This window comes from Corvus hawaiiensis, chromosome 5, assembly GCF_020740725.1.
Source record: "Corvus hawaiiensis isolate bCorHaw1 chromosome 5, bCorHaw1.pri.cur, whole genome shotgun sequence".
Classification (NCBI taxonomy): Eukaryota; Metazoa; Chordata; class Aves; order Passeriformes; family Corvidae; genus Corvus; species Corvus hawaiiensis.
Genome location: NC_063217.1, coordinates 75706731 through 75965018, shown reverse-complemented (window position 1 = coordinate 75965018; position 258288 = coordinate 75706731). Strand labels below are relative to the sequence as shown.

General features: G+C 49.9%; 4 protein-coding genes and 6 long non-coding RNA genes across 19 annotated transcripts; 1 reads left to right on the top strand and 9 right to left on the bottom strand.

Moving 5' to 3' along the window:
* Window positions 1-8759: 8759 nt before the first annotated feature.
* LOC125325737 lies at window positions 8760-16953 on the bottom strand. Of its 2 annotated transcripts, none has more exons than XR_007203523.1 (2): window positions 16640-16953; window positions 8760-9588 (listed from the first exon to the last, which is right to left on the bottom strand). It is a non-coding gene; the product is annotated as an uncharacterized LOC125325737 (long non-coding RNA). The 2 variants fall into 2 exon arrangements; XR_007203524.1 differs by lacking the exon at window positions 8760-9588 and adding an exon at window positions 15375-15690.
* A 163-nt stretch (window positions 16954-17116) lies between these two features.
* Window positions 17117-18600, bottom strand: LOC125325738. Its single transcript, XR_007203525.1, has 3 exons — window positions 18407-18600; window positions 17858-17935; window positions 17117-17490 (listed from the first exon to the last, which is right to left on the bottom strand). It is a non-coding gene; the product is annotated as an uncharacterized LOC125325738 (long non-coding RNA).
* A 710-nt stretch (window positions 18601-19310) lies between these two features.
* On the bottom strand, window positions 19311-113211 carry BMP3 (bone morphogenetic protein 3). Of its 6 annotated transcripts, none has more exons than XM_048303032.1 (5): window positions 113041-113210; window positions 112510-112587; window positions 111570-111766; window positions 24685-25595; window positions 19311-21105 (listed from the first exon to the last, which is right to left on the bottom strand). In XM_048303032.1, exons 4-5 carry the CDS (start codon window positions 25573-25575, stop codon window positions 20914-20916), a joined length of 1083 nt encoding a protein of 360 aa, XP_048158989.1. In that variant the 5' UTR covers window positions 25576-25595; window positions 111570-111766; window positions 112510-112587; window positions 113041-113210; the 3' UTR covers window positions 19311-20913. The 6 variants fall into 6 exon arrangements, with proteins under 6 accessions (XP_048158989.1, XP_048158988.1, XP_048158990.1 ...); XM_048303031.1 differs by lacking the exons at window positions 111570-111766; window positions 112510-112587; window positions 113041-113210 and adding exons at window positions 87325-87492; window positions 108006-108096; window positions 108587-108732; XM_048303033.1 differs by lacking the exon at window positions 112510-112587 and having other exon boundaries at window positions 113041-113211.
* A 12674-nt stretch (window positions 113212-125885) lies between these two features.
* FGF5 (fibroblast growth factor 5) lies at window positions 125886-133309 on the bottom strand. Its single transcript, XM_048305193.1, has 3 exons — window positions 133033-133309; window positions 130685-130788; window positions 125886-127609 (listed from the first exon to the last, which is right to left on the bottom strand). Exons 1-3 carry the CDS (start codon window positions 133304-133306, stop codon window positions 127268-127270), a joined length of 720 nt encoding a protein of 239 aa, XP_048161150.1. The 5' UTR covers window positions 133307-133309; the 3' UTR covers window positions 125886-127267.
* A 7205-nt stretch (window positions 133310-140514) lies between these two features.
* PRDM8 (PR/SET domain 8) lies at window positions 140515-144503 on the bottom strand. The gene is made up of 4 exons (XM_048303808.1): window positions 144349-144503; window positions 142729-142949; window positions 142280-142511; window positions 140515-142074 (listed from the first exon to the last, which is right to left on the bottom strand). Exons 2-4 carry the CDS (start codon window positions 142945-142947, stop codon window positions 140693-140695), a joined length of 1833 nt encoding a protein of 610 aa, XP_048159765.1. The 5' UTR covers window positions 142948-142949; window positions 144349-144503; the 3' UTR covers window positions 140515-140692.
* A 4274-nt stretch (window positions 144504-148777) lies between these two features.
* Window positions 148778-168983, bottom strand: LOC125326045. 2 transcript variants are annotated; one of them, XR_007203662.1, is made up of 3 exons: window positions 168850-168983; window positions 164116-167886; window positions 148778-149075 (listed from the first exon to the last, which is right to left on the bottom strand). It is a non-coding gene; the product is annotated as an uncharacterized LOC125326045 (long non-coding RNA). The 2 variants fall into 2 exon arrangements; XR_007203663.1 differs by lacking the exon at window positions 148778-149075 and adding an exon at window positions 151246-151351.
* Window positions 168211-247575, top strand: ANTXR2 (ANTXR cell adhesion molecule 2). 2 transcript variants are annotated; one of them, XM_048303803.1, is made up of 17 exons: window positions 168211-168409; window positions 168961-169032; window positions 171480-171551; window positions 177332-177413; window positions 178403-178510; window positions 178607-178675; window positions 179511-179591; window positions 193214-193274; window positions 194246-194341; window positions 197081-197150; window positions 209850-209928; window positions 212179-212274; window positions 216693-216734; window positions 217288-217383; window positions 220327-220494; window positions 221634-221714; window positions 242429-242710. In XM_048303803.1, exons 1-17 carry the CDS (start codon window positions 168285-168287, stop codon window positions 242657-242659), a joined length of 1629 nt encoding a protein of 542 aa, XP_048159760.1. In that variant the 5' UTR covers window positions 168211-168284; the 3' UTR covers window positions 242660-242710. The 2 variants fall into 2 exon arrangements, with proteins under 2 accessions (XP_048159760.1, XP_048159761.1); XM_048303804.1 differs by lacking the exon at window positions 242429-242710 and adding an exon at window positions 245740-247575 and having other exon boundaries at window positions 168218-168409.
* Window positions 169526-171384, bottom strand: LOC125326047. The gene is made up of 4 exons (XR_007203665.1): window positions 171211-171384; window positions 170874-171063; window positions 170681-170768; window positions 169526-169647 (listed from the first exon to the last, which is right to left on the bottom strand). It is a non-coding gene; the product is annotated as an uncharacterized LOC125326047 (long non-coding RNA).
* On the bottom strand, window positions 174971-184464 carry LOC125326046. Its single transcript, XR_007203664.1, has 5 exons — window positions 184179-184464; window positions 180869-180978; window positions 179720-179931; window positions 178777-179160; window positions 174971-175686 (listed from the first exon to the last, which is right to left on the bottom strand). It is a non-coding gene; the product is annotated as an uncharacterized LOC125326046 (long non-coding RNA).
* On the bottom strand, window positions 209589-213631 carry LOC125326044. 2 transcript variants are annotated; one of them, XR_007203661.1, is made up of 3 exons: window positions 213376-213631; window positions 211450-213068; window positions 209589-210716 (listed from the first exon to the last, which is right to left on the bottom strand). It is a non-coding gene; the product is annotated as an uncharacterized LOC125326044 (long non-coding RNA). The 2 variants fall into 2 exon arrangements; XR_007203660.1 differs by having other exon boundaries at window positions 209589-213068.
* Window positions 247576-258288: the final 10713 nt, after the last annotated feature.

The following is a 258288-nucleotide window of genomic DNA, read 5'->3' as shown; positions in this document are numbered from 1 at the left end:
GAGCTGAGCTGTCCCAGATTTAAACGCCACGTTTGATCCAAATCCGACAGAAATCTGATCTTGTTTGGCTACTGAGCTTTCCCAAAAGCTGTGCAGTCAAGCCTGGAAATCCTCACTGAAGCCTTGCCATGTCACATTGGGATTTACCCTTGGGAAAACCCCACTCTGAGCACTTGGCTTTCAAGAGGTTGCACCCGATGTTACAGACACAGAATTCCTGTGGGGTTTGGCATTTCCTGCACCTCCAAACACGTGAAAAGAATGAAGTGCAGAGTCCCAAGGCTCCATTATTGCCATTCTCCTCACATCCCTCTCCTCAGCTGCACGTGGCTTTGTGCCTCCTCTGAAGGGCTGGAAAGGAATTTGGGAACCCCCCCCTCAGCTTCTTCGGTTTTCAGCCTTTTCTCTGAGGCAGCCCAAAAGGCAAACAGGAAAAAAAACCCCAGAAGTGCACAAAATCCCAGCCCCTCCCAAGATGCAGCTCCTCACACCAAACCTTGGGAGAATCCCTGGTGCTTCCAACACCGCTGCAATCCCACCTGGAGCTGAGCTTACAGGGTGCTCTGCCTAATCCACATGCAAGCCTGGATAGCCCAAAGCCTGCAAGAAAAGAGGAGGCAAAGTGAAGGGGAGAGGGGGGGAAAAACGGAATTTTGGGTTTTCCCCGTGTTTGCAACAGGTTTGAAGGGCAGGATGGAGAGGTTTTGTGGCAAAGAAGTACCAAAGGCTGCTTCATTGCCAGCAATTAGCGCTGCTCAGGTTGAATCCAAGAGGACAAATGCACCGGGATCAAACAGGAGCGGCCGACAGGATGGGTTATGACACAGATCTGTGAAGCTGGAGCCTTCTTTCTTCTCTCGGGCTCTCCCAGAAATTCTCCGTGGCCGGACGTGCTCCCGCTCTCCCCGCTGGGGAGGATGGACTTGGATAGCCCGGCTGACTGGTGAGCCTAAAACAAGAAAGTGATGCAGTGATCCAAGTGTTTTTCCCGAGGAAATGACATATTCTCTGGACCTGGGATAACCCATATCCCATGGCCTTCTCCAGGAAGGGTCCCAGCTGGATATGGTCTCCCAGAAAGGATTCCATAGGGGCTCACCTTTCGCCTGGAGCTCGGCTGAAGTCCTCAGCAATGCCAGGGAATGTGGCCATTGGAGGCTTTGGGCAGATTTGGCTCATCTGCCGTTTTAGGCTTTGCTTCCTTCTCTCAGCCTTCCCACTGGATTGTGGCCTCCGAGGAATACGTAAAATCCCATTGGATTCCTGCTCTTTTGGACAATTTTTTGTACCATTCCTGTACAAAACAAGGCCCCCTGTTCGATGCTTTTCCCCACCGTTCCCCGGCAGTTTTATCTGCCAGTGCATTCCCTGCGTTGCTTGGGCTCTTCCCAGGTCTCTGAGCTCCTTCACAAGGCAGGAGATCGATTTGGCCCAGGAACTAAACCCTCCCCAGGAATTGTCTGATGCCATCTCCGCATTTGACAGCTGATCCTTGTGCTCAAAGGATCTCTCTTTCTTCTCTTCAGCCAATTCCAAGGCTCGCTGCCCCCAGCTGGGATCAGTCCCCAGTCTGATCCCTGCAGTCTTCCCTGCCAGGATCCTGCTCAGGAATCCATGGGCTACGAATGTAAGAATTAATTCTTCCCACCCCTGCCCACTTCTAATTCCAAAGGATTTGGTGTCTGCCTTACCTGGCTGGAGCCTGCTTCCAACTCTGTTCTTGCTGCTTCTGCTGCTTTCCATTTCCCAGGAATTCCACCGATGGAGCAACAGCGTTTTCCAGCTCCTCCAGGATTCCCTCTGTTGCGTTTGGGTGCTGGAAGGATATCAAAACCAGGGTCTCTGGGGCTTTACTATCAGGAATTACATCCCCGGATTTGTTCATTTCCAAATATTATCTCTTCCCAACAAAGCATTGGGCATCCAAGGAATACAGAAAGTGATGGGCTGACCACTGCTTACTCCTCTGGAATGTCAGAGCTTGGAAAAAAGGGCAGTTGAAGCTTTTCCTGGTGCTGCCCGTGAGGTGCATTTTACTTAACAACCCCTTCCCATGTCTTTCCCTGTATCCAGCAAAAATCCACCCATTCATTGCCCAGCTGCTTGCTTCCTCCCTCTTTTCCTGTATCCAACAGAATTTTAACAGGTGAATATTCCCCTCTGGAAGAGCACCTTTCATTCCAAACCTAAGAACAAACGAATCACTTTCCTTCGACCTTCCTTATTAGGATTCCACTGAGAGCAGTGGATGGAAAATGATCCTCTCCTGGTCCCTGCTGGATTCCCGGAGCAGGGATTCTTTCCCTCTTTCACCCCCCCACGGTGCCCTCCTCCCCCTCCCCCTCCCGCCCCACCCCGCACCCTTTTCAGGCTTTGTTCCACAGCTTTTGCCTCCAGACCTCAGATCCTTTCGTTCTACAGGAGCTCCCAGCAGCTCCACAGCCTTTCCTCTCCCATCCTGATCATTTCTCCAGGAATGGAGCTCCGCATTTCAATTCCCTTCTCTTTTCTCCGACAATTGCCACCAATGCAGACCTAAAGCTGACACAAGGAACACTCGGTGCCCACAAATCCAAACCCAGATCCGGCCATCCCTAAACCAGCAACTCCCGGACAATTTGCGTTCATTCCAACCTAACACTGAGGACTCACCCAATCCTTCAAAATTCCCAAGAAATATCCCGTTGCCTTCACAGCTCCCAGGGGATTCTGCTTTGTGCTCACACGGATTTGGGACTTCCCTGAAAAAAACCGTGCAGGGCACGCTGGAATCCCCGATCCCGTGAATCCGGGGAGCGTTAAAAGCTCGGTCCAGCCTGGGCCCCCGGAAATTTTTGCCAACTATCCCCCAAGTCCTCGGGATAACAGAACTCTCTGGTACTGCATTTTTGGCGTTGGAAAGCCTGGAATTACTTTATTCCTAGGGCTGGGCTCTGCATATGGCCGAGAAAATCCCGGCCTCCACACAGACCCAGATTCCAAACTTTTTGATACGTTTCAGCAAACCGAGAAATTCACCTTCCCTGCTCCTTCTTAAGGGCATCCTTCTCTTCCCTTACCCGGCGGGCTCTCTCCCACTGGGGGTGGGTTTTCCCCTTCCCGTGCTATTTAGTCCCTACTTCTAGGAGGTTTAGGTACCTTTCTTCCCTGCGAGGGATTTCTTAACACAGCTACCGAGGCTTTGGGAGTCTTCTTTATCTCCTACTTTCTGCAAAAACACCCTGTGATCCATAAATGCCACAATCCAGATGCCCAACTTCAACAAGACATCCTTTTTACCTAAAAACACTCACTCTCAACTCTTAGATCTTTGAAAGTTTTACCCCCGCAAAATTCCCCTATCTTTCCACCACTGAATTCCTCAGTCCTGCTTCCAAGGATTTCTTGAATACCACGGGGCTTTTCTCAACATTTACCCCCACCACCTTCCCTACGTGCCCACTGCTCATCACCTCATTTTTCCCTCAATGTCTTCGTTCTCCACCCCAGAGAGTTTGTCAAATGTTGCCTCCAAAATGTTCCCCATCTGTCCACTACTGAGTTCCCCATTTTGCCTCCAAAATATTCCTTCTGTCCCCTCCAGATTGCATCCACTTTTACCCCCGACATTTTACCTCCTCTACAATATTGATTAAACCTTTTCCACGCCAAAAATGTGCATTCTCTCCCTTAAACAGCACCTCAGCTTTTCCCTCAAAAATGCCCCAGAGAGAAACTCAGATTCAGCCCCCAAACTCCCATTTTCCTACACAAACAGTTCTTGTGGCCCTTCTCAATTCCCCCAGGCTTTCAGCTAAAGGAAGAACTGGAAGCCAATTCCCTCATCTCCGCCCCTGTTTTGCTTTCCCGGAAAACCTTGCGATCCCACACTTTCTCCAAGAGATCTGCTGGGAGTACTGCAAGGTTTGCTCTGTCAAGAGCGCATGGGGGGTTTACAGCACTTGTTCCTCTGCATCTTTATCCTTTCATCAGCTTTCCCCTGGAACGGTGTTGTGGGAGAAGCTTGGAATTACTAGAAATGGATCAGGTTCACATTTTTGCCCCACCAGTTTTTATCTGGTTTGAAATTCCTGGAATTACCCTCAAATGTGCCCTAGAACACTGCTGTGAAAGGATCAATGAGAAGAACAGCCTGAAAGCAGAAAACCACCTCCAGCAGCAGCCAGAATGATCCCATTTCTCTTCTTACCTGGTCCTGCCAGAGCTCCCAACAGCCATTCCCATTCCAAAACAAGAGCTGTGGAAGACATTCCTGCTGTCCGTGAGGGTGAGGTGGCAGTTCTGGATGTTCTTTGCTGTGGAACCAGACAACAAACAGAGTGGAAATGATCTTGGTGGTCCCTTCCAAGCCAAACCAGCCCGTGATTCCATGCGTGGATCAGCACCTGTCCCAGCTCCATTCCAGAAACCTCCTCCCATTAACCCAGAACTTTCCTTTTGCTGCTCAACATCAGGGATTTGCTGCCGAGTGCCTCGGGCAGGGGACGCCTCAGCCTTCCCTGGGACCGCAGCATTCCCTGCGCTGCCTCAGCACTCCCTGCGCTGCTGTTCCACGCCGATCCCGTGGTCCAGCGCCTGTGCGGGCTGCAGTGCCGGGCTCTCCCCACAAGGCGGCAGCACCGGGAGCGAGCAGCCCCGGCCGGTCCCGCTGGCTCGGGGCAGCTGCGCCTTGAACCCGCCCTGAGCCGGCGGGGCCGTGAACACAGCGGGCACAAACCCCACCGGTGCCCTTTATTTCACCCTCAGAGGCACAGGATCGCAGCATTTCCTGGGCTGCAAGGGACCCGCAGGGAGCATCGAGTCCAAATCCTGGCCCTGCACCCCAAGAATCCCACCCTGTGCCCGAGAGCCTTGTCCAGACCCAAACTCTTCCCCCAAGACCCTGAAAACACAGAGGGGCTGGGAGAAGGATGACGATGGAGGAATTTTTATATAGATCTCCTTGTACGATTGTTATGTAATATTATTAGATAGTCCAGGAACCCATCCCTGGGCCGGGGCAGCCATCCCTGGGCCGGAATACCGATCCCCCGCGGCCCCCACCGTCCGCTCGGGGCTGTCCCCGTTCCCCGCTCACCTCCGAGCCCGGAGCACCCGCGCCGGTGCCCCCGGCCCGGCAGCGCTGCTCCCCGGGCTCCCCGCCATTGCCGCTCCTGGCGAAGAAGGGCGGAAGTCACCGGGACCGCGCCAATGTGGCTATTCGACCTTCTCAAGATGGCGGCCGGAAGGACCCCGCTCCGTCTATTCGACTGCCTGAATGCTCCCGCCTGCCGCAGGCGCCGCTGACCCCATAGTCGGTGTCCGCATAGCGGGAAACGCCTCAGAAATCTGCGTGCAAGCGCTGGGCTGGCGTCGGCGTCGGCGTTGCGTTCAGGCAGCCGAATAGACGCACCTTGGGGGGGGGGGGCTTCCCTGCCGCCATATTGAGAAGGTCAGAAAACAGCGTACACGGCCGCCATCTTTAGCGTGGCGGTGACGAAACTTCCGCCCTTCGCCGCCATCTTTGGTGCTGGCAGAAGCCACTTCCGGTCGAGCCGCCATCTTTAGTGTGGTACCCTTAAGGGGCCCCCCCGCCCCTTACAGGGGCGTCTATTCGGCTGCCTGAATCCGGCCCGGACTCCGACGCCGGCCCCGCGCTTTCCGCGCGATTTTCCGCGGTGCTTCCCGGCGCGAGGACACGGCTGGTGGGGTCAGCGGCGCCGGAGGCGGGCGACTGCTCCGCGACCGGCGGCAGGCATCGGCAGGGACACCTCTCAAAGGGGCCTAGTGCGTCCGCCATCTTGAGTGTGGCGGAAGTGTAAACCACCCTCTGCAAGGTCCTGGCAGGTTCTAATAAAAACGCTTCACTTAACGCCGTCCCGAGAGCGCCCAACTGCGCCTTCCTTTCCGAGCCGCCCCCTTGAGAGCGACACGCGGGCGGCTCCATTCCGACCGTGCCCGCCCGGTGCCCCCCGCCCGGGTCGCGCTGCGACCGCGACTCTGCTGCCCGGCAAAACCGGCCCCGCCCCCCGCGCTGTCATTCCTCGCGGTCGCCGCCCCGCACGGCGCCCACTCCTTTCCATAGCTGTGGCCCCGCTCACGCACGGCCGTGTCCCTCGGCGCTCCGAACCGCCCTTCGCCCCTCCCCTCCGCTGACAGACCCAGCCCCGCTCGCTCCCGCTCCTTGCCCTTGCCACGCTCGGCAGCCACCGAGGCCGCCGCCCTCTCGGCTCAGCCGGCACCGGGCGGCAGCAGCGCCGGGGCGCCGTGTCGGGGGCGGCAGTGCCGCGCTCTCGCCACCAGGCGGCAGCAGCGCCGCCCAGCTCAGCCCGGGGGCAGGGACAGAGCAGAGGGAAAAGCCGCCTCTGGGCGCTCTGCAGCTCCTGCAGCCCGAGCGTCTCGGCTCCTGGGGCCAGGCACTTGCTTCTTTCCTTCCTACAGAAAAACGCCGGCTCGTTATTCGCAAAACTTGCTGATCTCTATTCCCAGCTTCTTATATTCCTGTATGCGACAGAGTAGAGAGAGAGGGCTGGCTCATTTCAAAATCAATTTACATCTAAATCAGTAGCATTTGCCTAGAGATGTAAAAGTGAAGAACTTAACAGGTTTTAGTATTCTGCACACATCCCTCGCTGGGAGGAATGGTAAAAAGTTAAAAACAAATGAAATGTAAAAAGTAGAAAGTTAGAAACAAAGTTACAACAGCAGAAATTTAGAAACAAACAAAGAGGTAAAATACAAGAAACAAACAAATTTCTAAAGGTCGAAAGTTAAAAACAAACAAAGTTAGAAACAAAAAAAAAAAATCAGAAACAAAATTAGAAAGGTAGAAATTTAGAAACAAACTCAAAAAGGCAAGTGTTGAGCCTTTGACAGGGTACCCTTCCTTCTCGGACCAGGGTGAAAGAGCAGAGGAGGCTGCTGTTCTGCTGAGTTCCTTATTTCACAGTCTCACAGCTGTCTTGAAGGCAGAGTTCGAATGGGGTTACATGATAAAGCCAAGCAGCAGCAGCAGGCAAAACCAGCTTCTTCTATATGCTCCATACACTGTATTTTTTCTTACAGAAGTGTGGATTCTATTTGTTAATTGACCAATAAGATTAACACACCATTCTAGTTTTCTTTTTCTTAACCCAGCCTGCTCTAACACTTGTAAGCCTCACACAAGTGTCACATCTGTATTACACAGATTTGCACATACAGTTTCGATCAGCTCTTATTGTTTATGTGAACACTCCATCTAAAACATGTGAACAGTCTAATTCGATCTAGATTTTGTCTAAAATAAAGAATTCTGTGAAAAGGTAACACTGCTGCAGCAAGAGCTGTGTTTAAGATCTCTGCTACAGCTTTTTCATGTTTAAGGCACTTAGCATCTATTTCTACTAAAAGTTAAAAATCTGTCCAAAGGTTTTAATTCAAACCTAGTGCTTTGGCTTCCCTCTGGGCCTGAGGCCAGAGGAGCCTTCACTCTAACAAGAAGGTTAGAAACAAAGTTAGAAAGGTAAAAGTTAGAAAGTAAAAAACAAATTTAGAAAGGCACAAAGTTAGCAATGTAGAGTGTTAGAAACAAAGTTAGAAAGGTAAAAAGGGGGAGAAAAACAAAGGTATAAAGTTTCAAAGTTCCAAACAAAGGCAGAAAGGGACAAATCCAGAAAGTTAGAAACAAAGAGAGAAAGTCAGATGTAGAAAGTTAGAAACTACAAAGGTAAAAATGAACAAAGGTAAAAAGAGAGAAAACTTAGGTGGTACAAAGTCATAAAAGTAGAAACAAAAAAGGTAGAAAGGCAGAAGGTCAGAAGGGTAGAAATGAACAAAGGTAGAAACGTAGAAAGTTAGAAATGAAGAAAGATGGAAAGATAGAAAGTTCAAATGGTAGAAACAAACAAACGTATCAAGTTAGAAATTGAGAAAGGTAGAAAGCAACAAAGGTAGAAAGCAAGAAAGGTAGAGAGTCAGAACCAAGCAAAGGTAGAAAGTTAAAAAGGTAGAAATGAACAAAGGGAGGAAGTTGGGGAGGCAGAAAGTGCAGAGGCTGGCAGCAGCCATTCCAGCCTTAACGAGAGCCCTGAGTGGAAGAGCAACTTGTTCCACTGATCTTCACTTTGCTAAGGGCCTTCTGCTCTCTTGGGAAAGAAGCAGAGCAGGCAAATGGCTACAGGTAGAAGCACCAGGTGTGACTGTTCTTCCTTCACCTCCCAGAAAGCTGGGGGGTTTCATGTCTGAGTCAGTGGCCTAGAAGGGGCAGAAAGTCTGCCCTGACAAGTGTGTGGGCATGGATCTGTTTTGTCTTTCCCTGTGCCCATTGCCAAAACTCTCTTAAAACTTTCCCAAAATAGAAACACAAAGCCTGGGGCAGATTGTGCCTGAAGAAAGAGTGGTCTCTTGTTTTTTTCCAAGCTGCTACAGAAACAACCTAAGGTAGAAAGGTAAAAATGAACAAAGGAGGGAAGGTGAGAAAGGTAGTTCAAAAGTCAAAGTCAGAGAGAAAGTCAAAGTCAGAGAGAGAGACAAAGAAAAAAATAGAGAGAAAAAAGGAATAGAGAAACAGAAGAATAGGGTTTGAGAGAAAAAGAAATCGAGTTTAAAAGAGAATTAGTGTTGAAGAGAAAAAGAGAAACTGAGAAATAGAGTGACAGAGACATCCAGAAACAGTTAAACAGTGAGAAAAAGATAAAGTCAAGTGAAGAATAGACTGAAAAGTAAAGCAAAGCAGAGTAGCAAAGCAAGAAATATGGTGAAAAAATTACTAAACCACACCAAAGGAAGAGAGCAACCAAAAGGGGGGAGGGGGGGTATCTTTATTAGGGTTTATTCAGCTTGATTGAACGAGGGTTTTTTATTTACACTTCACCAAAGCAAGTGGAAACAACAATGTACACAAGCACAAGTACAATCCATATGCACACTGGTCAAAGTCCAACTGACATACAGAGCAATATGTGCAAGTGCAGCAGCAAACACGAACACAGAGCAACACAAGCCAACCCCCTATCAGTACAATGTAACAATTGTTCTATTTCTGGAAAATTTAGGACATTTTATTGTTCCAGGAAACCCAAAACAACAGCAGCACACGGAGAAGAAAACACTCATCCACCACACACCTCCTTCAGCTGACACACAAACCCACCCTCGCTCTCGTCTCGAGAGCACCCCATGGGAACGCGGTTCCCGGGAGCCCCAAAATCATCCCGCCTGACAAATCCCCGGCACGGTCGGCACCCAAACCCTGGCGATGAACGGCACCTCACAGACCGGCCGGGTCCCAGATAAAAAAACCCAGCCGGGAGGGAAAAAATCCCCAGCCAGCGCAGCTGGGTTGTTTTTACTCTAAGTTTAAAAAGTAGCTGAAAGGCAAAACTCCCACACACAAGGTCAGAACCATTCCACACCCGCACTCTTCTCGCAGGCAGACAGACACAGTCACACACACACACAGTCACACACCCTTCAGCTTACACCCTGACTGCAGCCCTTACTCAAAACATTCCAGCCAGGAAGATGCTCCGACACAGCTTCTGGATGCCGCTCCTCGACGTCGAACGGCGCGCGCCGGGAAAATCGGCAGCGTCGGTGACCGCGGAGATCCGAAGCCGCCTCGGGGACCTGCGAGACAACGGGAGGCGGTCAACGAGACGCCGAGGGCTGGGAGTTATTCCCACACCGGGCCCGTAAGTCTTCTGCCCAAAACCCATAGAAAAGAGATGAACCACTAAGTTTGATAACTCTTCTACTTAACCGTGACCCTACGTGCCGGGGCAGGGCAGCTCAAACCCAGAAAGCACACAGGGAAGTGTTTCACCATGTACAGCCCCGTGAAACAGAGTGGGCCGAGAGGCAAGAACTAAAACGCAGGAGAAAGCAGGGATTAGATACAATAAAATGTCGGTAGGGCCTTTTTTAAGCTGAACCTAAGTCGATCACTACATCAACTCAAGCTGAACTCCATGTTCACTTCCAAAGACATATGTCTCTTCAAATCCAGATTTGCAATTTTAGGAAAACAGGAGCTGCGTGCTCAACATACCTGGACTCCTGGCCAGCGGACGGGTGTGACAGAGCCCCAGGTCACAAAAAAGAAAAGCAAAACACGTGATCGCATACCCTTGTACAAGAAACAATATCCAAGTGAGACCAACTTGGAGCAAGTCTGGATCATTCCCTAAGGGTTACCAGGAGGGTTTCTCTGGTCTTTCTCTGCAATGGGACTCCCCAGCTCAAGTACAGAGCAGGATGACAGTAACGTTTTAGGGTAACTGCTGTTGTATCCCTTCCTAATCCCTACTAGAATACATAATAATGATTTGATGCATTGCCTTTCGACCTTGATTGCTGTTACTGCTTCTTATCCATGTAGTTCATTCCTCTTACTTGCTTATCATCCATATAATAAATAAGCCTATCCCAAAAGAAGTCACTCTTTTGTTCTGATCACTTCACTAACAGCACTAACTGGCAAAAGAATACTTCCCTTCCTCTGGCAAAGAGCTCTCCTTCTCATCCAGGTGCCTGTGGCTGAAACTGGAATTCCACCTCCAAAATGCCCTATGTCCAAGGTTAATAATTGCCAAGGAAATTCCCCACCGATCATAAGCAATCACCTATAACTTCTCCTCTGGAATCGTTACTGCTTTGGCTTTCTGTGGAAGTGTTTCCAACATCCATTGAGGCTTCAGGGGCTTGCTCGGGTTGCTTATGGCTCACCCTGACAGGCCCAAGCCAACTCCAACTACCCAGAATTTCAGGGCAATATTGATGCAGTTTATAAATGCTCCCCTTCCCTGCAAGTCAGTCCTTCACTGCACAACCAGGGAGCCGATTTACTCCGTCCTTTGTACTCAAGAGCACCTCTCCAGCACAAATCCCACCTCTCGCAGACACAAACCAAACAGAGACCTACTGCAGGTGTTTGCATTGAAAGTACAATTCTTAGTACATCTGGCTACATGATTAAAACACATGCATGCATTGATGTCATAGAGGGAAAGCTTTTCAGCGGAGAAAACAGCCATTTTGGTAGCATCCTTGGATACACCTTCAGAAAAAGCAGAATTGGCACCAATTCCTAAGACTCCTGCTGAGGAATCCAGCCTTCCTTGGGACACCCAATGCAGCAGACACTGAAAAAGGAGGGAAAAAGCCAAGCTTGGAGTGGAAAAATAGAACATAAATACACCAGCCTTTCAAAAACCTTCACATTGCAATAGTGGGAAACAGTCACATTTTTACTCTTTCCTTGCTTTTTGCGATTACACAAATATGAAATAGAAACATGTTACACAGAATGCAGAGCTAGGATTTTACAGGTGTTTATTTTGGCAGTCTGAATGAAAAATGTCTCTTCCCAACACTAACACCCAGCCCCGTTTAAATCCATACTTAGCCCAGGGGCAGGGCATATCGCCCCTCTCCCTACCACAGGCGGCTGGTGCAGACAGGAGAGACAACCCAGGCGGGCAAGGCCCAGCAGGTATCATCTCCTGGCACCAAAAGGTCTGCCAGCTTAAGAGTTGTGGGAAGAGATAAAAAACCAGAGGTGACCAAAAGGCCTGGTTCCACACTGTAGAAGTAGAACAGGTTGTCAGGAGGCAGAAGTCTCTTACACGCTCCCTGGGAACGGGCAAGACAAATTCTCCCTGAAGCCCGGACGCAACTTCGTGGTCATTTTTCCAGAAATTGAGGGAGAGGATTTCAATGCGTGCCCCTTCAACCATTTGGTGGTAAGGAACATTGGATCCTAAGTTCTGCTATTTCTTAGCTAGCTGAAAATTTAATGGTACATTTAACCCTGTGCATATACTACTAGTGGTCCCTTTTGTCTTACTCCTGTGTAGTAATAGTCTCTTTTAAGTCTCATGTCTGTTAGTTTTGTGTCCATTCACTAAATAATTCATTCTATAATAGACCAAATCGGCCATCATTAAAGAACTTACGAATGAGAGCGGCTCTTGGCGTGCTGGCCACCTCCGTAATGTGACTGCCCGCTACCAGAGGCCTGGGCTAAAGGCAGGGACTTCTTTAAACCCACATCATCCATTCATTACATTCTGGAGTAGTCAAGTGAATGTTATGAATGAATATTATGAAAAGAGGGGAACGTGTTGCCCCTGTGCAGTCAGCTAAAAATACCTCTGCTGCTGCTACACAAACCGGCTGCTTGCAAGCACAACACAGCCGTGCAGACGCAAGCATCCCAGCCTCTGCAGAGGCAGATCTTAAGGCGTTTAAGACCGCTGCCGAAAGAAACTCCAAATGTACTAAGAAATTGTTTAGGAGAGAAACAGGAAACAACTGCCTGGAGTTTCCAAGTGCCAAAACCTGCTTCCGAGTGGCAGGGGGGGAAAGCGGCAATTCAAACGCCTCACAAATAAAAACCAAATCAACCAACCCATCAACCTAACAACGCTCCTTTACAGCAAGCAAAGGCCACACATCCTAAGGGCTAGATGACCCATCAGCCAGCTTCCCCACATTCCTGCATTTCAACAGCTTCTGATTGCCCCTTGTACTCCCTACAAAAGCCAAAAACTAAACTCAAGTTTTAGAAAAATAAAATTAGAATTGGTGAAACTAACTCTAATAAAAAGTGTTATCTCTTACACGGCTAAAATCTGTTGGGATATCATTAAGAAGCAGTATATTTAGAATGCATTCTACTTACAACTCTTCTGCTTGACTAATCAAAGAGGCAAGCAGAAGCCAGCGTTTAAAAATTGATTCACAAAACCGAATCCTAACACAAAACCCTGTCCCTACAACCGTCCCAAATGCATTCACACATAAATAAAGGGCAGTTTGTAGGAGTGGCTGCCTTCAGCAAAATACCAAATTCCCTCTCGAAGGTGAGACTCCTGAAAACTGATAACCAGTGAATCAAACTGTAATTACAAAAGCAGATGCTCTATCTACTCCCCACCAAAAGGAAATGTTCCTGGATTTTTCTGCGATAGCCACAGAGTTCGCTCAGATGCTTTAACTTCCATTTGAAAATTCTGTTCCTGTATGTGAATTACCTCTGTGTGTGGGTGTGGCAATCAAGAGAACCACTTCAGGAGATACACATTAGCACTGCTAAAGAAAGAGATAGACCGCAGAAACTCCTCCTGCCTGAGGGAGAGATTAAACCAGTTCCCTTTGTCCCTCAACCCCCCAAGCTCTGCCTGCTTGCAAAGACGAGATTTAAATACCAAAGGCCAAGCCAATCCTGGTGATATCGCACCCTACAGCAAAATTGGTTCTAATGAATACTCCTGCATTTCTAGAAATACAGGGCAATAGCTCAAAATGTTGAAACAAGAGCACAAGTGATAAAAAAAAGACTAGGACGTGTACCAGCCAAAGAATTACAAGCTACAGCACTGGTAGTAAAAAGAAAGACAAACACTGTATGACTAATTTTGTATGGTTATCTGGGCTGGTGCCACATGGTGATTGTATCGCTGAAAGTGTTAGAGTGGCAAGTGAAAGAAAAAGAGAAGTTTCAGCAAGAAAAAGCTTCAATGGTTGTCTCAATTCTGAGCCATAGAAGTCCAGTTCTACCTGACCCAGACCTTACAAGCCTATCGTAACAACAAAATGGATTCGCTGACAAAAATCAGAAAGATAAAAAGTAATCCACAGCACTGACATCAATTTGGTAAATGGTCGCATTATAAGTTAAGCCATACTAGAAACCTTATTTTTGCAGCACAAAGAAAAGACTAACCATTGACCAAAAAGGTGTGTAAAATACTTCTATACAGCGCTCCCAGTGCCAGCTGAAACTTAGATCAAGCCATCCAAACCTAGCACCATCCTACACATCAAAAGATAACAAAACACGCTGGTCAGCACAGCAGATAAGCTGTCTTGAACCTCTGAACCATCTACCAGTTACAAGTGATTACCAGGAGACGCAGGCATGCTGATACAGATCCTGATAGTTCAAGACTTAGCCACTGGTTTTCCAGCCCCCCTGTCCTAAACTGTACAAAGCGACACCCTTGCCTCTGGGCGAGCTCAGCTTTGCACTGAAACAAAGCAAATTTCTCACTGAAGCCTCACAAAGCGCTCCTCCACTGCCCCCGCCTGACAGCAGCGAGCGCAGCGCTGAGTCTGCAGCCAGAGGGCAGAGATGGAACCGCTGCCGCAGCTCTCTGGGGGAAACGCGCCCGCTGTTGCTCAAGTTCCACAGCTGTGATTTCTCCAGTCACCTTGAATGCCCAAGCACACCCTCACCGGACAAAAGCCAGGCACCGGGCCGAGGGGGACCCGGCGGCGCCCGAGCCCCGCGCACGGAGCGCACGCAGCGGGCGGCACGGCCGGGGCCGGCTCGGCTCCGCACGGCTCGGACCGGCGCGGCTCCGTCGGGCCCTGTCGGCAGCCCAGCCCCCAAACTGCCATTCCTCCTCAGAAATTCCCCGGGGGCCGGGAGTGCTCCCGCGCAAGACATTCGGTGCCGGGGCACGGCCAGAAGCGCCCTCAAATGCAGCGGCACGGCCCCACCTAAACCCTTCAAATGCTGGAAAAGCTGGAGTTTCCTTCAATTTAACCCCTGCAACTGAGGCAACGGGGGCCGTTTACCTCCATTTAAGCCAATACAATGGCAAATAAAGGGGTTCTCCCCTTCAATTTAATCCTCTGACATATCAGAAGGACAGGGGCTTTCCTCAAATCTCTCAAATGATGGGAAAAGGGCGATTTTTACCTCAAAGAAAACCCTTAAAAAACAGGGACAACGGAGCTTCCCCCTCAACGTAAACCTCAGGACCATGAAAACGGAGGGGGAGGGGGTTGGAGGGGGGGTGTTACCCTCAATTCAAACCCATAAAATGGAAACACCCGTGCCCTCCCCTTCCATTTCAAATGGAACACGTGGATTCCCGGTCAATTGATACCCCTAGCACCGCAGAAAAGGCAGGTTTTCCTTCAATCAATACCCTTAAAATCATAAGTGAAGGGGGATCTCAACCAGTTCAAACACAGACAATAAGGGAAGAGGAGCTTCTGCCCTCAATTTAAACTCCTTCTGTCCTCGTAACTTGGATTTTCCAAGTCCCCTCCCCTCATCCAAACAGCCTCTGCAAGCTTGGGGGGGGGTCACAGCATGCACTCCAGGGGACCTGGAGGAACAAGAAAATAGAAGCAGAAGCTCCTTATTTTACAGGTGGGCATTCCACCCCCAGGAAGGCCCAAGTTATCCAGGGACCTTCCCAGACCACTTCCCAGATCCCATCAGGGTGGACTGCAGTGAAAGACTGCACGAACCCTGTTTGCAAACACGTGCACCCCTACGTGTGTACGCAGGGTTTATTTCAGAACCGTGGGGCTGCGACGGAAAGCAGCCATGCAGCCCTTTGGTCCCTATCGCAATACAGCAACAACAAAGTATGAAATGATCACTTAAAGAAACATAGAAGGGAAGAGAAAGTTTTACAACTTGTGCAAGTTGTGTCAGGGAGGGCCATTAGCAGGAGAAGAGGCACCATCTCTCCTTGCAGCATTTCCCTCTTACCCCCTTCAAAGCCCCATTTGCAGCCTCCAGGCAGCGAGAGTTCACCCCCCCCTCCCCGTCTCACGCGCACGGGCCATTCCACACCCAAAACCTTCCCTGGACCCAGCCCAGCACCCTGGCCCTCCACAAGTGGGCAACTCTCAGAGCCATCACTCAGCAATAGTCCAGCGTCTCTCAGGGGCTTGAGCCAAACAGTTGCAGCAGCCTGGAACTCCCTGGGAAGAGGAACACACGAGTTTTGCACCCACGCAACGGAGCAGCTGCCCTGGCCCAGCTCTGCCTCCTCTGCCAGCAGCAGGGTAGGTGCAGCTCTCACCCACCTGGTTTCGTTCCAAACCTAATAACAAAGGAATGATTTCCTTTGACCTTCATTATTAGGATTCCACCAAGGGCCAGTGTTTGGAAAATGATCCTCTCCCGGCCCCTGCTGGATCCCTGGAGCAGGGATTCTTTCCCTCTTTCCCCATGGTGTCCCCCCTGCCCTGCCCCCTTTTCAGGATTTGTTCCACAGCTTTTGCTTCCAATCCTCGGATCCTTTCCCTCACTCCAGGAGTTCCCAGCAGTTCCACACCCTCTTTTCTCCCATCCTCACCATTTCTCCAAGAATGGAGCTGTGCATTTCAATTCCCTTCTCTTTTCTCCAACAATTCCCACCAATCCAGACCTAAAGCTGACACAAGGAACACTCAGTGCCCACAAATGCAAATCCAGACCTGGCCATCCCTAAACCAGCAACCCCGAACACACAATCCTGGACCATCTGCATTAATTCAAAGCTAACATTTAGGACACAGTTCAGGCTGCAGCACAACGTCAGTGCAGACAAATGCTCCACAGGAACTGTGGGATTTCCTGTTCTTCCTGCAGTGGCATTTATGGCTGAGCAGCTCAGAACAAGGCCTGAGCACGCAGGACTGGAGAATAAACACCCAGCAACAACCCCTGTGCTTGGCAGGGGCCTGGGGCATCCCAGTCCAGGCTACTGGCGTCTTTTCCTTTTCTTCACTGCAATTAACCTGTAACAGGGACTTCTGAATCCATCCATACAATGAGACACGTTTCCTGAAACAGATCCTCCATATAAACAGGAACAGAAAAGCTCACTGCGACATTCAGAAACCCTTCAGCAAAGCATTTACAAAAGCAAAGGTAGTGTGGGATTACCTGGAGTGCCAGGGTGTGGGGTATGCCCAGCCACTCCCCTGGAGGGATCTCTGCTGAAATAAGAGATTTCGCAATCGCCCAGCAGAACTCCCTGGAAAGGCAACCACTTCTCTGGTCACGGCGAGAAAAGACAGACCCACAATCCTTTAGGAGACACTATGCAGATCCTTCGTAACCCACTGGCCTGTGCCCGTCCCAAATCCTCTGTAACCCATTGGTCCTTTACCCATCCCCTGTACCCCTATAAAAGCAAGCCCTCTGGCCCCTGTGGCTCAGAGAGGGTTCCCGTCCCTGGCTTTCCCCTTTGCCGGAGGGGACCCACAATAAAGCTACCTCTGTGCGGAACCAGCCATCGTCTCTCTCTCTGGTCTGGCTTGGCCTGGAGGCTGCCCTGCAGAGCTGAGCTGGAATCACGAGCTGATCATCACTAAAGAGCTGACAGTCTCTGCAAGGGCCCTCCTGCCACCGGCTGAGGGAAGACACCGGCCCTCGGGAAGGCGATTCCTTTCGGGACCATCTCCCCGGACCGGTCACCTCTTCCTGGGTCAGAGCCGCTGACCCCATCCCCAGCTGTTATACCAGGGAACCGAAGTGAAGGGGGGAAACCGGTCCACGGCAAACAGCTGCCACTGCTTCGCACTCCAGTCGCTCTGCAAGCGCAGCTTCCCTGGAATTTCACCCTCAGCATCTCTTCCAAGCTCAAGAGGGGAACAAACAGGTACTCCAACATCTCCTTCCTTTGTTCTTTGGGCAGCACAGACCCCCCAGGAGGAACTGGAATCCAAGGGCAGATCTAAACATGGGATTCCCGCTTGCCACTCTCTCCACCTTTTCTCCAGCTTTTCCCTGGGCTGGGAAACAAAGAAAACCAACATTTAAAAACCAGCCTTGAGGTGTCTTGAGGATGCCCAGGCCTGGGAGAAAACCCTTCCCACCACCCTCTTGGCCTTTTCCCACTCTGAGGATCTGCAGAAATGCACATCCAAATCCAAGTCAGGCAGCCTGGGATGTTTTCTGCACACCAAACGCCACAGCTCTGAGCACCAGGAGCCTGAAGATGCTCTGGATTGCAATTCACAGCCTCAGTGAGCCCTGTATGAGACAGCCAAGTCGTTTGTGTGCAGAGAAAACAAAAGTTGCAATTTTTAATAGTTAGACTATCTGTGGGAGTTACTGGCTGCTTACAGCAGCAAGCTTCAAATGGCCTCCCATACTTACGGATTTATCAGAAACAGCAGTTTCAGGTTCCTTTCTTCAGGAGCCCAATTCCAAATGGGAAACTTCTCACGAGTGCTCCTGAGAGAGTCGAGCGGAACTTCAGGAGCTCAGGAAAGCGACTCCCTCCCGAGTCCCGTCTCACCTGCCCGAGCACCCACACTGCTCTTATACCACCTCTCTCCCTGCTTTCCACGTTCATTTAAATGTAAGAAACCTGCACGTTCTCGCTCCAGCACCAGCCGCGTCTTCCCTGCGCCCGCACGCTGCCGCCCCCGCTCAGGCGCTGCTCCCCTCGGTTGCGCTGCCCCTTGCCACGGGGCCGAGGTGGGACAAACTCCAGGTTTTGTTTCCCAGGAAAGGCTCTGCAGGGAGGTCCCGCCGTGCCGCCCGCAAGCCCTGGCCCCAGCTCCGCAGCTCCTCCCCGGCTCCGCGCCCGCACCGCCTTCACCCCGCGCAGCCCCCGCCGCCCGCTCCCGCCCAGCTCTGCTCCGGGGCCGCCCCCCCTCGGGTCTCTTCCCGGCACACGCCGCGTCGCCGTTCTCCGCTCACCTTCAACCTCGCTGCAGCCACAGCAACAGCCGCCCTCCTCCATTGTCACCACAACCCTCGCCCGCCGCTGCCGCGGCCGGGACCCGCGCCTGGCGCTTCCAAGCCGCTCCCGGGCACCGCGGCGGCCCCGCACGGCCGGGCCGGCCCCGCGGAACGGCGCCCGCCGAGCACCGCACTGCGCGCGTAAAGCCAGTGCGCATGCGCAGCGCTGCCCGGCTCCGCCCCGCCCTTACACCCCACAGGACGCGTCAGCGCGTCACTGCGCATGCGCTGCCCTTTGCACAACACTGCGCATGCTCACCGGTGCCACCGCCGCGTGACACAGCGCAGCGGCTGGGCCGGGGCTCCTCCCCTCCCCGGGACCCCGCGGCGGGGAGACCGGCCCGGGGGGCTGCGGGGAGACGGGCCCGGGGGGCTGCGGGGAGACCGGCCCGGGGGGCTGCGGGCACGGCTGCACCGCGGCGAGACACACAGACCCACCGCAGCAGCTGCCTGTACCCCCCAGCCCCAGTCCTCATTGCGGCCCCTCCACTCCCGCAGCTGCTGCTCCCCTGGAGACACCTTTAAGCACCTTTAAGACACCTTTAAGCACCTTTAAGACCCCTTTAAGAGGGTTCCTGCTGTGGCACATAACGCTATCCGCAGAGGATATGTCCCTGTCCACTGACCCCCTCGGGCCTTGGACCCGTCCTATAACCGCGGTACCTTCCTCCTGCCGTACCTGCCCACCTCGAACCGAATCCACAGCACCCGGGCCCCAGGACCACCCACGCACCTTCATCCTTTCCAACAACCATTGCAAAGTGGCCTCAGGAATGAGCACTGGACTGGTTCCAGAGTGATGAACATGGGGAAAACTTTAATGTCCTTGGAAACATCTGAATGCCACACAAGAAAACATGGATTTTCATTTTAAAGAGTGATTTTATTTTATATTTCTCCAGAGTTCCTAGCAGAATGTCCATATTACTGAAGGAAAACCATACAGATCAGACAAGCTTATCCATCAGTAGTGAAACATGCCCTTCACACTGTGGTCGCACCTGTCCTTTGGAGCTCCACCACAGTCCTGGTGCTTCATCTTTGCACTGACAGAGAAAACTGCACGGTTTAAAGAGTGCTGAGATAAAGAAAGATACATTAAGAGGGCCACAGATATAAAATAAATTAGAAGCATCTGTAAAAGTTTCTTTCCATATACAAAATAACTTTTCTTTTTTGGAGGTGATTTTCATTTTTCTTAATTGACAATCTGTACACAGATAAATATTTCACCAGAAATCATTTAAAAACGCTGGTTTTACAAGGAAAAGGGAGCCACTAAACAACCCATCAGTCTCCTACAAACTCACAAGCCTCTCCTCAGTCAAGGGTGCCAATATTTGGGACTAGCCCTGCCCCGGGAGTGACACTCTGCTGCTGCTGAGTTCAGGGCCCCCAAAGTATGGAAGAACCGATCACCACCTTGCCAACTAAATCAGAGCACTGAGTGCCCTGTCCAGTCCTTTTCTGAACAGCTCCACCACCTCCCCGGTCCCTTCCACTGCCTGACCATCCTTTCCATGAAGAAATTCTTCCTAATGTCCAGCCTGAACCTCCCCTGGTGCAGCTTGAGGCTATGACCTCTGGCCCTCTCGCTTGTTACCTGGGAGAAGAGGCCACTCCACAACCTGGCTACAACATCCTTGCAGGCAGACAACCCACAGATCATTTGCAAGCGTGTTCTAGAATATGTTGTGAATAAGTCACTCGGACACTTCACTGAGTGTGGTATTTTCACACCCCTGGCCTGCTGATCTTCCATAACAGGAAAAGTCTTCCATGAAAGAAACAACTGAGCCTGTAAGAAATCAGAGTTATGCACTCAGCAGTCCTGTTTTGAGCTCTTCTGCCCAGGGATGCCGAGCTCCAAAATCCTGACTTACAAAGAACATATCGATGAAAAGGAACTCGCTCACAAGGTGGGTAACGTTGTACCAAGGAGATGCACGTTCAGGTAGGGTTATCTACACTTTTAGGATGTCAGATTTGTTTTGCCGCCTTGCTGTACTACTCTAAAACCTAAGGCAAGAAATTTAGCTTTAAAATGAAGACTATTACATTTCTAATGTCCCCCCGCCATTAGTCACCATAAGAACAGAGATAAGAATTAACAGCTTGTGCTGCTTCCAGAATCTTGTACAAAAATAGATCACTATGTTCTTCGGGCAGTCTCAAAAATCTGCAGATTCTTCTTTCACCTCTCGATTTCAGCAGGTACGGTCAGGTCCCATTCCCAAGGCTTGTGTACAGACGAATGAAGTTCATATTCACTTGCCTTGGAATTGCTATTTGGAATCCATTCCATTTCCATTCTCATTGTTTGGATTTCTTTACATTTTCTTTTTTGTCCAAAGGAAATGCATTGGCAGTGCAAACATAAAGTAGGTACGATGAGACCCCCATCCACCTCCCTTCCCCAAACAGCAAGTGATCACCCTGGCACTGCCAAAAGGCCTCACAAGGTGTTATCTGCATGCACAGGACTCCACTGTCATGTTGGGGTACACCTTCAGAACCACATTTTTGTTTTCATCAAAGAATAAGATACTAAGAGAAGACATTTTGTCAGGAACACAGCAAGGCTCAGGAATGCCGGGGACGACTCCGACAGCTCTCACAATGCTCTGGATGGTGGCATGGTTGGATGGCTTCATGGCCTGCAAGATAAAGATATGGCAGACCACGTTACTGCACCCGCATTGCAATGGACTCATGCACTCTACAATAAAATTGCTTTGTTGAAGGGCCCTGTGGAGACCCCTCAGCTGGAACATCTGTTTGCCCTCCACTCTTTCCATTTGCCATTGTAGCTGCCTCGAGCCAGCAGCAAGGAATATGAATCTGGGCTGGCTCGCTTGGCCCCCAGATGCCAGAGTCCATCCACTGCATTCAGCTCCCTGCTGGGGATGGAACCTCGGACTCCCTGTGGGATTTGCCTGCCCAAGTGGAACCTACAGGTCAAGGTGGTCTCTCCTGATTGATTTAAGTTACACACAGGCTGCGATTCGGTCTTACAGCTCGTCTGGCCGCGAGGGAGGCAGTTCACGTGCTGACAGGCTGTGTTGCTAGGGGAGCCAAAGAAACAACTCGTGGGCTGGGAAGCTTGAGCAGCGGAACACAAGCGCATCAGGAAAAAACCCAAAGCGGATAAAACGCGTGTGAAGGAGAGAACGGGAGCGCCTCAGGCCACGATGCCGACTGCTCCTCCCAGGGCTCGTGCAAGGCTCTCCTGTTTTGTTCCTCCTTCCGTGCCGATCGCTTCTCGTCTGTAGCGTACATCTGTAGCCAGTGGCACTGCTGAGGAACTGAGCCTCCAAGACAGCTGTACCTCATACTACAATGACATTTTCCTCCAGAGAACAAACTCCAAAGGACAAAGTCCCCTTAATTTATAAAAAGGGACACGCTTGGGTGTGCTCTGAACAGAAAGCAGATCTGCCTGGTGAGATAACTGCTTGGCCACAAAACCAGAAACCATTATGGTGCTCATAAAAATAAAACACCAACACAGAGAAATGAAAAATACAAAGTTTTACCTCTGAACCCTGAAACACTTCCAGATCCAAGTATCTGTACAAAAGACAGGTGGGCATGAAAAATGCAAAAGGTACAGCTTTTAGCCAAGGACTTTTGGTTTGCTTTTTAGAGTTGTTCTTACACACAGAATCTGGGAATCAACACAGTTCAGTGCATACCCCATCACATGTCACTGAGAAATATACAGAACAAGGTCATTTTGGCCAAGTGGTCGATTTGCAGTTTTGCTGCGACGAGACGTGTTTTGTTTCTGGGAAAAAAGTCAGGCTTAAGGGTTAGATATGGACCTGCAAAAAGCACAGGAATAACTGAAATTCCAGCTTGTCTTATCGTTTGAGCGGCACATTAGTCCACAAAGTTGTAAGTTTCCATCTAAGCTGATCTCAAGAAAGACATTTCTGTTGATTTGTTTTGAATTCAGGAGTACCTATACTCCTCAACAGTAGCAGCCAGGGATTTAAAAACACAGATTATCGTAAAATTCAGATTTCTATATCATTTCTGCCTCCAGAAAGAAGTGAAAGCTGTGGTAGCACAGCCATGTTCCCTTACTCAGCTGCTGGGCAGCGTTCTCCCCAAAAATAATTGGGAGCTCAACAGTTGTCCTGAGCCTGCTGATCGCAGGTCAAAGGTAGAACACCTACTGAGATCCTATTTCCTGTAGCCAGTAGTACTGAAAACAAAATCAAGTCTCCAAATATGCCACGTCTCCTTCAGACATGGAATCCATAGCCCCAAAATGCTGAATTGCACCAAACTGACTTCAAGCTGAGCAGCATCGAATGGATTTCAAGCATGGTCTCAGCTTTCAGTGGCAACAGCCTGGACACGTGCTGTCCTAAAAGAAGTATCCCTGTTTGACGTGGGTAGCATACAATAGAGAACAAACATCCTCCTCACTGACCCCAGCCCGTGCTGAGCACGCTGCGCCGGTCCTTCAGGTGTGCCCTGGAGAATAACCAGCTTTGGCAGAACTCTGCTTCAGCCAGCAAGAATTTAACCGTGAGCAGAGCAAAAACCCAAGTCCTGTGCTCCTCAGGAAACTCAAATCCCCTTGCATAATGCCCTGCACGAGGGGGGTGAGTCAGGCCGCTGCCTGCGGGCTGCCTGTGCTCCGTCCAGCCGCGGTCGTGGAAAGCAGGCAGAAGTTTGCTCAGAGAAGGGCTGAAGCAGGGGAGGCCGAGAGGGCGCAGCAGGAGATAAAAATGCCGAGCTGCCTCCAAACTGCCCAGCCTGTGAGTGAGCCCAGCTGCGGTCAGGCTACACCTGCCAAGCTGCACGGCCCTCAGGAGCCTGGCTGCCCTGCGGAATGTCATTACAGCTGGGTTACGGGCACACAATGGCAGTTAGGAGCTCTCATTCCCAACCAGGAGGGCGTCTGCCCAGCCCGCAAGCTCTGCGCCATGTCACACTCCCAGCGTGTGTGGGTTTGACAGCAGTCAAACCAGCTAACTAGAACCGGGGCACGGGTAAGGCCTGAAAATCTGGAGCGTGGGGAGCACATCTGTTCTTAATTACCCAACAGGTTGTTAACTCTAGGAGCTTGCCCTCAGCAAGGGAACATTATATACCCACAGGCACAGACTGGTCTGTTCTTGTCTGAGGGTCAGAGTACCCTTCTGCGAACACAGTCTTAGTAGTGGCAGATCCTGTGATCCTCAGCTTTAAAGCCTGCCTTTGCAGCTGGAGGTAGGCAAGTCATCTCCTCCTTCAAGGAGAGGACCCCACCTTCCTCAGCTTGCTTTGTCTGAGCGCTATCCCCCTTTGGTACAATTCCTCTCTGAATCACTTTCAAAGGGCAACTCCCTTGGTTCCTTAAGCTGAAATGCCAGATACATTCTGGAACCAACTGCTCTGGCTTCACCGTGGCAGGAATAAAAACTCTGGAATGAAACACTGCAGTGAGTCCAAGAGCCCTGCCTTTACTGATGTTTCCTGCAGGTGTTACTTGTGCATAACCCCTCATTTTAGGCCAGCCTCAAATCCCACGTCCTGCTCTCAGGTTTCAGCAGCCTCCAGGGGTTACATGTCGCTAAGAACGTCACTGGACATTTGGAGCAGAGTTCATCTATCTAGGTCACAGAGCTAGGAGCACATCTGCCTCGCCTGCTACTCACGTGAAACCAACTCTTACAAACCAGAGGATATTCTGAAAGTCAGTGGGCCTAGATCCACTGCTGTTGGATCCCCTTGGTCAGTCACACAAGTAACTCACTCGACTCTTACACTCGACGGGTGCCCCGACCACTCCCGCCACTGCCCGGAGCTCTCTGCCCTTGGGGCAGCTTTGCCTCCCATGGTACAGGGCTTTCCTGGAGCGCGTTGTGCCCACTGCCTGTGGTGGGGCTCTGGGCTCCTTTCGGGCACAAGTGCCGCCTACGAAACAATTTTCCAGATCTGGCTTGTATTTTGTTTGTTAAACAGGCTAATAACAAGTTCACACATCATAAGCACTATTCAGGAAATGTTTTATGGCAATTTGGATACCAGATGAAAAACTAATAGCAAGTTAAGTTTTTCTAATTACCTCTGCAAGCTGATCTTTATACTAGCTGTTCTAACCTGCTGCACGGGGCAAAGGTACCACGTAGGTCCTCAATCCAAACGCATACCGGCACCGGCTGCCTTTGACTGATGTGGGAAAAAAAATGCCCAGTTCATGGTAACAGACAGTGAAAATGAATCAATAAAGACCATACCTTTGGAATTGGGAATTGGCATTCTCCTGAGCAGTAATAGGCGTCGAAGGACTTCGGGGAAATAATCCACTCGCTCCAGCCGATGTCTGCAAAATCCACCTTGAGATAGCGCCGGGCGCAATACCTCGGCTCGTTCCACTGCTTCCTCCTCGCCTTCTTCAGTGTTTGCTCATCGAACTGGAGAGTCTGGGTCTTCTGGAGATGATTCTTCCTCTGCTTTTTCTTACTCCTGGCCCTGTCTGCTAACTGTGGCTGGAAGGTCTTGTAGGGTTTTCTGTCTTCCCATCTCTCGTCCTCACCGTACTGGTACTTGGCTCCCGGAAGCTCGTTATTCTGCAACGGCAACAGGATGTTTGCAGAGCGTTTTCTCCGGCGATTCCTGACACTGCTCCTCATGTGGCTTTCTGGCTTGGAAAAGACGCTCGCCAGAGGATGACGATGTCCTTGCAAAGTAGAGACAACACTCTCTGGCTCTGAGATAGCAGAATCATTGGCGTAAATCAAGATGTAGGGTTCATAGGAAGAAGATGCCCTTTCCCAGGGGTGATGGCTGCTCAGATCCATTTTAACACTGATCAGCAGTTCGTTGTTTTGCTTTGCTTCATGCAGGAGCCGAGTGATATCCTTCCACTGCCAGGAAAGGATGTCCTGGTAAGCAGAAGAGACATTGATGAGGAAATGTCCCAGGCTCCGAGTTGGGTTCCCAACTGAAGGAAAGGTCCCAACTGAAAGACGTATCTGAATTTCAGGTTTCCCGTGCCTGTGATGAGAACAGCCACTGGACTGGGAACAGTTCCACTCCGCATGCAGCCGATCACCGATATAATAATACACCGAAGCTGACAAGACGTTTTCAGACTCTGTGAGTGATGTCAAGTTAAAAACATACATCTCCTGCCCTTCGGGGCTCCCTAGAAAAAGAAATACTTAGGTAAGAATATCGGCATCTAAAAACGTCATCCAGAGGACGCACAGGCTGCTCTGACAGCCTTTTGGCTACTAATACTAATTAGTACTACTAATACATATACTAATTGTGCCTGAAGTTTCCCTCTAGAAGAATCAGTTACACTAGGTACATTTACTCATTCCATCTAGGACACTTCATCAATTTTCATGCCACAGTTAGAAGGTATTTACTAATACAGCTGAAAGCAGGCAGACGGTACTAGAGCATCCTCAGTAGCCCAAGGAAAGCCAATCCAGAAACCAGATTTGAGGGGTAGCGGGGTCGCACACCCCGCCTTGTGTCTGTGCAGGGATAAACAATCCAAGGACAACCCTTCTTATGCCTGGGATGTGCCTGTGCCAATTAGGAGTGACATGGGGGACGGCACGCTTTCCACAACTGCGAAATTCAGGAGGTGGACCTAACCGCGGGTACCGTGCCCAAACCCAGGGATGCTGGTCTGGGAAACACATGGGAGACTCTAACCCCCAGAACTGCAATAGGAAGGCTCGAGAGGAAGGTTTAATTTTTCTTTTAAAATTCCCTGGTTGGGCTGCGGTTACGTCCATCCTTCAGAGCACAAGAAATATAGATCCAAATGTTAAGCTGTAAAACCAGGCTGTATGGAAAACTCAAGTACAGTAGAGTTAAGGTATGGTCTGCAGCCCCTCAAAGGGCTGGAAACATCCCGACGCATTAGGGAAATGAGGGCATGCAGAATTAAATGCTTTTTGGACACCACGGCATGGCAAAACCCTCTCCCCAAAGGGTTATTCCAAGCAATTGACAAGCACAGAGATGGCCACGGACTAGGGATGACCCGCCACACCTCTCCCACCCTCCAAACAATGAGAGAAGTCCCTTGCCCAAGCAAGCTGTGTTGGTTTAACACAGCCTGGTTTTGTGGTGGTGGTGGGGGGAAGCCACAGAGGTGGCGTCCGTGAGAAGCTGCTAGAAGCTTCCACTATATCTGACAGAGCCGATCATTGATGGCTCTCAAGACGGGCACGCTGCTGGCCCGAGCAGAGAGGTTGGTAACACCTCGGTCATTACAGATTTAAGAAAAAATCAAAACCGCACAGGTGCACTTTTTCCCAGGGGTGGTGAGGCGCTGCGGCCGGGATCATCCCGGCGCCGGGTGCGGCCATGTGGCCACGCGGCTGCCGCAGCCTCACGGGCAGCACCATCTCGGCACAGCTCACGGCGAATTTTGCCTGTCTGGCCGCCTCTAGCCAGCCGCGCCGCGGGCAGAAGGGCAGCGGCGGCGGCTTCCCCTTTTCGGCGCCCCGCATGAAGAGAGGCACCGAATGGCGCCGGTGCCGTGACGGCCGGCAGCGCCCGCACAGTGGCAGCCAGGCCACGTGGCCGGCGGCAGAAACATGGCGAGCAATTCCCCAACGCAGAACTTAGACGAAATAAACTTCTCAGAACTGCAAAATCCTGCAGAAGTCTTTGAACTGGTGGAATTTGTTGGCAATGGCACTTAAGAGCAGCAGGTTTTTTCCCGCCTACTTGGAGAAAGCGGAGGAAGTGAGGACATGTGGAAAAAGATCACATGGCTGCACCAAGGTCAGTGGAAAGAAAGGGGAGGAGGTGTTCCAAACGCCGGAGTCAAGATTTCTCTGCAAGCCATGGTGAAGACTATGATAAAACAAACTGTCTTCCTGTAACCCATGAAGTCCATGGGGGATGGAGCAATTCTCTCACAGCCCGTGGGAAAAGGTGCTCACGCCGGAGCGGGCGGATGCTAAAAAAAGCTGTAATCCAGGGGGAGACCTGAAGAGAAAGAGAAGGCCCCTGCTTCCAGAAATAGAAAAACAAAGAGGGCCCTTGCTTCCAAACTAGAGCAGCTTATCCTTGAAAGACTACACCCCATGGACTACATGACCCACACTATGGCAGTTTCAGGAAGACTGTTTTGCCGGTGGGAAGGACTCAGGTTACAGCAGGTCGGGCGAGACTGCTACCCGTGAAATTAGAACCCCACCAGAGAAGTTCACGGAGAGCCATCTCCCGTGGGAAGGACCCCACGGCACAACAGAAGAGACACTCCTCTCCCTAAGCGAACTAAAAAAAGATCCTGAGTGAGAAACTCACCAAACACTCCCACGCCCTGTCTTCCTGCGCTGTCAGTGGGAAGGAGGGAGGGGCTGGGGGGGAAAAAGGTGTGTTTTCAAGGCTTATTTTACTCCTCATTATCTTCCTCGGACTCTGTTAATAATAAATTTACGTTATATCTTTAAATTTGAGCCTGGTTTTGCCCTTAGAGTATTTGCTCCCAGTCCTTAACTCATGAGCCCTTTGGTTTTTTTCCCCTCTTCTGCTCAGCTACAGCAGAAAAGAGTGAGTGAACATTTTTCGTGGATACCTAGCGTTTTTACCAGTGTCAAACCATGACACAAGCATACTGATCTTTCTTAGACTTTGATAATTTCATGTTTTGTGTGACATTCTGTGCCTCCAGCCTGCAAATATCCCAACGGCCAGTGCCATTCAGGTAAGTCTGGCAAAAGCTTGTACTCTCCCTGTGCTGCCCCATCCCTACCCCAACAACCCAAGCAGCTTCCTCCTCTTCTGAACATTTTTGTCATAATATTCCAGTCAATACATTAAAAAAGCAGGAACTGGTCCCACTAGGAAGAGAGAACCCTTCTCCCCAAGTTATCAGATGCACTGCTTCATGGAACTGTGGAAAAAAACTACAGGTTTTCCTTGGTGGAACAGGGCCAAAACAGTGAAAAGGCCAAATCATTTAAGGAAGACACCTTTGTTTACACATTCAGCCCAATCTGACACAAGAGCACGTAGTTAAGTTTCCAAGCACTGAAAGCTCATGTACCAAACCCATCCAAATTCTAGCTGCTACAGATGCCTAGGGAACTAGACTTACTTGGAATTCCATCCCGCTTTTTATTCCTCAAGCCAAAACCAGCTCTTGATTACACTTGTACTAAGCATACACGAGGACCTGATCTCTGCTTGGTTTATAACCACTAAGGTAATGAGGTTAATACGTATTTGGCAGAGCACTGAGTAGATCAGTCTTAGGAGCACGAATTCATGGTGTCTCACGAGCACCTGTTCAAGAAGTTATTATTTAAGTCATCGCTGTACGTTAAGTTTTGATCTTAATTTTTATTATGAATGCCACTTAAAAAAGCCTGCCTGTCCTACATTAGCATATTGTATTGGAAGACAAAAGAAGCTACTTCTTGTTTATGAAGAAATTCTAGACAGCATGGGGCAGACACCGGAGGAGTCTATCGTTTCGGTTAAAAGCTAAACTGCAGCAGCCACTTCTGGCCTGGAACTCTATGCCCAGACGAAGCACTTACGGTAGATGGTGCTGTTTTCCTACACAACCACCTCCAAGCTTCAGCAGCTCTGAGTTCTCAGATCTTTCATCTGCAAAATCATCTCGGAAACAGCTATTAGTGGCTAGCACAGACATCGGTGGATTGACCAGATTCCGCCTCAAGAAACCCAACTGCGTGACCTGAGGTTCCATCAAAGTTTGGGAGTACTGGGTCCAGTACATCCCTTGTGCAACACCGATACCTGACTCCCAGGTGTCAGCATTGCACTGAAGTAAGTGCTCCCTGGGCTAGAAATTACCCTTAAAAGTGACAGACATGCCAAGGAAGATGCAGCTTTAAAATATCTACCAACCCACCTTTTGCTCAGGAAAATTTCATTTCACTGAAATGAAACTTTGTCTTTTGGCTCCTAGGACACACTCTGCTGGAAATCATTCCAGAGGATAAGTTTTAGGAAGGTAAAAGGAAAGAAAAAATATGAGGAACCAAGCTACACGCTGCTACCTTCCAGACACCGGGAGGCCAGATTTTAACAGCGACCTCTGCTCCTCTCCACCAGATGTTAATGCCGGACTGATGAGGAGTTTTTAAGACCAAGCTCTGCATGACAGAGCTCTTTTGAATTGCAGTAGGTAAGACACAGCACCACCGCACCACTAGCACTGCTCACTCCTACAGCATTGAGCACTGAAGCAGCAGCCACGAGCTGGGCAGAAAGATACTCGTCAAGTAGGACATGGCACTGTTTGTATTCATGTCGAGAATCATTTGGAAGGTACATAGAGTTACATGGACAGGCAACGGGTTTAGCAGCCTCCTCGGCCCACAGGCAAGTCTGTGGTCACCTGTGCACTCGCCCCTTACCCGAATAAAACCCACAGTCCAGCTGCACTGTGGGAAAGCCTGCGCTGGGACAGCCCCCCTTCCTAGTCTCGTGTGCAAATGACAACAGGGGTCTCCGGGACAGGGCGAGAAGGGTACAGTCTCTTCAGACCTGAAGCAGAAATGCCTTACTCTACACATGAATTGGCACTCCCTCTTCGGGGTACCAGGGATGCCAGACTATTTACCGACAGCTCAAACCCGGCTCGTGGCACTACTCGTACCTGCTGGATCTTAGGGGCACGGACCACGCTAGCTCGCCTCCCTGCACCAACCCACAGCTGCAAGCACAGCCTGTGACTGGCATTAAAAAAGTATTTGTAAGGAAGTGCAGTAGGTCTGTGAAGACAGGTATCGCCGGCACGAATAGACTGCTGTCACGAGGGGGATTTCAGGCATCAATAAGCTGGAATGAGTCTGCTAACATGTGGTGCGTTTACCTTTATAGAGGATGCCCGGACATTTTTATGGACTGCCAAATCTATCCCACGGGTGAAAAAGGATGCAATAACAAGGACTATTTAGTTATACAGTCACCATTAGCCATCATTTAAAGGAGATATTAAAGAGGTGCCCTTGTGACAGGGCCCAGTTAAGAACATAGCAGCGTTTCCAGTGCAAACATTGTTCCCATTGGTTCACGGCCCAGCTACAAAAGTTCACTCGGAGCTGGAAAAACGAACAAGTTCCTCATCAGAAACAGCTTTGGAAACCAGATTTTCTCTTTTCTCCCACCTTACCTTTCACTTGGCTGCTGCTTCCTAGTTACCAATTTGTGTACTGTGCAAAAGGAAAAGATAGGATGCGGTTCTCCATTTTCAAAGAGCATAGGACCTGGGGCCAAACTGGTTTTACTAATTCTTTTAGCAAAGCAGGTAAGGTCACAGCAGCTAGCAACCTGATATAAAATAGCAGCAAGTTCACCACTGATCAAAGCTATCAGCCGCTCAAATCAAGAACTTCTGTAGAAACAGCAGTGCTGCATACTCAGGACCTAACTTACGTGAGGGTCTCATGATATTAAACCCACCAATCTGCACACTGCACATCGTAATTGTGCTGCACAGTGGCCACTTGATCTCTTTTCTGTATTTTTTAAGCAGGAAGAGCACAGCAGGTGCAAGAACTAAACACAACATCTAGCTCGAAGCTAGCACAAGCCAAGCAAGCTAAGGGGGTACATCCACAGTGGACACAAATCTGGGCAGGAAAAGAACCAATCTCACTCTTCCTCACAGCCTCACAGCCATGATTCATTGCTCTTTGGCCAAAAAGCCAATTGTGCACAGCCTGTCCTTGGATGCCAGAGCTCTTCATGCTGAAGCAATGTGTTCTAGAAACAGGGACCAGCAGGCAACTGCGAACACAGGTCACTCACATGCATGGCACCGCTGCGAGACACGCGATGACAGAAGCCAGAAAATTCAAATTCTGGATCTGGTCCTGAGAGGCCGAACCCACAGATCCTACCCATTTGCCTCAGAGGCTTGCCTATCGGCCCAAATCACAGGTTAATGTTTTTCAAGTTCCTAAAAACTACCAGGATGCTGCTGTCTGCATTGTATTTATAGGGGTGCAGCAAAAAAACCCCAAACGAAAGACACACACAGAAGGAAAAAAAAAAAAGAAGTCTCCCGACTGAATATGTTTAAAGTTCTTGTTGCAAAGAACCCCCGATACTGCTGCTGCTCAGAGGGACCAGCATTTGGCCCGGACTGGTTTCTGCAGGCTGATGGCAGCCGGTGAGGCGCTGCTTTCCCCGTGCGCGCTCCGTTCCCCTGTTTGCGTGGGCACTTCGCACCACAACAAAGGAAAGAAAGGCCTTCTGAAAGGGAGGAGAACATAGTTCTAAAACCACAAGAATTGGCCTAGGGGCAGGTGTAATACCTGAAATTACTTGAACTTCAGTCAATAAAAAAGAGTTTAAAGTAATTTCTCACTGTATAGCTTTACTATAACACCATTCGGAGGACCTTCCAATTAAAGTCAAGACTCATCTGCCAGCCATGTTCCTTAAGTGATGCTAGGATTAAAAATGCTTTCAGAAGCACACCTAATCTGCATTTGAGGCTTTTATCTTTCCGCTCTCTTTTATTTTTTTGTGCTGTATCTGACCTCCAGATCCTGAGCCTGGGCAGCGACCAGCACACCTCCAAAGGCAGTGCTAAAGGCAAGCAGATTTCTGCCAGCCGGAGGTCAGGTCTCTTTCAGGAGGAAAGAACAGTCCCTGCTGCACAGACAGGACCACAGCTTCAGAGATCCCTTGCCAGAACTGCCCGAGCGTTCCCTTCTGGCTCACATATCACCCGACCTTCTTCCTATGTGTCTTTTAAAGCCACAACGGACGGAAAAGCACTCACATGTGTGGCACCCACAGGTAAAGAACTGAAAAGGCCTGTCCAAAGCAACACAAGGACTACCAGCGTCATCCCAGAAATATCCTGCAACACAGTGAGAAGAGCTGCCACAGAAATCACAGGCTGAACATCCCTTGCCTCAAATACACAGAAACAAACTGGAGCAATTAAGTCCATGAAAGAGAATGGTGCTGAAACGTAACTAAACGCTCTGTGAAAGGCGTGCATCCTTACTGCACCCTTCATGGATTTCAGGCCTGGGGTTTCTTTTCGGTTTTGTCACAGGCATCAAAGGTTCCTTTCTCTGAGTGGTTCAAACTGAAAATTTGTGCCCGCAGACAACTTAGCAAGATTAACAGGAACCAAATTTGCCTGAATAGATGATCGCACGAGCATTCATCAAAATCAATGGCCAAAACTCCCAGCCCAAACAAGCAACCATCCAGCCTAGTTGTGAAGTCTGGTGCATGAGAGAATTCAGGGCAGCGTGGGATGGAGGCTTAAAAGAGGTGCCACACGGGGCTGAGGCTCTGGTCCCATCCCCTCGGAGAACTGAGCCGCAGAAAGAGAAACTTGCTTTTAACAGGTATGAGGACGCTTGTTCCGATTAATCACTCTTAGCTGGGTTTTGCTGAAGCTGCCACATGCGACACCACTGTTCTTTGACTAGAAACAGGGATGAGTTTCAACAAATCCTACGAGCTTTTGGTCTCATCACACAACACTCCAGGGTCTCAAAAATTTGTCTACTGGGTTACCTGGGAGATTTGGGAAAGACCTTTCCCATGTGCCACAGAAGAAGCAGAAGCTGCTGCAGAGAAAAAGCAAGGACAGAAAGGTTTCACAACTACATTTGAGAGCTGTGATTCAGAGAAGGAGGAGTTTCTCTCCTGAAAATGTCAGACTAAATTGCAAAGTTAAGCTGCAAATGAAACCACTGAAGATTTGCTTCAAGACCTCTCGCCGTAGATGGAGGAGACACAGGAGGGTTGTTGTGGAACTTCAGCTCCTAGCAGACAAAAACCTGAGTCCTGAAGGGGCTGGCAGAGGGAATGGTAAAATGTGAAGGAGTAACAGCAAGGTCATGTATTAAATTAACTGATGCAGTCCCATTAGGGACAAGGGGAAGCCCATGAGAGACTGAAATTTGGAGCCAAGGAGTGCAACAGTCAAAGCAGAGGATCTAGAGACAAAGTACTTTGAAAGGGGAATACTGCTGGATGTGCCATTTTCATTACAGGGCTTGTCAGGCAGTTGGGCCCAAGGAGGAAGTCAGAAAAATCCTTTCCATTGCACCCACCACCCTGAGGAACATCTGCTATAAGGGCTTTCTGGAAACAGACTTCTCTGCCATCAATCACCACACAAAATAAGCTGCTGCTGCTGCCGCTGCCAATGACAAGAGAAAGACAACAGTTAACTGGTTAACTCTTTTGCATAAATACTTATTAAAGTGTCAGAAAAGTTTTAAAACCAATTTATTGCTTTGGCACTGGATCTGTGAATGTACTGGAGGAGGAGGAAAGGGATTAGCAAGCAGTGTGTTTATAGGACTGCTGCCACCCAACATCAAGTGAGAGTACAAATATAATCAAAAAGACCACAGAGATGGGATTTCAACCAACATTCTAGGTTTAGAACAATAAATGGCTTTAATCAGATATGCGTAACAGAGCAAATATTGCTCTCATGGGATTATTAACAACCTCCCCTCTTGGGGGGGGCGGGCTGTAGTGAATATTATATCCTCCCCTCTTTTGGTGGGCTTAATTCAGGGACAGACGTGGACACGAGACTTCATACGGCAAACAAGTCATGTTAGAACGTCAAGAGAGCTCCTCAGTAAGAGCAGCAGCTGGGGAGTCCTGGCTCTCAATCCTCCAAACCCAGGGTATTTACTCCTCTAAAGCCTCTCCTGGGGACAGAAACATTTGCAGGGTTGAACCCTAAGACACCAAAGCCACTCAATTCCTTGTGGCATTTGATCTCTGTGCAGAGCTGCCTTATAAAATACATTGCTGCCTTTGAAGAAGCAAGGAGGCCTGCCACCCAGTTCTCCTTCCTGGGACAGGAAGGAATTGAGGCAAGTCACTGAAACTCACAGACAACTCTCAGTTTTACTGATAGATGCTTGTCTAAGAAAAAGCCAGTGGCTCAGTGCACCAGTGTAAAGCCAAGTAAGAGTCTGCCAAACGGGGCTGCTGTGTGTAGCGTGACAGCTGTCCCACACGCAGCAAGGTTTTGGGATGCAGTAGGTAAGGGAAGGACATCCCAGCGATGGTCATCTTTGGGTTCTGGCAGTTCCATTTAGCCCTTGTGGAGCTCACATGCACAAAAACCAGAAGAGGGAAGGGAGGGGATGCAGCACCAAGACAGTGACTCCTCTTTCTGCTAGGACATGGCTCTTTTGGAATGCTGGCATGTTAAATGTGTCCCCCCCGTTATGGAAAAGGTTTTTACATTTTCACCCATCTACCTGTGCATGCCAGTCCATAATCACAGAGAGATGTAAGTGTCCCTTCCAAAGATGGCAAGATGAAGTATTTACCACACCCAAGTCATGCTTCAGCTGAACTCACCTGCCACTACCTCTCACTGTCAGTACTACCACTACTTGTCAACATGAGAATGCCGCAGACAGCCTGAAGGATCCCCAACAGAAAGCTACACGTGAAAAACACCACTAATGGGAGACTCTGGAGAAGATCTGCTAATTACTCCACCTCCCTCGAATTGTACTCGGCCATCGTATGGCAGAGATGCTAGCAGCAGAGCCGAAGCGGTAAGGCAATAATTGAAGTGCAGGACATAACGTCAAACACGACAGTCCCCGCAGGAAGTGAAGCGTCTCTAACTCTCTCATTTTTTCCCTCCACCGAGCTCTCTGGGCACTACTCCAGCGATGCTCTGACGCCGCGGCTCAGGGAACACGGCCCGGCCCGGGATACGGGGCTGCCCCGTGGCCGAGCGCTCCCCGCCGGGAGCCGTGCCCTGTCTTCCCTCGGCCGCGGTGCGCACTCACCTGCCGGGAGCGGGCGGAAGCCGCGCACCGTGTTGCCCCGGCGGAGCCAGGGCCCGGGTGGTGTCGGCGGGTCCCGGCTCCCGCGGTACTGCTCGTAGAGCCGCAGCATGTGCTCCGCCACTCTGTCCGCCGCCGGCGGCCGCCCGGGCCGCCGCTGCCCCGGGCCGTCATCACCTGCGGCCGCCCGGGTGCGGCCGCCCCGCACGGCCCCCGGCGCAGCTCGGCGCCGCAGCCCGACCCGGCGCGGCCGCAGCGCATCCCCCAGAGCCAGGCACAGGCAGCCCCATCCCAGGCACAGGCACAACACCCAGCGGGCCGACGCCGCCATCCCGCCCCTCCGTCCCGGCAGCGGCGCCCCGGGGCCCCTCGGCGCGGCCGGGCGCGCTCGGGCCAGGCGAGCCCGGGGCTGCGCGGAAAGCGCGCACGGGGCGTCCTCCTTCTGAAGAGGGAAAAGAGGAGGAAAGAAAAAACGGGGAAAAGGGAAAAAAAAAAAAAAAAAAAAAAGGAAAAAATTGGGGGCGGAGGAAAGCTCCACGGTCTGGACCGCCCTCCCTTCCCGGCGGGGAGCGAGGGGTTTTATTCCCAGCCGTGCAGGTAGTTGTGTGGGGAGAGGCGGCGGAGCTACTCCCGGCACGGCCGGTACTCGTTCGCCGCTCCCGCTCCGCGACCGGTGCAGCCCCGCGCCGTGCAGAGACGGGTGGGACCGCGGCGATCGCCCCGCCCGCCCTCGCTCCGGCGGGGGCGAAGTGCGGGGAACCGCCACCCCAGGGGAGCGCAGCGACGGGATGGAGGGAGGGGATGCTCTGGAAACTCCATCCCCCTGGGCGGACGGCGATTGAGGCGGAGGACGGTCCCCTGCCCGCCTCCACCCAGCCCCTCCCAAAGGCCATACAATAACGTGATCGCATTAAAAAAAAAAAAAAAAACAACAATAAAAAAAACCCCACGAGTCGCAGCGCACTCATCCTTCTTCCCTGGAACGTCTCAAGGCTTGGCTGGGAGCAGAGCACAGTCCACCGCGGGCAGGTGGAAGGGATGCTCACCGGCTTGTGCTGGGGTTCTGCCTGCCTCTCCTGAGTACCAACCATGCTCGGTGACCCTCGGCTTCCTCCAACCCGTCCGGGAGGGGCACAGGTGCCCTCAGCAGCCTGGAGCCCCTGGGAAGAGACATGCACCCAGAGAAACCGTGCACGTGAAGACTCCTCCACTACAGCAGGGCACCGAGCAAGGTGTTCCTTGCTCGGCTGAGACAATTCCATGTGCCTCGCGCATTTGCTGCCTTTGAGCACCAAAAGGACAGAAGCGTCTCAGCCCCTCTAGCCAGTGCCACAGCATCACACAATAGCCCAGCATATACGACACCATCACTTACAAAATCTGCTTTGCAACACAAAGGGTACCTCATCTGTATGTCGGGCAGGGAACACACGGGAGGTGGAAGAGAAGCCTCGCTGCAGTGTCACCTTTATAAATGTGCTGGTTCCCAAGATCAGCTTGGTTTCTAAACTGAAGAAGGGAGATAGTAAGATTGGCCTGCAGATCAGTACACAGAGCTTAGCACAACATTTTCAGCACAGGGCATTCGGATTTTCCACGGGCTACAGCAAGTGTATCATTATCCAGCCCTATATAAAACGCTACGACACATTGTGTATTGCCTCTCAAATTACGCTGAAATTAGGATCGGTGGCAAGTACTGTTATGCAGTTGTAATAAGCCCATCTGTAACTACAAGAGGCAAGTGCCCACCCAGGTAGGGAGGAAAGTGAAGATTCTCAAGAGCAGAGTAGTGATTTTTTATATGCTCCTACATTTGAGGACTCAGATGCAACCCATGGCAGTGACTCATCTTCAGACAGTTCTGAGGCACCGAAGCTGCCATATGCATCTCAAAATACTATCCGTAGATGTGAAAGCACACACAGTGTCAGTATCGATGCTAGTAGTACCATTACTTCTACTTCTCACTTCTCTAGGTAAGAAATACACATTAGTGCAATATAAAAGCTAACAATACAAGTGAACATAATTAATAAGTTCATAATTAAAACATTAAGGTGTGGTTGCTGTTTTGGACACAAGTAATAAAACCAATGCGGATCCATGCAGAAAGAAAACAAAATTATTTAAACTGATAGCTACAAAATTCAGTGGTCCCTGGCTTACATCCATGGCAGAACTGTCAATCCCAAAGAAGAATCGTTGTGCAAGTGGAAATTACCATTTCGTTTTCAGTCATGTTATTTCCTACTGTTGAAAGGAGCAACATAAAAAAACCCCAAAACCCCAAGCAACAATATACCACAAGTCTTTAAATAAAAACTGGCTTAACTGAATCCTGTCCTATACCTACAGTGCCAAGTGATTTGCTGAAAGAATGTGGTCTTTTGCGTATCTCCAACACATCCTCTGAGCAGCTTCCTGACTCTTGAGATCAGACCACTGTAAATTGAGAATTACCTGAGTTTAAAAAAAACCAAACAAACCCTCAGAGACAGTGTGTATCTGTAACACCATTCTCAAGCAAAGGGGGATTAGACAAGAACTACTTTAAATTCAACATGGAAGCTCAAGCACCCTGTGGCTGAGCTTTTATTTAAAATTGTTTAAGTGTTAGTGGAAAGCCCTGTTTATGCAAAATTAAATCCAAACTCAGCTCCCAGAACCTCGCCCCACCACTTGATTGCAGCTAAGTGTCTAAAATAGAAAGTTAGCCCTATACAATCCTGTTACAGCCAGCAAGGAGAGAGGAAGAGGACACTGGGTGTGAAACACAAAGGAAAAAGTGATTTCTCAGGGCATTAGGAGCCTTCTCCGAATCCCCCTTTTCAAACAGCCGCTGCAGTTTTCTGAGCATGCTACGCAGGCACATACAATGGGTTTCAAAAATCCCTCACTTTATGGATTATCTCTGTGACATATCAGGACACTCATTACATGGAGTTCTGCAGCTTCCAAAGTTGAAAAATATCCCCCATTCCATGAGATTTTTAAATGCCAGAGCCTTGTGAGCGCACCAACCAAAGCAAAGCAAAGCAAAGCAAAGCACGTAGGGAGCTCCTCTCCACAGCCGACAAACTCTCACACCTGACCTCTAAGGGAACAGCGCTTCTCTGCTATTCCTTTTCTGCCACTTCCACAGAAGTGCTGCAAAGCAGTTATCCACACATGTCCTCCCCTCCAGCAACAGCCAGCACAACTCCAGGCCCTATCGGGCCTGAGCAGCTCCATCCTGATCACCACAGAGTCTCCAATCTGTGAAGCAACCTGGCCTTTTAATTCCTTAGCCCTCGGCACACAGCAGGCTTCAGTACAAATTAAGTTTATTTAAATGGTGAGCAAGTCCTGTGCCACTGTCAGGGCCAGCCTCATCACCCTCCGTCAGCCCCTTCTAAAGTGCTGTTTAAAACCTCCACCAAAAACTTCAAGGTTTTCACTTTTCAGAGCTTGCCACAGAGCGGACAACCCAGTAACTTTCCAGTTATTTGTTCCCTTCACACAAGCGCTCGGAAGTCCCAGGGAAGAGGAAACCACAAATACTCCTTCTGGGGGAAATGAAATAATTACATATTTGCATAACCAAGTGACATTAGCAAAATCTGTTCAGCATGTGAAGGCTAACCCCATACTTGTGCTGTTATTTGCCTGGCTCTCAGCCGTTGCAGAGTTCACTTAGCAAAGCAATCTCCGCTGCTGTGGCTCCCACATCCAGGTCTCCTGGCTGTCATCTGGAGAATTCCCCGCTGCAGCTCCGCCTCGGCTGCCTCGCACCAGCCCTCTGCACATCTGCTTGGCTGTCTCAGATGGGCTTCTGTGTGCTCTGCTACAGCAGGGCTCCTGACACCGAGTCTTTGGGTCAGTGACGCCAGCTTGGCCCCAGCGGTGTGTCCCCAGCCCCACAAGGTCATCCCCACTCTTACCAGACCCCGAACCCACGGTTAAGGTGCGCTGTCCCGCATCCAGACCTTGTCTCTTCTCCCCGGGGTTGGTTTGCTCTGCAGGACCACACTGTACCCTGGTCCATATCACTCCCCTGCATCCCTGACATGCACGCGCTCCAGGTACGCCAGGTACAAATGGGAACGCCAAGCAGCACGTCATCCGGCAATGCTTGGAACCATGCTCCACGGACCGCAAAGTGCTGAGCTGCCTCTCCCGTTACTGGAAACAAGGCGGCACATGCTCCTTGGAATGTTCCCACTCATGGCTCCAGAGATGTACACAGGAGTACAGCCTTTCACAAGGCAGGCCAAGGTGGGAAGCCCAGAGCAAACCCCCTTGTGTGCAGCCATTCCCTGTATCCCCTGTGCTGGCTTTTCGAGGCTCGCCAGCCGGGCTGGGTGTTTGCTCAGGTGGCCAGCAGCAGCAGCCGCCTTCCCCCTGGAGGGGCCTTCCAGCAGAATTTCTTCTCTCGGGCCTCAGGATCACATGTTTCTCTCATCACAGAGAACTTCTGCTGCAGGACCTGTAACAACTCTGCCTGGAGCCGAGCTGAAATAAAACACGCCTTGAGCGAACAACAGCCAAACAACGAGAACGATGTTCCCCTTCCGTGCAAAGCCGTGTTCTGTACACACAGCTCATCTGCGTGGCCGCAGTCCGTTCAGCACCTGTGTTTTTGTTTTCTTTGCGGTGGGAACTGTGGCTTGGCCTGCACTGCTTGTCCTTGCCTGCCTCGCAGAGAACTGCCCAAAGGTTTTAGCCATCTGTAATCTGATTTCTGTACGTGGGGAAATGGAGTTAAGGGTACAGTTTCCCCAACTGCCACTTTCACAGATGGGCGAAAGGAGAACATCTAATGACCAAACATTTTGTACTAAATAACATTCATTCTTCTGTGAATGTGCCGGTGGCTCAAGCAGAATGAAGCTCCTCAGCACCAATCTCCTGCTACTTTCTGGTTTCACCCTATGATCCAAAACAACCACCACAACAACAGATCCCAATGTTGTTGTAAGACCAAAGATCCAGACTCCATATAAAAAGAAGAAAATTATCATTTTGGTGGGGTGCTGAAGAAATAGAAAAGAATTGAAAACATACACAGGCTAATACAGCTTGCAGACTCTAACTGATGCACACAGCAAAAACACCCACAGCTCTCCCCACCGGTACAAAATCTAGATTTCCAGGGATGCACTTGCCCATCAGCACCCAAAATCAGTTCCCTTACTGCAGTGTGCAAACCCTGTACCTGCAGTAAATGTCACAATCAGTGACAATAACAGAATCTCCTTTCAGAAAAAAAATTGAGACACTTCCATGCACCTTACGTTTACAGCGAGAAGTAGTTTTGGGCTGAAAATTTGCACTTGTTTCTGCTAAAAAGCCACAGGGCCTAAGAATATACACAGGAAGCTTTCATGTGGCTATCAGTCCTTGGAACGAGTCTCTCTTGATTACCGTGTGTTTTGCACGTCCACTTCGCTCGCGTCCGATCAGGGCTGAACAGCGACAAGATACTGGGAACTATGCCCAGTGACGTTTCAGGGAAACGGAGCATAAGGTCACTAAGTTACTTTTTTATGCACTGTCCTGTCTGTCTAAGAAAATCAACCTTTCCTTTAGAATGCAAGCCAGACCACAGAAGGGTCTGGGGACAGATTTCCACTTAGGGCAGAGGCCAGAGCTTCCTCCAGTTAGTACTGGCGAAGGATTATAGGACCTAACTTGGGAGCTTCCATTTGTGGTAACACTCAGGAGTCCTTGACTTCAGATGTCAGGAGGGACGCAACACCAGGAGGGCAGCTCGCATGCAAGCACAGGTGGGCAAGGAAGCAGATGAGTTTCCTGAGCAGTCAGCAATCCTGTGCATTACTCCTGACTACCATTCCTTCACTGCAGATACCACAGTTCGCATTTTGTCTCAAATGACGTTCATTGCCCGAGTCAGCAATGATCAGTCTGACTTAAGGCTTTCAGGTGCTGTGCCAAGGTGACTTGGAGATGCATCACAGTCTGGGTACTCTGCTTTTATAAAGCGCGGTGTCCTTCCGAGACTGTGCGAAAGCGAACCGAGTGTGACTGCCACTACACTAACTGGTGTCGATGAAGCATCTTTGACATGACCAGTGCAGCCAGAAAAGAACGTCCTGTAAGACACGGACAATTTTTATAAAAATACTTCCTTTTTACTAATGAGATTCGAAGGATGAGCAGTGAAATGATTAATCACAAGACATTTCCTGGCATCACACAGGAGAAAAGATCAAGAATCCAAAGTAAGGGAAAACACGGCAACATTGAACAAGAACTTTTTACTGAAATACTGTTTTGTATGCAAATTACTTGCAGGCCTCTGCTGCAGCACAGGAGATGAGTAGATTCAGCTCGGGGTACGGCGGAATTTTTCAACCAAATGTTTATTCCAAGACCCTGATTGCTCAGACCTCATGAAGGATGTGGGAAATGCAGTTGCATATCCATCCTTCCCTGGATCTTTAATTACTGACATAGCTTAGACAGCAGAGCTTGAAAAATGCAGCCACAAAAGCCAGTAATCGCAGACCCACCCTGAGCTCATCAGGGGCCGTTCTCCGCCTCTTCCCGCTCCGCCGTCCCTTGAAGTTTTAAAGATACCAGGTCTTTTCCAAATAATAGTTTTGGAAGCTTTAGGGGAAGCTTTTACAAAGAGTTAAAGCAGATTCTCCCCCCCCCCCCCCCCCTTCCTATTAATTCTGTTTCCTGCAAGTTAATCACCAAGAAACCAAGAAACAGCCTCTGGCCTCTGGAGTGCAGGCGTGGGCACGGGCTCTCTCTTGCGGAGGTCTGCGCTGCGCCCTGCCAGGCATTAGGCACAAACTCTGCTTTACGGCAAGAGGCGGCTCTCCAGAGAAACCCTCACCTTCTCTGCCACACCACCACCTGTACCTGCAGCAGTTGGCACCGCGAGTAACACCGGCACTGACCGGCGCCAGGCACGAGAAGTTTGCCATCGTTTTTGCTAGGATACAGCTGGCAGCTGAAGAAAGTACTAGTTTTGCCATTCAACCATCCACTAAAAGAATCTCGACATCCCACCTTCAGCCACAGCTATTTCCTGGTGGAACTCAGAGGGAAAGTGGGTCCTCAGACACCTGCGTGTGGCAGCAATCACAGGAGCAGCCCCGGGAGCAGCACGCAGGACTCTGGCTGACGTCTGTACGCCCAGACAGCAAACCCACAGCACAGACTGTCCCGACGGTACTCGCAGAATATGGGATGCTGCAGCCTCATTGAAAACACCCCTGTTGTGCCCACGATTAACAGGCAATGCCCAGACCGGTCACCACTACGCGCACGCAGAGCCAGAGCAGATGTGCCCGAGTGTGCAGCGCTGGCCGGTCGCTGCCCTTGGTAGGCAACGTGCCGTGCTGGGCTCCACCGTGCCACAGCGCCTCTCCCTCCACACCCCACACACTCAGTCAGCTAATGTAAATTTTAAATAGACAGCGCAACTAATCCCAGGATGTGACCCCATGGCCTGTAGAGCTCCCTTGGAATGAGCGAACCCACCGGGAAGTCCTGCAAATGCGCTGCCTTTATTTTCAGGAAATCAGCAAGAGGAGAAGGAGCTACCATGTTTAGGTCTCACTGCCTTCTGCATCTGTCTGTGCATCGTGACACTGTCTTCACACGTAAGGAGCAGTGAATCATTCCTGATTCCCAAACTGCACACAGAAGCTTCAACCCAAATCACATTCCAGACAAGCGCTTGGCCAATTTCTGCTTTCCGAGACATTTTTCCCTTCTGTTCTGTTCTCTCTAGAGACAATACAGGGAGGGCAGGATAGCATTTTCCCTAAGTCACAACTCTTTCTCCCCTAAGATTTTAGTCACCTGTAGTTTCCATTTCCCTATTGTACATATCTATGGTTAGTTTTCTCCAAAGGTGTAAAAAGACCAACTTTTCTCAGAAGAGATTTGATCTTTCTTACTAGATTGAAGTGGAAATTGTAAAAGAGAGAAATTAAAAGTGACAAGTAGTGTTTGCTGTACTTAAAGACAAGCCAGATGTGGAATCATATATCTCCAAATTAAACATTTACAGAGTTGGCAGCAATGGATTTTACTTCTCACACATGCAAATGTTGAGTCTGAATGTACTCTACTTCCTACTTATGCATCTATCCAACACTTGTTCCCCGTCACCTTGCCTTCCTAGGGATTATCCCCTGGACTCCTACATGTCAACTCCTCACATCAGCATGGTGGCCTCGCTTCACCTCCAAAGGATGTGAAGACTATGACAAAAATCCTGGATGCTGAATGAGAGACAGCAAACATGCACAATCAGGAGACTTAATGGATGACTGACAGAGCCACAAATACTGAAAGAAACTATAGTGCAGGTACTGAAAATCTTCAAAAATCAGGGCACGCTATCTGCGAGTGCAGACATCAAGTCTCATATATGGGGAACACCATTATGCAAGGAAAAGACTCTTGAGTCACAGATAAATGTTGAGAAGATATTTTTCCCCATATGGCTCCAGCCACATGTCTGGAGCAACAGCAGCCTTCCCTGGCTTCGTTCTCATCAAGCTCCCCAGTTTCACCCCTTGGCCACCCATTTCCTCAAACTCTCGACAGCAACTGGCCTGGTACCGTCAGTATCTTGGTCAACGGATCCAGAACTCAGGTGCAACCAAAGGGCCAAGTGGTTTTATAGACATTAAGTATGATGCCAAACAACAGGAAAAAAACACATCTACTTTTTATGAGCTATAAAACAAAGCGCTGGCCTCCTCACGCTGTTGTAGCTCTTGTCTAAGAGATCCCGTGCAATTTATCAGCCACAGTAAAGTCCATAAAAAACTGGGATGTTGAAGACGGGCATTTTTTTCTCAACCCTGAATTCTTTCACACTGCAATATTACAAGCAACATGGTAATCCCTGCAAATTAGGGGCTAGAGTCTGGGTAATCCTCTCCAGGACTGGAGAGCTCACATTTTGGAAACTCAGGATGTTTTGACCTTTTCCAGAAGTGAAGTTCGGACTTAAGTCATAGTCTATATCCACAGCATCTGATGAGCACCACTGAGCCAATGACTTGCACACTTTCAACACTACTGACTTCCCTTGAAGCAGCCGGACAGCTGGAGAGCGGAACACCAAACTGGTGGAAAGGATGCAACCCACGGACACAGCCAAGAGCGAGCTACCGGGGGGGTTCCCTTCCAGAGCCAACTGCAGCTAACACACCAGCAGGGCCACTGGAGGAAGGGCCAACTGTGGATCATCCAACATAAGCACAAACTCCTGTCACAGTTGCAAAGAAACCTCTGCTGATAACTAAAGAGAAAACTCCATAACCAACAGACTTTTCCCGTCTAAACCCCCTGCAGATCCTGTGCCCTGGAAGCTGGCAGATGACAGTGACAGCTGTCACCAGGCACGCGCTGTCTGTCGCACATGACCTGCTCCGACCTCTACCTGCTGTCACCAGCTGACTGACAGGCAACAACTAAGCATCCCACTCTTTCCAGAGGCTTTGGGCTGGGCACTGGCATTACCACCCCTCTCCCCTGCATGGGGTTACTGCTGCCTTTGCGCTCCAGAGGCACTCCCACTGCCCACGCCTCCTTCCTTCTCTGCTCTGGCCTGGATGTGTGGGGCAGCGACAGATCTCCTCTCTAAGCTGCTCTTAAATCTGGGGGGTAGAGCAGGAAAGGGAAGAGTTGCCTTATGCCCCATGCTTGGGAACGGGTTGCTGGTCATGACTTGGCCTACAGGTCCTTACAGATTACCAGATTGTATCTCTGAATATACCGAAGAATACAACGGGACTGGAGGGAATTCCAATGCCAGTCAGTGACTGCCTGCCAAGTGCTCGCCCACCTGCAGTGAACCGACCACAGCAGAAGTGTGAGAGGAGAAGGGCAGAAGCAGATGGGATGGTTCCGGAGATAACAATGCCCAACACGCCGCTCCCGAGCGCCCACGTGTCCCGATGCACTCCTATCCCAGACGGGGCGCAGCCCTGCCCACCGGACCGCCCGTGCTCAGCCTGATGGGTGCTGTGCCCAAAGTAAACGAGTTTCACTGTTGATGAGATAAAGGAGGGATTTCACATCATTAGTCCAGGGGAAAATCTAGGAGCCAGGTGCTGCAGCAAAATGGCTCCTTACCTGGCTCTGTTTTAGAAAACAACGTGCACACAGTAAGAATAAATGAAAGCGCTGCAGCCACAAGCTAAGTGTGAGGACAAAACGCTCGCAGTATCACAAATAGGATATCTAGCACACTGCCACAGAAAACCTGTAAACCAGGCGGTTCACACAAAACGGAAGGAGTATGATTCCAGCACAAGACATTCCCTCCGTCTCCCTTCGCGAGGAGAGACGCCCCAAGTACGGCTGGTCAGACAGGGGAACCCAAGCTCTGCCTTTTGCTGCGCTGCTTTGTTCAGAGAACTTTTTTTGGTATGGTTCGATAAAGTGAACATTCTCAATTTTCTTTGAGCAAATTGTACTACACTTGTTTCTCATCAGATTACATAAATTAGCTGAGAGGGAATGGATTCAATTACAGTCCAGATTCCAGACCTCTTAAGAACTGACTGCCTAACACATTCCTTTCATTTAATAAACTGGAACCAAATGAGGATTATCTCATATAAATAATACTCCCTCGATAGGACGATGCAATAAAATGGCAAAAATACTCAGAGGATCCACGTAGATCAAATACAAGAGCCTCTGATATTACCCTATGGATTTAAAGTATGAACATAACATAAACTTGATTGTTCAGTATTTTTACTTTGTATTGTGAACGAGAATTGGATTCAAAGACTTAAAACCAAGTTTCATATCTTCTGACAGCCTCAGACAGCCAAGGAAAAAAACGTGTTTCGGCAAAGTATGCCTTTCCACATTGAAAAGATAATTTGATATCTCTGCACACCATACAAACCTCTCCTGAAAAACCCAAGATTTACAGTCTCCCAAGTGACTCAGAGTAAGCATGAGCAAGAGTAAGGGCTTCGCACCGCTGTGAGCGAGGCAGTTTCCCAGACAGACTCGTTCTTTAGGAAGGCAGCATTGTGGAACAACTGAAACTGCTACGGCAGCTCTTAGGAACAACCCATCCTGACAGAAATACTTGCCCAGCCTTTCAGCTTGAGAAGTAGACAAGCCATCTCTAGTCAGGTTTTTTTATACCTGCCTAAATGCATAAGTATCCAGAGAAGAAAGTTGCATGGACAAGACTTCGATCCGGAGCTCAATAAAGGACTCAAGGCTGAAGGCACAAAGTTATACAAACAGTCAATTATCCCATTAGCAAACAGCATTCTGGACACGTTGTGAAGGAGCTGGTTAGAAAACAGAGACAGAGAACAACACTGTACAATCACCTGTGAGCAAATGCTTTTTAGATTACTAAAAAATGGCTGAAGACAGTTTTGATGTCAGCCCATGCAATTACAACTTGTCTAATCCTCCAGCTGTATTTAACCTGGCATGCAACTACAAATCCTGGATCCAGCAGGTAAGCTTCATATCTAAGACTCGATCCAAGAAACAGGATGTTTTTTACCCACTCGGTAAAAAGGTTTTCAGGGGACACGGTAAGTTCTCTGCCAACATGAATCCTTAAATCGGTACAGTATTAGCCAAGCCTTTCTTCCTGGGCTTCTTCATACCTGTCCCTCCATCTGTCCAAAAGCTTTCTCAGTATTGTAGGGACCTCAGTTACTCCTGTGCACACATCGACACACAAATAAAGCAAACAAGCCGTCCTGGCACTTTGTCTGAATGTTCCTTTATGTTCAGTGGGAAGGTTCAAATGCAGTTTTGCATGTGCTACATTCCACCTATAAAGCCCCAGATACGGGAGGTGCTCTACCCCCACATTCCTCCGTTTTTGGTTTTTTTTTATCAAAGAGGTTAAATGGAACGTCGCCTGAAGCTACAGTCTCCCTCTAGAAGGGATCGGTATGCTGACCTGTCCATCGAGTTTGCAGTGTGCCCTAGTTTTTACCCAAGGAACCATGAAAGTGGTTGAAACATACATGAAATGAGACTTCTTCCACTCAGAGCAACCAGAACTAAGCATACCTACTGAATACAAAGGGGACATTTCCCCTTTGATGGATGTGACAACAAGGATTTTAAAAGGCTTCTTTATGGGTAACTAATTAAATCCTAATATGTAGACAGGACTAGTTATGCAAAGCAGACACAATGTTACGTCCACGCCTGTTCTTATTTCAGTCATCAACAACAACTGTCTGTTCAGCCCTGAGATTTAAAAGCACAAAATCCGGATTTTTGCTTTCCCACCTCATGTGTGTTGAGAGATTTCTGTGTCTCTCCCTGCTGGCTGACCCCTGAACAAACCACCCAGACCCCTCACCAGTCACCCTAGCCCCTCCAACCCTCCCGTCCTGCTTTCGGGCTCCGTAACACACATGAGGGTTTGATGGAAGAGGCTTGGCAGTGATCTGATTTACAGAAACCCCTCTCGGAAACTGAAGAAAGCATGTTAACTCCTGCATACCCTCCACCTCGTCACCAGGAGCCTGACTGTGCATGGCGCTGCACATAGCTGTTGATGGTTCTTACTTTCTAACCCGTGGGAAGAGGGGACTCGCATGAGGATGCGCTTGGGAAAGCCTTTCGCACAGGTCCCAGGCTGTGTCTGCCACGTACACCGTCCTCCAACACTCTAATGCCCATGGACACCTATTTTTAAGCAAGGGCGGTTTGCTTGGCCATCTGCAATGCTACTGTCCATGCAATGACCACCCGACAAAGGTAGGAAGAGTGAGAGCACTGTTTTATTTGGAATGCACCTCTGCAGCCAAAGCTAAACTGACTCAGCCTAATATTCACAACAGACTTTTTTCAGAGAGGCATTGGGCTGGGAACTGGTTACTGTACACCTCTGCTCCATGTCCTGACCGGAGAACACAGCACGCTTCACCAGCCCTCTCTCTTGCAAGACAACCCTTGTACTGTTTCAGTCCTACCAGCCAACGAGTTTCAGAGCAAAAATCTGATAATTTAAATACAAACAAACAGCAGAGCAAAATCTGTGCCCAGAAGCAATGCTGATTAGGGCAGGGCGGCTGAACAGAGATAGGTTGGCAGAAGACAATTCTTTATCTCACGCTACCCCGCTCAAGAACCAAAAAGAACCAGTAGACAGAAGGGTTGTTGCATCCAGGAATCCACAGGAAAAAACCCTAAGGACAGAAAGCAGAGGTCACTACGCAGGTGAGGTATAAGAGTATCTGTTAGCTGCACACGTGTTTGTTTTTACTCAACTGAAATCAAGTGATACTCCTTTTTTGAACATGGGAAAATGGAAACAATACCACATGGAACTCTTTCAAAAAACATTTTTTGTTTTAACAGCAGCAGCTTTCTAGAGTGTAATGGTTTATCTGGCAAGCCTTTGTTATACTTGAGACACGTTTCCTTTTCCAATTTCACATTTAATTCCATCAAAACATGTGTTACTCATTTTGCAGTTTTGTACCCTCAATGCTGTTGATGAGAAGAGCCAGAAGAACCTCCTGCAGTACTTCTGACCGTCTTGAAACACAAGTCTCCTCCCTATCCTCAGCATCCCCCTGTTTGGAACAATTGGTTTATGCCTCTGCAGAGCCAGGTACGAGCTCAGAGGAAAAACAAGACTGTCCCCAGCATGGAGCAAGGGCACCGCACACTGCGGCCACAGGCGCGCACAACCGCGGCCGTACGCCAGGCATCTGAGAGGAGAGGGAGGCACAGCTTTAACCCAGCGCCCTGACTCGTGCAGCGCGACCCGAGCGCCGAGTGAAGCGGCAGATGTTACAGTGCCACCTGCAACGTCCAGCAGAAAGCTACCTCGCGAGGACCTTCTGCTTACAAAACCAACCTTCTAGAAACTGTTCAGTTATTGTTAGCTAAAATCATCCCAAAGCTCAGGCAAACGTGCAGACTACCATAGCATTGCTTTACAGCCTCTACGAGAGCAAGCAGAATATCAGAAGTGCCACACGTTACAGGTACATCTTGGAGGTCTGCTCCTCAAAACTACAGGTCTTTGATCCTTCTCATCTGCCAACATCACTTCTTTCCTCCCCTGCAATTCATTTCTAATCACGCAGAAGCACTCCCTTCTTCAACTATGAAGCAGTTGAATTTTCTTTAGTTCTTTCAAACTTTGTGTTGCACCTTTTTGCCCTGAGAAGATGTGTACAAATTTGCACTTTTTCCTCCCAAAATGATAAAGCTATTGACAGAGAAGTAACCAAAAGAGAGAATAAAAATACCACAAAACTCATGAAGAGGGAAATCATCTCTGCGATGTCTCTCTCATTATTCTTCTGATTTGTTTCTCACACAACAAATTCTACTAAGTGCAAAGATTGTGCTTCATGTCCACCCCTAAGTTTTCAGGAATTTATACAGCAAAAGGTGAAAAAGCTTTTGTTTGTGATGGGGTTGGAAAGCCACGTGTATGTAGAGCTTTTAGGCCTAACGACTGAACCCATTTACCACCGGAATAAAGTGACTTATACTTTCTGTAATTTTGAGCAAAAGAGAGTAGAAGAGAAGCGTTGGGTTGGGCGGGAGCTATGACAACCACCACGGAGCACAGAGTTTCCTTGCCCTCTTCCCTGCTCAGACGCTAGAGGCAAGCAGAAGTGAGGTTTCACCAAGGGCTGCGGAAGTTCTTGGAGTTTCAGTGGAGTCAGTACCATGTATTTTCATTCAATTATTTATGGTAAGTTCCTATAAATATAAATCTCTCCATGGGGAAGAGGCTCAGGCAGCAGACGAAGTTCAAGACTGGCAAACTGTCATTTGGAACAGAACCAGGTCCTACGTTTCCCTGCCTTCCTCACCTCCATCTCCAGTACTACGGTTTTACAGCAGACAAATACTGTTGGATGCAAATCTTCTGGTTATTCCGAAACCATTTGCAGCTGCCACTTCCTATAGACAAAAGCAGAGCACTTACAAGGAGCTACACTTGGCTGTGCTAAACAGGAGGGCATTTCTTCAGGAGCGTATGCCTGTGATCCTTGGAAAAGCCTAACATCAACCTGTCATACGCAAACCGTATTAAAGAAAACCAGCCAACCGCTGTGAGTAGCCAATTCATCCGGGCATTTACCCATCTCCTTAACCACACGGATTATTTGAACAGTTCTATTGCCTTGCAGCACACAGCCCTACCAGACCATGCCACCAGGTGTGTTTTTCCACCCAGCGGTCCTCAAAATCAAGCACGATTTGCACAGCCACAAAATCAAGTTCTGCGCTATCAGTAAGAAACAACGGAGACACCCGCCAAGCACACGGCTCCTCCATGCCCCGTCCATCTCCCGGCATGGGCAGTGCCTGCCCTGCGTGGCCCCTGACACGGTTAGTCCGATCTGTGGCGTCACTCTGCTGCTGAGCAATGCCGCTTACGAAAGAAAAGCTGTTCATACAGATCAGCCTCCAAGGAAAGACCTCTGACTTGTGCTGATTCCCACATACCAGGTGCCCGTCTTCATTTGTCCAGAAAGTGATGCAGCAGGTGAGCTCTCCAGAGCTCAGACATTTGCTCTGGGCCGGTCAAGCGAGCGGGAGGGCTAACGCCAGTGATCATCCCCGCGGGTGGGAAAACCCACAGGGACCTCTTCAAGATTAAAAGGTATGGATGTCAATTATCTTAGGAAAACCTAAAGCTCTACACAAAGCCCTCCCTTGCCTCTATCCTTAGAGCAGAACATTCCTACTTGGAAAGAAAGCATTTTGATACAGACTTCTCTTTCAGCTCCTCCTCAACGCAGCTGTGGGCATGTCCTACACACTAGATACCTTTGAATTTTAAATGTGTCCACAGACTTTGCTGGGCTGGGACCTACGAGATGGCAAGCTAACTGGAGAGCACAGTGATTCCACTTGCTTTGAGATCACTGCAGTGCACAAGTGCTCAGGTGCGGTGCAGCTGGGGACAGAAAACATAGGCAAATACAAAGAAACTGGCCTTGCTGTCTGCTGGAACTACCTCAGAACATCTCCTTTAACAGCACACCATACCAAGGGTAGACGACAGGAAAACAGGGACAGACAATATTTAGGAGCCAATTACTAAATCACAGAGGCAGCTCTTTTCACAGGGACAATGTCTCAGGTGGGGGTCCAGGAGAACAAGTGCAGCTGGGCTGAAAGGGATGGGTGTAAAATACATTTCCAGTGGAAATACATTTTTAATGAGGAGCAGTTTAGTTTTGTTGTGCCGTGTTTGGCCGCCTTTGCCACCTGCAGCTCAGGTTACATCTAATTGAAATACCAGTGCGTACCAGTAGTCACAGACGGGACCTCGCCTCTTATCTGTAACCCAGGTGCTCTGACCACGTCCACTGCATGTGCAGGAATGAAGCACTGAGCTGCTCTTTTGGCTCCCTGGAGCCAAAACAGCACCATGCACAGACATATGGCTCGGCATTTACCTCCTGCTCAGTTTAGGTTGGATCACGCAGGCGGGGCATGGCACAAATACACTGTCCCTTGAGCAGTGACCCCGTGGCACGAGACACAGGGCCCCAGCGGAGCCTGCCTGGCTTCCCAGCTCCCTGTGCTCCCTGGCGTGCTCCTAGGCAGATTCCAGAAACATGGGCACCGAGACGTGTCCACACACAATAACCCAACCCAGCTTTTTGAACTTGGGAAGCAACATTTGTGGGAAAGAATGGCTGGCCAAGAAGCAGATGTTCTAGCTTTCAACTCTTCAGGGACAGAAAAATACAAAAAAGAAAAATAACTGAAAAAAAGGGTTGCCCTTCAGAAGAAGAACTGTTTGCTGTGCGTGTGAACCATGTGCTGCCCTTAGACGAAGCGTCCGACAGCTGCTCTGACTGCAAACAGCTCTGTGGACAGTGAATTTGCCTATCTATGTAAACAGGGTGTTGCCTCAGTTTGAAAACAATCTTCTGGCTGAGAACAGCTCACTGAGAGAGCAAGTTTAGATTAATTCTGTAAGGATTAAAATAAAGAAGCCTATTAAAAACAGATGCACACAGAACGCAGAATCTACTTAGTAAGACAAGAAGTCGGCATCAGCAGTGAGAAGGCAGCCCCAACCTTTGGGTCCAGGTAACGGGGAGCAGGGGGACAGAGGGTCACGCGCTCTCCAGGTCAGTGAGGAGGAGCTGCTGCAGGCAACATTCTGAGTACAGGGAAGAGACATGACGAGGAAAGAAGCAGAAGCATGAAGGCAGTAGTCTGTATATCAGGAACACATGGTGGGGAGAAGAAAAGGAGATCAACACAAAAGGAGAAGAAAAAAAAATAAAAAGAACCAGTGGAGGACTCCCTATCCCACGAGAACTTAAATACAGGACTGGGAGAGGGGAGCTGCTTTGCAATCAAGACCTATCAAAAACAGGGACCTGCAGATCCCTCCTGGGACCTTTCTGGGAAGCAAGCTTTCCTTTACAGCCATTGAGGAACTACAAGGCTTTTAGTGGACTGAGAAACACAAAACCAAAGCAAAACTCAGCACACAAAGAGAGACAACCAAGGGCAGAACAGCCCAGAACACCCTGCGGAGCTGCCGTCTCAGCAAGTGTTCGCTCGCCCAAACGCACAAAACCTCCTGAACGCCTTGCTGCGTGTCACGGCTGAGCACGGCTGCCACCAGCTTAACCACCGACATCCCACGGGAGGCAAAGTATAGAACTGAGGGTTTCTGGCTGCTTGGGATGACCCTTTATGCCTGCTACACAAACTCACGTGTGCCCACGTGCTTCCTCCAAATCCTTCTACCAGGTCCCAGGTCCCATTTTTCTGTGGTGCCCAGCCAAGAGGCGGGATGACGGATTCAGGGGATGTAGGGCCACTGCAGCTACTGAGTTTTTGGATTAACTCTTCCCTGTGAGCTCCAGGATGCGGGTCAGAGAGCAGAAGTTACTGCAAGTGTAGCTGAGCATACTCAGTTCCCAGACTGAGCACGGTCAGTTCCCAGTTCGCACGGGTTTGCAGCCGCGGGTTTGCTGCTGGCCCACAGGGCCATAGGAAACGGCCATTCAGAAGGGAGCGGGGCCATTTGTTACTTGGCTACTTGATTCGCTGAAAACATACACTGCTATTTATCCTGCTAACATGTATACAGGCGGAGCAGTTATTAGACAGGTAAACCATTAGACAAACCAGCAAAAGATTAGCCTGGAAAGTATGTGAAAAGAAACGCAGCATTTTTCCCCGGAATGTCAGCTTTCGGAAGTCCACAAATATTGCTTAAGGGTGGGATTTTTTCCAGCTGACTGTCCTGTAATGTCCCTGTCAGACAGGCATCCAAGTATATTCCCCAGAAAACACCCAATTTATCAATCTGGAAGTAGTAAGGAATAAGAAAATAGAATAGTAAGGGTATGCCCAAAGTCAGGGTTGGGGACTGCTGAAGCCCACCCAAAGACCATGCCAATTTCCACAGACAACCCTGTCCCCACGACAAGGGCCATGCTGCACCGAGGGCCCCTGTATTTGCATCCTGGTCACCCTTGTTCTTCCTCCGACGGAAAGAAAACATCAGACGTATTTTCTATTAACTGGCCAAGAAACTCTTTGGGGCCCGAGGCCTGCCCCGCTTGACTCCTGTCCGGCCACACGCACCTGGCTGGACCCCCAGCCCGGAACAGGCTCCCCGGTGTGCCGGCTCCTGCGGGATGGACAATCCCCCATTGTGCAGGTGCTGCAGGTGTCCAGGGGTGCCGGCCGCCAACATTCATCCCCAGCCCGCCTGCGCAGGGAGACCAGCCAGGCCGTCACTGACAGTTCTGCAAAAATGGGTCAGGGAAAGAAAAATAAAGCCTGCGCAGCGGAACCTGGGGCTGGGGGTCTGCTGACAGGGGCCGGCCCCGCTCCTCCGCAGGTGCTACTGAAACACTGCTGCTTGTTTGGCTTGGCAGCTGTGGCCCACACAGAACATGCGTGGCAGGGAGGCAGCTGCAGGCAGGTGTGCGGCGTTTCCATTTCACCTCGCGCTGCAGGATCGCGGCCTCTGCCCAGTTCCAAGGGCTTGGCTTTTCACAAGTCCGTTTTTTCCAGTGGAAAAAAATTACTGTCAAAATAGTAAAGGATTGATTTGCATAACTTTGAACTTGCAGGGAGTGTTTGCTTTTTTTGTTCTCGCTTTCAAAATGAGTCAAAAACAGGAGGGGGGAAGTTACGTGACAGGAGCAGATCCCCCTGCTTGAGCTGCTGGGCAAGCAGAGGGTCCCCAGCCTGGCCCCGCATGGGAGCACATCCTGCCTGGACCAGGGCTCTGCCCCACAAGACGTGGAGTCCATCTTGGCCAGCAAATCTGTAAAACCTCAGCGTTATTTTGTTCTCAACAGACACAACCTGTGGTCACCCCACAATGTCCCACCACCTTGGCAAACGTGATGTTTTGACAATCTCAGCTCCAGCCATCGAGGCAAAACACAAGGTCAGGGCTCTGCCTGACGTTCCCACTCTTCAGCAACAGCGCCCCAAGTCACTGCCATTGAGAGACTCTAAGCCTGTCCTCCCTAGGGAGATAGATGCAGCTCACCCTGATACCAGAGGCCAGGCTACCTGGCTATGTGGGAACCAACAAACATCCTGAAACAGCAACGACTTGTTCAGATTTTAGGAGCCTTCCTCTGGAACAGTGGGGACTGAAAGGAGCACGTCACCCCCTGGTCGCCTGCGCTTCCACAATAACAACTTCAAGGCAGCAATCCTGCCGACACAAGTGTTTGCTTTTCCGAAGCCTCCCTCCCCATACCCCTCCCTGGCCTCCGGGGCAGCTGGAAAGCTGCCTGTGCCTGGCAGGTGCAGAGGGGCTAACCGGTGCTAGCAGCTACAGCCATGTTCTTCTCCAGAAGTAGAAGAGCAAGCTCTTTCCCAAATTTAGTCACAATAAGGCATAATTAGGCGTAGTTTGCTCAATGTCTCTTTCTCCTTTTCTGATGCCAGTTCTGATGGACCCTAGGAGAGTACGCAGGAATCAAACCACACAGCAGAACATACTCTGACACAAAACCCAGGAGAGCTAACTCCAGGTATGATGACAGCTGCTAGTAGCTCCAGAAACATTTGCTATGTGATCACACTTGAACTCTCCTCAAGTTATGAGACGTCAAGGACCATGGCAAAAATCCATGCCAGACAGAGCAGGCACTGACTGATGGCCTAAGGTTTATAGACACACTTAAAAACCAGCTTTACTCAGGTCAGTCAAAACATAACTAAAATCCCTGGCCTTAGATACACACTCACAAAACACGAAAAGCAGCTCAGATCTCCACCACAGTTCTCAAATTTCCACAAAAGGGGGAAAGAAACCCAAAATTAGCTAAAAGGAGAAAGACAGGAAAGGAAGCAAAATCAAATCAAAGCAAAAGTGTCTTGCATTTAACAAAACGAATGTTTAGATGCTTTTGATCGTATAACAGCATACTCATTTCTCCTGTCACCAGGCACAGAAGTCAGTTGAGCTGTTGATTTGGAAACGCTAATTAAAAACAGGATTTGACGTGCATCTGCCTAACTGTGCATGACCCGCTCAGGAGGTAAGACTTCTCAAAGGCCACACCTTGTCGATGCCACAGAGTTTTCCCTGCCCAGAGGTTAGGTCAAGCCCGAGCCACACTGCGGCTCCTGTCCTGCACCTACAGCACTTCCCTGCAGCCATGCTGCTTCTCCCAGAGGACAGAAGGGATTGCAATCCTCATAGCCTGTCTCTTCCTTTTTTCTTTTTGGGGTTTTTTTTTTGTTTGTTTTTGGGTTTTTTTTTTTTTTTTGGGGGGGGGGGGTGTTTTTTTTTTTTTTGTTTAAGGAATGACCTTTTAAAAACAACCCACCTCTCTACAGAACACTCTTTCCTGGTATTCGTCAAGGATATTTGAACAGATTTGACTGTAATGAATGTCATGCCTCCAACCGCTGAAATGAATGAGTCGTTCCCAGACTTCCCTGGTTTTTTTTCCTTTTTAAAAATGCTGTTTATTGAAACATCGGTAAGATCTGCTTGGCAGCCTCAGGGCATGAACCTCAGCTGTATTCCCTGTGTGTACACAATGCTGGTACTGCTGGAAGAGACCACGGAGAAGTTCTCACTGCTGCAGATCAGGCCAGTTACAGTTTTGTTGCCCAATTCAGGGGAGGTGGATAGGTGAGGGAGCACAAGTTCATGGCTCTGCACGGATACGGAGCAGGGGTAGGCTTGGAAAGGAAGTTTGCAAACTCTTCAGGGCAGAGAGCTTTCACTAACACCTCTTGGCAAGTTGCAGAAGCTGCTTGCAGATTTTCATTAATAAATACCAAACTTAACACACACAGAATCAGCACACTGAGCATCCAGCATATTTTTCCTGCCATTTTCCTTGGGCAGAGTGCCCCAATTCAACTCTGCCTTAAGGAAGGCGCCTGCAAGCAAAGCAGCTTTTCGGGAAGTCATTTTCTCTCTTAGCATTCCTGCTCCTAAGATTCTTAATTTTGTAAAGCCTGTAATTATAAAATAGACTGCAATTACTTTCAGCACCACTGAAATGCCTCAGCCTCTGTCATGGCAGGAGAGAAATCCACCCATCAGTCCAATCAAGCACTGGGAGTGGATCAGAAGTGGGAATCCCTCACGGAGGGCATAACTGCAGTACCGATAATTAACAAAAAGGGAACACAGAACACAGACTGGAAAAAGCAGCCTACACTGACCAAACACCCCAAAAGCTCGTGTAGAAAGCAAACAAACCAACCAACCAAAAGCCAAGGAAAAAATCTCTGACTTTGGAAGATGGCAGTCTGACTTCTTAGTTGAACCTGCTGGAGTTAAAGCCTGTGGATGACCTTCGCTGCATGGCACATGACGCCCTTGTGTGTTGGACCTTTGGGGGTTTTGGAAGGACGATTTTAATTACTCCAGGAACAATTTCTCACACGGTGAAAGTAGCCCAAGGTGGATTTGTTTCACCAAACTGCCGCCCTGGCCCAGGTGGGTGCAAGTGCCACACGTGGAACGCCCTGCGAACAAATCTACCAGCACAATCTGAGGTCGGAGATCCCTTTCCGTGTAATTACAGGGTGGTGCCTCTGTGCAGATGGCTTCATGTGAAGCTCCAGCAGCCCACAACTAGCCAGAAGAATCTGGCAGCAAACATAGTTGGAAGGGGAAAAAAAAAGATACATGTTTGCTCTGAATTTGACAGAACTGCCTATAAATAGACATAGGGGCTTGTCAAACACATCTTTACTTGATGATTTCTCCTAAAATACCATGTCAGTGGGATTTAGGGCCAGGTGCATATTTTATATCAGAAAATAGCCTCAGCAGTACATCCTAAAGATGTCTTGCTGCTCTCTGCCTTGCATCTGGAAGGTAGGCGTGTGGATTTATAAAGCGTAAGTCAGTGGTTAATCCATCTGATTATAAATCACGTGACTTTGTACTGCGACCACATTAAAACTCTGCCATCAATTAAGAAAGGGAAAACTAGAGCTTCCCTATAATTTTGGCTGACTGAATCAAGCCCGTTCCGTGGACTCACATGCATTTGGTTCCAAATCTGTCACACAAAGGAGATGCTCAACAGCCACATCTTTAATGACTTACACGTGCAGCTCATGGGGCTGACAGGCTGAAGGCTTTTGTTCCCTCAACAGTTCTCTTGACACGAAAAAAAAGAGAGAAAAATGATCAGTGGCATTGCCAAGGGTGCTGAAGGGGTAGAGGGACTTTTGTCACGGCTGCAGCTTGGATAGAGGTGCTCCTTCCCTCCCCAGGCCTGGTGGCTGACCCTCCCACCCTTCCTGCTGCTGGCACGGGAAAGCGGGGAACGACGCAGAGCCAAACGGAATCACGCTGTGCTGCCCCGGGAAGGGGAGAGGAGAGGTTTTTCCTAGGAAACAAGTGCACCACCACTGGCTCTGCCTGCGCTCTGCAGCTCAGCAGAGGCTGTGTTGCTGGCACTGCCAGACCGTACCGTGCTCATCCTGGCCGAGCTGAAGTGCACCAGGAACCACTGTCACAGCTGTCTCACCCTGGTCAAAGTTATTTACTTTCTGGTGTCTTTCACAACTATTTCCTGCCCCCAGCCAAATTTCAGCACTCGACCTCCCCAGAACATCCATCTCCAGGCAAGCTGCGACCAAAACTGGCAGCGTGTGCTGTGCTGCCAACAGGTTTTACTGCAGGCGTGGAAAGCCACGTCCTCACTGGAAGGGACTGAGGAAGTACTCTCCAGAGGACCCAGTTCTGATGGCTTCTCCTTCTCATCTCAGAGATTTCCTCAGAGGCTCTTACAAAGTCACCACTACTCCAACATCAAAGACAGAGGAAAAGTGCTGCTGTGCTGCTGCTTGGCTCCTTCGCCAGCACCGAGAAGCTGTGGAGCATGCGGAGCCTTGCACTAATTAAACCCCAGTGACACTGGGACAGAAGGCATTACCCAAGACTCCATTTATGGAACTGCTGTTGTTTCTTCACAGAGGAGACAGATGACTGGAGAGGGAAGAACGAAGGAAAGGAGAAAAGGGAGACGCTGCCCTGTATCAGTCCTTTGCAGTCTTTCCCCAAGCGCCCAGCCTGCCCCTGTTGGCTGTGAAGGGACAGACTTCTTAGGGGGGAAACAGGCTTTCAAGTACGAAAACAGAGCCCAGCATCTCTGTCTCCCCAGTCACACCACAGCCTTCTGTTGTGATCACTTCTGTGATCAGTCAAACACGCGCCGGTATCTCAGACTCAGTTAACAGCCAGCCCGCGCACGGCCGCACTCCTCTGGGGCCCTGGACGTGTGCGCTCAGCAGCAGCCACCGCTGCCCTCCTGTGATCTCATCGGAGCGAGTTCGCAGCTCTGGCCCTCTCTACCGTAACTCCCCCACTCGCCACAAGCTCCTCTGCTGAGCACTGCCTCCCTTTTGCTGTTGGTAGCTTGCCTTTGCATATCCTGGTCATCTACTTCATCTAGAGTACAGGAAATTGAATCCTGGCCCAACAGTGACACTTGCATAGCATTGCTCCCATTTTCTTACTTCTTTAAGTTGATGAATTTCCAGGCTCTTTTCACAGCCCACTGCAGATGCCAAAGGAGATACCACCATGTGGAATCAGAGTTTTGTGGAGAGGTCTGCAGTACATCATGTTGCGCTGGCATCCACAGCACTGATTAATGAAACTCTTGGGTTTCAAGCAAAGCAGCCAATAACCTTCAGCCCTGGAAAGGACAGCTTGGAAACCTGACCTCGTGTGGGGCTCAGCGATCAGCAGCTATATCATGATTACAGACCTGTCCTGACTACGCTCCATCAGCATGCCTCATCCCTGAACTGTTTGCATAGATCACAGAACTTCAGCCTGTACGAGCTCCACGCATTTGACAGCTCCCTAAACTGTCCTGTGCAGCCTGCCCCTTGTGTGGCAAAAAAGCCTTAAGTAGACCAGAAACCCTCTTGTGAAAAGTATCTCTCTGCATTTCTAATGAAATCCAACTGGTAACTCCACGCGAGTCTCCCTGTCAACAGCATTCCCAAGAACACCCTGCTTGCTTTTATCAGTAAAACCCCTCAGTCAACCGGTTTGTCTGAAATGCAGCTGGAAATATAAGCCATGCATCTGAAAAGACAAGCAGAGCAAAGGTATCCTAAGCTGAAGTTGAAAAAGTAACCAGGTTACTCAGAAATGTTTCCAAGCATTCAATAGCCCAGAGAAACACAACTGAAACCAGAGAGGTTACTTTGCACTGGTCACCTTCCCCTCAGGTACATTGCACCGTTTGCTCCTGAGGGGTAATTGTGACTTCGCTCTTATGTCTCATCTGAAATTGTAACTGCTATCAAATCTTGAGCACTTCCCCAAACCATCTTGGTTAGGGAGAAGTTCCATTTCCTTGGGCACAACTCCTGACCGTTAGGAAGTTTGCCCAAGGCTGATGTTAACAGAGCCAGCTCGGAGCAGCTGACCCGATCCCACTTGGCTGTGGTGTGAGAGCCTTCTTAGCTCGTTGAAAAGCTCATTAACGGCTGTACCTGGACAGGCATTGCCAGCTGTGCCACAGACCAGGTGCAACCCCACGGAGTAACAGCAGGAAGTGCCTGCTGCGAAATTACTGATCGGGATGGTCTTGATGCTGTTCTCAGATAGCGCCCTGGCACCTTCTGAATAGATTTTCACATCAAAGAATCGCTAATATAAACATACTTTGTTTACAGTGCTCCTCAAAAATCGTTGTTCAACATCTTCTCAACATCTATAAATCACTGATCAAGCCAACTTCTATGACTCCTAACCCAGCCAAATGCCAAGCTCTGCTCTGAGTTAAATCACTAACTCTCAAATCACTCCAATGCTCCGGTGGACGCTGTGGTGAAGCTTTGCAAGAGAACTACAACACCTTCCAAAGGATCTTTGTGAGGAAAACGCCCAGCAGGTCACAGTTCCGTGGAGTGCCGGAGAGCAGAACTACAGTAAACAGCCCTTCAACACTGAACAAGACCCTCGCAATCTAGTGCCTATGATTTAAAACCACTGACATTTAACTAAATCACGTATTAATAAGAGAAATGCAATGCAGACAGGGTAGGAACACATAACTTACTGAAAGCTGATTTCAGCCAGCTGAAACCAAACAGGTGACCTAAGCAGGCCACATTCTGTGCTTGTGTTTATGTGTTCATTATTTGGATACAAAGTGAAGCTTTAAATACAACCCTTTCTTTCAAGTACTGGCTGGATGTTGTACATGCAAACATGTCAAAGAAGCCCTAAAAACTCTCTGTACAAAAGACTTGGAAATGTCAGTTACAGATGCCCTCACAAAAGGCGTTTCTTTCACAGAAGCCAGAAACATTAACAAGCAACCACCAAAAACCCTCACGACGATGTCCCTGGGTGGTGGGATGCATTCTCACATCAAAGACTTCACGCTCATTGCTAACAAACGGACTCCGCGCCCCGAGCCCCACTTGCAAACGCAACTCCCAACCATGAAACCAAGGACAGACATGACCAAACTGCTTATGTAAAAGGAGAAGCAGGTTCCTCAGTTCCTGCTAAACCATGTGGTAATCCTAATTAGCAGTATTTTCCAAGTAATTATAGTCTTAGAAAAATGATGTTAATAAAAACAACAAGTAAGAGGCCACCTGGGATAGTTCTGCAGTGTCTCGGTTGAAATTCCAGTAAACACTTCTGGAATTCATACCAGCAGACAGTTTGAAAAAAAAAAAAAACAAAAAACAAAAAACAACAACTCAAATGTACTTCACAGTTCAACTAAATCAAAGCAAATCTGATTCCCCTAAAGCCTGAGTCAATGTCAGTTGATGCAAATGAGCATTTGTTGAATGAGTGAATCCCTAAATGCATTCAGCCTCGGAGCCAGAATCACACATGGTGTAACTTGTTGATTAATTTGCCTATTGGGGCATTAAGAAAATATTTTCTGCTTCTTTTTAAGAACAACATGGGTTATCAAATCTCCCAGGAAAAGTTCTCTATTCAACAACGACAGCTACTCCACAGGATGTAATTCATTTCGATTTTCCTTATCCAGATGCTTGCCACCATTAGACGTAAGATCTGGCACCAAAAACACTCTGGGAAAGACTGCAAGTCATTAAAGTGAAAATCACATCCACCATTCACAGTTCCATGGTCAGGAACATCTTTTCCTCCTTTTGAACTGCAGTCAACTACTTCCACTGCTTCTACCTTTTGTTTTGGCAGCCCTCTAAAGAAAGGGGATTTTTGGCTACCTCAATAGACAAGTTTGCCTTGAACCCATACTTAAACTTAGGGAAGTTTTTTTCTTTTCAGTATTTCCTCAAACATGTTGAATAAGCCAATGTTCCAAAAAGCCCAGTATGAACTGCCATCTCCACAGGATGAAGAGAACTCCCAAGTTCTTTCTTGGCCTTTTCCTTCCTTTCTGTCTGTTCTTTGGGGTTTTTAAGAGTCAAAACCACGCCTCTCCAGCAGGGCCATCAAACACCATTTTCCCCGTGATTCCCCGAGAAGCCAAAGCCACATACTGTCCTCACCGTGAACGAAGTGCCAGTCACCAAATGTACACAAAGTTCTGGAATATTCCTTATCCTTTGACTTGTCCAATACCACTCCTAGGATTATCACCAGATGCACTGATAAGACTCTCCGACACTGGTGCCAGGGACCCGCGTGCAGCAGGGAGGGACTGAATGTGCAGCAGCACAAAAGCAGAAAGGTTCTCCCTTTCTGACCAGCCAGCCACTTGCACGCCCTTCGTCGGGTCATCCTCTGCCATAAGGATGGGTCCTCTGCTCCCTGGAGCACGTGTGACTCACTGTCTGATCGAGTGGCTGATGTGCCGCCTGCTACAGCCCTGTGTTCCCACTGCTCAGCCACAGAGAACGTATGGGAACCGGCAGTCAGAGGCGCTCGACCATGCCACGATGCCCTACCCAAAAGACAAGGCAGGAGACCCAGGCATCCCCTTTGCTCTGCTGCTGCCCGAGCTGGAGGGAGGCCGTGTCCAGCCCCGCTGGCAGCCTGTGCCCTGCAGTCTGCAGCCAGCACGGCCCTCCTGGCCAGGGGCAGCAGCGTGGCTGCTCCCAGCTGTGCGGCCAGCGGAGCGAGGGGCACCAGCTACCAGATACCATAGCAGTGCTGGACAACGTGCTGCCAACAGCACGACTGAGGGAGAAGTGGACCAGGCTCTCCTCCACACGCTTGGCACGTACAGAGACCCAGTTAGCATGGGGCCAAAACTGCCAGCATTCAGCAAGTCTAAGGACTGCACATAACCATGGCAACAGCTATGGAAGAAAGGAAGGGCTTAAGGATGCATTTGGTCACTGTTCTAACCGCCTCATCTGCCACTGACCTATGGACCACAACTGTAACAGTGAACCGCCACGCCAAAGCTTTAAAATTAAAAGTATCTGAAATGCCTCTCCTCCAATGAACATTTTTGGCAACGACCTCTATGTGCCAAATAAAGCTTCAGTTTTACCCTTTACAACTTCAGCAAAGGCTCCTGAATGCAGCTGAGAAGTCCAGCAAAGATGAGAACATGCCTTTGCCCACTGCTCTAGCCCCAGCCCAATGCAATGCACCAGTCCTTGACTCTGCTGGCAACAGCTACAGATTCTGGGTTCACCCATTTTCAGCACTTCAAAACATTTCTGTGAGGGTCTTGACAACCTTCCAGTAAAAAGCAGCTGTCAAAATGTATCATACAATATCCTAGCAGACCTCCTCCACACTGCTGCTATAATTAGGTTGGGTTTTTTATTTTGGCTTTAAAGCAGCTTGCAGAGAATATAATTTTCAGTTTGAATAAATGAAATGTTCAGAGTACATCGGGTCCATAATTATATTTCAATTTGAGAAGAATGTGTTCGGTTTAAAAGAAACCAAGCAGCGCAGTTGGTGGTAATTTAATTTACCTTTCAAAGCTTCTGAAATTTCTGAGATTTCTGAAAGCCAAAGCCTCAGAGTAAATGCAGTTCACAAAGAACGCAGAAACTGGAAAACTCCATCCAAAGTGAGCACGGCATCCACGAGTCCCTTTCAGTGGGGCACCGTATAGGAGACGCTCGGAAGCTTTTACCCTCCAGTTCTCTTCCGACGCTTCCTTGGCTTCATCAACTTAGAGAATTCAAGTCCCCACCTTGAGGGCCATGACCAATTACAGACAACGTGACACAGCTCCTGTCAGGGTCTCGCTGGTTGTGGTGCTTGTGTGACACAAAACGCCGATAAATAAGGCTTAACTGCCTTTACAGACACTTTGTGTCAACCCACCTATGCAAAACAGGCAGCAGTTAACAAGGAGCCTGGCTCCAAAAACACACACAGGCACATATCTGACAGTTCTATGTATGTAAACCAGAAGGCTGCTTATATTCAAGTGCTGCCTGGACAAAGAGAGGGAAAATAGAGCCATAAGAAGTTGCCGAGTCCCCTCTGTCTCCCAGGATGCTCTGTCTTATTATTCCAACAAAACCAGTGATGGCCAATAGCAAAGAATTTGATTCCTGAATATCATCTCCCGGCTGTCCTAACTGGGCAAGAATCTAAACACAGAAAGAAAAAGCAGCAGTCAATGAACCCTACCTATGACTCAAAAAGGCCAGCACTAAGTGACCAGCACTGCTTACTTTTTCCTTGCCTAATTTATTTCAACAAGTTGTCTGAAACAATGAGCAACCCTGAAAATATACACAAGAGTCTTTCCCAAACAGGTGCACAAACATCTTGAAGCAGTCTTTGAAGCCACTTTGAACCTCAGCCTGCTCCTACCTAAAACATCAGAACTAGGGTTCTAGGGTTTTATTTTTATGCTGACAACTTGCCCTCTAATTATGTTTCCTTCATATTTAACAAGATAATTTTCTCCCCCATTTCTTCGGCTTATTTTTCATTTGGCATTAAAAAAAAAAACAAAAAACAAACTTTTCTTTTCATGCTTCAGCTCCTCTGAACTATCCCTATCCTTTCACTGGGCCAAACAGAAAATCAGCAACACATCAAGCAAAAGCGTGTTCTGGTCCGGTGCCTTCTTCCTGGCAGTGAGTGTGAACCCCTCCTAAGCCAAGAGCTCCAGTACCCCTCTTCCCTTATTGCCCAATACACCACCCACTGGAAATGCAGTCCTATTTACCACGGCTATGCTGTGAGGTAGATGTGCCCCTGATCTTTACTTGGATTTATCACATACTTAGTCACTGCTTTCTGTCAGTAGTATTCCATATCCTCAATACTTCTATTTAGGACTCTGATACAGTTTTCAGTCAGGTGGCTTCCAAAGTAATGCAGAAGTCCTCAACAGCAAGGATATGCAGGAACCTCTATGCCTTGCTCCGGTACGTGAACATACACAAGTAGGGTAATAAAATATTTTAGTAGAAAGATGAGGAATGTTCATTTGAGGCAGCGATATCAGCATCCCTACAGAAGCCTTGCACACCTCTGGTGTGCTGTCTCAGTTTGTAGAAGCTCAAGGCTGTGACATCACAAGCTGCCTTGAGGCATACAGATGACCACGTACTCCTGCAGCTACAGGCATTTCCTCACTGCTGCCTGAAAGCAGCCGACAGCATTGGGGCCGTATCCCCCGGGCAAACCGTGCACCCCCTGCACAGCCAGGATGCCCGGATCAGAGCAACAGAGCACTGACTATGGCCTCGTTTCCGGGCAGAGAGAAAACACAGCCTAGGCCACGCCTTTCCCTGGACCAAGCCTGGCTTTCCTGAAGCTCAGACTGGTGTCCCCACCTCACAGGACACAGCCATCGCAGCCAGTCCTTTGGCTCCACGACTTGGGGGTGACTTAGAACAGGGCCAATGTGGTTGCAGCCAACAGCACAGGCATTTGGAGGAGCTGGCACAGGTCTCCCGGGGGTTAGGAGAGCCCTCTCACAGCAGGATCAGCTGTTGTTTTCAAAGACGTGTAGGATTTAAATGACTCGAGAATTCGCAATTACCGAGCATGAAATCGCATCTTCACACTCGGGCTCTTCCAAGCACTACAGCAGGGTCCCAGGAAGTGAGTGCAGGAAAGGCAGGAGTGGTTACATGAGCCTAAAGGTTCAGGTTAGTGCCCATGCCAACCTCGGAGATGCCCTGTGTACAGCTCAGAGCGCAGCTGCTCGGTGGGAGCATCTGCCACGGGGAACTGGGACACACTCTCAGAGAGGCTGGGTGTTACACACCTGAGCGGCTCCGCTCGGCGGTAATTTCTGTTTCTAAATGCCTAACTGCATGGCATGCAGTTAAATACTGACAATGCCTGCACTTACTGCACTTGCACAGGACATTAAAGTCACCTCCTCTGGAGGAGATGAACGAGTAACTGCTAAGGATCACAAGAGAAATGAGTCTTCTGGCTAAGAGCAGATGAACAGAAGTGCTTCGGCAGAGCCCTTTCATACCCTCTTGGTGCCAAGTGAGAGCTCAGATTGTGAACGCACATCAAAAGCGGTAACGCACACTGTCTGTCTAGGCCGGAGGTTTAATCCTAACCCATTCCTTGCTCAGCTTCCCCAGCCTGAACTCGTTCAGGATGGAGCGCTGTGTCAGCCACAGCCCAGTCTTTGCCCACAGACATTGTATCATTCAAGTCTACAGCAGCAGTAGAGATTACGACCATGCAGTACAAAATAGAGCTGTTAATATCTGCAATTAGTTAAAGCTTTAACCTTTGAAGACATTAAAAGAACAAACTAAAATTACGCCCTGAAACAAGATGGCTCCAAGCCATTAGGTACATCGCATGCTACAAACCAGGTATGAGACCAAATCCTTCTCCATCTCTCAAACTGAGACGTATGCCATTCCTCTATCCCAGCACGCTGCCAGGATCAACTGCCTCTCAAAGCCTCTCCAGAAATGAACTTGATCTCGCCAGGTCCAGCTCTGAGATTCAGAATCCCTAAAGCAAACTGGGGACAAGGAGGGATTCATGCCACAGCCCTCAAGGGGCCCAACAAGAGTGGACCTGGAAGGACTCATGAACACTTCCACCACTTCAAACCCAAACAGCAAATGCCATTTTGTAACGTGGCTTGGCAAACTTCGAGCACCAATATTCGGGCAGGTTGGGTTTTTATCAGAGCCGTTCGCATGGCACTGACCCAAAGCAGTGTCTGAGTTTGGGGCCACTGTCCTTGCAGATTCTCTCATAAAATGGTCGTGATTTTTACAAGAATGAGCTGTCCAGTAACCTCTCTCATTTTTGAACGCATCGGTTTTCTTCACATTGAATTCTGTACAGTGGCATCTCTCCGTCCACTGGGATGCCAGAGGCAGAGCAAGTACAGAGGAATGTGGCAGCAGCACCTTTTAGGACAGTAATGCTGACAGGATGAGGAACAGCCCTGCTGTTTCACCCTGAAACAAACTTCAATTCTGCCTATCTTGACAGAAATCAGCTATGACAGGCAGGGACTGGTAAGAAGTAAAAGGCATAATGCAGCTTTTTAGGGATTTCCTTTCAGTATTAAAGGATTTAATGCATCATATTGGCCATCCGTGCTCAAAGAAAGCATCCTCAGCCCTCACAGGATGAATGTTTTCCCTTCCTCAAAGTAAAGCTTTTCTTGCCGTTTTGAAACACATCCCGAGCTGTCCCTGTAACAACAAACCAATTTCCTTGCACTGACCACAGGAAGAGATGGACAACTGAGGCAAGCTGGTTCAACCGTCCTAATTGTAAACAGGATTCCGTTGTATTCTCATTTATACCAGACAGCTCCCACTATATACCCGCTATAAAAACACCCTGTGAGTACAGTGACCACCCAGAAGTGAAGGACTGGATTCCAAGAGATTGTGGGGAAGGATGCAACTCAGTTACACACGTGTTCTTATTTATGTAATTCTTTAGCAAAATTACATTGAGCTTTAAAAACATAAAATCAAATATTGATGTCAACAGAATGCAAATGTCTAGAACATCTCTGTTGGAGAAATACATTCATCCTAGTCAGAGCAGTGGATTGGCTACAATTACAGCAGTAAGATTTAAACAGAAAGGAGATTTTTTTTCCACCCAAAGCAGAAGGTGCTCTGTGATGAACTACGGAAGCAAAAGGTTCTGCTTCTATATGAACCAATGCTGCAGAGTAGCTCAGTCTGACCTTATTACTCTGACCCCCAAGTACACTGCCACCCCTCCACTCACGAGAGCAACTTCCTCTGCTCTGAGAGGGAACAGTTGCTCCCTGTGGCACAGGGCTGCGCTGAGCAGACTCACACACAACTGTTTTTGGAATCTCATGGATACAACTGACAAACACTGCTCAGCCCATCCAGGGAGAAAAACAGGTCTGAACCAACATCTGCTAGACTGAAATTGCTAGAAACACACAGAAATCCACTGGCCTAGGTGCAGCGCATTCACATTTCCATCTGAGAAGGTCACCTTCATCACCTGGCTGTGACAGCAACACGAACCTGGAATCTGCCCTTAGATACTAAGAGGGGAACCCAGCTATCCTGTGGCAAGAGGAGGGAACTGGACATTGAGACCACATTTTTATTTCCACTTTGGTCCAGTACACTTCCTAATTGCATAAAAAAAGAAGACACCTGTGCTTTTATCTGTCAATCATTTAGTCAAACAACAACAGGAAAAATCCTGCATCTGAATTCCATCCTCCTTGAACTCTCTGCACTTGTCTGGAAATGAGTGAGGTACCTTAGTTTACCCCCAATTCAGAGAAGCCAAGAATTTTTTAATCATTAGCGTCTTTATTGTCAAAATCACCCTGGTAAAAACTCAGCTAAGGCAGAGATAGGTTATTAATGTCTCATTTTACAGATTACTAGCGGAGAATACAGCCCAGATTAATATCCTAATCTTTTTACCCAGCCCGTCTGACCCGGACCACCGGAGACGGAGCTCAGCGCTTTTCCAAGCTGGAAATGCAGAGAGAACGAGCAAACGGCTGGACTGGTGCATCCACAAGGAACGCACAAGTTCCAGTCACATGTTATTTGGTTAAAGCTTACATCCTCTTGTCAGTACCCCCCAGAGTTACGGCGATGGAGTCACCAATGCTGAAGTGGGTCAGCAATCTCCTGAACACCAGATGACTGGAAATAAAAGTCAGTCGCTGTTCAGGTGTTTATCTATAATTACCTGTGGACACTCACCTTGGCCTCAGCATCCTTCCCCTTCCACTCACCTCCTCTCCACTCATCAGCCCCTCAGACATTTCTACCCTAAGCCTACCAAGCAGTCAATCCAGCCAAGTGTGCTAAGGCTCTGCTGGGTTTGAGCACTGTCTCTTCCCCTCAGCCATGCAAAGCTGTGTTTTTACATCACATAGTTCTCCAGAACCCAGACCCTCCATGGGGTGCCGCAGAAACACGTAAGAGGAGTAAGACACCAGTAAGACCGACCCTACACAGAACCCTACACTGACAGTCACTTGCCCGTCCCGCAGCAGCAGCCGCAGCCTGTACCTAGACAGGGGCACTGTCCCGGGGCGCAGGGGGAGCTCATTGTTTGGCAGGGCTCACCAAACGCTGCTGTGACAGCAGCGCCGCAGCCGTGGCACGGGGCCGGCTGGTGTGCGCACGCTGCTGCCTGACACACGGAGCAGGGAACAGCTCAGTGCTTCTAATCCTACGTTCAGGCAATGTTCCCATTGACGTCAAACATAAATATTGGAGAGCTCAGCTATGTAAGCCTCTGCAGTGGGGAAAACAAGTATATTTTCAGTACTTAAATGCTTGGCATATTCTTAAAGAGAGTTCAGATGAAGCGTTAAAGACAGGTTCTTCCTAAGGAGAACTTGCTGCCGGTCCCCACCTTCACATGGAACCATGTTCCTCCCTACACTGAGACACCAGAGCATCAGGCCAAGGCCCTGCTCTGGCCATGCCATCATTCCCTAGCCACAGAACACGGCAGAATTTTAAGCCAGGGAAAAAGCACTGTAACACAAGCAGCGCCTGCACCTCTGCCACCTCCCAAGCTCCGCACACACATGGACATGTCTGTAATGGCAGCCAGCTAGAGGAAAATCCTTCCAGGCTCCCCCTAGGAGCAGGCAGGACAGACTATCAACAGGGTACAGCCGTAAGGGCTCATTTGAAGTTTTTCCATTCTGCTCATTCCTACATGCAGGGGCTAGAATCAGCACCAGAGGGTAGCTCCTCCGTGACAGGAGGGATCACGCTGCTGGAAGGATGAACGGGACAGCAGCGTAGCTCAACTCACATCGTTTGTGCGACGCAAGGAATGGTAGGATGGGGCACGGCAGTTGCCGCCAGGGTAGTTTATGTTTATTGGCGCAGAAGTGTAAAAATATTTGGTGGTAAAATGAACCCAGCGGATGTTTTTGCTGGCAGGAGTCTGAGAGTGACAACTGCACCACGCATTGTGAAAGAGCAACAGCTGAGCATGTGCTGGGGCTGCTTTCACACTGCCAGCGAGGCATCCCATGCTCTGGGATTAATCGGATTAGAGTGGCTTTCCACTTCCCACCCAGATCAATTGGCATTTGAAGTAATTCACTTATCGCCATGCAGAGTGAAAGGCTGAAGTAAGTTCAGTACTAAGCCTTTCGAAGAAGTTTTAGAGCCTTCTCCTCTCCCGCACCCCCTGCCTCCAGCTCCTTTCTTTCCTGCTTTCCTATGTTTTCACTACGTTCAACTTCTTGCGCAAAAGGATCAATTAATATGATGCAAAATAAAACACTTTTGAGAAATTTCCCTAGGGCTCCCCTTCCACCCACAAAGATAAAGCAAAGAAAATATTTTAAACTTCATTTAATGTGAAATCAGAAGGAACGTGCCCCATGAAACCAATTTCTAGCATAACTTGAAGTCCATTTCAAGAGCAGCATGAAAAGCTGCTCTTGAGACTCCATTCCAGGCGCCCTGTCCAAGAAGCCGTCTTCCTGGAGAGAAGTTATTCTGCCACTGCAGGGGTGCTCTTTATACAGCTGGAAATGAATCGTCAGCAAATGCTTTGATCTTTCCTTTTACTTTTTGTAAGTACTGTGTGATGACTTTCAATAATTTCCTTTCTTTGGAACTCCCTGGCTTCACATTACAGTTTAGTACATTGTCAGCATCTGAGAGGGCACAGCCGTACTGGAGAGATCACTGATGGATATTCCTGCAGTCCAGACAACTTTTCAGAGCTGGTAAAACAGACACTGGGCAAAATATGACTGAGGTAAATAACAAGTTAGTACAGATTTTCTTTTGAATATAAAGGAGGTATAAGAATAACACAAAGTCTTTCTGTTTTTACCCTCCCTGTATAGTAGGGTAAGGAAATGCAAGAGTAAGTAAGGGATAAAGTGGCATTAAAGGGGTTATGCCAGGAAGCGAAGCGCCTGGTACCAAAGCCTTCATTAAGAAAACAAGTATGTTCTGATTATTTTACAGCACAAACTTTCTACCTCAGACCTCTAAAACCCGTACAATCACCAAGGCACCAACAATGATAATGGTATTCATAGTATATCACAGAACACCTGGAATAGCAGATACAGAATGTAACAAAACTAGGTCAAGTGCACATCAGCTGTTTTTCTGGGATGCCATGAAATGTCGCTGGTTAATGGTGTGTGTCCTTTGTAGGAACAGAGTGCTAGTGATTATTTTCTCAAAGAAACCATAGCCTCAAAGCCTTGTCGTGCAGAAGTTGATCCCAACTAGGGCAATCCTGTGCATGTATATTTGAAAAGGTGTTTAATATAGCAGAGGTCTGCCCGCATTCTCAAAGCATATCCCTGTGCAAACCTGCCACACCAGGCACAGACAGAGCTCAGCCTCCGAGACAAGCCGTGCTCCTTTAGTCACCCAGGCAGCAAAAATAATACCCTCACTCAAAATAATGGGGCTTATGGGAAGATTAATGGCAAGGTTAGGGCTTTCCTTTGTGTGACAAAAACAACCACCTGCTTACTGTCCTGTTACGGAATCGCACGCTATCACCTGCTGCACCGTTCCAGCCAAGTCCCACGCTCAGGTAGGAAGGACCCGACAATTCACACGGAAGTCCACAGCTTGCAGCTAAGTAAATATTTCACCACCTCACCGAGCAGCTCTTTGATTGATACAAAATAGTCTTTGTTATATCATCAAAAGCCATCTACCTAGTGATCAGCCAGCCATAAAACAGATGCTGCGGGCCATTCCCTGTCCTTGCACCTTATCCACTGGCAAGAAATGCCTGAGGTTCTCATAGCACATGGTCTGACACTTCTCTTCCACAGCCTTACCAGGCATTGCTGTCTCCTGAGCTGTTCTCCGCTTTGAATTTAATTATATATCCGTGAGAGCCAAGGAAGCCAAGCTTTGTGCTGAGCCCTGCATGAGATCCCAGGGTTGGTGGAGAAGCAAACTCTCTTTCTTACATCCTCTTGCCACCTTCCCCACATGGAGCGGGATGCTCATTTTGGGAATTGTTTCCACCATTAGAATTTCATGAGGATAAAACTTCCCGTTAAAGCAAATTCCCTAAAAAGAACAGCCTTGGCAACCTCCACTCAAAAAAAAAAAAAAAAAAGCTCTGGAAAAGAAACTCTCCCAGAAGCACTTTTCAATGATTTTGAGATGCAATATCTAAAACAAACATTCATATCAAGCCATAAACTTTGTGGGACACAGAGACCTTCTTAGTTATCATTACAGCAGCAAATCAGTTGCTACAATACAACACAGAAGGCGGTAAACCCTTTCCTCCAAGCACCTTCTTGTTTACTGTTGCAGGATTTATTACACTAATTGATCATATCAAACTTATACAGACAATAAAAACTTGATTAAAAAGTGTCTGCTTTGCCACCTTTCCAGCAGGAAGGCTTGTGCCCTATTTCCCCCTGGCAAGCCTGTGTCCCCGGTGACGCACAGCATCGGACTGATCCAGAGCACACCCAGGCTGCCAAGGCCCAGGCTGCGGGTGCCAGGAGGCTGGCACTGGCTGTGTGGGGACCACCCCAGCACTCCAGCTGCAGCAGCAGCTCGGCACAGATGTTGTCGGGGCAAGGACAGGGAGAGGAGCCCCCCAGAGCCAGGCAGGCTTCGCAGCATCTCCCTGTCACAGCCCAGCCACCGGCCCTTGCTGTGCCCTGACAAGTGCTGGCGCTGAGGATGCCTGCATCAGCCACAAGGGGATAAATGGGGAAAAAGGGGAAGAAGAGGCAAATGCCAAATACCGTCGCACACACACTGAATAACAATCATTATTATAATCGCTTTGCCCTCCTGATCAACTACGGAGAATTCAAGAGTCTCAAAGTCTCTTTCAAATGTGTCCCAATTATTCACCCAAGACAGACCCACAGATTTTATCTCCGCTTTTTATCATCTGAGTGTGTCACAATCCTCCTTGTCCATGATGTTAGTGAGCCAGGGGTGTGAGGCTGGTGATATTTCCCAGGAAACACAGGGATACTCAGACACGGTAGACCTTACCTAAGCAGGCTGGAGGTCTGGAGAAACAGGCAATTTGCTTTTCCTGTCCTGCCACTGACACCTCTCCTTCCCACCTTCCCTTCTGACACCTTTACACTCAATGTATTTCCCCACGAGGATCTGAACTTTAAAAAGTGTCAAGACAAGTCAGCAAAAAAATGGCATGAAAGAAATTAAGACTTTTCTTATGAAGGATTACAGCAGAGCTACACAGATAAAGTCACTCCCAACTGCAGTAGCAAATCCTTTTAGAATGTCCACAGAACATCCCAGGGACCAAGTGCAAGCAGTTCAGCTCTGAATGCTGCAGTGAACTCAGCCTCAACACCACTGAACTGCCAGCAGAATGCCCGGCAGTCGTCATCCCTCTGAATTTGGGGGGAAGGACCATTTGGGATAAATGGCAGGAGCCGCCCTGCACCTCTTAAGGGTGGATGGAATGGTGCAGCCAGGGTCTCTCCATCGAAGAACAAGCCCTCCAAGTGCCTATGGCAGTTTTCCTAAGCAGGACAAAGATTCATAAGGAAAAACACTGAAATCCAATCCTTTCCTTCAAGTCTTCTGCCTTTTTCTGGCCCTTTTCCAACCAGAAGAGCCTCCTTCCCAACTTCCTGCCCCATGTGTCTGTGCACTATGCACAGGACTCTGACAGGCCAACGCCAGGCAGACCTGAAGAATCAAGGTGGTTTGAATGAGGAGCGGACAAGAAGGAAACTCAGTGTGGACACTCTTCACGATAAATATGGGAATATGCTTCTGAATGGAAGATTTAAAGTGTAGTAATGAAGGTAGATCAAACAGATGTTATCGATTGCACCAGCACACACGGAACCCAGAAAGATCCTGCCTCACGTACAAAAATATGGTTGACAGCACTAAAAAAAAAAAAAAGGAAAAAAGAAAACTCAAAACAGAAATGCTACATGGAAAATGCAAAAGCTTATTCTTAGTTGTGTCTTTTGAACCTAAAATTCCAGCATAACGACCTGCCGCTGTTTCCTTACTACAGATCCAGGACTGTTGGTTTTATCCCAGCTCCGCAGAAAGAACAGAAGGATGATGCAAACACAGGAAAGGAGCTGGCAACTGGAAAAGCCAGTACTGAATGTTTCCAGTCAAACCAAAACAACAACTAGCCAAAAAAACCCCTGAGCCTAAAGGCCTTTGACCTTACAACGGGACACAGGCTACCCAGCTGGCATCACTGGAGTCTGAAAAGCCATTTCTCATAAGCCACTGTCGTGTAAGTCGGATACGCACGTGTCTATGTGCTGGGACATATCCAAGTGCCAGTGAACATTCAGTTTACGCTTCCTTTTCTCTTGTTTACATTTTTAAAAATTTGTATTAGTCATCTTCATTTAATCAGCTGCCTGAACTGCATCTCACTGTGTGACACAGGTTTTAACAACCAGAACTAGTAAATATTATTTAAGAGCACTGAACAGTAACTGGAGCTTACTTATTAAATGTAGGGTGAAAACAAAACACTGATTCCCATTAGGAAAGCAATTCAAGTATTTTTCCACACATATAAAAACAGGTGCATCTCCTCAAAGACCAAACAGTCCTGGGGAAAGGCTGGCAGATGGCAAAGTCAAAATCAGAGCAAACTAAGATAAAGAGAGAAAGAAGTTATGAAGCTGCAAAACTGTTGTGCAGGCTGCAGTGAACCTTTCCCGGCAAAGCTGGTGCAGGATACTCCAGGCAAGGGAAGGCATTCCTCACGCACAGCATCACTGATCACATCACTGCCATCACGGGACTGGGAGCTGTACCCGGCTGAGTCCAGAAAACCATTCTGGCCCATTTCCAGGGAGTTGCTCTCTGCCACTTGGATCACTCCTGCCACTAATGCGGGGGTGGGTGAAGCTTCCAGGTTTCCAGGCACTTCCCACCTTGCGGCTGTGGTTGATATGCCTTTCCTATGCTCACCGGGTTTTGAAAGCAGGACTGCTTTTTCTGTATTCTCAATCAAAGCAGGCTCTGTATCATTAGCTGGCTTTATGGAAAAGCAAAAAAAACAAACCACCACAAAAACAAAAAAAACCACCAACTTAAATGCTGAGAGTAAACATCTAGAGATGGGGAGAGGGGAAGGAACCCTCACAAAAATCATGAAAAGTTCATTTCCAAAGACTCCTGAACATGAAGCCGACACTTACTTCAACAACACCCACACAATCTTGAAGGAAAAGGAAAGGTGGGGGAATGCTCTAAAAAGCCACAGCTAAGGGGAGCATGTGCAGCACATCTTACAAACGAAAAGCATGGCAAGGGATTGCCTTAACCATAGGCTCAAAAGCAGGTACCTCGGCCTCTGCAGTACTCTCAAGGAGCTTCCAAGGAAACACAGACAAAGAGAGAGGTTACCCAACAGAGCTGGGCCACCTTGACTGAAGCACAAAAAAAGTTCTTTTCACGTACACAGGGAATAAGGTCTCATCACCACAACGCCAAAACCAGACATGACAAAAACCAGAAGTGAGCAATACCTCCGATGCGGTCAGTTGTCAGCAGAAATGCAGAGATTTCTCTTAAGAGATTAACACTCATTTGTGTGGGGTACTTCTAACAGTCAGTGTTGAAACCCAGTTGTTTATGAGCAGGCAACCATTCACGCTTCCTTGTTCTGGGCTGTTGAACCAGTTAATGGAGTCAGCTTTCAAGGATGCCCTGCCTGTAGAATAAAGTTTAAAACCCATATCCTAATCTCGGCTGATCAGGACACCTTCAAAACATCTACAAGTTTTGGTGCAGTGCCCAGGAATCATAATGACTTCTGAGGAGGAGAAATGCAGATTTATTAAGACAGGGCAATACCTGGAAAATTAAGAATCTTAGGCAAGACATGCCATTGCTAACAGCAGTTCAAAACTTGATGAGAGTCAGCACTGTGGAATGGTGAAGTCCAGACATATTTTAATGATGTTTTTGGTTACACTCCATTTAAAAGAATCAGCTGTCAACACTGATCATTTCCTTTTGTATAATTCATAAAGTGGTTAATTTCAGAAGCAAAAGTATTATGGGTTTGAGTAATTGACTGCTGAAGCACAGTAGGTGCTCCATCTCCACATCTGGCGCCTGGGAGCACGTGCTTCGCCTGCTCCGAGCTCGCTCCCCAGTGTGCTGTGTGCAGGAATGTGCTTCCCCCCGCGGGCTCGCTGCCCGCCGCGGGGGCAGGAGCCCTCCCGGCCAGCACGGAGGCCGTGCAGGAACACGGTGCTCCGTGTGCTGCCAGCGCCATGGCTCCGTGCTGCTCCAGAGGACACGGATCTACTCGGGCTCGCAGCAGAGCACACCGCAGGTCGTGGTAGGGTGGAGAGAACCCGACCTGCACCCTGCTGCAGTGCTCAGGGCTGATGGCTGATGCTCATGGCCCTGCCCCATCCATGCCACCCAAATGCTGCCGTGCTCTGTCAGAGCATCCGTCAGCCTGGGATTACACAGCTCGATGCCCTTACACGATTCAGAAACTGCCGCGTGATCTCTGAGCCCTCGTCCTTGCTGAAGACACGAAGGGCCAGCAGGATGCCAAGCACCCTGTTAGCCATGCCCCCTGTGTGCTATCAGGGCTGTTGTCACACCGAGCCCCTCAGTAACTATTTTGTAATGGGCACTCATGAAACACTTTGCCTCACTGCCAACTCTGTGCGTGCCTTGTGCAATCTAAAAATCAAACTGGGCCTATTTCGTTGATCATCAGTGACAAAAATAAGGCAACAAATTAGGCTCTGCACAATGTCAACCATTCTGAAGGGATGACTGGGATAAAGAGAAGTGGAATTTTGCTCACAGTTCAGCTACAGATCCAAGATGGGGAACATTTTTCTAACCATTTTTTCACGGAATGCCTTTGGAGGATTAAAAATAAACACTATTTACAATTTACTTCGGTAAGTTTGCCATGGAAACGTACTAAGGATGGAACCCCCAAGTTTCCCCCTCTGAGCTATAAAAGTCAGTTTCTCCTTGAGTGCTTCAGGAACTGACACATCAGATCTGACTTGGCCTCTGCACTCCAGTGGGAAGGAACCCCACAGTTTTACCTACGATGCTTTCCCTAGAACTGGAAAGAGAGACAGCAGCACAGCCGTCCTTGCACAAAACGTCAGATGTTGTCCTGAGACTGGCCGTCAAGCCAGGAAGGAATTTCTAACACTTCTGTGTTCTGAGTCTCTAGATTTAAGAAATCAGAAAATGGTAACTGGTTAATTATATAGAGAAGTCTAACATGTACTGCCTGTCACCAATGGTTAGTGCAGAACAATCGTTCTGCAGGAAAAACCTTTGACCTCAATTCCCACGGGGAAGTGACAAACACACCCTGCCACAACGGCAGTAGCCCAAGATAAAGCCTCCAGCCAGGTTCAGCCAACAGTGCATACATGATGCACCAAGAGCTAGCCGGCCACTGTAATTCTTTAGAATCTGACACTTATTCTTGCCTGAGAATTAGGGGTTTGGGACAAGGCAGGCTGCTTTCCCTTTCAGGGATGTTTGATCCGTGTCCAGCTGTAGTGCCGAGTTACAGAACCAGTGGCTGCACCGGTCCTGAGTGCTCTCACCATGGGAGGAGACGGGAGTATTCATGAATAACCAATTAGAAAGAAACAAGTGACAAGCAGGATTGAAGAGAGACAGAGATGCTGTCTCCAAATCCTGCTTTTCTTGGGAAGTTCAGAATTTCTTTCACAAACTTTAATGCAACCCTCCAGTAATGTTCTCCTGGGGTAACAAACCCAAAATACCAAAGCCCAGTAGCTCTTTCAGAGAAGGAGGAACTTCTGGAGGAACAAGAACCTCCTTTTGGCAGCACCTCCTTTTGGAGCTGTTTGTTACCTGGCTCAACTAACACTGGAGCATGAAGAAAACGCTCGCTGCTCCTAGCCAGGGCGAGCTGGGGAGACGGGCGGTGCAGAGCCAAGCTCTGCAGGAACCACCTCAAACAGGGCATCCCCTAAACATCTGGCACTGAATAAAATGCAGCAGAGAATTCCAGGTGCATTTCTGGAAATCATTTTAAACTGCTTGTTTTCAAGTTATTTGAGCCTGCATTGAAGTGCTAAGTGAAAAAAACTCCTTGACCATTCCATTTTTCCAAGTGAACAGTGATTCACAGAAACCTTCTGGGGTGGGAGGGGAAGGGGCAAAGCAAACCTGACATTTCGAGCTGTAGAAATCAGCAAACAAACAGGACGAAACCGAGGGAAGAGCAAGCAAAAGTTAGGGCCATGCTTCCTCAGCCATAAATTACACAACAGGAAAACACGTTAAGTTGTTAGCCAGAATGAGGGCAGAGGAAACCACCCCCCCAAAAAATGCATCACAGCCCAAAACAAAGCTTATCCCACCAGAGCTCTCACTGGAGAGGGCTGGTAAAAAGCCTCAGAGGTCTGGGATGAGTGCAATTTCTAGCAGGGCCCCAACTACTTTTCAAAGACTTGACATTCATTCTGTGAAACTCTTCAAGCTCACAGCAGAGCTGTCAGGAGAGCTGGATTCCCCTTCTGCAGGTGCAATTTTACACATGGAAAATTAATTCCAGATGCAAAGCAGAGTACTTGTCCATCTCCAGAATATGAACTGCAGTTTGAGTGACATTCACTTGCTGAAATTCCCCCCTGCAGTTCACCTATGGGTTAACACGGAGGGAGCCCTCTCCTCAAAACCTCTGCCCATCTATCTCCTCCTGCTGCACTGCCACATACACAGTGACACAGGGGGCACGATGCAATAAACCTGCACTTCGGCCTTGGGCAAAGGATTTTAGGTGTATAATTCATGTATGCCAATTATTTGTGGTAGGTAAAAATACTTCTTCAAAATTAAATGTAAAGAGAATAGCAAACAACTGGAAAGGTCTTTTGTGTACTTGCAAATACGGAATGTTGAAGAGTATGAAATCTTTGGGGATGTCAAACTCTTCTAAATTCTTGATAATCACATTTCCAATCACCTTCCCCCCTCCCAGTATGCACAGTACTGGAATTTGAGGCAAGCTCAAGGTACAGAACTTCCGTAGAAGCAATCAAATGTCCCAGTTGGCCCTAAAGCAGTGCAGTGAGCTAAGGAGGTGTTCTGCCTGGGGTCAGTGCAGTTAATCTGCATCATTACTCCACATTCAGCACTTGCTGACTGGACGCCCGACTCGAGGGCCGGGATCCCAGGCGGGGACACACCGAGCACGCTCTCCTGGGCAGACACATCACCTGAGGCTGCAGGTCCCAAACAAGTGCCCCGATCCCAGCAGTCACAGCCCTGGGCAGCTTCCTGGCAAAGCTCCACACTCAGCCATGGCAATTTGGACAAACACACTTTCTCTTGGAGGTTAAACTTGTCTATTTAATTTTTCACAAGATGAAAGAGGAAATGATGAGAAAAATTCTTTAGTAGCACTTGTAACTGCCAGCGTAAACACAATCCAACTTACGTTTTACATACAGAACACTACCAAAAAGACAGATAAATCTCTCTAACCAGGGTCTTTATCTGCTGCTATCTGAAAATGAATGCCAACTGGCAGCAATAACAACTCCCTGCAATTCGTGAAGCTTCACTTGCCATAATCTGTGCTATTTCTTTCTCTGGAAAGTAGAGAGATGCTCTGAGGAGAGTCAGGCTTAGAAATGACAGCTGTAACACAGAGAAAAAGATCCTGAGTTCCCCACAATGGCGCTTTTGCTGTAGGAAAGCTGTTTGCTCTGAGCACTGCTAGGTGTAAGGAGACGCACACTGCCACTTGTGTCTGCATCTCCTTTTCACGCCTGTTTAAATCTGCTCCTGTCCCAGCACACCCCAGTCCAGCTATGTCTGACCACATTCTCCCTGCAGAGCAGTACACCCTGGGGCAGCAGGTACCACATCCTGGGAGGACACTTTGCCCCGAGCAGCAGATAGCAGGCAGAATCACCAACAAGCGCCCAGCAGCATCACCACCCACACAGGCCGCCGTCTACTGGCATTATAGACCGTGGACGTGGAAAAGCTGCAGCCCAGGCCTGGAGCTCTGGGAACTCAGCAGAACTCACTGTGTACTGCCACCAAAACACAGCCTAGCCAAGAAAGTGGAAGAGAGGTGTATATTGGGATTGCGGAGGCTTTCAAGCCCATCACCACATGTACAAACTCAAAGTTTCTGCTAACAATTATTCACCCCATGAACCAGATCGCTTTGGTGCATGAAAGGAAGCCACATCAGCAAATCTTGTGTTTCCTGGGCTGACTCTGTGCTAATCAAAGGAGCCCACAGGTAACACACCATGGAAAGCAGCATCCATGTCATTTGAGGCATATTGTTGAAGCAGCTCGAGGTTCAAAGAGAGCTGCAGCAGGGGAAGATGTATAAAAACATCCTGGAAGATGGTTTTCATTCCAGTGAGCTCACTCTGTCAATGAGACAAGCAAAGGGTGGAGGGGGAGCAGTAGCATAAGCCTGTTCAATGACTTTGCCGAAGATCAGAGAGCAGTTCAGCAAAAAAGTAATAAAATTTTCATCTCCTGATTCTCAGCCCAATGTCCTCTGCTAGACCATGCTGCTTCCAACCATCTGGAAATACCGTATGCATCCACGGGCCATCGAAAATGTCCACAAGGTCTAACAGGCAGTGTAGTTTTTAGGTATAATAAAAAGCCTATACTTGAATAAAAAGATTTATACTTTCAAGATGATACTTTTATTTTATAATAAATAGATTATACTATACGGGGTACTGTCTCGCTGAGCAGCCCTCCTGCCCAGTTACAGTGGTGCTTAACAGGTAGCACGCTTGTTTTTCCATCTTTCCGTGACCTTGCGGCTGCGCCGCCCCCTGAGCTGTCTGTGCCTTGCCGTGCCAGGACAGCAGTGCCTGTGTGTCAGGGTTAAGCAGCAGTGCGCCCGGAGGCCAAGGCTGTTGGGAAGGGCTCTGAGACTCTCCGGCACCAAGCCTCGCAGCGTGCTGGCTCTGCAGCCCTCCCCAGCACCGCTGCCAGCCGGGCTGCAGGCACAGGAGGGCTGGGAGCTCACACCCCAAGCGAGACCAGGAGTACCTCGGGACTGACCTAGATCGGGACTTCAGGTGCAGCTGTTCAGGTGCCCAGTCCGAAAGCCGTGTGCCTTGTAATGCCCACTGCGAACCACCAAAGGAGCCAGGGCAGACCATGGCTATTTCCAGCACGCTCACACCATGTGCTGGCTGTATGAGGACTTGTAATGCCCAGGGAATGCTTCCCCCACAGCCACCAACACCTGCAATCACCTACAGAGCAGCCACAGCCCCTATTCATACACAGGAGATTAATGCTGGAATCTTCCCAGCCCAAACACTCGGGTCTGTAAGGGCTAAAGGGAAGGTTCTGCTTCCCTAAAACGCAGGTACGTTCTTTCCGAAGCACACCCAGCCAATTAAAAGCAATTTTCAAAAATTTCCTAGCCCTATTTCTGGTTAAAAAAAGAAAATTGAAACACGGACCCCCAGTTTTCAATTGGCATTAACAGGATCAAAATGGATCCCTGAATAGTTGCCATCAGTGACAGCAGAGCATAACCCCACAGACACAAGTAGCAAATTAGCAACTCTCATGTCACAGCATTTCTGAAATCATACAGCAGATGTGCAGACTTTTAAGGATGCAGATACTGAATAACAAGCCTTTATCTTGAGATAAAGGAAGAAAAAGTAGCATTAAATCAAAGCAAATATTTGAAAATTGGGAGATTATTTTTAATAATCTGTAATTCTAAAGTAAGATGAGCAATTTAAGACATATAATTTGCTTTAAGTGCAGCAATTTTCAAGCCAAAGCAATTTTTCAGGCTGCCATTGTAGCAACATTGATTGGGGGGCACCTTCAGCCTGAAGAAACTGCTGCTGTTCACAACACACACGTCAGATTGCGGCAACAGCGGACACTGCCTGCATGTGGTCTTGGGTTCCCGGGGGAGAAGCGGACACAACTGTCCCTATTGCTGTTCAACTGCCCTTGCTGCTTTTGAAAAGTGCTCCATTTTGCCAAGTTTTCCCTAGACACGCCTTTAAATCAGCACTGGCAAATGCCTCAAACAAAATCCGCAAACCAACCATCTCCCATTCAGTGGATTTCAACGCTCCTTCACTCTTGTTAGCACTGATGGTAGAAACTAATTTTCAAAGCATGCCGTGTCAATTGCTGCTCAGACCTGGCCTCTCCTTCCCTCTCTGCCCTGGCTCAGCTCAGGACACCCCCTCGATGGTCAGGGGTTCACAGCCCTTCTGTCTGCTGGCAGCGCAGAGGTAAAAGTACACTGTAACTCGCAAAAAAAGGCTTTTAGTGCTATCAGGTGCTTCCACACGAGTTCAAATGAAAGCTCGGTATCTCAGAGGGGAAAAGTGCCTCTCCTGTGCCAAGAAAGATCCTCAGCAGCAGCTCTGTTAGCAGCATTGCCTTTTATTCTAAGTGAACTCAGATTAAAATGAAGGTGCAAACCAGAAATTCCCCCAGCTGCCGGCTGGGAACGACAACACCAGACACACTCTGCGGGTGTCTCAGGGGCTTCAGACAGCCTGTGGGATTGCAGACAGGCTTTCTGCACAAAGCCAGAGCAACCAGGAACTGCAACTCCTTTGGAAAGTACCTGTGTGCCTCAACCACAGCTCCGTGGGCTGCACTGTTTACAGTGCCCCTCCTGTGAGATGCCTGGCGTCTGTAAACATGCCACTGACCACGGCCACCTCAACAACTGGCCAGTGCTTCCCCCTCTGGTTGTAGCTCCTGTGTCTCAGGAGAGCCCTTGTCCTGGGCATGGGAACGGTGCTGGCACTCAGCCTGCGCCCAGCTCCGGCACAGCCTCCCCAGCACAGGCTGCCAACAGAAACCGGCGCATGGAATCCCAGGTCTTGATCAAAAGGTGAATTCCACATTTATGCCCACAAGAATCGCCTCCTCCGGGAAGGCTGGCAGACTGCCGAGTTTCACAGCTCCGTAACACCGACTTAAGCAGCCAAGCGTCCGGACACACTCTGCAGGTACCAGTGGCCCATCTCAGCCACAGCATCTGCCTCCTGCCCGCACAGCCCTGGCGGCGTGTTCCTCTTTTGGAGGCTCCCTCTTGGGCACCCCTTCCTGGGAGGCCCAGCAATGAGGAATTGGATTTCCTTGTTACTTCGTTCATGCTGTTAAACCTGCTCACCTCCTGGGAGACTGCGCACTGATAGTCCAAAACCAGAGAATTCTATACTGATTTCTGACTAAAACAATGTTAGTAAAAAGCAAACAGCCATTAAAACGGCAACTCCCCAGCACACAGCCACCTTGGTGAGCCAAGAGCCCGGCATCGAGGCACCTGCAGTCCCTCGCCACCCTCCGGAGATCCCGGCCCTCTTCCAAGCACCCGCTGCCCAACAGCCCTGGGAGTTCTGGCCATGGCCAGGCTATGGGTATTTGCATGGTGCTGGGCCTTGTACCTACTGACCTTTCAACCTGAACCTCTGACCCACCCCGTCCACACCACAGTGTTGTGGCTGACCCTGGCTGGTGCCGCCAGCTCCGGGCACCCACCACGCTGTCACCTCAGCTCTGGCTCCCTGCCTTGGCAGAGGTGCTCCTGACTCCTGCTGCTCCCTGATACCTATGGGAAATCATAAAGGGGAATTTCCTAAGCTTGGAAGTAATCCAGTGTTCAAGATCCATTAACAGCTTTAAGCAATTCACCCAAGGTGAAAAGCAATACCTGTGGCCGGACAGGAAAGTTGAAGCTGAGCCTTTCCACAAGGTTCCCATCTTATCTCTGTGCCCTCCCCACAGCTCCTGCACCACCCTGACGCCTGCAGAGCTGCTGGATGCTCAAACCACAGCAGGCTGCATGGCTGCAGGCTCCCTCAGGATAATTACCCCAAAAAGGTTTCATTTGACTTGAGACTGCAGATTGGAACGTGATCTGGGTATTTCGTTGTGCTCTTTTCCTTTTTCTGGTATGAGCTCCCTATGCTCCACGTATAAACACAGCATAGTTTGTGAATTTCTTAAACAACTAAGTCTTGTCATTCCCACAACAAAAATGATTGGTCTGGTACCACCTGCTTCCCCCAGCAGCAGTTTATGTGGCTCTTTGAGAGAAAGGGTTTCAAAATTGCAAACTTTCCAGTACTAAAAGGTAAACTCTAAACTTCCATCTGCGCCTATGAATGCCACAACTTAAAGCTCTCAAAAGTAAATCAAGCCCAAAGCAGGGCATTTTCAGGTGAGCACACTGAGACACAAGTCCCATTGGCACCTCGATTCCCACCCAAGAGAAGCTTTCCCTAAGCACAGAGACTTGTCAGCCATCACGCAGCAGGTTCTCCCCTCTTGATATGCTGCCAAATGGGGAATTCCAGGGGCTGCAAGAGAGGGGTGGAACAGTGGGGCACTGGTCTTCCCTCAGCAGGCTGCACAGCAGCCCTGCCCCGGGAATAGTTCCTGGCCTCTCCAGGTTCCTAAGCGAGTGATGGGACCAGCCCAAACCACTTTATTTTCTAGCCGATGGCAGCTGTCTTGCTGGAAATTAATCTGCTGCCTCACTCCCCCTCAGCCAAGAATCCAGCATAAGCATCTTTCAAACCTGCAGTTTTTACTTTTTTCACTTAAAGAATGTAGTATTTGATGAAATACTACATTGTGTAAACAAAAGCCTTATCCCTAGCTATTAAATGTGAAGTCCCTTGTTTTGTCAAAGACATACCAAAGCCAAGTCCAAAGTCCCTGGATACGCCTGCAGGAGTCTCGGAGCGATTAACCCCTCTGTCGGGCTGCCCTGACCTCCAGATGGATCAATGATTTTCTACAAGCGTTTCTTCAGCTATTCTGGCGGCACTAACAGGCTGTTCTCACCTGCAGCAGTGGAGGCGATGCCTGTCCTGGGACAAGTGCAGGTTGGACACCGGGATAAAGAAAGGTTCTTCTAGACTTGGAAGAGCCAGATGTCTTATCTCGGTGCTGCCCACCTGCTGCAGATAGCAGTGCTGACCACAGCTACTTCCACAAGCCTGTTTCTAAGGCCGGTTAGAGGCAAACTCTGGCTGCAGCCCCCAGCACAGTCGTTCTGAAATGTTGTGTATAAAAGGGATTATTCAGGAAACCTGACAGAACCCTCAGAAACTGAACATTTAAGACCCCAAATCCTTCTCCAAACATCAATATTGCAAAGCATGTAAGAGAGAAACCCCAGACTTTCCCTCTGGAGAAAGAATTGCTGGAAAGTGCGTAAACTGCATTTCTGATTGAGGAAATGCTGATGTTCACGATGCTCCAGAGCATAAGGCAGCAATGTCCTTATGCTCGAAACATGGAACCTAGAATTCTAAACTGGGCAGATAACAGGATAAGGGGACCACACCCTCAAAGAATATAAATCAGCAAAGCTTCTGGGCAACAGCTTCCAGTTCTACATATATTTGCATCTGGCCTGGCAGAAGCCAGTCATTTTGAGACTCCTTCCATAGTATTTGTGTGCAGGAGGTGCAATTCCATATTTTGGCAGTATGTCCTGCCTAGTACAAATGTCTGCTCTGCACGAGAACAATGTAGAAAAAAGAAGTTTGGCTCCGAAATCAGACTTCAGCTCAGCAGTAGTCAGACCATGTAAGCCCCAAAAGCCTCCACAGCCAAGACCAGGGAAATGTGGTTTTCGTGTCTGCTCCGACTTCTAAATTAAAAAATGTATTTGCAGAGCAGCCATGGTGGAACTGCACAAGAAGTGCTTTTCACTAGTGCTTTCCAGTTCCAAACAGCAATACTGACTCAAAAAGGGGGGGGGGGGGGGGGAGTCTAAAAAAAAAAGAGAGACCTGTAATCACAACCTTAGGAATTATATGGAAAACGTACTTCTGAAGTAACACATTTCTTATCATTCTATGCAGCTGAAAATGGCTTTCAAGGAAGGTGTTTTCCTCTAGCTAGTGACCACATGGAAATGCCAGCGACCCAGCTCTAACTGTTCACAGCTGAAGCTTGTGCACTTGCTATTAGCCATTTCTATCTTCAAATATCAATTAAGTACCGTTCTCATTTTGCAAAGAATAATTTACTCACCCAGCCAGCAAGCAGAAACTGGCAACTACACCGTACACCTGTTATTACGCATTACAATGAAATTAAAGTATTTAGAGAATTTGGCAAGACTGCTAAAACTATGATGGTGGTTATAACTGCAAACATGCAGATGAATGCTGCTCCTGCCTGCTAGGAAAATACTGCTGCACAAAGAACTGCTGGTGTCCAGCAGCTGGCCTTTCAAGATGAGTATCCACAAACATGCCCTCTGTGACACCTGCTCAGGTGGCACGGGCGCCAGGCTCCGGCGCTGCAGCAGGAGCAGCAGGAAGGGGCCCAGGAACGGCCCCGCACCAGCACTGACCTCAATGGGGGAAGTGCAGAGCACTATTTATTCAGGTGCAATAATACAAATCTTTGTGGGTTGTTCCGCAATGATAAAACAAAGAGGATTCCAAAGAATGCGTTCCCTGTGTGACTTCCCGAGCCCCACTGTAAGCACACCGTGTTTGCAATATCCAGTGATGGCCAGAAGCAAAATTATTGTCGTTTGGGGCCTCCGAGTGCAGAACTCGAGCAGCTTTTCAAACTGGGAAAGTTTTATGGTGCTGCAGAGTGTAACTGGGACGTGGGGAATAACACAGGGACCCGGTGGAGATAAGCTTTTGCTCCCCCAGGCATCCTTTCAGCTGTCCTAACCTTTTCATGTAAAAATAAACAGGACAAGGCTGCAATAAAAGGCAATTTATGTGCTGTAGCTGCACCATGGAAGCCTAGGGAGCAGGGGGCATCCCAGCACAGTCAGTGACCCGAGCTTGTGTCATTAATTACTGGTTTTGTTCAAGATGAGAGAATTTATGCTCAGTATGAAACACCACCAGCAGAGGTGGAAGCTAGAACTCTGTAATTTATGGAAACGCTTTCCTAACCACAAACAACTAAGTAGTGCAGACACCTCAGCACCAACAATAACCAACCCCAGAAAACGTGTCCAAACGTGGGCTTCATGCCCAGAGGCTTTGCCATACATGCACACCTGGGGCTACCTGTATGCAATCGATCTCTCCTGCGGTCCTGGCACGGCCACGTGGCCGCAGCTCACAGTGTCAGCAGGTTACTCTAACCTCATCCACATGGCCCGTGACATCCTCGTCCCAGGGTTTTCAGAAGAAAATACCTAAAGGACCTGTGATTTCCCAACTCAGCACTGGCTGTTTCACATCGGACATATAAACTGGACGATCCCCGACAATTTCCATGGAAACTTACATTCAGTCATCTTTGGCAGTTTCTCTAAATCCATCAGAGACACGCTGGAGGCAGGTAAGCTGCTGTGCTACACCTGGCCTGTTTCAGGGGCGGAGAGGCACATGGCGAATTGACGCGTAAGTTCAGGGTGAACTCAGGCCTTGACTGTGATCAAGTCAAGTTGCCATCCTGAAGAAAAAGCATAAAAGAAAAACTGCTATAGAAGCTATGTAAAAATACTCCTAAAAGACATTTTCCTGCTTGTCTGTATGAATCTTTTCAGGCCTTTTGCCTGTCAGCAACAGCTCTGTTGCATTTCTGAATAACCCTGGAACTCAGGCACAACACTCCATCCTGGTGAGCAGGAAAACTGCAGAGGCACAGGACACAGCAGAACACCATGATCCTGGTGCTGAGATCAAGCTTGAAGAAAGTCTGATGAAAGATGACTGATGAACTGGGTGCTCCTTTGTCAAAGCCAAGTGCTCTTGGTCCTAGGAACAGATCTTAGCAGCTGGAAGCTTTTAAGAAAACTTAAGCCTTCCCCTGCCTCATTTTCTTGATGGCTGTCAGAGGTAAGGGCATTGGAAGAAAAGCGCAGAGGATCCCTCTGCTATGCGGAACGCCAAGGACTCCATGTCTCTCTCTCACCAGGAAGTTTTCTAATTTTACTTGCTCCACTATCAGTCTAGATCACCAGTGCTAACATGAGTGGGTACCACCAGCATGAGGCTGGCAGCACGTAGCTTTCCACAACAAAGGTTCCTCTGGTGTCCCTCAGGCACCAGGAAAGTTTGCAAAATTATACCTATGCTATTCCCGCTGGAGTCTGAGTTCAGCCATCAAATTCAATATGTCCCTATACAAAAGATTAAAGCAAAAGAGCAGAAGTAACAGGGAACTGATACACCAAGTTTAAAAATACACTTGTGTTCTCACCCACTTCAGTCAATTCCTTCTAATAAAACAAGGTGGCTCTTGAAAACAAAAATCACTGCTTTCCATTGGCAAAGAAGAAAGGCAGGCCCAAACTTCAATTCTAGAGTGGTCAAAGAAACCCAAAAGAAACAAGACTGAAACGTAACTCTCTCTTTGATTTAGGCTGAATGGTCACCTGTGTGAGAAAAAAGTTCATTATCACACCGCTATTCAGACAGCAACTGTGTGTACACAGCACAGGCACGCAGCAAGATCAACTCTGCTAAAAAACCCCACAACAAAGCAGGTTTTGAAAGAGAAGAACCTGTGTACATCTTGCTGTGTAAACCAGACAGATGCTAGGAAAAGATGACAGGAGTTGTTTGATATGAATCCAAGATACAGACATTTTAACAAAGCTGGTAAGAGCTCATCTGACCCACTACATGAGCATTTAGTCTTTATTTCTTTCAACTCTAGAGTGTTTAGGAGGAAAATGATACAGAGATCAAGAAAGCAATGGAGCTGGCAGGATTCACAAAGTGGATAATGACAGTTCCATGGCAGTACTGGCCAAGGTAGAAGGTGCTTTCTCCACATCTGGCTACCTGAGGAGGGGTAAATCACAAAGCTGAAACACCTCCCGTTGATGGTTTGAATAAACACACCTCACATCAAGCTGGACACGTATCTCCATTAAGTGCATTGGGCTATATAACTTAATTAAAAGCACTTGCATTGCCAGCTCTCACATCATTGTTCAGCTTTTAGTTCTTTCAATAATCACGCTGAGCACACTGCACAGAAATAAAACTGAAGATTCCACCTCACGAAAAGTACTTCCTTTTGCCTGTGGAAATGACAGCTTCCATACAATGGATCTTCTTCACCGAAGGACAACAAAAAGGGCACTTGTGTTACAGCAACTCTGTGCTCTCTCCTGGCGAAAGTGATTGCCATACAGCAAAATCACAACTATTTTAAACAACTCCTATACACGCATCTATGATTTGGCTAAGCATGCTACCAGCAGCTCAGTTCCAAACTACAGTAACTGTCGTAACTCTGGTGACTGGGAAAGTCGGACCCATAATGGAAAGCGACATTGCTATTTTTAATCATTTCAGACCCCATAAGAGACTCCGCAATGAGCACTGAAAAGGGGTCAATAAAATTTTGTGCAAGCATTAGAGCAGATCTTGCTATTATGCTACGCAGCAGCAGCAAAAGCACATCCCTGGAACATACAAATATTATTAAATCAGAGACAAAGCAAAGATGACCAGAAACCTGAGAAGCAAAACACTCTTGATTTTGGGAGGTTAACATTGATTTAAAAAAACCCTCTTAACGAGGTTCAAACTCTCAAGTTTGCAAAGCCTCTTAACCTGTTGTTAAGCCAAAAATCTAAGCAGTCCAAGCAGTCTCCACAAGAGAAAACACCGTTCAGAACAGTCATGTTGAAGCCTCACTCTGGAATTCCTGTCAATAACCAATCTGTAGGTTGAACACTCCGATTCTCCCACTGCACCACGAGGGACAGGCCTGGCCAAAGAGACCAAACCACGAACCTAACTGAAAACAGAAATGCCAACCTGTGTAAGGCCTGCCAGGTCAACAGGGAGCGCTCCCATCGTGGTGCCTGCAGCCTCCCCTGCTCCTCTGGCACAGCCCCACCACAGTTCTAGGGCTCATAGCAATTGCAGAGCATCGAGGTTCTGGGCTGGCCACGTACACCAGAGGTAATGGTTCATTCAACATCATCATCTTAACCTACAGCACTGACAGATCCAACCAAAATACAGGAAACTCACCACTGAGCTTGGCATAACCCAAATGTGTGGCAGTTGGTCTTCTCCTCACTAGCTCCACAAACCTGGAACACATTAGGGTTCCCAGACTGGCCACCCTTGCAGACAAAAGGTAACATGCAGCTGCCTGATGCAGCCCGCTGCCTCTTGTGTGCTGAAACTGAAATACAGCACCTCATGCAAATGGTCAATTTATTTCCTGCTGTCTGAAGAAGATAATAAGGTAGGCAGGAGGAAACATTTTTTTATGTATATGTAAATACATATATATATATATATATATAGATAGATAAATAAATTCCCTAATGAGGCAGCCCCTCCTCTGCACCCACTGCGTGCTTACACCTGTGCCTGTACCCACCACACTCCAGCATCCATGGAGATGCCCGTGCCACTGGAGGGACCAGGGCACCAGAGCCGGGACTATCTCAGCCCACACACAGGCTCTCTGTGCATGGCAGACCCCTGCCTCCGCAGAGAGATGCAGTGCAAACTCGCAGGGGAGTGAGACCTGGGCCAGCCAAGAACCTCCGGATGCTCCGGCACCAATTTGGCCGCTCCAGAAAGGTTTCCTCAAGTGCGACCGTATCAAAGGGGCTTAGAATGGAGGGAGGAAACAGAGGTAGGTAACTCTTCAAGCAAAACTGAAATAAAGGATTCAGGCGCTAGAATTCATAACTGCCTAAATATTTTAGTAAATAAAGATTGATCCAAAACCTCCTTCCAGTCCCAGAAATGCAAGGCCATCATTTCACTGTGGAGTAACAAACTTTGGCTTTGGCCTCGGCCTCACACACATCTGGTTCAAATTAGCACCTGCATACCTCGGTTATTAAATAAAAAACCAGCACTCTCCACATGACCTGCAGAGTCCTTGTGCACAAGAACTTATCCAACGCCATCATGTCTTCCCTTATCAGATGTGTGTGCTATGACATAAAGAACACAGTGCTGCAGCACAACTGGCACCAGTACAACTCCCAAGCACCAGGTCACATTTCCCATTGCGCTGTTTTAACACGAACACTATGGGCTTGGTGGCTAATGGACGGAGCCCTGGAATTTTACCTCAGATCCTTCACATTTAACCTAAGGCTGATGAACTAAATGCAATCTCTAGGGAAAAATGCATCTGTCAAAACCATCGCTTGCAGCATATGGCCGAACCAAGAAGTATGCACCAGCCATTTCCATCTTGATTTGTTGCACCCAACCTCCAGCGTCTGCTATGCAAGCTGGATTACAAATGAAAAGTTGCTGCTCCAGATATTTTTCCAAAACAGCACTTGGGGATTTGGATGGGGAAAGCAAATTTTTTTACTGTTAAAGCATACATCTCGGTGTTAAGGAGACCTCGCTTCTATTTCTGACTCCCCGTGTATACCGGGTGAGCCGACACAACTGCTTCACTACCATCTCCATGGCTCACCCCCAGCCTGGCACACCGGTGCTGTGGAGACACAGAACTTGCACCAGCTGAGGGTAAAACGACTGACTTCATACAGCTCTCATACTCAAACAACATTCACAACTGTGAGCAGGTTCAAGAGCTTAGGAACTCCTTCAGGTGATGTACCCATCACCAGCGTCCCGAGACTTCCACTGCTGCCTCTGGGCACTGTGCAGGTCCAGCCTTCTGCAGGCCTTGAAGTATCAGGCAAAAACTCATTGAGCCACAGGAAAAAAGATCTTGACTGAAAACCAGTTTTATGAGAAGGAAAAAGAAAGCATGGGGATATATCTGCCTATTTTTTGTTCGATACAGCAGAAACCGTTGGGGCAATAACATATAAGCACACAGCACAGCATAAAGTTATACGTTTAGCTGCCTATTAAGGCATCCTGAGTTGGTCTTGTCAGTAACTGTCCATTTGCATACATTTCTCCAACCTTTCGAGAGGCTGCCGTGGGTTACTGCCCAGTAGACTTCCTTAAAGACTGAGAGCTATGACAGTACATTGCTTGCACAGAGACAGCTCCTCGCAGTCTGAAGCCCTTGCAGTGACCACCCCGAGGCACAATGTGACTGGACAGGTGAGAAGGAAGTTCCTCACAGTGACTCTCAGGAACCTGAATGCCTGTCTGTAGGTTGGGTCACACCTCCAGTGGACACAAGCTGGACTTGGGCCCCCATGCCACATTGTGAATTCACTTCCAGTCAGATCTGAGCGCCCTTCCTGCCTCAATGCAGGCTTGAGTTACCAAAAATGACCTTAGTTTTCATGTAGTTCATGAGGCTCGTGTTCTGGTCTAAATGCCTGGTTAACAAGTTGAAGAAGCTCAATGGATGATTTTACTCGGATCTGCTGAGATTGATGCTTAAAAGCAATTCTGAGTAACAATCTATTTTTTTCTACTTCCTGTACCCTATGGCAAAAAGCTTTTCAAGATGTGCCTCAGGAGCTCCTGGCAGTAATCAGGCTCAGAGGGCAGTCTGTGTCAAACTGCAACATTAATTTGTTCTGCACTTGCCCAAAGACTGCAGAAAAGAAAACTTCCAAGTGCAAACACTGAGACATCCAAGGAGATTAGATTAAATGCCTTCCTTTTCGTCTCTGCAGAGCACTGGCCAGTAAATAACCGGTGTCAGACAATGTGGTGCAGCTGTTTGCTAGAGCAAACAAGAGGAAATCATTAAAGATAGAAACTCTCAGCCACTTGACTTGCACACCAAAATAGAAGTAGCAAGCAGACACGTCCGTGACGCGATTTCATGCTCGCAAGCAAACTGCCGAGCACGGCCTTGCCTCACAGCACAAATGAGAATTTTTCTCCACCGTAACCGAGACCTTGCCAGTTCCGCTCTCCTGGGCTCCCATGCCTACACATCCAGTAGCTGCAATTTACATAATTGCAATTTCATTTCGCAAATATGGTTGGGCTCTTTTTATGCCTGATTTTCCCAATAGCCGCTTCTCGGAGTTTGAGTCTTCGTTAATTATTTCAAACACTTAGCGGAAAAATGCAAACCATAATTAATACAATTATTACACAAAAAAAACAGGAAAAATTCTCATGGTTTGGAAGATGAGGGGATTGAAGGTTTTTGTGTTGGGCTTTTTCCCCCTTTTGTTCTCCTTTGCTCTTTAAGAACAGCACATGCAAAACATTTGTGAAGCCAACACAGCTGTGGGGCCCGCTCACCAGACCAGGACTGTCTACTCAGTATCCTTTCTAGCTTTTTATAGATACAACTTAAAAACACCGTGAAATTTATTTCCTGTAATAATGATCCCCAAATATTTTCTTTAAAAGTGGACGTTTCAGCAAAACTCTCCCAAGAATGTGGAATTAGGCACTTACATTGTGTTAGCACAGTCCTTCCCTCCCCACTTCCTTCATTGTCCCTCCTCAGACTCTGCCTGGTGTTTTAGTTCACCTGCCGAGGTCTCTGAGGTTTGTGAAGCCAGGCTGGCACCACCATACCTGTACACACCTTGATAGAAACTAGCACACCCCACACTGGAGAAAGGCTCCAATTCACATCGAAAACATACAGGGTCAAGAGTTCTTCCCTGAAATTTCCCTTTTTCCTACAGCAAATTTCTGGGCAGGTAACTTTATAGCTCATTTTCCTCCGTATGCTTCAGGACACTCCTGGTCTCCATCTCTGCATTTCCAGAGTCTAGCCTAGCCTCAGGAAGGACCGCTAGGAGATGTTATAAAATCAGTATTATTTTAAGCTAATAAATATAAGTCTCCTGTCCTGCATGCACAATCCAGTCCAACACACTGGTACCATTTCCTCATACAGCACTTGCTCTTTTGAACAATTTACAACCTTCCTTCCACAGCAGCACTCCCTCCCCTGGAGCAGGCCCAAGGGATCCATGCCCGTACACACGAGGTTCCAGCCTCTGCTGGGTGTGAGACCCGCTGTGGACCATCCCCTGTGGTTGCCGGAAGCTGACACAGACAACACCTGGGACGCTGCTCACAGCGCGTCAGGGTTTGGTACCCGAAGCCTGGGGAAGCTCAGGATCGCTACTGCATGGACTGCTCCTGCACCACCGCCGCTTGATCACACCAGCAAAGCAGCTCTGCAATTTGGTGCTGGGCAAACTGTGTAACAAGCATCCCAGAGCAGAAGGAAGAACAGTGGGCATGCCTGAAAGGTGATTCGCTCATGCTAAATCCATCGCTCAGGCTAATAACTGCATCTCGCCATGTTTTGGTCCTTACCCCACCGGGGCTATGGCAGCAGCAGAAAAAAATAGAAAAATGCTCCCTCCCATACAAAGCCCAACTTGGACTCTTCTTCAGCACCTCAGATTAGACAGTGGGAGCACTGGAAGGGTAAGCATGTCCCAACTGGGAGAGCACAGAACTTCAATTCCCAAAGTTGAAGCACATGTCCAGGTAAGAGTGCAAAGAAGAAAAGACAGGACAGTATACGTAACATGCAGTTCAATAAAGCAGAAACAAATGGCAATTCTGGCAGTTTTTCCTTCTTGGAGGACTTTGCTTGACAACATTAGGAGCATCCTTCTAAAATCCCATTTCCCTCTTGCTTTTACAGATGACAAAGCTGTGGTTCAGGAGCTGTGCTACGATACCGTACTACACCGGCAAAGTGTCCAGGTGCTCGGGGCTGCAGCCCACCAGAACCTACACAAGCCAGCAGCACATCAGACCTAAAACACTTTGCACAGACTTAGAGCTCTTTGGAGGGCTTTGGGTTTGCACCAGAGGCATTCGTATTTGTATTTTGCCAGTACCTAGGTGTACCTGGTTGACAACTGTCTGAGCACACAGAAAAACCACAAAATCTAAGTACTCACAGCACACCCTTAACAACACAGTCCTCAGGCAGAGGGACATCCAACCTCAAACCAAGAGCCAGGCATCGGTCACAGAACGGAGGCCAGTTCACTTGCAAGGTATAAACTCTTTTCTGCACTCACTGACCAAGAAACACTTTCCAGACACTTGAGACTTAGCCAGACCATTTAATTGCTTTATTCAATCAGACTGTTACCGTAAAATCTTTTCCTTAAAAGCCACTTTGTGGCTTTATAGCATCACAAATACATCTTTGGGATCTGAGGTAAGCCTGGGCTAGGGTTTGGGGGTTATTTAATTAAAAAATAAAGGGTGCCAAATGTTTCCCATGACCTTCTCTTCATATTTGACCAAAGTATCCGTTTTTCTAAAAAGGCACACGGTCATCGTTTGCCCACGTGCTCGCCACCAAAGTCTGAGGCTGCACACTCTCGGGGGGGAGGGGAGAGAGGACGCTGCTGGAGCAGAGCAGGGTCCTGGCGGAGCACACCACCTGCCTCCTCCTATTCCTTCCCAACCACGGCCATTTGGGATGCTTGCTGTGAAGCAGAGGGAAGCTGTCATTTTCTGCTGAGATTTACTTAACCCACTGATATTTAGGATCTGAGGTGGAAGACAATTTGTCATCTCACTGCCTGTTTTTCTATTCTTACCCCATTTAGTTCCCATCTCAGACAGCGGCTGCTATAAATTCACTCTGTACCATTTTGGTGTGACAGTAATGTCTGCGCCTGAGACATGTCAAAACAAAACCTCCTGGGAAAAGCCGATCACTAAGCACGATATGTCAGAAACATTTGCTAAATGGAACAAGCAGATCTTTGCTCCCAAGACCACATTTTGATCCCTGAGGTTTACACTCCTGACCTGTGTTTTGATCTGCGTGGCAGCCAGCTCTGACATGCAACAGAAGAGGCCGATCTGCCCGGAACCTCAGGTGCTGTTGCTGGGTTCTGCTGCCAAGGTCTCGAGCCACAGAGGTGAGTGGACACACATCTCCTGCAGCACAGGAGCCCTGAGCTCGGCCCTGACTCACATGGGCAGGGCTCCTGCAGGGTGCTTACTCCACAGCAGCACTAGTTGTTTGACCCTGCACTGTTCCTGTGGAGTGCTCTGCTTCCACCTGCACTGCATGCTGGACTTACAGGCACACTGGATAGAAAAAAAGGGAACACAGCACACAGGGCCAAGGAATAAGCAAATCTAATTGAAGGGGCACAGCTTGAGACTCTCTGATTCTGGCAATATCCACCATTGACATCTCTAGCTTCTGGGTCTTAGCTGTGTTCAGAGCCAGAGGAAAGGGAATCAGGTACTGGGATGAAAAATCAATGACTCAACAAATAATATTAACAGATCTATCTAATTTTATATGTCCAGTAAAAGGAAAAATTCAGTTTATTTTATCCCACCTTATTTTGACAACTCTGTCAACGCTAGTTCAGAATCATATGATAGACAATACTTTTATCTCAAATGCTGCCAGTGAAACAAAAAAACCCAACTCCTACAACTGTTACAATTCCACAGAGAACAGAAGTTGCTTTGTGTGCAATCACCATCTCACTGCTACTGATCACCGAACACAGGAGTCTGTCCCTAAGATATTCACAATGTCCAGCCATTCCTGTGGCTAAACAAAGCAGGACTACTTACCAAAGAGCACAGAGGGGTTATGGAAACTCCCTGGAGCAGAGCCTAGGGAAAAGCCTTTAGAGGCAGGCACCTGATGGAAGTACTGACAGTCCTATGCCCATTCCAACTGCAGTGCATTCCAAAGGAAAGGAGAAGGGGCTGCAGTGGCACTACTGTTCATGTTTGCAAATGCATTCCCCCTCCGTCTTGTTTTCCATGCCAGACCTGGAATAATTAACTGAAGTGGGAGCAGAGTCAGTCACAACTAGCTACCAACTTCAATTGAACCCAGGCCGTCAGGAGCAGTCCCTGAGCACTGGAACCATGGTGGAGGCACTTCCAAGCTGACTAAATATCCTATCTGTATGAAGCACATCCAATCCTCTTTTTTTCCTTCACAAATATTGCATGGGATGAAGGAATGTCAGGGCTGAACTCTCCAGAACAGATGTAGAACACATGTATTTGCATCAGTTTAAAGCAAGATTCCAGACACTAGAAAGCAGTTGTGGTTTGGCAGTGGAGATCTCTCATTTTAATTAGCTCAGGGTACAAATGATTTCTAGAAAGCCTTCCTCATGCTGGAGTAGCGTTACTTCTATCGGGACAGGTCTTCCAGGCAGATTTTCTTGGGGGGAAAACCACAGCGGTAATGTCTCCAACACAACACACAGTCCACGACAGCGAGCGAATTCCTACATAAGTAGGTTCCTCAAGTCCCGGGGGTAGTGCCAGCAACCACCTCAGAACTGCGTGTGACTGTAGCCCATGGAGCACGACCCACCACAGGCAGAGCAGCACCAGGTGTGCTTCGCGTGGATCCTCCCATGCCTTGCAGTTTTCTTGATCTGTCTTCTACAGATGTGCATTTCTTCCTAGCTTAGCTCAAGGGAAATTGAGTCATGGTGGGACTAGCTCAGCTAATGAGCAGTTGTCATTTCCTATCCACTAAGTAAAGTATTAGTATCACCCAACAGAAAATCTTTGTTCCCTGTTGCAATTATTTCCCTCTCTAGTTTGCTTAGTTTTCAGGTTCTGAATAAGTGATTGTTCTAAGGAACACGCAGAACCATTCCACAACCAAAAACTTGCTCTTAATTAGTGAGAAAGGAAATGTAAGAAAGAAAGAATCAATACGCCTGATTATATCTCCTGACATACTAAACTCCAAAGCCCGTGATATTGCTCATTTCTCACGTCCTCAGCATCAGCGTTCAGGAACAGCCATCAGTCCGAGTATCAGTCAATGACATCACCACAGCAAACAAAGACGACAGCACTCACCTTAAATAAAGGGACGGCAACAAATAGCCAATGACATGTAAAGATGCAATTGTTGAATTTCTTTCAAGACCCAACTTAAGCCTACAGAAGGCAAGGGAGAAATGCCACGAACTGAACTTGGATTGACTGCAGCGACCCGACAACACCAGCTGACACATTACCCAAGTCCCCTGTGCTGCGCAGTCCTGCCCAAGAACCAGGTTCGCTCCAATGCCCAATGCCAGCCCCACCAGGAGGGCAGGAGCCCACCCTGGATGGGATGCTGTCCAACTAGGATGTGTCCTTTCCCTTGCTCTTTGAATAACTACCAGCAACTGTAGCAGAACGCTTGTTACACTCCAGTCCCTTCCTCATTTATAAGGTTTAAGCACTACATAGCAGCAAGTCTTCATGATATCAAGCTCTGGATCAGCCTTGTTCAAAGGGACAGCAAGATTTTTCCTGGAGATAAGGGCCACAGGCAGCCAGAGAACAGGGTAACTTCCCTAAGGCACATCCCCTCCATACAAAGCGGCGGGATGCTCCCTCACCTGCCATCTGTAAGCACACACAGCCAGCCAGCCGTGCAGAGGTCGGTCTGTGCTCACAATGAGACATACTTCTCTCTGAATTTTGTACTGCAATGTGCAAAGCTTTCCTCTAGTGACACCAGAGGCACTCAGCACACTTTGGAGAATGTTACTATTTATAGAATGTCCAGTGCTCTTTTGCTGTACTAAGGTTTCATCCCTTCTCCGTTGTTCATAGATATTTTCCATAAAAAGCAAACTTCACTGCTCTGCATTTAATGGATAGATTCTGAGGGAAAACGCTGAAAAGAAAAACAACATCCCTGGGAGTTAAATCAAAGGAAGGGATAGTTTTTCCAGCTGGGTTCTGGACAATGGAAGGCAGTCTGTCATTCTGAGGCCAGAAAACGTCTTTTACATAGACCAGTCTCAGCAAACCTACCCTGAGTTATAAGGTTTATTTTATAATAGCTTAATTCTTATATTGTACTTGACTTCTGCTGCTAACATCAAGGCCTATGCAATAGCTCTTGGTTAGAAAGCAGCACCTAGTTCCTTTTATTTTGCCAAAACACAACGTGCAGCCATAAATCCAAAGCAGTCCTTCCCATATTGTTTATTATTATAATCATTAGAATAACACTAAAGTTTGCAAACTGTCACTGTAAGAGAGGAGCGTTCTTTAGGGGCAGCTCTTCTGGGAGAGCAAGCAAGGGCTGTAGAACATCTCCTGAGTGCAAACTCAGCCTGTGTCATTCTGACACCTCAGCTCAGCTGGAAATCAAACGCTGGAAACGCATCCCGTGGGTCAGCCTTGGGCACTTGAGACAAGATATATGACAGCAAAACAAAACGGGGTAAGGCCTCATAGCTGATGGAACACAGAGCTTTCTCCATGCTGGAAAGGCTTTAGGAGAGGTGATTTGCCCTACAGCGCTCTGAAATGGTGCATGGTGTGCTTGAAGTGCACGTGCCCATCCCTGCCAGTGTGCTCTGCATAGGGTGGTGGGGATGCTGAATAGCTCTTGGAAAAATCCCCCTCTGCCACATGCCCCTCTCAGCTACTTCAGAGCCATCTCCTGATCAGCTCTTGCTGACAACAGCTGTCCAATACTCCACCAAGTCCCACAGAGCAGGTAACAGATCGCCTGAGCATTTCCTTGAGCTGACTTTGGGCAGACAACCCCAAATTATTGGATCCAACAGTTGGATAAATTCGTCAGAGGCACTCGCGCTCATTCTCCTCTACCTACGGAAGCCCTTTCTGTGCAAACAGTGCAAATCAGGCAGGTGAGGACTAGGAGGTCCCAACTCACCCAGGCCACACTTCCAAGCAGTGTTTAACTTCCCACTAAGTGATTCAAGAGAACTGGTCCTTATTTTGAATGCTGGGATTGCTGCATCTGCATCGGACACCCAGTCAGGAACTCTGAGCTGGCTTGCCAGGAACAGCACCCTCAGCACGTTCCAGGGTGCTGACTTAGCACAAGCAGGCTGGCAAAGCAGCAGAGCAGGCACGATGGATGCTCCTGGCTTCAGCAGTTAAAGAAATATTTACATATTTACAAGAGTCAAAGACCAGAGAAAAAGCAGGCAGGAAAGAACAAGAGACAGGTAAGGTTCCTAAACAATTGAAATCCTCATGAAACGGTCAGTTTAGCCAACCTGCTATTCAGCTTGGTCTTTCTACCGGCACCTACAACTGGGAGGGTTTTGGGGTTAAATCCAACAGTGAAAGCATAAAGGCTGGACATACACAGAAATCTCTCCAGAAACCAGAACTTCCCTTGCTTTACCCCATTTTAGCTGCAGCAGACTAGTGTGACAAAGACCATTTCGATCTCAAATTTGCTTTTTCACTTGTTTTAGTGATTAGTCTGATCAATAACCCACAGTATTACAATTTAGCCAAGACATGCACAAGCTACACCAAGTTCCTCTAGCAAGAATCAGAAATCTCCCCACCAACCAAAATGCAAACTGATTCAACAGCATTGTTCTGCTCAAAGTGAAGCAGAAGGAACGGGTTAGAAACCTTTTGCCATCAATAAAAGCCAAGTGTTTGGACACACACTTTGAGACGGGTGTTATGCAGACTTCACACACAGGGAAAAAAGAGTCAACCACAGTACTTTGAGCACATCAGCTCATCTGAGAGCTCAAAAATTATAAAAATACAAGAAAGGGCTGAAAAAAACCCCACAAAATGATTATACACTGACGCAGAAACCCTCCAGCCACTCCTTCAGGTGTGCTGACCCCCCCAACACCAGCACAGACCTCCAGTTCACAGCACTGTGCCTACTCACGTGTCTCTGCTAGGTTTGCACTGCAGCATCTCTGCCGACTTCAGAAGGAAATTACTATTTCTGAAAGATACCTTTTCCTTTTTTTTTCCTGCTTTGTTTCTCTGCTTAACTGCATAGAGTATTGCAAACACTTTATTAATGCTGCTCTGCTTTGGTCAGCTACACATAACACTGTTTATTAGAAGAAACTATCACAAGTGTGAAAATGTTCATCATCATGAGGACTAATTTGTGGGGAATGGAACAAATGCATTCCTACGTGATAAGCGACACAGTGATTATCAGCTCAGGCTTCTGGTTTACTTCAGAGCTACTGGATATCTTTTAGGAGTGCCAGTGCTTCATCTCCCACCTGGTTTGCTTTCCACATGCAATAATCACATAGCAGCTGACAAAAAAAAACAGCTGACCCTCTAGGTATGGATGCTACCTATTCTTTCACAAAATAGCACACAAACACAAGTTTCCAGGAACTGCCTGAAAGGATGATTAGGAAATGTCCATCGACACCTGTGCATTCCAACCAGGTTCCCTGTGTTCTGCTCTCCACCTTGGCAGCTCAGCTTGTAAAAGCAAACATTTCCAAACGGGGCGAGTACTTGGTGTGCATTGTGCATCATCCCAGCAGCACGGGCTTGACCCGGTCCATCCCTGTCCCTGTGCCCTGTGTATCAACTGTCCCATTTCAGACTCACAGTGGGCTACAGCAGCCTCTCTGCAGTCTCCAGACACCTGTGCCCCATGGGCTGGCAGGGGCAGACGGAGAAGATTGGGAGCCGACCCCACACAGTTCCCAGAGCCTCCTGGCTGGAGCCCAGCTCTTGACCTGCCACTCTCCCACTGCTCCCATGTAAACCTTGAGCACATTTTTGACTGCCAGCACAGGTGTGAACTGCACCTGGTAAAGCACTTCCTTTGTTCTGTGCGCTGCCAGAACGGGAGCTGCACAGGTGCACCTGTTGGTGTGAGGTTGCCGGACTGTCCCTGAGGGAAAGGCCTCTGCCGCAGAGCAAGCGCCCGGCAGCTGCCACGCTCGAGTGAAATCATACAGGGCGCAATTTCTTCTTGCAACATCTGAGGTCGCTTGCTCAGTTCCATTTGTGGTCCCTAATATAATGTGTCACCTACTAGGCTGTCAAAATTCATTTTTCTAATGCTTTTGAAGGTCCAGACTTTCTGGGGTTTGCTTTATGTCCTCTTATACCCCAAATGTGGCCCCACCTTCCATGCACTCTCAAGTCCTCGGGAATTGAGCTCAATTCCACTGAGTTACCCCAGAAAACCAGTGTAACCCCTCTGACTTCTCTTGGAAAGATAAGATGTACTTTATGGCCACCAAATTCTCTTTTATCAACCAAACCTGCACATAGTTCAGGTCCAAGTCCAGAAGCACATTTAGTGCTGCAAGGAGATGCAATTAATCATTCTTGCAAACCAAGTTTGCATTTGAACAACTCTCACCTCAAACACTAGGATTTCTCTCTCGTAATCATACACAGGAAAGAAGAAGAATTAAGAAAGACTGCAAGAAAGGTGTCCCTGCTTATGGCAGGGGGGTGGGACTCATGACTTATAAAGGTACCCTCCAGCCCCACCTATTCCATGATTTCATTCTATGATTTTTAGACTTGGCTTCTATTTCCCAAGTTCAGGGAAGTGATCAAAACTACTTTTGTCTGCCTCGGCCAACTCCAACTGGAGAGAACACACTAGGGCATTTCTGGACACTGCCAAGGCCATGTCCAGAGGCCCCACAGCAACAGCACCCCCCTCACACCACCGGCATTAACTACATCAACCAATTCTTTTTAATTCACCTGATGCTCACAAGCATAACCCAAACCCCACTGAAACAACTGTTTCTCAACCAACTTCTGCAGCGCCAAGATTCAGCTGTACGTGAACACAGAATCTGAAGTGTCATTAAGTCCTGTTAGCAGTGACAGCCACTTCTTGACAATTGACAAGGTGCTTCACAAAGGCATTCAGGAAGGGGCACTTCGTGGGTGCCCAGCAGCAGTAAAGAACTACCTCCAGAGTACCAGCTTCCCAGTGGAATCTTGTGTGAAAGTGGTTTTAGCTCCTGTAGCAGTCACTGGGCTCACAGCTACACCTGCGACAGGCTACCACTGAGAACATGAGGCAACTACAGCTCCAGTCCTGCTCCCGGTTCCACAGAGGGAAAATCCAGCTGACAGCAGCAGAGGAGGACTGAGGTCAGAACTGAGCCCAGGAGCCTTCCTCTGACTGGAGAGCTTTAGTTTCATGATAGGGTGCTGTCTCAAGCCAGACTGTAGCTCAGCAGCACACACACAGAGATGGGGCTGTGGCTCCATTGAGCTTAAAGGTGTCCCAGCAGCTGCTGCCTTCTGCAGGAGCATGACAGCACCTCCCTCCCAAGCACCCCAACACCCCCAGACATGGTGAACAGCCAGCAGGGGTGTGTTCTCTGCCTTGTTCGAGCAGCCCATGGAATGACAGCCCCCAACACAAACACTCAGCCTGAAGGGAGACCTGTCTATTCATGATCTGCATTAAGAGCTTTTTAACTGATATCTTCTGACCTTAAACATGACAATCGTTTTTGAATACTTAATTCGCAAAAGGCTACTGCAGAAAGCAAATTCAGGATAGGGAAGGAAATTTGTGAGCTGGGCAATGTCAGAGACCGAGAAAGCCAGCTTTAAAAGAGTATGAGTCCCACCACAGTCTGAAGACTCTGTTTTCAGTCTTTAAGACTAAAAACCAGAGGTCCTCTGGATAGGAAAGACATTTAGCTTTTATTTTCCCCTACAGCACAAGTAACTGGCCATTATTTACAGCTGTTCTATCACTGAAATGATACAATTCATGGGCTCCATGAAATACACTCACCTCTCCTAACCTGTGCTTCGCTTCGATAAATTACAGCAAAGAATGAAGTAAAGGACGCTCCACATTGCTCTTTCTTGTCCATATGCTTTTCTACATGGAGTCACAGTCAGCAGCCTGGTTGTGGGGAATGTGCACTACAGGAAATCATACCATTTTTAGGCGTTTAAAACCATCTACAGTTCATGCACTACTACCTAATGGGAATAATCTGTCTATGCTACCACAGCTATGACTTAAAGAGATGGACCTCGGAGAGGGAGGGAAGCAATAATTATATTAATTGATCCTTTGTAAGTAACAGCTGATAAACACAAAAGCTACACGAAACTTCAGACCTGCTTTAGCCTCTCCTACTATTTGAAATAACATTCTCTGCTTGCTTCCTTATCCTGTTCCTGCTGCTTTTCCCTTTTCCGCTTCATGATCCTGTAAGTGAAATAACAGAAATCAGTGTGCACCATAAAGGGACACCCACAGCTCATTTCAGGACTCCAAATCCAGTGGCCCCATTTCTGAGCATTCCAAGTGCTTTTGTGCTCCATCACACCTCTCAAACATGCAGCACGATGCGCGTGAGCAGCAGAGCATCTCACATATGGTTTCTGGAAATAAAAAGTTCTGCTTGTCACCTCCACAAGCAGTCTCAACAAGTAACACAATTTCCACACCTACCTATCCCCCATTCCACTGGGAAGAAATGCACACTAAGCCTTCAAGAGATGAAACTGCAAACTGACATCTGGAAGAAGGGCAGTCTCTTTCACACTGCACTGTCCAGTGACATGGCATTTGATAGGTATTTTGCATTGCAAGGGCAGAAGTGTTTGAAATTAGTTATGATTCCCTGCATGACTCACACAATTTCCATAGCAATTTATTAAACAGACAAAGGCGGCTTCATTTAAAAGAAATAAGGATTTTTATAATACCCTCTTTTTCTTGACTGGGAACCCTTTGGGGATATAGGGAAACAGTAAACGGGAAAGAAATCATGTCAGGAGGACGCTGTTGGTAAGATGCAACACCATCCTCAGCTTCAGTGATTTTCCACACGTGAAACGGGTCCTCTGGAAAGCTTTCCCGAGCCACCCGCTTTAGGGGAACGAGTGCTACCAGTGCTCTTACCCAGCTTCAGGAACACACATTTGAAATCCAAAATGATCATCCAACTGCCTTCACAGCCAGTACTCAGGGGCAGAAAAAAAATCAACAAGTTCCACTCTCCCAGGCATGGATTTCATCTGATGATCTGGTTGTAGCTCTCACACAACTGAGAACACCAACACCAGGACTTGGGGATTTTTATATGGTTTGGTTTTATTAGTGGAAACCTCTCCCCCCTCCCCTCCCCACCCCCAATCAGTGGAATACCAGAGAAAGGATGAATCCTCAGCTTACTAAGTTCCCTAATTTCCACCAACAGACACCACCTAATTATTTGAAGCGCCTAAACACTTTTGATGGCTGCACTACTACCCATAGAAATGCAGCTAGAACTTGCTCCAATCACCATGGAAGCCACGTCCAAGCTTACAGGGTCCTCAGACACATCAGTGGGGCTGGAGTCTTCCTCTCTGGCCCATCACACCAAGCCCCTCCCAAAAGATCAGCACAGTCACTGAGAGACTTGTTTTGGAACATAAAAAAGGAGTTCCCAAGTATTGCATAATTTCCTAAGGCTTTTGTCAATACCAGTCCTAATATCCACAGGCCCTTTATCACCTTGAATAAACAAGTAATATTTAATGCATACCAGAGTAGAGGTTAGGGCTAGACAGGGTAAACATACACCTGTGTAAAGAAGTCAGGACCTGTCTGCCTGCCGAGTTCTTCTGGTCATGAGACTTGTAGTGGCTTTCAGGTGAATTCAACCTCCTACAGATCATTTCTCACATACACTTTTCCAGATCAAGTTTGGAACAGAACTGGTTAATAAGGAAGTATATGCAATGCTTCTGTCACAACAGGCTCACTTTAGAGAATGAACCTCCCAGACCAGCCTGCTGTATGGGTGGTCTGCAAAAGCCCATAAGAAAAGGGGAAGAAATAGCAACCCCAGCTAGTGTCGTCGGGGGTTAAGCTTCTTACAAAAGGATAGGCTGGCTGTACATCCAGAAAAGACACAAAAATTCATCTTCTGGCAGAGGATGATTGCTAAGGGTCCAGCCATAGCAGCAGGGCTCCCACAGGCAACAGCAGGTGAGACACTGACACTGCTCACCAGAGCTAGATGGAATATCCCCATCCCCGTGACAGGCACAAACAGTGCTGCTAGCCTTCCAATAAGGGGCTGAGCCTGGCTGTGGATAATGTTACAACAATATAAGGATTACAAAAAGCTTTGTCAAGATTACACCTACTCAGCTTCTAGAAGGCTTTTAGATTTCTTTCCTCTGACCTTTCTGGAGTAACCCTGACATCCAGCTCTGCAGCAGTTAAGCCCACAGCTCACACTGCCTCCATCTCCCAGGGAGAAGCAGGTTCCAGACGCCCCGACTGTCCAGAGAAGTGCAGCAACCACGCAGGTGGCTCACAGAGCACAGCCAGGACCTCGCCATGCCGGCACTGCTCCAGCCACCCAGGCTCCTCTGCAGCCACCAGGCTCCAAAGCTGTACGGAACTGCCTGCGGCCCTGCTGCTGATACAGAGGGCACTGTCCAGATCAAACGCCCCACAGTTCTGCGAGGAATACTCGCTCTCTGTTGGCTCACTAGGTACACAACAGAGAAAAAAAAAAAACATCTTCTATGTGTCTTTTTGACAACAGCCAACAGTAACTTCTGAACCAGCTGAAATTGCTTTCCACATTGAAGTGTAGTAAGAAAACATTATGGGATCTCCTGTAAACCAGCAAACTGCAGGAGAATCAGAGTTGAGGCTGGAATCACACACTCAATGCACTTTATTATATCTAGGTATGTATTGAAATGCTTGTAATAACACTCACTGTTCCAAAAACTTTTGATACTTAACTGGAGGCTGCTTTGGGGGCTGCTTTATCACTGCAGGAAGCCTGGGAACTGAGACAGGCCATCTTGATTGCGATGGGGCACTCGCACTTTACGTTTGATTTTAATTTATGGCCTAACTCATGCTTTATCAACCTTCAATTCTTAGAACCCCACACATACCTTGCAAGGCAGAGCACTAAAATCTTACTAGAACTTTCCAAGTCCAAGCTCTGCTTAGCACAGCCAGGTTGGTTCCCACTGCCTGTTTGGACAATCTCCGTGACAGCACTAAAAAGACACGCAGCCCAATAGCAGGGAACTCCACAGATCACAGGCATGCCTCAGAGCAGTAGAGAAGAGAAGAGAAATAAACGGGAAAAAATTACCACAAAAACCTTTTGAATTAGTACAAGTTCTAGAAAAAGACCTTTTTAGGCTACAAAAATTGAATCGTGCTGCCCTTCTGTACACGCAGAAACACCCGCACGCACTGAGCACCCCACACGGCGGGAATGGCTCTGCCTAACGCAGAGGCGACCCCGGCTGGAGAAAGAGGAAATTGCAGCTCCTTTCCCAGGAGCTCAGAAAAGTCTGGCCAGACAGGGAACTGAGAGAGTCACGGGCTGCAACTGCCAATGGCTATTTTACCTGTTCTCTAACATTATGCTCAATATGTGGAATAAGCCAAAGGGTGCTTCCATTTTCAAGGCTAAACCATCACAGCACAGTCCCAGCCTCTCTCAGTTCAGGCACAGATTTAACCTTTTGTGTTGCATTTCTCCCTAAAGATTTCAAGCAGAACAGCTCCCAGGACAGTCACCGGGCAGCAGAAACCATGACCCGTTTGAAGCTCATGTGAAAGTTTGCTCACACATGCTGTGCAACCACACTCCAGGCAGCATTTCCTCTGCCAGCCCTCTGCTCATTAGCCAGCCATAACAGAATCAATACTAACCCTGGAATTATGGAAGGGACGGAGGGGAACGACACTTTTATTTCAAGCAGGAGAGCCAAAGGAGATCAGGAAGAACCAGTAGGGTACACCCGCTCAGTGTCCCAGCCAAAACCAGGACATAAAGTCACAACCATTCCTGACTTCCGGAGCACCCGGACGTGCCTTTGCAGTCACCTTTAGCACTTTTCTTTAGCAACAAGGCCACGTAAGAGATAGAAATCCAGGCTCCAGCCTCTCCTTGAAAATGGAATCAACACAACAGCAAGACCACGATGCTCTTTCTTGGGCAAAAGTAAAGCTCTTAAAAAGCCAAGAATACAGGAAAATCCTCCTTTTGAACTGAAGATTGTTGATAAAGATAAAGGATAAAGTGGCAATTTTAACTTCAGCCAAACCATCCTGGGACAACTGGCTGCAAGTGCAGGAATAGCATGCGAGGCAGCAGCGATCCCAAGCGTGTCCTCAGCTCCTCACTAACCTCTCTAGCCTTCCATGGAGTGTTTTCAGATGCCTTGCTCACATAAAAAACCCCAACACCATTCCTAGCTTTCAAGAAATCTCTCATGCAATCATCTTTCTCATGTGTTCCACCCGAGGTTTTCCTTCAAAATAATGTGTTTTACTGTTCAGATTCATTTTGAAGCTGTTAAGATTATCATCTCACAGGTACTCACAGAAAGTCTTCCAGCAGAATTTGCTGCTCCTCTCCTTGCCAGGGCCCGCAAGCAGTTATTGTTCAGTTCTTGTCCCACGCTTCCCAGTGACCTCAAGAAAAAAAGGTACAACTCTTACTGAGAATGGTTTTACACAGGTTTTGCGTCCACTGTTGGGTCAAGGGTTCTATAAATACAAGGAGACACTCCTCAGCCTATTAGAGCTGATTTGTCTACTCCCTGTTCTGCTTTTACAAACCCTCAAACCACTCTTTGAGGCTCAGCCCTTCTGCAAATCTATAATACAACAGCAGTCTCTCCAAAAATAACTTCTAGTAATGTCCGTTTTCTGCTATGTATCCACAGCACTCTAAGGGCTTATTTTACATCTCCACAAGCAGGGCCAGAGTTCCCATGTACGCAAGAACATCAAATTTCCAGTAGACCGATAGAAACTTGAAGAGCTTTAATACGCTATTCTTCAGACAACACCCGGACAAAGTTACTCCTACGCATTGCTACACCCGCCCAGGGAGACCCAGCCGCCACCAGGCCCAGCCACCGACAGCTCACGACTACTGCCACAGCTTCCCCGCGCTTACCTTGCTCCCGCGCACGTCCCGCGCTCAGCGCCAGTCCAGCGGCTGGCTTTGAACACAAACGCATTAAAAAGCGCCATTTCCACCCAAAACCGGCCGGAGCGCGGCCCCGCAGCCCCTCACGCGACCCGGAACGGACGCGCGCCTTCCGGTGCCGCCGCTCAAGCCGGCCGCCCTGCCCCGCCATTGGCCGCTCCCGCGCGCCGCTCGCAGCGCTGATTGGACAGCGGCGCCAGGCCCCGCCCCCCAGGGGAGCGCGTGGCGGGCACGGCCGGGAGCGGCGGGCGGGGCGGGGCGGGGCCGGGGCGCGCTCCGTGCGCGGGAAGGGCCCCCCGGGGCTGCCCGTGAGCGCGCCCGCCCGGACCGCTGGCACTCCTCCGGCCCCGCCCGGCACCGCCCGGACCGCTGGCACTCCTCCGGCCCCGCCCGGCACCGCCCGGACCGCTGGCACTCCTCCGGCCCCGCCCCGCACCGCCCGGACCGCTGGCACTCCTCCGGCCCCGCCCGGCACCGCCCGGACCGCTGGCACTCCTCCGGCCCCGCCCGGACCGCTGGCACTCCTCCGGCCCCGCACCGCCCGGACCGCTGGCACCCCTCCGGCCCCGCCCGGCCCCGCCCGGCCCCGCTGTCACTCCTCCGGCCCCGCCCCGCCCCGCCCGGACCGCTGTCACTCCTCCGGCCCCGCCCCTCCCGCCCACCCCTATGACAGACACGGGCCCAGCCAGCCCCGCCTTCCGCCGCTGTCCCGTCGCCACCACCCCGAGCCCGCCCCCTCCTGTCAGAGACGCCGGCCCGCCCCGCCCACGCCCCTGGCCCTCCCCAGGCCCCGTGCTGGGATTCTACGCGGCTATTAACAGTTACTCCTATAACTTTTTTTTTTTTTTTTAATCAGTTTATGCCTGGACTCGCAGCTTCAAACAGGGGTGTACATGAGTTGTGGCAACAGCAGAACTAGGCAGCACCTGTGCTCTCGGTCCACAGGCACTCCTGCTCACCAACCACATCGACAAAGTAACTCTTATTTTGGCTCCTTACAGCAAGCCCCTCACCCCACCCCCCCCAAAAGTCTCTAGTCCTCATATTTATCAATTTCTTTTCATCAAGAGGCCAGAGAAGCACACAGCTAAAAGTCTGAAGATGCACAGAGCGGAGAAACAGCGGGGAAAGGGCAAGAATAAAAAAGCAGGGGGAAACACAAATTAAATACAATAGAGTCTGAATGCAAAGCACAGAATTGTCGGGGCAAAGCTCAAAACAAAAGCCTAAAGCTAAAACCTGCATAAGCACTGCTTGAACTGCCCTTGCCAGAGACTTTTGGGAAGTGCATCAGCTCCGCCCTCAGAGGCGCAGTGGGAGGTGAGCAGGCGGCTGAGGGCTCAGAGCAAAGTTGAAGCCTCGATGCGAGATTGAGCCCTTGGCACGGGGGCTGGGGGGGGGAGCACTACTGCCATTATATCTGTCATCAGTGATACGAAAAGCTTTAACTGAATTAGGTAGAAGCCTCCAAAATACTTAACCTTCTCCATTAAAGAGCTTTTGAAATAAGCCTCTGTTTGCCTCGCAGACCAGGAGCCGCTGGAAGCTCATGTGAAAGTTTGCTCACGCATGCTGTGCAACCACACTCCAGGCAGCATTTCCTCTGCCAGCCCTCTGCTCATTAGCCAGCCATAACAGAATCAATACTGACCCTGGAATTATGGAAGGGACGGAGGGGAACGACACTTTTATTTCAAGCAGGAGAGCCAAAGGAGATCAGGAAGAACCAGTAGGGTACACCCGCTCAGTGTCCCAGCCAAAACCAGGACATAAAGTCACAACCATTCCTGACTTCCGGAGCACCCGGACGTGCCTTTGCAGTCACCTTTAGCACTTTTCTTTAGCAACAAGGCCACGTAAGAGATAGAAATCCAGGCTCCAGCCTCTCCTTGAAAATGGAATCAACACAACAGCAAGACCACGATGCTCTTTCTTGGGCAAAAGTAAAGCTCTTAAAAAGCCAAGAATACAGGAAAATCCTCCCTTTGAACTGAAGACTGTTGATAAAGATAAAGGATAAAGTGGCAATTTTAACTTCAGCCAAACCATCCTGGGACAACTGGCTGCAAGTGCAGGAATAGCATGCGAGGCAGCAGCGATCCCAAGCGTGTCCTCAGCTCCTCACTAACCTCTCTAGCCTTCCATGGAGTGTTTTCAGATGCCTTGCTCACATAAAAAACCCCAACACCATTCCTAGCTTTCAAGAAATCTCTCATGCAATCATCTTTCTCACGTGTTCCACCCGAGGTTTTCCTTCAAAATAATGTGTTTTACTGTTCAGATTCATTTTAAAACTGTAGGTCATCATCTCACAGGTACTCGTGGATATTCTTCCAGCAGAATTTGCTGGTTCTCTGCCAGGCTCACAAGAAGTTATCGTTCAGTTCTTGTCCCACGCTTCCCAGTGACCTCAAGAAAAAAAGGCACAACTCTTGTTTAGAATCATTGCCACAGGCTTTGGTTCACTATTGGATTAAGTGTTCTGTAAATAACAGGGGATGGTCCACAGCCTATTGAAGCCCACTTGTCTATTCCCTGTTCTGCTTTTACAAACCCTCAAACCACTCTTGGAGGCTCAGCACTTCTGCACATCTACAATGTAACAGCAGTTTATCCAATGGTAATGTTTATTTTCATTGTGTATGCAGAGCATCCTAAGTCCTTTTGTTGACATCTCCACAAGCAGGGCCAGAGTTCCCATGTACACAAGAACATCAAATTTCCAGTAGACCGATAGGAACTTGAACAGTTTTAAGACGTTATTCTTCAGACAACACCCAGACAAAGTTACTCCTACGCATTGCTACACCTGCCCAGGGAGACCCAGCACCAGTCCTGCTGCTGCCTTTGAACACAAACGCATTAAAAAGCGCCATTTCCACCCAAAACAGGCTACCTCAATTACTGCCTGGGAAACACTCCCTCCAGCTCCTGCACCCACACCTCTTGCCTCCTTGAAAAGAGGAGCTGCATCCTCCTGGATCCTGCAGCTGGATGCCCCTGGCTCTGTGCAGCTCCTGCCCTTCAGCAGGGGAGTGGCAAAGGGAGCTGTGGTGACAGTGACTGCGGGTCACAAACGCTGAGGAATCTCGGGGCTGGGCTCTGCTGCTTGCAAGGAACAAACAGCCAAGCAGGGACACTTTTCCTCTGCAAGGAGACAAACAGTGACAAAGAATTATGAGGCTGGGAATACTGCAGGCCCCAAACCTGCCCTGTCTGCACCTGCTGCACAGACCTGAGGCTGGACAGGACCCAACTCCACACCCGGCACAGCCTCAGAGGAGGTCAAGCTGCTCATTTCCAGCAACAACCGAACATCTAGTGCCAGTGTCTGTCAGTCCCTGCTCCCCTTTGCCCTGAACCACCATGTTGGCACCCCTGGATTGATTAAATATCCACAACCCCATACTGGAAATATCAGATTTCCCTGCCCACCCAGGACAAACCAACCAGGCATGTCCCTGTCTCCCACTCTGCCAACAGAGACCTTCTCACTCCACATCCCATTCAGGGAACAACTTAACCCTGGGCTGGGAAAGCAAAGACAAGAGTTATTGTAAAAATCTCCCTGCCTTGATGCTGTCCAAACATGGGAGAAAGCCCTTCCCACCACAATCTTGGACTTTTCCCAGTCTGAGTATCTTGGAAATGCACATCCACATCTGGTCAGACAGACTATGATGTTTTCTACACACCAAACACTGCAGCCCCAAGCACCAGGAGCCTGAGGATGCTCTGGACTGCAATTCACAGTCTCCCTGAACCTTGCATTGGAAAGCCAAGTGGTTTGTGCACAGAGAAAATAAAAGTCACCATTTTTAATAGTTAAAATGTCAGTGGAAGTTACTGGTTGGTTATAGCAGCGAGCTTCACACAGTCCCCATACTTACAGTTTTATCAGAAGTAGCAATTTCAAGTTCCTTCTCTTTGGAGCCCAGCTCCAAACGGGAAACTTCTCACGACTGCTCCTGAGAGATGCAAGTGGTACTTTAGGAGCTCAGGAAAGCGACTCCCTCCCCTGAGTCCTGTCTCACCTGCCCGAGCACCCGCAGTGCTTCCATCCCACCTCGCTTTGCACGTTCATATTAATAAAAGAAACACACAAGCTCTGCCTCCAGCCCCATCTTCCCTGCGCCGCCACACTGCCCCTCCTGCTCCCCCCTCTGCTGTGCTGCCCCTTGGCACGGGGCCGGGCTGGGACAAACTCCAGCGTTTGTTTCCCAGGAAAGGCTCCCGCCGTGCAGGCCGCAAGCCCCGGCCCCGGCCCCGCAGCTCCTCCCCGGCTCCGCGCCCGGACAGCCTTCGTTCGCCCCGCGCCCCAGCGCTGCCCCCGCCGCCCGCTCAGGAACCGCCCCCGGCAGGCACCGTCCCCTTCCCCAGGGCTTTTCCCGGGCCCCGCCGGGTCGCCTGGCCCCGCTTACCTTCAACCCGGCTAAAGCCACAGCAACCGCTCGGCTCCTCCATCGTCTTACCGCGGCCGGGACCCGCGTCTGGTGCTCCCAGCGCTGCTCCGCCCGCGGCGCTCCGGGCCCCGCAGCCGCACACGCCCGCGACCGGCGCCGCCGCTCCGGACACGCCCCCGCCGCCCCCGGCCCTGCAGCACCGCACGGTCCCCACAGGGCGGCAGCACTCCGAGCAGAACCGCCACGGCGCATGCGCGCCAGCGCCGCGCTATTCCCGCCCTGCAGTGCCACGTGATGCTGGGAGGCTGCCCTCCACTGCGCATGCTCGCTGCTGCTGCCGTGGCGCCCTCAATGGCCACGTGATGTGCGGCTTCTTCGTGATCAGTGCGCATGCGCTCCGCCCCTCCCCGCAGTGCCGCGCTTTAGCCCGCAGGTGGCGCCCTCGAGCCTGCCGAGTCAGCGCGCACGCGCCCCTCCTTGCTGCAGGGCCCGTCCCGGCCAGCAGGGGGCAGCAGCGTCACCCCAGGCGCCCACACGGCGCTGCCGCCGCCCCCGGACGGCCAGCGGAGCCGGGAGCGGGGGAATACTCAAGGCAAAAAGGAGCGACATACCATACCAGAACAAAGATTAGAAAACTACTTCGTAGTTCCCCTCCAGCCATTCGTACCCGCGCCAATGATCTTCTCGGAAACTGCTGGAAAAAAATGAAAATATTCCTCGTCTTTTCAGTGCTCCCTCTCCAGTCTGAGCACCTGAGAAAAAAACATCTGCTCCCCGTCTCCCAGGAAGAGCTTTTCTAAGTGAAAGCACTGGAAAATATGACTTTGCATAGTGTATATTTCCCTGGTGTAGGGATAAGAGCACAGGAAGGCGTAGCTCTCATCACTCTCTTCTCCTACCACAACTCTGTGCTCCTTTGCGAACTGTCTCTGCCATGTGATTGTCTCCAGGAAAAATTAAAGAATTGCTCATAGTAATTTGGAGAATAAATTGCCACGAAGGGAAGTGAAGAATAAATATTGTTGTGAGGGTCTTTGCGATCTGTTGGACAGAATTTGGAAGGGGATGTTCATTCCCTTGCAGTGCAAATACACGACAACCTCAAACACAAACCACAGACTGTTAAGTGGGGTATGAAAGCACCAGTTTTACAAACTTCACTGTCATTTTTTGTTTCAATGACTTTTCCTGATCCCGTTTTTACTCAGTGTTGGGGCCCAAACCCCACACCTACACGTAAACATTGACCCAACCTGGGTCAGTCTTAAACATAGCCCTCATTCTGACCTAAAACATTGTCACAGAGGTTTGCTGCTCAAAGCTGAGGGAAAGCTGACATAATGTTAATAAATAACCTTTGCTGAGAGCAGTCATCACCCCTAGTCCTTCAGGCTTTGCAAGATTTTGTAGTGATCCTAAATTCTAATCCTTAATCTAAATTTTGAACAGGTTTTGGTAGAAAAAAAATGGACAGTAAGTCATGCAACAGAATTAAAAGACTGCACAAGGAATAACAGAAGGTTTTCCATGAATAGCAGAAGTTTCTTTTTTCCCCTCATCTCTCTGGGACTGTAGGACTGAATCTTTGCAATCAAGACAAAATGGGGTGGTTATTAAGGCTTAAACCTCTCAAACATAGTTATTTCTCAGAGAACTGTGGCACCCTTGAGCTGCTCCCATGTGCCTAGATGGAAAAATTCAAGATGATAACAAGTGATTTCCCTTCTCCCTCTCTGACCCATAACCAAAGCACTTGTGTAAAGCAACATGGACTGTTCAAGCCCCACCTCAAATTTCCAGCTGAAAACACGCTGCTTCCTTAATGAGAGCACACAAAACTCGTTAAACCCAGAGAAGGAATAACCCAGAGGAGGAAGAACCAAAAGATGTGCTCTGCTTTGATACACTCTCTGATTGACAGCTCCAAAGGAAATTCCCCACGGATCATAAGCAATCACCTACAATTTTTCCTCTGGAATCATTACTGCCTTGGCTTTCTGTGGAAGTTTTTGACACATCCCTTGAGGGATCAGGGGTTTGGTTGGGTTGCTTATGGCTCGTCCTGACAGGCCCAGGCCAAACCCAAGCACACCCACCACTGCTACAGCCCCAATTCCAGTAAAATATTGATACAGTTCATAAATACTCCCATGGCAGGAGTCAGTCCTTCACTGCACAGTCACGGAGCAGATTTACTCCATCCTTTCTTCCCCACAACACCTCTCCAGCCCACATCCCACTTCTCACAGACACAAACTAAGCAGAAAACTACTACAGGTGTTTGCTTTGAAAGTAAAATTCCTAGTACATCTGGCTACATGATTAAAATACGTGCACGTATTGATGGTCATCAAGGGAAAGCTTTTCAGACAAGAAAATAGCCCTTTTGGTAGCACAGTTTGAGACACCTTCAGAAAAAGCAGACTTAGCACCAGTTCCTGAAATGCTTTGTGAGCAATCCAGCCTTCCTTGTGACACCCAACACAGCAGATATTGAAAAAGGAAGGAAAAACCCAAGCTTGTAGAGAGAAAAATTAGACAACTCTCTCCAATTTCTGGTAAAACCTCTTTAATCTTTCATGTGCTAAACCCACTGCCTTGATTTTATCTAGAAAAACAAAGCCAAAACAAAAAAGACCCCACAACCTAACACAGGTCACAAGTTGTGAAAGGATACTCCAAGTCAAGTGGGGAAACCTAACAAATACGAAGTTTTAAGGATATTTCAAGTATTCCAACATGCTGCCCGTGGCACCTGCGCTGCTCCCTGGATGTGACCCAGTGCCAGACTGCTGCCCTCCCCAGCAGCAGCCTTTCAGCCGTGCCCCACTGCTGTTCCGAGCGGCACAGCTGTACATTTCCCTGGCAGCTGAGGCCAGACGTGGCAGCTGAACAACGTCACCTGCCTGCTACGTCTCAGGCCAGACTCTTCTCTCGAAGAGCAGGGGGCTCAGCAGGCAGCACTGAGACTTGTCAGACACCTGCTTACCCGAACCAGTCACCTGAGGCTGAAACACTTCATTAGATCTGTGGGAGCACTTACGGGGCCTGAAGTGTAATGCTGCGACCTGGCGCTCTGTGCACAGGATCTCAGCTCGGTGTCTATGGAAACCATCCTGCTGCTCCGGAATGGTTGCTCCTCGAAAACCCACCCATGGCATGAGTTGCACATCTGACCGAAAGGCGGCAAGCGGCCTCAAACCTCATTCAACGTCTGCTTGCTCTCACCACTTCTCCTTACCCTGAAAAGGGAGAGGGAAGTCTACAGCAGGTTCCAGTGCCTAGGTGGAGCAAACCAGCTTGAGAGCAGCTGGCATCTCTCTGAGGTGACTGACAGAGTAACAGGACATGTGTCCACGAGCCCTTGCAAGAGAGCTACTGGGGTGGATTAAAAGCTCTTGCTGAATCACGTTATTCTGTGTAGCCCCAAATGCTTCACAGCTCCAAATAAAGCTTAAATCAAAACAATCAGTGTGCAGGGAAAACCAAATGAGGAGGCATCTCAGTGGCAAGATGTTCTCAGGAAAAAAAAAAAAAGGAGAAATTTCAGTCCTGCTTCTCTGCATAGGCAGGGATCCAACCTTGTGTCACTGCACAGAGACCTGTAACATCAAAGAACGTGGAAACGTTCAAGAGGAAAACTACACACTGCCTTTAAGTATTTTACAATAAAATTCTATTATGGCGAAACACTTTTTTGTTTTCCTATCCAGACCAAGTGCACGGATTGAATTTAAGGCTATTTGAGCATGCTTGAAATGCCTTAACAGAAAATAAAGTACATCAGGAGAGACTTTAATAACCCAGATCCTGAGCTCCATGCACCCTGTCACTGTCCTGCAAGGGCTTTTCCTTTCATAACTTGGGTCACAAACACAAAATAAAAGAGCTCTGTGATCAGAACAAGCAATCTGGACAGCAATTCTCTAGCCATATGCCACTCAAAGTGGGGTAAGAAGGAGCCCTGAGGGTGGGCACGTGCTTCCATCCTTGTGCACGGGGAAAACAGCCTGTCACCTTCCACTCCCTTACACCATTGCCAAAATACAGTGGCCAGGAAAAAAAATGACCGAGGAAGAGGCTGCGGGATTCATAGTGTGCTTCAGAAGAGCAAGCCCGAAGTTAACAGCTAGAAAAGCACGGGAAAACGAGCACACCAGTTTGTTGGTGGCAACAAAAGCAAAACTGCGGGGAATGGCAGATGAAAAGGGAAAAGGCTACAGAAACCAATTAGCAGAGGAAAAGAACGTGTAATCCAGCTGTCAAGGCAAAGTAACTGCATTTATTCCCACTCCTTGTCCTCAGGCAACAACGATGAAGGACACTTGAGACTCAGCTTCTCCTAGGCATCTTTTTTAACTACTTCCACAGTGTGATGGCAATTTGGATAGGGGGAAAAATAAAACAAAACGAGGCCCTGCTTTGGGGCAGGAAAACCCCGATTTGGGAGAGGGTGGGGCTCTCAGGAGGAACCTCCGGATAGGTCTAGCGGTGCCGAGGGAGCAGAGCAACGCTGGCTACAACTTTGCAAGGATGTGGCCCGGCTGGGTGCCAGCTCTCACATGACAAGGGTGCCAGCACACCATCCAGCCCTCTCGGCACGGAATGCTGAGGGCCCTGCTGGCCTCGAGCACATCTGCACTCCAACCGAGTCAGGATCTGTGCAGCCAAACCACGGGAACACTTGGGCAGGTATCCTAGGCAGATGTTCAGCTGCCACGGGTGCGTTTGTGAAAGCCACTTGCTCACCACGACAGAGCCCTGCCAAGGCCTCGTTGGCCACCTGCCACTCGCCAGTGTGGAGGGGCCCAGGCAGAAAACCCTGTCTCATCCCCCGTGGGGGCCGGTGCTTCTCCCTGGGCTTTGGTGCAGGGAAATATTTCAAGCTCAGAACAACTGCTCTGCGCAGGACTGCAGCCCTTGGGGTACTTCAGAGGGGGAAAAGCTGCTTTGGTTTTCCCTTCACACACAGCACCCCGAATTCAGCGCTTTCAGGATGTGTGTTTATGTGGTACCTTTGGTGGAAGGAGCTGGAAGAAGGTGCAGTGATTGGAGCATCCCTACCTTAGGGAAAATTACCCAAAAAGAAAAAATATCCAGTTCTTTTGAAACCATTTCTCTTTTGTAAGTATTTAGCTCCTCTTAACTAGAGGTTACACTTTCTTAATAGCTATCTTGTCCAAAGGAACCCTGATCTAGCAGAACGTGAACTGCAGGAATCCACAGGCAAATCCATTTCCCAGATTCCAGTTTCATTTGCTTGAGGATTCATAAGAAAATGACAAACCACCCCTTGAGAAAGGAAATACTTAAACACATTTGATTCATTTATCCCAAATATTTTCCCCAAACCAAAAAGAAAAAAAAGGGTAAAAAATGAAGACCAGTTAATTCTTATGTTGATTATTGCAACGCACCTCCAGGTGAGAAAACACTTCTGCCAGTCTAACAAATCCACTGCCTGCACTACAAAGCCAACCAAAGACATCTAAGCCTCTAAAGAAGATACCTTACTTTGTATTTGGAATTTTAAAGATGTAACACTTGGAATTATAAAAAAATGCTCAGATTCGCTACTTCAGGGGCAACTTTCAGGCCCAGTGAACTGAGTGACCCCCAGACATAAACACGTGCCCCTTCAAATTTGATACAAATACCCACGCAGCAGCCGCTGTGCTTTTTCAGAAGCCTGTGTCACGGCCTGTGTAGCCAGGGCTGGAAATCCTCACTTAGGCTTTCCACATCACATCTGGATTTGCCTGGAAGTGCGCACACATACACACACGCCCATTTCTGTGCCAGTCAGAAATCGTGTCACCCAGCAACTTGCTCCTCACTGTACCACTTAGTAATACACTAAAAAGGCAGGGGGGAAAACCAAACCACAAAATAAAGGGCTTAGTGCAGCTTCATCTTAAAATTTTGCCTAGTGATGGGCAGAAAGGAGAAAAGCTGTTCTCCCAGCTCTGGACTAAGCAGTTTGAAACGTCCAATATTCTCCTCAGCTGCAGCTGGGGCAGCTTCCCTCCTTGCTCCAGTCTTGCCCTGACTTCTGAGGGACCAGAGGCACCACAGAACCCAAAAGTATCAGCACTCACACCCACTACTAGTAGGGACACCTTCATGTTCTATCTTCAGCCAAACAAACCTCGGGGATGTTTTTGCTTTCCTGACAGACTCAGCAGATTTCATTCCCATCTAATGAAGCAACAGACACCCTGTATGGCCCTGGGGTCAGAGCCCCTCCGGCACAAGAGCCTGAGAGAAGACTGGAGGGAAGAATCCAATGGCAGATTGAAATCCCAGCTATACAATGAAGGCCTGCTTCTGGCAGGTTTCTTTCTGCTTTTGGGAGACAAGAAAGGCCTTTAGACCACAAGCACACACGTAACCCCACACCGAGGACTTGGTTTTAAAGACGTTGCACTTAATGTTACAGATGTAGAAATGCTTTGGGATTTGGCGTTTCTTGCACCTCCAGTCACTCGAACATATTAAAAGAATGAAGTGCAGAGTTCTAAAGCTCAATTATTCTGATTATATTTTGGTGGCATCACTTGACATAACAAAATCCAACTCTACATTTAAAAAAAGAAAAGCAACATTTTCTCCCTCGCTTCTAATTTTCCAGTTTAATTTTTCCTCCTAAAAACAGGTTAAAGAAAAAAATAGAAGAAACAAATTGCAAGACCTGCTATTAACAAGTGTGCCAAAACACCTGCTTTCCGTATGTTTTGTGAACAGAACGTGTTTTCGTTAGACCTGATCACTTTCCTAAGAATCTAAATTTATATGTAAAAAAACTGCATCTAGTAGGCACAGAGGTTTCTGAGCCCACACCTCCCTGGTAAGGGATCAGAGGAGGAGTGGCACAGAAGGATCCAAAAAATACCAGAGAGAGGTTTAAGCCGACTCTCTTTGGTAGGAATACTTCAAACCAAATTGCTCTGCGGCTGCCTCAAGCCTGGAGATCACAGAAACAAAACAAGCTCCACCTCCTACTTCATTTTCTGCCTTCTCTCATCAAGGGAGAATCACATCATGCAAAAGATAATGCAGAAGATGGTACCAGTCCAATGCTCCCAGGAAGGCTGGCACCAGGGTTCATTCCCTCCTCTGGCTGATGGAAGCTATACCCAGGTGTTCTGGGATTTAAGGAAAAAAGCCCAGCTTTGCCACTTGCTGTCCCACTCCCACCCACATTTGCACAGCAGGAATATCACTCAGTTCCTGTCCCCCGGTGTATTGACCAAAGCAGCGGCCCCAGGAGCGCTGCTGAAACCCAGGAGTCCCCCCCTTCTCAGGCACCAACCTAACTAATCAGCCTCACACTCCTCCTAGGTAAAAAAAAAAAACAACAACAACAACAAAAACAAAACAACAAAACAAACCCCAAGCCATTTAAAAATTGGGCACTTTACACCCAAAATAGGCCCCTGTCAGAGGTCAAATACCCAACACTTCATTCCCAGGCATCTTGTGACTGGATGTTACTCTTGTGTTTCCGGGATACGGCCATAACACCCCTGCACAAAGACAGGCAGCAGCACTTCTAACACTGGCCCCATGCTCTGCATGGAAACAGCAGTATCTCATCCAGGGAAAAGCCTCATCAAGGCCAGTTCCAGCTTTGTTTTGGGGGGGGTTCTTGCCCCATCACACCCCTCTCATCCCGCTCAGCAGAGGCGACCGCAGATGCGGATCCTGGGTAGAGGGCAACCAGAGAGCTGGTTACACCAGGTAATACACCGAACCCTGAGGCACAGAGATCCAGGTTGCCTAAATCCTAAACATCCTCCCCATTCCTCCTACTGCCCCTTGCTGTGCAGGTTGCACTGAGCAGAGGCTGCTCAGCATGGAGTCATGGCATGGGTTGGGATGGAAGTGCCCCCTCACAGCTACAGAAACCACGCCAGGGACCAGGGCAGTACCACAGACACCCGTTCGAGGTGCACAGCAGGGGAGCAGGACTTATCACAGAAGGGACAACAGAAGCCGAAGCAGAAAGAAAAAACAGCCATGAGCTCACTCAGATTTGTCCTATTTGTCCTAATAAAGATAAAATGTTATTTCCAATTTACCTCTGTCAAAGAAAATAAAACAGAAGCCTGGCTTCAAGTCCCTTCCCTTCAGATGCCAAAGAAACACACATACCGTCACAACGAAGAGGTGGCACCTTATGCTTCTGTCTCTCAAAGTCTGCTGTTCACCAGGGTTTATTACCTTATTTCATTGTTCTCACCCCAAAACAAGCCCCAAACAAGGTGTCTGATCATGCCTCCCTTTTTTTGGCAGGTGGAAAGCACAAATTATTTTGAAGAAATTACTCTTACTTCTATCTATTTTCCTCATCAACCTTCCCTTGACTTCTCATGTGATGCTTAGACCAGAAAAGTTTCACCCTGCTTCACCAAGAGTCCAAAAGGTGAAATAAGAGCACTGCCTCAGGCCCTCCCAAACGCATTTCCTGCTACATGTACTCATTTTGACCATTTGCAAAGGAAGTGCCCCACTGCTACCCAGCCTGTGCCTTACTTGATACTGCTTTGTAACTAAGCAAGACATTCAGAAGGCAGAGAAAAGGACGCAGAGGGACCCACACCACCAGCTGAGAGAAAATAGTGACCCTCTGGTCTGAAGCAGCTTTGCAAGATGTGTAATTCAGGGCTACTCTGCAGCTAGTTTTGCAAATCCTTCAGGGTGAGCCTTCCTGCACACAAACAAGGAGGCATAGCTCCCGAGAAAACCCTGTTACACTTAAACCACAACCACAAAACCAGAGAAGCACCTTGAGAACAATCCCCACCTCTGTGCTCACCTTCGCTCCTGCCCTAACTCGCCCACTGAATTCTGCCTTGCTGATGGGTTCCTACAGAGCAACCCCACAAATAACACGGGAATTATGGAAGCCTACAGCGAACAGCAGCTACTCAGCAGCCACTGGCTCATGGGAGAGCAGAAAGGCAGTCCAGGCACTCTCTGTTATGGTTGTTGGGTTGTTTTAGTCCTTTCTGGGAAATGGAGCTGGAAGCTGCTGTTGTGCAAGACCGAAGGTGAACACAATTCCTCAGGCGAATGAGGTCTGGCTGTGGGAGCCCCGTTGTGATGAATAACAGCCACTTGCAGGTACTTCCAAAACCATTACACACAACTTGGTTACCAAAGAGGACAAAAGAAGTCACTTACCAGCTAACTCCTCTCTGTTTGGACCCAAGGAACTCCTTCCTGGATGAACGACTTGATTCCTGTGTCCCAGCTGTGGCCTATAAGACTCCCATTATTTTCTTTGGATACGTTCAAGACCAGATTAGACAGGACTTGGAGCAACCTGGTCTAGCGGGAGTTGTCCCTGCTCATGGCAGGGGGGATGGAACGAGATGATCTTTAAGGTCCTTTCCAACCCTTTCTGGGATTCTATGATTCTATGAAGAGTCAATTCTGCAAATAAAAAAAAAATTAAAAATAATAATTTTAAAAAAATTTAAAAAGAGAAAAAGTCAGGTTTTGCCTGAACTAGGAGCTTGAAATAGGATAGCACACGAGGTATGGCAATAGCTGAACTATGCAGCACATGTGTTCCTGGCCCACAAATGCTACCAGAGACGTTTGACACGTGCTATTAAATGATTCCATAATAATCTCGCTACGGCGCAAAAGGGGAAAAACTCCACAGGACGACAAAGCTGTTCAGTGGCTCTACCGTTCACCAACCATGCTGACAAAATAAGTGCTATAAAAATATTTTTTAACTCCTCGTAGCAAGGTCCCCCCCAAACTACTGTTTATGGTAGTTGTTAATTTAGTTTCTTCAAGAGTCCAGAAAAACACACAAGCAAGCGTTTGAAGACATACGCACCGGGGAAACAGAGAGGAGAAGGGGCAAGAACAAAAAATCAGAGGGAACCAGACACCAGTTACAATACAATATGACTGCAAAGCTCAGAATTCCCGAGGCACAGTCAGTTTTTGCAGCAAGTGCGTGCTGCAACAAGTGTGAGAAGGCAGAACTCAAAACAAAAGCCTAAAACCAAAAATTGCATAGGCTCTGCCTGAACTGCCCTTGCCGGAGAGTTCTGGGGAGCGCATCAGTACAAAGCTCAAAGGCTTCTTGGAACGCCAGTTAAACATCCCGCATAGAGGAGCGGGGACACATCCTAACAACACCCACAGTAAAACACCCCGGCTAAAGGGCCAATTACCTTGTAGCAGCATCCACGGTAACACATTCCACAAAAAGTATCACACCCCTCGTAACAACATCCGCAGTGGCACAGGCGCTTTGCCTTCTCATGTGGCACCCCCGTTAGTCCCCCGGCGCCCGAAGCTGGAGAACACACGTTTCGGGGCCGCACCTTGGGAAGGACGACGCAGGTGATCCTCTTACCTCTGGGGGGCCCCCACCGCAACTCGTGCCCGGAGCGGCGGCTGCCCAGCTCCTCCCACGGCCTCGCTGCGCCACAAGGGACACACGGGCAGGGTTAGCGCCCGGACACCGGGGACACGCCCAGGCACCGGCAGCCGCGGACGAGCGATAAGGGATTCCCTTCAAGTGGCGCACGCCAAGCAATCCACCCGCCGCTCCCACCTCCCAGCCGGGCACAGGTGGCTGCTCTCTGGGAACACACCCGTAAGCGACCGCCCCCGCCCCGAGTGTGGGACAGAACACCAGCGGGCATCCCCTCTCCTCAAAGTGTTTCCTCCCGGCAGTGTGCACTGTCACTTCCAAGATCCGAATTCCGGCATCTCGGACCCTTTGACTGTCGCTGTGGTGCAGCTTGTTCAAGCAGGCGCATCCCTGGGAACGACTCAGCGCCAAAATCGTACTCCATAAGCACTGGACAGCATCTCCTTCGCATTTTTGGTTGAAAACCGGGCCAGGGCCAGCAAAAGGCTGCCTTTGCCCACCCGAGCCAGCCCCACTGTCAGCTCACCTCACACCTCCGGACAGGTGTTTGTGCCAAACTATTTGACCCTCGGCGGCGGGGGGAGGGGGCGGGGAGGACGACGACGACGAAGACACGCACATCAGCGGCAAACACCCCAAAAGACAGAGCTGCGCACGGGAAAGGCTGGCCGGGAGAGCCGATTCGTTGTTCCGGGTGACCCCCGGCTCGGCGGCGCTTCTCGTGCCGACCCAGAAACACCCGGCACGGCCGTGCCCGCCCCAGTGCTCCGCGGCCACCCGCCGCCGACGGATTCCAGCCTGCTCGGGGGTCTCAAGGTCTGCGTCTCCTCCCTCCCGCGGACAGGCGGAGCCGCCAGGCTGATCGTCCCCCAAGGAAGGGGGGAGATACCGACGAGCCCCCGCACGGAACGGGCACCGAGCGCTGCTCAGCGAGCCCGGCCACGCCCGGGAGCCGAGCCCCAACCCACCGCGGCAGCCCCCCGGAGCCGTCCCACCGGAGCCACGCTCACTTGCGGGTACGGCCGGGCCTGTCCTCCCCACCCGGGGGGGGCTGTGGGAGCGCGCGACGGGGGGGGGCGGAACTTTGGGGTTCCCTTCGGGGGTGGGATTTGTGGGGCTGCGCACACCCTGCCCTCGTCACAGCCCCACCCCAGCTCTCCCGGAGACCCCTGAGGCACCGTACGGGACCGTTCAGCTCTTACATTTGTTCATTTTTCTTTTCTCACCTGCCCGAGCTCACCAGCTTCATCCAAAATCCTCTTTCTCTCTCTCCTGGATGTTCCTTCCAAGTGATGCATTCGGGAGTGCAGGACACACACAAATCCTTTTGGGGGATCTGGAACAAGACATGCGCCCCTGGCAGGAGTGACTGTACGGTGAAAAAGGGTGGGAAGGCTTTTTTCCTTCCAGAATGTCAACGAACGTCTCCAAAAACAGGGAGCTGGGGGACAGTGCCAGCTCGCTGCACCCTGCTGTGCTCCCCACATCCCTTTCCTCAGCTTCACGTGGATTTGTGCCTGCTCTGAAGATGGCAATTGTCTGGAAAGAAATTTGGGAATCCGCCTTAGCTTCTTTGATTTTCAGGTTGTTCTCCCCAGCACTGCAGCAGTACCTCTGAGGTGGTTGAAAAGAAAAACAGAAAAAACACCCCGGAAAAAATTAATTAAAATTTTAGATTTAAAAGAAATATTTACCATCTTCTCAGGACTTTAGTCCCCTCCTGCTAAGCAAACCCAGTAAATTCCCTTAAAGAAGGGTGTCTGAAGGGAACAGGGAGTGTCTGTTGGATTCCCCAACCCTGCTGTCCCTGCTGGGGCTGCTCGCTCCCTGGCCCAGACATTCTCGTTGCAATAGCATGACTGTGTTTTAATTGTTACTGCAATCACAAAACATCAGCTTTTTTTTCCATAAGAGTTTTCTGTAAAAAAAAATTAAACCAAAGCCAAAATTATTCCTCTGAGAGGATGCAGTGGCAGCAAGACCAGCACTTTCACTCCTCCCTTACCTGGCCTGGGATCTCCACACACCTGCCTGGGCTGGGGCAGCACCTGCAAAGGTTCTGATTCCATCAGTTCACTGAGATGAACTGAGCACTCACTGATTACGTTTACTTGTGCCTCACTGGCAGCACCTGGATTTTGTCCGTGCCCAGTCAGACAGTCCGGCTGGCAGTGACGGGGTGCGCAGGACACACCTGTTCACCTGACCCCGCTGTGACCCAGGTCCAAACAGCTGCCGCAGAGGAGCCATCGCAGGGGACATCCCGGGGCACAGTTTGGGGAGCGCGGCAAAGGGAGCACACGCACCCCTTCCGCTGCGCTCCACCCCATCACCAGCACTGCGCCAGCCAACCCCAACGTGACAGAAACACACAGAGCAGCCAAGTTTGCAGCACTTATTTTTTTCCTTCGGGGGAAGAAAAGAAGGCACAGAGAAGGCAAGAGATCACACAATCAGGTTATAAAATGAAACACAACTATTTTATTCCAGCATCCCCATCCATCCCTGTACATGGAGCATACATGTCCAGCCAGGGGCTGCCAGAAGGATGACGAAGGCAAAGAACCACGATTCCAATGGAAACAGCCATTTGTACCACAATCAGGAGATGAAGGTCATTATTGCTGCCGGACGCTGGTAGGGCTCAGGTCCCGAGGGGTTCTGCCAACCTGAGTCCATCTGGGCTCCTAATTAAGGCTTCACTGGTGAGGTTCAATGCTACCAGTGCCTGTATGTACAGCAACACTGCTAAACACCGATTACAAACTCCATGTGCACCACTACTTCACAGACCACACCACGACAGAAAAACAATTCAACAACAGGGCCGTCAGGCAACCTGGATGGGAGAAACACTCCCAAAGGGACAAGCAGATATAACAGCATTTATTGCCACATCACCACACGCACTGTAAAATAAAAACCTTGCTCCCTGCCTCTGCAAATGTATTGAGAGTGATAAAATAAATCAGCAGCAAAAAGTGTAGGACGAAACTGGTGGGCACCTGGGGGCCACAGGCATCCCTGTCCCCAGGGAGCCGGGGTGGGGAAGGACTCCTCCAGGGAGCAGGAACGCCCCGGCACCAGGGCAGAGGTATTTTAAAGCAGGCATCGAATCCATACTTGGATGGACAGGAAGAGACTCGCTCCTCCAGCTGTCCAGGGAAGAAGGGGAGAGACCACCAGGAGTGGGCTGCAAACAGCCACCCTCCCCAAGCCTGCAACCCTTACAAAATACACACACACATCTATTATTGCCAACAGAGAGTTTGAAGACCACCTTGCAGCACAGATAAGGCGACTGAATTTGGAGGGCTTGGTCTCACTGTTTTGTTGTGGAAGGGAAGAGCTGGTTTCTAAGAGAAAGGGAAGGGACAGACCTGGATACACGGTGCCTGAGGTATGGTCGGAGGAAAAAGTGCAGCAAGAAGGAGATGCAAGAAAAACAAACAAAACCACTTGGCTCTGAACATCTCTCTCGCATGAAAATGATTGTCAAAGGAGTCACTAGTGAAAATAAGGTAAGAAAATATGTTCGCTATAGAGGTACCTTTCTACTTCTTCCAACAACAGAACGCTAACCCGAGGTCCATCCAGTGCTTTCAGGGCACCACGGGAATTCTCTTTGGCAAGCCCGAGCTGCGCCATCCCAGCACACGCCTCTGGGGACGCCGCCCAGCTTGTGCGGTGAAGAGAAGTCCTCGAGCCTTTCGAGGTGGCACGGCCACCTGGGAGCTTCCCTGTGTCCATCTGCAGAGGGTGACACGGGCCTCCCGTGGGGTCACCCCCAAAAGCTCCCCAGTGCCCAGTCTCTCCAGCGCCACCATCCCCACCGCGGCACTACCCGAAGCGGAACTTCAGCCGGTACTTGACAGGGCCGGGGTTCTTCCGAGGCGGGGATGGGGCGACCTTGGGCTTCGGCGGCGGGGGCTTCTTCTCAGGGAGAGCGACGGTGAAGGCGAGCTCCGGGGGCTGCGGCTGCCAGAAGCGGGGCAGGAAGTGCGTGGAGACGTGCTGGGGCCGGGCACGGGGGCTGCAGCCCCGCTTGGCTTTGCCCCGCTTGTTGAGGGCCACGTACCACTGGCGCCCCGAGCGAGGGCTGCGGTGCACGGCCGAGGCGTAGGTGTTGTAGCTGTTCTCCTGGAAGCGCTCCCGGAAATGGCAGTCCACCGTGAACCGGGCCTGCGGGGACAGAGGGGACACCATTAGCAAAGGGCAGGTGGTATCTGTCCCCCACCCCCAATGCTTACTGGTTTGCCTGTCTCCCAAAACCAGGCCCTAAGGAGTGCATGGAAACACGGGGCACCAACACTGAGGGTGCCAGGCACCTGACAGTTTGGAAAACCCCCAATGCAGATACTTCAGTAGCTGCTTACCACCCAGTTTTGGGCTTTCTTGGGAATAAAAAGGCTTGGGCTCTCCCAGCAGTGCACTTCCCTTCCCTCCAAAGAAAGCATTCCAAAACAAAACAGCAGAGCCTAGCACTTCTCCTGTGTGCCCACAGCCCTGGGATCCCCAGCTACAGCTTCCAGCAGCCCCTCCAGAATCCTCTGCCATACTTTAACCTGATGGCAAGCACAGTTATCAGGTGCCCTAAAAGCTTCCCCAGCTCAGTTCCACAGTGATACCTCCAAACCAGTAACCCTAACTCAAACCACTGACATGGAGGAGATGCTGAGCAGAGACAGAGTACAAGACCCAAATCCCAGGGGGGCTTTGTAACCACAAGGAAAGTGTCTGAAAGCCCTAATTTAACCAAAGAAGTGGAGCCTTATAGCACAAGTGACAGAGCCCTCAACCTGCTGTGCACATTTCGCCTCATAGCACTTGGAATTAGGTCTTCTTTAGCTCACCGCTTCCACGGGACATCAGCTCCATGACCCATTTTTGCTCTCCCTGTCTTTCATACACCCTCCCTGCTGTTTCCCCCATGCACAGGCCTTCACCTTCCCCAGCAAGGCTTTGCTGACTCTTGGTGCTCCCCAAAGCCCCAGTGCGCATGGCAGTGCTCGGGCAGGACATCCCATGTGCGGAGGGAAGCCCTCGCCCTAGCCTGGGAAGTGGATCAACAGCTGCTTCACCATGATCCTGTCAGACTTCCCCACGTCCCGGCCTCTCGGCTCATCCCTGCACCGCTCCATTCAGGAAAAGCTGTTTTTTCCTGCATGGGGCCGGCAGTGCAGCCACAGCACATGTCTGGCATTGGATTTGCACTGCAGAGCTCCAGAGACAATCATCAAGAGCAGTCCTGAAGTCAATTAAATTTCAAAATCCAGTTGAGCAGAGACTTGCTCCAGCCAGGAATGCGGCTTTGTGGCGACTCCTGGAAAAGGAGAATTACCTGGGCAAATCTGTCCCCTGGGGTCCATGCTGGACAGGCACAGAACCCTCCCACCCGCTCCGTGCTAAAAATGGACAAACAGGAGAGCGAGGATTTATCAACGAGGAAAAAGCCATCTGTGCACACAACTGATAATTGCTGCGATAACTGTCATTTTCTGAAGCTGGTGCCTCTAAAAATGAACCACTCAGTAATTTAATTAAGCTGGCATTAAAAAAAAAGAAGAGAAAGAGGAGACGAGAGTCTGTAAAACACCAAGCTGGGATGGAGCTGAGCCTGACAGTGAGTTTCGAAGAAGCCCAAATTCCTGCAGGAATGGCTTGTCTGTGGTTCGGCGCAAAGTTCTCGGCCTGCCTCCCATATCAAAGCACTGCCCTGAGTGACGGGCACAGGACGTGCTTTGTACTGCTCAGAACTCATTAGGCCATGAAATAACTTCAATCCTGCCAGCACAGGAAAGAACAACAGATGCTGGGTTTGCATTATTGGCATTGTTTAGTTCAGCAGTCTTTAGGCATTTGGGTCAAGTTTCTACAAATTTGCGGCTTTCACCCGAGCGGGGCATCGTGTGTCCTCACCCCTGCCCTGACCCTCCTGACTGAAGTCCCTCTCTGGCCCTGCCCTTTGTGTGTCAACAATTAACCATGCACCAATGAGGCTTGATTTAATTTCTGCCTGTGCCAGGGCATAAATCAAGGCTTCAGCTCAGATAAGAGGCCCATTGTATGCCAGAAGGGAAGGCCCTGGTGGGTCCGGGAATCTCTCTCTGCCTGCTTCCCTCTCCTCTCCATCCTTTCCCTCTCCTCCTGCTCTGCCCCTTGCCTCACCTGGCAAGGGTTTTCCTCCATGAAACCATTCCCTTTTTCCCCTAGACACCATTCATGCTCCTACTTTATTTCTTCAAAGAAGGAACCATGTGCTCACCCTTTAAGCATCAGTAGGTTTCAGGAGCAGCACTCCAAAAGGACTTAAGGGACAGAGAGGTGAGTTCATAAATCTCGCTGGAAGTGGTCTGTGGTGTCTGGCTGTGCAAGCACATCCGTGACATCCGCTCTGGGACTGGGAGGTTTGTCTCGGAACTGCAGGGTGGGCAACCAGCTTTTCTCTTTCCCCAGCCGTCAGCCCTGACCGGGCTCTCTGAGAACCACCCTCAGAGAGGAGATGCTGCCTTAAAAATGCCCTTCTTGGGGTGGTGCATGTATACACGCCTTTCAAAGGCACTGCTTTTCGTGTAAGCACAGGAGTTCACTGTGATCGTTTGAATGATCTCTGGAACTGGCAACAAGGAACAGGGAAGCAACATCCTGAGGTTGAAACAAGCAGCGAAATCGACGTGTGGATTCATTCAACACAGAAAGCTGGAAAAAGCATAATGAGACCTGCAGGAAACCTCAGCCTTCAGGAGAACATCCTGCAGAGAAAAGTTACCAGGGTTTTCCCACTCTAGCTGCAGCACACCTGCACAGTCTGGACCTCACCTGCCCGAGCCCTCTCCAGGGTTCTCTGTCTCCAAGGGCAAAGCCGGCCCGAGCCCCAGGGCTGCCGGCGCCGTGCGTGCCGCTCGCCGGGAGACATTTGGCTAAATCCTTCTGCGCGATCTGCTGCAGAAGGTGCTAAAAATAACCCAGCCGTGCTCAAAGTACAGGCTCTGCTGATGCAAATACCCAACTGCACACAAAAAGGCCCACTTTGCACGGTTAAATGCACTAAGTAGGAAGGTGGGCTTGGGGAGCTCCAGCTCCACCTGTCCCCTATCTGTCTGCATGGCGCCGGTGCTGCCCAGCACGGAGTCATTCCGGCAGCCCGAGGGGGTCGTCACGCCAGGGCCCTGCCTGGGACTGTTGCTGTGCCGACTTGTGGAGGTGTCACAAAGCCTTTAATAAACAACACGTACTGATAAGGGGGGGTTTACTTACACTTGCATGGAGTTTTCCTTTTTTTGACATCGCTAAAAATTTGTTGCTGAAAACTCCTCGTATTCCTACAATCCCCTGAGACACAGCAAATATTTCCAAAATACCTAGGATGACAGAAATCCCAGAATAAATCACAGTTCTTTTCACATCGGTGTGACAAAGAAAAAATAAATATGACTCAGTCTGACAGGTTTGCATTTCCTCTCCCATGTCCCTGCTCCTCAGCTGCCTGGCTCCACCCAGCTCCTGCTCCATCCCTCTGCCCCACAGAGCGACCCTCCATCCACTCTGGGACAGATCGAGGGTGGTGGCTGGGACTTGTTTTTGTTTTTTTTTTTTTAAAGTTCCATTTCGGGGCACAATTCCTGGCTTGGCTGTAGCAGAACAAGTTAACTCCTGGGGAAATCCCTCCCAAGGGTGGGAAAAGCCCCCTGTACCCACACCAGCCTGCTGGGATCAGAGTCGCCCATCCTCGTCCCGCAGACACCGAACTCGGGAAGTCAGTGTCACACAACCTAGCTGGGACTAGAGGTACCAATGCTGCTCCCTCAGACCCCCTCCTCTCAGCAGGACTTGGGGAATGGGACACTGCACAGCCCAGCCATGGAAAAAAATGGGAGTTTTCTGAGCACGATGGGGGTTCCGGCCCCTGAAGGGGCACGTGTGATCTGCAACTCATCTGACGCAAGAGCTGCAACCTCCGAGCATCCCTCAGAAACAGCACCGACACATCACCTCCCCAGGTGGTGTGGGGAGACTCGGACAGAGGGCCAGGCATCCCCCCAAACCCTGCAAGCTGGGGGGCAGTACCATGTGCCCTGGCCCAAGAGGAAGGAGCCCGCAGAGCATCTCGCCTGGCCCCTAAAGGGCCGTGGGATTAACATGCCAGGAGCAAACACGAAGCCACGTTAAATCCCCCAAGGCTGGGTATCGGATCACCACTTCCCATGTTTATTTTAAGGAGGAAGTGCATCTCCCTGAGGCACCCAAGTCCCAGCACCAAGGGCCTGGGGGACACCTTGGGGGGCTGATGGGCTGCCACGCCCCTCGCCCCATGTGCCCCAGGCCACAAGCCATGAGGCTCTGCGGCCCCACTGCAGCAAGGCAAGTACCTTGTCAAACACGTGTCTGTCCTCAAGGGCACCCCAAACCCTCCTGCCTTTTGCAGTGTGGCCCTGCAGCCGTGGCAGACATACTCCTGTTTATTGGGGTTGCCCGAGGTCAAGCCCTGTTTCCCAGGAGCCAAACTTGGGATTTCCCTGCCAAAAGCCAACTTCTTCCTCCTGAGGGCCTCCTCACCGCAGCACTCCGGCACAGCGCCCTCCCCACCAGCACAAGTGCCCAGCCAGGGCTGGCTCTGCTCCGATCTGCGGAGCTGGTGTCACCGTGGCCTTTCCGGGGTGGGGGGGAAAACTCAGGTTAAGGAGGAAGGAACTGCACATAATTCAGGTCTCTGCAAGACAGCTGTAGCACCAAACCTCTGCCAGCCCTTCCAAACTCATGTCTCCCAAAACAGCCATGGCGTGGGTGCCCCGTTTTCCTATCCATCCTCTAAACCTCTCCAGGCCATGTGCCTGCCGTGCCCATGAAGCCCCAAGCAGAGCTCCCGGGCTCCCAGCACTTCTGCCCAGGGGTTGTTCTGCCTCGTGGGGCCACGGCACAGTCTAGGGCCCAAATTCTTCGGTCCTGGGCAGATGTGGCGGCTGCTCCGTGAGCGTTCCCAACAGCTGAGCCACGCACGCTGCCAGGGTCACCTCGGGCCCGAGCCCTTGGGCTCTTGAAGCGATTTTTCATCCCCACCTGCCATTTCATTCCCTCTAGCAGGATATCATGGCAACTCCGACCAGAGGATAAGCCATGAGTTAGCACAGCTTTCTCTCAGGGGAACGTCAGCCTCAGTCCTATTTTTAAACTGAATATATCCTATCACTGTGCTGGGAGAATGAGAATGCAGAGAGAGGGATGGAAAAGTTCCACAGGGAAAGGACCGAAAAGGGGCAGCATCTTCTCCCCCCGGTGCCTGGCAAGGGGCTGTGGTGGGAGTGCAGACCTCATGCTCCCACACCTTCCCCACGGACTCACTTCCTCGGGCCGGGCGAACCCCCAGGTGGTACTTCCCATAGGAAGACAGGCAGCTCTCACGGAGCCCGCAGAACACAGCCCTCCCGGCACCCCAAATTCCCCTTCCTGGGCCCGCCAGGGCCACAGCTCACCCCAGGCAAGGGCGACAGGAGCGAGGGGCTCTGTCACCCCCCGCGGGAGCGGGAAGACTGCAAGGATAGGGATGCTCAGCCCCACTATCCCGGCCCGGGCACGGCAGCCCCCCAGACCTCCCGTTCCCCACTCACTGAGCGGACTCGCGTCGTGGGCGCCGTCCACGCGGCCGTCGGGGTGCAGCTGGAGGTGGAAGCCGATGCCCACCCGGCAGTACAGCCGGCCCCGCCGCCGATCCGGGCGGCTCCGCGGGAAGCGGCTCGGCCCCGCCGCCGCCGGGGAGGAGGAAGAGGAGGAGGAAGACGCGGGGGCGTTGCGGCCCCGCTGCGCCCCGCCGGGCACCTGCTCTCGCCGGGCGCGGGCAGGCAGGGCGAGGAGGAGTAGGAGGAGGAGGAAGGACGGGCTCATGCTGCCGGCGGGCGGGAGGAGGGAGGGAGAGCGCCGCATCCCGCTCCGCTCCGAGCCCTGGAGGGGGGGATCGAGCACGGGGGGGAGCCGGGCCGCCCCTCCCCGCTATTTATAACCGGGCGGCGGCCCCGCACCTGTGCCCGGGCCCACGCCCCCCGCTCCCCACCCCCCCCCCCCCCCCCAATCCCCCGTGCCCGCGGCAGATGCGGGACTCGGGGAGCATCTATCTGGGAATTAACTTGTCCTCCTCGCCGGGACGAGGCCACGGAGCTGCGGGACTCTGGGGACAGGCTCGGGTTGCAGCCCCCCGCCTGGGGTTCGGGGGGTGACACAGCAGCTGCACGCCCAGTCCAGCCTCGGGCAGGGAGCTCGGGGCAACCCCCCGAAACGCAAAGCCGCTCTCCGTCACTCGCGGGGCCATGCTCGACCCTCAGAGGAGCCCTTGGGATAACGGGGCGGGGGGGGGTCCCCCATCACGAACCCCCAACAGCATCTCACGGCCTGCAGGAAAGTGGTGGCTCTTGTCGGTTCACAACACCCTCCTTGGTTCCTTGGCAGGGGGTACACGGCCCCAGCCTCCCGCCACTGTCAGGGTGACCCGCACACTGGCCAGGTCGCCCCCCAGCACCAGTGGTTGTATTCCTTCCCGATTACAAAGACAACAACCACACAGCACCGCGGCGCAAGAGGAGACGCCGCAGCAACAGCCCATCCATCGCCCTGGCACAACTCTGCATGGATTATGCTTTTCTCCGCTCCGAGGGCCATTCCCGGCCCTCAAAACCACTGGGAAAACCTCACCTCTGCAAAAGCCAACGCGGGCCAAACACGCCCTGCCCCGTCTGGAGCCCCAGCTCCACCCCTCTGTGCCCTCAGTACTCCTGCCAACCGGTGTCTGCCCCTAAACCCCACCTAGGAACAGCCCCTCAGCCATCCCCAGGGGTGCTTCTGGCTGGCAGGCTCATCCAGGCCACGCGCCCAGGGATCAGGTTCGGCAGGAAGGAGGCAGAGCGGGTGGCACGTCGGAGGGTGACCTTCGCCTGCCAAGGAAGCTGAAGGTCAGGGGCACAGAGAGGGACACGCACTTAAGGAGCTGTATCCAGCCTGGTTGACACCTGGCACAGCCTAGTGTGAGCAGATGATCTCACAGCATTGCTGCAATTTCAAACCATTTCCCAGCACATATATATATCCACAGAGCTATATGCACACGTGTTATATATAGCCATGTATACATAGACAGCCCTATATATAGATGCACATACCTGAAGGAAGGTCAGGGCACTCAAATCTTGTTTACTTCTCCCAGCTGTAGTGGTTAGTCTGGCAAAATCCAGGACTTCCACTTACCCACCTCCTCTTGAATTACACACACATGCTAATTCCGAATCCGGATCCATGAGGAGGATGAGGATCTGCAGGACTTCTTAACCTCTCGAATGCTGTTTGCACAAGACTTTCTGTGTCAGCACAGCTGAGGAAGGCATGGCCACCTTGCTCCAGGAGGATTTCCTCTTGGGCATCTTGGTGTAAAGGCTGCAGCTGGTACAGGACCATGGCAGCAAAATCCCTGTTCTCCGTCTGGGTCAGCAGACCACAAACCACTTCTGCCACTGATAGTTAAGGTCAACTGTTTACACTTACCATCCCGGGGGTGACTGGGCACAGCAGCAGCCCAGGAGCAGAAAGGAGGCACCTGCACGCTCTGGGCGGGGATATCCACCATTAAAAAGGCTTCTGTGTGAGGCGCTCACCAGCAAGTCCAGCCTCCCTAATTTAGACCCCATTGTCCACCCTCGGAGTTTCCAACAGAGGTTCTGGTGCCCCCCGGCTGCCAGGCATCCTCTGCTCACTCACACGTCTGTTTTTCCCCTCCAGTGACAAATTCCCAGAAAATCCAAACTCCTGTGGGATGTGGCCATCAAAGAGGCAACACCAGCCAGGTGAGCTTGCCCAGGCTGGTCCCCAAAAGGTGCTTTTGGGAGGCAACCCCACTGCAGCGCACGTTCCCAACCCTTTCTGGGGGGCACAGTGAGGCAGCAGAGTATCATTCCCAGTACTCCTCTTTTCTCTGTTGTGAAGTGGGACAACCGCAGGATACCATCCTCTTTGTCTGGGGACTCCCTTTTCCCCACCAGAGCAAGGCCCAACCACCTTCACTGCGGAAAAACAACTGACACAAGTCCCTGTGGCACGTGGCGTGTTTTCATCTTCACCATGAAACTCTTAGAACTCACAAGCAGTGCTTTGGGCATGACCTGTATGGTTTTGGGTGCTTTCCATTTGGACCTGTTCGCCAGCACAACATGCCGATTTTAAGTACTCCAGGCACTCCTGCAGCACAACTCCAAAAAAATCCCAACATAAAAACAAACTGAACGCAAGGTTTAAATCTAAATAAATAAGTAGATGTAATAGTGAACTTCCCGGAGCAATTGTGTGTAATTGCCTTTGGCAGTAGCAACACTCACAAACACACACTAGCAGCTTTGGAAACCTAGTGCTGATGTTATGTCATTTAAATTATTCAGGGCTCGGTTACAGAGAAAACTCAGCAAATGCAGAGGATAAGCTGGGTTTCAAGTGTAAAATTCCCCATTTGAAGATGAGAAGGACTCTTCTGAGCCTGTTTGATCTGCTGCAGCGCACCAGGCCTGTGAGTTGCACGGCAGGAGTGCTCCCCCCTCCCAATGTCAGCCTGGTGCTATTTAATTGCCACTTAAAAATATGCAAGGCAAAGCGTGAGGAGACACGGGACCGGCCAGCGGAGCCTGCAAAAAAACCCTTTGCGAGGAGGATGTGCCTAAAGGAGACTCACCACAGTTGAGTGGAGGTGCCTGGTCCCCAGGTCACCCTGCAAGTCCCTCTGGAGATATCCCCACTCCTGGAAACAGTGAAAACGGTGGCTGCTTGAGGAGCTCGGCAGAGCCAAATGTGTTAGCAGGAGGACGGGCATTGAGACAGGTTAATTCAATTAAGATGATTACCCAGGTGCTGTGGGGAGCACAGGTGCAAGGGGGTAACATGCCCTTGTGGGCATGAATGTCACCAAGATCACTCGGAAGCCACCTCACAAGCCTAGATAAGGAAATAATACAAATTCTAACAAGTGAAAAGCAGTATCTCTTCAAATAAAGCTCAGAGCACGCCAGGCGTTTTCCAGCATTCTGCAGGACAGCACTGTATCTAACAGAAACTTCCCCCATGCGTTTTGCTTTTTGTGTGTATTTGTTTTAAACCCACCATCAACACGTTCTGTACTGGGTCAGGTCTTTCCCCATTCCAAAGCAGACTTTAGCAGCAGGGAAAGTAGGGAAGAAATACTGTACAGCTCACATGATTTTTCAAAATGAGGGAACTAGTTCAGCCTTCCCTAGACATCCACAGCTGAACAATGCATTTTCAAGAGCTGGGTATTGCAATGAAATCCTAAGAGCTGATTTTCCAATTTTAACCAATTAAAGGTTATCTAGAGATAGACACCGTACAAAGAGGAGCTCAGTCTCCTCGCAACAATGGCAGCAAACAGTGCCAGCGGCCGGGCAGCAGATCTCCATCTGTCCAGCACGCTGCTCGGCATCTTCATGCGCAGCAGAAAACTCAACACAAAGATTTTGGGATGCGCTCCGCATCCCAACTGTGAGGATGCTCAGAGGTTGCATAGTGAAAGCTTTGTTTGTACACCTCTCTCCAGACCTAGGGAAAGGAGTCCATGTGAAAGCAGCTCTGTACAGCCTGTGCCCACGCTGATGGGGAGTTCAGTTGCCTGTGTCCAACTGCCCGATGCTAATCCATTCCCAAACCTGCTGGGATCAGGCCCTGAGGCAGGCAGCTGCTCCCAGCTCCAGCCCAAAGGTGCACAGGCGGTAGGGTCTGCTGCCCGTGGCTGCCCGACTACTGCGCTTTCAAACAGAAACCTCTGTGGGTTCAAAGCTGCCTTCTGGTCCCCAGGAACAACATTAATACCAGGATTTGCTGGAATTATTATTATTGTTGTTATTTGCAGTGTGGCCTGGCTACAGGTCAGATGGAGCAGTCTTACCTTAAGTGCTGCAGGGTGCAGGGAAGGGGCTCCCCAAATCTGAAGGCTGCTTGTTCTTATTTCCAGCTCCCACTTACTGCTCCTCTGCAGCACATTGAAGATGTGGGTGGGTTTTGGAGACAGATACATCTGTGGGCTCTGGCACAGGCTTACAGGGGCAGTTCTGTCCCAAAGAAATGCCTATGCCATGCCCCGGCGCTGAATTTTCTGGGCTGTGATGCCCTGATGAAGACCCTGCACCAGGGAAAGCCAGCTGGTGCCACAGCCCAGCCAGCTTCTGCGCCGTGCAGAGACACAGCACAGCATCAACCACTGACAGGGAAAGACATTTAACAAAAAAAAAAAGGAGGAAAAAAAAGAGGGAGATTCTCTTCCTGTTTCCCATGCAGCAGCAGCAACATTGACAAAGGAGCAGTGTGTGGCAGTGGTACTCAGGCTGACCTGAGGAGAGCTCTGGGGAGTGAGGGACCTGCTGTGGCCAAGCTCCGAGCCCAAATGGCCCAAAGGGAGCTCTTGAGCCCCCTCCATACAACACCCAACTGTACAGGATCATGGGCACTGCCTGCCTTTATTATGGCATGTTCTGCTTGTACAAGAAGCTTTAGCTCGGGTTTGATTTATCACTTCGGAGTTTGATATCCGATTTCACCAAAGCAAAATCTTGGATTAAATTTCCTGCTCACTAGTCCGTAGATTTTTGTACTTCCATAGAGAAATGGTGTGAGCTTTTTGTTGCAGTAACAACGCAGGCACCCGCTGCACCACACGTGCCCTGCCTAACAGTGTTTTTAAGGGGGCTGACTGTAGGCTGTCCAAACCCAATTGGAAAAGTCCTGGAGCTTAACACCGCGCCTTCTGAGAGGGTCACAAGGAACACATAGAAAGCAAGATGCTGCAGGATGCTGCCAGGGCAGGGCAGGGGCACAGCACACTACAGGGCGGTGAAAGGCCATAAAATATTTGGAGTAGATGGAAGAGATTCTGATACCTGTAGGTGTGTGCTGGGTTCCCGAGTGCTCCTTCGTGCAGGGGAAGCACCATCCCTCCAGCAGCACCAGGATCCAGGATAAGCGCAGGGAGTCAGGGAGAGCATAATTAACACCGCCTCTATGAACCTCCCTGGGTGCAGGAGGGAGGCAGCGCCAAAGACGTCCCGGGGCTGCTGGAGAAGCGAAGCTGTCGCGGGAGAGGAGTCCGGAGCATGATCTCCGGGGAAGGAGCCCGCCGGGGCCCCGAGCATTCCCGTTAGCCCCGCGGCGGCCCCACTAGATGGCGGTGCCCACCCGCCTCTGCCGCCCCCGGCATCCCCGCAGCCCGCCCGCATCCCCCGGAGCCCCGGCGCAGCATCCCGGGGAACCCCCAAAAAAGGGACGGGCAGGGGTGGCACCGCTTTTAAGGAAAATTCACGGGATAATCAGTGTCTCGCCCCCGCAATTAACGGCAGCAGGTGGAGCCATGCGTATACCTGAGGAGGGAACGACAGCCGCGGGACCGCTTCGGCTCCCGGCGTAGCTAGGGGTTACTGGTACCGTGCCGGGGTCAGTGCGCTGAGAGGTGAGCAGCATCAGCGGGAAGCTGGACTGTCCGTGGCAAGGGCTTTCCTAGGCTCTCCTACCTGGAGCTGCATGCACTTCCCCAGGAACTGTAAAGGCTTTGCAGCAGGTCCAGGTACTCCGTGCAACCCCCAAACCCCATGGCAGCAGACGCCGGTGGCACCCGGACCCCATTTACATGGCACTGTGGGGCTCTCACGCTCTGCCGCGGGCTCCGGCCTTGCACGGCTCCGGCTTTGGGATATTTTCCCTGCCAGTGACCTGCTGAGCCACGCACAGCCTCGGTGCCAGGGTGATGGCAGCCTGTATGTGGAAATGGGTTTCCTGCACATCCCCGAGCTGCTGCGTCCCCCAGGGCCCTCCCGTGCCCCCCAAAGCACGCGGGTCTGACAATGCACCCGCTGCAGATGGTGCCCTTCGGACCGGGCTGTGCACCCATGCCCGGGAGTATCCCATCCCCCTTCTTCTGGTCCTCCCGTGTGTCCCCGGCTGCGATGCCATCATCCCGGTAATGCAGCAGGACAGAGGGGACCCTCCCCCCTTCCCCCCGGCCCCGTCAGCACTCCCTACCCTAAGACACCGCGGGCTGGGGGCTCCCCTGGCTCCTGTCACCCCGGGCAACTTTCGGGCAACCTCTGTGGCTGTGCCCACCCTGCAAGCCGGGGACCACCAATAGCCCTGGCAAGAGTGGGAGGCAACACAGGGTCCTGGAAGAGGTGAGGTGGGAAAATACGAAAATACAGAAAAACAGAAAGAAAAAAGAAAGACATGCAAAAAGGAAAAGAGAAGCAAAAAGAAAGAAATTAAAGACAACCCAAAACACGAAGGGAAGAGGAAAGGAAGGGAAAGACAAGATGAAAGAAAGAGAGAAAGGCTGAATAAAATGCCGGACAAAAGCAAAGATGCACAGAGGAAGGACGGACAGGGGCCGAAGGAAGGCAGGCGAGCAGGGAAGGAGAGTGGAGAGAAGAGGCGGCGTGGTCGGGGTTCTCTGCCCTTCCCCGCGGCCCGGTGTGGCTGGGGGCCCCGTTGACACCCCGCAGCCGGGGGGCCACCCCCTCGTCACCGCCCATTCCCCCGCATCGATTAACGTCCAGGTGCTTTGAAGAAAATAAAGTCATTTATTGTCAAAGCATCCAACATACCCGGATAAACTATAAAGTTTAATAAATCTTTTTTTCCAGAGGGGCGAGGAAAAAAAAAACCAAAACAAACCCAAATGGGAAAGGGAAGGTAACACGGAACTACCGAGACTCCATTCCACGGGCACCAGTGACACTCGGGGGGAAGGGGCGCGGGCGGCGGGGCCGGGCGGGGGGAGCGCCCGGTGCATGCAGGACCCCGGCCCGCCGCCCGCCGGCCCCGCCGCGCCCCCCTCGCCCTTAGCTTCATATCCAAAATAAAAATTTACCCTGACATAGAATTATTATTACATCTAAACCATAAGTGCTTAATAATTTAAGTAGAAACGTATGACAAATGCATCAATATGTTGCAATATATGACATTTTAAAAAATGTATTTTTAAAGTCATTTGATTTTTTTTTTCCTTTTTCCCGGTGCTTCTCTTTTCTCTTTTCTGTTTTCTCTTTTTATTTTATTATTTTTTTTTTTAACTTTTACCTTCTCTTTTTCCTTCTTCTTCACCTTCTCCTCTCCCCCGCCCTCCCCGCCCCTCCCCGGACAGTGGAAACGCGTGCATCGAAGGGGATGGGTGGGAGCGGCGGGCGGGGCGGGGGTCCCCCGGGCGGGGGTCCCGGGCGGGTTCCCGGGGCCGGAGGGTTGTCCGCGCTAGTTGTGGGAGGTCATGTGGCGGGAGAGGTGATGGCGCTCGCGGAAGGACTCGTTGCAGATGGGGCACTTGAGTTTCTCCTCGCGGCGGCGCTTGACGAGGGGCTCCAGCGCGTATTCCTTCTTGTGGTGGGAGCGCATGTGGTAGACCAGGTCCGAGGTCATGCGGAAGGACGCGTTGCACTTGGCGCACCAGTTTTGAGCCGGCAGGCACAGCGAGGTGAACGACGGCGGCAGCAGCGTCAGCGCCGACGGCAGCTGCAGCTGCAGCGGCCCCGCCGCCGCCGCCGCCACCGCCGCCGCCGCCGAGCTCTTGGGCCAGAAGGCCGTGGTGTAGAGGAAGGGGCTCTGCTTGGGCAGCCCCCCGCCGCCGCCGCCGCCGCCGCCCGCCGCCTCCCCGCCGCCCGGCAGCTTGGCGGCCAGCGCCTCGGCGGCGTACAGACGGGCGGGGGCGGCGGCGCCGTCAGGGCAGGGCTCGCCCAGCCCGCCCAGCTTGGGACCCAGCACCAGCGGCGGAACGTGCGGGAAGGAGCGGGCGGGCTGCGAGAAGGCGCTTTTTCGCTCCTCGGCTCCGCCGCCGCCGGGCCCCCCGGGGCCGGCCCCGAGCTGCGGCACCGTGCTGAAGGCGCTGCCCCGCGCCGGGCTGCCGCCGTCCAGGCGGGCGGCCAGCGGGCCCCCCGCACCGCCGCGGGGGCACAGCCCCGGCTCCGCGCCGCCCGCGCCCGGGGAGCCGCGCTCTGGGCCCTCTTCGGAGCCGCCGTCGGGCTCGGGGCCGCGGGCCGCCTTCTTCACCTCCACGAAGGCGCTGCGCTTGGACTCGCCGGTCTCCGGGCTGGGCGGCGCGAAGAGGCGTCCGCCCTCCTCGAGCCCGCAGTAGGAGCCGGCGGCGCGGTACTGCTGCTGCGGGGCGCAGCCCGGCTCCTCCTTGGGCGCCGCCGGCAGCCCCGGCCGCTCGGCCGGGAAGCGGCCCCGCGCCGCGCCGGGCCCGCGCTCTTCCTCCTCGGGGAAACGCCGCTTCGCCTTCCCGGCCGCCGCCTCAGGGCCGGCCTCAGGGGGCGCCGGCCGCCCCGGGGACCCGCCGCGCCCGCCGCGGGAGTTCTCCAGCTCCCGCGCCAGGTTGTGGAAGTCCGTGGAGGGCTTGGTGCTGGCGGCGGGGCCGCCGTCGGGCCCGGGGAAGGGGTGGTGCGGCGGCCCGCCGGGCTTCCCGAACTTGCCGGGCTCTTGCTCCTTGCCGGCGCCGTCCTTGACGCCGGCGGCCTCGGCGGCGGGGCCGGTGTCGGGGCCGTGCAGCCTCTTGGGGCAGCGGAACCGGAGGTGTGCGGCGAAGGGCAGTTCGAACTGGAAGCGCTGGCTGCACTCAGGGCAGGCGAACGGCGGCGAGCCTGCGTCGGGCGGGCACGACAGAGAGAGAGAGCGAGAGAGAGAGCACCGTCAGCCGGGGCCGCCGATGGGGGCTATCCGCCGAGAGTTTGGGGATCGGGAGCTGGGGATCCCGAAGCCGACCGCCGCCTCCCGATTCCCCCCGTCGGCGGGGATCCCCCTCCTTCCTCCCGCCCGGGACCGCGGGCGGCCGCGCGCGGCACCCACCGTTGGTGCGGGCGGGGGCCCGGGCCGGGCCGAGCAGCAGCAGCTCGGTGAGCTCCTTCCCGTACCACACCAGCAGCTCCTCGTCCTTGGCGATGCGGCGTAGGGAGCGATAAAAGAGCTGCCCGCTCTTGATGTAGGCCTCCAGGTTCTGCTCCTCCCGCTCCCGCGCCGACTGCACCAGCCGCAGCCACATCAGCCCCTCCGACGAGCCGTTGGCCGCCGACGTGTCCACCTGAAACCCCGCGTTAATCCACCGGACCGACAGACCGACCGACCGACAGCACGGGCCCAGGCAAGAGTAGGAGCGGCAGCGGCGGCGCGGCTCTGCCCTCGGGGACAGCCTCCCGGCGGCGGGGGCTCCCCGGGCCGAGCTGCGCTCCGCGGCGGGGACGCGCTCGGGCACCGGCCGACGTGGCGAGCGGCTGGGCCCGGGGACGAGTGGCTCTTACCCGGAATATGTAGGGGACGGTGCGCTTGTCGGTGGACTTGAGGGCGATAAAGGCGATGCTGTCGTACAGGGACGTGTGGCTCAGGACGCAGGGGCCGAAAATGGCATTTTCTGGGATGTCGCAGGTGGTGTAAACGCTGGTAAAAATGTCAGTCAAGCACTGCTGGACCGTCTTGGCATCCCCGTCCCATATTCCCCGCTGGACGCCGGCGTCCTCCATCCCTGCGGGCGGAGAGAGGGGCAGAGAGGGGCCGTTACCGCAGCGGGTCCCGCTCAGCGGTACACCGGGATGCCCCGGAAAACAAAATAAAATCGACTTGAATTGCTAAATAAAACATTAACAAAAAACCTCCAAAAATTTAAAATAAAAAAAAAAAAGAAGAAGAAAATAAAAGAAAAAAGGCAGGCCAGCAGTTTATCCGGTGTGGAAAAAAATTGAAAGCAGGCTAGGAGCTGCGAGCGGAGGCGAGGTGCGGGGACTCTGCCGCGCTGATCAATTTTTTTAGCGATCGCGGCGGAGCCAGCTCCGGGCAGGGACCCGGGAATCCCACCGGCCAAGTGCTGTCCCGAGCAGGCGCCGGGCGCCCAGCAGCGGCGGGTCTCTCTCCGGTAACCCCCGGAGCCGGCCCGGGCTGCGGGCTATGCCGGGGGAGCGGGTGGGTTCCAGTGGCTTGTCATTGTCGCCGATTGCGTGTCAGCTCACCTCCCGCTCCGCGCGACAAGGGGAACGTATGGCTGCTCATTATCATAATCCAGCACTTTCCCTCCGAGACTTTAATTAAAAGCAGCAAGCAGAGGTAATTATTTTTACCTCGACACGCTTATTTATGGAGCAGGGTGAGCCCCGGCTGCCGCGCGTTTCGAGGGGAGGGATGCGGTCGGCGGGCAGCTGGTGGGGCGCGGGCAGCGGGCAGGGTGCGGGGCCGGCGGCGCCGAGGCCGGGGAGGGAGCATCGCGCCCGGCTGCGGTGCCCTCGCCCTTCCCGACCAGATTAGCGCACGGCTGCCTCCCCCCGCCCCATCTGCCATCGAAATCCGTCATTTGGGGCTGGCTCGGGAAAAGACCGGTGCTCCTCCCGGTGCGCCTGCTGACGGCTGCCGCCGCTCGCGCCGGGCACGGCTCCGCCGAGCCGCCGCTCCCCCCCGATTTCGGGGTACGACCGGGTCCCCGCACCGCCGGGAACTTCATACCCCCGGAGCGGCGGCGGGGGTCCCGGCCCCTCCCCGGGAACAGAGACCGGGGGGATGGCGCTCCGGCCGCCTCCCCGGCGCCCTCCCCGTTCCGCCGCTGCCCGACGCATCCCTTCCCCGAAGGAATGATTTCGGCAAACGAAACCACCGGCAGTGAGTGGCCCCCGCCGAACTTTCCCCCCGGCGGCGGCGGGCCCCGTACAGCTCCCCACGGCGCCGCATCCCCCCGACTCCCCGGGCCGCCCCCGGCCCCGCGGCGCTGCCTCCCCCCGGCCGCCCTTTGTCCGGGCCGGGCGGCGCCGGGGCCGCTCCCGGAGGCTCCCCCGCCGGTCTCCGCAGCCCGGGCAGGGCCGCCGGCAGCACGGCCATCCCCGGCATTGTTCCCGCTCCGGGGCGGCGGGGGGTGGCGGGGCCCCTCCGCCGGTACTCACCAGGGACGGTGGGGATAATCCTCGCCCCGACAGTGGCACAAAGGCGGCTTCGGGCTGGCTGCCTCGGGCTCTCAGCGCCGCTCCATGCCGGACCGGGCCGTGCGGGCGGCGGAGCGGGAGGCGAGCGGTGCAGACGGACCCGGTGCAGTGAGGGGCTGGCACGCAGACACACACTTTTTGTTTGCTGCACATAATCTGCCCAATGACGCGTGACAGCCCACGTCCCTCCCGTTAACCCCTTCAGGGCTGCCCGCTCGCGGCCCGCCCGCCCCTCACCTGGACCCGCCGCCACCGGGCACCTTCGGGCAATGGGGTGGGAAATGCGGGGCGCGCCCCCCCACCGACCCTCTCCCGGGGCAGCGGGCGTGTTTGGGGCCGCGGCTCCGCGACTTCGGCCCGGCGGGGGTGCGGGGCGGGGAGCTGAGGTGCCCGACGGCCGCTCCGCCCGGCGCTGGGATCCCGGCGGCGCCTTCCCGCCCTGTCCCCGCACCTGCCAGGTAGGGATAATCGGACACGCAGAAAAAAACCTCCTCGACGGGACGGAGGCGAGTGGGGATGCCCTCGCCCGGCTCCGCGGAGCGGCCCTCCTGCGCTGCCGGCGCCCGGCGGAGGCCCGGCGTGAGGAGAAGCTGCACCCGGCAGCCCCGCGCTCCCCGCCGGAGCCGGGTTCCCGCAGGAGCGGGGCAGAGGGCAGCCCCGGCCGGAGCCCCCAGCCCATTCCCAGCCATTCCGGGGCGGGGAACGGCCACGGGCTTCCACCCTGTGCACGCGAGGCTCCCGCATTCACCGACACGCGGGCACTCATTTCTGTGCCGAAATAAGGGGTTTACCGCGTGGAAAAGTGTTTATCGGTCCCTCCCTGATCGTCGTCATTTCAGATACAAAACAGATTAAAAAAAAGAATAATTAAAAATAGAATTTGAAACCCTTTAAACTAAACAAAAGGAGAGACAAAGCGTTTTCCAGGGGCGAACGGAGCGGGCTTTGCAATCAGAGAGTGGGCTGATGTTTGGCTTTCAAATTCACTTATTCTCCACATAATTACGATTTCCCTTGCATTAGGATTAAAGGCTGCATATAATATGCTTTCAACATTTATCTTATTAATTCGACAAAACCCAGTGTCTCCTAAAACGGAGAGTCTCATAATATTACAAATATGGGAGTCTGTAAAAATTTGGATGTCAATTCCTGCTTCTAATGTGGTGGGGTTTTTTTCCTATTCCTGGTTGGTTTTTTTTTTTTTTTTTTCTTTTTTTCCTTCAGTGCTGCAGCTTTCCCTGTACGATATAAATTGTCCGAGTGACTGTCATTAGTGGGGGGAAAGAAAACCTACGCGCTAATTTTATTAGCGAGGATTTTAAGGGACACCACGGCACATAAACGATCTCGAAATCTCTTCGGCATGATCTAAACTACCGAAATTCCCTGGGACTGGAAAAGACCGCGGCGGAATTTCTGAGCTTTTATCCAGCCTCTGATGCTACTCTAAAAGGGGATCCCAGGGAACAGCATCCTTCGACCCGCAGAAGGACACTGGAATGGACGCAGGCTCTTTCTTTCGAAGTTTCTGCCGGGGGAGTGCCACCGCCGGGAGCGCCCACCGCAAACCCCGGGGCCCCGCAGAGCCCCGTGCCGGCGGCGCTCCCCCAGCCTCCTGGAAATGCCTCACCGGGATTTTTGGGGGACACGGCGCAGGTGCGGTGGGCCCGATCCGGCTCCCGCCGCGCTGCCAGCGGGCGCGGTGTCACCCTACGGGGCCGTGCGATCGCTCCCCGCCGCCTCCCGGCTGCCGCACGCTCCTATCTCGGTAGATACCTGCATTTTCTATTCGCTTATTTTTCCAGAAAACCTCCTGCGGAGAGCCAAGGACAACCCGGGCTGAGGAGCTCCGGCCGTTTTCCCAGGGAACCCCGCAGCCGGCAACCCCCGCCACTCCCCGCCCTCCAAAAGCACAGCCCCTGCTCTGCCGAGCCCCTCTCGACAGCACCAGCACGGCACAACCAACTATCGGGCAAGGGAACGCCCCAGGAGCAGCGGACAAGCCCGGCACCTGGGCTCAGAAGGGGTTGGGCTGGCGAGCCAAATTCCCACAGACAGGCCAGCCCTCACGGGCATCAAGCCCCGGAGGGGTGGCCCAAGGTCCGCTGCTCCCTGGCCGGGACCTGGATTCAGGCGGCTGCAGGGGCCGAAGGGCTGGCAGAGTGAGGATGCCCGGATGCTTGGACATCGTTATCACTAACCACCGTGATAACCATTGCGTTATCATGGGGATGGCTGCAAGGGACGGAGAACCTGCTCCCGGGGGTGTCAGTCTTCTCTTTCCTCCCTGAGCTTCAGCCAGGAAGGGAAGAGCAGAGAGACCAGGAAAGGCTGCTCAACCTGCGCTCAGAGACACTCCTGTATCCTTTGGGAAACACTGCCTGAGTTGTGACATGAGCCAGGCCTACGGGTGTGTGGTTACTCCTATGAGGACATGCACACACAGCTGAGAGTGAGCTCCCAGGTGACTGCAATAAAGTCACTCATAAAATAAAATCACCGAGAGAACACATGAGTTCCCAGAAGCACACGAGCCCAGCCACACTCACTCCTGCGGTGCCAGGGCACCGTGGGGAAGGGGCACGAAGGGATGCTCAAAACTGCCTTGCTGCCCTCTCTGCCTGCTGCTGCCCGAGGCAGGGTCAGCTGTGGTCCCCAGGAGGTGCACACCAGGTGGAATGGAAAATCCACTGAAAACGAAACGCGGAGCCACAAGCTTTCCTGGTGCCTGGAGAAATGCAGCCAGAATGGTTCCCTTCCCTGGAGACAGACAGGCTCTGTAGTGGAAATAAATCGGGGCCTCAGCTGAATGGCAAACCGTCCTTTCTGCTTGTCACCAGGCTCGTGGATGGCGCCTTTCTTGGGGAAGCCCTGTGCTGGGGGTGCCAGAGACATCACCAGCACACTGCAGACACGGCGCACGGAGGAACGGTGTTTCTCCCACTGCTAGTTCTGCCGAGCAGCATGGGGATCCCACTGGGAATCCTCAGACCCACAACCAGATGAATGTTTGCCTAGCTCCAGGTCCTTGCCAGGGCCAAGGCACACCAGCAATGTCCTGTCCTGTTTCCAGCTCAGCTCCCAAACACACCGGGCGTGCCTGTCACTTCCTATTCCCTCTGACCCTTCAGCCTCACCTCACCAATGCTGGACTCCCAGGTCAGGCCACCGCCACGCCACAAAACCGCTAATCCCTAAAAAAGGCCGGACACCAGCTTCAGCTGTGGTTCACCCCAAGGAGCAAATGCTCCCGCTCCCCAGGAACCCCAGCGGAACCTGACATACCTTCCTCACCTGCTTTCTCATGGTTCAGCACACCATAGGCACCTCGGCTCTTTCCTCACCTCGGATGGTGCCCAAACTTCCCCTCTACTTTCTTCCGAGCAAACACAGAGCCTAGTTAGAAATATTAATTTGCATATTCACCAAAGGGTCGCAGAAATATTTTTTTTTACTGACCAAAACCTAGACCACTGAACACAATATAGGTGGCTGGTGAAAAGGTTCATACATAGCCCACTATCACTGCTGACCTTCTATCCCAAAATTATTTTTCTCAGGCTTTCTGCTTCTCCTCCTTACTTGGCCTGACAGCAGCATCAAGGTTTAAAACCTGGAAAGCTTTCACCTAGCTTCACCTTCCTTTAAGTGTTTAACAGCCTGACAGAAGACATGATTGGCTATGAAGGACAGGAAAGGGAGAGAAATGGAAGAAGGGGAACCCCTGCAGGACTGAAATCTGCTTCTGCCTCCTGTACACCCTCGGGCCTTTCTGTCCCTGTGTGCCACCACCAGCGTCCCACGCTGGGGCTGAGCCCACCCCACCGCACGGCCCTGGCCATGCCTCCATGTAAGGCCAGGCAGAAGCCACGCTGCAGCTGAAGGACAGCGCAGAGGACAGGCCCCGGAGGGACGGTCCCACAGCCCTCGGCCCAGTGCTGCCCAGTGTGGGGTGCATGGGGTCAGGCAGTGCTGGGCTCCATCTCCTCAGGAGAGCTGAGCTCAGAGCGGTGGCCCGGACATCTCTTTGGTGGCCACATGGCTTCCCTGCTGTCATGTCCATGAGGATGTCACTCACAACTCCCCACCGGACACTGGGTGGCCGTTGAGCTACGTGTGGCCAAGCCTTGGCAGGAGCTGACTGCCCAGCATATTCCCGTCAGGTGGATAATCCCCACGCAGGGATGGCCTTTCCCTTCCTGGTGCTGCCTGGGGGCTCTGAAGGCCTTGGCTTCTCCAGTGAGTGACAGTCCCTAAAGTTAGCAAAGGTTTGCTAAAGCCTGGCGCAGAGGGGGTGGGGAGAGCAGTGAAAGGACAGACAGACGGGGCAGGGGGCGGGAAAAAATAAAGATGCTGAGCATTTCAGCTCCAGCTCTGCTACAGCAACTTGACGTGGGGTGTGTGAAGGAGCTTGAAACTTAAAAAGATTTATTTTCTCTAGTCATAAATCTCATCCCGTTGTTCCTCTGACCAACCAAGCATGATAAAGTCCTTTTCCATAAAGTATTCAGTATTAAAGCCACAAAGCTCACCCAATCAGTAGCCATCTGCTTCTCCCATAACTGCTGCTCCAGAAGCAGGGAAAAGCAGCCAGAAGAGAAAGGGCACCACTGTTACGGCTCCGGGACAAATGAGGAGGCACTGAATAGCAGCCGAAACCTTTGGTTTGCCTTGTATATCTGTATCTATAGAGACAGAGGAAGAAAGGAAGCATTATATTGATACAACAATTGTAAAACAAAAAAAGGAAGAGGCATCTAAAGGGCAATACAGCGGGCATCAGAGGGCCCCGCGGGGAGGGATGCTCGCAGACCTTTAATTGCTTTGCAATTGAAAGATAAAGAGGCCGAGGAAAAAAACCGGGGGGAGCGGCAAAGCGACCTGCGTTACACGGTGCATCGGCGCCTGAAATCTCGCAGCCAGCGAGCCGGAGCATTACTCATTGGGGTACGATATTCCCGGGACCGACCGCCCCAAGCACTCTCCCCGGCTGCATCTCGGCTCGGCCACGCCGCACTGAACTTGGCTTCCAGCCGGCTGGGAGGGAACAACCCCCCAGGCTCCCCCCTCGGAGCTCCCCGTAATGTAGGACACGTCCCGCAGCCGCCGCGGCCTTCCAGGCTGCCCCCGGAGGGTGCTTGGGGGGACCCCTCCGAGCTGCACCCCCGGCCGAGCTGCTCCCGGGCGCACAGAAAAACCCGGCAACGATGTCACCCCAAAAAGGAGAGTGTCGGACCGAAGAGGAGGTGCAGAAGCCTGGGGGGGCTGCAGGAGCACCGGGCGGGCAGCGCCCACCCGAGAGCGGCCCCCGCCCCTTGCTGCGCCGCCGCCCGCCGGGCAAACAGCGGGTTAATGACCGAGTTAGGTCATTAACAGATTTACGTCCCTGAGAGCCGGGGGTTCCACCCGGGACCCCACTGCACGCTCTGGGGAGGGGACATCGCCCCCAGCCCGCGGGGACACGGGCAGAGACCCACGGACACGGGCCGGGATTAGCGGCGGCGGGCCGGGATTAGCGGCCGCCCGCTCTGCTGCCGCTCTCCGGGATTACGCCCGGATTAGGAGGCAACCCCGTCCTCACTCCCGCGCCGGGCGGGGTGAGGGGGAGTCCCCGAAGCTCGGAGGGTCTCGGGGCGCCTGGGGGTCGGTGTCCCCCCCCGGCCCCCCGCTGTGCCCGGCGAATGCTGCTTCCCTCCGATGGAGGGCAGGAGAGGAAAGACGAAGCCCGGGATACTGCCGGCGGCGAGATGCAGGTGCCAGGCACCTGCTCGCAGCCATCCCAGATCCCGGGGGGCACTCAGCCCCCTGCTCGTTTCCCCATCCTGGGAGCCGGCGGGAGGCTGGAGGGACCAGCAGGAGCTGGGCCTGGAAGCACAGGGGACCAAAAAAAAAAAAAGGTGGTGGGCTCTTCTTTCAAGATCCCCTGGCACGTGAGTGAAAGCAACACAAATACGATTTTTGCACCGATAAAACCGGGGTCGAGGACTGGGAGACACGGATGCACTTCCCTCCCTCTCTCCCTCTGGTTTCGTTTCTCTTGCAGAGCACAAGCGGGACCGAACGCCACGTTGAAGGCACGAGTCACTCCCTGGCTTTTCCCAAGCACTGTCGTGTCCAGCAGCCCTGTATTATGTCAAAAATCTGGCATGGCAGGCAGTGGCACATCTGCTAGGTGTGGATGACATTCATTAGCCAAGGTTCTCTGCTAAACGGCCTGCCAGAGTCTCAGCAGCGCTGCCCAAAGCCAATCACTCGTCGCTGCCAGCTCAAAGGCAATCCTGCTTCAGGGATGGCTCCTTTCCATGCTGGCAGGAGAAACAGAGGAAACAATGCATTTAGATGTTTGGGACGTGAGCAGGGTTGCACATGGGAGCAGCAAGCAGATGTAGCAGGAGAGGAGATGAAGTTGTGAAGTGTCATTTAATAATTGCAGCACAAGGGAGATGTGCTGGTGAGCTGAGGTTTGGGAGGGGAAAGCATTAACCCCTTTCCAAACCACAGGGCAGACACCGGTGGATCCTTTTGGAAAGGAAACATAATGAGGCTAATGCAGCAAATGGCCTGCTTGTGCTCATGGAGGACACAGAGAACAACGCAGGAAGCTCCATGCCAGGACAGCCGGGAAAATGGCCCAGGCCAGGGGAGGGAGCTGCACTGACCCGCTCAGTGGGCAGCCTGGCTCAGGTGTCCTTCCCCTCCGGGGGTCTACCTGCTGCAGCCTGGACAGCCGCCCTGCTTGTGACACAGTGGGCTCAGTGGTGGCCCTGACAGCTTGGTTCACAGCCCAGAGGGGCAGCTGCACACCCAGGGCAGGCTGGGCACTCACCGGCCTCCCCTATGAGAGATGTGGAGATCAGAGGTGGAAGGAAGGGGCACCTGCTTGGCACCGCTACAAACATCATTCTCTGGGAAGAGAGGCTCCCTTTTTCTCTGCTCGGAAGCTCTGGGAAGGTACTTGATCCTACAAAGGAATTAAAACACCTCAGTCAGAGGTAGGCATACGAATGTTAATCTTCCCCTCTTACAAATTTAACCAATTTACAACCGCATAATGAAGCTTGAATTTGAGCCACTAGGTGCTTTCCAGGGAACCTGTGAGGCAACCTCAAATAGGTGCTCAGTGAAAGCTCCCCTCAGCCCTGCTTTCCCTTAGCTTCCATTCTGACTTCTATTTCTGTTTACATCCATTCAGGGAGTGGTTCATAAAACGTGTGAGATGCTACCTACACACACACACGCAGCTCTTGCCTCAGATAATTCCTGTGAAACAGCCTCAGTTTCTTAAATGTTCCACTACTTTTGCTTGCACCATGAAAGACCACTGGCAGCTTGCACTGCCTTTCCTGCTTCTTTCAGCCAGGCAGGGAATTACAGGCTCCTCCCCCAGCGCTGGCCTCTCTGCAATTACCTGTGCTATTAAACCCCCACGTACACCAAGAGCCCTCCCAGGTCGGCACAACTGTTCCACGGTGGAGCCCATCTCTGACACCACACGTGCTCTTCCCACAGGCAGCGGCTTCCCCGACGTCCCCTGCCTGGCCATCTGCGGCACAGCTCAGCTGTGAGCCCTTTCCTTCTGCTCCCACCTCCCCAGGAAGTCATTCTGCTCCGGCTGCATTCTGGACTGAGTCTTATTCACCCTTCTGTTTTTGTGCTGGGTTTGTCTCTGTTTTGGTTAGTTGGTTGGCCTCAACCAAGGAATGTCTGCACATTATAAGAGATTTCCCCAAATTCCTACCTTTTGTGGTTTAACATTCGCTATACTGTGGGAGCTTGGGGTGTGGGTTCGGACGGTCGGGACGGACGGTGACGAGAGATCTCTATAGTCAGATCTTGGAACACATGCGGTTTATTGCAAAGGGCGTGGGTATAGGGGCACTGCTTAGAGCTGCAGCTGGCAGCTCTGAGCAGGCCCAAGAGAGCAAGAGAGTAAGCGGGTAAGTAAGGAGAGAGAGAGAGAGAGAGAGAGAGTGTAAGAGTGTGCGAAGAGTAAGAGAGGAATGGAAAGGTGAAGTCCTGGTTACAATACAATAAATCATCTTCTGTACTGAATATTCTAATTGTCACTAACCAATCTAATACAAGATACAAATCCTATAGCATTTACATACAGCCTATAAGAGTTCTTATATTACCATAGAGTGTTACATCTTAACTTCTAAAAACTACTCTTTGGACCCCTTCTGCTGAGCTAGTAGGGTCTGCTCTGACCCTTGGACCTGCCTGCAAGCAGAGGGTATTGTTCAATCAAGAGGGGATTACCTTCAGTCGGCCATACCATTGTTTTCCAGTTGTTCAGTAACTAAGATTTGGTATTTCAAAAGTGGCTTTCATTTCGATGTCGCCTGTAGTTTTCATATTCCCAAAATCTTTTGTCAGGCAATCATATTTATAAGGCTTTCCTGTTTCATCTTCCCCAACACTATACCACACACACCCCAACACGCTTGTGGCAGAGGCTGTGTGAATCCCATAACCTCCCATCCTCAGACACTAGAACTGGGCGGCTTTAAGAGCAGGAGCCAAATCAAGAGACAGAGATGCAACGCTTCTCCCGCCTCTCCAAACATTATACCTTCGTTTAAATATGTGAGTAATCCCATTGGATCTACTCTGGTGCTTAAAGTTAAGCCTATTAAGTGTTCACGGAGCAGTGGTCTGCACACAGAGCAGCCAGAAGAAAAGGGAAAGGGGAGAGCAGGGCACTGCTCCAGCAGGGAGCCATGGAGGCAAGAAACACCTCCCTGCTCTCCTTCCCCTCAGGGTCACCTTCTCCTCCGGCTACTCCCGACAGCCCCAGCACCAGGCTCCCCTCAGTGTTTGGTGCTGCCACCGTCAGCGATGTGAGTGCAGTGAAGATGAGGCGAGACGGGCGGGGTGGGGGGGTGGGGAAGTGCTTTAAAAACTTGTCAAAACAAAACCCTGGATTCATTTTTTAACGCCAGGTTGGGCTTTGCGGTCGCCGTGTTGGAAACTATATTTTGGTTTGTTTTCAAGATGCTTCTCATAAAACTCATTGTGTTCATCGTCATTATTTTCAGACAATGATATGGGAGAGAGAGCAGAGTTATCCCTGCTCCTACAAGGAGGGCTCTGTAGGAAAGCACTCATGCACGTGGTTTCCTTTGCTCTCCAAAGATTTCAAGCATGTACTTAGATTTAAGCCTGAGTACTACTTTTTGTAAAAGGAAGCATCTCTTAGAAACAGGACTTGATTCAAAACCGGCACATCCATGGAGCTCTGGCTCTTGACTCTGCTTCAAGCACTGGAAAACCTCCTGCCTTGGCCGCACAAAGCCATGTCCCACCCTTTGATGCATTTCTTGGCACGTGCACATTCTAATTCCCGACACCACCCTTTCTTTCCCTTTTCTTAGCTGGCTTTTCTCTGGGCACAATGCATTATGTTTTCCTGTATGTACTACTCCATACTGCTTGCACAATGTTTTGCATGATCTAATATTCTTTGTTCAAAACTGCAAAAAAATCTAAATAAAGACTATAGCGTATCGCATCAGTATAGGCATCAGCTAACGTTTTCCACGACATATGGTACTTCAGAAGCCATATGTACCACTGTTTAGTGATTCTGGCAAAGAGGCGCAGAATGGTGAAATCCAACTGCCAGGATTTCTGAAAACAAATATGTAAATGCTCCAGTGCTTTTGTTATTCATAACATACCTCTAACACAGCACATACAATATGCTGTTCATTCTGTAACGAGTATACTACTAAACTATATTTGCTTCCGTTCTCATTTTAAAAGATTTTTTTCTTCTGTATATGATTCCGCCATCCTCTCTATCAAAATCAATCTAAATTGCCACTCAGAAAAGGCAAATTTATCTATTTTAAAGGATACGCTATGGGGAAGATTGGGTACCTACGCAAGGGTCTCGCATCAGAACAAAGACAGACGTTATCTCTGCAGCCTGACGAGTGGAATGAAAGCAAGGAAGGGAAGTGCACTTAAGCAGATCAGTTGTGTGGAGCCAAGCTTGTTCAGCCACGAATAACCTCCCGGGGAACACAGGTGGGTTGGCCCCGCTCGCGGGCTACTGCAAAGCAAGCAGGCGGACACAGCTTTTGTGAACAGGCCCTGGGAAACAATAGCTGGGATGGAAACTGAGGACTTCAGACATGTGGTCCAAGGCGGATGATGGCTGCCGAACTCTGACCTGGGCTGGGATCGGTCCTGGTGAGCCAGGGCTCGGCCAGCAGCCACGGACAAAGGGGACGGTCTGTGGTCAGGGGCTTGTTCCCAGAAGGGCTGGCAGCACCGACACCGAGGTGTCGGGGCAGTGCACAGGGCTCACAAGGAGCGCTTGTGCATCACTAAAGGCTTCAGACCCCACCAGCCAAGGCACAAGCCCTCCTTCCAGAGCCAGCACCAGCAGGTAAACAGGAATCCACAGGATCAAGTCTGTTCACAGGTCACTCTGCAGCTCGCTCCTGCCTCAGAAGCAGGGCTGCTGTACATCCCCCGAGCTGGCACACAGCACACCACAGCCCCTGGCAACACCAGAGGACCAGGCAAACGTCGGCAGGAGGGGACAGATACCAATGCCTCCAAGAAACACGTGGTTTTTCCAGTCTATTGCTTAACTTATGTAGCTAAAAACAACAACAAACCCATGACTCCCTGCACATAGTCTCAGCAAAATACTGTCACCCTACAGGGTCCTGAAAAAATTCAGCCGTCTCCAGACACGAACAGCGTTATTCAAGACACACAGATGCCTTTTTCCCAAGAGATCGAGGACTGCTGCTCCTTTCTTTGCCAGTCTTGCACTGCATCATCCCACTTCAGCAAGCACAACCTCCCCCACCAGGGTCCCGTGCCCACCGCTGCTTCTGCTTGACTTCGCTTGCACATCAGACCTGCTCATTACCTCCTGTCTGCTGCCAGTCCCCAGTGCGTTATCCTGAGCTGCAAACCATCTGGGTGCCCAAGAAATTCCTTTTTGGTAGGTTTTTTCCCCTGCAACATAAACAGGGATCCCACTTTCCTCCTTTCCAGTTACAGAGGTACTCTGTTCTAAAGCTTAAGCCAGATCTCTGCATGCAGCCAGGTCGTTCACCTCTAAACACTTTTTCTATTCTATCCTTAAAATAAGCCTTTATATTTTCCTGCTTTTGTAGGTCCTTCAGCCAGAATCTGGTTTTTTTTTGCTATTCTGTTCTAGCCAGCAGGTGATAAAAAGTTGCCATAAGAAATGTTGGCTTTGAGCATAAGTGCCTGGATTAGAAAAAGAGACAATTAGAAAGTGAGAAGTGGCAAAAAGCTCCTAAGAAGCCAAAAATAAAAGAACAAACAAACATGCAATCTGGCTGTCAAAAAAAGCCACGTTTTTCCTTTACCGCAGTAAAAATCAACATTGTCAAAATTACAAGGTATTTTGAAAGATAGGGAGTCATGGGGAGAGGGAAAAACAGTTCCACAGGGTCAGAAAGGGGAGGCTTGGGAAAAGCCACCTGAAGGAGCTGACAAAGGAGGGGAGAGGGAAAGCCAAGCATGTCACAGCATACTGCCAGGATGCTGCACTGGTCCTGCAGCCGCCGGGTGAGATAAACTACCTCAAGCGAAGGGAGCCAAAAAAAGAGCCCGCTGATTGAGCTGGTTCACGTGCACCTGCATTTACGGCAGAGCAAAGGTCAGTCTTGTATCACCTCTTGTGAATCCCTCTTGAACGAGCAGGCTGGGGATTTGATGAGCTAAGGACGAAGATTTATTGACATGCCAGGGGTTGCTGGCCCTAACTCTTAACCCGCTGGCAGCGGCTGAGGCTTTTCATTAAGGGGGGCTATGCATGGAATACTTGCAGGCTTAGGCTAAGAGTAAATGTGATCTCAGCCCACACAATTTGCCACTGCCTAAGAGACAACAGATTATTTTCTCTCAGCACCGAAGTCAGCAGTCCCCTGGAACCTTCTGAGCAGCCAAGGGCACAGAGGGGATAGTGAGGGGAAAGCTGGCAGGGGTCTCGTGGTACACTGTTTGTCATATCCGTGAGCTCTAGACGAGCAGAGAAAACCCAACAGCCCCTCTAAGCCGTACTCCTGTGCTCTGGACGCACCCCCTTTCTGGAGTCAGGCAAGCACCCACTGCCACTGTCAGGACAGGCCCCTCTCCAGGGCCATTCACAGCTCCCATCTGCAGTCTCCCTGTGCCACCACAAAATCTGGCCACTTTTAAGGGAGAACAGTCTTCATGTGGGATATAACCACCTGCACAGGCTTGCTCCCTCTCCTAAATCCCCTGTCTTGATTGCACAAGCAACTGTGGTTTCAGGAGGAAAGAATAACCTGAGGGGTTTGATATTTACAACAACACATCCTTTTGCCTCTCCTATCACTTGTTTTCATTGACGTCCATGTCTCTGCACCCCAGTCCCTCCACATGGATCGCATCCTCTCTGACTGCCTGTACATGAGCTGCTGGGTTATTTTTCCCCTGTTCTTCCTGGGACGTTTCTATGAACCCTGCTGCATCCATCATACTCTTGTTTTACAAGATCCAGCTCCATTTTGAAACCCTTGAGCATTCCCCAGCAACTAAAAAAAAACAACTCCAAAACATGGATTATGGGGTTTTACACTTGGTGTTCTTGCACACTTCACACTTGTTCCTACCTCTTTCTTTTCCTGTTGCAAACTGAATTCCCCATGGTGCTGGCTGAGGGCACAGGGGCAGTTAATTCGCTCCCTCTTCCCTTCCTGCAGCCTCTTGCAAAGCTCTCAGCTGCCCTCTGCTTCCCTCTTCGTTCAGTTGAGAGATGCTAAGATTTCTCACCCGAGAGACACCATCCCAAGGAGCTTCCCAGCCCCTTTGGGACACACACCGCCATGCCCCTTCAAGCACCTGGGCTGCAGCAGGCACAGCTGGAAGAGCCAGGCAAGGACTGGGAGAGGGATTCCCAACAGGCTCTCCTGCAGAATGAGTGAATAATCTCTCTCCCGCAGTTAGTGCCAGCACTTGCTCTTTGCCAGTTGGCAGAGGGTACCGCTTCCTTTTCTGAGGAACACTTAACATCCACCTTTCCCCCATCCCAAGGGGAAACCACAGAGGCTGGGGGGAGCCTTTCCATGCAGCCGGGCATCTGAAGGAGCTGCAGGCTCGGGGAAGGAGGAGGAATCCAGCAAGGAAGCCAGGTTTTACTTCACACACTTCTTTTAGCTGGAGTGTGTCTCTCCCTTACCTGAGAGTTCCCATGGGAACACAGAAGGGCAGTGTAACAGCAAATTTTGGAACAGGCACGTCTGCGAACAACTTCTGATATAATATTTGAGTCCTCAGATGTTCAGCCACTTGCACATACTGCGCGAGCGCCTGATTTGCATGGGATTTGTATTTGTTGGTATTCACATTCGTAGGAGAATGCATACATTAGATTAATGTCATCACAGTTTATGGAGATCATCTGTGCCACAGCACCAGCTCAGGGCTCTGAATGCGTTCTGTGCCCTGTGGCACATGGCAGCCCCTCCTGCCCTGCCAGGGCCACCGAGAGCCGGAACGGCTGCGCCAGGCTGAGCTGCAAGGTGGTCCTTCTGGGCTCTCCTCTTTTTAACACAAAAGTTTAAAGATCATTTGGAGCAACTGTCTACAATTGCTTAGCCACCATTCCAAAGGTAAAATTGATCCAACTATTTGGATTTATTCTCTTATATTTGCTTGTATGAACTTACAGCACACTCCACACCCACACTTTCAGTGCCTACTTAAGGACATTCAGCTGTCAAACAGACCTACTAGGTGGTCCCTTTTTGTCTCGCAAGAGCATCCCTCCCTCAGCAAAATGGGATGGTTGTAATTCCCTCCCTGTTTGCCATTACACCTGGGTGCTCTCATCTGCTAGACAGCTGCAAGCTGTCACTAGAGATGCTGTTCTCATGGAAGCGTTGCTGGGCTCAGTCAGACGCTCTTTGTAAAGCAGATGGAACACCTCAGAAGAACAGCACTACAGCAACAAAAGCTCATTTTCTGCTAGGGAATTTCTGTTATTGGGCAGTGCTTCCATCAGGTGACTTCACACCCCAGTGACCCACATGCCAGCACAGCCTAATGATGATTCTGTTAACCTACTTCCACTTCTGAGGCTCTGCAGTTCTGCCCGCTTCCCAAGGCTGGCGACCGGCCCCTTTGCCATCTCTGCACTTCCAAATCACACAGGAGCAATAGCAATGGGAGCTCAACCCCTGCTCAACCAGCTCAATCCCTGCCACCCAGGATTTCTGACGGACCAGGATTTCTGCTCCGTCCCCACGGAGCCATGCACGCACGAGCCTCTCACGCTGGCATCCACATCCGAGTCACTCATCGTGCATGGGATCTGCGTCTCAATCTCCATGGTGCAACCCAGAGGAAGCGGGTAGCACAAAGGAAGAGCGCGCATCTCCAAATCCGGCGATGATTTCACACTTAACACAGTAACAGGCCAAGTAATACCTTCTGGTGGCCCTTAAAAACCTTTTTCTCTGCAGCACATGCCACCAGCCCATGCTCCATCTACCTGCACAATCCAGCTGCTTGCATTGCTCCTTACCCAGGCACAGCTCTCCCACCTCACAGCACAGCTCCCATCCCACAGTATTTGACACTCAGAGATGCTGTGGTATGCATAGCTCACCCCAGAGAAGGGCATGTCCTGCTCCAACATGGGTTAGCAGACACAATGTCAATTTATGGCTCTTACAAGCAAAGTCTTCAATATTTGAATGCCTCAGTCTTATCTTCCAAGCGATTGATACACTAAAAAACCTAGCTGGAAACCTCCAAGTGATAATCAGGCCCCTTAGATATCTCAGAAAACGTTGCCCCCGTATGATCTAATACCCTCATGACAAACAGCTCCCTATTTATCTTTATGATGGTTCCTACTTCCCACCAACATCTGTCACTGTGATTATGATCTCTAATGAGCTTCTAAATTATATCACAGCATTCTGCCTTGATGAGCTACATTCAGTGACTTTCATTCTGCAAGACAAGAAACACTTCCTACAAGATGCTGAATGAAAATTCCCTCAGCACAACAGCTGAAAAACTGGTTTGGGGATTTTTTTTTTGCCTGTTTTGCTTGGGGTTTTTTTTTTGTGTTTTTAGCGTTCTATTTGGTGTTTCTTGTTATGCATCTTATTCCAGAATGCCTAGGAACTTTACAAATGAGGCACAGAGATTTGAGCCTTTCTACTGCACACCCCTAAAATCTCCACCCGAAGATGGGAACTGTCTCTCACCACACAGCAGCAGAGATGGCACAAATTTCTGTAAGGCAGGACAGGGGGAAGAACCCAAGCCAAGGCCCCAGAGAAACTTGCCATTATTTTTACGCTGGCTTCCAGTTACAGGTGAGGGTTATCTTGGGTGATGTATCCAGACACTTGGGATGCTGTGCAGACTCAGTTTCCCTGTGCTGCCAGAACGTAGCATTACACTCCACACCTCCCCCCACACACTCCTTTTCCCCAGTGACTGCACCAGGAGACTCCAGTATAAGTGAAACTGGAAAAGTGAGTATTAATCCGCAGGGTTTGCTGCCCTGGCTGCAAGGAACCAGTGCCACGGCTGCGGCCACTCAGCCTTACTAACACATGCCCACGCTGGCTAGCAATCTCTAGGGGACTTGGACCTCTCACATCCACGTTCCTGTTGATTCCTCAGACAACACCAGCCCCACTCAGCATTCTCACTCAAACATGTTACTAACATGCACATCCAGTGTCACACCTTGCACTAATGTTACCAGGCCATCTGGAGTGTGTACAGGGAAAAGTGTGTACAGGGTGTCTAAGACAAGGACAGAGCAGGCTGATGTTTGTGTGTACGAACAGTTCCCCTGAGGCAGCAAGGTGCTGACTCCCTGCTGGTGACTCAGCTGCACCTTTCCCTGCTGCTCATCCAGGACCTGTGACGCGGCTCATGAGAGCAGAGCTCAGTACAGTCTGATTTATGGGACAGGATTTATGGGGGTTATTCCTTACTTCCTGCAGATAAGGACCGACAGTGCTGATGAGCAGTTGCCATGTTTCTAGCTCAGAGGAGCTGTGCTCTCTCTGTAACTCCTGCCTGTGGCCAGCCTTGCACCTGGTGCCTGCAAAGCAGCTCCAAAACTACTGGGAGAAAACATGCTGAGCACAGGAAACTCAGGGGGGCACACTGTTCACCTCTCCCAGCCAAACTCTGGCGAACTGACTACCATTTCCCATAGTTCCAGCCTGAGCAAGCACTCAGGTGGCAGGCAGGTAACAGGGAAGGTGCTGAGAACACAAGCTGAGATTGCAATGCAGACCTGGAGAGGACAAACATTGCTGGCACACTGATCCCCACTGATGAGCTCCCAAGTAAACTTTATTTCTAAGGACATAACTCTAATCGCAGAGCACTAGATTGGTTCCAAAGAAACCCTGTCTACCTGGAACATCTGCCCACTCATTGCAGCTGACACCATCTCCCATTTGTTGTGCTCTTTGTGCACCCAGGACCTTTCCAAGCCCACAGTGACTCTGGCTCCCTCTCTGAGGTGCAGCTGGTTCTGATGGTTCTTGCGAGGGCAGGAGCACAAAATCCTGGAACAACAAGCGAAACAAGTAAATGCTCCTGAGTAGAGGAAGAGGGAGAGCACAGGACTGGCAGGGAGCTGCTGAGGAGCTTATGAACCATGGTTTGTCTGTGCCACAAGATGAGCTGCCCAGGTGAACGCACACCAGCTCATCACCGTCTCCGCCTCAGGACAGGAAATGAGTTTTCCAAGGAGTTAACCACATCTTTGCATATCCTCAGCAGGGACTGAAGGCCCTTCCTGGTCAACATGCTTCACAACAGGTGTCTTGGGCTATGGTACCATGGTACCGTTGTACCATGAGTTATTTTGTTCTTGATCAGCTTTGCTGAGCAAAACATTTCCTTTAAAAGGCCTTCTTACAGGCACAAGAATTCAATATGGACATGAAAATGCTGCCGCATCGGGATGACAGTGTAGTACCCCAGCTCTCCTGCTGTGGCTACTACTGTGTGGCAGCTCTAAGTGTTCCCCAAAAGCAATGCCAGGCACACCACCTTCTACACCCCGCTAAGCTGATCCATGAAAACATATGAAGCGCTTGCCAAGCTGCTTCACTTGCTTTTCCCCGGGGAAAGGGACACGACCCTTCCTGCCCCTGTAGCATTTGCTGCTCTGCCAACAGCACCGCAGAAAATGAAGCCTGCAGTCCAGTCAGCACTGCTCCACCTCCACCCATCCTAACTGCCCAGACATAGGAAGAGAAAAGGATAAAATCTTAGATGACAGACAACAGGACACGAGTGCATACAGCACAAGTTAAACTTTTCACATGTGGAGAAATTGAGGAAAAGGTAATTCAGAGTCACACAGATGTAAATACTAGTCAGATAAGACACATCCCAGCTGCTTCACTCCTGTCTTAAGGCCAGCATAGTCACACTGACGATCAGAAACCCTTGTCATCCAGGCAGCCAGGGGAGCAGCTCACACGAACAGGGCAAGGCTGATGTACGCAAAGTCACTGGTGCGATTCGGCTGGTGAATAACCAGGCAGGGCCGTGAGTCAGCCAGCAAACACTCCCACACTCACCCTTCCTGCCCTGCGGTCTGACAGCAGCAGAACCTGGAGCTGACTGCAGTAAAAATCCCATCCCACCTTCTGAATGTGGGGTTTCCCCAAGCATGTCCTCTAGACGGTCTGGCCGGAGTTCAGTGTACAAATCTTCACTAATCTGAAGTTACACGGTGGGCAGTGGAACCGTGCTGCAGCCAAGGGCAGGCAAGAAGGAAAATCACCCAATCACGTTGGAAAGTACCCCTGATGGTTTTACCTCCTGCTCAAAGCATGGTCACCAAGTCCAGACCAAAAATCTAGGTCTCTGATGAGTCAGGCCTTAAAACCCCAAAGGGAGCTGACTCCAAATTAGCTCAGTTGGTGAAAGCCAGCTGCTAAAAATGCCAGGGTTGTGGGCTCCATCCCCCACATGGGCCATTCACTCCAGAATTGGACTCAGTGACCCTTATGGGTCCCTTCCAACTCAGAATATTCTGTGATTGTGATCCTGACTGCACCTCTGTGGCTGTTGCTCCCCAGTGCTCAGCTCCAGCTGTGTGGTGACAAAGCCCCCCTACATCCTGGTGCCTGCCTCTCCCAGCCTCAGGCACACAGCCAGCCTGCCCCTGAGGAGCTTTGCATCCACAGAGGGTAATCCTCAGTGATCCCAGATCCATCCACTCCAGTGTCCACATAGCCTCCTGGACCAGCAGGGACAGTCAGAAGTTCTGCTGTTCCCACACTTGCCATGCCACAAGGACCTGCTCAAGCATTCCTTGGAGCTGTTTGACCCCTCCCAAGGGCTCTCCAGTCCCCCCCACTCTGCATGCCCAGCACCTAGAGCCTCACTCCACAGTGCTCTTTTCCTCACTTGCTACACAAAGCAGGGTCAGAGCCCTTCTCCAGCTTCCAGGCGGCACAAGCTGCCACCCAGCACCACTGCGGAGCCTCTGTCCCCTTTCACGGAAGCACCACCTCCAGTCAGCCCTCTTCCCATGTGCCCTGGCTTTTGCCTGCAGGCACGTCACTGCAGAAGCTCCACCAAAAGTCTGGCATCTCCCCACCTGCTCCCCTTGGTGCTACACAGCCCCAAGCCCTCCTCCTCCAGCTCTTTCCTCCACCAGGCTCCCACAGGCCAGACCCCTGTGCCAGCACCACATCTTCCTCAGGACAGCACCTGCTCCACCAGGCATAGGAAGAAGCAGGTACCATGTGGCCACCAAGGCCCCATATCACATCCGTGATGTCCTGGGAGCGGTATCTCCACCTCTCACCGCCCTGCAAACCTCCACACTACCTCTGTGCCAAACTCCCAAGCACCATCCTCTCTCACCAGCAGCAGCAGCAAGCCCAGGTGACCCCCAGGAATAGAGATGGGAGCTGCCGGTACAGTAATCAGAGTCCCACAGTCAGGGAACAACAAACAGCTCCTGGTGGGTGCGGCTGGCTCCAGGAGCAGTCAGGAGCAGTGACCCTACCCATGCAAAGCAGGACCTGCACGAACAGACAAATGCCTACTTCCACAAAGAGCTCCTGGGAGAAAGACGGGAAGTAAAAATAAATAAAAATTCTAAACCCCAAGAAGCTTCCTCAAAAAGTCACGCAAGAAAAAAGTTGGAAAACCCCCCACCATGCCATCCAAAAAGCCTCTCCCAAACTTATAAAAGCCTCTGTTTAAATAAATAAACTAAATAAACGGCAAACATCAAAATTGGGGAACCCCTCAAATTATGAGAGGGAAAGAAAAAGAGGAAAAAAAGGGGAAAGAAAAAACTCAAATAAACTTGCAAAAACCATGGAAAGGAATGGTGAAAAGTTGAAAAAGGCACCAGCAGCAATACCGGCAAGGGAATCTCCCTTGTGAAAAAACAAAGGGGAGTGTGTTTTATCCCCAGTTCCAAAATTCATCCCCCCACAGACGAGCAGTCTCTTAAGTGCTGGTCTCGGCTGAGTGCCTACACCTGTCTTGGAATGTTCCCCCCAGCACACAGCTCCCTGTCAGCAGGCACGCTATCCTGCAAGAGGTAAAACAAGCCAAGCAAGTGGCCCAAATCCCAGTGGGTTGCCTGAATTTTGTTTGTTCCCAGTTGAATTTTGTTTGTTCAAAGCATGGGCCAGGTGTTCGGGCACACAGAGCACAAGGCTCTCCGTGACTATCACTCACCCCAGCCTTGCAGCCGGAAGAACCTGGCACAGATGACTTCATGAAACCAAATTAGGGGTCATGCACAAGAAAGGACATTGCCACAGCTCTGGCGTAATTAGGGCCCATCATCATCAAGGACAGGAAATTGGCACATCTGCTTTCCGGGCTGCTGATCCAGCAGGGGCTCGGGCACAATGTCCTGCTGCAGCCCGCTGGCCCTGCAAAAATAATGCCCCGATTGCCCCCAAACAGTGGTACAAGCAGTTGTTTTATCACTCATCCTCCCATTTTCTCTTTGCTCTTTCTGTCCTAGGGCTGGGAGGGCAGAATTGACACGATGCTCTCTCTCTCTCTCCTTTGCAGCACTGAAGGGGCCAGGCCGGATTGGTAAACAACCCTTTTCCTCCAACGTGACCCCAAACTGAACACAAGTGATGTTTCTGTTCGGATGCATCCTCGGACGGTTTGATCCTGCCCACCTGGAGTCAGTGATAAAACTGTCACAAACTGGATGGCTGCTGGATCACGACATGTGCTCCTTTAAACATGACTTTTCTTCATATACTACTGAGAAATGTGTTATCCTTTTCCTGGGTTGCACTGTTCTGCGGGGAGAATTCCTGCCTGCTCCATTCTTCTGTCTCCCTGGCTGGGCCGCTGTTTCCCAAGAATACCAAAAAGGGTCACTACAACTCTAGGAGTTTGTGCTAAACTCCCAGCCCTGGTGATCCCTGGGCTCTGCTCAGAGCCAGCGGCGGCTTCCAGGCCAGAGTGGGATTTCCATGTTTTCTGTCCTGCTTTTTTTTGCTCTCCCAGGCCAAGAGTGATTTATTTTTATTCTGTGGTGGCTTGCACCAGGAGAGCCCATCTTTCCCTCTTTGTTTTCATTCCTTCTGCTTGTCTGAGCACCATGGAAACAAACAGCTCTGGAAAAGTGGAAACAAGCGGCCTGTCCAGGGCATTGGACAGCAGAGAACCACAAGAAGCACAATGGAGCCTGCTCCACTTCCGCTGAGGCAGGAGTACCAGGGATGATCCTGGTTCCTGGGGGCAGCCGATGAGTCAGCGTGCACACAGCAGGGACATTGCTCCATATTCCCGCACTTATACCTTCTCTCATCCAACACACTGCTAGCATTTGGGTTTCCTGGTTGCTGGAATTGAAGGGTTTTTTTCCCCCCTGTGTTTTTCTGTGCGTATTTTCAGTGGGCACTGTAAATGTTTCTTGATGTTGAAAAGGAAAGGCTATTCAGGAATTCTGAGCTTGCATAATTCCCAGATTTGTCTAGACAGATACTTTCCATCTGGATGATGCAGGCAATACCACATGGACACGAGAGTTCCTGTGTTACTTAATGCCGTCCTTTTTATTTATTCATTTCTACACTGTTTTACAGGATGAGCACAGGCACAAGGCTACAGCTGTAAAGGGAACAAGGATTTGTAGCTAATCCTTCAGGAGGCAGCTCTCAAACAGCTCCTGCATGTTGTGTAACTGCTGGAGTCCCTCTGGTTTCTCTTTCCTTTCATGAAGCATGAGACTTCCATGTGTGGTTCATATCCGGTGAGGGGAGAAGAAAAATATTTTCCTGTGAGCTGCCCTGGCTCAAGGCTTCCCATCAGCATCACCCGTCCTTGGGTTTGCACAGCTCAGGGCGTCTGGAAGCGCTGGCTGGTGCCAGTGCTGTGGAGCTCTCCCCTTCCATGCTGCTCCCGGATCATTTGGGAGAAGGGCAATCCCGGACCTGAGTCAGAAAGGAGATTTAATTAATCAGCATAGCAGCCACACACACAGACACACCCAAGTTTCATTTTTCCCGGACAAAATGTTGGCAATCACTGAGCATCCTGAAAAAAACAGCCTGGCTCACAGCTGTTGGGCGGAAGTATCCTGGACCTGAACTGGATTCAAGTAACAAAGCCTTCCTGACCCTCTGTAGTCTATGCAAAAGGCAGCCCGTGTGGCCGCACCAAGGCGCTGTTTGACTCTGGTCCTGAGGTCACCTCACCACAGCACTGAAGGATTTCCACCCCCCCAGGCACCACTTTTCTGTTGCAGCATTCCTGAGGACTCCCGGGCAGGGCCAGGCTCACAGCCAGGTTACACCAAGGGTGACTTTTTGTTCCAACTGCTCACTCCCCAAATACGATGAGTTTGGTTTGGCACCATTTGCCTGAGGTCTTCCTGACCTGCCTGGGCCAAAAAGAAAGTGGGAATTGGTGGGTGTTAAGGGACAACATGTGGGGAAATCATCTGCAAGTGCTGGAGATGCAGAAGGGAACTGTGTAACCCCAAAGGTGCTGTAAGCTGTTCCGTTTACTACTTTCTCTGCAGTAAACCTTGGCAGTGAACTTGTGTTCATCTGCCTGTCGACCATCCACGTGAAAACTTCTGCTTCTAGAGCTGGGTTACTTTGAAGCTGCGTTTTTTTGAGAGTTCTGTTTTAAATGACTGAGGGTGGTTTCGTCCCAGTCCCCCTGGTTTCCCGGCCGTCCCAGCCTCCAGGCACAAGAAGCCAGTGTAAAGGAGGTCCTCGTGCAAGTGACCTCGATTCCAGACGGACAGGATGGAGACTGAGGGCAAGCTGTGCCTGTTCCAGATGCGGAACCAACACCCAGAGGCAGCGGGAGACTCAGCTGGGGTTGGGGCAGAGGTCTGCAGCTGGCTTGGGTCCCTTGGTGCAGCCAAGAGCATGCGTCGTCCCCTCCTGCTGCTGCAACATGGTCTTTGTTTTGCCATTGGCAAGCTGCCGATGCCCCGTCCGGCTCCTTGGACATCAGAAAGATACCAGCTCAGGAGGCTGCTTTCCTGAGAGTTTGTGTGTGCACACAGGGAGAAACGCCCGTCCCGATGGGGCTGGGCACCCCGGGCCAAGGTTTATGCAGCACTGTGGCGCTGGAGGAGGGTGGGGAGAGAGCCGAGCATCAGCTAACGAGTTCTGGGAACCGGGAAAGGAGGCTCCAGGCCCTTGTGTGAACAAAGCCAAACGTGGGCAAATAGCCATGAGCCACTGCCGTGTACTTCCTACGTGCCTATCTCCCTCTCATCCAGCCGTTACAGCAAAATAGCCATGATTTATCTGCTTCTTCGGCAGAAACCACTAAAGGCTAAAAGAGGAATTCACACACTTGGAAACAAGTAAAGAGTGAACTGGCAGTGGTGGCTTGTTCTAAACACAGTGGGTCACATGTGCTTGAAGCAAGATTTCCAACATCTGGACAATGTGACATGTACTCCCAGGCAAGGCGAGTGCTCCTGGGGCTTGGGGTGGACTCGTGCAGCTTGGAAAGCTGGAGTGCAGCTGGTTTTGGGAAGCTCAGCAAGCTTGCTCTGTCGTCCCACACGCCTCTGCACGGCCTTTCTTTTGGCTGGGTCTTTGGCGAAGCCCAGGCTGCTCTGTATTTAATCTTCCATGTTTTGTGTATCCACAGGAACTGTGAAACACTGCTTGTTTACCCTTTGGCCTTGCTAGCTCACAGGCTTAGAGAACTTTGTGAGCCAGATCCCTGGCTGACAGTATTCACTGCTGGTCCGTGGGCCTTGGTGAAGTTTCCAGCTTGCATCAGAGGGAGGCTTGGCTTGGCGTTGGGATCGGCATGGAGAAGGCACTGTGACACGGACGTGTCAGGTCAGAGTGCTGTGGCTACAACAAACCATCCAGAAACAGCAGGAATGGGGATGAAGTGAGATGAAAGGAAAACTCTCCAGCAGGATGACTCTGACTTCCCTATCTCCTCTTGTGAAGGGAAGAGCAAGATCCTTTTTGCTGTCTGATTCACCTTCACAGCCTGTGGGAGACACATGATCCCTGTTAGGTCGGTCTTTTTTCTGTTTCAAAATCACAATTCTCCGGTGTTTGTGCAATCCCCAACCCCCCCCCCCCCCCAACACTAAATTTATTTGGGGCTTACTCTCTGGCACACGGGCAATGCTGGCAGCAACACGAATTGGAGCGTTCCTGACAGGGACGACAGGACGCAAGGGGGACGCACGGGCCGGGCGAGCGGGGGCGGTGCGAGCCCGCCCGCCCTGTCCCCCGCCCCAGCCGCCGCCGCCGCCGCTGCGGGGAGGGAGGGCCGTGCCGGGCCGGGCCAGGCGAGCCGCGGTGGCGGCGGCGAGGGGCGGCCACTCCGGCGAGCGGCAGGACGGCAGCGACCGCCCGCGCTCTCCGCCGCCCGCAGGCTCCATGGCCGGGGCCGTGCCCTTGCTGCTGCTGCCGCTGCTGCTGCCGCCGCTGCCCGCCGCCGCCGCGCCGGCTGCAGGCGAGCCGTCGTGCCACGGAGCGTTCGATATGTACTTCGTGCTGGACAAGTAAGCGGGGAGGGAGAGGCGGGCGGGGATGGGGGAATCGCCGCCATCGGGGATCGGGGCGGCGGCGGCGCCGCTTTTGTTCGGGCGCTGCGTGGGGCTGAGGGGCCGCGCGAGGGGCGCTGAGGGACCGCGCGCGCGGGGGGCGCTGAGGGGAGGCGGCGGGAAACACACCGAGAGGGGCTCGGCAGGAAGTTCGGGAATCCCGCCGGGACCTCGCTGAGGAGATGCGGAGAGGGGCCGCGGGAAGTTCTCCTCCCGGAGGTGCGTTTGCGGCCGGACACGTTGGAAGAGCGAGCGGCGGCAGCATCTGCCACCCGCCCCGGCGCGGCGGCCGCGCTTTTGTGGGGAAGTTCGGCGGCCGCGGTCGCCCTCTTGGCGAGGGGGGAGCGGGGCCCGGGCCGCCTCACCGCGGGATGCGCCACAAATCGCGACAAACTTACCGGCAAGAGCTGGCGGTACCTCAAGATTTTTGGAACAGCGAATATCGTCAGTTTCGCCCCGAAATGTCACCCCAGATCAGGCCGCTGATGTGCTCTGGTTTTCCCTTCTAGGTCTGGGAGCGTGGCGACGAACTGGCGAGAGATATTTAATTTTGTATATCAGCTGACAGAAAGATTTGTGAGGTGCGTGGTGCTGCTTGTGACACCCGAGGTGATGCTGGGGTAATTCTGGGCTGTGTTAAAACCTCCCCCCCCTCCCCTCCAGTCCCCGTGCTTTTGCAAGCTCAGGGGATGTGTTTCACAAACACATTAAAAGTTTGGCTTCTAACACCCAAATGGCTGGAAAATACTGGAAGATTTTACATTATTTTCTTGTGCCTGGAGCTCAGCAAAAAGGTGACAATACATGTCTTTAAATAGTTGATCTCTTAAATGACTCTCAGATGTGATTTAAAGTTTTCTTTAAACTTGTTTTTCAATATACCATGTGCCTAATTTCTGATGGAGTACTGCTCAAATTCCATGTTTGGAGATCTGTATAAAGAAGCAGTCTGAACACATGTAAACATATGTGTAAATGTATAGTGCAGGTCAAAAGGAAGACAGCAGTGTTAAAGCTCAAACGCAGAGGAAGCCCATGCCATGTAACCAGGGCATTTGTTGTACTTACATGTAATTAACTTTGTTACTGTCAGCGGTGTTGCCGGGCAAGTCCAGCTCCTCTTGAAATAGCTACAAATCCTGGCTGACTGCTCTGTACAAACAGCTGAGGATTGCAGTGCTTTGCTTTAAAAAACCCTACGACAAAATCCAGAATAAACCAAAGTAATCCCCCACCATACACAGGCAGAGATGGTGTGGTAGGTTTTGCTAAGGAAAACTGAGTGCAGAGTGCAGTTGTGATCTTGGCTTGCTAATAAAAGGGTACAATTAGGCTTTTATAACTAAATATTGCTTATTTTTATCTTGTCAAAAGCAAATCTTCTGTAAACTTACATAAAACTTCTGTCAAGGGGGTGACAGAAACTTTTCAAAGTTGTTTTGTAAGCTCTGGAATTAAAAAAAAAAAAACAACAAAAAAACAATGGAAAAAGAGAGCCTGATATCAAAGCAGGACTTCTTTTGGTAGGTGGTAAAACATTTGCCCCCCCTGAGAGGGTGGTGCTTGTTCAGTGGAAACCTTTCAGTTCAGCATCTTCTCCAGCCAAGTGACACTCCCTCTTGCAACACTTGTGTGGAGGTCTGGCTGCATTCCCATCCCAGAGTCCGAGTGCTCACAGAGGAGGCATGGGTGGGCTGGCTTGTGGAGAGAATGGTTTTGTGGGGATCTTGAAGAGAAGTTGTCTAAAACATAGCTTGGAGGCTATTGCACGTGGAGGCGCATCTCCGACAGGGAAGTCTCGCGGTAATAGGTAGGCGGTGATGCAATTACCGGAGGTGGGGATTGCAAGTACTTGGGTTTTTTTGGCAGTTCAAAAGGGTGATAATCCCTTGGTTTCAATTCTGATTTAATTTAGAGCATCTCAGATTTTGGTATGCAGAGCCATTATGGATAGACTGCAAGCCTGGATCTTAAATCCAAGGTCCGTGCAGTTCTGTGCAGACTTGCAGTACTTATATTCCCTTGATGTCAATAATTTTAAGTTGCATCATTGACATCAGTGAACTGAAAACATATGGCCATTCAGCTTTACAAGTGTTAAGTCCTTACTAATCTTAACCTGATTAATTAATGCTGATACTCATACACAGTGAATTACAAAGTTATTGAATATATTAAAATTGTGATGAATAAAATTTAAAATCATGTAGGAGAGATGTTACAACTTACCTTGGGAAAGTTCCTGTCTTGGGCCTCCAGAGCATCAGAGCAACTCCTAAGCATTTTCCACTGCTAATTAGATATGATTCCCTGTAACCTTGTGCAAAGAAAGAGGTGACCTTCTTAAAAATAAATTAAAAAAAAAAAAGAAAAAAGGATTGAATTCCTTAATAAAATGAATTCATACAACATTGGTTTTTACCATGAGATTTCCTGGATGCTTTTAAGGAAGTTGTTTTCAAGTCTCACAAGTGTCTGGTCAGAGAAACAAAACCAGTCTCACTCTGGAAGAGTCTGCATGCTGCTTTCTCAGGCCTGAGGCAGTCAGTAGGTGCTGGTTCTGTGACTGGGAGGATTTGATAAACAGAGCTGGAAATAGACATTGTGTCATCCTGAAAGAAAAGGGAAAATTGACAGGGTCAGTTTCAAAGATGGGAAATGTGTCTGGTTAGCACCCAAAGGAGCAGGAGGGAACCAAGTGGTTTCCCTGCCTTGGTGTTACACCAGTGGCCCTGACAATTCCAAAGGATGTGCTTTACCTTCTGTGTGTGGGGAGGCCACATCACTGGAGACTAGTCATGTGGGAGAGAGTAATAATTCTGCTACTTTGTTCCCCAAGCATCTGGGTAAGGAGAAGATGGGCAAAACTCCTTTAACTCCTCTCATTTTGTGTTTGTAGTTCAGAAGTACGTTTCTAGGCATCTGGAGGATAAAGATCATGTGAATGAAACCTGAATAAGTGAATGAAATGCTGGGCATCTGTATGTTTCTCTGAAACGTGTTTTTGTCTTCTTTCCCTTTTCTAAAGCCCCAAGATGAGATTGTCGTTTATCGTGTTTTCCACCCAGGCACATGTCATTATGCCGCTAACTGGAGACAGGTTAGTGCACTGCTTTTTTTAATTTCCTTCCTCCCTCTCTCCCTCTGCCCTTACTGAATCAGAGGAGCAGTAACAGATACAGAACAACAACTGATATCTCTAAGTGGTGGCCAGTCATGAAGCCTCCCTACAGAGCTGATTTAATTTTGTGACCATATCGTTGGATAGCCATAAAAAAGGAAGGAGAGGAATGATGGGAAACAAATCCTTGATGTTAACTCTGCCACTGCTTTGCAGAAAAACCACCAGTAATGTTTTCATCTCTGTGTGACTCTGCATCTCCCTTGGCATAGTGTGAGAATGATTCTTCCATTTGCTTCTGTAAAGCAGCGTCCCTAGAATGGTTATCAGGAGTTTTTCGTGTCTAGGAAAAGCATAAAATGGTAAATAAATGTTTCCCATATTCTCACATAAGGTAAGTATCTTGCTTTGTATTTCCTAATCTGGACTTCAGAATCTGTTTTAGACAGTAGGGTTGGTGCCACTTGAAGGGTGTGAGGTCCTTCTGGCGCTGTGGTGATGTATGGATGCGCCTGAACTTTCACTGGATGGTTTCAAAGGCATTGGAATTCAAGGCTGCTCACTCTGATTTCTAAAGCAAGTAAGGATTAGCAGCTAGGATAGCTTAAGGATGGGCGGGGGGAAACAAGGAGAAGAAACGAGAAGAGAAGAGAAGAGAAGAGAAGAGAAGAGAAGAGAAGAGAAGAGAAGAGAAGAGAAGAGAAGAGAAGAGAAGAGAAGAGAAGAAGAGAAGAGAAGAGAGGAGAAGAGAATGTTGCAAAAATAGTTACCGAACTCACAGAAATTGGGAAATCGTCTTGTGGAATGAGTGCTCTCAGCGGAGGACAGTGTCAGAGTCCTTTGGTGTCCTCTCAGCCTTTTCAAAACCAACACAACCTCTGCTCTTTCCCTTCTGTCCAGAAGCTACTGCAGTGCACAACCTTCTGGTTAGAAGCCATTTAGAAGCCATTCCACAGAACTGTGGCAGGGTGGAAGTGAGGTGGTCCTTCCTTTCTGCTCTCGTTAGTAGGGTCAGTGCAAAATGTGGTCTGCTGTAGTTGGTTAGTTCTGCTGTGGGTTTGTTTGTTTTAAATACTACATAACAGCAAGTACAAGACTTCCTGAAAAGACCTGCCACTGGTAACAGACACGTGTCATGCTACAGAAATGTAGCTGACATCCGAGACGTCTAAAAACTCAATTCTGAGCCCCTTCTCTTTTAGCATTTAAAAAGTGGTCTGACTTGAGCACAGCCACTTCCCCCCATCCAGACGGTGATATCGGATCTGCTCTCTGTGGGCAGAGACAAGCTTATAAGCCATCTTTCCAGATGGCTTGAGAGGGGTCAGGAAAGGACACTTAAGCCTGTTCTGAGGCCTGCTGAAGTCAATGAGGTCCTTTCTCTCCATTTTAATAGGCCGTCAGTAGCCTGTTCCTTATCAAGCATGAGAGGCAGCACTGATAGCACACAGACCATTTGAAATGCTGGGCAGGGTGCTGGAACCCCGCCACGGGGACACAAGCGTCTTTTTCATTGCCTGTCTGTGGCACACTTGGAGCCACAGACAGAATCGTGTTTTTTTCAGAACGTCGTGTAAAGCACACAAAGAACCTCTGCAGTTCTAGTGGGTTCCCTTGGGAGTCTTGGCTCTAGTTCAGGGCTGGCTGATCTCTTGCGAGTGTGTCAGGGGAAGGGAAGTGCCACCCTTCTTGTTCAGGAGGAATTACAAGGAGAAGGGAGAAGGAGACTGGTAACTGTGACCGTATGTACATAGGTAAGGACGGATAGATACAGTTGGAAGCAGCTGTCCTTTTAAATACTAAAGAGGTCAACAGAGGAAAAATACTGAGACTGCCTGGCCCCCGTTGTTCCCAAGAGAAGATAAGGATGCTGAGCGCAGTGCAGTTCTGGGGATGGGTGTTTGTGGGGGTGATTATGGGATATTATGGCCTTGGTTTGTTACGTGCACTTTGGACTTGCAGGCATGTTTTCGCCCTGGCTTACCTGCTAATTCCCAAGTGTCAGGAAACCACTATTTCTTCCCAGCAGTTAGATCAAAGTAGGGCAGTATTTTTTGTTTGGAAAGCCTTAGCCTTCTGATTGTTTGGGCAAAGTTCTTGCTGGGTTTACTGCACAATAAAGCTGTGGATATAAAGAAGGCCACAGAATAGTGCCGAAGCCCCCAAATTGCCAAATATTTTTTGAGTGTGAACAGTGCTCTGTGACTAACTCTGGAAAGAGAAGTCATTGTTAATCACGGTACACACAGTGCTATAATAAATCCATAGACTAACAACAACACCCAGATGGAAAAGCCTTCTCACGATGGTTTAAGCCCATTTGAAACACACACGTTCATGAAGTTCAGCTGGAAACTGTGCAATAAGTGGTAAAAAAAGATTGGTGCTCTCACCTTTGGGGCTCAGTGTTGGAAAGCAAGGGGTTTGGGACAGTGGATACACTCAGGAATACCATCCAGCTGGCACGATGTTGCCTTTGTTCTCTTTTGGCCAGCAGCAGTCCAGGCTTCTGTGAGCCTGCTTTGGCAGCACTGACCGGTGCCCGTGGCCAGGACAAGCCCTGCTGGCTCTGCCTGGGTGAAACTCCCGCCAGAGATAAAGAGATTGTGTTAGTGAAGGTGGAAAAGTAGGATGCTTGAGTACCTGGTACATGACCAACTGTACCGTCCTTGTCCCTAGTCCGGCAGTGCACTTACTGCTCCTGGTTTCACAGGGATGTGCAAGACATGGATGCGCTTGGAGGCTCAGTCACGTGATCTACCCCTGCTACCTGTTGGGTCCAAAACAGCTTGCCAAAACAGACTCATCTGCAGAGAGTGCGTTCTGCTGGGTGTATCAAGTATAGCAGAGTTGGCCATTGATGTGGTTTCCATCTGGAGCCTGTGCAGGAGGCCTCAAGTTTGAAGCAGAGTAATTACTATAATTGAACCAACCCTCTGTAGTATTTAAGAGGCCCAGAAAGCATGAGCCTCCTCCAAATGGCGCATCTGAGGAGGCTCGTGCAGGGTTTCCTTTCACCAGTACGACAGCTCGCCTTGTCAGGGCTGCAGCCACCCCTTTTTGTCAAAGAACACTTCCCCTCTTGGTTTCACTGACACGTCGGTGTGTTTTCCTGTTTACTGTACGGCCTTCTTAGCAGTAAACCCCGAGTACCTGTTTCGTTTGCCTTCGTTTGTTAGAGATGAGCCCGTTGCCTTGCAGCACCCAGCCACATTTCTCACTATAAATACATGCTCAGTGAGAGCCACCATCTCCTGCCAGCACTCGTATGCTCAACACACTGAGATAATTCAAGATTCCAGCACTTCAGTAGGTGGAATGCACCACGGGAAAGACATACAGGATACTGTCCCCCACCCAGAGGAGCTAAGAACACCCGTTCTGGAATCTGTGTGGATATTAACAGCTGTGTTTGCCTGGCTGCTGCTGGAAGAGCTGTCTGAGGCAGTTACACAGCTTAGAGAGAGAACAGACGGGGTAGCTATTAAAAATTAGTTGTGCCTGTGCTAAAACACAGAAATGGGCTGCAGCACATATGCTGAGTGGGGAAAAGATATTAAATTTGCACTTATTCAGCCCAAACACAGACAGGCTGCGAGTTGCTGATTCTGTTTTGCCTCTTCTACCTCCCTCCCTTTTCTGACTTGCACCACAAAGCCAGTGGCCCTCAGCCTTTGTTAGTATTCCTCAGCTGTGCTGTGAGATGTCCAGGCATCCAAGCTGAGGGCAGGGCTCTGCTGTCAGGGTACAGATGAGTTATAAAACCAGAACTTCCCTGGGGATTTCCATGGCTACCAAAAAGCCTTACAGAAACTAGAGAAAGGGAAGTTGTGAGAGCACTGGGGAGCAGGAACGGGGGTCCTGAGTGCTGTGGCTGGTTGACTGCTGAGTCCCATTATCGGGACAGCGCAGGCAGGCACGAACCCCCGTGCCCAGCCTCCAAACCAGCCAGGGGTGAGTTTTAGTGTGATGGAGCTCACCTCTCCTGCTGGTTCTGGGGCCCCAAGTCCTGCATCCACACTGGCCTTCTGACATCTGGACCAGGACCCGCTTGCACTTGGAGCGAGTTCACATCTGGCTGCATCTGTCTAGGTCTGTCTAGTGCAGCTGTGCCCTGAGGGCAAGAGATGGTGCCTGATTAAATGCAGCTAAAAAAACTCATGCTACCAAAGATTTTCCTGGAATCCCTTGTAGGCAGAGGCCTGGCAACACCAGAGATTGCTGTGTGACCGGGTCACAAGACATTGCAGATAAATAAAACCGAACTGATTGTACAAAAGCTATTTTTGCAAAATGAAATCTGTTTCAGAAAACTGGGACTTGAGTTGCTGCTTGTTTCTTGGCAGCAGAGCACTAACGCCTGTGATGTGCTGCCACTCATTTCTGGCAAGCACCAACTCTGTGGTTTATAATCTGCGTTCGTACATGATCACTTGCAAGTTGTTTCTATAGATGCTGAATGTAAAATATTTGGATCAAACAGATTGTATTATCTTACATAACTTGTTCCCTTCCATACATTCAATGCCACGTTTCTCTTTTACTCCCTCCTCTCCCTGATTGTCTCAGTGGATCCTGTGATGGGGAGCTTATTCCAGCTATGGATTGTACTTTGGAACAGAGCTGCTAAACATAGAGGAAGCCCATCCGTGGAACAAATGACGAGTGGGTGGCGTTCAGGCAGTGTGGCATATGCATTCTTTCTCATTTGGTCTGGGCTAAGGAAAGCTTTCACGCATCCCGCGATGTATTTTCCCTCCATCTCCTCACCCCTGCTGGGTTCCTCTTTCTCACCTAGATTTGTCACAGTGTTCTATATATTCTGGCCCAAATTTTGCCCCTTCTTAGTTTTTGCTTATCCTTTCCTAGCATGACTTTCCATGGACTTTGCTGAAACTGTGCTTGCAGAAGACTGAAGGCCCTCCAGATTTGATTCTTTCAGTAGTCTCTCTGCCTTTGTTCCCCTCACTTGTGCTGTTTTCACTGGAAATAATTCCTGTGGTGCTGTCTATCGACTTCTTCCCTTTCATCCCCATAGTTAATGAGCACCTTATAGATGGATCTGCTGTACTGCTCATGAGAAATCATGGTGCAGATGTATTCTCCTGTTAAATCTAAGTGAGCTGTGGATCTGTGTGGGATGTCTTATGAAAGGTCACACGAAAAGGTAGTGACAGTAAAAAATTAAAAACTACCCTCAATCCTGCTCTTTTCCCATGGGCACAAAAGGTGTCTTGCAAATGCTGCCTTTGCCTATTGATATTTTCTTCAGGGCAAAGGTTTTAATTGTTGCAGTTCAGTTCTACGTGGTTAAATTCCTGCATATTGGCCTGGAAGATTCTGTTGAAATAGAACTGCTGTTTTTGGGGATTTCTTTGATTGCGGTGTGATTGGAAGCAAAGTTGGTTTAAAGTAACAAAATAGACCTAATGTAACAGAATTTCCAATGGGCTGTGTAATGCTGGGGTTTTACCACCTCTTTGCAATGTCTGCTCCACCTGAACATTTTCTTTGATTCCAGCTTTTTGACTCACTGAAGCATATTGCATTAGATAGGTCTGAAATACCTGTTCACACAGCACCACTTCTGTCATGAATACACAGTCTGCCTCCATGTGGGATGCTAGCTAAAGGCTCTAATTTACAGCTTTTCATTTCAGTTCTCCTTGAGGACAAATACTTTTTTTCAATTGATAAATTACACCCTTTGCTCTCTTCAGGTCACACTAACGGTCTCTTACTTGTTTTTTTGTTTGCAGAGAGAAAATCAAGAAAGGTCTTAAGGATCTGGAGGAGGTGGTACCAGCAGGTGAGACATACATACATGAAGGACTAAAACAGGTAGGTTTTACTCATCTTCTTGCAATCAACACATCCTCTGTTCTCACCCTTTGGGTAACAACCTGTAACATAAATGGATTGATTGTACACCTCAGTCTGTTACGCTCAAATCTTTCTGGTTGCCTAAGTGGTCCCAGGGTTGCCCAGACACTCTGCAAATCCCATGCAGAAGATGATGAGCCATCACAGCAATTTGCCATATGGAATTTCTCTGACTTGCTCCTTCTCACAGAGCACGGATCTGTGTCGTGGATCTCAGAGCTCACCCAGCATCCCAGTGTCATCGTAAATAATCACATGCAGCTCGGTAGGGCTGCAGGGCTTGTGGTGCCTTCCAGAGCGCTCTCCTTGGGGAGAGTTTACCGCACCGAGCAGCGTTTGCGAGACGAACGCTCTTCATTTTGCACTGTCTTAATTACGGAGCTCCCAGCTGCTTATATTTTCTTAGTTCAAGTAATGCAGTTTTGGTGAAAGCCCTGGCCCTGAAGGTGAGGGTGTAAGCTTTCACTGTTACAGACGAATCAGTTCTTCCTCTATGGCTGTAGAGCCACATTCGTAGCCAGGACCTGTGCACTGAAAAGCTGGGCAAAGAGAATTTTGTTGCTGTTTTAAGAAAAAAAAATAGTTTTAAGTCATTCTTTTTATATCTTGGAACCTACTGACTGTGTTTGAAATCTGGGGGATAGCAAAGGAAATCCTAACAGTGGATTTGAAGAGATGTGTCCTGGAAGAGCTGCGTGTTGGCAAGGGTTGACGGCTCAGTGACCCCAGTGCTTTGGAGATGGGCTCAATGGTGGCTGGAAAGGACTGATGAGGGATTTCCCTGCTGGTAGTGAATTCAAGGGAGTCAGAGGATTGTCAGGAGAGAGAGGCTTGAGGTGAGGATGAGGCTGTTACTTCAGATGTTGTATTAGATGCTTAGAAGATGCATCACGGTTAAAAGTTTAGGTGTGGTTTTCAGGTGGATAATTTTTTTTTGTTGTTTTCAGGCCAATGTGCAAATTGCGCAGCAAGGGGCCTCGAGGTTCTCTAGTATCATCATTGCACTGACCGATGGCAAGCTGGACGGTCAGATTCCCTTGTATGCAGAGAAGGAGGTGAGCATGAGCTGGAAATACGTCATGCTCTGCAGAGTTTGGGTGCTGCCTGTTGAATAAATAAAATGCTTATTTCTCTGTTCTATGATGCCACAGGCAAGGAAATCCAGAGAGCTTGGAGCGAGAGTTTACTGTGTTGGTGTCCAGGATTTTGAACAAGAACAGGTAAGAATAAGAACATTACTATTTTAGAGTCCTGGGCAGTACCTGAACCCAGGGTTTTGCAGAGTTAATGTTAAGTAGTATGGAAATTTAATTTTACTTACATTAGGCAGTGTAATGTCTTCTCTGGCTCAGGAAACACGCTCAGATGTGTACGTAGACATAAACAGAACGTGTTGGTGTCGTGCTCACTGCCAAGGAGACCCACTGGAAATCCCCTTGTTAACTGGGAGCTGCCAACAGAGAGGGTGCAGGCAAGCCCCTCTCATTCGAATGGCAACCAGGTCAGGGTACTGACCACATGAACAGAGGAGCTGTAGACAAGATTCCAGCAGTGCATATGCAACAGTCTTGGGATAAGGAAAAGAGCACGGGCTTCATGGCCTTCATTGAAAAGCTCTTCCAGAGTTCTCTGTCCCAGTGAAGGCTGTAGCTACTGCTGTTCGGTCAAAGTGGCTTTAATGGAGAGGTACACAAAAGGCTCCTTCCTGCAGAAGATGCAGAGAAAGGGTTTTTAGTGAAAGGCAGAGCAAACAGGGAAGGTAATTCTGGACAGAGGTACAAAATCACTGCCAAGATACAGGCCCTGAAAGGTTTCTTCAGTGTGATGTTTGCCACGATGATTAGCCACCATTTTGTTAGCTGCAGTCAGCTGTGGTATATCCTCCAGTTCAGAAAACTCTTAGTTAGCTGTGAGAGAGCTCTAAAGTTTCCTTCTCTTTGCAGAGTTGATGAGGGTTGCTTTTAGACATCCATTTAAATTTTAAGGGTGTAAAGCAGCATGATGAATTTAGTTTGCCAGATGATTCACGTGTTTGCATGCATTTTCTCTCCAAAGCTGGAAAGAATTGCTGACGTGAAAGAGCAAGTCTTCCCTGTCACTGGAGGATTCCAAGCACTTAAGGGGATAATCAATTCTGTGAGTACCAGGCAATAAGTTTTACATTTCCTCAAGATTAGAGCATAGTCTCCAGTCCCACTTCCTTTTCTAGGCAGAACTGGTTCCTAAGGCAGTAGTTGCAGTAGATGAAGTTCCCTCCCCCTTACCTTAGAGATGCAGTTCTGTAAATCAGCACTGCTTGCGCCTCCTGCAGTTATTCATGCTCAGACCTCGTGTGGAATTTGAGGACTCCTCACGAGGAGAGGGGTGTTCGTGTGGGAAGTGCGGCGGATGCTCTGATGAATGGCTGCTTTGGGTTTAGTCCGGAAAAAATGGAGACTGTTAACTCCGGGCGAGTTGAGAACAACTCGTTAAAATCCTGGGGAATAAGTGCAATTTAGGAATTAGCCGAATCTTTACATACAGAGAGGAGTGTTTTAAATCCATGACTTTAACCACTTGTTCTCCCAGTAAGTGGTAAAGCTCAGTTCCACTTGCCAGCATGGCATGAGAAACTCCCATTGGTGAGATGAGGCCATTCAGCCAATTGCTGTGGTTTGCGGGAAGGGATCGAAGAGAAACATTTTGGTTGTGATCAGTGGCTTAACACTGTTTCAGCTGTGTGTTAAGACACCTGTGGTTGTGGACACAAAATTTACTTGTCTCATTTTAGACTGAAGGCTGTGTCTTTTATGCGAGGTTAACAGTGCTGCTGCTGCTGCAGGTAGGCAGCACAGTGCAAACAGGCTTACTGGCAGAAGTAAAGTCAAAAGCAATAATGAAATCCTTCTTCTGAGAGAAAGCCCACTATCATTCATTTCCCTTTCCTTTTCTTTTTTTAAACAACAAAAGGATACTACTCACATACAGGATGCTACACAGTCATGAATTTATCACTTCCCTTGAGCAGTGTGGTTTTTGTGAATGCTGTAATGCAACAACTTATTTTCCTTCTTGTTACTTAAGATAAATGTAGTTTCAGAATCTTCCTTGCACTTTCTAAAGACAGGCAAGCAATCTTTTGATGCATTGACATTTATTCTCCTGAGAAGACAGCGCAGCCCATGTGGTACTGCCTAAAACCTTTACTATTTAAAATCTCATTCTATGCCATTTGAAAGACTTAGAGAACTCAGCTATGCTGCTGGTGCAAATGTTAGAGGTGCCAGTGCTGGGCTTTTTTATAAGAGCCAAATGTTTAACCCCAGCTGATGATGTTATGTTTCCGAGGATACTGCTTTTAAAATAAGTATGTCAGGGATAGAGGAGTAAAGACATTTGCGTTCGGCGTTTCCCCTCCAGCGAGGGTCACTGACCTGCAGATGGGCACCTTCTGAGGGATCAGGTCTCCCCACTCTTCTTGTCCTTTGGGGAAGCAGCAGAAGTGCGGTTGCTTGAGGTTTCTGAGGAGCTCGACTTGAAGAGTCTGTCATTCAAACACATGGAAGGTTAGCATAAGCTGTAGGGTGTCCCACTACCCGCATTCTCAGCCAAAGTGTTTTTGGGCAGTCTCTGGATAGTGGCAGTGCCAGCCTGCCGCTCCTATACCTCCCAGGAACTTTAAAGCACCTTCACTTCTCTGTCAGCAGGGAGGGAAGCTTTTCTGATAAGATATGGCAGACGGTGTTTGCACAAGCCTCAATCCAGCTTCTTCTGGCACTTACAAAAAACGCGGCTGTAAGATTGGTCATACCATAGCTGTAGAACAGGACCAGACACACGGAATGGCAATGCATTGTTTCAAGGTAACAGCTTAGCAGGGACAGAAGAAGCAAACACTGTTCTACAGCTAGATGCAAGGTCTGCTTCTGCAGACTGAGCTGCTGAGTTGGTTCAGGGTTTATTTACAGCCTGGACACTGGGCTTTTACCACAGAGCATGGATGGAAGTATCCATAAGTAGGGTTTCTGGCTGGTTTGGATTTTGTGTGTGTGGGTTTTTTTTCTAATGCATGTGTGGTGGCGGTATTAATAGGATATTATGATATGTTGTAGTTAATACTCAGTTTTCTTTGCAGGGGTTTTGAATGATTGTGACAATTTGTTCTTATAACATTATAGCACTGATGAGTAGATCTAATTGAACATGAAATAGTCACAGTTTTCCTTTTTAGTCACTATTATAAATTAATTTCAGTTTGCAAGTTAGCTAGAGAATACAGACTCAGAGACACTGATCTAAAGGGGAAAGCTGATTTCGAACCAGAGGAAAAGGAGGTATGTCGCAAACATGCAGCAGTATTGCTCAAAGTACAGAGTCAAAGGCGCAGTTGTGAAACCCTCCGTGAATGTTGTTGAACAATTTCTGTTCAGAAAAACATTGTCTTCAGAAATGGCAGCAACCCAGCAGTTAAAACCCCTGAGCAAAACTACAGCCCAGAACTGGTGAGTAGGAATGATGCAGGAGCCTCTACTACATTGATATCTCCAGATATGAGAGACTATTTGGCTGCTATCCTGTTATACTTGTACTGTATTCCAGGAGAGCTGAGCAGTTAATCTACGTTTGTTAGTGGTAATAAAAAAAAAGTGATGGGCTTTAGCATAGAGTATCTGTAGTACCTGATGAATCATCCAAGTACCTGCTCCTGCAATTGCTTTCAGTATAAGCAACTATTCTAATTTATTTTCTCTGGACAGATACACAAAGTCTGTTCAATCATGACCAGGGATTAACATTCAAGACAGTCAAGATGAACATTTAGAGTAACCCTGGGTTACATGCCAGAGAGCTCGCGCCATGTTTTCACATTAGTTCTGACGAAATCCCAGAGAAGGGAGAAGGGTTGAAGCACCTCCATGCCGTTGTGTTTCTGCTGAATAACATCCTCTACCAGTTCTAAAACTCTGTGCAGACCCATGAAGAGGGGGCTGCTTTGCGAAGTTTCCTGCTCTCCAGCATTGCTCATACCTAGCTTACAAAGTCATAACTAAACAGCATTGTCAGGGTGAATAAATCTGAGAAAGACTCTAGAGCTTAAAAGCAAAACGCTGAAGGCAAGTTACTGCACTCTCAGGAACAGTTACTGATGGGGTTTGGCTGATTATTACACGGAGTGTAGTCTTGTGAGCCAGCCAGGACAGAGTGAAGGCTTTGGGAGGGCACAATTTCTGTCACCATGCAGCAGATCAGTACTAGATAAGAAAATGAAACCCTTAATTAAACACAGGTCCTGCTGATTCGTGAGTGAAAGTTGTCTGGTTGTCTCTGCAGGCAGAATTGGACAAGGCTGGTACCTTGAAAAGTTACATTAAGGGAGTTCACTTTAGTAACATTATTAGAGTGTGTGACAGCTCTAAGTAGACAAACACATTTTTATACTAAAGTAAGTTGACAGCGCTTAATACAGGAAGTTAAAATATATTTTGTTCTTAGGAAATGCCACAAAAACTTATCAGATAAAGCTACAGGAACGGAGACATGCAGACCTTTAGAGGAAGTTGTCAGTTCAAAAAAGGATCAGCAAAAAGTTGTTTTATCTTTCAGTGTTACAAAATTTCTTAAAATTTCTGCCTGGAAAGGACTAGAAATATAATTGCTAAAATCTCCTTCTGCTTGTTCATTTTATGGGTGCTCAGGGGTTTTTTGCTCATTTTACATGGGAAACCCATTGTTAGACATAATGGACCAAAAAAAAAAAAAAAAAGAATAGATCAAGTCATGTGAACTGAGTAGTTGCACTAGCCAGAACATTGTAAATTGAAGCAAAATTCTCTCCAAGCTGGCTGAGCCTCTTGGGGAAAAACCCTAACGCTTAGCATAAAGCTGTCAACTTGTCCAGGAAAAGTCGCGAACTGGGATTCTTAAGGATCTGCCTCCTGGGGAAGGGGTGACCAGGGGAGAGGAGACCTCAGGGTTTGCAGGATGCAAACTCCCAGGCTGACATGGACTTACTTAGACCCATCCAAAGAGTGCAGCTGGGACCAGTGAGGCTAAACAAAGGATTAAATGCGCACAAGGTCCTTAAAAAAAGCGTAGATTCACCCAGTATCAGACTCTGGCCAAAGGAGTATAAGCAGGGAGTGCTGTAAAAATATAAATTCTCTGCTGTGTAAGTATAAATTCTCTCCAGTAAAACTCTGTGGGTAATAGAGGGAAGTCTGCTCTTGTTGCAAAGAGCAGTCCAGTGAAGGGTATCTATGGCATATCCTGGGGGTTTCCATGTCAGCTGGATGGTTCCTGTGACACTCGCTGTGCATGGCAATGCATTGCTCCTTTGGAGTTACGTGGCTTGGTGACAGCCAGCGCAGCAGGGCCCGCAGGGAGCCGCTGCACAAACCGTGCACGGCAGCGGCACGCTCAGCCGCTGCCGGTACCTCACGGAGTCACCTCTCATCTGGAGCGTGGTGACACTCACTGTCACCACTCCTGTGCCCTGGTGCTCAGCATAGAGAGGGGAGTGGGGCCCGTAGGCTGCTGACAAGACTTGGTGACGAGCAGACCTGTCCCTGTTTGCCTTACTAACACCAAGAAGTCAGCAGGGAGCCCCCGAACTGTGTTGGACAGCCAGTTGGTGCCCAAGCAGGGACAAAACTAAAGCCTAGCGAGGGGGAGTCAGTTTTGTTGAGGTAGGCAAGAGCTATTCATATGAGGAACAATTTTAGCCTTTATGTTTATAAAACTTACTGCAATGGCTTCCCAAAGATGTGCTCCAGCCTCTCTCCATGAATCTGATGCCTTCTGCTCCAGCTGTGCTGTCAGCAGCACTTCCTCAGGCTGACCTGGGTTTGGCACTGGGGGAGGGTGAATTACCGAACTCACACGAGTCCAACAGCATCACCCGCTGGTACCTGCTATAAGGCAACAGAATTTGTGTTTATGGAGGGTGGGAAACTTCCCTACTGCCACAATAGTGCTCGAAGGTTAGACACTGGAGAACACTGCTGGTTCCACGTCTCTAACGTGAGTGCTTACCAAGCTCCGCTGTACGAACCCTGCTGTCTCAGGGGCCAGGTTGCAGCTTGGGTACTGAGCAGCAATCGGGGACTACATGATTTTCAAGTAATCCCTACTTCTGTCCAGCCTGCACAGCACCTTCGAGCTAGGCTGCCTCCCTACGCTTCCTTGGGCAGTGTGCTCAGCCTGCTCTCTCCCTTTCCCTAAGTGCTGTCCCTCCTCTGCAGATAAAGGGGGGTCAGCCAGCTGACTGTGTGTGGTTAAGATTTTTCAAGGCCAAAATCAGCTTAAACGGTTCATTATCAATTATACATCAACTTAATTGGATCATTTCCTGTAGGAAGAAAATATGGTCGGTTTATGCACTGGGAATCCAGGAAGCAAACTATTAGACATTTAAGGAGGTGGGGGGAGGAGAAATGCAGCAAGTTATCATTAAAAGAATTATTCTGATTAAATCAGTCATCTTCTTTAATCCCCTTGGACGGTCTAATCTTCGAGCTGCACTGGGTGCAAGGTTCAGAACTAACACTGTGCTATGTTTTCCATGTGATTGAGACTGAGGAGATAGTTTTGGGAATTACTGCATGTAGTTGTTAAAAGGAATCAATGGCCTGGAATAGAATGCTTTCTGCTCTACCCTTCACTGCCGTGCAGCCCTTAATTTGACATTCTCTGACATATTACAAACCACATAATGTTCTCCTGGAGCACAGTGAGCTTGATAAGCCAGCACCGGCACTGACACGGCTCCGGTTAGTGTGAGCGTGCCTGTACCCTGTGATTGGGATGGGACTTGTCAGCCAGCCCTGCATGGCTGGCAGCTCTCTTACATAAGGGATGCTGTACAACTTGGTCCAAAGGAAGCAGTCACAGGTCCAAATGAAATCCAGTGTTTCCTTAGTGAGAAGTTTCTTTGAGACAGATTTTTCTTACTAATTAGAAAAAAAAAATAGCCCGAACAACTTTTTTCCTGTTATGGAAAGTAACAGTTTGTCTTGATTCCTAGTTACATTACTTGGTAAGTAATGGGTTTAGGGTTGTTTTTAGTAATTTGGGGGTAAAGGTTCTGATGCTGTTAAAATACGCATCTCATGACCCGCAGTTTTGTCATCTCCATTTGCTTTCCTCAGTGGCTGCCAATGAGGTGCTGCTCAGCCTTGGTGTAATTAGAATATTCTCACTAACCTAACGCCGCGCCAGGCTTCTCTCGGGTGGTGATTTTATGCAAGACCATATGTCTCAGGGATTTTTTTCACTTAGATAGGGGACAGGGTAGCAGCCTTCCCCTTCCCCTCCCGCTTTGTCCACGGCACTGCCGAGCAGCGTCAGGGAGCAGGCTGGCCTTGGCAGCAAGGTGTGGTCACGAGCACAGATGTTTGGCAGCAGAGAAAGGTAGGACCCATTAGACATTAACTGCTGCGGTTCCTGCTCTGACTTCGTGGGAGAGAAGCACCAAAACGGTGTTTCCTTGAAAAGCATGTGCTTCATTCCAAGTCACCCTGAATTGATTGTCTTCTGTCTAGTGTGAGGTGGTCCTGCTGCCTCATGGCTTTCCACACAGATTGGCACTGGGGAAATAAATGACAGAGCTTGCTTGAACACAGCAGAGGCATGTGATGTGAAACCAACACCAGAAAGAACAAAAGGCTTCGCTTTGGAAACAGTTAATTTCAGGGAGTTCAAACATTAATTCCTGTATGGACAGGTTGGCATGTCCAGAGCCCAAGGTGGGCTGTGAAGGTGCTTCTCACTTAAAAAGTCTGATTAAGGTTACTCGAGTGCAATCACAGAAATCAAGAGCTCTATTTATTTTCTCTTGTAACCTACTCCACGTGTTTTTTTTGTTAAAGCTTAATTCTAACACACTATTAGGGTGCACAAGTCATATTTAGGTAAAAAAAGCAACAGCTCGTGAATGAGAAACCTGTAACAATGCCAGCCTACATACACCTTAAATTCTTCATCACCCTGATTTCACACATGTTCACTTTACATGCCATAAGAGTCACTGAACTCAGCACAAAAAATCCTGCTTGATGCACAGTCAGCATTTCATTCTCTAGAACAAAACCAGTGAGTCCAGTGAACCACTTAAACACCTCCTGCTTTACTTCTGTTTCCTTTTAACTGTCTTAGCAATAGTGGGGAAAAAAAAAAAGTTTTGAGTTAAAAAGAAAAAAAGGAAGCAAGCTGCCAGTAGTATTTCTAAGTGACTCATAGAAAAACAAACCCATATGGAAACATGGGGTAAGCCCAGTCCTGATTCAGGCAGTTGGGAGGAATAAAGCAGAATAGTTTTAGGAACTCAACCAAGCGCTTGGGTGAGCTCAGCTGGACACAGCTAACCCAGCACCAGCACAACGCTGCCTTCATCATCCATTCCTCCAAGGAGCTCCACAACTCCAAGCTGGGATGGGGCTCCAGAAGGCATTAACTCAGCAGAGAATGGCCTTGCTCAAGAGCAGTGTTCTGTAGGCTGGGACAGCTTTCCACAGCTCTGATCTGGGCTCCTGGATCCCACCTGCACGCCCTGCTCCACCTGTGTACACAGGAGCCCTGGTGTTGCCTACCATTTAAATAGCTGCCCCCCACAGCCAGTGGCATTCTGAGCAGCTAAACCAGAAGCCCAAAGGTGCAGGCAATGCCTCATCAAGAAAAGGTCCATAGGTGGCAGTCATCAAGGCTTTGCCTGCATGCGAAGCACAGAATGCTCAAGGTAGATTTAAACACTCTTTGTGTTATCAGGGCCCTCTCAGACCTCACCTTCCATTCCTGCTTCCCGCTTGCCGTAAGTTTATCACACTGAACATCCGTGTATTGCAGTGACAAGTACATGAGCGTGCTTACCATTGTGTCTTGAAACACATATCCTGATGAGAGATGCAGCTCTTGACGAGGCTGGTTTTGTGGTTCCCTGAGGGAGGAGCTTGGCACAGTACAAGAGGAAAGCACACCCTCATGGTATGTCACACCATCAGCAGTGTTTAGTTTCTAGCTCTGTTTTCCTTGAGGTTACAGTTTTGCTCACCAGCTGTTCCATTTGTAGCATTCCTAGAGAAAATTAGAGACCCCACATTTGGGAGGGAGAGAGGAAAGAAAAGGAGTCTCCACAGAAAAGCTACTGCCTGCAGCTCTGAGGCTGCCGTGCAAGGGGGCTCTCAGGGCTGTGCCGCCATCTCTGACTTGTGCACACTCACCGGGCACAGTTTGGCTGGCAGTGTGTCCATGGACTGCGCTCCGGGCACAGGCTTCCTGTGCCGACCAGGAGATGAAACTGCAGGAATATAATCTGCGGGCACACAAAGTGTGGAGGCGATCCTGTTGCACTGTCAGTGGGTTTGCATATGGCAGTAGAACAAAGATGAGCTTTTAAAGGTGAACATTTTCTTTTCTTTAAAAAGAGGTTCTGGAAATAGCAGGTCGGATGCATTTGTTCTATTACAGTATGCATGCTTTTGTTCAGAGGCTCATGCTGCCTTTCCCCAAAAATCACAGCAGCCTGATCTGGGGTCAGCTTCCGGTGAGCACTGACATAAACAGAGGTGCAAGTTTGAATGGATCCACAGGGAGGGAAGGCCACTGGTGGCCCTAGAAATCCTGAGTTGTTCAGATTCATTAGCATGCCAAGTCTGACCAAAACGTGTCAGCGGCTGTCTCCCTCCAGCAGTTCCTGCTTATCCTGACCTCTGTCCCAGGAAGCGAACACTTTACACAGCCATTGAGCATTTTCAACACTTGAAATCATGACAGTGGTTCAGGGAAGAATCCAGCTGTGATGATGACCTAACCAAACCCTGTGCACAGTGTACAGTGCTGGGCAAGAACAGATGCCATGCAAGTTATGATTTATGGTGCTGCCTGCTGCCAAATAGTTTTGAACTGCATACGGGGCTAAGCAAAACCGAGTGAGGTGGCAAGATAAATTGACACTTAGCGTATTTTGTTAATTGTCTCTGTATGGTTGGGCTGCTCATGGCTTATTACTAGTGCATTGTTCTCACAATTTCACAGAACACAACCTTCATTAGAGTTCTGGAAGGGAAAGTTGTTGTTTGTGTAACACTGTGCCGCCTGGTACAGCTCTGTTCCACAGCATGTGCTGAGGGTATGGCAGGCTAAATACTCAAAAAGCTGCAGGAGCCATCCTGCTTTGCTGTTAGACAATGAGAACTTGTAAGAGGCAGAAGCAGGGGTGAAAAAAAGAGTCCAGGCAGAGCCAGGCCCGGTCTGTGACAGGTTAAAGAGGTCCTGGAAGATCCGCAAAGCACATTTTCCACAAGAGGAACATTGCATAAAGCAGGGGAAGGATCTCTGACAAGGCTAAATTTATTAACAGAGGTGGAGTTTGCTAAGACCATGAGCAGTGGGGAGCTTGATGTCAGCCTGTTAGTTGGTTGCCTTTGTGCATCGTGCTGCAGGGACATCTGCCCTTTCAGTGCTGATGTCAGAATTTGGGTGTGGCAGCTCGGCGCTGACAGAACCCGAGTGTGAGGTCAATTCAGACACCTGCAGGTCAGAAACAGGCAGTGTTTCTGAAACAGCTGTAACAGGAGGAAACGTGTTAGTAATGACAAAAATGGGAATCCACTGCTTTAGAAATAGTGCACTGAAGTTTGTGTGAGGCTTCAGGCACCTTCTAGTGGGAAGCGCATAGAAAGCCATGAGGATGGATTTGGATTTTAAGGAGTCATTAACTGTCAGGTTGGTCTGGGAAAAACGCACGAGGTGAAAAGTGGGGCCGCATGGAAAAGCTGGTAAAGCTTTTGGTAATGGATAAGTGGACCTGATAAACGAACTTCCTACAACTGTTTTAAGATTTACATGGTGTGCTTACTTGTAAGCCACTGAAATAGGCTGGAGACAGGTCCACAGCCCCACTTGCATGGCCATGGTGTTCCCAGAGGAGCTGGGCAGCCCAGCAGATGATTGACAAATGACCCTTTCAGCAAAGAAAAGCTTGTTTGGGCAGGCAGGACCCAACACGTGCCAGCGAGTTTGCATCAAGGGTGAGTTGGCTTGCGAGTCCCCCTGGGTATCTTGGATGCCTCTATTCTGGTAACTTCTGCTCTCGGAAGTGTTCTGAAATGATTAACTTGCTTTACTGAGAGATGCTATAGAAACTGCACAGTGTCCACTCACTTAAAAGGCATAAGAAGGGATTTCACTGAAGGGCTGGGAGGCTGCCCTGCATCCAGGCGTCCCTGCGGAACAGTGCCAGGCAGCAGAGCCAGCATGGAGCACGAGCTGCATTCGTGCCACTGGTTCCTGTGCTGGCTGCTCTAAGAACTGGCCCTAAAAAACAGCAGTGTTTAAAATCTAAGACGCTTGGTTGCTGCTGCTGCAGTGAAGCAGCAATGTAACAAGTCCTGCACATGGAGAAGCTACAGAATCGTTTCCTCAGCAGTCTGTTGTGTTGTTGTTGAACAAGAGGGTGTTTGGGGTCTGGATTCCATGTCTCATTTCTTACACTCCAAGAGACTGACTACCTTGAAGAGCAGAACTCCACTGCCTTCTCTTGTCCCAGCAGCCACACCTTTGTTAACGAGCTCACAGCTGTGGTCACTTTACCTCGATAGGCTCTGGTTCCAGCTGGAACTAGTCCTGCACTGCACAGGTCGCCTCAGAAGGCAAAGAACACCCTCTAGTCTTACCACAGTTCTCCACTTCTGAAGCTGCAACACAGCAGGACAAAGGGTGACAGGTTTCTGCTCTATTTTGTGCTTGCTCTATTTGGGTTTGTGGGGAATTGGTTCTCTCTGAACCAGCCAGCACTGGGAGGAGGCGGAGGGGGCAGGGAATGAGAGAAAAGCTTTTGTGAGCCTGGGCACAGAGTCCTGTATTTGGTGTGGACCTCTGAAGATGAAGTGGATGACATCAATTCTTTGAATCTCTCCTTGCATGCTGTTAAACTAAGGCAATTTGTCTTATTTACTTTATGTCAGCAGAGTGCTTAACTATCCTATCCAAGGATGGCCTTATAGAGTTATTATTTCAACTTTTCTTGTGGGCAGGAGGTTTCTAAATAATGAATTTGCAGTGTCTTGGATTATCCTGAACTGGCAAATAGGGAGCATCGTTTTTGTGGAGTTTGTTTTGGTCTTGCTGGCTTTGCAGCCCAGGTTTCCACATCAGGATAGCTTAAAGTTAGTTTTAAATTCTAAAGGACAGGGACACGAAGGCATGTTAAATAAATGCAGGTGGATCATAGGGAAAATGGGTAAGATGTCTTCACATCAGTTCTCACCAGGGGAAATAAACTTTGTATTGGAGTGCTGGGGTGCGCTGGCTGGCTGGAAGAGCTTGCATGGAAAGGGAAAAAAAGATTAAAACAGAGAGAAAAGAGTGAGTGGGAATAAAGGAAGGCATCAAGTTTCTGTACCTCGTTGTAAGATGTGCAAGTACGTTTCCCCCCCCAACGAAAGTGCATGCGGTAGTTGCTGTATTGAAAATATTCCCAGTTTTCCATTGTGGCAGAATCCTTGTGAGCCAAACCATACACACAGGTGGTGCGCAGGACAGCTCATGGGCTGGGACCATGCAGAGAATGTGACGTTTTGTATTTAACTGTAGGAAAACTCAGTTCTGAGCAGTGTTTGAGCGTTGCTTAGAGGAAATGTTGAGGAGAACCCAGAGCACAGGCAGAGGTTAAGCAAAGAACTGTATCTATGTGCTTCTGATTGGTTCCACCTGAATCCAGTTAGTCTTTTACGAGGTTTGATTTCTGCTTTTTAAGGTAACTTGATGTTGAAGGGAGGGGCTTTTGGGGACAAGGCAGATTTCTCTACCATTATCCTTTTTTTTTTTTTCAAGCCTGGACTCTCAAGAGGGTTTTTGAAGGATGGAAAAGAACCTGATAAACTTACAAACCCAAATTTTAGTAGTTTCAGAGGTTTTTTTTCACCCCAATATGAGCTTTGTTTGGGGGAAAATGATAGAATTAGGCCACCACCCTTGCAAAGAGTCAGGGTCTCTAAACAGTACAGTTTGCTTAAACTAAGCAGAGGAAGGCAGTAATAAAAATTATGAAAAATTATTGTTGAAGCAGTTAATTCTAGGAGCAGTATTAATACCTGGTATTTTCCTGCTTTAGTCAAGAGCATGTATGCAAATAGATTCCGTGCAGGAAATCAGTGTATCCTGAACCCTGTATTGAAATTTGCTTTTGTTCATGATTTATGATCATTTTATCTACACCCTATTTCCGCTCAGGTGGGGTTGTTCTGTCTGCCCCTCCCAGTTTATTCTTAAATTCAAAGGTGGTTAACTATATCTAGGTAGGTTTTTTCCTGATTTGTATTGCATTTGGAAGCACAGTGTTAGAAAATTCACACTGGGATGTAATGCAATTAGAGAACTACTGCTTTGCAAGGGAAGTCAGATCCTGTCCCACACTGTCTTCCCCTCTCCCCAACCTCCAGTTCATACCATTGACCCCTCCTCAGACACTGGGCAAATGGGACCAGGGCAGGGGTTGGAAGGTTCTCCCTCTAAAGCCAAAATTACTGAATTCTGTGCCACCTACTGGGTCTGTGCTTCACATAAAGCTCGCCTCTAGTCTCAGCTTCACTTGGGCTGTTCATCTGACTCGTCAATGAAAAAAACAGAACGTGCTTTTACAGCAAAGGAATAAAATGCTAGACAAAATATTCCCCAGCCCCCAAGCAAGTCACGGGAAGCTTCTCTCCACACTGCAGTAAGAATCAAAAGACTAAAGCCCTTTTTTGGAAGTGAGATCCTCAGCTAATACAAACTGCTTGGCTTGCACTGAACTCCAGGCTACATTCTTTCCTAAGATCTCCGTTGCTGTGTCTCGTCCAAATGCATTCGCCTGCAAGGTCTCCATTTTTCTTAAATACGACTTAATATTTAACATGGGTTTTAAAGCACTAAAAAATGAAACTGTGCACAACAGTTTGTGGGGAGAGAGGCAATATGGGCAGTGTTCAGTGAGGCAGGATGCTCTCTTTCTTGGAGCTTAGTGTGCTTTTTGTCAGAACAGTGATTACATGATTGTTTCTGCTGAGCCCGGATGCGCAGCAACACGGACCACTGGGAAGCATCGTAGACAGAGTGTAAAGAGTCCTGCTGAGAGGAAGGCAGGAGTTAAGACTAAGACAGAGGAACATTCCCAGGAAGTCAGGGCAGCTTAGCAGCAGGCACAGACCTGGCAAATGGAGATAGGGACGGGACAGTAACAGGACTCTGTGCTGTGCAGGTGATTACAGGGACCTGAACCGATGCCATGGAATGTTTACAAATGCCTGCTAAAAATACCACTTACAACAGGGAGAGCTAAAGTGAGATCCCCATCCAACGGCAGGCAGCGCAGTTGGGAACACCACGTGTTCCCGTGCCGCTTTACGTAGGGCAAGGTGCCAGCACTCGCAATAACGTGCACTTGACTTGACCAGGCTTGATTGTTGGAAGACTGCTTTTGACTGGATTAGGTTTGTGATTAATTTTTGGCTTAAATATTAAGATTAGGGTTCATGGAAAATTAGGTTAGGGATCTGGACATCATTATATTTTGAAGGCTCTCCGGGGTTTAACAAACTAATCCAAGCCTTAGGAACTCCTAGACGTGACTGTGCAGATGTGCAGGAGCTGCATGTGCTACAGGCAGCGTCCTACAAAGTCAGACTTAGCAAACCAAACCTGTAGCTGTATGTGCGTTCTAGGGACAAGCATTTGTTTTAAAGTGAGATTGCTCATGGAAATACCACTATGAAACATGTTTGTGACTATTCCCTCCTTTGCAATAGGTTTTGAAACAATCATGCACTGAGATCTTATATTTGGAGCCATCCAGTGTCTGCGTAGGAGGTAAGGTTTTATAATTTTAATATACTATTCAATTATTATAGGACTCTGGTTTCCCTGTTTTATCCAAGGGAAAACTGCATGTCTCTAGAATAAAGCATCTCTAACTTAAGTCCTCAAGAAGTTAAAGAAACACTGGATTTCTCTGTTGGCTTCTTGTTCTCCTCAGAGGAGCTGACCACCAGGGCTTGCTTCCATAGCTTGGGTAATGCATGTGGAAGTTGGAGAGCATTTACCTGCCCCTCTCCCATAAGTTCACTCTCCACTTGCCCACATGTGCCCCAACATCTGTGGAGTGTAAGCAATAAAGCACGTGACTGCATTTTTGGGCAGCAAGAGCAATATATTAATGAAGTAGAAGAGTTGCACAGAATTTTAAGGCCTTGTCTTCTTTCTGAGCTTCACAATCCACACATAGTTGGAGACCAATCAAAATAAGGTAGTTGCAAAACGTTACTTGGATATTTTTGCGAAAACATGGATGCTCTGGGTGAAGTCACTGGCCCTGGTAAAAAAACTGTTCTCACTCCTCCTCTGCACAGCTCACAGATAGCGTGGCCCTTAGGCAACTTGCAGAGAAATAGTACTAAGGAGAAATGTTTCCTTCATCTGGCACTTCAAGTGAGCCTGATCTGGGTTTGAGGAGTCTTCTTGTTCTGAGTTCCAGATTTCTCATTTCTCATTCACTGAGAAACTGTGTCTTACTGTGCAGCTGAGCCCCGGATCCTGGTGATAGTCTGAATCCACTTCCAGTTTCATGGGGCTGTCTCAATAAAGATTTGGGAACAAATCTTGACTTTCCCCATTTCTAAGGAGAATTCAGTACAAGGGTTTAGGAAAAAAGGAGATCTCACTAAGCTGGAAGCATTACTATGTTGTGCTTTGTTTATTGCAGACTAAATGAAATTGCCCTGGTGTAACTTACTGCAGTGCACTGAAGTTTGGTGATTTTGTGTGTTTGCTTTTCCCTCCAGAGGAGTTTCAGGTTGTTCTCAGAGGAAGCGGCTTAACCCTTGGTGGGAGAACCGACAGCGTGACTTGTACCTATCAAGTGAATGGAACTACAATCCGTAAGTGTGGATGTTTGAGATGGCTGGCCTTTGTAGTCCTGAGGCAGTGATGGATTTTGCTTCTCGTTACCTCAGCTGATGAAAATTGAAAGAGAAAAATATCGAAGAGGAGGAGAACAGGAAAGCTCTGAGGATTAGTAAGGGGAGGAAAGTTGTTTCACACTCTGCTCAGTGGTTTGATTTTGCTACCAAGTGCCGTTAGCTGTGAGTGGTGTTGGCAGCCCCCTGGCTGTGGGCATTAGCATGGTGAGAACTGTTTGGCTCCTGATGTTTGGGCAAGCAGATGTTTGCTCATGAACAAACCTGTGGCTGCAGTGTACTGACTGAGGCCCCTTCCTGCACAATCATCCTGGCCGAGACCTCTTCATTGCAATTCCCAGAGGCACTTACCTTGTTTTCTTGCAAGGTCTCTGCCTGTTCTGAGTGGTGTGCCAGGTGTGCTGTGGGTTTCAGGGGCACGTCAATCCTCCCCCTGCAACAGTATAGAAAAAGGCCAGGTCAGAACAGTGGTGTATTTTGTCTGGTCCATGAGCTCCGTGTCCCCAGCATCAGGGCTTACTGCAGCCGTAGCCCAAAGCAATTCTGTTTCAGATGGTGACCATGACACCTTGTACAGACACTTCCCTGTAGCTTTTATCTGAGTTTGCTTTTTCTATCCAGACACACAAGTGGATGGCTAGGATAAGTGCATCCAACTTCTAGCTCTGAGCAGAATCCCTTAGAAGCCAGCCAGACTGGAAAACAACCAAAAATGTGAAAACTACAACTGATTTTTTTTCCCTGCCTGCTGTCTGATTTCTGTATTAGCTTGTCTTAAATTCCTACACAATCGAACTTGTGTTTCCAGTGCAGTTTCTTCCTTACCCCTGGATATCGTATATACTGGAATCGGCTGCCAATCTCTCCTGCCTGTTAAATACGTACACTAATTTGCCAGAATAACAGGATAACCCAGTAGTTCTGGATGCAGGCAGCCTGTGTAAGTCAATTCCGCTTTTATAAATTTCCCTTCAGTTTCCATTACAATTGTCACCTCTGCTTCCCATTGCCCACAAACACTTGCTACCATCTGATGTGAGAATTGCCAACTACAGCTCTGGGTTGCTTGTTTTTTCTTGGCTTCAGAAGGGGGTGTGCTGAAGCACATGAGGGGAGGGGAATGGCACAGTGATGTATTGATTATAAAAACACAATCTGCTCTATGGGGTCTTGCCAGGGCCTTCTACATCCCCCCGGTCCACATCTTCAGCAATGGACAACAGTGAGTGGCTAGTACAGGAAGAAAAGCGGGAGTAGTACAGGAAGAAAACAGGGAAATTTCAAGTGGTCCTTCCCCCAGTACACAAGGTCATTCTCTAGAACAGCTCTGTTCTGGGTTCTGATTGCCTGCTTCAGAGGAAGCCTAAAGGGGGCCAGTGGAGCCAGGTTGAACAGGAAGGTAGGCAAGGCGCTTGGAGCAGTAGCAGGAGGAAGGAGATGGTCCCAAGAGAAGGACAATTCATCCCCGTGTCATTGCAGTCTCCTCTACAGAAGACTGGCAGTCCCTCTGCAGAACCCTCAGTATGTAAGGGCACAAACAGAAGGCGCTTGGGTGAGGATCTGCTGGTGTTGGAGTTCCCCTCTCTGAGAACCTGGGCTCTCTTTGGGACCAGCCTCTGAGCACACCCTTACTGTGTCAGTTCCCCTGCTTTTAAAGGATGCGTTTGGCATCTTTCTCGTTCTGCATTTATAAAGAACCATTACCAAATGCTAGAAAGGAAACCTGCCAAATGGAGCTGTGGGATAGAAAAATAATCTATGAAACATACCATTAAGACAAAAACATATGGCAATGTGCTAATCCCTCTTCTCCACCTCACAACTAGCCCCAAATCTAGGCCAAGCAGTCAGTGCAGATTATAGCACATACAAAAAGCTCATTTATGCCAACAGCTCCTCCTTCAGCTGCCCCTGAATCACTTGTCTCTCTGCCTGTTCCTGAAATGCAGGACAGAGTCATCTCCACGTTGATCTGGCAGATCACTTATCTGCTCTCACCCCACAGTCAGGAAATAGTCCTTGCACAGAAATCATCAGTCCTGCTGTGGGGAAGTTTGTGCAGATGGTTCTGCACACAGGAGCAGAATTTTCCCCAGCTTACTGAACACGTGAGGCAAAAAAAATCTCTGTCCTCTCCTCCTCACATCTGCAGAACAGAAATTCTGTACTGGACACAAGGCTCTACAAATAAGTGCTTTATATGCTCTACAGGTAGGTGCTTTGTAAGATGTAACATGTAAGAGGTTTGCAAATCACAGAGACTCAAAAACAGAAGAAACACTGGAGAAAAAGACACTTGGGTCACAGCTAATAAACCAGCCCTGTAATGCAATGCACAGGGATGGAGCCAGTTGGAAACAAACCTTCATCTTCCAACTACCAGGCAACTACTAACAGTGTTAGTACTCACTCTCTGCAAAAGACAGTTGTTGATTGTTGGAAACGTTCTCTCTGGAAGAGCATGAGCTGACTCGAGTAGTTCAAATAAGCACTGTAATGTGGGCTCACCTGGCATTTACAGCCAGCCAGCTCTGGGGCTCCGTGTTCCTTACCTTGGGCCTGCCTTGCTGCCAGTTCCAGCCAGGACGGACCAGTAAGGAGCATGGGAACTGAGGGACCTCACAGCACGTTCACATGGCAGCCCCTCATCTAAGCTGCACAGCATAGTAAGATCATGTGATTTTTTTTTTTTTTTTCCAGATGAAAAGCCTAAAACAGTAGAATCTGATTTTTTGCTCTGCCCTGCACCGATCCTGTACAAAAGTGGCCAGTAAGTACTGAACCAAATACCAGGCCATGTTTTGCTGGAACTTGGCACCATTATAGCTGATGTTAGTATTTTGTTGCTTTTACGGGGGGTGGTTTGGTGTTGCATTTTTTCCCCATTCTTGTGTTATTTCCCTTGTGTATATGCCAGCTTTGGAATGGGCTTTAAGTAGTCATCTGTGACCAAACCTATTCGGACAGTGCCTTAAAAATGAATATTCAGCCAGTTTATGAAATACTGAAAAGATCTGGCTTGTCATAAGTTTTATGCAGATTAGCTGTTTAAACGGGGCATAATACGCTCTCATCTGGATCATCTTCAGGCCCACTGTTAAAGAGATGACATTACCACTGACACTCACAAGCTATTATTAAAATTAGGTGTCAGGACCTGTACCCCTGCTCCACACATCCTGATCCAACAAGGCACTGAGTTAACAGCTGCAGCACTGGGGCTAAACTGCAGCTCTGGCCTTATCCTCAGTGTCACTGGCCAGGGCTGCACATTAGTTCTGGCCCTTGGAGAACTAATCCTTCCCTCCTCCTCTCCAACTCAAACATGCCTCAGGGCCTTATGATGACTTGGACTTCACTGTGCAGATTTCTGAAGACCCTAAGCTAATCTGAAGTCAGAAAATTGCACATCACATCTGGGTCCTGTGGGAGGGCCAAGGCTTTGGCTGTTGGCTTTCTCCCTGTTTGGCAAGTAGTTCTTCCCAGAGACTTACTAGGGATGAGGCTAATGTTAATCCAGTAGGAAGCACAGCAGTTCTGCATTGGCATTTATCTGTGGCAGTTCCAGCAGCTGAAGAACTAAGTGGGTTGTATAGATCGCTTGTCTGTAGTTACATTTTTGACTTGAGCAACAATCAGCCGCCTCACTTGTGCTGTCAGATGGATAGCAAAGCTCCGAACACACATCTGGTCTGTGCGTTAAACGGAAGGCTGGGGGAGGGAAGTTGGAAAGCTGTAGAGGAAAAACGTTCAGTGCTTGACCCCAGTGGGGTGGCTCAGGGCAGAGGGGCTGCCTCCAGAGCTGGGTCATGGCTGGCAGGGAGAGCAAGCACAGAGCAGAGGGAGGGGGTGAGGGATTCAATACCGATGTGTTCCCTGATGTTGCTTTTCACACAGCTGTGTGACACATGCGTCTTGTCCCTGGTACAGCAGGGTGTCAGACCCCTGTGCCTGCTGAGCGGCCTGTGCATCCCACAGCACAGCAGCAGTGCTCAGCTGGGAACTGCTGGGGGTGTGCCAGCATTCAGCACAGCAGCTCTGCAGCTCCTGGCTTAGGTAAAACCAGTCAGCACCACCACAGTTGTAAGGGAACTGCTTTTGTCATCAGAACAATGTCAATCAGTCAGGTTAAAACCTCGCCTCCTCAGGCCAGCTATTTCCGTGCAGTTACTGTACAACAGAAGAACAGTAGCAAATTAGGTCCCAGGATGAAGCTCCCCAAAAGCTGATGCTGTAAATGCTTTTCCACACACAGTTTGTCCCAGAGTATGTAAACAGCCTGTCCTGTCAAATGCATGTGGAATGCATGACATGTCTGTATAGGTTAAAGGCGTGGAAGTTAGTTGCACATGCTGCGTTTTTCCTTACACTGTGGAGTGTTACTGAACCAGACAGCTGCCACCCTGGAACTGCAGTGTGGATAATGCACCTCAGCACAATACACCTGGAGTTTCACAGATTCACAGAAAAATATATTTTCCGCAGTTATCGCGTGAAACACAGTTCCCTAACCTGCTATTGAAGGAGTTGGAGCTTTGGCCCAGAGCTGAGCAGTTTACTGTGCAGAAGACTGACAGCTATGAAAGATATGTACATACTTGAACTCTTGACTTCCCATTGGCAAAGCCTAGACTACTGCTGGATATCTCCCAGTAATTCCTCATGTAGTGGAGCTAATATTAGTCACTAATGCAACAACAACCACTCTGTTCTTTTCTAGTGCTCTTTTGGGTGGAATTAAGAGAACACAAGCAGCCCAAGTTAGCTTGCTTTGTGACTTCTAAACCTGAAGCTTGGTTTCTGAGTGCAATCAAGACTCATGTAACAGGTTTCATTGTATTTTTTCATAATTGGAGACACTTCTTATTGCCTGATGAATTAGCAGTTTTCCCATGCAGAGCAAGACTAAGCTGTGTGGAATAGGTAAAGGGCCAAAGTAGCCAGGATGTTGGGTTGGTGAGCCCCTGCTCTCCTGGACTTAGGCCATGATGTATTTCTGCTTCCTTCCCAGCTGTTGGCTGCTTTGAGTCTGGAGCTTCCCAAGTGGCAGCTGTAGATTTAACCAAGCATTCTTTTCAAAGCCTGCTTTTCCACAGTACCCTGTAGCAGATGGATGTATCATCCTTAGGTTGGGTGACAATATGACTGTGCTTGCCTGTGCCATTTAAAATCCCTTCTTGTCATGCCACTTCCAAAGTGCAAAATTCCATAGTCTGCTTACAAACCCAGCTCACTTACAAGGCTCCTGATCAGCTAACAGCTGACAATTCTTCATGATTTTCACACAAGCAACCCATGCCTTATAAAACACATAACAAATTTGAAATAAAGCAAAAAGGGAAAGTACACATACACTTTGCAGGAAGGTGAGGAGGCCAACCCAGGTGGAATTGCTTTGAGAGATCACTTACACACTGTGATGGCAGGTGTAGCAACACAATCAAGCTGGTTAGTAAAAAGGACTCCGATTCTGCCCATTTAAAAGTCAATACATGCCCATTTAAAAGTCACACTTTAAAGGTCGCAGTATTTGAGAAAATCAGTTCCCCATTGTAGCTGAGACTTGGATTTGTTGTCCTACCACAGCTCGAGAGAATCAAACCAAACCAGACCTCTCCATTACTGTACGTGTTTCTGTAGTCCTTGTGCGTTGGAAAGCAATCAGAGCCCTTGTCTCTTTGAACACTAGTACAGGAAAAATGGGGATATGTTAGAAGTCTACATTCCTTGCTAGCTTCACTTTTGTTCTCTCACTTCTGCCCTAAATTCTGTGAGTTTGCATTCAGAACAATCTGTCTGTAGGCTTGGCTTTACCTACAGCTGCCTTCTGCTCTGGTGAGCCATTGGTGAAACCCCCTCTGCCTTGCGTGGAAAGGCCAGCAGGAAAATCTGCATTTCTCGCACTGCCTGAACACTTACAAATTTGCTTTTATTAGGTGAGTGGATGACAAGAACTACAGTTTAAACTAGCACAACAAAACACTGTTTTACTGAAATGCTTCTAGTGAATAGTTATGTGACTACTACTTATCTCTGTTTGAACTCTCATTTCTCACTGGAATATCACAGTAACATTTTGGATTTGATGGTGCCTACTACAAACACTCAATCTAATCTTATGCAGACTCTCCTCTAAGCCAGGCAAGAAAAGAGGGATGCAAGCTAGGCAGTGGATTATTTAAACTGAACCAACAGGCTGAGGAATTGTCATTGTTCTTAAAATAGTTCAGGGAACTACAGAAGTCTATTTTTTCATGCAGCTGCAGTGCTGGCCAGCTTCCATCTTTGTGCATCCTGCACTTGAACTCAGGTTTTGCTAGGACAGAAGTATGCAGTGTCCTTCTCTTTGGGCTTGGAAGCTTAAGGAATAACAGAGCCAAAAAAGACAAATCCCAGCCTAAACCTGAGTATAAGGTCTATCACAGGTACCTTGATTTGATGACCAGCTTGCATGCCAAGGTGGGACAGTCCACACTGCTGCTGTTAATGACCTTATTTGCCCTCTATTCAAATGCTGCTGTCTTCAGCTTCCATTTATCCCTTCCTACATCCTGTCCAACACAAACAGCTGGTGGCACTTAAAGAGCAAAGATTCAATAGGAATTATTTTCTGGGTGGTAGGAAGGAAAATGACTACTCCTGCATTGCCAAATTCTTGGTTACCTGCAGTTTCCAAGGAGCTGATGAAGTTTGTGGCAGCTCACTTGGCACAAAGCACACAGCAATGCAGGAGGTAATCTGTTACCCATCCCATGCCTCACATTCAGCTCTAGGTGCTCTAGGATTTCTAGGTGCAAGATGTTTCCATGACAGTGGAACAGGTGTACCTTTAATCTTGCTTTCCATTTTCTAAGTGTCATTTTTATTAATACCAGCACCAGATTTAAGGGGAAGAGCATGGACACAAGAAAGCAAACAAGCACAGAGAACATGAACGGATTGCAGGCTCCATCCTTCACATTACCTCACTGGGTTTCTAGACAGCTGTCCCTTTGGAGAGCAGCTGGAAGGTGTTGTACGGAATGGTTGTCATGGCTGGCTCCTAACCAGGGATCCTGACTGTCCCCGCTGCCCAAAGATAGAGCCTCTTCTGCCTTTACTCCATTCACTGCTGCCTGTGACCTGAGAGCCAGGAACTGACAAACTGCTTTTGAGTCTCATGTCTTGGGGCACCAGAGCTGTTCCCTTGGGACAGTGATGGTCCCAAATTCATCGTGCAGGCGGGATGCCAAGCAAGCACTTCCATCCCCAGGCACATACCCAGTACATGCAGCAGCACGGAAGCAAGCCTTCACAAATTTGCCTTAACTATACCAAGGAGTAATTTTTTCCACTGTTACTTCCCTTTTCTTCCCCATCAGCTGCAGGCCCTTAAGTCTCACTGCTTCATCCCCTGTGCCACTGTGCTGGCAGCATGGAGAGGCATTCAGCTAAGGCATTACCTGGGCAGTCTAGCATTCATTAAGACACCACGAACACCTTCCACACATTTATTTCTTGCTGCAGCTCCTTTTTGGAATTTTTAGTTTTCTCCTCCTTTCTTCTGGGCTTGATAAAGGCACTCAGGAAGTAAAAGCAGTGTTGAAGAAACAATGCTTTGTAAGGTGACTGACGGTGAATATGTTTGCCTAATTAACTTGTGGCTAATAATTCTAAGCCATTAAGTAGCTAGTTAGTACATGCTTCGAATAAACACATCTGGTGCTGCCCTGAGTGGAGGTTGTGGCTATGTGTGGGTGACAGATGTGCTGTTTCCCCAGCGCACCCTTTTCCATGCTGAGCAGCATGGCAGTGCCACAGCCGGAGCCAGGCAGCCTTGCGCAGCTGCACACTCCCCGAGTGGCTCCGGGCATGTGTGCCTCCTCTCCTCAGCTGCCCAGCCACTGCAGCCTGCTCTGGTGCCTCAGAGCCGGCGTGTGGCTCCCAGGAACACCCTTTTCAGCAGCTTAGAGGCTCCTGCCTTCTGGGCTGAAAGGTAGCAGGAGAGGGGATAAAGTGTCAGGCCACCCAAGGAGCAGAGAGATTAGAATTCCCAAGCCCTGCGGATCGATCTCCTGCTGAACAAAGGGCATTGGGAATGATCACGCCTTATTGTGTCACTGCCTGGAACTGCTGGGCTGGCCTTGGAACAACCTTCCAGGGAGGGAAGACTCCTCCGGTGGAGGACAAAAGCCTACTCCGTTCTTCAGGCAGTCTCTTCCTAGGCTGGCACAGCTGATAACTCTCATCAGTCTTAGAAGTGAGAACAGCTAGGATCAGTTCCATGCAGGAGACACCCTTTCTTCCAACTAGGCTGGTTTTTCAGGTTTTGGCTTTTTGTGGGGTTGTTTTCCAGACAGAGGAAGGAGTAACGGCAATAAAGAAAACAAACAGCAGAATATTTTGCTATTTTGCACAGGAATTACTTCTTAAAAGTAAGACTTGAGTTCTTAGTTGCCAAGGGGCAAGTTAAGGTTTATTGCTACTTCTGAGGGCCCATGAACCCTGATTACTCTGTGCCTGCCCCAGAATGTCTGACACATGCTGTCATTAGAGCTAGAGTTGCAGGCCCAGCCCATGACCTCTGTTTTGTCAGACACCAACAATAGCACAGCTGCCCCTGCCTGGCTGAGATCTCAGACCTGCCATTTGGCACGAGGAACAGAGCAAATTGGATAAATACACATAAACACATTGGGAAGGGAGGGAAAACAGAACAGAATGAACCAGAGCAGCAACCCACAACTTGTTTGATAGGGATGATTTAAGTAGGCATATGGTATAGTTAAATGTGCTTTCAAAAACATTGGCCTGATTCTTCAAGCAAATACGAAATAAATATCTGAATAGCATGAGAGCCGATCCGGCACCGTTAATGCTCTCAGTGGAGGCACTCGGATGCTTGGGCTGACACACTGACATTCCCACACCAAGTGTCAGTGCCTCATCTTGACATGGCACAGTTGTACTTCCCTCTAACAGTGCAAGCCTCAAAAGCAAGCAGGCAACAAGCTCATAATTACACCTGACCCAGCAGCCATTGTCATATCTTACTGGCTCAGTGTTGGCAGAACAGCCCAGCCACACCTCTCACAGCTGGATTCATCCAGCAGTCCCACTGCCCACACGCACATCTAACTGTGGAACTCACTAGGTGCTCACCCGACATCCCTCTGCAACACCAGGTTACCTGGTACCTCAGTCACACCTGCAAGTTACACCTCACCTTTGTCTCACTGTGTTCCACCAGACAGACAAACAGACAAAGGGAATAACCTTAGACAGTCTGCGTTACCACAAAGTAAGTCCAAACTCACATTTAAAAGATGCCCTTGACAACCACCCCAGGTGTTTCCCCCACAGAAACCGCTCACAAATACTCCGATACACAAAGCCCTGGTGATTTCCAGTGCACACACACGGTATCACCTATTTAGTCAGACAGGCTGAGAACTTGGTCTTGGTCATGAAATTGTGCAGCACATCCCTTTGCCTGCCTGAATGAGTGCTAAGAAAGGTATGTGGAACTTAAGTGAGTTTTCTGATAACGTGGAAGTGAGTGGCTCAAAACCAGAGAGAGGAGAGAGTTACTGTTGCTTGCTATGGCTACCTTTACTACTGGTTTTTTTCGGTTTGTCACTTTCTCTTCCTCTGCTAAGGAAGGTAAAAGTTTAGAAAAGCTGTTGCCAGCAAAGGCAGGGTATTTGCAAGCTGCAGATCAGTCTCACATGTCTTTCAGGGTCACTCAAGAAAGGATTAAAATGCTGTGGCTGTGTTGAGCATTTCTGTTCTAACTAAGAAGTGACACTGAGCTCTTTCTGTGGTGCTGTTCACTAAGTAGCCTTAGCACAGCCTTTGTGACAATGCAGGCAGGGGTGTCATTTGGTCACAGAGCTGAATTACTCACAACTTAAGGGGCAGCGCTGCTGCTGAGTGCTGAGCTACTCAAGAGCTCGGCAGCTGGTGTCAGCATTCAAGTGTGGGTTTAAGGACCAATTTTCCAAGCCTCATCCTCAGTCTGAAACCTACACAGTGACTACTTATCAGTTGGAAAAAAACATTGTTCAGAGACAAGGGGACCAATTAAAAGGAGAATTCGATAGGATTTGCAAGTTAAGAGGCAGCACATTCACTAAAATATTTCCCATACCACATAACACTGGTCACTACTGTGAAAAGGCAAAAGCACAAATAGCCTAGTCACCTCTTAGAAGCCAGCTGTCCTTTAAGAAGCACCGAATGGAGGAGAGCAGACAGGCTGCTGCTGCAGGAGGTCCCAGCCCCCAGGATGAACTCTGGGCTCTCAGCTGCTCAGACTTCTTCCAGCCTTGCTGGCCAGCAGCCCAGCAGCTCTCTGACGTGGGGGATGCAGCCATTCCTAGCACCAGCAAAAAAGGAAGTCACTCATGCTTCTCCATTTTGACTTCCTGCTGCTAAGCAGCTGGTAGGATGCCAGCTCTTGGTCAGGCTGTTTTCACCTGTTCACTGTTGTTTCCACTGTTGTGGAACCCCTGTGCTCAGGTGAAGGCAATACCTCCCATCACTGCTGTGTGCCCATGGCCAGTCCAGACCTGGATGGGATATTGGCATTACCCCTCATTGCAAACAGCTGGGCTTGCCCTGCAGCCCTGGGCAGGGAGCCGAAGGGGGTCAGAACTACTCCCACCTGCACCAGTTCTTTCCGTTGCAAACTCACTGAGATGAAGCGTTTATTGTAGGCATTGACTTTTATTTCCCTATACAAGCTTTTGTTCCAACAAAAATAAAATACAGTATGGTTCCCAGTCTCTGGTGCTTGCATGGGAAAACCTCCCCTCTCCAAAACAGCCAGAGAAATCAACTCAGCTATGGGGAAGCCAGAAGTAGGGCTGGATTAGGCCTAATGTCTGTTATAAATATTAACTTCTGCAAATATTTTAGAAATACATTTAGTCAGACACAATTAGGGTATAATGGGAACTATTCACAGATGGAAACATCCTCAATGAATTGTATAGGCTAACTGGCCCCTCAGCCATATGGATGTGGTGTTAAGATCAGTAGTAATTTCTGGCGCAGTCCTTCACGTCCCTTCGAGGGCACACAGTGTTCCCAGAGCATTAGCGAGGACTGTGTGAGCAGAACTAAGTGCTGCGCATTATGCAGTGGCCATAGGATCCTGAGCTGAATTAATAGTCTAATTTAACAGAATAATGACATTTCATACCCTGTTACTGCAGGTTCCCATGATTCCACAACATCAGAGCTAGTTCCTTGCTGGCTGCCATTTCTCTCATATTCCCTAGCAGTTCCCAGCAGTGAAAGTTGTGTCTCTGTGCACTTGTGTCCCATTCCATGGAAAGTCAAGCCCAGACAGACAGTGTATTGGACATGTGGCTGGAAAAGCTAGAGGGTTCTGAGGTAACAAGAGGGGATCCTAAAGAACCATCATCTGAGTTTATATCAGTGCTAAGCTACACCAAGAAGGGCAGGGGAAGAGTTTGTACTAATTCTTTACCAGAATCCCCAAACACCATAATGAATTCCACGGTGAGCAGGTCTCGCTATCCTCAGGAAAATACTCGGTGCTCCTTCTTATGTCTGTGTGGCTGCTGGGAGGAAAACACCTCTGATCACGTGTCCTAACTGCAGGTTATGTCCTGTCCCCAGCACAGTTCCCACTGAGTGAATGGTCCCAGTGCTCCCCAGTCACAGCTGGCCTTTGGCACAAGTGGGACTGCAGCAAACGTGACAGGCAGGGCTGGAACCCTGCTCCAGGAGAACTGTCCCAACTGTCCCTGTCCTTGTGCAGCTGGGGCTGTAGGTCTGGGAAGCGCACCATACCCAGAAGCCCAGGCTGGAAAGCCCTTCCTCTGTGTGTTGTCTTCTCCTGCAGCGGGGATGAGTCCCTGGATGCAGAGTCATCTCTGTGGTCCAGGAGTATTTGTTAACAGAGCCCAGGTAACGAGTCCTCTCTGCATGGGTCAGGGAGAATGGACGGGTAAATGTTAGTTGTACCCCAGCAAGAAGTGGCCAAAGACTTCAGACTGAGGCTGGTCAAATGGAGCCTGTATAATAACGCCATCCATTATTTCATGAAGGCAGTGTTGGAAGGGAAAATGCCTTTTAAATATACAGACCTATTTTTTGCTTTCCTCCTATGTACAGCATTTTTGTGATTTTAATGCAGGCATTTGAATCCGAAATACCTTTGTCACCATAATTTTAGTAACTTTTTGAGCAGTTGCCAGTTTAATTTTCAGTGCGTGAAAATTGGAGGTAAATTATTTATTACTTCCAGGAAATGTATTTCACAATTGTATTTAATTTTTTCATCTTTTTTAATGGGTCATAAAATGGCAGTCTTTTAGTAGCTTCCCATAAAGTAAGGAGCAAACGAATACTTTGCAAATAGGTTACCATGGATGGAAATGTCAGCTGTATTTCACAGGGAATGGGAGGCTTTAGACCAGAGCTGCAGGGACATATGGCACTGGGCCACGTCCCTCTGCTGTCACAATAAACCAGCAGTGGGCATGACGGAAAGAATCGCAACTGTTAGGCCTCCTCAAGTTACATTTGTGGGTAAATTGTGTATTAGGATGGGCAGTGGGCCAGGACTGACGAAGCTTCAAGTTGCATGAGTCTTGTGGTTACTTTTGGTCAGAAATCAGAACGTTTGTAAAAAGCTCTTTTCAGACTAAGTTTTCCAGGATTGATTCCCATCCAAAAAGTGATATTGCACAGACAAAGGATAGGAAAATCCCCTCCACACGGAGGAAGGGCTGTGAACTGTAAATGAAAAGCAGTTTTTCCTAGTACAGTGAAATGGGTTGGAAGTACAGACTGCGGGGAAAGTGCATGTTAGGGCTGAGGTAGAGGCAGAGCAGTAGGGTTTGTGCCACACAGCAGTGTAATTGCTCGTGCTCCTTTGCCAGCTCTGTGATTCCACCTTGCTCGGGTGCGGTGTCAGAAGGGAGCAGAGGATGGGAATGAGCATCCTGGCTCAAAGCCCTGGAAAGCCACTGTCTGTGGGTGCTGCTGGGGTTTTGAGGAGGCACGAGCAGGGCTCCGCTGCCTTTCCCTGGACCCTGGCCCCTGCAGCCCTGTGTGTCCAGCTGCACGGAGAGGAGCTGCTTGGCTCTGCATGTTCCTGGTGCCAGGCTGCAGGATGGCACTGCGGGATGGCCCCGGGGGGCTGCAGCAACAACACTGCCTGCCTCTTGGGGGGTTTATTTGAGGGGCCCCGAGGAGATACCCTACTCTGTGGCAGCTTTCCAGAGCTCAGCCCTCAGCTGGGATCTGTGCTGGTACAAAACTAGTACAGCCTCAGCCTTCACTGGTGAACCAGGGCTATGCCCATGGCTGCCTGGCTGCAGGGACAGGAATGTTCTCTTGACCTGGCTGTTCTGAGCTCCGCTGGAGGCACTTGGCCCTCGCACAACACTGACAGTCACCAGTGGGAAATGCAGGGTCCTGAGAAATGGGATCACTGCTGCTTGTCATTTTCATCTCAGAATATTTCCAGTTTCGGCAGAGTGCTGAGATAAAAGCCTCACACACGTGGCTGGTTGCTGATAAACACTAGGATGTGTTTGTGTACACATCTGTCTCTGAACTGTGTGCGAATGAGTAGTAGAAGCAGGACACCTTTTTCTGGGACTCCCAGTTTAAGGGGCAGTGTTTGTATGAATCGTAAGTACCGAGAGCCCAGCAAACAGGTGGCTGCTCAAGAAATGAAAGAACGTGTTTGGTATCCCCTACAGCCACGACAGTCTCAGGGAAGGAGTGCTTTTGTGTGTTGACAGGTTCATCCTTTTGAAGATGAGGTAATTATCTGTGTGAGTTCACTCTGTGGCTTCCAGAGCTAAGTGAGTATGATCAGCTCCAGTGACATCTCCAGTGGCTCATCCCTGCAGCGGTATATCAGGGTGGGAGTGGGTAGGGCAGGGCTGCTCTCCCGCAGCGTGTCCCGTGCTGGAGCTGATTGCTCAGTGAGCCTGCTCCCTGGGATCTGTCAGTGTGCTAACAGCAGGAGCGCAGGGATGCAGAGCTGCGGGCACGGGGTGGCACATGGCACCGGGGCTGGGAAATGCAATCCCAGCTAGTACCTATTATAACTAGGAACGGTTCCTGTGTTGCAAACGGTGAGGTGTACAATGGGCTCTAGTCCACTGGGAAATCTTTGCTATTTTACAGAATGCTTCATACAACCCAGTGAGCTCAAGGACATGTCGAGGTCCCCAGGATGCCAGGGAATGATCCTTTTCTTTAGTGTGGGTTACGTGTTTTATCCAGGTGTGTTTCATGTCTCTGTTGTGCTCCATTTGCTAGCAGAGACCATCCACCAAAACAGCCTCATTCCTCACTAGTGACATTCCAGGCAGGACTCAGAGGGCTGCCAGGTCAAACACGGATGGAGGGGCAACTGCAGGAGTGTGTGAGCAGCTCAGCCTGGGGGTCCTCCTCTCCTCCAGGAGAGGCAGGAAACCCTCCTGCCCTGCAGTTCTGGGAGAGTTTGGCCAAACCTGAGCAGAATCCTCATGCTGGAATTTCCCCTGGCATTCCTCATTACAATGCCAAAACAAATAATTGGAATTAAAAATAATAAAAAGCACCACATTTAAAAAAAAGTCGTAATCGACCAAAGTTTCACTGTGGTTTGATTTACTGTGCTGCAAGGGAACTGAACAGTTTTGGGTTTTTTATTGGTTCTGATTCACTTATTCCAGTGAATTCCAATTAGAAGGAAATCAGAGTTATTCTTTCTGTTGGATCAATTATTCATAGCAGAGATCATTTAAAAATGAGTTTAGTGGAAGCAACTCACTTCATTTTTGCTAGAACTGAAGAAGAAATTTAGCCAAATTAGCTAAAATAGCTTTGAACTCCATATTGACTACAGCGTTTGTGCCAGAATAAAAACTCATTACATGTAAGAACGGTGTAAATGATTAATCATTTTAGTTCATGGATATCTACATTTTTATTTAATTACATCTATGCATAACATAAACTGTCTGAATCCTGGGAATCCAAGCCAGAGAAGCTGAGGAGTCTTCTTCTGTTTAACATCCACCATGTGTTGTTTTCTTGTAGGGTTAATTTGTAAAATGTAAACCACATACCATTTGTATGCAGTGTTCGGGGCTATTTATAGCAAGTCCTGACCATTTATAATTATCCGACATCTTTATCCATAATGTCTGTGTGTGACTAAGGAGATGGTTATGGAACAGACAAAGCAATGTTACTTTTACAATTTATTTTATGTAAAACTTTTGGGAGTATTTTCTGCTCTGTGGAATGGAGAAGGGATATTCTCTACTTGGACAGCTCTTTGTCAAGGAGACCAAACTTATTCCCAAACAGGAATAAGCACAGGCTTCCATTTCCCCTCTGAAGACACTCCCAGTGGAGCAGAGGCTGTAAGTACAAGTGCCTGCGGAGCAGGTATGAGCCTTTCTTTGCTGTTCCATGGCTGCTCATGTTTCTTCTTGTCTCTTGGCAGAACCCTGGAAGTTTTGGTGAGTTTGAATGAAGGCCAGTCTTTCATGTCCAGCTCGTTAACCATCACTGCTTCGGAGTGTGTAAGTGAATGACTTCCATAATTCTGTGTAAAATCCCCACACCCTGTTTCTCTTTGGGCTTTGCCATTGCAAGACCTCAGAGCAGAGAACCTCTGCTTCCACTTTCCAGTGCAAAGCTGTGGCTTTCAAAGTACTGGGAGGCTTCCCTGCCCTCAGAGACCTGGTCACTGTAGATGCCATGCCCTGAGGGCCAGGTGTGACAGTCACCATTCCAGCATGGCTCTGCCCTGAGTAGGACTGGAGGGAGCAGATGGGCACAAGCTTGGCCCTTCAGCCTGCGTGTGGAGAGAGGTTACAGTCCTGCACAGGTACTAACGCTCCATAACTCTGGAGCCTGAGGAAGGAGTGTAGGCTCTTAGCTCTTGTTCATCTGGGGAGGCAGCCTGTCCAAGCACAGGCCAGAGGATCCCACTTACACCTGGGGGTGAGGCAGTGGGAACATCCCGCTAAGTCTGATCACAGGTTATAGAAGAGAGAAAAGCTGCTTCTGGGAGAAACCACACACTTGTGCAGCCAGTGACTGTTCTGATTTAATACATATATTTTCTAGTCTCACATTTTTGCTCTCTTTTAATTCCTTTTGTATGACACAGGACTGCTGGGATTTGTGGAGGGAGACAGAAGCCCACAGTGTTGAGCACGTGCTGTGCATGAGGGCCTTTAAACGTGTACCTCAAGTGTAACATGAGAGCAGTTTTCCCATTGGGCGTGGAGTACAGAGAGCAGTCTCTTTTGCCCGTCACCACACATTGCTCCCAACAGAATTTCTTTGCTCATAGATCAGTAACCTAAAAGAGAAAAAAATGACATTTTTCTTCTATTCATTTAAAACCTCACCATTCATGCACCTGTAGAAATCAGAGACGCAGTGCAGCCCTGCAGTTTTAGGAGGGGAAGCCTGACTGAGCTGGGAGCAGGAGGAACACACAGAGCCCAGATCACAGTTCTCTATTTCAGGGCCTCTGTCAGCTGGCAGCATGCCAGCCGTACACCAAGCAGGGTGACAGGGCTGTGCAGCACGGGAGCTGCTGCAGCCCAGCTGCAGCCTGCCTGTACCTCAACCCTCGCAGAGAAGTCAGCACATGGTGCCCCTGTAAGAGCTACCAGGAGTGCACAGAGAGGGAACAGGAAAGCAGCTCAGAGCGAGATGCTGGGCACGGCCTTCCCACTGTGCTGCATGGTGGCTCTGCTGCTCTGTGCTCACAGCCTGCCCTGGCAGGAAGCAGAGAGGTACAGATGTGCACAGGAAGGAAGAGCTTCTCAGCAGCCTTTTTTGTCTCTATTTGGTTTCTGCTCTTGGCCTGTGCTGCAGCAAAGGCAGCTCCACACAAGAACTGCTGTTTCCATAGTAGCAGATGGGCAACTCAAGAAATGGGTCACTGCTAGAACTGCTCACTAATTCTGGGAGCTGAGCAGCTGATGGCTGACTGGGAGATGAGTTACAAGTTATAGCCTCCCAACAAACACACGCTACTGCAGTGAAAACAAACAAAAATACACAGCATTAGGCACCCATTGTACCTGTGTCCCTCACTGCACCTGGGATATGCCTCTGTTCTACCCCCATGTCCAGTGGAGCACCTCCAGTACAACTCTTCTTACTGGGTCAGGACTGCTCACGCAGTATTCCAGTCTCAGTGATTCCCTGGGTCTCTCCTTTCCTTTTTTCCCAGCTGAAGTCTGAATAACTTTTATTTTCCTAGGGACGCTGTTGTGTTTCTGTCAGTGTTGTTCTAAAAGCCTGACTGTAGGAATAAAGACACCCCCAAGAAGTGGGTTGGAGGTGTGGGAGGTGGGCTGCTCAGTTCTGCGGTACAAGTGTTGGTGGAAGCAGGAACACTCCCTCCTTCAGTTTGAGGTTCACACAGCATGGCTGCAGGGAGTCAGTGTGCCACAGTCTGTGCAGGCGTGTGGGCGATCAGCATCAGAGCCTCACAGGTGTACTGTTCATAGAGATGCCTTAAAATCTCCCCACATGCTCCCCAGTCCATGTGTGAGACCTCATGGAGGAGAAGGGCACCTCTTATTCACAGGCTTAGGATGAGACTTCCCCTGTCTGTGTCTGATGGCTCATTCCTTAGCAGGCAACGGACTCTCTCTTTTCCTCGAGCTGGGCCTCGTTCTGATCTCGGGGCTCTCAGTTGTACGAGTTTTACATCAGAAGGAACCCCCTGACCTGAGCAGAACTAACGCTGGCTTTTGGGGTGAGTGCGTGAAGCAGCGCTGACACTGTCCCTGCTGTCTCCGCAGTCCAGCGGCGTGGCAGCGCTCATTGCTGTCCTCGTACTGTTGCTGCTGGTGGCACTCGGCTTGCTCTGGTGGTTCTGGCCCCTCTGCTGCAAAGTGGTGAGTACAGACTGCACCCTGAGCCATGGGTTGGAAACACAGATCCTGCAGGAAACTGTTGCAGTGATGGGGAGGCAGCTCTAGGGGAGCTTGTGACAGGCAGAAAAGGGCTGGGGAGACCAGCTCCAGCACTGGGGCCTGTCTGTGAGTTCATGCACAGCAACCAGCACAAGCACAGTGCTGTTACTGGGAATGGGGTGGCCATAATGGTGTGCAGATGTTACCCTGAAATCAAGGACCACTTTAAAAGTGCTCTCACTAAAATTGGTATTTGCAGTCCATTATGGGCTCTCAGGTTGGAAATCCCTCTTTGTTTTCATAATCCCTGCACACATCCATCTCTTTATCTGAGTGCACTCTCTATCCTCACCCCAGCAGCAGCAGTGTTGGTCGCTTGACTCCTTCCATTCCTTTCTGGGGGAGGGAGGTGTTAAATGGCTGAAGTTTATTATTCATCCAGCTCAAGGACAGCGTGGAGGACTTGGGAATGGAGATTACTTCCCTGGTCTGGGTTCCTGGTCTTGTCTGGGGCCTGTGGAATGTGGGGCAGAGACGAACTGGCCTTCTCACCTGATGGTGCTGCAGCCCCCATAACCCAGGGGGTCCATCGGGCCCCTGGCTGTCCAAGGGCAGGAAATCCTCAGCCTCCATCTGCACCTTCACAGTCTGGGGTTTCTGAGATGAGAACAAAAAGCCTTGCTTGTTCTCATTCTCCACAGCACAGACCCAACAGAAATCCAGGGAGCTTCCTCTTAGTCACCTTACCTCCACTTTATTTTATATGGTGAGCCTCCCTGTGGAAAAGGAACACTGGAAATCAGTAAGAAGCAAGTTCCTGGTTTTCCTATTTTAAATAACCTAACCTTGATTCATAAATCAGCTTCACAAGTTAAAATTCCTACATGAAGCAGTCCAGTGAATAGTTCTATAGTATTAATTTGCTGCCATATAAAACCATAGTTCTTCAAATGTTTGTTCCCTCTGTGTTTCCTCCCACCTCCTGTGGATACTACTTGTTACTTCAAAACAAAAGGTAATCTTAGGCCTCTCTGCTACAACACTGCTGAGTTCCAAGCCCACACACTGTTGCACTGAACCTACTGCGGAATACTGATCCTTCCTTCTGGTTTTGCCGGCCGGTCCTTGTGCTGTGCCTCAGTTGCTGCCCTTCTCTCCTGCATGTGAGGCTTGGACATCCATCACCTGGAAGGGCCACTTGTGGCTTAGTAGTGCTGGGCTTCAGGGCAGCATCCCTGAGGAGAGAGGCAGCATTATGGCCAGGCAGGACCTGTTCTTCCCTTCCTCTGGCTCTGCTTCCCTGGCAGAGTGCAGCGCCTGGGTTCCTGGAACAAAGAGCAGAAGCACAGAAGTCAGAATCCGATGGAAAAGAGAGATACAGGGTGTTGTGGGTAGAATAAGTGTCTGGAGCCAGGCGGGTGTGTTGCCCCCTGCCCACGGGCCCAGCTCCATCCTGGCTGGGGCTTGGCCTTGCAGCATTCTATGGTGTGAGTCCCATGGACACTCAGAGGGTGAGGCAGGGGGACTCCCTCTTCCTTCCTTGTTCCCCGCTTTCAAGTGTTTCACTGTGACAGTCCTGTCACTTGTCCCTCGCTGTGGAACGTATGATTGCAGCAAGCTGGCTGCAGGCTCCGTGCTGACATCTCCTAATGCCCACATCATGGAGCGGCAGAAAAGTGTTAATGAGTGGATCAGAGGCACTGCTGCCTCAAGCACCAACTTCTTTTTTTTTTTAATGTTTTTTTTTTAAAGAAATCAGCTCTTCTCCAAACTCAAACCTTCGTTCTTTGCGACTCACTAAATGAGATGGAGCTTTGCCCGGAGAGGCTGATGATGAAACCAGACAAACTGAGGAAGCAGCCCATGTCTCCATGAGGATGATAAGACAGCAGCATTATTCAGAGGCTTCTGCATTGAAACAATCTGAATCCAGCTCAGGAAGGGTTAATTTACAATACTCTGGTCTTCCTCTGTGCAGTTCTGCGTGCAGCTCCGTGCAGAGCTGCATGTGTGCCTTGGATTTTTCTTTTTTATAAACAGCTTTCTACTGATTTCACTTGGAATATCACACGATTGAAAATAATCCTTGTGTGTGCACGTGTGATTCAAGTGTGTGAGTGTGAGAGCCTGTGGAAGCATAAGGATGCAGGCATTGACATTCCAGTGCTGTCAGCAGGGTGAGGAGCTGCTACTCAAAGCAGATTATTTTCTCACACCACTGTCACTTTTAAAATAAGTTTCATTTTCTGAAGCCATTAGAAATAACAGCTAATTAATGAATTGCTTGGCTTTAAACTGAATTTCCCCTCAAAATTCAAGGAGTTCAGGAGCTGGCACAGGTTTAGATCCTCCACTTGGGGAGACAAGCAAAAGCTGCCATTGACTATTGCCTTAGGAAGCCACAGTGAGCTCAGACAAGTCGGGTTTCCCTTGATTGTCCGGGGAATTGTGATTCCTACATCCCCAATGGGCGCATGGTCCACGGGAATTCCATCCGTCATCGCGGAGAGGTTTGCTGAGCAAAGGCGTCTGTGCTCAGACAGATGCGAGGTCTCAGAGTGGCACAGCTATAGTAGGGGAAGGACACTGCCGTTTCATATGGGTACATACGAGTCCACCTAGGAGGACTTCCTCCTGTACAGCTTGCATGCCTGACAGGGAAATAGATTGTTTTGGGATGATGGTTAGGGACAGGTGAAATGGAAATAAGGACAGAAATTTAATAAGGTGGCCCTTCATTGAGTGAAAGTGCTGCTTTACTGTTTGCACTCTCCTAATTGTTTTCAGTGAGAATGAAGTATCTCCGGGCTTTGGAAAATCCTACTCAGCATCCAAGTATCTCTCAGGATCTGTCCCATGATCCCTCTGTGTTGCTGTTTCATGTAAAGTTAGGGTAATAATTCCTAGTGTGGCTCTCAGGAATGTTTCACTAATTAAATAATTTCCTTCGGTTAAGTATTCTGGAAACTCCTGATAGCTGGGAAGAAAAAGTGTTCAGAACTATTAACACAAAAGTAACTCCTGGCATCGTTTTGCAACATCTTAACAGCAAAGGGATGTCTAGTTGAAATCCACAGTTCACTTTCCAATCCACCCAAAGCACTCTGAGCTTGACGAGTGAACCATTCCATATCTTAAACCTGAAGGGCTGTGGGAAACTCTTTGCAGGGGTGCCATAAGTAATTTCTCCTGTTGGGGAGAATTCCTGTATGCAGTGCTGAAAGTCCACAGCCTGTTTAGGCAGTCAGTAGTAACTATCTGGGGGGGCGCCAAGAACTGAAAGGTAAATCAAGATGGAAAACTCTGTTGGTCAAGGAAAATATGTTTCTTTTGTGTATTATGCTGACCGTCTCTGCAGTGATATTGTTCATAGGCAATGTTTAATGAAAGTACTAAACTTAATAGCACAGAGTGAGTAAAATAAGGCATATTTCAATTAAGGTACCTGAACCTGTATTAGATTGAGGTGTTTGTCAGCATGGACAGTTTTGGATATGTTTGTATATCAAGGCATAGCAAGAACAGACTCCTTGATATTCATGGTGTATTTTTTCAGTAATTTCCAGGCAATACCCAAGCCGAAAACATGGCTCGATGTCACCGAAGAACTTACTGTTAGCTTGCAAACCTGCTTTTCTCATGGAGGAACAGCTGTGCATTCAGTTTTCAGCCGAGTCAGTGAAGAGGGTCGGTCCCTTGCCTGCCTCTCCCCTCCTGGGACTATCAGTGCCGGCCATTCTCTGAGCTTTACAGTGTGGATGTGACAAAGAGAACGGGAAAAGACTGTAGGGAGAGATTTAAATAGAGGTGTAAGAAATGCTCCTGGGAGTGGGCCTCACCCGGAGCAGTGTCAGAAGTGTGGGAGTGTGACTGCAGTGCAGGCACTGCACAGTCATGGAGCTGGGAGGTGGGAAATGTGAGGGCTGCAGAAGCATCCAGGACATCCAGAGGTGAAGCCTGAGCTGCCAGAAGGCATTTCACACTTGTCAGTGGGCCAGAGACTCCCCAGCAGCACAGCAGCAGCAGCAGCTCGGCCCACGGCTGTGCAGGACCTCACACAGGCCTCGGACGCTTTTCCTCTGGGATTGCTCACGGACTCTGGGGAGTCTCGGCACTGGCTGTTCCTCACAGCGGCTGAGGCTCATCCGGCCAGGAAGTGTGGTGGCAGACACGTCTGCCCAGAGCGTCTGTGGGCCAGGCATGGCATGTTCTGGCAGATGGATGGTGGTAATTTCCAGAAGGCCTCACTGATGGATGCTCAGGGGAGCGGGCAGCAGCAGCTGCCAGCTCGCCGGTGGACGTGGGGGCTCGGGTGGAAGCAGGTCACTCTTACCATGGTCTGTTGCCTTTGGCTGCTGCCAGTGCAGCACCTTATTCTTTCCCATGTTTGGCTCTTTCAGGTCATCAAGGATCCCCCTCCACCTCCGCCAGCCCCAAAAGAGGTATGGTCTGATGGTGCTAATCTTACCACACTGCTCACATGAAACCACTCCTGTGCTTCCCTGCGCGCTGCGTGTCCCGCTCCTTGTCCGAGTGCTGCCGGAGAAAGGACTGCGCCGGGGGGAGCCTTCAGCAGAGAACAGGGTTGCCAAAGTCCAGATCTCTGCACTGTCTCAGCTCAGTGTGGCCTGAATTAAGCCCAGATCCACAGAAACACTTAGGGCCTTTATTCCAAGATAGATTTGTTTTTACCATTCTGCATTGAAAGCAGAAAGACCGAACAGCCCTTGTCCAACATCTAAAGATTCACGTATGACTTAGGCAGCATTTTCACCCAGCTTGGGCATTCCAGACACTGAGGAATTCCCCTTACAAGGGAATTTCTCTCCCTCTGAAGGGCAGTAAAGCACTGGAGGCTCTGCTGTCCTCAGTGTTTGCACCCCTTTCACAACCAACAGGGTATGCTCCGGGAACTCCAGTGAAATATACAGATAAGACATTCAGTGTGTGTGTAAGTATCTTTTAAAAGTAAGTATCATTTGAATGTACTTACAGGAAGAAGAACAGGAGCCCTTGCCTTCCAAGAAGTGGCCCACGGTGGATGCTTCCTACTATGGTGGACGAGGAGTTGGGGGAATTAAGAGGATGGAGGTTGGTATGATCTGGAGATGGCAGTTCCCTCAAACACGAGCTCTCTGAGGCTGCAAGTGTGGAAACAAAGACTTGAAAGTGCACTGAAAATACAAGGCCATAATGTGTGCTTGTCTTCCCACTGGCATAAGCCTTGGAAAATTCGTTACCATATCGAAAAATTCTGACCTTGCCTCTGAAAGAACAGCTTTCAGTAATTCCATTTGACTGGGACTTTAAATAGCTGCCTCAAGACATGCTCTTTCCATCAAGCTAATGAGAAAGAGAGAGTGAGAGCCTTTTCTGCGTGTTTTGGAAGGAATTACAGTGAAACATAAGTCCCCCAAGTGTGGGCCAGCCAAATGCGCTGACAATGGTGACGCTGAGGAGAGGCTTGATCCCAGAGGGACTCGCAGCGACAACAGAGCCTGTCTTTGAAGAGACATGATAGCATCATGTTAATTAAAACAGAATGAAGAATGTGCATCCTTATGGGCACATCCTTATGGCAGGTTTTGTAGTCAAGTCAGCCTTTATGGAATGTGCAAAGCAGTTCCTAACTGCAGTCCAGGAAGCTGTCTCTGTCTGAAACACCCACCTAGGCCATACTGAGGTGTCTTGATGAAACTCTAAAGGTGTTGGCCTAATCAGCTTTGCTTGAGTACTTTTTAAATGCAGCAGCAGAACATGCAGGTTTGAAGCTGTGTCGTTTGTATGCATTTTCTTCAGCAGTTCAGAATTGCTAATTTAGAAGAGCTTTAGATTTCAAAAAAAGCAAACATTTTGTGCAGTGTTTTGCAGAGGCAAACTAGGAAATGCTTTCCAACATCAAGAATTACAAGCCTGGATTTCTGAGGGGAACTATGATAGCCTCCAGGAGGGGCTCCAGGAGGGCTTCCAAGGTTTAAACCAGTCTAAATGGGATCGTGCACAATGGAGCAGAAACCTCATGAACACAAGTGACGTCAGGACTACAATGAAATGCACGTTCAGCCCATGGCAAAAATGCAAACGAGAGTAGAAACTGATGATTAGGTTAGAAAACCTTTTCATCTGTGGTAGGAATTTTGTGCAGGACTAAGGGCTAAAGATCTAAACCAACTGAAATTCCTGCCAGCGTAATCATAGGCCCTTGAAAAAGGCCCCCCTTCTGTGGGGCTGTGGCTCTGTCTGTCCCTGGGACCCCAGAGCGGTGACAGGTCTGGCTGGGCACCGATGGTCAGTGCCTCCAGGTTTGACTGGGGAGCTTCACCTCTGCCCTGCAGTGTCTGGGACTGGGGCTGGGAAGATGGGCTCAGGCTGTTGGGAGAGCAGGACAGGCCTCACAGATCTCCCTGGCTCAGAAGAGCACGCTGCTCCTTTGGGGAGTCAGGGCAGAGACGAGAGAAAACACTCCAAGGGAGGTTGTTCCTTACCTGGCAGTTAGAGGTGGTTTCTGTGCCGGGGCCAGTGACAAACTTGCTGGCCCAGTCATGACGTTTCTTCCATGTTTGTAGTCCATGTGGCAATGCAGTCATCTGGTTTTTATTGCTTCTCTGGCCTCTGTTCTTCGGCCATTCCTCCAGCAGCTTGATTCCACTGGCAGCTTCCCTGTCTGGAGAAGGGGAGGGACTGAACAAGCACCCTTGCCCTTCCCACTCCTGTGCTGGGGCAGGTACCCATCCATTCCTGCCTTCCCCACTAGCTCCACCCCTCTGTGACAGTCCCAGATAGCTTGGGCAGTGCTGCTTGCTCTCCCTAGCTCTGTCTTTTGGCATTGCTGTCAAGTTTTGTGATGTCATTGCCAGACCCCACCTGTTAGAGTTAATCTGTTTTTATGTCAAAATTGGGTGGTCAGACTCCACCAATTCCGGTTTCTTCTGGGTGAAGTGGCTTTTGTCAGAAGGAGAAGGTAATTTTTTCAGTGAGAGATCCACCATCTAATGGTTTTAACAGTGTTTAAAATACATTTTAGCAGCCACGTGACAAAAAAGTACCACTGATCACAGTGAAAGACAGGTGTTGAGGGGCCTCCTGGCAGGCCAAATCACCGCAAATGGCATGATAATGTCAAGTCTTGGTGAAATGATCCAGGCCACTTTCACTAAGAACTCTCAAACTCCAGCCATAGCTTTTAGCTGTTCCTTTTTGGATGAGGAGGGAACAGCCTTGTCCAGGCTTGTTTCTGAGTGCAGTACAACAAACACCCCTGCTGAGATTGCTGCACGGTGCTTCCAGTTACAAGGTGAAATAGGATTCCTGCAGCAAGGTGAATCATCCCTCGCAGCAGGAAGGTTTTTCCATGTAGTTCCTCTGCACAGCACGATGAGGGTAGCCTGTATGGAAGTCGGAATACGTGTCTGTCTCCCCAACAGTGATAACCCAGGTTTCCTTCTCTTTCAGCTCTTTGTGTATATTTTATACACTTGGAGCAGTGATTAACATACACATTGCTACATGTTCTACATGCACTTAGGCAGGTTAGACTGCTTCACCTGCTCTTCTCCAGTGTGTATCTTCCTGCAGGACAACATGGAAATCTGAGCAGGTTCAAGGAGCTTCTGCTCAAACCTGCCCAAGCATCGCATTTAATCTGCACTGGGGTTCTTGAAAGCTCTCTGGGTTAGGAAACCTGGGTTCCATAAATCTTGGCTTTCCTGTGTGCCGGATTAAGGTCTGGTATTTTAGGATAAATAAGAAGTGGAAATTATATTTTTATATCATTACTTAGAGAAGATTTGACAGATCCCCTGTCTCCTGTACAGCCCATGTGAAGCACGGTAGGATTTTCTATCACTACTGAGACTTATTTACACTTAACTAAGACTATTGTTATCACAAATGAAGAGGTAATGTTCTCCTCAGTACCTCCTCAGCACCTCCTCAGCACCTCTTCCAAATTTATCCTTGTTCAGCTCCCTCTGTTATTTGCAGCAGTTTCCCTGCCCTGTGGTGCACTTACACCTGAACTCTGCCTTTCCTCAGGTGCGCTGGGGTGACAAAGGCTCAACAGAAGAAGGGGCCAGGTTGGAAAAAGCAAAGAACGCTGTGGTGAAACTCCCAGAAGAACCAGAAGAACCTTTTCACCCTAAACCACCTAAACCAAAGCCTACCTCACCAGCGATGCAGCAGAAGTGGTACACGCCAATCAAGGTAATCTGTTCGACCGTCTTTGGTACAATTTGTTACTGAGGGCTGGATTCCTTGTGCCTTATGCATGCTGAGCTGTGCGTTACTTTCCAAGTGTTCCTGTTCAAGTGTAATGTGCTATTCTCAAAGGGAACACCTACTCAGCAGGAATGGCAGGAGCAGTTTGTAGCCCTAAATGCAATACTTGATCGTTACTGCCACGTTCTGTTTGCCTCTCCTTAAAAAGGGACATATTGTACAATGAGAGCGTTAAAATTTATGGGGGTTTGTTGGCTTAGTGGAGCTAATTAAACCCAAAACTGCACAGTCTGTAGCTGCTACACTAAGTTTTAAACACACATTGTCATGACAAACCAAGAAAAGCAAAAAAATTATATAAAACAATGTAATGCAAGAAGTCTGACAAAAAGTGAATTGTTCTATCTGGCTCATAATAACGATGCTCTGAGTCACCTGCAAACACAGCACAAGTACTTCTTACAAGTGGAGGGTAGGTCTGTACATACCTTGCCTTTAGGTGTTAAGAGAAGAACACACACAGGTGTAGCTGGGACTCTGGATACTTCTGTCTTCCCAAGTGCCTGCGAGTCCTTTCTGACCCCCAGAAAGCCCTGAAGCCGTGATGTCCAGGCACACAGGCAAGGTCTGGAGCCATCTGTGCAGAGCGGGATGCTCCTAACCAGCAGCAGAGCCGCGGTGCGTGTCCTGCGCCGAAGCTGCACACCTGTGGTGAACCTGCCGCACCCAGCTCACGTGGGACTCACCGTGTGCCACGTGCCCAGCAGGGCCCGCGTGTGTGCTGTAAAAACAAATGTATTGATGCGGGATAAACCCCTGCTGGACATGGGGGCATTCGGCCCAAATCACGGCAAACAAAGCACCGCTCCTGGATGGCTCAGAGTATGGGTGGGTTGGGCCCTGCCACTCCACTCCCTGGGCAGGTGAGTGCCCTCCCTGGCACTCCAGGTGGGCAGGAGCAGCACTGCAGTGGCTGTGGGGAAAACAGCCCAGGCTTAGCTCTGCTTGCTTGGCTCCAGGGAAGTGGTGCTCCGTTGTGGCGCTCCATGTCCCTGGGATGCCCCTGGCAGCCCCCGTGCGGGTGGGGTGTGCTGCCCCCTGACTGAGCCGCTGTGTCCCCGCAGGGCCGGCTGGACGCGCTGTGGGCGCTGCTGCGGCGCCAGTATGACAGAGTCTCGCTGATGCGGCCCCAGCAAGGAGACCAGGTGGGTGTGCGGCGCGCGGCCGGCGAGGGGCTGGGGCATGGCCAGCCCGGCAGCTCTGGCGTGGGGGGCAGAGAGCACAGTGGGAAGGGTGACGCATCGGGGAATCCGTGCGGCGAAAGGGGCATGGCACTGGCCTGGAGACACGGTGCCAACACGGGGCTCTGGAAGGCAGAGGGAGGGGCGCTGGATGTGGTGTGTGCTCAGGTGGAGAACAGGAACACAGCCTCATGTAGGGTAAACTCTGTCACGGGCACACAAATCGCTCTCAGATGCAGCTGTTCGTAAGAGCAGAGGCTGGCAATAATGTCCATGCAAGTTGCTTCCCAGAGCTTTGCACTTCCACACCAAAGGCACCTTTCACAGAACAAACAGGTGAGGAAATGCGTTTCTCAGACCATCCTTTCTCCTGGAACACATGTGGCCACTGAAAAAGGGGCCTCTCCATCAAACGCTGCTCTGATGAGGACACAGAGCTGCTGTTTGCACCCCTGATATTGAAACCAGATAGGGTCCTTTTGATTGCTGCTCCTCAGGAAAGTATCACTTCGAATGTCAGCACTTATCCCCTGGGACCACTCAGGTTCCTGTCTGTGGCACTTGGGAAGAGCCACAGGAGCAAATGCTTTCCTTTAAATAGGATGGCAGCAGGTCACAGTCTCACATACCACAGAGCACTGCTGTGCAGAACACTGTCTATGCACCATACAACATGAAGGCCACATAGAAGGATGAGAGGGCTTAAGAGGAGGTTACATGTGGTAGAATGGGAGGTAATGGGAATTGCCTGGGATGAAGTTGGGTGCTGTTCAAAAGGACGAAAAGGTGAGACTAAGGTAAGACCAGTGTTGGAAGCAGCAGAATGGCCAAGTGCTGTGCTGCAGGTGGAGAACACAGCTGGATACGGGTGTTAGCATTGTTACCGTGGCAGGTTAGTCACTCTTTGCAGGAATGATGCATGTGACATGGAGCAGCAATAACAGCAGCAAATCTACACACAAAATACATGGCACAATACAGTTTAACAGGTAAATTCAATATAAACGGGAACATAGAAGTGGTGCCTTAAAGGGCTAAGAAAGTGTCAGTCAGGCCCTGACTAAGGCAGGGAGTTACTGGAAGGACTGCCCTTGGCGTAGGCTTTGCTGAGCCATTGTGCAGTCAGACACCTGCCTTCTCTGGGCCTGACAGGAGCAACACTGGTCAGCACCTCGACTTGTGAAAAACAGAGCAGTGGCTCAAGAAAAAAGGAGTGATATCTGTGCCTAAGTGAATGGTGGGGTCAGATGTGACCTGTGTCACAGCAGAGTGACATTTCTGTGCGGTGTTTGCTGTCTTGGGGAAAAAAGGGTATCTTTTTCCTTGTTCCTAACATGCTGGGTGGGGATGCCATGGTGGGCCCCTGCGTGTGTGTCAGTGCACGTGTGTGCATGGGGACACACACACACACACACACACACACACACACACACACACACGCTTGCCTTGGAAACAGCAGCCATGGAGTCTTCTATTTCACCATCTTTCTTTTACTGTTTAAGAACTTGCCAGTTCTATTCGTAGAAGAATTCAGTGCTGAATTTGAGTCCTTGACCAGGCAGTTGAAATTTAAGCATGAAGTATCAAAGCAGAGCGAGCTGTCCGTGCACCGCGCTGTCCCAGCTGTGCCGTGTGGCAGGCAGTGTGAGGGCCGTATCGGGAGGCTGCCAGGGCGGCTCGAGTCTCGGGAGCCGCGGCTGCGGGAGACGGGCAGCGCCCAGGTGTGGGCACACCGAGCAGGCTGCGGGCACAGCTGTGTGGCGGCCACGGGAGTGTGGGGCAGGCCAGGGCACGTGGGGCCTGGGGGCTGCAACACTAAAGGTAGCACGGCTTGGACACAGCTGCTCCCCAGCTCGCCTCAGGCACAAATCCAGAGATCCAACGTGGTCTGGCTGTGCTGGGGGCTGAGGACATGCAGCCACTTCAGAGACAGCTGCACGCCGCGGCAGCTGCGCCATGCTCCCAGTGAGGGACGAGGACAGCAGGTACAGATCGAGGGCCCCACAAACAGCCTCCATTAAGCCACGAGCGCTTTTGAAGGGCTCCCATCAAACAGAGCAAGTCCGCAGCAGGAGATTTCGGCTGCAGAGCCATGTGGTGTTTTCTGCACTAACAAGGTAATTTATAAATGATGCATTACCCTGTGTCTGTGCTCCTAGCTAGACTTCCTTCCTTTTTTTTATTAAAGGGGCAAAGAAGACCAAGCCACTGCAGTTTGGGCTACTCTGATAAGCCAGTTCAGTGTCTGAGGGTCGGTACTGAACTTCTTTTCCCAAGAGTCTGGGGCTGCCCAGGAATACAGCCTGGCACGGGGGCACAGCGCCAGCCTCAGGGGCCTGGTTTTTTCCTCTAAATCCTTGTGTTTGTTTTCCAAGTCATAGTTTAGCACCAAGAGGTGATCATCAGGAGTTTGGATTCTTTGTCTGAGCTTGTGGCAGTGTGATGATGGCTAAGGCTCTGATCCTGTGTGCGTTTACGCACACAAACATCTTTAAGTCCACAAATAGCCTGTGGCACTTGTAGTGAAGACTTTGTCCTATCAGGATGCAAATAGGAGTCAACGGTAAAAGAAAGATTGTACCTCATTCTAGGAGAACCAGAACAGAGGAGAACTGTAGAATGCTTCCAGCTTGTACTTCCATGTACAAACCAGCCTTTTAAAAAGGAAGACACTTGTACTTGTTTTTAATTTTAAGCCTATTAGTATTTAGCTGCTTTAAAGGTCTTTTCTAATAATGGCTGCAGAGCTAACACAAACATCTGTATAAACTGTTACTTTGGAGCATCTCTGCATAATACAAAAGTAATACATTCTGCATGTGAAAGATGTGGATAGCAGTGCTCCCTCCAGAAGGAAGCTCCAGGTCACTGGAGTCACCACCTTGCCCCATAACCTGGGCTGCTCTCAGGAGGGTCTGGCTGGCTGCCCATCCCAACTAGAGTGGCTCTCCTGGCAGTTGGATTTGCTGTCAGTCAGTGGAAGTGGGAGGGATCATCTTGCTGAAGAGAGGATGTTGTGCTGGTGTCAGGAGAAACAGGGATATTTTTCCAACTACGTAGGCAGCAGTTCTTGGCGCTGCCTCCCTTGGTGCAGATGAGTCTGCTGCTCTCTTAAACGAGCCTTTGGGACTCATCCCTCTGTGAATACTGGTAGGAATGAGAGAGCAGGAAGAAACCAACCTGCCTTGCCTGCCAGTTCCAAGGCCATGCGGCACGGGATGATGGTCATGGAGAAAAGAACGTCGGTGCTGGGGGGAGCATGGATGTGCCACAGCTGTCCTATAGCTTCCCTGCCAGCACACGAGCAGTGCAGCCCCCTAAGCCGAGCCAAAGGAAAACTTTCCATGGGCAGGGCAGGGGCTGGTAATCACCGAGTGTTTTGCTATGCAGGATTCCCAAGCAACAAACACGTTTGTTTTCCTCATCCTCACGAACCTTTCTCATGGAGTGAGCTGCAGTACAGTGATGCACCAGGCCTGTTCCCCTGCCCAGATTATTCCTCCCCTGTGATCTGGCGGCGCAGGGCAGCTGTCCGAGCGGCTGGCCGCGATTCGGGAATGGCCGCTGAGCTAATCTTCAGGCTTTGCAGATGAAGGAGGCAGCAGATAACAGGATTAAAGTTTCCCAACCCAGGGTTTTCACAGCCCGAGACGCGGGTGGAGGGGGAGACAGAATGACTTCTGTCATTAATCCTAATTGATTGCCAAGAGGTTTTTAATCTGGCTTATTAATTAGGAAGGTCCTTAACACACTGTCTACATATCAACATCAGATGCTCTTTTGGGACTTTGGGGACATATGGCCTATCTATATTTACATTCACACAATTTACACATACATACATCGCTGTATGGGAGCTGCTCGCACGGGTAACGCACACGGAGCGCCGAGGAAGCATTTGCATTCATACCCTCCTCAGCAAAAGTGGATGGAAATGAAAAAACACCTTGCACAAAGGTTACATTCCCACATGATGAACACGCATACCTCTGTTTATGTTGATATGCGTATTAATCCAGATCAATTTTATGTACCATTTATCTAGATTAGAGTTCAAATGGCATTCTTGGTTTGGCAGATTTAAGAGAGAGGTCCCAGTGTTCTTCCACAGTGACATGGCATGTTTTTAAAGGTCCAGGTTGTGGTTTCACTGCCATTTGGAGGAGATCAGCACAAATACTTGATATAACAGAATCGGGTGATGTTGGAAATAACTGACCAGAGCCAGAGAGGCTCTGAGATGGGAGGCGGTGACAGAATGAGGTGAACAGAACTAGGCTGGTTTCCCTCTCACTTCACTGGGCTCTGCTTCTCTAACCACCAGCAAAGGCATATGAAAACACCTTGGAAAAGCTGTTTTTAGAAAGTGAGTTTCTGTGCATGGTGTCACCTGCTGTAGCTGTGGCAGCCCGAGCTCATTCACTCACCCAGGGTGAGTTGTTATAAACGTGTGGTAAACTGCAGCTACTGGAGTTCAGAGGATGCTCAGATGTGCCCACCCAGGCCCGACCCGACGCAACTGGGGGCTCTAAAGCCTGCAAGCATTGGCACGTGTTAATCCTTTCATGCACAATATTTTCCGAAAGAAGGCAGGGGGAGGGAGCTGTTCCCCCACAGCCCTTCAAAAGTTGGGAAGAACCACAGCACACATGCTGCGGGATGTGACTGCTGCATGGGAGAGGCAGACGGGGGGAGAGAGAGAGAAGAAAAGTGATCCAAAATTATATTTGTTGCCTCTGATCTTATTACTGTATTCCCATAATTCAAAATTACTTTTGTTCTGAAATCAGTTTTTGCATGTTTAAGTCCATTCTGAACTATGGATCCATAAAGCATTAGCAGAAACCCCTGTACACTTCAGTTGTTTGCATTTTAAACTGGCCAGGTGTTCCCCAGCTATAACGTTTCCTGACCATTGACCTGTGGGCTGGCGGTGTCACAGCCTCCTGCAATTTAAACACAGGCTCCAAGGAAGTTAATGCAGCTCACAGCAATAGTTACTGGTGCTGCTTCCTGTCATAAAGGGTTTGTAGGTGCACACAGGTCTATCCCCTCCCAGTCACTCTGAAAAGAATTCTGTAGCTTCTAGAAACCGGTGGGCAAATGCTACATGAGATCAACCGCTGCAGTTCAGGTGGGCTCAGCTCCTGCCGGGCTCCAGGCCGTGCCAGACAGGTGACCAGGGAAGAAGAGCAGTGTCCCTGGTGTGCAGCCTCAGGATGGGTGACACAACCCTCTGGCCGTGAACACAACCTTGGGGGTGGGTGACAGCCTTCCTAGGATAGCGCTTCCTTGCTGCAGCTTCGCAGGTGCTCTGGGGCTCAGTACTGCTCCTTCCTAGGTAATGGTTGTTTCTCAAACACCTTTCTGTCTGCAGTTTTCTCCCACAGCCTTGCCCTGTCTTTATTACTTAGTCCAGCAGGCCACAGGCTGCAGTGTAAAACACTTTGATCCAATGAAAAAAGATCAGATTTTCTTGGAGGTCATTATCATGTTTTTAAAATGAAACAACAGGAGTTCTTTGCTTTCTATTTAGAAATAGAAGTTCCCTTTCTGGATGCAAACTGTGCCTGTGTGAGCAGAGGGGAAGTGAAGGTGCAAAGCACACAGGAGCTCGTAGCATGTTTCATATCTTTCTGTCCCCAAATAGATGGATCATATTTTATTTTACATTATAGTAAAACATAGAACCTGATAAAATCTGGAAAATCTGTAAAATAATGAGCAGAATAAGCATATTATGATCCAAAAGAAAATGGATTATTTAGAGCTGAACATTCGGAGCAGAGCCTAAGGGCTCTGAGGATATTGCTCCATTCTGGGAAGGATGTTCCCAGCCTAGCCGAGCACCCCTGCACTAGGGAATGCCCCAGAAACTCCGAGTACTGCCACTGGGGCCCCCCTGCTCACCCAGGAGAGACAGAGAGGATGTCTGAGGGCACCTCCTCATCGCAGGGCTGCCACCCTGCCTCCCAGGGCTGCCTTGCTGCCCTGTTACCGGCTCTGTTTGCCCCCTTGGGGAGCTCTGGGTGCCTGTCTTAAACCTGGAGTATCTCCCAGCCACAGCGGTCGCAGGCCACTTGCTGTCATGCCTTTACTAAAAGGCATGTCAACATCTCCAGACAGGCTCCCCAGTGAAGCGGCCAGGGCAGTGATGGGAATTCCGCTCCTGGCCCACCTGCTCCCATGCTGGAACAGCCATTGGTCCCCTCTGGTGACATGGCCATGCCCCAGCAGGTGGTTACAGGTCATTGGGGCCAATCAGCTCCATGACTGTGGCAGCTCAGTAAGGTTTTTCCCTCTGATATCAACAACAGAAAGGAAAGGCATACAAAGGATTAGGAGAATATAATGGATATAACTTTTCCATTGTACCTAGGAATCTGTGCGTTAGAACTGTGGGAATTCTCCTTAAATTTATTTTTCCTACGCTGAATGTAATTAAGGCCCTTTCCTTCCAAGCCAGCCACCTGCCCAGCTGGCACTCTGTGAATGCTCTAAGGCACACTCAGGGCATGTTTGATGTCAGTCCGTCCTGATTTATAAACCCATAAATGCTCTGCTTAGAGGAAGGAGAGTAATACTAGGTTTTGGCTCAAAGAAGTCAGGAGTAACGCAGTGTGCTGTGTCCTCCCAGCAACAGGGAGGATGTGCCTTCCCATTGGGCCATGGCCATACATCCCTAAATGCAGCGTGTCCTCTGGGCAAAGCAGTGAGGCTCTCCCAAGGGACATGGGGAACTGAGGCACATGTGCAGAGGTGATGTGAGCCCCAAGTAATGAAACAAACCCATGGCCAGAAGGGGGAAGGAGAGATGCCCCTTTGAGCACCACATGGGAGCAGAGGGCCGCTGATCCAGGTAAAGGGGTTCACAGTGCATTTCTAGGGGATGAACATGGGAGAGTCAAACTATAAAAACAGTGACATGGGCATTTGGTGCCAAAGAAGTGCAACATAAAACAGGTTTTCTCCCGTCAATACATTCTTATTTGTTGCGGAGCTTAAGGCGCAGAGATTTCACCTCGTACATAGACAAAAGCCAAGCCAAGTCAGATCTTACGCCAGCCTAGACTGAGCTCCACAAACCCAACCGCATTTACCACAGACCGCACTGCTTAGGTAGAAAATCGTGGCACAGTGGGCTTTGTTCTTGAGATGGCTCTGAAGAGCAGTTTTATGAATAACTGCTTCACCTCCTGCGTTCGGGCTGAGCCACGTGCCCTATGTCGCGTGGCACCAGCTGTCAGCCAGGAGAAACACTGACACTACTGATCCCCTGGTTTGACCAGTGCATGCTCAGGGACAGCGTTTTCTGTGCTTTTGTCAAAGACTGTTGTCACTGGAGACAGTCTGGAAAGGCCAGTTTGGTGGCAATGAGGTGGGTGGGAGGAGAAAACTCTGCAACAGCGGCAAGAAATTGTGCTCCATGATCAGAGTCTGTCCCACACCTGTGACTCATGGTCTGAGCACCTGCAGAGCCCTCAGCACCTGTGGCTGGGCACTTTGCCGAGCACCCTCCCACTGGGGACCCTGTTCCCGCAGAACCCGCGAGTGCGGGTGCAGGAGCAGCAGGAGATGTGCCTGTTCAGGAGATGACACCCAGAGCACGTGCACGAGGGTGACCTGACCTGCTCACACCTGCAGCACAGCCATGCTGCCTGGTGCGAGAGGAAGGGCTGGGCTTCCTTTGGCACTAGGGCTACAGGTCTGTGTGTATCCATGGCGTAAGTTCGGTCACGCGCACCCCAGCTTCCTGAGGCTGATATTTTCAGATGTGCTACTCAGATCTATTTTAAGGGTTCTTCCCACTCCAAGTCTGTGATGAGCATTAGAGCTTTAAAGCGCTGCTTTGGGAAGCTATTATCAGTAGGTATTAATTATTGAACACTATACCTTCTGGAAAAGTTGTTTCATCACTGGAAAGTGACCTTGCTAGAAGAGGCAGAGGAAAAGAGAGGCGTATGGTGCCTCCTGAGAGCAAGTGGAGTGATGCATGGCAAGAGAAGACACTAAAGATTTATTGTCTGTGGCAAAAGAAACACAGATCTCTGCTTGTGCAGTAAGTGTTTTTGACATCATACGCCATAAAGAGTGATTGGATGCTGTAGTTAAAAAGTGTTTCACTGAAGGGAAATAATAGACATTTTCACAGTGCTGTGTCTATTAAGTGTCCAACTGCGTGGCTGCGCAGCTGAGCCGGCCCTGAGAACTCCAGTGTCGCAGTTCAGGCAGTTCTGAGTTAAAAGGCAGCTGGATAATCCTGAGAGAGGACACTGAGAATTTCTCTGTCTTAAAAGAAGATCCCTTTTGACCTTGGCTGGTACAGGTTCTTACTGCCTGACATCACACCACTGGACAAGTTCAACATCAGCACTGTTTGGATGCCTTGCATGCAAATTTCTTTTATTAACCTAGCCCCGGCCTTTTCCCTGGAATTTCTCTTTTTCCCAGCTGTTAGTGCAGCAGTGCACTCGTCTCCCAGTGACACTGCTGGTTGGAGTTGTCCCATTGCTTCAATGGTTTAAAAACCCCAAGAAAAACAGGTGTTCAGTTTAAAATAAAAGCTGGGGAGAAGCCAGCACTCAGCCTCACCTCTCACCCTTCTGGATGCCTCTGCCAGGCTGGAGAGTGAGGTGTGGCCAGAGAGCTCCTCGATAAATCATCATTAGGTCCACGTGCAAATACAGTAGCCAGGCTCAGGCGCACAATTAGGCACCTAATTATGTTGAAAATGCAATTGTGCACTTTGCTACAATGGCCTCACGGCCTCGGGAGCCGGCCGGGGCCCAACCTGGCCCAGCGAGGCACTGGGATGGCGCCTCTGGGAAGCGTCCTGCAAGGGGCAAAAGCGTTCATGGCGCTCAGACGGGAGTCTGCCCGGCACAGCCCGCGCTTGGGTCCCTCCTCCTGCCCACACGGGGGTGACAGTGATGGAGGAGACAGGCCACAGCACGGGTGTGTTATTTCTGCCTCTTTTTGCTGCGGTTTCTTTTTCGTCCTTTCAGCAAGGCAAAGAGGGGAACACCCAGCCAAGTGGGATCCGTAATTCAGATGACAGTGTGTGACTGAAACTGCAGCGAGGCTGATTCCAAAGGAAAATACAAAATTTCCAAAGGAAAATGATGCTGTCACTGTTCAGGGACAGCATTTTCCATATGAAAATGTCTGATCTGGGAGTGTTGTCAACGCCACGGGGGGCCAGACTGTTCAGCCACTGCTCCCATTGGCAGGGCCCATGTGAGAGTAGGGAGTGCGTGACCTGGGAGCTGAGGCTGGGCAGTGGGGGAACAGCTTTAGCCTCTGCTGTTTCCTGCACAGGTGAGGTGCCACCATTAGCTTCAGGTCTGTTTACCTGTGCCAAAAGTTTTTAACCTGGACTTTCGTACTTAGCTGAGAACAACTGAGGGAGGAGCCCAGTTCCCAGTCAGGAAAAATGAAGTGCACTTGTCCTGTGCCTGTTCAACATCCTATGATGCATTTTCTTTATTCTTAGTTTTGTAAAACCAGCAGTCCCTTCTCCTTGATAACGTGCTGGTAATTCCTTTGGAGGAATTTGAAGGAATTCCTCATTTGGAATTGAAAACTTATGCTTAAAGTCTGAGCATAAGACTTGCTGGAGAGAATTTGCTAGCCAAGGAGCGAAGATACATTCCAACATTATAAAATCATAGAACTGCTAAAATTACTGCAGTTTTTAGTTTTAAAATGCATGTAATTTGTACAGTCTGAGGTGCTACTCAAAGGAACTTTGTCTGTGTCAGGGAATCTTCATTAGCTTTATTCTGTGAACACAGCAAACCCAGGATTTCTCCACGGATTCAGGAGGAGAGGCTGCCTGGGCCTCATTTCTATCCATTTCCATCCCACCTGCCATGGTCCCGCCATCAGCTGAGAGGTGTTTGTGTTTCATTCTTGTGCTCACCACCAGTACTAAATCCTAAGGAAAGCCATTATTTTGCTTAGGAAAAATGCAACGTTTCACATATTTTGCAGTTTCTCACCTATGCTTCCAAAGACGGGTCCATGTCCCAAAATCCCACCAAAAAATCTAACAGTTCTGGTCCTCGTTAGCACCAGAGTCAGGAGTTGAACCTATAGTTGGGAAAGCCAGTTTCACTGCGCTTTGGGCCAGTGTAGGTGCAAACACAGGATTATTACCTGGGTTAGAGACACACCTGCACTTGTAAGGTCTTGCATCCCTGTCTCCTCAGGATTCCCCATCCTTTGTTACCATCTCTGCGACAGAGGAAGAACAGGCACTGTATTTTCTGATTGTCACTACCAAGTCTGCAGTGATTTATTCCTATAGGCTCTAACTGAATTAAAATCTTAATTAGGCTTATGCTACTTTTTACTTCATTTTAATTAGGAACAGCCAGATCACTTGTCTTGGGGAAGGAAAAAGAAAAAGATAAAGAGCAGCAACACTTTTTCTGCTCTGTAGTTGTATTAATGAAGCCGTGGTGAGAATGTCTTCCCAAAGAGGTACCACAGGGCAGGACAGGTAGCACAGCACAGACAGTGCTGTGGTACAGGAAACCTCAGTCTTCCACAGAAATATTTTCCTTGAGTGTTTCCTGGTATCATTTCACACCCAAGTTTACAGTCCTCACTTTAATAAGACACCAGGAAACGACCCATTACAGCAGTGAGTTTTTGGTGCAGTCACGTTGAAAACCCTCTGAGATCATCAAGTCTGGCACTCCCCCAGCACTGCCAAGGCCACCACTAACCCACGTCCCCAAGTGCCACATCCACAGGCCTTGGAACACTTCATGGAGAAGCATCGCTTGTCTGTCCTGCTCGTGTTCCACCTACAGCAAACTGTACACAGATCACAGGCTCTGCCTTGAGCAAATTAGAGGTTCGTACTAAGCTCTCCTAACTTACCAAATGCTGCCATCAATGAAGCGTAAATCCCTCACTTTAAGCAGCAAAGGGATTTTTGTGTGCTTCTCTTTCCGTGTTACCTGTTCCTTTCTCCGCAGCCAGCCTCTCCAAAGGCTGCAGCTTTGCACAAGCGCAAGCTGGCTCTTTGTGGAGAGGCCCTGGCTGAGTTTGTGTGCTTCTCTACAGGGTGGAAGATTTTTTTCCACACACTGCCCCACGGGGCCCATGGCAGGGAAGTGGCCATTCCAACAGTTCCCCCCATCTGCGGGAGAATGTGCTTCCACCAGCAAAGCTGCTGTGGCAGGGCCGGGGGCTCAGGCTTTCCCAGGGCTTCATGGGGCAGGGGCCATCCCAGGGGGACCTGGAGACTCTCAGCGCTCCTGTGAATCTCCTGCTCAACATTTGCATGTTGACATTTTCTACTTAAGGGACCTTTTGGCATCTTCAGCATTAATTTATAATGCTGTGGTAGCGGGGCTGCAGCACTGCAGGAACAGCCTTTACTTTAGAAAGACACTGCTCTGGAATCAGACTGGATTCAGTGTAGAGACTGACCACATTCCAACTGCTCCTGCTGGGATTTGGTTTTTGGATTTTGGTTTGTTGAATTTTTGAATTTTTTTTCTGATTGTTTGGCCAGATTTTACAAGTGTATTTCCTAACTGTATTTCCCAGTATCTTTACATTTCACATGTTCTAATGGAGTGTTACATGACACTGCTGGACTTTGTGCACCTTCCCGTGTGAATTGAGCCCCAGGATCAGTCCAGGAAAAAAGGACTTGAATTTGTGTACTTGTTTGGCAGATATAATTCACCTAGCCTGGTTCATGCAAAGGTGTAATTAGAACCAGGGGGTTTTACACGGGCAAAGTGGGCTTAAAAGGGCCATTTATGTCAGTAAGCCCTTGCATGGGCAAAGGACAGACCAGCTGGATTAAACTTTATTACAACTGATACAAGGCCCCTTACAACATGCCTGGGTCATTTAAAAATTTTAGAAATCATTTAGCCTCAATCAGCCCTTCACTAACTGCAGTTAAATGCACGTAAGCCATTTGAGGACAGTTCACAAAGCTATTTTTATTCATTTAACTACACCTGTTTGAAAATGTAATTTGAAATATGCAACTAATTACAATAATTGAACCTATGTTTCATTTCTGCCAGAGAATTTTTATTTAGAAGTTTCTAATTTGCCCAGTGCAGGCTTTGGTTCTGTTATGCTTTCAACTCCAAAGAGCTGACATCCTCATCAGTGAAAGGATGTAGAAAAGGCACCGATCTACCCGTGTTGTAATTAAATTCAGTCTGTGTGTGGCTGCAGCTTCGGAAGGTAATTGTGCACACCTCATTGCTTTTTACTTCTGAATGCTGCTGTGGTCATTTACCAGGTAATTCCAGAGACAAGGTCTAAATTACCAGTGATTTCATAAAGTTTAAAATATCCATACCTAGCAGGAGAGTGCCAGGGCACTGCCTCCTGCCTCCCAGACTCTGAGTCCAACAGTCTTGGAAAGGCCCCAGACCCGAGGGGGAACAGGGCGCTGGGCAGCCCACGGCTCAGTTCTGTGTACAACAAACATGGCGTTGCCGTGGCAACCACGCTTAATTGAGTTTTGTAATAGCAGTGACAAACCCCGCCACCTTTCCCAAATTCACCATTTATCACGGCATTCCTACACCTTACCTCCTTTTCACCACTGTGAGCCATTTCCCAGCTCTCACATAGGGATTTCGGCGGGGGGGGGGGGGGGGGGGGCCTGTTCCTTTCCTTTGACCAATGAAACCAATCCGATCCCTCAGGCAACTTGAAACTCTCTAGGTGGGATAATTCAAATTTTTGTCAAATCCCTTGGAACTCTAGTGTCCTCCTCCTGCTGGCATTCCCAAGTGTCTGCTCAGGCAGGAGGTAGGAGCTAGCTCAGCACAAGGCTCCCAATGACACTGTAGGGGTTGTGCTGTGCCCACACACCTGCCAGCTGGGTCAGGGTCCTCTGGAGGATGCACAGCTCCTTTGGGAAGATCTGACTGTGCCCTTCCTTGTGGCCCAGTGCAGCCAGGGCTCAGGCTGGGCTCTGGGAGTAGCCCCCAGCCTTGCCCCAGGCTCTGGGCATGCCTCCGAGCACACTGTCCCTGGCAGTGCCATCCCCCAGGCCCCCAGCCAGCCTTCCAGGCCAGGCAGGTATGAAACAGTGGGGAGCGTGTTCCTCGGTGTTTCAGTGCTGCTGGATGGATGCCTATCCTGGCCTGGCCCTGTGCTGTGCCCAGGTGTGTGCTCCCCCAGCCAAGCCATCTGCACTTCCATGCCCAGGAGCAAGCTCTGGGTCAGCCCACGCGGGAGGGGAGGGCGCTGGGCAGGGACCTACACACGCGGCATACGCTGCTCCTTTTCCTTTTGCATCTGTGCAGCTTTTCAGGAGATGCTGGCTCAAGTGTTACCCAAGTACTCAAGGCCAATTCCTGAATGAAGTGGAGGAGCTTCCTTCCTTAATTCCAAAGCTGACAACTCCATCACCACCTCAGCCAGGCTGTGTACAGCTCTAAGGTCTGGCCAGCCTTATCCGTGCTTTAGTGAGAACCAGATGTTCCCTCTCTCTACAGCTCCTCTGAGTTATCTCCCATTCTGAGAGTGCCCTCGAGGGTGCTTCCTCCTGCCTGGTAAAAAAAACTACAGAAACCCAGAAGCTTTGGATAATGAAGCAAACATATTTTTGTGGTGCAGTGTGGGCAATTTTTTTTCAGTCTGCTGCTAGTTTTTAAATATAAAGTATAGCATATGTTTAACACAGAACATATGGAAAGAAAGAAAAAGCAAATCTTGAATTCCAAGTATCTTATTCTAAGTGGAAAAGACTCCACAGTGTGAAAGTGGTCATTCAGAACAAAATCAGAAAGATGTACTTATTATACGTTAATATTTATAAACCTAGTTAGGAGAAGGAGAGTTCCCTCACTGTGGGCAGTGTCCAGGCACGCACACAGGTGAGTCTTGCTTTGAGAGGAAGGTGTGACTCTGCAGCTTTGTCAGAAAGGGTGCTCAGCTCGGGAGGCTGCTCAGCCCCCCTGCCAGGAGCTCGTGTGCTCCTTCCCTGATGTAAGGTAGGCTGGGTAAGGCACCTTATTTTTCTGGACAGACTGACGCTGCAATGATTTAATTAATTTCTAAGCCAGATAATTCACTTCTAAATTCTTAGCAGACAGTTACATTCAGTGTAAGAACTCTTCCATTTGTATCTCTATCTGCTCTTATACTTTGTACCTGCCTGTGTAGGACAAATCAATCTGAACTTTCAGCTGGGAGTTCATGATCTCTTATGCACCCAGACTCCATCCACATGGACCCGGGTGCTGGGAGCAGTTCAGCTCCTGGCACAGGAACAGCAGCAAACGCCCTCCTGTCCCGTTATTGATGGGGAGAACTCCTGACAGGTCGTTTCACGCACGAGATTTTTTTACCAGCAGAGACCCTGAACAGACGGCCAATAGATAAACCAGCATGGCCGCCCCTGCATTCCCTCCTGCCCCCAGTGCTCACAGAACCACGGCACCGCTCGGGCCCAGCCCTGCCCTGAGGGAAACACCGCACAGTGCAAAGCCCAGCACTGTCCTCCGACTGCAGCGGCTTCTTTTCTCAAGTCCCGGCACTTTGTCTCTCCTCCAGAACACAAGGACGGGGAGAACTGGTTTGAATGCCATGAGACAGGTATTTACTTCTCTTATTCAGAGAGAAAGCCGCAGGAAGGACTCGGCAGTGGCAGGGAGGGACCTCCAGTGCAGGTCTGTGCTCCCCAGACCCACCGGCACACAAGAAGCCCCAGGTGCCATCCTTACTGACTTCCTCCTTCCCCCCTTTCTCTTCCCTCTCCTTCTGTGTGCAGTCCCAGATAACTGCCAGTCACTTGGCCGGGCTGGCTCACAGAAGGTGCAGCAGGCACAGATGGCACTAATGCATAAATGTGATCTAGTGAAGGGATGCCAGCACCAACCCCCAACAGGTTCCAAGGAACTGCAGTGCACTTAGAGGGATACGGGGATTGGCAAGGTGAAAGCTGAGATTTGCAAGAGCTCACTGTTCCCAAATCAACAACAGAACCCTACAGCAAACGAGCAGATTTCTTTATTAATTTAGCAAATGCACTTAATGCCACCATCTCTGGGTTTATGTGTAACAAAGCCCCTCCAAAGCCCTCACTCATTATACAAATTAAACTGAGCGAAGGAAAAAAGGGAGAAAGGCAAAGGTGGGAACTGAAAACCAGAACAGACTCAGCAGTCTGCACTGATTCCTGTGGGTTTTGGGAGAGCTCCTCAGAGGAAACACAGCACAGAGCAGCTGGGATTCAGGGGATCTGCACAGCAACGGAGTAAATGCCATAAATACCCTGTCCCTCCTCAGCACTTGGAGCTCTCCCAAAAACCCCACCAAATCCCTTTTTCCAGTAGTTGTTGGAAACGGACATTCAAGAAAAATGCACAGGGAAGGGAGGAAATGCAACCTGACCATGTTCCCCCAGGAGACCTGTCCTGACTGCTGGAGAACAGGGGCACCTCCATAGGCACGCCTGTAGCAGTGGCTTCTAGTGAGGAGAAACATCTCAGAGAATACAGCCTCCAGCCCCAGGCCGCATTCCGAAGGCAGGGAGAGAGGACAGCCCAGTGCACCCATCCTGGCGGCTGCCAGCACTGTGTGTGACGGGTCAGCTGGGGGGGCCCGGAAGGAGCCCCTGACGGACCGCACCCTGTCACTGCGCAGTCCAGGGACCCTTCACATCCCAGTGCCATTTTGCAGCTGCCTTTAAAGAAACTGTTCCTGATTTTCAACAAGGCACACAGGAGCAGAAGCAGAGCCTAAAAATTAACAGAGCCAGTAACTTAGTGACACTGGCACCTGCAGGGGAGTCGTAGCAAATGCCTTGGCAGTACAAAATCAGAGAATGCTGCTGGGGAGTGGGATGCCTAAATATCTGAGAAGTTTGAATTACTAATCCCTTTGGCATGCCAGCCAAAGCCTAACAATGTGCTGGGGGGCTTGTCTGCAGGAAGAAGAGCTTACTCTTGTGGTACCAGGGAAGCTGATGTGGTGGAGGGGTGGGGAACAGCCTGGCACCCGTGTCCTTCCTGGTCATGTGCTTGCTGTCAGCAGCACTGAATTGTCACCAGCTGGGACAGCTGGGTCACAGTGGCATCTAGAGGGCTGCCACGTGCAGTGTGTGTGCAGAACGAGGGTCCTGCTGGGCTCTCCCTTCCTGTCTCCAGAGCCAGAGCCAGCCCCAGCCAAGTGGGCACAACCCCAGGAAGCTGCACCCTCCTGCCGCAGCCTTGCCAGTCTTCCTCCTAAGAGCCCCCACTTAAACCCTGCCTGCTACTTCAAATTGGTTGACATCTTCCCACAGAATTTCTAAAGTGGATATTTTGGTCATAGTAATTGTATGATAACTAGCTTAAAATCATTTCCATAGTGTCCTGAATACCACAGAACTGGGCTGCCTTCTCTTGTTACAAGCCATTGTCAGAAAGCCAGTCAGATAATCCACAGGCCAGGATTTGGGCTGGGGTCTGAATGCTGTGCCATTGCTCCAATACAGGCTCAGAACATGACCCTGGGTGACTTACGCACCTAAAGCTGTAGAGCAGGTAGGTCTTAAATCTCTGAGCCATCTGAAGAGGAGAGTGTCTCTTCAGAAAGGCCCAGGTTAAAGCATTGATCAGGAAAAGGACACTGGGAAGTATTCCTAAAGGAAAGGGATGTTAGGAGAGGCCCAAGTTGAGGTTATAATAGAGGAGCAGTGGAGTTTGAGGAGAACGGGTCTTCTGACAGTTCTGGTTTATCTGTTGCTATGCCTGATTTCAGAGAAGGATAAATTGTGTTTTTCTCACAGTGGCTGCACAGATGGGAAGAAGGAAGAATGATGGGAATGTTTAACTTGTGCTTTAGAGGTGCCATCCCTAGGAACTCCATATTTTGGATATTCTTTGTCCTTATAAATAAAAAAGGCCCCACAGCAGTAGGATTTGCTAATTTATGGTTTCAGCGGGCTGATTATTGATTCTACGAGACTTGAAGTGTGATGCCTCTATAGTAGCATATTATCTTTCTTTTCTTCCTAAAAAAGATGTCGCAAACTCACAAAGTTGTTTAGGATGCTGACATGAGGAAACTGGCACTAGAGATTAGGCCTGGTGTCAGTCTGTGCAGAGACCCCCCATAACATAAATGGGATCCCCACTCATAGCAGGGATTCATCCCAGAAGTTTTGGGAAGAGCACAAAGAGCAGAGACATGTCTCAGACAAAACCTCACTTCCGTTTTTCCCCTGTGCTGCAGTGCTGCATGTGTGACTCTCAGAGCTTCACCTGGAAGCAAGAATCACAACCCAACCCCCCAGTGTCCCATGGGAGGAGAGGGAGCTGTCCCAGGGACAGCTCTGTATGTCACTGTGGAGATGGCAGGAGATGTGTCCTGGTTTTGGCAGCACGTGCCTGAGCGGCTGAGTGTCCATGCGTGAGCGGCGTGAGCGGGCAAGGTGTGCACTGGGCCAGCGCCAGGACACAGAGCACCTTCCCTCTGGCAGTGGAATGGCCTCACTCGGCCTTCCAAGGACTAAGGAGAGCTGAAGGAGAAGAGCCCTCCATTGGCAGGCGCCCACAGCAGAACCAAGAGCATGTCCTTCAGGAACGGGTCAGACCTTGCCAGGCCAGGGAGGTACTTCCAGGGAGGCAGCACGCTGGGAGCGAGGGAGGCTCACTGCCAAGGGTCAGGGGGAGCGAGCCAGGGCCCTCGCTCCAGAGGATCCCTGCTGGAAAAACAGGGGCTCTCCAGGCCATTTCCACATCCTTTCCTTTTGCATAAGCAATGCTTGCCTTGCATGAGGAAAACAACAAACTCCTGCCCTCTAGAGACAGGAGACCTCCAGCTCTGCTGAATAAAATATTTGCCACAACCTCCTTTTGAAGCAGATGCTACAGACGCAGCCAGTTTTATCCTCCCCCAAGGCTCACCGGCCGGCTCAGCAGCTCGACACTCCCTCCTCCCAGCCCTGGAAGGCCAGCTCGCAGGACAGGCAGCTTGTCACAACCACTCTCGGTCAAGGCAGGAGTTTATTTGGAGAACTGCTGAATACAGCAGTCACAGAAAACTTGGCAAAGGAAAGAAATCCCTCCCTTCTTCACTACCCAAACCCATCAGGGCAGGATGGCCAGTGCTCAACGCCAGCCCAGCACCCACTCCTGCCCATTCCCTGCCTGCCCACAGCCCTGTGCCATCTCTATTCCGCCTTGTCCACGATGGGGTGCAGGGCACCAGGACACAGGTGGAGTGCAGGTGGCTCTCCCTGGGTGCCACAGAGCACAGGGGGCTGCAGAGCCCCTGGACCCGGGTCCCACAGGGGTACACCCCTGGTGACATGCACTTTCAAGACAGAGCAGCTGTGCTGACTTGTCCATATGCCCAGTACCCAAGTAAGTACTGCTCGTGGGTGAAGAGCTGGCATTTCCTCAAAGCTGCCAGCCCACTAAAGATACCTCGGCAAACACCCTTGGCTCCCAGGGCATCAGCAGGTACGTGCAGTTCCATCTGTGCTGCGGGTACGAAGTGGGCATGAGCCACCCCGGGTTCCAACAGCAGCATTTCACACATAAACATGCCCTCCTCTCCTCAGTGTTTGCTCCAAACACACATCTAAATCACAGGCACCGAAAAAAAAAAAAAAATCTTCCAACCGAGCATCTTTAAACGACCTCTTTGGAACCTCTCCCTGGCAGGTTTGGTTTCTCAGCCTGTGCTCCAAAATACAGCATTTATCAGGTGCGAAAGACAGGAACTATCTTTTAAAACAACTTACTCCTGTCTTCCTGCCCTTTACTGCCCACATCTAAAGCAGGTCCAAGGGGTGGAAGGTGGCTGTGAGGCACCTGTAACTGTGCTGGCACCTTCTCCTCACAGCAACCTTTTTTTGGGTTCCCTTGTGACACCAGCTCCTGGACCCAGACCCCGTGACCTTTGGAAGCTGACCTCCAGGACTGTAGGATTGCTGGGAAAGATCGTGTGGTTCACGCACACATGCTAAGGAGGTTACATTACATAAATCTGAGGAAAATACACAAATTAACATGCCTTTCCACTGAAGCTGCTGGCAAAATTTGTTAAAGTGAAAAACCAAATTCATGTTAGGGCCCAAATAGCACTGTTCCATTGTAGTTTGTTTCTCTTCATGGTGGTGTTGTTACTTTAGGAAGTCACTTCAGGAGGTCTTTGAGCCCACCCTGCGGTGTTCTCAGATCTCACCTCAGCTCTGTCAGGGGTGTTTCAGCCAGCAATTCAGGAATTCTGGGGAAAAGCTGCCTCAGGTGGCCCCAGGAACAATTCCGGTGCCTGCAGCCGTAACACCAGTTCAGGAGCATCTTCTAAGGAATTATTGCTGATGAACTGTGTGACAAATGGTCCTTCCAGCAGCAGGTAGTGCCGTGAGGCAGCTCTCCAGGGGTTAAAGCCCTGCTCCCATGTCATGGCTCAGGGCTGTGCACCGGCACCTCTCCAGGTGCCACCTGCAGAATGGCAGCATGTGGGCTCTGCCACAGGTGAGAGGGGGAACCGGCAATGGGTTTGCCTCACATCAGACAAACGTGCTGGTAGCAGCACACCTGGGCAGAAGGGAGGTCTGAGCACTCAGAGCCCAGCAGCACAGCACTCAGCTTCATGTCAGCAGGGTGGGAAGCCAGTTTCAAATGCCCACAACGCCCCGAGCGTCCCGGGGTTCCGGGATGAGGGATTACCACATTGTGAGGGACAACGAGCAAGTGGGAGAGAGATGCCAGCTCCAGTCCCTGAGAGCTGTTCAGAGCTGCACAGGATGGGGTGGGTTAGCAGCCCTTCTCCACAGTAAAGAGCGATCTTTAAAAAAAAATAAACTTCCCTTCCGATGTACACTTGTCAGTGGGTATTTATGGGGTGAGTGAGTATTGTACCTAAAATACATCCCAGGCAGTGGAGCCAGGGAAGGAGCGGTCAAATTTAATGCCAGAGGAATTTTAGTGCCCAGACGGGCCAGGGGACACAGGCTCTAGGTAATGCTGCTTCTGCCTCCTCAGGAATGGGGAGGTCACTGAGGGTCTTGTCAGACAGTGGGGTTTGGCCCCGCACAGGCGCTCTGGTTCCGCTCCCACTGCCCAGAGGAAGTGCCAGGATCAATTCAGCAAGGAAACAGGACTCTGAGGCAGGTGCTGGCAGGCACTGGCACCTCAGTGCCCAGTTTGAATCGCTCCCAGCTTTACTCCCTCAGAATTCCCTTTTATTGTCACCATTGCACATGAGTGTGTAGGTCCAGAGCACATTTGTTATCCCAGTGAGCAGCAGATGGGGAGGCAATGATTCTGAAGAGGTGTGGAAAGCAGGAAATGGCCTGTTCCCATGCATTAACAAAGAGGAAAAGGTGTACACAGCCCTGTCTGTTTGTGCAAGGCCTACAGGGAAGAACACGCTGCCCTCAACTTTGATCCTTACAGAGAGGCAAAGTGCAGGGTGCATGTGAGAACTAATAGAATCAGGTAAAGCAGGTTCTTGCCTGCTGACCCAAAGTGCAGCAGCAGCCTGAGCAGGCTGCTCTGGGGAGCTGTCGGGAGCAGACCGCTTCCCGGGGACGCAGGCTTGGGCTCGCAGGGATGCGCCCATGAGGGATGGAAGATGCTTTGGTAGTGCTGTGACAATGGGGCAACAGAAATGACAGTGTTCAGTACATGTCTCAGGAGAGGCATTATTCTGAAGCCCTCTCCTTTCTCACAGCTCTGCAGGCACTGATCATGGAGTGCAGGATCAATGCCAAATCCCAAAAGGGCATGTGTTCTTCATGGGACACTGCAGCCAAGGTAGGAGCACATGAGTCTCAGCAATGGGCAGTGGGGATCTCAGTCCTCCCAGGCCAGGAGAAGCCAAGCTCTTGGGACATTGGGTATCATACGGGGCAACAACTGTCCCGGCAGAACACTGCCAGGTGCTGCTCTGGGAAAAGCAGTTGTTCTTAGTCCTCAGCCGGATGCTGAACACATCAGCAGTGCCCAGGGAAACTTCCCACGGATACAGCTACTTGGCCATCCTAAAGGAATCCAGTCATACACAAGGACAAGCACCTTAGACCAGATGGAGCAGCTCAGCCTGGAGGCTCAGTGTGGTCACATCCCATCCCAGATCCAGCCTGCTTCACCTGCCCTTCCTGAATTCCTGATGAACATTGAAGGGGCTCCAGAGGAGCCCTTGCCGTGTTCTCCTGCCCCTGCCGGAGCCCAGAATTCCACTGGATCGTGGGACAGCAGCATGTGTCTGCTCACACAGACAGCCCAAAGTGCTCGTCACACATGGCTGGCCACCATCAACAGCCAAGCTCCAGGCCCAGGGTGGACACTGTCCCAAAGGGATGTCTCTTCCCCCCTTGCCCTCAGCACGGGCCACAGAGCCGTATGGGCTTGGAGAGAGACTCACTGTTGCCCCTGCAGGCCCCTCTTGGTGCCTTGTTTCGGGCATTGCCAGGTGAGGCTCTAACCTGGGGTTTGGTGTGAGCGAGCACCCAGTCCCTGAGATCCTGTGCCCTCTGAGAATTTCCACCTTGCCCTGTAACTTAGATTCAGAAAGAAATTCAACAACTGGATAAATGGCTTTGATGTCATATAAAATAATTCCTTCTTAGGTAAACCCCCCTTGCTATAGATCTCTTTCCTCTTTTTTGTTGCTGTTAAAGCCCTGCCACATTCTTCCCCCACAGTACCTCTGGTGCGTCTGTGAGCATGAAGGGTGGGGTTTTCCCTACTGGATCTGGTGCGTGGAGACAGCTCCCATATTCCCTACAAAGATCACAGAATGCATGCATAACTCATTTTTTAATTACTGTAGTGCTAAACCACTAATTTAGTGCAATTTCATACTCACTACATGTTGGTATTGTTAAGGTTTATGAACCAGTGATTTACAAGGCATGGTACGTCAGAACTCAAATTGGTTGGATTGATGGTTTAATTGAGCACAGGGACACGAGTGTAACAGTTACTCCCCACACTGGGGTATCCTGGCAATGCCACCAGGATGGGAATGCATTGGTGGAATTGGTTACATGGAGAACGCGTGTTTTAATTGGGAAGGCCAAAACCAGACTGGTGAGACTAATGTTTGGTAAACAGTGCTTCTACTTAAGTAAATAGTTCGTTCTGTAAAGGTCAGATTAATCAGAAGAAAAATTTAATATTCTGTTTCTAAAAGCTGGTCTCAGTGATGACACAGATATCACTGCATGGGAGGCTTTGGATGCCTTTTGAGGAAGGACTTACGTGAGTCCGCCTCTTTTTCTCCACACCAGTTTGCAGGAGAAAGTGCTTGTTGGTCACATCACTGAGTTTCTAGTAATGAAAACCTGCAGCTCATACTGATCTGAAGTGATAAACCCCTAACAAGTGAACAACAAGCCTTTTATTTTCTGCCTGCCTCAGTTTGCCTATCTAGAATGCAAATGGTTGAATTTCCCACTTAAACTGACAGTGTATTTGTTATTACCTGTTACTATCTGATGCTGAGAGTGTTTGGAGAGCTGGTATATCTTAGGGTTCTGAGATTCCCCAGCTCAGGGTGTTTTCCCTGCCAGTGACATGGGCAACCTGCCTGACCACACAACTTCTTTCTCTCTTCTCTTCGCCGTGAGTCATGGAATAAGGAGGTTGGGGGCAGAGATGTGGGGCATGAGTGGGGAACCAGAACAGGCAGTGCTTGCTTAAGGTTCTTCTCTCGCCCTGCTCCGCCTGGAACCACTCATCCTGGCAGGAAAAGGCACGTGGATGTGGCACTTGGGGACATGGTGGTGGCCTTGGCAGTGCTGGAGGAATGATTGGACTGGGTGAAAAAAAGCTTGAAGAGCTTTTCCAGCCTAAAGGATTCCATGATTTATCTCTCTGCATCTCTTCTACATGTATAATACAGATGGTGGCAGCCAGAAGTTCCTACAGTTCCTGTCCCCACCTTTTCACCGGTTTTATATTTCTTACACAGCTGACAGAACTGAAACATTAGGAAACTCCTTGATGAGAACACTGCCCTTCTCATGCCAGCCAAGACCTGCTTGAGTCATGCCAGATAACTCTCTGCCATCACCCTCCTTGATACCCAGAAAAACTGAAGGTCAAATTAAATGAATGACAGGAATATGAAATCCAGCCCAAATTTCATTTGGCAATTCCATAATCTCCCAGGTTTGAGCAGGAAGCAGTAATTTCCCTCCAGCAGTGCATGTCTTAAAGCAGAAATAAGGATTCAGAGCAGAAGCAGTGCTGCCTGCTCCAAATCCAGCACTGTTCGCGTGGCACGGTCCTTGACAGATGCCTGTGACCAAAGGGAAGGAATCGCTGCTGTGCCAGAGAGCTGCTTTGAGGCAGCACACCCTACTCTAATGCCCCATGACCCTGTGGGAGTTTAGGCATTTAAATGAGCTCCAAGTGAACAAAAAAGGTTTAAGATTTCACTGTTGGATTTGTTTCATTCTGCTGCATCGAAAGCTGTCAGGATTCCACCTGTGCCCCTTTATGGAGGGTGAATGGTGTCCATTTGGATATGGCATCATGAGAAACCCCTTTTCCTTCTGCGCACAGCAATTTACAGACCCTAAATACAGCGTTTGTAGATGCAGAGGTGGGGTTCTTGCTAATAAAATGCAGTTTCAGATCAGCAGCAGCTCTGCTAGCTAACAGTCACATCTATACGTGCTCACTGCATGAGGACCTGGCTTAGGGGGGATCTGGGAGCAGGATCTGCCTTCCCCATGCTCTTCCCTTCCCACGGTCAGATGGGTTTGGGTTTGCTCACTGCAGCTTCCCAGAGTTTGTGAATTATGCTCACAGAAGGCCTGGGAGTGTCAGAACGTATCGTCCGTGTCCTCGCGCTTGCCTAGAGCCTGCATTTGTAAGGCAAATGTGGTGCCTCACTCTGGATAATTTCCATTAATTCTTAAAAGGTTTTTTCATGGGTTTGTTATTTTCCCAAACATCTGAATTTCAATTACAGCCTCCTAGCATCCAGCAACCTCTGCCTGTGTGTTATTCCACCAGTAACAGCTTCTCTCTTCCCTCAGGGCCGCTGTATCAACTTCACCCGAGTTCCCTCTCAGTAGAGGAGGAGAAGCAGATACCAGGAGGAGAGACAGCCACATTGCCACTGTCCTACCCAGCTGAGAGAACCGAGCCCTTCCTTGCATCTCTTGGACCATCGTCCAGCCCAAGCTCCGCAGGTTCCTGCATCCCTGCTCCGGAAGCCCGCGTTCCAACCGCGCACTGGTGCTTTGCCCATGCCCCGGAGAGCAGCACTGCCATGTGTCCCCGGCTCCGTGCACCACCAAAGGGACCGCACGGCCACCAAAGATGAGAATGCTTTTCTATTTTTGTTATTTGCTGTTTTTTAAGGACTACAGATTCTCAGGATGCAATGTGCTTTTAGTGGAGACGCAGCATTCCTCAGCTGCGGCGGAGGCACGTGCTATTTACACAGGGACTACTCGCCATGGGCACAGGATAACAATTCCCACCAGGCTAAGCAGGCGCAGAGCCGAGTGCCTTAGAGCCATGTCAGATCCCCAACCCTCGCCAGCTCCCTCCGTTGTGCCTTACGGGAGCCTTCTGACTGGAAATCTTGTCACTCTAACACTGAAAAGTGCACACGCATGACAAAATGTAGACAGGATGCCTCGAGGTATCGGTAGCGAGCAAGACTTTGCCCTTTAGTTTTTGAAGACACCTTTCTTTCATTATGCACCCGGGACAGGAAGGAATTACTAGAGCGTTATTCCGCGGGAAGACAGCCTGTAAGCAGAGATCTCGAGCCGAGTTGGAGGGACTGATGCTTCAAGACCTTGACACTGTGGCTGGTGGTTTTTTCCCCTTTCCTGCATTCACAGTTCAGTAGCGCATGAAACATCATCATCTATAAACATACCTAGCAGTTGTAGGCTTGTGTATTTTTTTTTTTCAGATTAAAAAAAGCAGTAGCCACTAAGCTGGTATCTCAGGGTTTTTCCCCCCGCAAATCTCCAAGGGCTCTTCAGCGTCACAAGCCAGCAACTCTCTTTGCATGAGAATTTCGAAGTTTAATTAATATAATTAAAGGCAACAGCAAGCAGCAGCCTGTGAAGATTTTGCTCATCTTTTTTATGCCTTTTGACATTGAATGACCTATTACTGTATGTGCATTCCTCAGTGGCGGAGGGGGCGCCAAGCGTTGGGTACGATTCCGCAGTGGGAAAGACCTCTTTCCATCAATTCGGAAATTAAATTTACGGGAGCGCCGGCCATCACCAAACATCGACAATGTATGTATTATAATTTTTTAGAAAAACCAGTGTCGTGTCACGTCGACGATGCCAAATTATGTTAGCGTGAGCGGAAACACTGTGGGGGAGGAAGGAGGGAGCAGCTGAAGAAAAAGGCTCAAATGATCCAGTCACTTTCGATACTGTACTTCAGAGGCAGAATGGATATTCGAGTCGAAACCTGACAAAGCGCGCCCGCTTTGATGGGAACTGGTATAGACAATGACCAGTGGCTGGGTCAGTGGGATGTCTCTCTGCGAGCAGGGAGGCTTATCAAATGACACTAAAAATAAGTTCAACAACCATCACGTCGGAGGGGAAAAGGCGAACATTTCACATTTGGTGGGCATGAATGTGCGCAAGATGGAAAGAGCAATGCGGAGCATCCTGGGCTAATTATCTCCTTTGTGCTCTTCATTGGAATCACAAGGGACAGAAATAATTCTCTTGGTCCATGTCCAAATCCGTGGCACTGCCCGAAGATGCCTTTACATTTATCCACTCGCTTACATCTTCTGCTTGAGTTTATTTATGTCACTGGTAGCCTCATCAGCAACAGCCATGTCTGCACATTAGACTATAAATAAAATTATTATCTAAGTTTCAGTCATTATTTCCGTCTTCTCCTCCCCCGTAGCCTCCCCATCATCTGCACAGCTCAGACCTCCGTTTTCCAGCACCATGGTGACCCACGGTACTGGCTTCCAGAGGCAGCCCACCTTCCCGTGCACAGTGTGGCCAGGAAAGCTGCCACAGCCGCACCCAGGGGTCCCGACTGCCCACAGCCAGGGAGGACCCTTTGAACACCACAGGGATGCTGCTCATGCCGTGCAGAGCATCAGCCATGCACCCGGAACCACTCAGTGCCCGCAGCGATGCCCTGCCGCTGCAGAACCACAGCTTGGGTGGCACTGGCCCTGGGCTGGGGACGTCTGACCCACAGAGCCCAACCAGCGAGCCCTTGGCTGAGCTGAAGCCCCTGACTAAACCTCTGTGCAGTCTCCAGCCCAATGCCAGACCGAGAGCCAACACAGGGCACGTGTGCCAGGACATAGATGAGGTCCTGCACTGCTCCTCAGGGTGCTGAGGCGGCACAGGTGGAAGCACTGAGCTCAGCGGATGCCAGGTTCAAACACAATCGGCTCCCTCTTACTTTTCCTCCATTTTCCATGGACGCATGACACATTCCGAGGTGTCACTGGAGCACCAGCTCGCATTCCGAGCTGCGTTGTGTAACAGGACAACATGCAGATGAAGAGGGTTTTTCCCTCACGTTTATCTGCTGCCTCTCAGAGAATATTCGTAACCAACTGAGACACAGAAGTAGAAATCCACTGACCATTTTTTGTCCTTTCTGCCTGTGTCCATTGAAAACCGTGGAATGAGCAGCTCTTCACAGAAAGGCTGATCCCAAGCAAAACCAGATCTCGGTCTCTACGTGGATTTTCCCTTCTAATTGGCACAGTATCACAGCATGTTACACTTGGTATTTTGGTGCAGATAATACCTGAGAGTTTCCTTATTACGCAGTGTGGAATGTCCGTCACAAGTAATTTGGGGGGCAAGAGGATTTTTTATAAAAAGTAAAATAAAATCCACTGACTCAGATGACACCAGTGAGACTTCCTTGGCAGGAGGGCTCAGAATGCATGAGAGAACCCTAAAGAGCCATGTATAAAGAGCCCAGCAAAGCCACCAAGCAACCCTGAGTGGCTCCCCTCACCAGCGAGGTAAGGCAGGATTCATGGGAACAAGAGGATCCTCAATACAACAAGGCTGTGTTTATTTTATACATTTTGAAAATAGCAGAAATGAATTGGCTAGAGTTAAAATGGACTAAAAATTAATTTTGCCATGTTCCCTTTCAGTTTTTTCAATTTAACAAGAACTACAGCATTCATCAGGCATGAACCTGCCATGTGTAACCCAGGGGAGCTGGGTCAGGCGATCCAAGGTGGAATGGAAGGGAATTCTGAGTGCTGCGATGCAGACTCATGCCAAGCCCTACGCACTGCAGGACAGCCCCAGCTGGCCGGTACTCATTTCCTGTTGGGGATTTTCCTGCAGGAAATTTCTGTGCTACATCCCTCTTCTTCTGGTCATCCCTAATGTGACACCACAACTCTGCATTTCGCATGCTGCAGTCTACTGTACACACTTGACTCAGCCTCATCACACTGGAACACTCCCACACGGGGATGCATTCCCACTCCTGGGGATGCTGGGGTTTAGTGGCAAAGATAAGGTTATCTTTGACCCCTCTTAGCAATGGCACCTCACGCAAGTCATGGGTTTGCAACCCTTTCCTGGGATTCTCACAGACTCCCAGGACACAGGTGTCTGGCCTCTGCAAAACCTGTGGTGGCATCAGACTGCCCCGGTCACTGTTGTCACCTTTAACGTGTCCTCATGGTTCAAATCATGCTGACGTACTCCAAGGAAAAACCAAAGGTGAAAGTTCTAAGTAGAGGAGGTTCTAGGTTTTTCTTTCTGCTCTTTCTCCTGCACATGTAGGAGGAACTTGGGAATTCTGTGTTATGTCATTTCAGACCAAACCTCCCTTTTCAGCTGTGGAAGAAGTGGCTCTTTTATCGGTCACAATTCAGACTGCAGGGAAAGGTGAGTAAATCCAGTGCTATCAATGAGGGAAAAATCCCCATTTGATCCTGCGTCACTGAGTGCTGCCTCATGACTACAGGAAACCTGGCCTGCTGCAGGACAGCTGTTTTCCTTAGTTCACCGGGAAGCAGCAGAGACGCTGGCACCACCTGCCGTCGGAGTTCAGCTCAGGGAACCAATCCTTCACCAGAGGAGCCACTGAGGGGAAATTTGGGAGCTCAGTTCTGCAGTGCTGGGAGGCCGGACCCGGCTCTGACCTCCCCTCTATGCACTGCCAGGCATCCAAAATGGGCATCACAGCGTGGCCCTGGGAGCAGGATGGGCACAGGTAACAGCCCACCTGCTGTGGACACCAAGCTCAGGAGTGGCCAGAGCCAACAGTCCCCTTCCCGACTGCCAAAGTGAGGGGCTTGGCTGTTGTCCTCACCAAGAGCCAGGGCTCTGGCCCATGGAGCCACCCCAGAGCAGGACACCGGGCCAACGGCCTCAGGTGGCCACAGGGGTCAGCACAGTGCTCTCAGGAAAAGCCACAGCAGGGACAACGTGTTGAGCAGGAACTTCAGAGGCTGCAGTGAGCAAGTCAAGGCAGTGCTTCATTTGCTAAGGAGCAGCTTCTGAGTACCTCTTATGCCGTTACAAAACTAATGTCACAATTTCTAGGGAGGGCCTTATTAGACCTGGCATGTCCTATTTTATTTCATTTCACAAATCTGTTTTGCACTGGCTCAATTAAAATTGTTACATATTTTTGGGTCCTGTGTAGGTGCCATCTGTTTAACAGTGCAAGTGGGTCCTGTGATGCACTTGTAAATTTTGTGCTGCAATATTTTTAATATAATGAGGGACTTTGGATGCAAGAAACTGCCTTTACTTGATAACTTTTTTGGGTTTTGGCAGTGAACTCACAGTGGTTCTTCCTGTGTTACAAGGATGGCTCCACAGCCTATGGAAAAGCAAGACCTGATTTCCATGTTTGCACCAAAGTCGTATTATTTAATTCACACTTTTTTTTTTTCAGTTGCTTGCTCTGCCCGGTTTTCTAAATGAGCTTATTTCCCCAAACGGGAATGCACAGGACTGCTCTGCTGGGGCCTGTGGCTGCTCCTGCCTTCTGGGGAGCTCTGGGATGTGCCAGGAGGGCCCAGGGGCCCACTGCAACAAATCACAGGCATCCTCACTGGGACTGGGAACAAATGCACCTTTTGAGGCAAAAATCCCACCTGCAAAGCTGGATGTACTCTACAGCACAGCCCAGCCCAGGACAAATCTTCTGGAAAACAGAACTCAAACATGGTTTTATACTTTGGGGGGGGGGGGGGGGGGGGTTTACTACAGTTTTTAGGTCTACTCTGATTTCACCAGCACTGAAATGCCATTCCTGACTCTCTGTGAATTATACAAAACCCCAAACCCAACCCATTGATTGGTTCTCCTTTAAAAGCACAGTCTCAAATTCTGGTAAGTTCTCCAAAACACTGTAGGAGAAAAGCATCTGCAATGGCACCAATCCTGCAGCACTTGTGGGGTTCCCAGGTCTGCTCCACAGCCAGGAGAGGGGTCCCAGGTCTCAGCACTCAGGTTCTGTAAGTTGAACGGCTTTGTTCTGGGTGGTGAATTGGGCAGCACCCAAAAAGCTCCCAGCTCCCTGCAGCACTGCTCAGCAGGGCATTTAGGAAAACTTGTTCCAAACAGCATGCTGCTTCTAAGCTGCCTTCAGGGACACGGATGTACCTGGAGCACGAGTCCTGCCCATTTCGGGATGTAACAAGACATGACTAAGTCACAGAGAGATTCCTCCCTGATCACACCACTGGTTTTAGCATTAACTCCAGCCCCACCTTGGCCCCAACCACCTGCCCAAGCTCCAGCAACAGCCCTCACTTGCCTGGACAATCTCCTGAGGGCACAGGGAGACCCATCTGCTCCAACTGCGGCACTGGAGCAATGATTTACCTGGGATTTAGCACAGCACGGAACGTGAGCACTCGATACCCTGCCACGACAGCACGGACCGCAGCAGCCCAAGATGCCCTCCCCTCTTTCCCTAAACCTCTCCAGGCTATCCATGCACTCTGTGGTTCCTCGGGACAGCTGCCTGGGATTGCCAGCCCCTGGGATAGATGGTGTCTACTGACAGAGCTGCAAGACGCTGATTAAATTATGTGCTTTGGCCAACCTGTGTGGGGAAAATTAATTGAAGCGCCAAGTGATGGGTTCAGCGCTGCCTTGTTGGAGTGGGGAGGTTGGGCTCTGTGATGCTTCATCTCCTTTTATTTGATTAGGCAAATTAGGAAACAACAGTGTGAAATGCATTATTGTACTAATCTGATGTCCAAAATGTGAATCTCATTAGAGCTCTGGCCTTGATGCTTTTTATTTGGTTTGTCTGTAAGCTGAGGAAGAGCAAGTAGGCCAGAAATAGATATTTTCCAAATTACATTGGAATTGCCCAGTAATAAACATCATATTCTGTACAGGCTTCAGTCCCTGGAACAGCTCCTCATAAAAGGCATCTCGAAGCTTCTGGAGAAATTCAGTACAACATGTGCTAGGAACGGAGGAGATGCAGCAGCGAGAGGAGGTTGGAGCCAGAGAGGGTGATCCATTGATCCAAGTTGCCTTAGAGCTCTGTGGGGTGAAACCCCGGGAGTGGGGACACTGTGTCCCTCCGAAGGGATGCTCCATGGTCCAAAATCGGGTTCTGCAGAACTTCTCTTGATGAGGGTGCACACTGTGGTGGTTTGGGGAGAACGGAGGAACAAAGCAGGATGGATGGCAGGGTGCCATAAGCCCAGGGGACAGCCACGCACCATCCTGCCACGGCACAGAGAGGGGGGCTGGCCCCGGAGGGCTCTGCTCAGCCCAGCCCATGCCGGGGCTCCCTGCGGAACCTCCTCACTACATTGGGCCCTTCTCCGAAAGGCTGAACTCAAGGTCACTCTGTAACCCCAGGGGAGAACAAACGTACAGTATAAAAGTAAAACAACACAACATTTCACTGCAAAGGGCTCTCTGAGAAGAGCCAGTTCAGGTATCATTTGGAAAAGGGTCACTTCACAATACAGCCCTTCCAAATTGCAGCTCCAACTCAGAATTAATTATCCTTGCACTGTCTTGGGTTTTCTTTTCTTCTTTGCTTCACATTAACTGCAGCTGAAATTATTTTAAAGCAATGATCTTGAACGTCATGTCCTTCAGCTGGCCCTGAAAATCCATTTTCTATGGAAAGCCTCCTTTCTTCTCCAAGATTTCTGAGAGTGTACAAAGCTCATCAAGGCTCTGGTTCTCTAGGGGTGTCAGATGCTTGGATAATACCCAGGTGTCTGCCTGCTGGACCAGCTCCAAGGTACTTTATTAGCATGAAGAGGGCTATTTGGAAGCAGTTTAACTCCTTCGGCTCTCAGGGCCCAGCGCATGTCCTGCAGCAGCAGCCAGACACCAGGACACTGCCTGTGCACGGCTACAAATGCAGACTCTGAGTCACCACCACCCACTGCCACATCTTGGAGAAGAAACACCTGAGATGTCCTGTCATCACAGCTGGAAAGATCACCTGGTGGCATTGCACCCACATGAAAGCAGAGGAGAATTGCATGGACAACTGCAGACCACAGCTCTGCTGCACACCTGGGGCTCAGCCCTTCCCCAAACTGCTTTGGAAAATCCCAGCGAGCCCCTCCAAGGGAGCTGTGCCCTCCCTCATGACAGTGGCAGCATGAGGGGACACTGTGGGGCCTGTTTTCCAGGCATGACATGCGGCTCAGCATTCCCAGGCACAGACCAACACAGGATCCTAAGATGCCCTTGTCCCTGGCACCGAGCAGGGCAGGGGCAACAAGGGCCCTTGCCATGCCAGGGCGACCTGGAGGGGTGAGGAGGACTTGTCCCTGATCCATCCGGGCACACACACGCCACCGGCAGCAAAGCAACGGAGCCTGTGAAGATCCTGTCAACACACACTTAGAATAAGAACTGTGAGCAGATGCACTTGGATTTCCAAGGACTACAAGAAACTTCAGGTCCTGGCTTTAGCAACTTGCCCCAGCAGTGGCAGAATGTCTCTGCATGGTCCCACAGAAGACACCACGCCCACTGGAACACTGCACCCTGCTCCATCTCGCTGCTGAGATCACATGGTCTGCATCCTATCCTTTAACACGAGATATTTTCTGTAGTTTCCAGCATGCAAAATGGGACTATGCAAAACAAAGACAGAAAACACATAATTCCCAGCCTTAAAAAATCAGTTCCCACTTAAAAAGCAAAGCTCCCGTTAAACTGCAGTGTTGCTTCAAAGCTTGCAGGAAAGACCTAAAAATCTGAGCCACCAAGATATGTAAGATTTGAACAAATACAGTCCCAAAGGCTCTGTTTAAAGTTCTGAAAGCCCAAGGTTTAAGTTATTTGCGAGCTGTTTGAGGCCTTTTCTTGGATTAAAGAGGCGAAACCTTCCTTGAAGTTTGGGGTGTTTCCAAGTGGCAGTTGGCAGCAGGAGAAGAGTGGCACTCGGAGCCAACCGTGTTCTCCTTCTCCATGCTGCCGACCAGGGACATGGGACAGGACACGTGCACCTCCCCTTGGAGATGACTCCTCCTTGGATATCACAAACACAGCCATGTCTGTGCAACCAAAGAAAACATTTAGTGCTGCCAAAGCATTACACAGTGTAGGGAGGCTGTGAAAGAGCGAGGTTCCTGTAGCTGGGCTTCCAAACATACTGAGGAAACATGGATTTTGGGAAGAGTGAAAGGAAGTTCAAGCCCTCTGTGGAATGGGGCTCCAGAGCCCAGAGAAGCTGAGTGGGGAGGAGAGAAGAGAAGCTGTTAGCTCTCACTCCAGCTGCATCATTGGAAAAAGGAGCATCATTGGTCTGAGCTACAGAGAGCAATCAGGGGCCAAGGAAAGGCTCTCACAATGCTGCTGCAGCGTTTAACCCAACACAGCCCTTCCAATCTCCATGTCCTCCTGCTCCCAGAGATGTCCCAGTTCTGATGTCTCCAGGGGATGTCAGGTGAGTCCAGGGATGTCCCCAGTCCTCACAGAAGGGCTCACGCTGGCTAGTGCAGATCAAACTACTCACAGCTTCATCTCCCTGCCAAGGCAGGACTGCACAGAGGGTTCCTCGACCAGGACCTGGGCACTCCTCAGGTGAATTGCCCTGATGAAGGCAATGCTGAGTACTTTGACACTGGAAGGTGTTTCTTGTGTCCTCAGAGAACATCTGGAAACCATGCTGGGACATCCACTGCCACCACAACAAGGTCAGGCCCACCAAGGTGTCCACGATCAGGCTCCTCCTCCCAGAGCTGCCAAAACTGCACTTCCCTCCTCTCTTCAGGGATGAAGCTGTGCCTCTGGCATATGCCCCAGCTACAGGAACTTCACCTGTAGGGAGGTGGCGAGGACTGTTCCAAGTGGCTGATGTGGCACTGGTTGTATCTAGCGTGGCTGATGCCACCCGGGCCTGCTTTCCCCTCCAACCCCACACAGACCCATGCGATCAGTTTAAGTGACAAAACCTCTGCGGGACCAATGAGACTCCCCTGTTACTTCTGTGTGTTTCCTGTTACACAGCGGCTCCTCCCAGCAGCTGAAGTTCAAACAGGACTGGCTTCAAAGGTAAACATTTCTCACAGCTTTCTCACCAACTATATTAAATACAGTCATAACCGCCCCCCCCCCCCCCCCAATATTTTCTGTATTTGCTGAAGGATGACGTCCTCTTTGCCTTCAGCATGTGCCAGATTACTCATAAACCTGGACCATATGCCACTGCAATTTACTGATGGGCCCAAGCTGTTTTGGTAGATACAAAATCCGAGGGGATTAGGGAAGCTCGAGCCGTGCTGAAAACAGAGCAGCAGCAGTGGGGCAGCTGCTTGCTCTCTTTGCTCAGCCTCAATTTAGGTCAGTGGACAAGAGCTGCCCTATGCCAGGCTGGGGAGCCGGGCTGACTGTGGGGGCACACACAGAGGGGACCCCAGCCATGGGTGTCTGCCCCCATGGGGGAGCTCGCCCTTCCACAGGCCAGGTGAGACTACACTGTTTCCTTGGATCTGGAGCCTGGCTGCCAGGCCCAGTGAGGAGCCCTCAGCTCAAAGCCAAAGAGGAGGTGCTTCCCCCCATCCCACGGTGACCCCTGCCTGGCAGTGTGCCTCGGGGTGTGGCAGAGCACAGTGACAGCCAGTGGTGGCTCCAGCAGAGCTCCCTGCTGAGACCCGGCTGGTGGCCTGTCCGGAAGGTGGCCGGTGACTGGCAGGTCACCACAGCTGTGTTTCTGTGACCCTGGCCCTGGGAGGGATGTGTTCAGGGAGGGAAGTACCACCTGAACTGGGGCTTTTCCTGGGTGGGAGTTATGCAGCCCAGAGGTGCTTGGAGCCAGCCCGTGGCTCCCAGGCCAGCACCTTGGCTGCTTCCTCAAGAGCCTGAACCCACATAGAACATGGAACGACAAGACAGATCTGCCGACTCGAGCATTGCCCATTTAACACCTGGAGGGACAAACAATGCAGCTGCACCAAGCAGATACTTACTCGACAGCTTCTTCGCTGGCGCACTGGAACCGTCTTTCGCCTCCACACTATCTTACACAAGCACCTTCCTCACCTTGAACAAAGCCGCTGCTTGTCACCAGGGAATTCCAAAGGACTGCGGAGAGCAACAGGGAGTGGGGACCAGAGTGGTTGAGCACAAGCACCCCACACTACCCCATATGGATGGGAAGCAATCCAAACTATGGCTGCTGCGCATGGAATATCAAACTTCAGTCATGGGAACCTTCTTTCCGGAATATTCCTCCACTAGGTGTAATTTGGGATTTCTCATCACTTAGAAGATGCTCACGGTCAACACAGCCTGACTGGATTTCCAGCTGTCAGAGCTTCCTTCCACACCACAGTGTACCCCATTGCAAGGAGTTGCTCCTAGGGATTGCATTGCTCGGCACGATTAAGTAGACGAGAGCGCCCATTATGACTTTCAAGTAGGAGTTCACGATTTTAACCTCTCACGTCTCATCCTGACAGCTGAATTGCACCAAAAAACTGCAGACATCTATCAGCCAGGCTCCAGAGGGGCAGCAGCACCTGACCACAAGAGCCTGGCTCAGGCACCCTGTGCCCAGTCCCTGAGAAGGGCGAGGCCATGCTGCATCCCACTGGCTGCCAGCTCTGGCCCCGGGTCCTCGCTGGTGGGGACATCCCTTTGTGCCCGCACAGCATAGCCCAGGGCTCGCAGGGCTGTGCCTGTGAGTCCTGAGCTCACAGCAACAGCTGCCAGGAGACTGAGCACAAGTGTCTACTGGAAGGGTATGGTTGGGCTTTTTTGTGTATTTTACAGATTTTTCTCCTCAAGTTTATCACTGCTATGTCCCAGAGTGACCCCAGACGCCCCACACCTTCCTTCAGAGTCAGAGCAGGCGAGAATGTGCTGCTCCCTGCTCCATGTGCCCAGATGTGCCGTGCAGATGGGTCTGCAGGGAGGGATGGGGTCTGGCTGCCGATCATTGTTTACAACTCTTATTAAACCCATTCTCCTTTCCTAATTATTATAATAGTTCCTGAAAACACCACCCGTGGACTTTAAATGTTTGATGTGTGCTCTAACGAAAGCTGTGGAATTATCCCATGCTTGCTGCCACATGGCCCACACAGCAATGGAGATGCTAAATAATTTTTAAAAATTTATAGTTTACAAGATGTATGTCCCATCTGTGGCAAAGCAGCAGCTCCCAAATGCCCTGAATTTCACTGCATTAACAACACCTCTTAAAACCAACTGGCTGCGCTCCACAGGAAGGTTCAGTAACGACCCAAGGGGTGCATCACAGCGTACACAGGTTGGAGACCGACCTTGTTGGGACCGAACGCCACCGAAGCGCATAAACTCCACAGCCAAACCAAGGGCTTTACACCTCCAAGTAACACACTGCTGCTAAAAGCATTAATCCCATTATTCCAGAGAGACAGAAGTTCCTTTCAGCACCTTTGCCAAAGCTCAGCCCAATCACAGGCACGACAACAAAAACCTGGTGAGTTCAAGTGCAGTGTCCCTGGAATGATCGATCCCGGGGGTGAGATCAGGAGTCGCTTTTTCCCTCCTCTCCCATGAGACGTTCTCTGTCACAAGGCTAAATCACACAAACTGTGCCCAACTTAAAAACTGAGTTTGGGATGGGAGCCAGAGCAGATGGTTAGGAAAGCTAAACACCGCTGATTTATTTCTTACCCTTTATGCAGCAATATTAGAGACAATGGCCCTGATCAGAACAAATGAGAACAAACACGGGGATGCAGACTCAATAGAGAATTAACAACCAGCACTACCAGATTCCATTATGCTGTGATTAATTCTGAATTTGTGGCAGAATTATCAGCAGCAAACCTCTACCTCTAATAGAAGCAGTGCCAAAGCATCCAGCCTTTCAGGGAGGGCTCTTCACTCTGCGAAGGACTCCAACAGGAAAATGGTGTGGAAGATGCCAGGCTCTGTGCTGCAAATTCAGCTGGAAAAGGAACTTACTGTGCCCCACATCCACCCCAAACCCCAAGAAAACAACAGAAAAGCCTAGACAGACACCAGAAGGAGCTGCAAGTCTCTGAATCAGGGAGGTCTGAGGGATGTCACCTGCAAACCTGAGTGACACAGCCACAAGGCTGTCACCCTCCTTTGCCTGGTCCCTCTTACATGAGCACTGGCCTT

What these genes read in the sequence shown, in the direction of transcription:
- ANTXR2 (XM_048303803.1), top strand. Translation starts at nt 168,285, where the DNA reads ATGGCCGGGGCCGTGCCCTTGCTGCTGCTGCCGCTGCTGCTGCCGCCG. An exon ending in ATGTACTTCGTGCTGGACAA is followed by an intron (nt 168,410 to 168,960) that starts GTAAGCGGGGAG and finishes TTTCCCTTCTAG; the next exon opens with GTCTGGGAGCGTGGCGACGA. An exon ending in CCTTGTATGCAGAGAAGGAG is followed by an intron (nt 178,511 to 178,606) that starts GTGAGCATGAGC and finishes ATGATGCCACAG; the next exon opens with GCAAGGAAATCCAGAGAGCT.
- FGF5 (XM_048305193.1), bottom strand. Translation starts at nt 133,306, where the DNA reads ATGAGCCCGTCCTTCCTCCTCCTCCTACTCCTCCTCGCCCTGCCTGCC. An exon ending in CCACGACGCGAGTCCGCTCA is followed by an intron (nt 130,789 to 133,032) that starts GTGAGTGGGGAA and finishes CTGTCATCCTAG; the next exon opens with GTATTTTGGAAATATTTGCT. An exon ending in AAGGAAAACTCCATGCAAGT is followed by an intron (nt 127,610 to 130,684) that starts GTAAGTAAACCC and finishes CTGTCCCCGCAG; the next exon opens with GCCCGGTTCACGGTGGACTG.
- PRDM8 (XM_048303808.1), bottom strand. Translation starts at nt 142,947, where the DNA reads ATGGAGGACGCCGGCGTCCAGCGGGGAATATGGGACGGGGATGCCAAG. An exon ending in CCGTCCCCTACATATTCCGG is followed by an intron (nt 142,512 to 142,728) that starts GTAAGAGCCACT and finishes GCGGGGTTTCAG; the next exon opens with GTGGACACGTCGGCGGCCAA. An exon ending in GGCCCCCGCCCGCACCAACG is followed by an intron (nt 142,075 to 142,279) that starts GTGGGTGCCGCG and finishes CGCCCGACGCAG; the next exon opens with GCTCGCCGCCGTTCGCCTGC.
- BMP3 (XM_048303030.1), bottom strand. Translation starts at nt 90,108, where the DNA reads ATGTGTTCCAGGTTTGTGGAGCTAGTGAGGAGAAGACCAACTGCCACA. An exon ending in GGGTTATGCCAAGCTCAGTG is followed by an intron (nt 25,596 to 90,035) that starts GTGAGTTTCCTG and finishes TTCTTTTTCTAG; the next exon opens with GGAGCCCCGAAGGGCAGGAG. An exon ending in GCCAATTCCCAATTCCAAAG is followed by an intron (nt 21,106 to 24,684) that starts GTATGGTCTTTA and finishes TTTATCTTGCAG; the next exon opens with GCCATGAAGCCATCCAACCA.